This window comes from Python bivittatus, unplaced genomic scaffold (genome assembly GCF_059951505.1).
Source record: "Python bivittatus isolate LINGU-HERP-01145 unplaced genomic scaffold, Pbiv_v1 ctg000700_np1212, whole genome shotgun sequence".
Taxonomy (NCBI): Eukaryota; Metazoa; Chordata; class Lepidosauria; order Squamata; family Pythonidae; genus Python; species Python bivittatus.
The window spans coordinates 22,063,377-22,339,372 of NW_028277098.1; the positions used below are offsets into that span (position 1 = coordinate 22,063,377).

At 38.6% G+C, this 275,996-nt stretch overlaps 3 protein-coding genes and 1 long non-coding RNA gene across 17 annotated transcripts; 2 read left to right on the plus strand and 2 right to left on the minus strand.

Moving 5' to 3' along the window:
* The first annotated feature begins 1,082 nt into the window (after nucleotides 1-1,082).
* Nucleotides 1,083-30,186, plus strand: LOC103058993 (very-long-chain enoyl-CoA reductase-like). Of its 10 annotated transcripts, XM_088153234.1 has the most exons (14): nucleotides 1,083-1,460; nucleotides 10,346-10,436; nucleotides 12,007-12,057; nucleotides 12,307-12,358; nucleotides 13,034-13,078; nucleotides 13,972-14,075; nucleotides 16,609-16,724; nucleotides 16,842-16,947; nucleotides 21,912-21,984; nucleotides 22,059-22,102; nucleotides 24,841-24,904; nucleotides 25,694-25,782; nucleotides 27,401-27,446; nucleotides 27,534-30,186. In XM_088153234.1, exons 4-14 carry the CDS (start codon nucleotides 12,340-12,342, stop codon nucleotides 27,659-27,661), a joined length of 834 nt encoding a protein of 277 aa, XP_088009360.1. In that variant the 5' UTR covers nucleotides 1,083-1,460; nucleotides 10,346-10,436; nucleotides 12,007-12,057; nucleotides 12,307-12,339; the 3' UTR covers nucleotides 27,662-30,186. The 10 variants fall into 10 exon arrangements, 9 of the variants coding, with proteins under 9 accessions (XP_088009360.1, XP_088009359.1, XP_007422902.1 ...); XR_015798333.1 differs by lacking the exon at nucleotides 10,346-10,436 and having other exon boundaries at nucleotides 27,337-27,446; nucleotides 27,534-27,630; XM_088153233.1 differs by lacking the exon at nucleotides 10,346-10,436.
* Nucleotides 30,187-30,247: 61 nt separating this feature from the next.
* ABCA4 (ATP binding cassette subfamily A member 4) lies at nucleotides 30,248-140,183 on the minus strand. Of its 2 annotated transcripts, XM_025163121.2 has the most exons (50): nucleotides 140,122-140,183; nucleotides 135,479-135,649; nucleotides 131,305-131,398; nucleotides 128,399-128,540; nucleotides 127,119-127,255; nucleotides 124,043-124,170; nucleotides 118,259-118,456; nucleotides 111,757-111,846; nucleotides 109,354-109,594; nucleotides 107,514-107,653; nucleotides 106,962-107,078; nucleotides 104,979-105,176; nucleotides 96,385-96,590; nucleotides 94,772-94,948; nucleotides 90,214-90,436; nucleotides 86,819-87,040; nucleotides 85,103-85,307; nucleotides 82,336-82,434; nucleotides 78,538-78,750; nucleotides 74,870-75,047; nucleotides 70,098-70,229; nucleotides 68,773-68,912; nucleotides 67,823-67,960; nucleotides 65,439-65,629; nucleotides 63,083-63,173; nucleotides 61,911-62,116; nucleotides 61,294-61,342; nucleotides 60,549-60,775; nucleotides 59,615-59,739; nucleotides 57,983-58,081; nucleotides 56,587-56,776; nucleotides 54,621-54,715; nucleotides 53,344-53,376; nucleotides 52,430-52,535; nucleotides 52,245-52,319; nucleotides 48,563-48,732; nucleotides 47,747-47,924; nucleotides 45,620-45,735; nucleotides 42,657-42,804; nucleotides 42,074-42,197; nucleotides 40,298-40,427; nucleotides 40,003-40,123; nucleotides 37,706-37,768; nucleotides 37,506-37,612; nucleotides 36,344-36,485; nucleotides 34,858-34,992; nucleotides 34,204-34,307; nucleotides 32,448-32,540; nucleotides 32,034-32,283; nucleotides 30,248-31,268 (listed from the first exon to the last, which is right to left on the minus strand). In XM_025163121.2, the coding sequence occupies exons 2-50, from the start codon at nucleotides 135,542-135,544 to the stop codon at nucleotides 31,146-31,148; spliced, it is 6,975 nt and encodes a 2,324-aa protein (XP_025018889.1). In that variant the 5' UTR covers nucleotides 135,545-135,649; nucleotides 140,122-140,183; the 3' UTR covers nucleotides 30,248-31,145. The 2 variants fall into 2 exon arrangements, with proteins under 2 accessions (XP_025018889.1, XP_088009358.1); XM_088153232.1 differs by lacking the exon at nucleotides 86,819-87,040.
* A 6,089-nt stretch (nucleotides 140,184-146,272) lies between these two features.
* On the minus strand, nucleotides 146,273-209,449 carry ARHGAP29 (Rho GTPase activating protein 29). Of its 2 annotated transcripts, XM_088154444.1 has the most exons (24): nucleotides 206,411-209,449; nucleotides 203,351-203,692; nucleotides 180,633-180,776; nucleotides 173,236-173,332; nucleotides 172,546-172,618; nucleotides 169,676-169,742; nucleotides 168,210-168,347; nucleotides 165,811-165,875; nucleotides 165,315-165,425; nucleotides 165,123-165,203; nucleotides 164,299-164,484; nucleotides 163,969-164,106; nucleotides 159,866-160,056; nucleotides 158,354-158,517; nucleotides 157,291-157,419; nucleotides 157,072-157,173; nucleotides 155,733-155,896; nucleotides 154,974-155,162; nucleotides 154,745-154,882; nucleotides 152,633-152,865; nucleotides 151,698-152,010; nucleotides 151,483-151,591; nucleotides 150,287-150,397; nucleotides 146,273-147,569 (listed from the first exon to the last, which is right to left on the minus strand). In XM_088154444.1, exons 2-24 carry the CDS (start codon nucleotides 203,610-203,612, stop codon nucleotides 146,680-146,682), a joined length of 4,095 nt encoding a protein of 1,364 aa, XP_088010570.1. In that variant the 5' UTR covers nucleotides 203,613-203,692; nucleotides 206,411-209,449; the 3' UTR covers nucleotides 146,273-146,679. The 2 variants fall into 2 exon arrangements, with proteins under 2 accessions (XP_088010570.1, XP_088010569.1); XM_088154443.1 differs by lacking the exon at nucleotides 150,287-150,397 and having other exon boundaries at nucleotides 206,411-209,443.
* A 39,865-nt stretch (nucleotides 209,450-249,314) lies between these two features.
* Nucleotides 249,315-268,904, plus strand: LOC148214144 (uncharacterized). Of its 3 annotated transcripts, XR_015798491.1 has the most exons (4): nucleotides 249,315-249,518; nucleotides 252,183-252,302; nucleotides 267,382-267,472; nucleotides 268,020-268,904. It is a non-coding gene; the product is annotated as an uncharacterized LOC148214144 (long non-coding RNA). The 3 variants fall into 3 exon arrangements; XR_015798490.1 differs by having other exon boundaries at nucleotides 252,183-252,339; nucleotides 267,382-268,904; XR_015798489.1 differs by having other exon boundaries at nucleotides 267,382-268,904.
* The last annotated feature ends 7,092 nt before the right edge of the window (nucleotides 268,905-275,996 follow it).

A 275,996-nucleotide genomic window follows, 5' to 3' on the forward strand; every position in this document is an offset into this window, starting at 1 on the left:
TGGACAGGAGGAAGCATTCCTGCAGCAACCCAGGGCAATCAGAGTTGAACAGTTTGCCGACCCCAACCATGTCATCATAAGCCTCTTTCTCCTTGCACCTTAGATTGTCTGCATGAGAGGTTCTGTGCTGGGATTAAAGGGAAAACACCATTCCCCCACCTAAAGCTGACCTTAGATTGCCTCAGCAGTGGGCTGGCAAGTGAGATGGAGATGATGTTGTCAGGAATTATCCTCTATAAATGGTTGGTGGGATGTCTTCATGCCATGGCAAGTAGATGAGTGAAACTTCCAGCTCAGAATTGTGGGAAACCTGGATCTCAGCATTTGTCAGGTGTTGACAGTGTGGTCAGAAAGACAACTAGGGACCATAAGACGGGTTCAGAAACTGCATGAGGAGCTGAGGCTGCTTGTTGTCCATCTCCATAATATGGTAAGGCCTGTATGTTGGATCTGGACAGGGGAGACCATGCTCCAGTAGTCCTTGTTCCACCTTGAAGCTCAAAACAGGATCACTGGGGATTGGACAACCCCACTTCTCTATCTCACTGGCATTTAGTTTTACAAGTTCATGCACTGCCAGCTCCCAAACAGCTCTGCTCAGCTTACAGTATAAACACATATGCATGGTTGGGCTTAGGTGTTGATTTTTAAAAAACAGCAGCACCATTAAACTAAAATTTCTAAAATGCCTGGATAAAAACATTGCTTATAATCCCTCCTAAACTGTAATAAGGAGGCCCTGAAGCCCAGCAACAGTTGTTCCACCATGAAGGCTCCCCCGCGGAGCCGCGGGTACATTACACTTGTTATCCTTTCAGGCAGAGGAAAGGAGTACTTAAATACCCTTTTTGGTTGTGTTGTGTTGTGTTGTGTTGCGTTGCGTGCGAAGCGAAGCGAAGCGAAGCGAAGCGAACTTGGCCAAGCAGAACATTTTACCGCTCCGCTGAAACTGCATGCAGCTGTCAACTCAACTCGCCTGGCGGCGCCTTCGCACATTAGTCCCGCGAGGGGAGATTCTCATTTCTACTTGAAAATACGTGTATCTGCGCGCACTGGGACAAGCCGGCTCCGGGCGGGCCGAGGAGCAGCCCGCGCTCGTGCACCGAGCCTTCCCTCGGGAGCCGCGGCTGAACTCGGCGCCTCCCGGCTCTAGGCAGCCGCAGCAGCAACACGCGAGGGACGGGGAAGGAATGACAACGAGGGAAGCGAGGTGGCAGAGCCCAGGCCCCCCGCCTCCTTCCCTGCAAGGCTACCTCCTGGGCGTAGGGAATCTCCTGATTGGCCGGAGGACCTGCCGGGCCCCCAATTAAAGTGCAGCCGCGGAGCTGCGAGGAGGACCAGGAGAAGGAAGCGCTACTCCCGCCGCCCGCAGCAGTTGCATCTTCTAGACCGGCTGCTGGAGCTGGAGGGCGGGTTACGAGATCCCCTGCAAAATGGGAAGCAGAATCACCTTCTTTGAGGTGGGTGTCTCGGCAGGGACAGGATGACCTGGAGCCCCCCCCCGGGAGGGGGGGTGTTGGAGAAGGAAGAAGCGCGAGCGGAGCTGTCTGGAGATGGGAATATCCTCGGGGTGCCAGCGCGCCCTTCTCCGGATCCGACCATTTGGGTGGTACTCAGTGGCCAGATCTCGGGAGCAGGAAAGGAAGCAAGCAGGAAATCGCTTTTTCCAGCCAGCTCTCGCCCGCACTGGAGCTAAGGAGGACATCCACCAAGGGCTGCTCCTGCGATTCTTAAGCACAATAAGCCTTTACTTTGTTTTACTATTCTCTGACCGTGGAACGTACTTCCTAGTGTGGTTGCTTTGGAGCATACCTTAAAATCATCCTTAAGGTAGCTGTCTTCAATCTTGATAGATCTCGGATCCACCTACCCTTTTGGAGTGGATCTCAAATCCACTCCAAAAGGGTACTTAAGGACCACTTCCTCTTGAAGTGCACAGAAGAGAAAGGAATACTTACACAAACAGTATATTCCAATGATAGGGACACTTTTGCCACCCACTTTAGACAGGTACCTATTGGAGACTAATGCAAGACACGTTTTCTGTGCTTGAGGTCAGATTTACCACCAATTTGTGCAGAACTATATACATCACAATTTTGGAGCAATTTGCTATGCTGTGCAAAAAAAAAAAAAAAGGGAGGGGGTTTAAATCAGTGTTTAATGGTGCCTCTTAATTACCAGTCAAATCATTTGGACATATGTGGGAATTTATTTTGTTAAGGCAGGTTCTAGACACGGGTGGATGATTTTCTTCCACTTCTAAAAAACTAAAATTTCAAGAACTACTGTATTCAGAGGAACAAGAAAGGAGAACATTCAGTGGTATAATTTATATGTGTATATTGTGGCTCTTTACATTTTTGTTGGCTGTCTTGTAATACACACTGCTTAAGTCAAAACTATCAGTGGTTGAAGACTTTTGTTTTAATTGTTTTATTTTATATTCAGCCATAGTTTCTGGACTTTTTCTTACCGACAGTATACAAGTATATTGAAACTCACTTCTGAACTGCATTCAGTATTCCTGTAACACTTAAAGCTATTAGAAACATCCTGTGGAAACAGAGTACATCTGAAGTGTAGTTCTGCTTATCCCCTTTAATTATTTCCATCACGTATACTTAACACAGTTGTTTCTATCTTCTTGAGAATTTAACTTTAGAGAAGTTGGAATGTTTAAATATTCCAGAGCATTAACAACAACCTTAAGGAGGGTTTTTCCATTTGGGAAAAAAATATAATTATTGCTATTTTTGTTTGTGAATTTTGCAAAATGTCCAAACTGCCATTTTCCTGTGAACTTCCACATTTTGTTGGATATGCCTTTACAGGCTATTGCCTTTACAGGCTGTTGTTTGTAGAGGAATTTGTGGTGATGAGGATGGATAAAGGGTTAGGTTAGGTTTCAGATCACTTGGAGTAGATCAGTGTTTCTCAACCTTGGCCACTTGAAGATGTGTGAACTTCAAGTCCCAGAATTCCCCAGTCAGTATGGCTGGCTGGGGAATTCTGGGAGTTGAAGTTCACACATCTTCAAGTGGCCAAGGTTGAGAAACACTGGAGTAGATAGTCAGCGAAATATTTCAGACACAACTGGCCAACTTCTTGGAAGAATCTGATTCTATCAGCTTTGTTAGGTTGTGTATACAGTACTTTAACTTAAACTGAAATGATTGATAGGAGCTTCCACTGAAGCACTTTGACCTAGGAAACCCCAAACTCTCTGTATCACGGAATGCAGAAATGAGGATGGAATAATGTTTGGATCTTTCATTTATTAAAATGATTTTTTTTCCTGCCTTTGTAAGCAGACGGCTGGGCAAAATTCCCCTTTCTCAGATTCAGGATGCTTTACTTTCAGCTTCTCCCACATCTTTCCAGTTACGCTACTTTAAAGAGTCCTGGCACAGAACATACTAGCAGTAAAGGTTGTCATGGAGGTGGGAGGAAGGATCCAAGTTAGATTCTCCTCTCTACGGTCTTGGAAAGGAAGAACATAAACAACTTATATCTCCAGGCACTATAGAATTGTATCCTCAACTTAGCCAGTTTTGAATTAAAAGGTATATTTTTATCTCCATGTCTTATATTACACAGCAGAAACATACAGTTTTAAAACTTTGAATGACTAAAAAATAATAGCTTATCCATTTTTTAGCAATTCCAGGCCATGGTGCAAATACAGCTGAGAAGTATTGATTACATATTTGTCCAAATAAATGGCCCACTACTGGAAATGATGCCAATAATAGATGTGGATCTATGGAGAGAGATGTGTGAGAGAGGTAATATCTTTACAAAAAATGCTCAATGAGTTGTAATTCAACCTGGAAATGGATAAGTGTAACTTATACTGAAGGAGAGACCTTTTACAGTTTGTACTAACGCTATGCACCTAGACATTTTCTTGAACAGTATGTTCAGTAGAATATGTACAATAATCCAGTTTTCCTCAGAAAAAGCTTGGATGAATTTATTCATGTAGTCCCTCATCTCATCTTCGTCTTGGCACATATTCACTCAACTGACCTATTATGAAATTAATCCCAGGCTGTTTTGTATTAGTCAAGTTTAGCCTCATGTTTTTTTGACAAATTCCAGATGTTTGATTGTAATCATTTTAACGTTATCTAGATCAGCTTTCATGGACTGAACCAGTATCTTGATTGAAGCTTGTGACTAAGCAATATGTACAATCTCTGACTAGCAAAATTTTGGGAAGGGGAAGGAGAAATTCATGAAGCATGAGTGGGGAAAAAGTAATTTTGAATCTGTTGGTAGATATTTGGGTGGGTTTACAGTACAATAGAAAGACAATATCTGTTTATTTGACAATAACCGCATCAAAATGACCCCCTTTATTTCTTAAATTATGCTGTTGCAATGAATAAAGCTTAAAGTAATTCAGAGTGGATTTTTGTGTGAAAAGATTGTGAGCTCTACAGCATTCATTTTGAAGGCTTGAAATAAACAATTTTGCAGCCATGAAGGGTTAGAAAGTATGTCTTTTTAAATTAGAGATTAGCTAGAAGGCTATTTAGCTAGAACTAAGAAGTGGAAGTCTTAAGGCAAGCATAAACAATGGTTCATTGAGTTTCTCCTGGACTACCATGCATGACATGTGGCTGTGTTCTGATTTTGCTGGTCACAGAATGATTATAGAATTCAAAGGTAAGTTATTAAAAGTGTTACTGTTAAGTAAACAGGAATTTATTATGTTGAAGCAAATAATGATACCCTTCAAGAGAAGATCACTTTGCTGCCTGAGGTGCAGTAATATCATATATGTCCTGCCTTCTAGAAGCGGTCAAGGTGCTTAGTACTCAACAGGTTAGCCAAGCTAGTTTGGGTCAATGGCAGAAAATCCCATCAGTGTCCGCCTAGCACTAAAAGTACAATGACAGTGTCAACAACAATATACCGACTCTCAGAATCAACAGCCCAAAGTAGCCACTCACTCAGCTTACCAGTGTGAGGAAACACCTAGGGAATAGATCATTCTATGATTGATCCCGCACTCCTCCATAGAAACAAGAACATTGTTCTAGTTATATGAATAGAGATTGCTTTTGTATTATGAATCATTCATACTTACACCTTTCCCCTTGCAACTAACATTAGCCTTGTTTCACTTTTTTGCTGAGTTATTTGGAAAACCTTTTGTTGTCATTGCTAGTTTAGAGCCGGTAGAGGCATGGCAGTTTTAATAATGACAGTTTTGCTGAGTTGTGTAGCTTTGGGAATCAATAACATCTTTTAATTTTTACAGGGAAGAAATAAAAATGTATTTTCCACAACAACAGCTTTTAAAAAGAAGATGTAGCCAAATTTATCATACTATGACCCACTATTAAGGTGGATATCTACCTGAAACTGAGGTCCTTTCAAATGGGTTTCCTGCAGAGCACATTCATGAAGTAGTTCTAGAACAAAGATTTTTTGCCCCTTGAAACCAGTCTGCAAATTGATGTGGCTCCCATTCCTTCCTAAAAAAACCCCAAAACCCATATTGAACAATCATATTTCTTTTTTTAAAAAATAAGCTTTTATCATGGTCATAGACTGACATATGCACATAAAATCCATCAAAATTCATAAATACAATAGTAGTAGAAGATCCAAGAGGCACAAAAATGATCAGCTGCATAAACAAGTAAACATTTAAGTGCTTTTGTGAAGTTTCAAGTAGAAGCCTTCAATGGATAAAGGATGTGACAAGCTTTGCCGAGAACCTATCTCTGTGAATCAAGTCAAAAGCTGTCTTTAAATCAATAAAAGCAACATATTAAGTACCTCTTTGACATTAAGAGTATTTTTCTACTAGATAATCTAGTATAGATCACTTGGACTTGAATCTGGTTTGCTCCTGAGCCCAAAGTTTGTCTTGGATCAACCAGTCAGCTAGCTTCCAGTGAGCTGTTGGTACAACTGAGAATACTTAGAAGAATAATTGAGCTGAAATTAGTTGGATTGTTTCTAGTTCCTTTCTCAAAGATTGGAACTATGATAGATAGATCCTCAGGTATCTGGAGAGAATGGTCAAAGGAGGTGTATCAAGACGGTTAAAGAAGCCCATCAGTCAGAGTTAGTTTTCAAAAACTCAGCCAGAATTAAGTCTGTCCCATCAACCTTGCTGTTTTTCAATTATGGAAGGAGTTTGTGGATCTTAGGAGGGGGCACAATTGGTCACTCTGGGGCGTGAGCTGAGGACGGGTTGAAAGAAACTGAATCACATCAAAATAGCACATGATGGTGTTCAGACCAATTCTCAAGTGGAATTATCTAACTGGCCCAGCAGAATCTTTTAGGAAATAATGAGTTGTCAAATGCCAAAAAGTTAGAGTTCTTATCAGCAGCATGGTCTCCTGTTATGTTGAGGTAGAAAACATGAAACCCAAGATGTATGCTTAAGATAAACGCCCTCCCCCCCGCAAGCTATTCTCCCCAATTCCAAGAAAACAATATTCTAATTCCTCCATATTGTCTCTTCTTGCTTTCCCTCAAACATTAAATGAGGCCTCCAGAAACCACAATGTTGCCCACCCCTTATTAACAACAAACAATCAACACCATGAACTTTAGATCAATTACTAGGATTAGATGATGATAGTTTTTTGAATTGCCATATAGGTATTATTTGCCCAAACATGCACAGAAGCCATATGTTTAAGCACCTTTTGACATCTAGTCATGGGGTGACAGTCCTAAATATTTTAGAACTTTCTCTAGAACTGGAGGATTTAATAAGCAATTTGCAAAATAATAATCACATAGCAATTATTACCAATGGTTGCTAGACTTTACCAAATTCGATAATGAAAAGTATAGGACAGTGTTGTCCAAACTTGGCTACTTTAAGATGAGTGGACTTCAACTCCCAGAATTCCCCAGCCAGTATGGGGGAGTTGAAGTCCACTCATCTTAAAGTGGCCAAGTTTGGACAACACTGGAATAGGAAGTCATGGCATAAAGGATTGTAATATCCAGTATATGATGATCAGTAGAAGGACATTTGGGCTTCTATATGTCTCATGTCTGTGGATTTAGAATTACAATTTAAGGGCTGAAAAGAACCCTTGAGGCCCAGGTTTCCTCAAACCTTGTGGCTGCTCATGGGAATCCAACTCTCTGGTAACAAAGTTGGCATCATCCAATGATTCATGCATTGCAGCAGCTTCATTCAGTGTCGCTGAATGTGGGGTTAGTGGATCATGATGATTCTGCATGGGATCTACTAAGGGGGGAGTTATTTGTAATCCTTGAGGAACATGTTGGTAAGTTCCGTATGGGTCTTGTTATGGCATGATGTGGAGATGTTTTTAGGGGTAGACATGTGGCTTTCTTCATCACCAAGGGCATCTGGATTTAAGCTGACCTGCACTGGTGATTGTGCAGGAGATCCTTTTCTTGCCCCATGATTTGTAGTTCTCTGTAGGGGATCTTAATTCAACTTTCCCTTGATTTCTACTGAGACATCTCCTCTTCTTGCTTAATGGAGCAATCTTACCTAGAGAGCTTGGTGATGATCCAGATACCAAGGTTTGACTATGTGGATGCAGGGGTAGAATGTCCTTTAATGAATCTATGGTTATCATCGCATTTTGTAAATTTGATTTGATATCAGTCAAGGTCCTGTATTAAGTTCATTCGCTCCTCTTGAGAAGGCATAGTAAGAGGTTGCATCAAGTCAAATTTATCTCCCTCTTTTGGCCTGATGGATTTTTTCTGAAGAATATTATGTGGAGCAACGTTATCAGAAACGGGCCTGGATGTATCCTCCCATTCTTCCTTGGCAAGCTTCCCAGGAGTCAGAAGGGGACAGGCACAGATATTTTGAAATACTCTAGTTGGCACAATTCCACAGCTCTGTAGAAAATGCTTGAGTCTTAAGAACATTTGGGTAGTACTGGTTGTTGAAATGACAGCACAAGTCTCTTAAAGCCTTGGCAGTGTGGAAGCCATGTTATCTCTGTTAGTTTGGTCACTGTTACTTTACACCTAAGTAACTGTGACAGAGATTTCAGGATGTCCCTTTTTGTATTCCATCTTTGATTATTTATGTGGATCATTTCTATATATAGCATTACTTTCCTCAGTTGAAGTATATATGTTTCACGTGGTCCTTTGGTGCTAAGCTTTGAATTTTGCATATCCACCGTACGAAAGTATGGTATAGTGCTCACATTCTTAGGGGGGATTTTCTCGCCATATTGCCATTTCTCCTACTAGCATTTTTATTTCCTCTGGCTTTTTGTTGGCCTCCGTTAGTTGATCAAATATAGATATGACTGTGTGGGCAGTCAGTTTTTTGCAGCTAAGGACAGATCTGCATTCACCTCTAATAAGTTGAAGCAGTTGAATCTGCTTCATTGGTCGCAGATTCCGTTCCAGCTGCTTCTCCCTCTTTGTCTATTACAGTTAGATCCTCATCAGAGGATAAGAGCTTGTCAGAGTCCCTGTCAAATAAGGCATGATACTTATCAATTGTTGATTGTTGGGGGTGCCAAGTATGCAACATGGCACCCTTAACAATCAGACAGATCTGCTGATGGAGAAGAAAAGGCTAAGATGGGCAGTGTGCCTGAGACCTGAAAAGATCAAAATATCCAAGCCTGCTTTATTCCATTAGGTTGCTGAGCATTTTTACAGGACACACTTCCAGGCATCTGTTGATATTGCTTCCAGCTCTGCTGCTTAACAACCAGCAGTAATAAAGAAGGAATTTGGATCTGAAACCAGACCTATGCAGAGCAATGTTTGGAAAGATTAGTTTGACTAAAGGTAGTCCTCACTTAACGACCATTTGTTCAGTGACCATTTGAAGTTACAGTGGCACTGAACGAATGGTATTTACCACCAGTCCTCAAAATTATAGCAATTGCATGACCCTGCAGTCATGTGATCAAAATTTGGCAGCCCTCCTGCATTTATGACTGCAGGGTATGCTTCAACTGCCCCCATCCACCTGTCTCACCCCATCTCTGCCCTTTTGGCTGCCCTGCACTCCACCACCCCTGCCATCCCCACTGCCCTGCACTCCACCCTGCACTCCGCTGCCCCTGCTGCCCCCAGCTGACCTTTGTCATCTTCTTTCTCCCGTTGCTGATGAGGTGCACCTGCCTGGCCATTCGCAAGGCAGCTGCTGGCCACCCAAGGCCTTCCCAGGGTTGTGGGAAGGGAAGGGCCAGGCCAGACATTCCTCCTCAGCAGCGGGAGGAAGAAGATGGCGAAGGTGAGCAGGGCGTGTCAGGGCGGCAGAGTGAAGGGCAGCCAAAAGGGCAGAGATGGGGGGAGATAGGCAGGGGAGAGTTGAAATGGAGGCGAGCGTGGCAGGGCAGGAGAAGTGTGAGGTCCTCACCTAACAGTGGCACAGTCTTGGCGTAATGACCGCAACTGGGACTACTGGAACTGTTGTCGCTAAACAGTGTGGTCATGTGATGTTTCACCTAACAATTGCTTCACTTAGTGGCAGAAATTCCGGTCCCAATTAGGGTCATTAAGTGAGGACTACCTGTATTGCAAAGCAATAATCAGGTGCCTAGAAGGTATGGAGAAACTACTGTCCAGCCCTAATTGAGTAAAAAAAAGCTGACTTAACACAAAGAGCAGCGCCAGAAGGATGAGTTCATTTCTGCACTGTGTTTACAAAGCTCTTATTCATAGGGAGGAATGATTTTCCTATAAATGATGTAAAAAAAAAATCAATAGAGCATTCGCTCAAAACAACTAAGCACGACAGTAGCAACAGGAAAACACTATTGTAAGTGAAGTGATAGCAGCCATAACATCTAGAAGTGGTAAAGGGGCCCTGAAGTGTTTCTCTAAGTCATCTTACAATGAGGGCTGTGCAAACCCTTCAGAAGTGGTGCTTTGCCAGACATGGGAGTATGTAAACAGCACTTCTCTGCAGATTAAAACAGACCATTTTTTTTCCCCAGGCTCACACAGCTGCTTTGTGAACTGCTCTTCTGCAGCCCTAGATATGGCCTTAAGAAACAGGCTTTGGAGGCTTATTTTTATTATGCTATTTATATTCTATTTGTGACAGTATATTCCAAGGATACCATAATTCATTGATGGAACATATTTTGTATTAGAAAAATACCATCCTGTAAACACTAGTCTGTGTTGACTTGATTTATACATACTGTTTATAGTGGTAGGGCTGACTGTGGTCCAAATCTTATACCTGTGGAGTTGTCTTAATAGAAATCCCTTCTTGTTTTCTTATGAGTGTGTACTCGCAGACACACACATGGGCAAATAAAAACTGTGTCCATTTCATACTCTGTTTCTCTTGATAATATATTAACAGTTGACACCTATATGTATTTATCAACAGCGAGTTCCACTAAGCTGGGTTAATTACTGAACCAAGATCAGAATGAGTCTTCCAAGCACATGCAAATTATTCAGACCTCCCTTTGTGCAAGGTATGATTGAATTGAAAAACTGGGTTCTCAAGAAACTATGGCTACCAACATCAAGCCATAGATTTAATTATCCTGTAATCCTAAACTGGTAAACATATTTTCAGCCGTTGCATTACTCTGACTTTCTGGGCTATCTCAGAAGATGATGGTAGATGAGACACAATAGTGCCATTATGCTGAAAATAGTCACTATGGGCTAGCACAGTATTGCATAGAGGTGGTGAAACTAAAACTTGGGCTATGCAGCATTTTGGATTTGAAGACAAAAAGGTACTTTGGAGTGCAGGGGGTGCAAATGTGGCACCTGTCTGCAGCTCCGTAAACCAAGTGCCTCTTTTCCTGGGATTGTAGTGGAAATTAACCCTATCCGTTAACTGTGTTATCACTGAAAGGTAGCCGAATAGAATGTACAGACAGATTTCAGTTGCATCTTGTAAGGAACTATGCTAGTTCTGTTCTATTTTCTTCCTGCAGTGACTTTGGGAATTACATTTAATCTTCTATAAATCAAAATATACACTTTTAAATGCAGAAGAAGGTTTAACAATCTGTCAGCTTATTAACTGTTGGCCTGATCTGCAGAACACATTATGCTAGGTCGTAATGTGATTTGTTTGGCTGGCATAGAGACTATGATCTGAACTGGCTCCTGGTTCTTTTCCAGTCCCAATTTGAGACGTCACAACTAATATATAAAGGTTTTTAGGGCCTGGGGCCACAGTATCTGAGATAGCACATCTTTCCATACACTCCTGCACATACCTTCAAGGTCATCCTCAAAGGCCCTGTTGAAGGTACTCTTCCATGTTGAGGTAAAGCCAGTGGTAACCCAGAAGCAGACCTTCTCAGTGGTAGCCTTAACCAATGGCTTATTTTTTGGCTCTTTTGTACCAAGCAAATGTCGTCTTGTTCTCTGAGGCCTTTTAATAGGTTACTATTTTAACATTTTATATGTATTTGCCTATTTGACCTTGACTGATCTCAAAAAGACTAAGCTAGGTCATACCTGGTTAATGGTTGGATGGGAGACCAAGAAAAAATATCTTTGCTGAAGGCTATATTTGAAAGTATAAAAAATTAACCCAAAAAGAAGAAATGGCAAGCCGCTTTTACAATTTTGCCAAGAAAACTGCATGGCTATGTTTGTGTAGTTACCAAAAGTAAAGCTTGATTCACCCAAGATGTGTTGAGTAGATTGTTAACTAATCTACCTGCAGTTATATTTTTATATATTTTAAAATTCTGTTTTAGTTTATAGGTTTCTAAAAATACAGTGTAATTTTAATGTGCTGTAAGTTGCCACGAGGAAACCCTTTTTTTTTTTTAAAACAGCATACAATTTTTTAGAATAAAAATGAATAAATAAATGCAGCAATTATAGCTTGTAAGCCATGCTTTATGGCTAACTGTGAATCATGAACCCAGCTAAGTGTGGTTTATTAAAAAATAATAATTAAAAATAAGGCATGACTTCCTTTGATACTTGAGCTCAACTGTTCCTTGCTCATGTAAACAGCAGCGATTAACAGCATGAGGTCATTTGAAATGGTTTATCCATTTCTTTTGCTAGGTGGAAATTCTTGACTGGAAGACAAAGCAACAGCTCTGCTTCCTGGAAAAGGTCAGTAACCATAATTTTTATAATCACATTTATATATCACTTTTTTAATAATCACATTTATAGATCACTTTTTGAGTGCTCTGAGTGTTTTGGAATTTTTTTCTCAGTCAGCCATAAAATAAGCCTTCAAGCTAGATTAGTATAATAGGTGGCCCTCCCCTAATTACATCCTTTGCTTCCCTAAAAAAAAAAAAAAAAAAAAAACAGAATATCTGCTTGCTTCCTAATAGAAAGTTTTCTGTTATGTAGGTTGAGCCACACACTACAATAAGTGAAATCCGGATGATGTTCCACAAGATGTGTGAGTATCTACATTTCAAAGTTTGTTTTAAAAATGATGTCAGTGCTTAATTGAATTATACATAATTGTGAGGAGTGCAGATAAATTCCTAAATGGCATAAGCTTTCTCAAGGTTCAGATAATAATTCTTTCTACTAGTTGCAGAAAGTTTAAGCCAGCTTTGTTCACTATGATGCTCTTCAGATGCATTATGTCTATAGCTTCTCCCTCCCATTGCCTTCCAGAGGTTAGACCCATGGCTGTCCCATGGCTAGACGACATCAAGTTGATGAAGACTAGCTTAGGACATTTTGGATTGAGATAGCAGTGCAGATCTTGCAAAGCTCATTTGCAGAAGCAGAAGGAAGTTCCCTGAAAAAATCCAAAACATTTGGTTTGGAATTTATATATGTTTACCATTTATATAATTTGTATTTATACTGTTTTTATTTATAAACATATTTATATATGTTAACCATTTATATTATTTGTATGCCACCCAGTTTGCCAGAAGTGTTGTGTAACACTTTAAAAATCAACCCCACCAAAACCAGACAGCCAAAAAGTAGAAAGAATGAGTAAATAAGTGATTTGCATGAATTGATATTTTTATAATTTGTTGAGATTAAGTTGGAAGCTCAGACTGAATAATTGGAAGGTCATGTTTTCAATTATGGATTTCTTTTTTCCCTGTAGATCCTCAGTGGTATCCAGCAAGACAATCTATAAGGCTTGACCCTAGTAAGTATTAACTGTGTGTGTGTGTGTGTGTGTGTGTGTGAGAGAGAGAGAGAGAGAGAGAGAGAGAGAGAGAGAGAGATTAATTTAAGCATGGAGTTTTCTCTAAATCAAAGCAGTTCATTCACATTACAGTCTTAAAATCCCTTCAAAAACTAGTTCTATGCTAACAAGTCTAGCTGGTTGCAGAAACATTATATATTAACTCAGCATTTTGGATTCTGTGAAGTGAGATCTAGACTCCTGCAGCCATAGACAGAGCTGAGGCAAAGTAATCTTAGAGAGACAGGGAATCAAAATGAGAAATGTCTCCTCCTGGCTGCTGCTCTCCTTCTCTCCTCCCTGCAGAGTAAGAAGAGCAGGGCTATTCAGCAAAGCTCCAGGGCCATCTTCTTATGAAGTAATCTTGATCCAATTATTGAGACAAAGCGCTAATAGGAAATCATGTGTATAGCACTTTTTGCTGTGATTTTTTTTAACACCTTGGTTTCCCAAGACTAGACTATGAGCTCATGCTTTGCATACAAAATGTTGCCAATATATAGCCCAATGTAAGAAATTGTGATAGCAGTCCTGAGAAATATCAGCAGAGAATGAAAAAGAGGGAAATGGCTGCATGTCAGAGTTGTTGATGCAGATTAGGTGGGACCATGATCTGCTTAAGTTTCATGTATATTGACAGTTTCATGTACATTTATGTTACATATTTTCCCTTCCTACTTCTTCAAATGCTTCCTTTCTTTTCCTTCAAATGTTCTTAAATGGAAGAAAGGTTTTGATGCCAGCCAAGACCCTCTGAGGTAAATAGGAAATAATAGCTTCCTGTAGAAAATGCAGGCATTGATGAGGAATTGTGTTCTGACATTAAATATTACAACTTTTTCTCATCCTCTCAGAAGGAAAATCTCTGAAGAATGAGGAAATTCTCCAACTGCTCCCAGTTGGCACAACTGCTACTCTCTATTTTAAAGATCTAGGGCCGCAAATTGGATGGACCATGGTGAGCCTCACAGCTTGATGTGCTTTAATTAATTGCTGTTTTACCTCAGTAATATTTTGCATTACAATGTTATTTAGATTTTTCTCCAGTACAAAATGGTAGAACCCCCCCTTTTTTTATTTTCTAAACTTAAGAGATGGTGGGATGAAGGATGCAAAGGGAAAACTATAATCGCCACAAAAACTTGGCAAGCAAGCCCATAGCAACGCAGCACTGGTTGCTTGGCAACCTGACAAAACCCAGCTTGTGTAATGTCTATATTAGGGGATGCAACAAGAAATAGGGAGAGGATGCAGCCCTCCAAAATTAGGGCAAGAAGGAAATCAGTCATTTGATCCAATCCCATGGAACGGTGCCATCTTTGGTAGAACAGAGGCCATTCTTCTGACATTTCATCTTTGTCTTCTGTTCGCTGAGTTCAGGGCCTGCAGAAACTAAACAGGTAAAGTGTTTCCTAGGACAAAGATGCAGTGACATGACCCTTTTATGTATTGGCTTTCTGCCTGTCATATTTGCTAAAAGAACGAAAACAAAACCTGGTAGGGGAAAAGAGGTTTTAAAAAAGAAAGCACTCAAGTGAGAACTATAGGCTGGTAAAGCCAGGATTTGTGGGCAGAGCAGGCAGTGTTATAATCCAGAGTCCTCCCTCTCCTCCTTATGTTCCCTTTTGCATCACAAGCACATTGCTGCCCAGTCTTTGCCAGCCTGGCAATTTTCAGATTTGTTGCCAAATCATGAGACAAAATAGAAATTGATAGCAAACCAATGATTTATATGTGGAATCAATATACAAAATACAGTTCTGTGATTTAAATGAGTTTGTTTTGAGTCGTATTGCTTATAATGACCACCTACAAAAGCTATTTTAATAGGCTGTCTTCTCTAACCTGGTTTTTATGCACTGGAGCCAATGCATCAGTCACTAACATAGATGGAGAGAAGGGGTATTAATATTTCATTTGTTTATCCCATGTTTGTTTCCCCTCTCCCGTAGGAACTCATTTTAACTGATCAGGATCCCCTGAACCTCATACTGAATTGGAGATTCAGCCCTCTGATTTGACACTCAGAGTCTAACCATCTAACCATGCTGGGTTCCTTATTAAGCACTACTGTTTCCAGTTGTGCTAAAGGCAAACCTATCACACGTTCCAAAATACTGTCCTGGTGTTTATACCCTAAATACAAGCAGCAACAATTCACAAACGATGAAGACAGTTATGGAAAATGGAAAAATGAAAACCTCAGGGAAAAAAAGCAGAATACTTTCTAGACAGATGGATCTGCTCAGCTTCTCTTCAGACCAATACATTCTGGAATAACAGTTATGTACAATCCTCTCATTTGGGTGCTTTGTTTTGATATCAACCCCTTCCTGCAGAAGACATTACTGAAGCAAGGAGCTGCAGAAACCATTCTGAGCTTTGATATTCATTGATTTTTACATTTGAATTGTATGAGTTCTACCTTTCCCTTATCTTCTCCCCATCTACATTAACCTTACAGGGACCAGAATTGGGATGGGGTGGGGGATGCGAACTGAAAAAGATAATGTATTTAGAATCAGTGAGAATATGTGTGCTGGGTGTTGTACCACTACAGAATTCCAGTATACTGTAGAGGCAAATTTTACATAGTACAGAAAAAACTACCATGGTACAGCAGTGAAAACCTATCAAGTTTTAATATAGGCAGGTTATAGTTGAATGACGATGTAAATATAGCATTGGTATATTCTTCTTCTTCTATGATGAAGAATAGTGAGATAAAATGTGTAGCTGAAAGCAATTATTGTGAAAGATAATATTTCGTTAAAAAAATTAACATAATTTACATATGTTCCTCTTCTTTTCAGTGTGACTAATCTTGACCTGTTGTTCCTTGAAGCATCTCTTTCCTTCCTATTTAGCCCATTGGCTATTCCCACATAAATAAATGAGAGTGACTTTTCTCTCAGCAAAAATGCATGTGAGAAGTGGGAACAAATAGAAAAAGAAACCATTGCGGTTAAGTTAATCCAATTATAGAAGAAAAAAGTGGCCTAGTAAAAGATCTTCAGGCTACAAATATGGTGGCCTGCTAAAGGAGGACGGTCTGTCCTCTTCTAGCAACTTGCCTCCTTGTCACCTATGGTGATGAGAACAGGTAAGTGCTTAAATATAAGACTGGATACACAGTTCTCACCAGCTTCTGTACAGTCTTCTCTCCCAATCTCAGGGGTTCAGCTCTAGCGACTGGAGAGCTGCCTGGCTAGTAATACAGAGCATATTTCCATTACAGATTGAATTCCTCTCTCCCTGCTGGCCTCCAAACTGTTAGATCCTAAGGTTAATTTGGTAGATTTCTCACATCCATGGGCCTTGGGGAGCTAAAATGTTGGTCCTAAGTGTTGGCTGTAGCAAGTGGTCATTCAGCATCCATTCTGATTGGGAGAACTGCATGCAGTGTTGATGGAGGGAGCGGGGCTATGCTTCACCTTTGCAATATTCCATGCAACCAAAGGTAATCTAATAAGCTCCTCTCTCTTTTGCAGGTATTTCTGATAGAATATACGGGCCCATTGTTCATCTATTTTGTGTTTTATTTCCGTATGCCTTTTATCTATGGCCTGGATGACAGATTTACTTCGAGTCGACATCCAGTAGTTAAGTAAGTCTCAATTCTAGGTTGGAGGTGTTTATTTTGGGGTATCACAGCTTTATTCCAAATGTCTTGCCCAATTTGTCTTTTTAGTTTTCTGAAACACTTTTATCTTGCTGTTTCTAGCTTGGCATGTATCTGCCATTCTTTCCACTACATCAAAAGGTTGATTGAAACAATATTTGTTCATCGGTTCTCCCATGGGACTATGCCACTGAGGAATATTGTTAAGGTAAATTGTCACAAAATCTACTTGCAGCCCTTATATGCAATCTAATCTGGCCCCTCCTGCAGTACTATAGGAGCCCAGTTTGTGATACAACTTTGGGCCATGGTGCTGCTCTTCGAAACAAGGACATGTTCTCTGTTAGCATTAACATCTGCTACTGAAATCTGCCATTCCAAATTATTGCTGCAAAATTTGGGACTGCAATATCCACCTATCTTTTTTCTTCTAGCCAAGTGGGAAGGTTCTCCTTGAGAGTGGCTTTCCTCTTAGGACATGTTCTCCTGTTAAGACAATGGAGTGAATGGGTTTATTAGAATTACAGGGGCTCTACTTGACATGACGCTTGATGTTGGCCTGCAGCTACCTTGACAATAGCATGGTATAGTTTACAGATTTTTCGTATGTACTCCTACACTTCAGCTCCATCTGTGAAACTTATGGAATTTCTGGTTCATTGAAGTGTTGCACACTTGCAACTATCCTTTTGTAGAAATATTCTGGGCTTAGGGCTGTCTGCAAAAATGTAACATGAGGTACCTTCATCTGGGACTGAACCACTCAGAATACTTGTGAGGAATTGATTTGAATCCTTTGCCATGTTAAAAATTCCTTGAAGGTGGAAATAAAATACAATGTAGATTGGAGATAAGGCTAAAATCCTCCTCCCTTGCTTTCTGGATGAAGAATGTGTGTGTGTGTGTGTGTGTGTGTGTGTGTGTTTTATTTTAAGTGGCAAAGTGATCAATCACATGATCTCGTTCTAAATTACACTGGGCCAAAATAGTTGTATTTTGAGATTGTTTCTGAATTTCTAATTTGATCCTTAAATTAAGTGTTCCTTTGGGCACTTCTGGAAGTAGTGAATGATTTAAGAAGAACAATGTAGCTAATAAATATACTTACTGTTTATAATGGTGAAATGTGATTTTTAAAATTATTTTGTCTCTGCATTTTACATGTAGAACATTTATTAGATCTGAATTCCCTGTTTCCTTCTGGAGTTCAAGGGGGTATACATAATAGTCCTGTAATTTTTTTTCTTATAACATCAAATTGTGTGGTAAGTTGAGCTAAGAGATGGTTGGTGGCCCAAATTCATCCAGTTAAGCTTCTATGGCTGAGGATTGACTTGAACCTGGGTCTTGTTCCAATATCTTAACTACTCTACCACACTGATACAAACATTGCATTTTTAAAAAGTATAATAGGGTGCCTATGAAAATTGTCATCCATATGGATTTTGGACTTCTGTGATTTTTCTGTCCTTTGCTGTGGTGGGAGATGCACAGAAAATAATAGATGTTGACTGTTCTCATATATAAAATATATCCAGACCATACCATTTGTAAATAGTTGCTAGTTTCCACTTAGTTTTGGATATAGGATTCTTGGGAAGGGAATACAGTTCCAAATGGAAAACCCTGTGATCCTAGCAAAGATGTAATCATTCTTTAGGGCTTTAAGTGCTCTTAGCAGGCAGTTGCTCACATTAAAATTTTTGTTTCATGACGCTGTGTCTGAAGAATGAACTATCCAGTGGCAGCTGGCCAGTTCTTTCATTAGTTCTTTCGATCTCAGCTGAAACAAAGACCACTTACAGTAGAAGCTGTTACTATTTGACCTGGATTATGTTCTTGAAATAAAACATGCACTTTGCTTGAATCTAGTTGTTTGCATTAATTAGAGCATTTGCTGCTGAATTCTGTTCAATGCAGAGAAGGTCTTCAACACACATTTCTCTGCCATTGGAGAACATCAGGATTAATGAGGACAACACTGCCAGTCTCCAGGGATGGCTTTCTTCTGACTGTTTAGATTATTGTCCCAGAGCACATGATGCAAGAAAATGCCCTTTTAATTTTTGCCTAATTAACACTGTTAAAGAGATTCTGTTCTCCGTGTACGTGTGGTCTGTAGTTATGCAATATTTACAGACCACGTTATTTGCAGGACCGCCTCTTCCCAGTTGTTTCTATCAGTCCATTAGATCCAGCAGGAGAGGCTTAGCTGTGGGTCCCATTGGTCAAGAATGTCATCTTGTGGGACCCAGGAAGAGTGCTTTTTTTTGTTGCTATGCCTGCCCTTTGGAACATCATTCCCCCTGAGATCCCCCCTGGCCCTGCAGGCTTTTTGGAAGACTTTCAAGACATGGATGTGATCCTGAACATGGAGATCAGATTGTTAGTTAGAGCCTGTAATGTGGTTGTTATCTGTCTAGATTGGTTTGGCTCCTTGGCTGTTGCCTATGTTTTATTTTACGTTGTTTGTTTGTTTGTTTTTTAAATGTTCTAAGCTGCACAGAGTCATTATTGTATATACATTGAGGAAATAAATAAATAAACAAATAAGGACCTTTTTGTAGCCTTTCCTAAGCAGGTACTTTAAGGATGCATTTGGCTACAGTTCCAATCAGCTCCAGTCAACAAGGGAATTGTCTGTGCTGGCTCAGGATGGTGGGGCCTGTAATCAAACATCCTAAGAGCAGTTTGGGGAAGGCTGAAATAACAGTATGAAGAGAGATGGAATGTTTTAAGATCAGTAAGGATGGTTTGAAAGTGCCTCCACAACATCTGATGCAAGCAGAGTGTTTTGTGTTACAGAGCAGAACCAGGAATTACAGTTCTGCAAGTTTTAGTACAGTTGGATTGAAAAGGGGGGGAAATGGCTGTGTATGGCATCAGTTAAAAGTGACCTTATAAACATGCTACACCTGTTTTCACCTTCAGATATGAAGAAGTGGGGAAAATAAATCAGTTTCTCTTTAAAAATGTGAAGAGGCAAAAGTCTTTCAGATATAATTTTTTCCCACGGTACTGCCATTTTTGATTGGCAGTAGCCATTGCCAAATAGCTTCTTAATTGGGGTTTCTTCTATGTCAGTAGTATTCAGCAGTGTTCTGTGGATGGGGGGAAGGCAGTGGGGGTCAGACTGAGGAAAGCAGCTTTGCGACGTGAACCCCACTCCCTATCTATGTGCGTTGCAGCATCACTCATGCCTAAAAGGGGCAGAGCTTGCTGCATGATAGTGAAAGCAAGGAGAGACTGTACAGACCACTGTAGTATATAAAGTTAACACACATTTTGCTTTTCTATTTCCTCATTTTCCAATGGTTCCTTCTCTGTCTTTCTCTATTCACCACAGGAGGGGAGATTTCTAACCAATATAACATTTTTCTAGATCAGCTGTACCAGGTTTATTTTCCTTTGAGGTCACACTGGTACTTTAGGTTGTTGTATAAAAGGCTATTTATGCTGGATGAACAATATTATAACAGGCAGTGGTTTTGTCTTTTAGATCTTTGTTCTATTGGAAGAAGAGGTGGTGGTGTACAAATGAGACGTGAGGTCACTAAGTTGTTTTGGCTTGTGTAGGATTATATCTTGGCAGCCTTTAATCAGCTGCACTCTGGCATAAGATTCATTTCTGGGCACAATTAAGATGCTGACATTGAGCTTTTAAGCACTTCTCAGTTTGGGATACTGGTACTTAGGCTGTCTGCCATTCATTTAATCTGTGCATTCCCCAGTCAAGGCGCAGTCTTATGGCCCCTGAACTCTTGATCTTAAACTCTTTCCTCCCAGCCTCTACAGTGAAATCCATGGTCCCAGAAAATTCCAAAAGAGGTAGATGGAGCAGAGGACCTTCCCTCAGCTATATCCACAAATACCAAGAAAATGTAGAACTCAGAAACTAGTTTAAGTTTATCCTGTTCCATGGAATGATCTTGTTTGTTTACACAAGCTCACGCATCCTTTTATATCCTGCTAGTTGAATTGAGATCAAGTCTCTGTGCTGCAAAAGTAAACATTCTCACCAGTTTTAGGTTTCATCCACCCACAGATATCCACAGGCTCCTACTGCTTTTGTCAATTTGACACAATTAATGTTACATCATCATACCCTAAGCTCCACTTGTTTTGGACATTTATGTGATGTCACAATCTACATACAAAAGGGATGGGGCTTACAGCACAATGCTGATTTTATCAGACTGATCCCTTTGACCCCCCCCCCCCATGGGTGCTACTGTATCCACCTACTTCCTAAACCTGTTATCTTAGTGAAATGTTAATACTGGAAGATCCTGATGCTTGAATTTAACAGTGCCGCTATTATGTATAGATAAACATTAGTGCAGGGTTTTTAAAGTCTGAAATAAGCAATAGTATTAATTTGCTTGAAGAATTTAAGATCTATAATTGAATAAAGTGAATAAGTGCCCTACTTATTCTTTTATAAGTGAATAAAATTGCCCTACTTTCCATCATAGGTTTGAGAAGTTTGTGCCTCTAAAACATTCTGTATTAAAACTGGGGACCATTTTTAGTGAGCTTACTTCCAGAATGTTATAAGTATATTAGAGAAAGGTCTATATTTTTGAAAAGTACTTCTGTGAATGTGAGATAAGTGTTTTTAAGCAATTAAATTACATATACTGTTTGAAAATCTCTTTTTTATATCTTGTCATATAAACTATTTTTGGCAGTATTAATACTGTAAATGTTAGGAAATAATAATTAACTATAATTTTTGACCTATACTGCAAAGTAGACTAAGAGAAATGGGAAAGCATAATTTGTTTCTTTGCACTTCATTCACAGATATTTCTTTGGTTTTGTTTCACTCAGGAACAAAACAGTGGGAAAGTTCTGAATTACATTTGAGTTGATAAATATAGCGTTTTTCCCCATTCAAGTGAACGGTAGCCAATCACTTAACTGAGAGAAAAGTCAAGTTGTAGATTCTGTTAGAATGGGGAAAAGATAATTCCCCTATATTTTGCTAATATAGCTTGAGAACTAATTCTTTGAATATGCAGTACCTGCTGACATTTTATTTGTCTACATTAGGATTAGAAAAATTTGAACGGAGGACTTGGTATCCACATGGGTGCACACATTATATATTTTCAGTAGGCCTCTTTAATTGTAAAAAATTAACACAAATATAAATGGATTGTTTTACAGAATTGTTTCTATTACTGGGGATTTGCTGCCTGGCTTGCTTTTTATATCAATCACCCTCTTTACACGCCACCATGTAAGTAGCAAAATAAGTCAAAATCATTTGAATGTTTCATTCAGCTGAACCTTCATAAATATTTTCTTCTGCAGATTATGGACAAAAACAAGTCAATTTTGCTCTGATCATGTTCCTGGTAAGTGTATTGCAAACTTTAAAAATATGGTAAGAAACATACATAATTGTATTGTCAGTGTCACAATGAACAGACAAATATTTTAGTCAGAATGATCCTGTCATAGTATTGGAATGTTGGTGTGATGAACCTAAAATCTTGCCAGCAACAGACCAGGTGTGAGCCAGTTTGGTGTAGTGGTTAAGGCACCAGGCTGGAAACTGGGAGACCGGGAGTTCTAGTCCCGCCTTAGGCACGAAGCCAGCTGGGTGACCTTGGGCCAGTCACTGTCTCTCAGCCCTAGAAAGCAGACAATGGCAAACCACTTCCAAAATCTTGCCAAGAAAACTGCAGAGACTAATCCAGGCAGTCGCCAGGAGTCAACACTGACTCAGAGTCACCAAAAAACAAAACAAAGCACCAGACCAGGAACTCAAGGCCATAGACACTTTTATTTCTCTGTCCTCTTTCTTCTTTTGATTTTACTTTCGTTCTCATTGCAGGCAATGAGAGAAAACATCTTTAAGGCAGTTCTACATCAGATACACATTTCCTATGTATTAGGTGCCATAGTGCCACACTGTAGCCGCTCTTGCTTTTTGGTGTTTTTTTTTTCTTCCTTTCAAAAGCTGGTTAGAGGTGTTAGGAGAGAGAAATTGAGGTAGTAGTTTATCATTTATTTTTACAATTTATATCTGCTTTTCTGCTCCCTGATTTGAAGAAACAAGCATTCTCTTTATATTTTTACACTTTGCAATAGTCAAAGGAATAGGTATCTAAAGTACTTTTCTATACATTGTATAAGAGATAGAGTGCCATCTTGGAAAATATGTTGCAATCTTCAAATAAATTAAGAGAGTGTATTATGAGTGCATATGTTTTGAATTAGAAGCTTGTCTTGGTAGAGGGCCAGTAGTGAAAAAAAGGGAGGAAAGAGAGGGGCAAGGTGAAATAATAGATGAAAATAAAAGAACAACGCTCTTAATAAAAGAAAAATATTGTGTTTTTAAAGTGAATGCTTCACAAAAGAGGACACTGTGATGTAGTGGTTATGGGTTGGATTGGATTGGACTGGACTGGACTGGGGAATTTTTTCCATTTGACCAAGGAGTGATTTTCAGTCACTCATGTTTTCTCAGCCAAACAGCGTTATTGTGAGAATAAAATTAGGGTATACCACTTCTATGTTTCAGAGGACTCACCTCCAAACAGTTCGTTATTGGTGTGGCATCTTCAGTGTTTATGTGGAGCTTGTCCTCTTGTATTAAAAAGCATGTGTTTCAGAGGCCACACAATTTCCGCATAGTAGGATGTTGTTTCTCGTAATTCTGTGGATGTTGATATACCACTAGCAACTTCCTGAACTAATTTACAGTAACTGGTATGTAATTAGTACACCTTGGTGGAAACTAGAAGCTCAGAACCCAGGATACAGTTTTAGCAAGGCCACTTGAGCCCAGTCCTCTGATTTTTTAGAAGAAAATTATGGTCAGATAGGCATTTTAGCATGCTATTTATTTAGTTCTATTTTTAGCTCACTTTCTATCAAAAGGGATCCCTTTTGGTTCTCCACAGAGAGCTAGCCTAGCTTTTCTCCCTGCACTGGGCCTATTCTGTGATGTGTATGTTTTTATCAATATCCTCAATTATGTGTTACGTCTCTGATTTTGTTGGGTTATTGTGGTTTTGTACTGTATTTATAATTTTTAAAAAAATTACCTCACCCCAAATTGTCACAAGTTGTGAGAAGTGCAGCGTTATAAATCTTTTGAATTAAGAAAAAAAATAAATATGAATTAAAATGAATTGTTAGCATGTTAACAAGCTTCAAGTGAATAACTGAATGGTTTCTTTCTGTATCTTTACCTGTGTATAACATTATAGATTTTTGGAAGCTTGTCTAGTAACTTGTGTATTTGCAAATATTATCACTTTTAGAACGTTCAAAGGAAGAAAACTTACTTAAAATTTGTTAAATACTTATGGCATTTTTACACACTTTTTAATAGATTCCAAATAGGGGCAATGAAGAGTCATCCAAAGAAGTATTTTCTCTGGGAGTTAATCAACAATGCATTGTTCTTAATTCCCTAAAGCAATAAAGGATTTTATTTTTATGCAGAAACAAGCTTTTGTGTGTTTCTAGAAGAAGCATCTGGGTAAATCCCATATGAGTGCACAATTCCAGTGCCCAGCTGTTGAGTGGATCAGTTGAGATATAGCATGGAGGTTGACAGTGGAGCTAGAAAAGTAACTCTTCCTCTGATATTGAATAGCTGTCTGACCTACGTCCCAGAGCCATAGACAATGCACATACCTTAAGATGGATCAGGCTCTGCATAGATAAATTAGATCTGAACTTTTGGTCTTGGAAGTTTGGGGAATGACCTAGGAGGAGGAGGACTTTCATCCGAATCAAGTGTTTGTAACAATTTGTCTTTAGTCGATGCGCCAAAAAAGCTGTAACAAGGCAGTCTAGAGGTACAATGATGTAAACAGAAATTAGATTCTGCTTTTCAAACAGGACAAAGTAGATGAGATTTTAAGGAATCCTTCCCTAACTCGTTTCTTCCAGATGTGTTGGGACTCTCTGTGAATTCACTGTCAGTATGGGAGCCCAATCTATCTGAAGTGCACCAAATGGGTCTGTATGAAAACTAGCTCTGTTGGATTAGGAAAAATATATTTAGAACCCTCCTATTTAAAACTGCCTATTCTTTCATTATTTTTATTTTCATTTACTCTCTCTCTCATTGCAGACATGTGAAGCCGGAAACTTTTCTATCCATGTTACACTTAGTAATCTGAGAAGAGATGGTAAAAGCTGAGTGTTTTGCTTCTAATTAAATACTGTTGAGGTTACTTTTGACTTAACATTTGCATGAATAAATGAATAGGTGAATAGGGTGATCTTACAAAGGATCTCTTCAATCTTGCTGATCTTAATATCCTACTGTGGAAAGTAGGATGAGAGAAATATGGTCTGTAAGAAAATGTTATAGTGTGGAACATTCCTGTGTTGGGTTTTAATGTCTTCCAGGATACTGTATTCTATCCGTTCTGCATCTCCATTTTCCCCAAGAGTAGGCATTATTTGTCCAGTGAGCATGCTTACTTGTTAATAGGCTCTTTTTTTCAGTTTCATATTCTGCCTCAATTATGGGGGAAGAGAGCAGTTTCCTTATCTCTCTCTGACTGAGCTACCTCTGATCAGTGTACTATCATTATGGTTGAGGGAACTGTGAGGCTCTCAGCCCTTGGAAGCATAGGAGGTTTCTCTGAACCTGCTTGTAGGCCTTCCCCAATCTTTGGCTGCTTGTCTTCAAGGGATGGCAGTGGTGGGACTACTGAAAGATAGTCAGTATCTTTCAGTAGTCCATTAATACTGTAAAATGCTTTGAGGGTATCGAGATGTCTTTGTAGGGTGCCACAATGAAAAAGCAGGTGAACTATAGAATGATATGAGAATAATAATTACATCTGGATTATTGATGCTACCCCTCCAAGCCTTGTGCTAAAGGGAAATATTGTATGTGTGTATATATATATAAAAAAAAAATTACACAAAGCAGAGCTGATAGTTTTAAAATCTTTGGATCTTTCAATTGATAGGATCCAAGACTTGTAAGATCCCTTATCCAACGAAGAATCCTTTCACGTGGCTATTTTATTTTGTGTCATGCCCTAATTATACCTATGAGGTAAGTATCTTTAATCATCAGAGAATTTTGTAAGAATTAGGTTTTGTTTGATGTATATATGCTCAGCATTGCTATAAACACACTTACTAAGAAACACTTGAAAGCTTCAATTGCACCCTAAAATATGTCCCTGTATGATAAACCACACAATTCTGTACTTTGCAGAGCATGCTCAAGAGAAGCTTTGAGAAGGGAAACTAAGAGAAAAATGAATGCAGAATCATAGCCAGAGTAAGCAATAGGTGAAACTGCTGCAAAGTGATTCTTGCAGATGAGGTATTACCTCAGATTTGCTGCAGTTTCAAGGACACTGGGGAAAAAAAAAAGGATTACAGTAGGATTTTTAAGAACTGCAAATGGAAAGAACTACTATAAATCAGTAATAAATTGGAAATGTATGTAAATGGGAACATTTGTGGAAAACAGATCATGTAACTAGCCTTCATGTTACGTTTTCACATCACACAGAAGCAGCTTAGACAGGTAGTTTTCTAGTTTATTTTATGAGGGGTATTTGAATATTCTGCCTCAAGTATTGAAATACAGCAAGCTATTTTAGCTTCACACACTGTTTTTCATTAAGACAGAGGAGGGCAGGAGGTAAATTTTGATGCACTAGGATATCTCTAGATGATTTTGCAATGATTTCTAATTTCTAGTAATGTAACAAAAGCAACCAGAAATTGCCCACTTTGCTATAGATTATATAGCTAAAAAGAAGAGTATTTAGCATAATGATTAGAAGTGAATTTTTATGTTAATTGTACTGAGAGAAGGGCAGGAAATTATTAATTTTTTAAAAATCATCATTTTATTAATTTTAAAATTGCCTCCAGGAAGGAGATTCCTAGCACTACCAACTAAAAGGTTATTCTGTTTTGTTTCTGCAGTTATTGTATACTGTATTCTGCAGTTATTCTGTTTTTGCTCCTTCATAAGCAGAGGAAACAATAGAGGAATTGATGCAAAAAAGGATCATTACAAACGGCAGGCAGTTCATATACCGTATTAACATTATCACCACCCCATAAAATTCTGTGACTGAGACATGCCAATTACACAATAAAAATCTCGAAGCACTCTGAAGTGTGTCTTTTTACCATCATCTTCTCAGAGTTCTTAAGTCTGCCCACCAATACTTAAGAACTATACAAGTCCTTTACTCATCTTAATTATCTTAGGTGGGAATTTTGTTCACATTATTTAATGGGAGAATCTTAAACCAGAACTTCATATATGTAGAAATGTGGATTGGGATAGCAGGAAAAAGTTTTGCTGTACAAATGAAAATAGACTAGTTTTAATTTCAGAAGGGGGAAGTATGTGCATTGTGAGAATACCGAGAAGGTCCTCCCTTCTTTCTCTATTGAAAATTTCATTCAAAAGCATTCAAATAGATTTTTTTTTAAAAGGACGTTTAAAATATACTTCTATTGGATTGTAATGCATATTCAAAATATTGGTTGTGTCTCTGTATGTTTATATTTTACTGCTTTTGTTTTACAAACTGATACTAAAAATAGTTATGTTTGGTTTTTTTTTTTTAATGTAAAGGGACTAGTTGCTTTTAGCAATTTTAATCATGTGAAACAGTTCTAAATCTTCTTGGCCATTACAGCTGGGAACATGGATTGGTTTTACTATCATGACTCAGTGCGTTCCAGGTGAATAGCATTCTTGGTTTTAAAATTTTGGGGTATTATTCTAAATAGAATATTTTATAACGTTGACCACTTTTCTATCTCTTGCAGTGGGACTGTTCACCTTGCTGTGTTTCATTCAGATGACAGTCTGGGCAAAGGACAAACACTACACTTATATACGAGAGTTCAAGGATTACCCTAGTTTTAGAATGTCAATCATTCCTTTCTTATTGTAAGAACAATATTTTCCCCCTTCTGAATTATAAGCAGCAAAATGGATAGGTCTCTAAGAAGACTATTGGCAAAGGAGCCAAGATATGAAGATAATTTAGGTTGACTATTTCAGATGCATGTTAATACTGTGCTACAACGAGAAATTCTGGGGGCTCAAAAGCCACACTTCCCTTTCTGATATGCAGTTTTAGCATTGACTCCTCTTTTTCATCTTATTGCCTTAAGGTTCATGAAAAGTGTTCAGATTTTATTGCAGTTTGATCAGCCAAGGTAACAGATAGTAGATGCTTTTGATGCTTCTTTGGGTTAGACTCTGAGGCAACAAAATCATGAGAATCTATATTGCATCCAAAAGAGAAAACAAAGAAGGTTGCATCAAGTATAAGATGCTTGCTGTAGTGAATAGTATAGGTCATTTATGGGAAATCTCTAGCCTACAGGCCTAATCTGGTTTTTGAGGCCAGCATGTTACAGCCTGCAGGCGCCTTGGCCTTAATCTAACCTACACTGAACCCTATCCCATCCCCCAAGGGCCCCTCCCACCACTGCCCTGCTAATTGGAAGCACATCCAGTGCATGGCTTTCCCAGGGAATGCCCACTATAGACAGTTGATCCAAGAGTTGCTTTTTGCTTAGCCCCAAAATGGAGGACTTACAGCAGCTCCAGCTAGTATGTCCCTTTACTGTATTTTCCTTGATTGGGAAATGTGCATGCTTGACATAGGCATCTGTTCATAACCATCATGACGCCAAAGTGACTTATCAAAATATGCATTGTGATATCACAATGCAATCTCCACATCTTCATACTTGCATAGTAACATTCCACAAAAGTACACAGAGAAAGAGCATACATTGCAAAGCACATTTCTTCACTCCTATCCCACCCCCTATGGACACCTATATATGCTGGACAATTACAAGAGCAACTCTCTGTTTTTCTTGGAGAAAACACACAGTGGAAAACTGTTCCATGGGATTTATGACTCCCCTTAGTCCTGGATGGAGAATAGTATTTTTCTCTGTTCTCTAAGGAGCAAAGTTTCTCTACTTTAAACTCCACATTTATTATAATCCATTGGGCCAAAGAGATTCAGCCCAGGACTGGATCCAATGCCCAACCTTGGAGTAGATGAACACAATACACAGAAATAGAGTTGGACCACAAAGAGAAGAAACAGTCAATACTCTAAGAATAATTATCTGATGCAGCCGTCGTGTGACCATACCAATCAGCCACTCAGAATTGGTTATGACTGAGGAAGCAATTAAGCCTAGTAAAATAAATAGATATGTAAGTTTGTGTGGAGATTGCATATACAAATATTCCCAATACAGATAGTCCTTGGGTTACAACAGCAATTGGGACAGGATTGTCATTGCTGAGCGATGCAGTTGTAAAGTGTGACATCACGTCACTACATTGCTTAGTGACAGCAATCCAGGTAGTCCCAATTGTCATAACCCCAAGATGTGGGTCATTAAGTGGGAAGTGGCAGGAGTCCCAGATAAGAAGCATGGGGGTGCCACAGGGGGGTGGGGAAGGCCTTGGGAGGCCCAGCACAGGCCGCATGTGAGTTGGGAGAGGGGGGTGCTTGGTGCGGCACAAGCGCAGGGAGGCCAAGGGAAGGAAGGTGTAGCACGGTGTGCAGGAAGGCGGGGGGGGGGGACATACCAGAGTGACTTGCGACCTTCCCTGCCAGCCTCCCCACTGACTTTGCTTGTGGGAAGCCGGCAGGGAAGGTCACAAATGTCAATTGTGTGACTACAGGACACTGCAATTGTCTAAAGCGCGAGCTAGTTGCCAAGCATTCAAATCGCAATCATGTGACCGTGGGGGTGCTGCAATGGCTGGAACTTTGACGGCAGATCATAAATTCCACTCATTCAATGCCATCACAACTTCAAATGGTTGCTGAATGAGTGGTTGTTAAGTGAGGACTACCTGTATAAGAAAACTGACTGTATGTAAAAAAATAGATAATGAAGGAAAAGGGATTTTTACCCAATCTTCAGCATGTTCTACCTTCATGGTGCCCTGTGAGATAGGGGATGCATCCCATACATTACCTTCACCTCATCCTGTACCCTGAAGTGGTACTTCCACTAATGGTATAGCATCTTATTCTATCTGCATTTCTCATGCTTGGAAATGCTTATGTTTATACTTCAATTTTATGCACAGTTATTGAATGTAAATCTTACTGAATATGGTGTGACTTACTTCTAAGTAAACATGCATAGCAGCAGGTTACCTATATACTGCAGTCCTCAAGATTATTATGCCTGGATGCAAGGAAATATTAAACACTCCTGTATTATATTTTTCCCTAAAATGCCCAATGTATTTTAAAGAGTCTGTGCAAATTGTATCAAGAAATCGTGCAATGCCGTCTTAAATTTTTAAGAAGACTGTAGCAACAAAGGAACCTGGGATGTTTCAGATTTATTTCTCTAGAAATAATGTACATTTTTTCAGCTATTTGTAAAGAGAGAATATGTAATAAACTGAAACTTATATTTTAAACTTGGTCCAAATTTCTGTTTCAGTAGAAGACCCGCTGCAGTGGGTGGCCAAATTTTGGTATTTTGTTTAGCAGCCAGAAAAGCAATATGCTCAATCATATCAATGCTAAGTAAAATAAAAATAAAAACAAAACCCACCCTCACACATAGAAACCCTGAAGTCTTCATTGTACAGCAGATGGTGCCTGTGAGAAGGTAGTTTGGAAAACAGTTATTATTTTTCTACTAAATATTCAAATGATCTGTAAAACTTGTTAAACAGATAGGAGTTTGTGGATGCCTTGTTAGCCTAACTTAGTTCAAGAAACCTTGAGCTGCAGTGTTCCCAGCAGCAGCTGTCCAGTCTCTGAAGGTCTCTAGAAGAAAGCCCATCAGCTCTTTTAAGTAACTGGTTCCATTTCAATGTTCAACTAGAACTGACCTATTTCTTTATGTGATTAGAACTAACCAACTCACAGGGTAGCAGAAATCTCTGCCCTCTTTTATGTAAGAGCCCCTTCAAGCGTCTGAATTTGTTATTATTTGTTTAAATTTGTTATAGCTGCCCACTCCAGTAGACTCTGAGTGGCTGTAATGTTGCTTTGAAGTATATACCACCACCACCATAGCTGCTGTTGTTCTAAAGATTTGAACTATTGAAAGTGGGCCTTACATAACGTGACGCTTGTACTAAATAAAAATTTTAAACAGTGTCAGTATTAATAACATAAACCAAGATAGTGGAAAATTAAAAGTCTCCCATTCGTCCATAACATTTGGCCATTACATAGCAGGCAGCATGGGCCATTCTCACCTATAAACAATACATCTGCCAGGTTAGTATCTATTCATTGGTCCCATCCCTGTTCCTAGTGAGAACCTGCACAATTATTCTAGTTTCCTTAAACTGGTACATTTATGAGACTGCTGCTATGGTGTGGTCCTCAACAACTGGGAATTTTAGTACAGCTGCCACAGCTTTTATTTGCTTATCTGCTGATAGAAAACAGGAGTCACTTTCATCTCTCTATTAGCTCCAGCTGCACGAGGGTGTAGAAGAATCTCCTCATCCTCCATCTGTTGTTTAGCAAAGTTCACAAAAACCTGTGGGAGAAAAGCAGAGAAATGTACAGCAAGAACTACCCTAATCTGTTAGGAGGCCAGGTTCTGGTAGAAACTGGGATGACAAAAAATGACAAAATGTGTCATGATGCCACAACCTAAACCCTGACCTTTTGTACTTGCATCCTGACATCTGACACTACATTACATAGTTATGGGGTTTGTGTTGTGATGTCATGTCATCTGATCCTCTGCAGACACTTAGGAAAGGAGATAAATCCAGAACCTCTCTAGAAGGTTAACTTTTGAAAGTCCCCAAGATCTGGGTCAAAAAATTTTTTTTATCTTCCCCCAGTGATTTTCATTCACAGGTTGATCTGGCAGAAGTAGCAGTATGCTAAGTTAGGGTGATTTTGAAAGCTGGCATACTCAACAAAGCCTTTTTATGCAAACAAAGTATTTTATAAGGCCTGCATTAAATCCATATAAAGGCACTATAAGAACCAGATGAATCACTATTCTACAGAGATGGAAAAATCTGAAACAAAACCATGATTATGGTGGAATGCCTTTCAATTTCCTTTGCAACTACAAAAAATATCTAAAAGTGCGGCTGAAATGTCTGCAAAGATTGGTCCCACTGGATGTGACCCAACTGCACTTTCAGATAAATGAACTTCTGCCACAGATTGAGAAGCTGAATTACCCCAGTTTGTAATGCGTATACTGTACTGAAATGGTTTCTATAATTGGGCTGTTCACGTTTACTTAGTGGAAGATTTCCATTTTCAGAATATTTTAATTTACCTGATCTAGAGTAGTTTGTGAGATAGAGTATTCTTCAATATTTAGGTTGTCTTTGTTGGAGAGAATCAACCTAAAGATCTTGGCTAGTGAGTAGGTACATATTTGGTACTGCAGCATGTTATAGTGCTTTTCTCTCTGTATGCCACTTGGAAAGTTCAGGCGCATGAACTGTTCTGGTAGGCTGAGATCTGGAAGTACTCCAAGTTTAGGTGCCTTGATTTTCATGGTAACAATGTAGCCATCTCCATATCTATAATATATCCATGATTTATTAGTTATGAGTTTCCCATTTGTTCAGTAACACTCAAATTTATTTTATGAGGCATTTCATAAATAAAAATAACACATAATAATTAAATTACATACTTTCATAAACCCTTAACCATGAACATGAGATACTAATCTTTAGCTTACTTGTATTTGAGATCCTGGATGGTACCCAGGCATTTGAAGGTCCCTTTAGCCATGATAGCTATGCGTGTACAGAGCGCCTCACATTCTTCCATGCTTGTAAAAAGAGAAACACATAGCACTTTAGATTTAACATACAAAGCAAGAATCTAATTTTAAACAATATGTCTCCTATGGTGACCTAGTTTGGTTTTGTCCTGTCAGACTTTACATCAAAGAAAAAGGAACTTAAGAAGACAGGAACTGAAGACACTAAACCTTTCCTAACAATAATCAGCCCTATTCCCATGATAAAGCATTCAAGGCTAACATAAACTGGACAGCAAGCTGCAAATTCAATAATTGCCTGCACTATTAACTGTGCTCGGAAAGCCAAGCTTTGCCGTAAAGGAAGAAACTTGGAGATGAGTCAGGCTACTTTAGACTGCAGTTGTCTTGGAATTTCATTGTAGGAAAGGTTTCCATTTTCCCACTGTTTTTTCCCCCCCACCTATTCTATTTTCTCAAAAAAATCGATAAAGAAGGATTGGTGATGCCAGCAGTCATCAATCTAAAATGTTTACATGTGGTGACCAGGAAGACACGTAATGCTTTTCAACAAGCTTTTACTGTACATTCACACTATCTCATAGAATTTATTTGTTGTTTTCTTTCATTTGGAATCTTCTCATATTTAACCATCACCATTCTTTCTTGCTTTTTTAGGCAGGAAAGAAATCTATTAATAGTGGAAACATGAACTTGCTGCATAAAGCTTTTAGATGGGTGACTTTAGTGCAACTAGTCTAGAAGAACAGAACTGAGGGTGAAAGTATGAGCCTCTGGTTCTTTTGCCATTCCTGAATCAACTCTATCCAGTACAGGCAGGATTCCTTTCAAACATTCAATATGGGATTGCCTTTAGCCCCTCTTCCAAACTGTTGCTTCTTTTTCTAATGAAAGAGGGAAGCAACTTTTGTTTAATGTCCCCAAAACACCTTTTTTTAAACATGGCAAATAAAAAGGTGTAAGTCACCTGCAAGACTTCTAGAGGGACAGTCAAGGCATTTGCTAAGGCCAAATAACCTGTATTCTCCAAGTATGGGACAGCCATTCCTAAAGTTGTGGGAGTTACTACTAGACCACTTTCCTGATACTCCCAAGTGACACGAAGACAATCCCTTCTCTGCTGCCTCCTACAATGGATGAAGGATGAAGTGGGGGGCAGGTACACTACAAACTTACACAAACTTAAATTAAGATGCTATCACTGTGTAATTTCTGTAGCTGTCTGGAGCCATCTTAGCAAAGCCTAAATGAACTCATAATGTCAAGATTTATCATAGCACAGCTGGAATAATTAGAAATTACTTTCAGGGCACAAAATTGTAATTTTGAGAAAGTAAAACAAGTCAGTAATATAACTGTTATGCACACTGGAATGGACCCAGACAAACTGGAGTTCAGTCCCCCACTCCTTTACGAAGCTAATTCAATGACTTGGGCTAGTCATTATCTTCCAGCCTAACATCTCAGCAGGCTTGCTGTGAGGATAAAATGCCAGGATACAATAATTGCTTGAAGGAAGGGTAGGATAAAATCAACAAAGGGTTGAGGAACCTCCCTGCATTAAGAAAGCTAAGGGAGAAGATAGCCTTTTCCTCGACATGGCAGTTTCCCAGCTGAAGTCTGAAGTGGAACAATCACATCTGAATGAACTGTGAGCGCTAACAAGGATGTAAGAATCAAGTTATCTTGATGGGAGCAGGACTTACATTACCTGTGGGAGGTTAGAACCACAGCTCTTCCATCTCTGATTACACTGACAATTGAGTTCCATAAGAAGCGTCGGGACTGAGGGTCCATTCCTGTAGTTGGTTCATCCTATGAGAACAGAAATGCAGCAACTAGTATGTATTCTCAAGAATATATTGTGATGCAATCCGCCCATTTACAATAGGAGTATTATATTCAGGGTTCCGGTATTGTTATTAAGAGTCTGTGGGGGGTTTCAAGAGGAAAAATAGGAAGAGCAGAGGACTTTGTTTTCCTTTTAAGCCTCCTGATATTCTCTCCTACTGTATCATAAAGTTCAGGTTTTGGGGTTTAACATGCTGACTCTTGCATGTGCTAAAAAGTAACTTTTTTCAAGGTCTAGATGATATGTGCTTTGTCCTTTAGAAGAAAAAGTGTACTTCAGCTATCAGATTTATGTCAAAAAGTGTGACCTAGCTTACCAGTGTTTATTGAATAGAGGAAGGAAAACGGGGCAAAAAAGACTATTAGCAGATTTTGCAAAGAACTGCTCCAAACAAAAAATAACAGTGGTGGTGGGATGAAGCTTTTGGGCCCAAAGGCTATTGAAGTAGATTTCTTCCTCAGTTTTGCAGAGCTGTTTGGCAATTAATACTTACCTTGTCACAAAGCTACTTACTAGCAGGACTAAGGGAGGGCAACCTATCAGTGCAATAGCAGTGGAAAGTTTGCGCTTGGTGCCACCACTGTATGTTCCTGCCAATTGATCTGCATATTGCAAGAGACCAAGTTTTTGAATTCCCCACTCTGCCACCTGTGGAAAAAAAAATCAAGATCTTGATACCCGCTTAAAATATTATGGTTTTAATCCAGTCCATGATATGGATTTGCATCTGGGACTTCCACAGAGCAGCCTATCCCAATCTGATACCAAAGCTCCAATCATCTCTATGCAACATGGTCATAAACTGGTGGGCATCAGATTATGGCAAATAGTCATAAAGGATGCTTTTTCTCTCTCCTTGCTATGCTTCAGCAATTAAGACATCAACTGAATGGGAAACTCATGCCTTCAGTATCAGCAATCTCTGGTACATTTTATATACATATTCAATTAATATCAAATTCTGGTAATATTCCAAAGGAAAAGGAGCCAGAGGGAAAGTCAACAGGAGGAAGTCATTGCAGAAGAACATAGAATGAAGCTTGAGTTGAAAAGCTAGAACTAACCTTGGAGCACTTCAAAATGATATTCACACTGATAAGCATCTCACAAGATTTTAGGGATGAGATTGCCAAAATCTAATGAGGTTTCGAACAATTTATTTATTCCTTTTTCTGGACACCTATGACACTATGCAATGGTGACTACTATCTGTAGAAGTTGTTGACCCTTCCCCCAAGCCATAAACTCTGATTTCCAAAACACAATGGGGGGTTTCATGTGTCATGCTTAACCAAAACTAAACAAACCACATGATGGCTTAATGCAATGTGTGAACCCAGCCTCTGAGAGGGATCTTAACGCCCTGCAATGACTGCTGAAAGAGCTCAGCCCATGCACTTAGCATTGTCAGTTTCATAATTTTTGTATGAAGTAGTATTAGAGAAATACGACACTTCCTTTTCAGTAAAATGTATATGATTCTGTTTGTGACCTATATGCATATATGGGAATATGGATATCTACTGAGCAAATTGGTTTAGTTGAAATATACTGCCATGGCATTTACTGTACTCACCCCAATCTGATGCAATGCAGACATCATGTGCGTAACAGTTACTGTGAATGCACAATACTGTACCTTGAGGTAGACCCACTGCAAACTAAAGTAAGAATAAGTCCACTACTTTGATTTTTACATATGTACTTTTGATCATATAAAAGTACTCTGTAGACTAAAGAAACTCTTCTGCAGTTTGATTTCACCATGTGCAAGACTGCTACGTAGAAATAGAAACAATAGCAGTGCAGTGTGCATAGCCAAGCAAACAATGCATTTTTCATATGGATTAATACATATTTTCCCTTTAATATAGAAACAAAGTTTAATGTGAATCAAATACCATCCTTTGTTCTAGCAGGAGCTATCTCACTTTTGTGTATAGGTATCTTTGGATATAGCCCAAAAAACACATAGAAAATGAAGAAAAATTTTCCCTACCCTCTCAACTTCAGCTGCTGGGACACCACGCAGACGGGCATAGAGACACAAATGCTCTCTCCCTGTCAGTAGTTCATCAATAGCATCAAATTGTGGGCAATAGCCCATGTTTTGGTGAACATCCCAGATTTGGGTCAATATGCTAGCAAAAGACAGTGAAAGTGAGAAAAGAAAAAAAAAAGGAAAATTCTTTATGGGACCATATTTAATCAGTAGCTTAGAAAGAGAAAGAATCCAACTAAAGCATAGCAATAATTTAATAAAACAGCACATTAAGAAACTGATTAAAATAAAGCAAGTTAAATCCTTGTTAATTAGAGATTGATTGGTTATTCAAAACTGCCTTGCATTAAAATAAAAATACAAATTAAAAGATTATTCATTTCTACCATATGATGAAATAAGACAACTAAACATACACCTTCTGGAAACAATGTGGCTACAGCAATTAGTTCTTCCATCTGCACAGAATGACATCCTTTGCAAACAATGCAAAATTTAATATGCACTAAATTTTAAAATGATACTCCTATCCACTATAAAGTTTGAAATCCTCACTGTAGACTCATATCTGCGTAGGCAGAACTGCCAACTTCAGGGTCACATAATATTTGTGAGATGTTCCTCCAAACCAAGCAAATAAATGACACTATGCTGCACTGGTTAAATTAATCATGATGAAATGTGCAAGCCCAGACCTTCTTGGTTGGAGAAACCATCTTCAAGGATTAGATTTTTCTTGTCCAACAACCCAAGTAAAGATGCTATTCCTATTTCAGTGTTTCAATACCAGACCACAGTTAAGAGAGAAACTGGCCACCCAAACAAGTGAAATTCATACTAACAGTATATTGTGAGCTATTTGGCCAATTTAACATTACCAACTCTGATTTTCTCCCTGACTGCTACATAGATGAAGGAAGAGGCTAGGACAGCTGAACTCAAGGCACTTTACAGATCAAAAGTGCTGGATGAAGCTCTATTTTATTCTCTCACCAAAACCTTGTACACATATAGAGGAATAAATAATTTTTCCACATCCCCAAACAGAAAACAAGGACATATTGATAAGGACAATGTGATGGTAATTACCAGTTAGTAGATGTAAAGAAACATCTGTGGTTCTTTGGATTCAACTGTTCTGGCATTTGTCAAGACTTACCTATGACCGACCACAATAGCATCTCCAGATGTTACTTTAGTATCTCCAGTCAGCATTTTGAATGTTGTTGTCTTACCAGCACCATTCACACCCAAGAGACCAAAGCACTAAATTATAATTTAAAACATGCTGGTTACTTCCAGAGCCTTACAATAAAATAAATAATTCAAAATGTATTGCATAATTGAGACACAACCCACCTCTCCAGGACGAACACCAACACAGAGTCTGTCTACTGCTGGTATACGTCTTCCTGCATATATCTGGAAAAAAAAATATTCCAACAAAAACCTTCATATGAAGAAATAAATAACTGAAGGAAATGTATTGTTTAAAAGGATAAATGCCTTTCTCCAATTAGGCAGTCTCCAGATGCACTGGACCAGTGTTTCTTAGCCTTTGCAGCTTGAAGATGTATGGACTTCAACTCCTAGAATTCCCCAGCCAGCATGGCTGGCTGGGGAATTCTGGGAATTGAAGTCCACACATCTTCAAATTGCCAAGGTTGAGAAACATTGCACTGGACTATTACTCTTATGCCCAGTCACTGTTGTCATGATGGCTGGCTGAAAGATAATGGAAGCTGTACTCCAAAGCATCTGGATGGTGCCAGACTGGGGAAAACTAGCACAACACAATAGAAAATAATGTGCAAACAATCCACCAAGTTAAATATTCACTATTAATAATAGCAAGTCGAGATAAAGAAAACTAAAAATGTTTATTTTATATATAATTCACATAACAAAGTATTAAAGATATGGCTTCCAGAACAGTGATTTTTAACATAACATATGCAATGATAATGATATATACATATAGAACGATATCTTTCTTTGCACCCTAGGACTATTTTTTTCTTACTTAGGATACCTGCAAACATGCATACAATGCAGAGTGCAGAAGAACCCCCAAACTGCAGACTTGTTTCTTGGAAGCTGCAACCCTAACCATAGTCAAAGTTAAAACCAGAGTGATATCAATAAAGAGCTCTATTTTGCAGGGATTTCGTTTGAACTTGTTTTAACCCTTCCTGGCCTTCATAACAGCCAGATACTGGCACAGGACTTCAGTGGCATTCCCCATCTGGCCCAGTCTGTGTGAGATGCTGGCTCTAATGCTGGCTTTGTCTGAAAGCTGAGTCTCTTTTTTTCCCCTGAAATTGTGGCAAACACAACATTTTCTTTTGCGGTGCTGCAGCTCTACAGAGCTGGAGGTAATTCCATTCTTCTATTGATAGGAATTTTTGACTCACCTTGTCTATTAGGCTTTGCTCATACACTATGATTTCATAGGCTTTTCAGGAGAAAAGTGGCTTGCCAAATTTGCAGGCATAAGCAACCTCCTAGACTTTTTCTTTGAAACAGACAACCAGACAGATGCAGACAGAATGAAATCAGATGTGGGTAGATGTGTGCCTGTGCAAACCATTTATTTTCTTCCTCTTTTACGTGGAGTCAGGGTGAGTAATTTTTGTTCTTACATTTCATTATTAACTAATGTAATATGCTTCTTGTTCTCAGAGTTTTGAGATCAACAGAGGTGAAGATGATCACAGGTTGGTTTCAAACCTCTCTTGAGAAATTGGAGAGTGGAAATGGTAGTGGTGTGGAACCTCCTTTACAGGAAGAAGCTAACTGAATGGAATTAGGCAGTGTTTATAGATCACAAATAATGAGGCTTAAATGTTGGCTCCTCAGCAGTGCAGTAATAAGAAGGGATTAACAATAAAGATGCTCCCAGTATATAGAAAGGGCTTCAAATGTGATGAGGATTTGAGAAGAGATGAGATAGAAGTACAATCCCTTTGCAATTTCTCTATTTATTCCCATGATAAATGATACCTGCCCATTTACTACTATCGCATATCAAGACAGTATGCTTCCTTAGCGATATTTTCAAGCATGGCTTTCTTATTTTCAATATCCATTATTCATTTGCTAAAGAAATAACAAGTGAAGAACATGCTAGATCAGGACCACAATGTGTCCCACCACAATCCATTTAGGACTGGAAGAAGAGTCTGCCATTAGCAATGGGAGAAAAGCTCCTACTGCCGTCAAAGCAAGACTTTCTCCTGCTGTTTCAACACCATGGATTCCGGGCCCATATGAAAGCAATACTTAAGCATACTTAAGCCCCCATCCCCATCATCCTGTATTGGCTATTCATCTACTGTAAACTGTGCAGCGCCTAACTGGGTTTGGATGTTATCTGTATTTCATAAATACATGCACACCAATCCTATAATACCAAAATGTGACAACTCCACATCTCAAAAAAAATACAGCTAATAGGCCAGTCAGCTTTTCTGCATCACAGTGAGGAGTAAACAGATGGGAGAAAAAAAATGGTTTCTTCTTGATGCTTAGCAGCAGAATGTCCTGGTCACCTCTAATGTGCCTCAAACAAGTGAGTATTTCTTACTTAGCTTACTTTCTTTTCTAAGACCAAGGTAAAGGACACAAATATTTTAGAATAACTCCTGAAAAATTACCTTGGTCAATTCCTGTAATTTCAAAATATCTTTTTGGCTACCTCCTTTCATTATTCGTTTCCTTTCTTCTGCAACATCCTCATCTTCTTCCATAATGGGCCCCAGAGTACTCTGGAGATGCCTGAAGAACTCGGAATAAATGAATTAATAATTCAGCTTGTACTTGAAAAGGAGCCTATATTTATCCCATCTTCATGCTGTAGGTAAGCACGGGCACCCTCCACCCCAATATTCACTAACTCTCTAAAACAAATTTCAATATAAGATCTCTGAAGCCAAGAGTTTTTCCACATACCATCTTGTAGACAAGAAATTATGTTGTATCAGAAGATTCAGAATGAAATAAATCACACCCTGTACTGCTAGGGCTAGCATGTTTTTTCCAGCAAAATCCCAGTGCAATGGATTCAAGATAGGCTTTTCTCCTTTAGGATGAAACCAACAAAAATCACTCTGAGTGATGCAATAATAAAGTATAGTTTTTCAGAAAGAGAATTTCCCCCTCATGTCATCAACTGTACAGATCTGATACATGCAATCAGAGATCTGGCAGGGAAAGAGTTAGCCTGCCACACACTGCTGCTTTACTCTGTATCCTCCTCTATTCCACCAAGGTGTGTTAGATAAAAGTTTGTTTGCTTTTGATACGTAAGTATCAAATTGGTATTTGCATGTTTAAAAAAAAAACAGCTGACCAAGGGGTGCCAAAATGAAGCAGGAAGGTGGATGCACTCTGGTTGGATCTTAAAGAACCATTTCCTCTGATTCTCCCCTTCATTTGTCTTGCCAGCCTTTTTGGTGTGTGTCCAGTGGTCCAGAACAGGGTATCAGGGCAAAAGCAGGAGAGAAGAGTGGGAAAGGAGGTGGGTGCACAACCTTACTGGGCAACTACTTCCCCAGGCACTTATCTCTGGGGGTTGGCTACCTGGTGGGAGTTACCACCAAGTAAAGTGGTGCTTGATCCTGAGTTAGCTCAGGACCAGGTTTTAGGTGTATCCACCTGTTGAAACATACCTCTTCTCTTAGGAAGAGCAATTGGTGATTGTTTTTCCCACTGGCAGGGGACACCAGGGTAATCTACCAAATACTTTCCTTAAGTTTATCCTATGTGAAATCTATGAAGACAGCACCAGTTGCTGGCCTCTTTGCTGATACAGAATAAGGCTCAGCAATGAAGGCAGAACAGGGTATGCCAGCATAATTTTGTGCCAACTCATGGATTGGAGGAAAGGAAATTAACACGAAGAAGAGCCCTAAGACAAGGGTCTCTCTGTAGCTAGTCTTGAATATTTTATTTCTTGATAAGGATAGGGATTAAGTTGATGACGATGCTTAATGCATCCTTAAGCTGGGAAAAGAAAAATGTATAATTGAAGCACTGCATTCAGCTGACAGCCCTGTGGGGAAGAGGAATAAAACTGTGTATTTAGGTAAGCCACTGAGTTTCTACAATTTCCTTCTACCTTAAGGTATCTGATCTCAAGAATGCTTTATGCTTAGCGTTAAAAGGCTCCTGTATATGTCATGACTGCATGTTTGAAGCAACTGTACAGTCATGCAAATTTGTCAGCTTGGCAATACTATAGAGCTTGCATGGTATTGGGAAATTTAACATCAATTTAGGAAACATGCAAGGACAGTTTTTCAGCATTTCCTCTAGAGTTGCTGGACAAGTCATTTTCCATTGAGGGAAAATATTGCTATGTCCCACCTTCATCTCCTCAGATTTCTCCCCAACCGCCCCCCCCCCCACCAGTTACCATCTTTCCCAGTTGTTCCAAGGGGCAACTTTGCCACTCATCCTGTAGAATGGTTGATTTTGCCCCCCCCCCTCTTTTGCTTTTTCTTGCAGAAAAAACAAACACAGTGAGGGAATAATCAACATGGTGGTGGGACTCCCTCCCAGATGGAGGCAGCAACAGGATTCACAGCAGACAGTTCAAGGAGCAAGCCTGATGGCTGTGTGGAAATGATTTCCTTCCTTGATCAAAATATGGATAAAGAAGATTCATACCTCAGCTTACTTAAACATGGGGCATCCTAGAACAATATCCCATTGTTTTGTACTTACCAAAATGCGCATAGACATCAATTACAGCTTGGTTTATGGCTAAATCAAGGAGTCCACGACCCAGGCAGAAATGAGGAAAGACCAAAAATATGTTTTTTAATGTTTTGTTGAATTCTAGGAGAGGCTGCAGGAGAAGCAAACATTAATGCCAGTCTTGTTCAGATTCATAAGATTCCTGCATAACTTTTAAAAAAATGCTTGAGTTTAAAGCAAGAGACCAGATTACTATTTTACATCCTGAAGTAATAACAACATCTGTGCCAGCATGGAGCACAAATCAGGAAATCTAGATAGCAGAGGGGTTTTTCGCAAGAAAGGGAGCATAATAAAACCTATAAAAGAGACTCCTCCTTTTGCAACATCCCTGTATAATGACTATCTCATGCTGGAACACTTAGAGACAGTGCAAAGGTTCATGAACAACAAATGATTTCTGATACTTTCATTTCAGCAGCTGCTCCCGTTAAATTCTCATGTGTCTCTTAAACTTTACTGAGCACACATTGAATCATGTCCTGACATAATGAAGCACAGCCGAAGTATGCTGCTCTCATTACAATCAAGCCTAAGAAAAGTCACTCACCGCATTGTTTTCAAAGAGGTCTAGGATGAATGTAATGGCAGTACTGTTAATGCCAATGAAGAGATTAATGCAAGACAGGACAACATAGGCAGTACTGGGGATGCTAAAGTAGCAGGATGCAGGGTACATCATAGGAATTATGGCCCATCTGTATGCAGAACAATGAGAAACAAAGGTGGCATAATTCAATTAATTAAAACATACAGTCATAACCCCCCCCCCAAAAGGTGGTATAATAAACAATACATTGCTTCTATGGTGAATGAACTATGGCCAAGCTGTTACAGACTGTCTTTTGATAAAATAAAAGAGGCTATTTTGTTATTTATCTGCATAAAGATTCATATTTCATCCTTTTACGTACTATTCAGGCCAGCTAGCAAGAAACATTTGAAACTGTTAAAAAAGAACAAAAACTTTACAAAAAGGTTATTTGTTTATAAATGTATTCAGTTTATGTGGCTGCCCACTTGCCATGTGACTTTGGGCAGCAAACAACCAGCTAAAAATATAAACAATATAACAGAGCAATTAAAACATGTCACACCAGAGTCAGCTTATATATCCATAACTAACAAGCCTTATAATCAACTAGCCACATAAATTACTTGAAGCAGGTTCACCTAACCTCCTGACCCAATGCCTGAGGGAAGAGACTGGTCTTCAATGCCTTATGAAAAGCAGGTGGAGTTGGGGTCATCTGGTTCTCAGAGGGCATGTTATTCCACAGGATAGATGCAGTGACAAAGAAGACCCACCTGGTGGGTCCCATCAGATGACACTGTTTAATAGAAGGGATCCAAGCATGCCAGCCCTGTCAGATTGTATTAGGACAGGCACAAATAATTGGAGACAGATAGCAAATGACACAGCACTGTGCCATGAAGAGCTTTCTAGATGACAAGTAGCACCTTGAACTGCCTCTAGAAACTCACTGGGAACTAATATAGTTCGCAAAGTAGTAATGCCTTATGGTGTAACAAGATGTTCCCATAATTACCCACATCACTGTAGTCTGGATCAGTACAGCTTCTGAGTAAACTTCAAGGGCAGCCCTTGCAGAGTTCATTGAGTAATTCAAACGAGAGATGACCAAGGCATGAATAACTGTGAGCAGAGTCTCCTGATCTAGGAATGGTCACAACTGGCACACAAAATGGTTTGGGCTACCTACTCTTTGAGCAGGAGCTAAGTGTCTAGTGGATCCCCAAGTTGTATACCAGTTTTGTCTGGGGAAGTGCCAACCCAATCAGAACTCATGAAGGAAGGTCCCCAGCATGGCCCCCAGTCACTCAGTCTTGTTAGGGTTGAGCCTAAGTCTGTTCTTCCCCATCCAGATCCCTACAGCCTCCAGGCAATGAGAAAGAACCTTGACAGTATCACTTCATAAGCCCAGGACAGAAATGTATACCTGGGTATCATTAGCATATCTAACCCCATGCTGGTTTCACAGGGAGATCAGAAAGGAGTAGGGAGAAAGTTGAGCTCTGTGGAACTCTACTGTACAAAGCAGGAGAAACATGAATAGGGACACTATATAGTAAAAACAGATAGATAAGAGGAAAATGCATTACATGGACACATTTTTACACTATCTGTGGGAAGATTTTGACTGGTCAGCAAGGAAGGTTTGCCTGACCTTCCAAGGCAAGGAGTTCCATAGATAGCTGCAGCACCAAAAAGGCCGTTTCTCTTATCCCCATTAACTGTGCCTCTGCAGGGTATAGAGAAGGTCTCGCCATCCGTATAAGCAGAATGATATGCAAAGAAGTTGTCCTTAAGGTATCCAGGACATAATGTGTTATAGTAGTCCTTGCTTACTGACTGCCTTATTCAGCAACCATTCAAAGTTATGATGGCACTGAAAAAGTAGCTTTACGACTGGTCCTCAAACTTGCAGCTGTCTCAGCATCCCCACAGTTACACAATCACAATTCAGGTGTTTTGCAACCAGCACACATTGACAACAGTCACAGCATCCCGTAGTCACATGACCACCCTTTGCAAGATTCACTGCCAGCTTCCAGCTAGCAAAGTTAATGGGGAAGCCAGCCGTAAATCGCAAGTCATGGTCATATGACATCGTACTTAATGACCCACAGTGATCTGCTTAATCACCACAGCAGAACTGACATCATAAGTCTGGCGCAGTCACGTTATGTTTTATTTAATGATCATGATGCTTAGCAATGGAATTGCCAGACCCTATTGTGGTTGGTAAGTGAGGACTACCTGTATTGTTTTCATAAGTAATTAACAACATTTTGAATTATTATAGGCAATAAGCTGGCAAACTGTTGCATATGTTCTACAAGGGCTCTACAGTTTGCCAGTTTATTTCCTTGAATAAGCTGTAATATGGTTGAGATGTAATAATAAGATAATAAGAATAAACTGTAATATGGTTGAGATATAATAATAAAATAAGATTTAAGCTAAATAAGATGTAATATGGTTATAAAAATTTATTGAAATGTGTACCCTTATAATTGTTTTATTTCACAAATTTTTAATAATGAAAATTCACATCTAATTTAAAAAATCTTGTCTCCTGTTACAAATCCTAAAGCATGGATTCTGCCTACAATATTCTAAATTCTTCTCCAGACTTTATGGGCAATGTTCAATGTATAAGGATTATTATATTGGAAACAATATTAATATTAAATATTCAGAAAAAACTTCTTGTTCAGGAAAACTTTCTGAAAGTTTGTAGATATATTTACACGTTTAAAAATTAAGATCAATGCTTCCTTACAACATTGATTTCTATGAAACATTTCTTAATAATTTTGGTCTTCTCATGAGAAATTAACAATACATGATGATTTAATATCCTTGACTGTATGTTTCTAAATCAAGGTATCTATTCTATTCAATAGACCACTCTTCAGAATATGTTGCTTACTGCCTCAACAATGGCATTGCTAGGTAGAAATTAATGAGAAATCTAGATAACTTACCCATATAGCAATAGCAATATTATAAGTGCAGGAAGATTGCTTGGTGATGTATATGCTTTCTTTTTGAAACTCATGAATATTGCCACCACTAAGCCAGCACTCATTATATAATTCACCTGACATAGAGGGAAAAAAAAATTATTCCATATTCCCAAATCTGCACCAGGTTTTTCCAGCATCTTATTCTCATGATCTTGTAAAAACTATAGAGCTACCCAGAAAGATAGCTTTTAGTAAGATACACAGAGATTAACTTGTTTTATCCTATCTGATTTTTTGGAAAACAATTAATGTTTGATTTTCTAAAGAAGATGGCAGGAGGAGACAGTTGTGGAAATCCCATTATTGCCAACAGCATGGTTATAGTCCATGTTGGGTGAAGAGCATCAGGTTGGAAAGGCTCTATAAAGGGAAGCCGCAGCGTGAGCCCTAGCATCTCCCATTTAAGTCTGGAAAAGATCTCAAAGACCCTGGGGAACACTGCAAGTTAGAGCTAGGTATCTTAAATAATATGATTTAGTATACAGCAGTTTCCTATGCTCAGCATAAACTAATCAAAATAGGGACATTTTAAATGGAGGTCTGTATCACTTGAAGATTAAAAAAAAGACAGATGGACTAAGCCTACTTTCAGTTATTGCAAAATGCCATTCTGAATCAGGGTTTTAGACAAAATGTTGCTGGATGTTATCCCACAATATTTATTTATTTATTTATTTATTTATTTTGTATGCTGCCCATCTCCCCCAACGGGTGACTCTGGGTGGCTTACAATTAAAACTAAAAAGCTGTGAGCAATTAAAACATACCACATAGATAATTAAAATTAATTAATCCATTAAAAAGTCAAACTATAAAACAAACCCTATACATAAATACTAAAAACATTTAGGATGATGGGGGGGGCAAAATCAATTACCCCATAAGCCACTTCCACTGATGTGAGCCCCCATCCGGCCTCCAGGCCTTCTTGCATAGCCAGGATTTCACGCTTTTTCTGAAGGCCATGAGAGTGGGGGCACACTGCACCTCGGGAGATAGGTTGCTCCACAGAGCAGGGGCCACCGCAGAAAAGGCCCTCCTCCTAGATCCCACCAGTCACAATTCCTTGACTGGTGGGATCTGCAACATGCCCCTTCTGCCAGACCAAGTGGGGCAGGCTGATATAACGAGCGAGACGGCTCCTCAGATAACCTGTTCCTGTGCCATAAAAGGCTTTAAAGGAGATAATCAACACCTTGAATTGGACCCAGAAGCAAATCGGCAACCAATGCAGCTCACATAACAGCAGTGTTATATGTGCCCCCCAGGGGCATTCAGAACTGTCCACGCCACTGCATTCTGCGCCAGCTGTAGCTTCTAGATACTCTTCAAGGTTAGCCCCATGTAGAGCGCATTGCAGTAATCCAATTGGGAGGTGACCAGGGCATGAATGACCGTGCGGAGGGCCTCCCGATCGAGGAAGGGGCATAACTGCCACACAACACAAAGTTCTGGAAAGACCCTCCTAACCATGACTGCCACCTGCTCTTCGAGCAGGAGTCGTGAGTCCAGGAGGACCCCCAGATTATGCATCAGGTCTGTCTGGGGTAGTGTGACCCCGTCAAGAACCAAAGATGATAAACTCCTAGATCTTGAGGGTCCCCATACTCACAGCCACTTTGTCTTACCACTTGAAGCCTGTTGTCCCCCATCCAGGCCCCTACACCTCCAGGCACCGTGAAAGGGTAGCCACAGCATCACTTAGGTCACCCGGGATGGAGATATATAATTGGGTATCATCAGAAATCAAAATATGCAATATAAGTCAATACTAGAAACACAAGACGTCATATACTGAATCAGAATATTGGTCTCTATAGTTCTCCATTATCCCTATAAGGTGTCATTCAGACGTTTTGACCATGTGGGTTAAACTGTACAGGGGCTGTAATTCACAATGTTTTGGTACTGCCTATTCATGATTTATACCAAATGGCAAACTCTCCAGCAGTTCAAGCAGGGTTCCCCCCTCCCCTCCAAGTCTTCCCTAGAGATTTCAGGAATTGGGGGAAAACGCATCTATTCTGCCCCTGACTTGTGGTCTTTCCCCACAGTTTATTCTTTGTTACTAGCAAAACAACTCACTATGTCCCAAAGGAAATTGCTGAACCAGTAAACAAAAAGGCTCACACCACTGACAAACTGGAGGTGCTTGGCTTTTGTCACTCGTTCTTGGATCAGATATAAGACAAAACTTGCTGGGATGAAAGACATTGCAAAAATCACACAGATGGAAACCACAGCATCTACCGAAGTGGTCAGCCTGCAGTGAGAGATGTTAAGGACAGCCAGTAAACCGGAACCAAAAGCCACAAAAGTCACCACTTGTTAGTTCACATATCACAATAAAGCTGAAACTAGACATGGCTGGTTGTACACTGTAAATAGACATGACTGCCACTGTAAATAGCAGTCCCAGTTCTCCTACTTTTCTGATAGAATCTAATAGTCTCAAACTTTTACTATGGCTACACTGTGAGTTTTCACCTGCTTCATTTTGCTGGTAGAGAAAGGAATTTGACATCACACTGTTTCTTTTATAGAACTAGTTGTGACTTGGTAAGAGATACGCTGGGCTGCTGTTGCAGAAGCAACAATCCATCTCCCACCATTCATTCATTTATTGTAAACTGTGTATATATAGCAGTTAATATAACTAGCTTGGGATTGTTAATTGTAAGGGTCCAGTTATGTGTGATGTAAAACATGCGTTTTTAAAAGTATTATAAATATTTTTAGCTTGGCAAGCAGACTAATTTTTCTAAGCTTTAAGCCATGGTGCCCAGGCCTGCCAGAAGTAAGAGAGAGGGAGGAACAGAATTAAAACTGCATTGGAGTGAACTGGAACTGGAATTGGAATTAGACTAGACCAGACTAGAATAGCAAGTGAATGTTACCTACACAGTGATTTCAGACAGCTGCTCCTTAGTGAGATTCAGTGGATGGTTAATAGCAGTTATTCCATATTCCTCTGGATCTTTACCTTGTTGCAGGTTGGCTCTCAGAATTGCATTGTTGGCTATGTTGAGAAAACTGACCATAGCATGCCAGCCTTTATTGTTAAACCACACCTGTAAGAATAATACAGAATATGACAAACTTCAGCCAACCAGAACCCTTTAAAATTCTGATTTTACCAGGAGCAAGCATATTACTAATTGCGCTTGCTGCTAATGACAGCAACTAAACAATTTTCATATCTGGTTTATTTAATATTATATGCAAACTGGGAGCTCTTTGTTGTTTATTGTTTTCCCTAACAAATTAGGGCTATCAGTTCCAGACTTTCAAACTTTTTTCCTCTAGTTCCTACTTTAGCATTTGCTTGTTCTATATATTCTTCCTTGGAATTCCAAGGAAAAGATAATAATCTCCAGTCTTTCTTGAAGCTGCAATTTGATGCTTTCTCCCAGCTTCTTCCCTCTTTCTCTCTCTCTCTATTGAACACTTATATTTAAATAAGAGAATCAGCAAAAAACAAACTTTTTTTCCCTCCTTTGGGTTTGAATAATAACAATAATGTATTAATGTGTATGCATAAGGGGCATTGAAGATGCAGTTCTGGAAGTATAGTATCTTTCTTAGGGTTTCTAGCTTTTTTAAAAATCTGGAACATATTTCGGTGTCTTGCATTCTCAAGATGGATATAAGGGGGGATTTTTCTTGTTCTTTAATATAAATTGCTCCTTCTGGTAGGTAGGTAGTTTGTTTGTAACATGGAATATTAAGGGGTGGGTGGGTCTCCTTCATAGAACCTTCTCTTTTACACGAAACTCATATTCTTCTAAGCAGGCCTGCTAATCTGAGTGCAAATGTCTAGACACACATTACGTGAGAGCAAAAAGTTTTCTGTATCTCTTTGCTCCCATCTAGTGATCATCCAGATATGGTTGGCCTATTTTAAGGAACAAACATCTCTTACAGAAAGCTTGAATGGATATGCTTACACAAGTGGTAGTTCTAAATGGGCAAGAGGTGCTGCAATTTTGATTAGTAGATTTTTTAAAATTTAAATTGTTCAAGAAGAAATATCAGATCCAGAAAGTTGCTTGTTATTACATTGAAAGATCAATGTATTACTCAACCTATATGGTCCAACATCCAGAACAAATGCATAACTGTTTTCAACTTTTACATATCATCAGTAGAACGTATAATAAGCAGATAAAATAACTCTGCGCCCCTTCTAAATGGTAATGCCTCCACCACAACCCCATTTTACTTTCAAATTCAATCATGTTTGCTGTATTATATATGTGAATTTAAGCTAGTGGATATTTGTTTGATTAATAGTTTCCAGCATGAATTAGGGTACTACTCTTTCTTTCTTCTGTACACAGAAATTGTTTTCATATAACTATTTCTTGCTATCTCATTCTTTGGTATTTAAGTGAAAGCGTGTTGCACAGATGCTACAACAATTTTAGATTACACTCCTATGAAACTGATAGCTTTATTTGATAGTAATTTAAATAATCTTTTAAATGGTCTCTGAATTGTCTTTGTTGAATATGTTTCTTATTACATAGCTGGAATTAGGTGACAGGATTTTTTTTTTATATAAACAGGGACTCAGTTAAAACACTGTCTTATAATATGGCTTGGAATAATATAGCTTAGAATAAAGGACTTTTGGGTTACCCTTATTATATTAAATATAGGTAACCCAAAAGGCCTTTATTCAAAGCCACATTATTGCATATGCTATTTACAAAAAGAAGCAACAACTAAAATTAAATCCTTAGAGAAGAATGTCTGTCTCTGAAGTGATACAGACCTGCTGCATATTATCTCAACGATATTTATTTACTTATTTATTGGCAAATTTATACATTCCTCACTTCAGTTATAGCTCTGGTCAGCTTACCTAAATACGGTAAAATTATGCTCCCAAAAAACCAAATTGTATTGAACTAGGCAACAATACTGGGAAAGAGGAGAAGTCTAAAAACAAATTGGCTTTATATTTAAACAAATTAAGCTATACAATACTGTGTCTTCTATTTGGGATATATATAAAAAAGTTTCTAGAACAACTATCCTTTTAAAATTTCATTTCAAATTGTATTGTTCCAATTTCTTATCAAGAGATGACAAGATACTTTTTTTTATAAAACTGAGACTCCCATAGCTATCACAGGACCAGATTTCTAACCACTTCACTTTTTTCAAAAATTGTGGCTACAATTAAATCTACAAAACTGAGGAAGGCCAAATAGTCTTCAGTTGATTTATAGAAAAAGAATATTGGATTTATCTGTTTTGCTGGAAGTGTAGTGAGGCTAAGAATCCTTCTGAAGCTGGGGGAAATATTCTACGTGTTCAGTTATAGATCTATTTCCTTGATAAATGTGGATGCTAAGATTTTAAGACCTACCTTGATCTGCAGATTCTAGGTAGTTCTTCCAGCAATTACACATCTAGAGCAGGCTGGTTTTATAAGTGGCCCTGAAGGACCTGATAATAGTAGAGCTTTAACTGATATAATTAACTAAAAAAAATTAATTGCTGTAGGAGATACACTTCAGTAATAGAACCATTATTCACATGGTTTGGACTCATCTTATTAGTACCAAATCTTAGGCTGAAACAGAACTGTTAACATAACTTTAGACTGATTGTTTTATATCGAAGATGCATATGTTCTTCATATTGGATACACTATCAAGCCACCAAGAATTGTGGACTTTTCACAAATGGAATATAACAAAAAAAATTTACAATACTGCAAGGTTAAATCTACACCTAAATTTCAGCACTGTATTGCTAATTGTTATTTGTTAACATCTGGAATAGTGGGGGGTGGTTTGCAAAGGGGCAAAGAAGAGGACTTCTGAGAAATCCAAACAATTTTGGGGGATTATTTTGTTTCACAGAATTGTTCAGTTTCCTTTCTTTTCTCCTTTTTCAGTTGTAACATTATATTATAATAATTTGGGGGGGGGGTTGTTTTGTGTCTTTGCATCAGTATTGACTCCTGGTGACTGCCTGGAAAAGTCCCTGCAGTTTTCTTGGCAAGATTTCACATGTGATTTGCCACTGCCTTCTTCCTAGGGCTGAGAGAGAGTGACTAACCAAAGTCACCCAGCTGACTTTGTGCCTAAGAGGGGGACTAGAACTCACAGTGTCCTGGTTTCTAGTTTGGTGCTTTAACCAGCACCCCAGACTGGCTTTCCTATCGTAATAACACATCTGCAAAAACAATTTTAGTAGTTTGATATCATACACTATTTTTTTAAGATGCTGCTCTTCAAAGTTGACAAAATATGCAATGATTACATAAATGAATATGTTTCTGGATCTGGGACTGTATTGGGACAATATGTCACATGCCCCCAAAATATCTGATAATAATCCATATACTTAATTTCTTAAACTTGTCATATTCACTCTTCCATTCCCTTATTGAAAAGGAACGTCTCCCCTCTCCCTATATCCTACAAGCTCTCCAGCTGTTGTTTTTTACAGTGCTGAAACTAATATGAAAAAGTTATTATTCTCTTTTAATTAATGCTCATTTTACTGAACTTATCATTCATCAACCAGGTTATGCAAGATTTTATGAGCATAACTATTAAAATACCTTAATATTGTGTTCAGTTTCCATATATTTAAGAAAAGCTGACATTTCTTTAGCGACAGTCATTGTTGCTTCACCCTAGGGAGCAGAAAGCAAAGGCTCAGAATTCTTTGTATTTTAGTGTTACAGACATAAGCAGAAATTGTTAGATTTGGTCATAATCAGGTGACACTAGAGTCCTTTCTTACCCCTGTTATATTCATCATTTGACCAAGGTCCTTCATAAAATCAACAATTTGATCTCCAGTAACATGCAGTATTGGAAGTTTTCCTCCAATGGAAATTCCTCCATATCTAAATACAAGATTACATAATCTTCAATTGCATAAGGAGAACCTTACTCCACTTTCAGCAGACAATGAACATAATAAACGTTTCCTTAAGAATAATTACACCTCTCTCACAGAAAGAAATATGGTTTGACAGTGAAGTGCACAAACAAAATAAATACTTAAGTCTTCACTTAATGATTCTAATTGGGACTGGCAACTCTGCCACTAAGTGAAGCAGTTGCTAAGCGGGAAATCACATGACCATTACTGTGCTTTTTGGATGGAAAGAGACAAGACTACTCAGTTTCACACCTTCAGCTTTTGTTTGCCTCCTAACCATTCCCCCGCCCTTTGGAATGCTCGAGTGCCTGTAAGCTGTTTATGCTCCCAGCCCTGGGCTGCTGGTGCAATTGCATTGCTTTTGATATGTAGAACAGCAAACAGCTTAGTCTCTTGCAGTCCCTTTCTCTCCAATCTCTCCTCTGTTCTGCAAGGGTTGGGGGGGGGCGAAAAAAACATAGATCAAGTACAGGACAACATGTACTGACTGTAATGGCGATCATGTGACTGAGGGATGCTGTGAAGGTTGTAAATGGTCATAAATGAGCTGTCAAGTTATTTTTTTCGGCACCATCGCAACTTTGAATGGTCGCTGAACAAATGGTCAGTAAGTGAGGACTGTCTGTATTGTCTCCAAACCAGGCATAGCCCACCATTTATATTTCAGACAGAATAATACTGACTAGGCGTAACTTATTACTTGTCATTTATTTAAAATTCTTAAGACTTAAAAAACTCAACAAAAGATGTACAGCACATAGTCGTCCTACCTTTGCTCATTGACCCAATATTTACTCTTTAAGCTGCCAAGGAAAATAAAAATATTAAAAATGTGATATTCTTTAACATACTGCATTAATTAAAATCCTTTCAGATACAAAATTATATCTGTGCCATGGGGATCTGCTTGGTGATTTTGTGGCTATTTTGTTGTTTGAGATGTCACTTTAGGAACGTATAAGCCTCTTCAGATGATTGGTGAAAAGGATGCAGTCTATGACTGTATCCTTAATCCCTGTTCCTGACCACTATTCGTTCATTTGACCTGCACAGAAACTATGAGTATACAAGTTATAGAAAAGAATTCTTACATAGGTATATTTGTTCAGTGCTTTTTCTGTACAAATGTGCATAATCAAACCTCAATTAGGTTTTTTTAAAATCGTCCTTGAGAAGATAGACAAAAGTTTATTATGGCCAGAAGCTAGCATAACAGATAAACAAACTAATATACAGAGAAATACAAAAAAACTAGCAAGGTTTATATGGGTGGAAGTTGATCTTTAGGAAGTGTCTTCTGCTGCACTGTTGAAGCTAAGTAGCAAAACTTAGCACCACTATAGGTGACCTAGAAGTTTTTATTGGCTAGTAGGAAAGCTACATAATCATCACCTGATTGCCCTGGAATTGTTGTATAAACCCAAATAAAAATTGCTTTATAGTAGCACACGTGTGATAGTTTCAACTTCCTTCATGCCTCAAGGCCAGAGATGACCAGTTGTAGTAGAGGAATATTATAGTATCTCCCTTGCAACAGTGTAAAGGGAAGGTTGCTGAAAAGTGCACTTGTGAAAGCCCAGCAATACTTGGGATAGGACAGTGTGTAAGCCTTAGGAATTGGTGACAAGAGCTGCAAGAAAATTGGCCAACATAATAACAATAATCCCTTTCATTAAAAAAAAGTAGTGGGTTAGCTTTGGTTATATTGTCGTATTTCTGTATAACATACAGCACCCTCTTCTCAATATCATGGAGACATGGCAGAAAAAAATGTTGCTATGGCATATTTGTACTATGGTTAGATGTAAGTGGAGAAAAACCCATGGAAAACTGAGCAGCTGACTTCTTATTCAGAAGTTTCAGGACCATACCTAGAATCCATCCATACAAACTGCCACAGATTTGTATAATCTGAAATCATTCATCACATACTATACAATTTATTTTTTACTGGTCTGATGTGGGAACCTGCCAATTACAGTTGAGTATTATGTGCCAACATAGCTTCTGAATTTGAAAATGCATAAATAGAAAAGTCCCAACCAACCTGCTTTTTATTAGGGTGGGGTATGTTTTCACCAAGAAATCAGAAATATTTCGGTAAGTGAGATCCTGAAGAATTTCTGTACTATGCTGAATCCTCTATAAGATGAAGAAAACATTCATTAAATTCTTCATGGTTATAATTTAGTATTTCAGAGATTCAGAGGCAAGACCTCATAGGAAAGTTTTAGTTTGAAGTGAGTGTTATTCTACTGAAACCTAAAAGCTGCCTTGTCTCGCTTTGGAACTTTTTTTGCATATTTTGATCTCAAACCACATAAAATAACTATAAGCCAGACTGGTTTTGCTGAATGCTCCACAAGATTTGTAAGTGGGGAGCTAAAAATGTTGGCAAATGACATTTAAAGTCTGATCTTTACTGGAAGATAACTATAATGATTCAAACACATATACCAATTACATATCAAACACATATGTAATTTTAAAGAATAATTACAACAGTCTTGTGGCACTTTAAAGGCTAATCAGTTTAATGCTATTAACAGCCTGTGAGTCACAAAAACTTATTCAATAATTGATTAGCCTTTAAAGTGCCAGAAGACTCAGTTGTTTTTCCTGCAGTTTTAAATGAATATATATCTTTCTAGATTGTGATAATTGAGCAAATATACAATTATTTTGTAGCTTGCAAATAAAATCCATGAAGAATGTGAATTTAACCACTGAGAGGCAGTGTTGCCCTCCTTTAGCAGAGATAAGGGATAGTTTCTTCGAAGTAATATTTATAAAGCAAATTTATAATCTGTCAAATCAGCTTTTGCAAAGCACTTTTGGAAATACAGTAGTTTTCTAACACATCACTGTTTTCTAGAAAAAACTATTTCTGTGAATACGAACACTTATTTTTCATTGAGAAGGCTAAACAAAATCTCCATATGCCCTTACAAAAAACCTATGATAAAAATTCCCATTACTGATGCCCTTCTATTGCAGTTTATCATCTCTTCACAGCCTTTTCCAACCTGGTACTCATTTTGGATGGAATGAGTAACAGGGCTTCTGGCAGCTTTACTTCCCAGGCTGGGAAAGCTCCATTATACTTACATTCCTAAAATTATTCTTCTCACTTCTGAACTGGAGTCTTGGAGAATACTCCAAACTCTATATTAATGCACTACTTTAGGCCCAATCTGAGTAGTATAATTAATATCAGGTCTTCTCTACTTCTGTGCTGCCATCTAGAGGCCATCCAGATATTGCAGCACAGTAGCCCTAACTTAATGTTCTGTTTTTCCTTCAAAAAACCACAAAAAAGCTTTTAAAGCTTTCTAAAACGATGTAAGTAACATTATAATCAGCCTAGAGAACTTTGTTACCTTACTTTATTGATTTATGGTCAAAGACAGAAACAAACAAAAACAAAACTTATAGTGATTAAGGTGTTGGATCAGGAGTAGGGAGATCCAGGTTCAAGTCTAACATAAACCATGGGAGCTCCTTGGGTGACTTTGGGCCAGAAAACTATCCCAGCACAACCAGAGGCATTGCAAAGGGGAGGGGATCAAGAAGGGGCAGTGTTAAAATGAGTGTTGCTCAAACCCTTTTGTTTTGATGTTGCATGGACAGGGCAAAGAAGCATAATTTATGTCACAATGGCACAACACTCATTTTGACGACAACATTGCATCCTGCAAACACCTCTGAATGCAGCACACTGGACTGTTAAGGGAGAAAAATAAGAAGATGGTATGCAGTGTATGCCACTTCGAACTGCTGAAAGGATGGTGGAATATAAACAAAACAAACCTGTGGTTATTGGGCAGATTAGAGTGAAAAAAAAAATGAATAAATTTCACATACTATATTACTTGCAAATACATTTTTTTAAAAAAATTGCTATTCTATCCTATCAATATACAGTACCTGCCTGGTGAATCTGTTACCCAGATTTTCTCTCCCACTGAAACTTTTATTTTCAATAAAAATCACAGTTGATACCCAAACAGTACCTGCGGAGGAGGAAGTCCTCCAGCTCCCAGTGGGCACTCTGGGAGCATAGTGAGTTTCTTCCTAGTGCTGCACTGACATGCAGGTGAGGGGTTGTCAGGATTCCATTTGTTAATCCGAAAAAGGGCAGATACGTGATAAGGGACAGCTGGTGTCCTCCAGGCCACTGATGTAGTAATGCAAGGGTAGTTACTATGCAGGGATACAAAATCCAGTGTAAATATCGAAGTAGTCACATATGATCCTACAGGACTATTGTATTTATACTTCCTGTGACAGTACCAAAAATTCAAAGGAATGCCTCCTACGTATTCTTCAAACAGAAATAAATGATACTCAGTTCTATTCATCACAAGCATGTGCACTTTTTCCACACAGAAGCCATATAAAAATAATTAAACCTCATTTCATTTATAGTTACAAAAATTAAAATGTATTTTATCTAAATTGATATTTAAATACAATTAATATGATTACCCTCCCTTTCTGTTGCCTTAAAAATTACGATTTTTTACATTACATTCAAATTTTTCAGGGGCTACATACAATCATAGTGTTGGAAGGAATCTTAGAGATAATCTAGTCCCTGCTCTCTGCAGGATCCATCCATCTCTGACTGATGACCATACGGTCTCTGTTTGAAAACTTCTACCCTGTCCCTGGGGATTTAGTTGGGCAACTCTGATCTATCAGGTGACTTTCCATACTTATAGACAGTGACTCAGAGGGCTATTTCCCTGAATCTTTAGACTTATTTAACTTCCTTAGTAAATTACAATATAACTGGTTAGAGAGCCAGTATTCCCCATTCTTCCTGCTCCTCTAATAGACAGGCACATGGATGCAGGAGAAATATCTCATAGTCAACATAGATGTTCTTAATATTATTTCTTGATTGTAAACAATCCCAGAAAGACTGAGTGATTAAAATCATAGTCAGCTGTATAATGATTGTTATTTTGTTATAAATTTACAAAATATTTATAACCAAGTGGTTTAATCTGACTTCACTATTTTTTCCTTAATGCAGTTCTTCTATTAGGAGTCACTGCATCATACATTGGGGGAAAAACCCACAGAGGCTGTAATGCTATAGATAAGGCAATCAGTAATCATCAGGGGATAAGAATATAGTGCATAAGATAAGTTCCATATTTAGTGACTGAGAGAGATCAGTGGGACTTAATCTAGTTGTGATTAACTTAAATCTCTTTCATTCAACTGGGTCTAATTTAAAACCTTCTATTGTTCCTTAGGTTTCTTGCTTAATGTTGTGGGATGAAGGGAAACATAGTCCAAGACTTTATCTTGTTAGGAACTTCACTAATAGTTTAGGAACTTTATAATTTGGGGGGGGGGAGAGGGAGGGAGGGAGAGAGAGAGAGAGAGAGAACTTACTGAAGGGGTTCTCTCTTTAAGCAACGATTTCCAAATCCTGGTTTATTTAAGAAGGCATCACTAAGAGAAACCATTTGTTCACTGCCAGGCCGTTCATTGCTAAAGAGATTGGATGAGATTTAGATTATAAAAAGAGATTGACTACAGAAGAATACAACTGCAAATGAAAATCAGCAGAATCACTGTAGATATTAATAATTAACTACCCAATTTTAGAAGAGCCCTGTACATTTCATAAATATTACAAAAAGAGTTTAAAAAATTGACATTGTTGCTTGCTATAAAGGTTTAGTTTCTCAAATACATAAGCAAAGATATGCATGCATATTCCTTGTTAATAGAAAATAGTTTTATATAAAACTTAATATAGTAGCGTATCTGTGGTTGAACATTTGTAATTCACATATACTGCTTATCGAACATTTTTTTCCCATGGAATCTAATGCTATTATTTTGTTACATGCTGTTGAGTCAGCATGGACTCTTAGTGATCACACAGACAAAACTTCTCCAGAATTATCTGTCCCCACGTTGGTCCTTCAGGTCTCCCAATCATGTACCCATCACCACTGTAATCAAGTCCATCCATCTTGTTCTGGTATTAGATTTAGGTTAACGCAATGTCATATCTCAACAAAGTGAAGAAATTTTATCTGGTTATGAGTGAGCCTTCTTTCTGGAAGACTTTCCAATATTCATATGACTTTGTGGGTCAGGGCTAGATTGTAGCGCCTTTCATCAAATCTCCAATTACTTAGTGTTGCTCTGTACATGGAAAAAAAGACAGCTCCTTTCTCCATATATTAAGAGAGACAGAAGAAAAAAATCCTGAGAGGTGAAAGTCTGGGGATGGAGTGGGAACACCTCCTGAAACTCAGCATACCTAGCCTCTGAAGACTGAGATGATAAGTCCCATAGCGTGCATTTAGCAATGATGCGAATAGGGAGATGTTGGATGTATATATGTTTCCAACTGAATGGCAAAGTCTAGCTAATCTTGTCTGATCTTGAAAAGTTAATCAGGGTCAGACCAGGTTAGAACATGGATGGGAGTCCACCAGAAAACCTCAGGTTGTATGCGAGGCCGAGAAGTTTAAAAAAATCCAGAAAAAGGCAACAGCAAAGCACAGTTGCTCAGAAAATTACATGAACTTGCCCATGAAATCATGAGGAATCAAACTCAGTTTGGATAATATATATTGTCTTCTCCATTTATAGTATTGTGTTACATTACGTTGTAATGTTAATGTACCACAGTAATCAGAATTGACTCCCAGCAGTTTACACTACAGTTAAAATAAAAATACTGTTAAAAATACAAGAATGAAGAACAATAATCAATAAATGTACAGTATGTTTATGATTATATGGTTTGGTCACAAATGACAAACATTCCCATTTATTGAGCCATTGCTTATCTGCATATTTTCAGCATCTCATATCTTAGCTACTTAGGGAAATATGTTTAGGAACAAAGCAAAGTAGCAGTAGGTAAAGACTCATTTAAAGCAGAAATCTGAAAAATAAAACCTTACAGAAGGTATTGGATTAATTAGTAATAACTAGCTAGTATTTAGGAAACATCAGTGACAATGTTACTTTAAAAACAGACATACTAAGGAATCCTCTGACCTGAAAAAAGTAAACTGATGTCCATAGATCCAGGGGTGGAGGGTTAGGCTGGGATATTCACCAAATGGAGGGATGATGACTGTAAGTATCAGAGCCAGCAACACAAAGCTAGCAGGTAGAACAATCTGGCGGCAACATGGAACATATCAGATACCTGCTTTCACACAATATCCTATTAGTGTATAGTCCTATTCAGATATAAGACACAAGAAGATCCAGAGTGGATACTTGTGCTGGAAATCTATCTAATCCTGATTGTAATTCACCTATTTGGTTGCATAGTAAATCTCAGTTTCTTTTTTTTAATTCTCCCATAGTTGTGGAAGAACACATAAATGACAAGATCTTATTAATGGCGCCTCAATTGCATATGATAAGACTAAAGAAGCTTAGGAAGCTGCATTGGTTCATCTAGGTAGTTTAGTATTGTTTGGCAGTGACTTTCTAACCTTTCTTTCTTGGACCTGGCACCACTGCATGGAGAGTATACGCATTACCAAACTATAGCCTCTCCATGGACATGAACACCTAGCCAAAAGAGTGTTCTGAGTTACACATGTGTTGTATAATTCTCACTCAAAAACATTTTTATTTATTTATTGTTACATTTATGTCTAGCTTTTCTGGGAGTTCAAAGCAGGGTATATGGGAATTTCCCTCACTTTATTTTCACAACAATAACATTGCAAAATAGGTTAGTCTAAGAGAGAATGTGATGGATCCAAAAGCACCCTGTGAGCTCCATGTTTGGGTAGGGAGTTGAACCTGGATCTTTTTGATCCCAGCCCAACATCTTAATCACTAAATACTTAAATACTGAACAGGGATAGTTGATTCTATAATGTAGACTCTGGACTTTCACACTAGGACTACACTTCTTTATTATCATTAACCTAGATATATGTCATTTGAAAAAAAAAAGATAAATATGTACCTGAGCCAGGAAATCTTTAATACTACGGGTGGTATGATGGAAACGTTTGATGAGAAGAGCTTTAATTTGCTGAAGTATAAGCTGGCTACCTTTATTCTGCCTAGATCCTTTGCCAACACTCTTATGTCCTTCCATAAACAGAGGTATCTGAGAAGCACAACTGATTGGTGAAGCTCTTTGGTGGGCTCCCTCTTTTTTCCCAGTGGAAGCAATCTCCTGTGTAGCTCCTGGATTTTACAAATCAGAATGACTATGCCAATTTTGTTTAGGGCACATTGAAAAATATTTTCAGTCCTACAAATCACAGATCCATTTACTTCTTCAAGACTGAACTTGTAGAAATTACAACAGGACATTTCTAAGGACTTAATATAAGTTAGTGAACTGCCTTTATAATCTATTGGCAGGATGATAGCTTAACTGTGGGGTTCCAGCATGACCAGACCCAATATTTACATAGGCTTTTTAATCCTTTCTACCTTGGAGATTGGCTAGGTACTTCCAGACACATATACTCTTTTCTTGATATGAGAATGTTTCCATCTCCGAACCTACAGCAAGAGCAGTTGATAGTATGAAGTGGAGACAAGAAACACATGATTTGGGTGACCACTATTGGATGTTATAGGTGGTAAGAAGTATAATGAAATTAGCAGCTTTCACTTTTAAATTTGTAGTTTATTAAAATATGGAAGACTTTTCATACAACCTTTGGCCTCCAGACACTTGATCATGGAGTGCATACCTGGATTCTGTATTCCAAGATCAGCCTCAGCTGTAACCTTCAAGAAAACCTGAAAGACAGGTGCATGAGAAGATGCTATGTGGAGGCAAAGCAAGCATCTGCATCTTTATGCATATCCCCCCACCCCAACTCAGTGCAACACAAGTGAAGAATCTTGCTTTTCTGGTTTTATATTTTAATTATTGTTTAAAAAATCCCTAAAAGTGTACAAAAAAATCCTTAAAAAACCAGGGTGATAGAAAGAATTATATGAATTATAGTATAAAGAATTATACTAATTATAATATAAAGAATTATACTAACTATCCCATCTCTATCCCCTTAACCTGGTATCTCTAGTTTGGTGTCTTCAGATGTGTTAAATTACAACTCCTATCTTTCTCAGCCATCACAGTTCTAATTTTTGTAGTAACAGTTATTACTACTGTAACAGTTATTACTACAATGCAGAAAAAAATGACTACTCTATAGAAATGATTTCTAGCTCTCCAAAAATACAAACACTGGTTTAATATCAGCAGAAGATTATTACACAATTTAATTTAAGGCATTCATCCAAAATATGAAAGAAAGTACTGGACAAAGGTAAACTGTTTGAATATCTGAAGATTAACAACCTCTTCAAGTGGTGTGTCTGAGATCCCAAAACTGCTGAGTCCCACGTCAGCCAGGGTTTCCTCTAATTCTCTGAAAAGACTGGCATAAGCTCGTTGTTTAAAATTCTTATTTGGCAGAAGGTAGACAAGTTCCTGACCAATACTTTCAATTAACTGTGCTTCTGGAACATGATGATGGATAAGTTCATTCAGTTCATTCACATCACCTAGTTGAGGAATTAAAGTAAGTGCATTATAAATGAACTGTATATTATTAGATCTATAAAAAAAGGTGAGAGACCTTGGTGCTCTCTGAACTTGGTTGTTTGCTTGCATTACCCAACTAGGTAACATCATCAGTGTGAGTGAGAGTGGGGTTTGCTCCCTGCTTATATACAGTAGCTTGACCTGCCAGTTTTAGTGGGGGTGTAGTTTTCTCCTTAGTAGTTCCTTGATTAAGGTATCTGCTTGATTGCAAAACCCCCACTATTGGGAGGTGAGAGAGTATAGCTACTCTCATTTTATAGATTATGACCCTTGTGGTTCAGTCAAATACATTCCAAGAATCACACTATCAAGTAAGTAGACTCAAAGATTACAGTTTACACTCTCTGCAAGTACCATATTAAAATAAAGACATAAAGCAGCAGCACCTGGGGATTTTCCACTGAAATTGCAACTCCTTGGTAGATGTATTTAACTGAAGGTTTACAAAAACTTTGTATTCACAACTATTTGAAAAAAAAAAATTAAAAAGCAAATTGAAGAAAAAGGCAGAGGATAAATCATCATCATCATCTAATAATAACTGAAGCAGAAGATAAATTTATTGATTCCAGTTGTATACATTCTAATAATTATAGAAGCAAATGGTTATTGATCAAGAGTCATTTGCTCAAAAGTTGGAATTGTGGCAATGTTGGGATTACAAAAAATAATCCAAAATCACATAATATATCCCGTAGAAGCACAAGAGTCCTGCTGAACACAAATAGCCTTTTATGCCAGAGGCCTCCAAGGAGAGCATTATCATAGCCACTCCCTGATGTTGTTTTCCAAGCACCTTGTTCTCTGAAACTATTTATTTATTATGCTTAATAACTACTGATAGACCCATTGTTTGTGAAAGTGAATAAGCCAGTTACATCTCATAACATTGTGCAATGAACATGTGAAACAAACCCTGTTCTCACCATCTAGTTCCTGTTCAACAGTATCCCCTTTGTCCACAGGTACACAGCTGGAGCAGGAACAGGAACACTTGGATCCTAGGCTACAGGAGGTCTGAAAGAAGACAAGTAATATTATCAGACTTTTCAGTATGTTCATATTACACGATAAATATAGTTACACAGTATGAGCATTTCCAGATAAGGGAAGAACAGCCTTCTCCTCAATCTTGGTGGAAATTTATCCACTTGTTCTAAGAAGTAATTGGTTTCTATGGAGTTGCAGCATATTGGCAATGGGGTATTTTATTTAAAATTCCAAAGTGGAATATACAACCTTCATAAAGGAACCAACTATCTTTAAAAACAATAACTACACAAATTAAAGTAGTTCTGTTCAAATAGGAATCGAAAACTTATACACTAGGTAATTTAAAAGGTAGTCTAACCCTTGATTGTTATCTGACAAATTCTGGGTGAACAGACATGTCTTCAATTATTACCTAAAAGAAGAAAGTGGGGAGGGGGCTGCTCCCTTTGGGACAGTTCCATTATTTGTGTGCTGTCACTGACAAGGCCCTACTTCTGCCTATCACACTTTCAGCCATTTCACCAATATAGGAGCATGAACAGGTCCTCCTCAGCTGGTTTTAGAGTTCAGATTAGGTGCTATTAGGTGAGCTGGTGTATAAGTACTTAGGACTAAGCCTTTTATGTTTTATAGTCTAATGTCAATAGCTCAAATTGGGTTTAGTAGCTGAGAGGCAAACAGTGCAGGCTTTGTACTGGTGGCTTCTCCCCTGAGATCAGCTCTAATAAAATAGAAAGGAAGCTGTTTTGCATCCCCTTGCCCAAAGCCTAGAAATATAGAACACAAACATTGCCCAGCCCTGAAACATAAGGCATAGATGTATAATCATGCAGCCTTCCATATGGTGAAGTTTTTTAAAATTACAAATTCTCTTATTAAACCAATAAATCTCTAGATTAAAAGTTTATTAGGGGAAAGGGAAAACAAGGAAAAGCAAGAGAAGGCTACTGCCACACACTGAGAATTCCAAAACAATCAATACAATCAGGCTAACTAAACTAGATATTTATTATGTCCTTGAATAAGATACTGATGTCAGCACATATTCACTGCACAGAGAGTGATGGCAAAGAATCATCTGGGCTTCCTGCCTGGATGTTCACAGGAGGTTCTCCTCCCTCCCTCCCACTTCCTCTTCCTCCTCTTCTTTTTCTCAGTTTATAGAATGTGGAGGATAAGTGAAAGCAATCCTTTTGGGGGAGACAGACTACTGTTTTGCTCAGTCACATAAAATACTCTGCCCTGACATCATGAGCCTACCTAGCAAATCAGAATTTGCTAGTGTCAACAACCATCTTCCTAGTGACTCCTGGTAGAATGATAAAGGTCCAATCTAGTTTTCAACTGTTATGCCACTCTATCAGTGGGATTACAGGGAAGCAACTTTTTTGGAAAACAAAAGCTGCATTCTGTTAATACAACTTCCCTGATGCTTTAGGGGGCACTATTGCGCCATATCAAAAACTAGGTGCTTACAATAAGGCAATCAAAATGAAATTGAATGTGAAATTATAGAAGTGCCTGGGAGGAATGTATTTGGTGTTGAAATGATGTTAATATGGGTGCCAGGCATGCCTTCCTGGGAGGAGCCTTCTGCAAATGGAATCCCACAACTCAGAAAGCCTTCTTCCTCATAGCCATCCATCTCATTTCAGTGAGTGGGAACACTTGAACCTCAAACTGGGCCTGGAAACATACTTGCATCATATGATCAGCCAATCCCAGTTAGTAAATCTGCAGCAAAAATTTGGAGTGATTCAAGTTTTTGAACCATCTTCAAAGGTAGACCCAGGCACAAGGTACTGCAGTAATCAAAAAACATTTACGTAGCTTTTAATTATGCTGCAGTTATACAGGCAGTTAATTCTTCATCCTTTCGACCTATCAGTTCTATTGTCCATCCTCCTCTACTTCTGTGTGACTTATCTACTTGTTTTATTTCTCTACCTTTCTTCTTCAACTTCAGTGTATTCCTTTCTCAGCTCCTCAACTTCAATTTATCTCTTCAACTACCACTCCCACCCAAACATTATCAATTGAGATTCCCCTATCAATATTCTATGGCTCTTCCATTCTCTTGCTTCACATTCATTTTTGCCATAGAAGTAGCACAGAACAGCATACCTGATATTTAAAGGCCATGCAGGTAAGCTCTCAGTAATGCCACTTGATTCCTCCCCCTTGAATAGAATGTATGTAATTATGGTGTCAACTCACAATATCTGTACTCACATCTGGGAGCAAATGCTGTTTGCAGATTATTCATGCAAAATGGTGCTAACCACTTACTGCATCCTTTTGATCATTTTGGACACTTTTCATCTTGCGGACCAAGGTGAGATAAAAGCCTGATCCAAATGAGTTCTTTAAGAAAACAGGTGATCCTGAGCAGTGCAGCTTTCCTTGGGAAATGATAGCAATGCGATCCCCAAGGATGTCTGCCTCATCCATGTGGTGGGTAGACAGAATGATGGTTCTGCCTGAGAGGAAGCAACAGATCTGTCAAACATTCATTCAGGCATTTAAAAATTGTACCTGGAGGTTGGTGCGGGGGATTGTACACACAGGACCCCATTATTCCTGACCATTTCATGCTAACAGGGAAGATCTAAAGAATTACTACAACCATAGCATTCCAACTGTATGCAGTTCTGTAACTGGGTTTAAACAAATACGGTTAGTTTTTCTTTATTCTTTACTTCAAACACTGATAATCTGTCACAGAGGATGGGGCAGAGAGAATGATGGACAATGTCCCCATCTCCCCACCAGACTTACAGTTTTCAAATATCTACATCAGAAGTGGGCAATCTTTTTGTGCTGGGCACCATGGGAATGTTGAGAGCATATTGTTGGCAATATTGCAAAATAGCTGCCACAGTAGCCATCTATTACCACAAGACAAAGAGGTGACATTGCTATCCGCTATCCCTTTTAGCTCTCTTTGCTTCATGGGTGTATGGACACACTTCCATGCAAAGCACCCACTATTTTTATTTCCTAAAAATGCTCAAGAGCTCCATGTGGTGGCCTAGAAATAAAAATATGAAAGGCTTTGCAGCATATGAATATGCCTTTTTAATTAAAATTATAAAGGATATCATTTTATATTTTCCTGGCAGGAAAAATGTATATGGGCATAAAGGTGCTCACATGCCAAAGGTTGCTATCCCAGGCCTAAATACCCCATAATATTTTGATTGTACACAGATCAGTAGAAATAACGTTATTTTGTACTGAAACTCAGAAGACAGTTTACTGGAATATTTTGAAATGGATGGATCTGGAAAGGATTCCAGCTTGCAGATGCCAATGAGTGCTTAAAATATTTATCATTTATAGACAAAAAAGGGTAGACCTATTACAATCACACAAAGACCTAAACAGCCACTGCAGATCCTGACAAAAATCATATGACTGATTTCTAATAGTCTTCCAAGTTGCAGCTATTTCTTTGAATAAGCAAAGCAAGGTCTCCAACTGTTGTCTGAACTTCATATTTTACTAGTTCCTAACTTTATTTGTTCAGACTTTAAAAAAACCTCTGATTTAATTTTTATTAAATGCAAAAAGAGAGAGAGAGAGAGAGAATGAAAAAGCCCGCATCCCTTATAATTTTTTTTTAAGTCAATCATACATATATACTAATTTCATGTTATACAATTAAATTATTAACTAATAAGTTAATTCACTTAAAGATATAGAAATCAATCTTACAAACATTGTCTACCAGCATTTTTTCACCTTGGTTCTTGAAACATATTACCTCACAAAACCCTTACTCAAAAGGTGCCCTTAACATGTGAGGGAAATGCATGTAGTATATTATTATATAAAAATATGACTAGTACAATTAATTAAGGAGTAAATGCCCAATTCAAGAAAAGGAACAAATGCTATAAAAACACAAAAATTCACAGACGTAATAACTTCATTAGATCAACTGAAACTTTATAATAGTTACAAGCTATTAATTGACATAATGAAACTAATATCTTTGTGACTTTTTTGTGCCCAAAACGTCTATTACTTTGTATAATAATCCAGCATCACTTTTATTAAATAAAGTATGATTATCCATTAATTTTATTCATCCAAATAATAGTTTCTCCCACGGTTGAGTAGCTAGGTAATAATGAGGAAAGGGTTGAGTGCACCTGTCAAAACACTGCCTATATATAATTAGTTATGTCTTAACAGCCTTAGGTTTTAGACTACAAAGGCTTGTCAACTAATAAAGCAAGACGAAGTATGTAAAGTTGTATGTCAGGGACAGGTGTTATTTCCCACCATCCCCCTTTGGTGGAAAATATGTGTCATTTTGTAATCTTAATCACAATAAACAAGCCAATGACTCCCAGAGAGTACTCAGTGTATTTGGAAAGATGTAGAGGCATTTACACACCACCATAAGGTCCATGAACTTTATGATTGCTGCTTTTTCATTTTAATTGGAAACATATCTTCAGAAGGAAAATATAATTATTCGTAGATAGACAATAAGATATCAATCTGGACTGAAATCTTTTTGTGCAGCTGCTGCAGAACACACAATATACGCTCAACACAGAGTACACGTACACACCCAAACAGTTATCAAGTAACTCATGCTTTATGTACATGCTACATAAAGATGCTTTAAACCCAGAGTTGCTTTTTTGAAATCAAATTACCTGGGCGGTACTTCAGAAGGAGATCCCAAATAGAGCGCCTGGAATATGGATCAACTCCAGAAGTAGGTTCATCTAGAACTACTACTTTTGCTTTACCCACAAAGGCAATGGCAACAGATAATTTCCGCTGCATGCCCCCTAAATAAGGAAAAACAGGGAAAAAATCTTAAAACATAATAGCTATACATTTTTACCCAAGAAAGTGCTTGTTTACTAGAGGAAAATTTGCTTTTTAGGTAGCATACAACGAGGCTTACATCAAATATTTAAACAAACTTTACAAAGTCTAGTATATTCTCAAAGGTAGTCACTTTAGCTCTTGATAACATGGGCTAATCTGCATAAAAGTTTATACCAGAGGAAGTAAGCTAGACTTCAAGATACCATTTGACTCCTGTTTAGGTTTTACCATCAGACAAACAAAGCACCAGTCTGGAATTCTTATTTAACATGTATATTAAACATTTGTCTTATAAAGTACTCAGAATGTCTAACAAAATTAAAGATAGAAATACAGCCTTAATACAGAACAAAAAGAGATTATTCCAAATATTCCAATCTCTGTGGAGTGACTTAAATTGGCCACCCATGGAAACATAAGGACAATAATCTCTACCACAAATAAGTATATTTTTTAAAAATCTATGTAGGAAACCCCCAATTCTATAAAGCAAATTAAACCAGTTAATTGGATTGTATTAAAAAAAAGTTCTACTCACAAGGACAAGGGATGCAACTTCAATTAACATTGTTTGAAGTTGCATCCTTATGTTCTTTGGGATGACATCCTGACTTTCAATCAGGATAATCAGTTTAAATTGAATCTCTAATTCCACTTTGAGGGGCGGCGGTGGCAGCGGCAGCAGCAGCAGCAGCAGCAGCAGCAGCAGCAGCAGTTTAATATTTAGGAGCTAAAAAGGTACAGAGGATTTTGGGGCAAACTTCTACACCTGACAAGTTTTGTGCCTCTTCATTCCTTTTATGTGGCAGGCCTACGTCTTCTAGGATTGTTTCCATTTCCAGTTTTGCCTCTGCTCTGCTTCTTCCTTTCAGTTGAGCATAGAACTGGATGTGTTCTGCAACAGTAAGACTAAAGAAAAAAAATGGTAATTTTAGTTGGCCGACGGAAACAAAGAATGTTGCATTCATTGCTTTTCCTATTTCTTCAAAAATACAAGTACAATCTTGATTCTTCAAGGGCAAAAGAAATAGGTACACACTATTGGAAGCAAGGGGGATGCGGTGGCGTAGCGGCTTAATGACGCTGAAAGTTGCTGGCCAGAAATGGCTGACGCTTCGGCGGTTCGAGTCCAGCCTTCGCGCTAAACAGGGTGAGCTCCTGTTTCCTCCCCAGTTCCTGTCAACCCAACAGGTCGAAAACTCACGTGAGTAGATAAATGGGTACTCTCACTCCGGTGGGAGGAAAAATGCTGGCGGCGCTTGCACGGGAGTCGGGACCAGTTGCCGGTAAGCGCGAAACCACGCTTGCTCGAAAAGGGCACGAAGCAACGGAAACCCCGCCTCCTGCGCTCGCCAGCTGGGCTCTGCTCTAGGAAGGAGGCTCTGGCAAACCACTTCCGAAACAATTGCCTTGAAAACTGCAAGGACTCGTCCAAGCAGTCACTGCAGGGTCAGTAATGACTGAGCGCAGACAAAAAAAAAAAAATTGGAAGCAATCTCTCCAACTGCCTTAATTTTTAAAAAATGTATATAGCTTCATTAACTATGAGAAAGGAGAAAAAATAATTAATCAGAAATAGTATCTGAGAGAATTGATAGAAATAGTATCTGGAGGGCCCTTTCACAGGCCTAAAAGCTATTTACTGCTACTGTACTTTGCTCTCCTAATCTAGAAGCTCAGCATCCATCTTGATAAATTAGAACTGGAGACTAGAATTAGATGATAATGAGTGCCAATACTGAAGTAACATTTTGCCAACACCAGCTTTTATTTAGTACAAGTAGTAACTTTGATAAAATAACTAGAAATCAAGCAAGCAATAAAGAATGGAGATACATCCTTTCTTCAAAAATAATATGCAGGGCATCTGTCAGAGGGGATGGGGGATCAAAGTCTGCAACAGAGTGGCATGGTGCCATGATCCAAAACCCAGTTCTTTTGTAAGTGCATTGATGTCACACAAATGTACAAAAAGGGCAGCACTTGTGTTATTACCTGCAAATTTTGACCTGTTCCTTATATCATGGCACCTTATAGCATTTTACTGACCAAAGGATAACCAAGGCTTCTTAGAGAACTTTGAAATACACTTACTGATTGAACAAGATGTTGTTCTGGGGGCACATGCCTAAACTCTGCTGAATGGAATCAATGTGTGTTTGGTTGTTCATTCCATCGATCAGTATTGTTCCAGATGTAGGTGGGAACAGACCTGTAATGATAGACCTAGCCAAAAAAAAAAAGACCAAAAACCCATGAATCTTGTACTTTAATTAAGAATGTTTATGATTCATAATTAGTAATCATGATAATATAGTAATTGCAAATAAGAGTTAAATTATAGCTATTATTACCATTAATTTCAGATTAATTGGAGACCACAGATTCACTAGCTGGTGCCTGAGGTCTCTAGAGACATTCAAGTCAACACAATGCAAAACTGAATGTATTAGTATGTTTTTAGTTTGTGTAATTGCCTTGCTAATTTGTACATTTTATTCAATGTACTGTATCTAATAAAACTTGACACTGCAATTTCTACAGTTTCCAATCAACATGTTGACTGGAAATTTTGGAACTGTAGTCTGAACATATTTGGGGACACAAAATTGAGAAAAATATTAAATGGGCTTCTTCTCCATGTAACCCATCCACATTTCCCAATTCTTTCTTAATTGAGGAAGTTTGTTAAGGAAAGATGTAATTGCTACATCCTTTGACTGGATTGTTTGATCTATGTTAAACTCTTCAGTTACTCTTACAAGTCAAAAGCAAAAAATAAAGGGGGCAAAATTAGAGAATACACTAAAAGGAAAGGAACTACTTAAGTTTTGTTACTGATTCTGCTAGCTATATTATTAATTGAAAGATAAATATATATTGAAATAGAGATGTAAGATATAGATTTCCACCTACAAATTTAAAGAAATTAAACATAACTCCTATTTTCAGATTTCATTGTACAAAAGTCTTATTTACCACCAATATAATTATTAGCTGGTGAATTCCCAGCTTGTTTACCTCTCCCACCTGTGCCAGGAAAGCAAGCACCAGTTGCTTGTTATTTGTCACAAAGTCCAGGAGTGTCAGCCCTTCAGGGAAGTCCAGACAAAAAGTACAAGCCATGAGTACTAACACTACCTTTATTGTAAGGTTACAGTAACAGTATCTTTAAAGTCTGAAAGCACTTCTCCCCTCTTTTACTTTTAATTTCCAGAAAACTAGGGAGAGTCCCTCCTGAGACGCTTCCCATGCCCCTTTTGCTTCTGTGGGCTGAGATATCTTTCGCATGATGGTTGTCTAGTCTGAGGCTCTTCCTCCTGTCTCCCAAGGTCATTCCCTCATGCCATTACAAGGGGAAAGGGTCCTTCAGAAAAGGTCAGGTAACTCAGCGGCCCAGGACCAAATGGCTGTAGAGGGAGCAACCAATGAAAGGAGGAAGAGAGTTCTCTCATCCCAGTGCACAATAGTCAATTAAATTCATTTGCCTCCAATGAAATGAAGTACAGCTGACAGACGCCATAGCACCCCTTCTGCCAGCAGAAGTAGGAAAACACTACTTCTGATAAAGAGTGATAAAAGATGGACAGAAGTTGTTTCTCTGGTAGGTTGGGAGAATGAGTTCCTCACATAAACTCAGGGTAACATGGTACCTCCTCCTGCCCTTCCTTGCTGTCCTGACCACTATATATGGCCAATCCTTTCTGCAAAAAGCAAACACGCATATTTCTAAATCACCCGCTCATTTAAGAAAGCCATGTCTGGGCTGTAATATCCAGAGGAGCACCAAATGATGGCAAAGAGATGTTCTCCTCTTTACTCCCATTTGCAATCCTCTGGATTTCTGGTATCCAGATATAGCATGCCTACTCACTGAAGCAGAAAGGATGGCAGCAGTTTGTCCCTCTGTTCTTCCTCATTGCATATACACTTTGCCTATGTTTGGTAGATAAAAAGCCATTCTTTGCTTTTCCTTTCTTTTCCCCTTGCTTATTCCCATCTGGTTTTCTTCCTGCTCCCCTTTCAAGCCTTTCCAAGTGCAACTATACCATTTGATGGTATTATTATTATTCTGTAAGAGTATGCATGTCTCTGTGTGAGAGTAGCTTGTGAGTATAGGCCTTGTCTGGACTTGGAAGTTATGCAAGGTTAGGCCAGGTTACTATCTGGAAACAGAGCTGTAGGGTAGATTGGTAAGTTTAAAAAAAAATCCCAGAAGAAGTCAGTGATCAAACACTTCTGTATTGTTGCCAAAAAATATGTTCATACAGTCACCATGGATCAAGTTTAACAACAGGGAGAATTTAAGTTTACATCCAGTATGTATGCCAATTGGAAATCAATTCATCTGACAAATGGAGAACCATATTTTATAGACAATGAATTTTAAGTAGTTGTGGGGGGGTCTTAACTCTGACCTCTTTGTAAGTATAGATTCTGGCCACATACACTTATTAAGGTAGAGAGAATCATGTGAAATTATTTCAGCTGGAGATGGCAAACCTAGGATAGTAAGGAAGGAATACTGGACAGTTGGATAGTAATTTTATGTGTATACTTTTTTTGTATATTTTTTTCTATTGGAAAGGAATTATCTTAAATTTAAGGCCATCTTCCTATTGGCTGAAGATGCTATCTGTGTAGGAAGTTCAAGATGGGATCTGCAAAAAATGTTAATATGAAAGGGTTTCTAATGGTACTTCTGGTTTGTTTGTTTTTAATAAAATATATATTCTCTACCCACCCTGTATTTTAAAAAATATTTTCCCTATGTTGAACTTGGAAAGTAGTCTGGCCTGGGCTTTAAAAAGAGGGAGTGGGCTGGCATTAATTGGGAGAATTGGCAAGCAGTACAGAACTGGTTAAACATCTCATTTTTACTGATCTACTTATTTAAGTGCTTCCCAACCTTAAATTCTCCATGTGACCAGGACCACTTGGTTACGTATATGTTTAGTCTGGCTTCAAAAACAAAGCCCCCAAAGCACAAATCTTGTTTCAGAATCCCAGAAGAATAATTAAAGCTACTTTGTCATCCTCAAATATTTGAAGGGCTGTCATACCAATGATGGAGAAGATTTATTTAATGTTGCATAAATGAGTTTGACCTGAGGCAACAGGCTCAAATGACAAGACGGGGTTTTGATAGAACGTTGGGAAGAAATGAGCAATTTCAGAATAGTACAGCTACCTTGAAAGATAGTAGACTCTTAAGCAAAGACTAGATGCTACCTATCAGGGATGCTGCACCAGCAGATTTCCTATACTGTAATGGCAAGGGCAGAGGTGGGACTAGATGACCTACTTTCATCTCTATGTTCCTATGAAAACTGACAGATGTAGCTGTACTGCAATGTCCATAGTTCTTTGAAATGTTGACTTGGCCACAGTATACCAAAATTCCTCAGGAAGAAACCTAGCGGCATTGGGAAATTAAAGCCAAAAAAATGTTTGTCCAGACTCCTGAGAAACAATGCACCTGGAACTCTCATAGGCCCAAAGGGCATATCAACATTGTGATTTCATTGCTTTTTCAGCTTTTCCAGACAAAATACTCTCCATCTCTTTGAACACAAGACCTGACCCCAGGAAAATGTGGCTCTTCCAGAGAGACATCTGCTTTTGTTTCTTCTATTTCATATTTATTAGGCATTTCCTTCTCCCAGGACCTTGCCTATTTTGGAGTAATCTTTCTTTTTTTTTTTTCTTCCTTAAAATGAGTATTATCATAGCTGAAGTAGATAAACTGACTTCATAATTCACAGTGGCTGAGACAGGAGAGCAGGATCAACCTACTCCTAGAAACAGAAGTACTATCTGCATTGGAAACGTTTGCTCCTGGGTCTAAATTCCAGATAGCTCCAGGGAATAACTTTATGCCTATGTAAATTTATAATATATTTGGAAATTTAAATCAGTCCATTATCAAACAAGGAAGCTAGGCTGCAATATCAAGTAGACTCCAGGCCTCCCTGACCACTCTGGTCAGGACGCGTCCAAAATTTTTGTTATACAAAGAGCCCTATCTGTTTCATTTAATTTTACAAAGAGGCCAGATATTATTCATTTCTACCTGGAAATGTCCATTTATATCCTTCAGGCTTTCATTGAAGAGAAAAAGTCAGAATAGAAACACAGAATAACAAAATGTCTTTTGAATCATAGTGCAAACAGTTGTCTAGAACCACTTTTGATTGAAGGGACTGTTCTGAATCAATATGACAGTTGCCATTCACCCGCAATTTAGAGGGGAATGTAGCTAAATATAACACTCTCACAAGCACACACAGGGCATTGAATGCAACAAAAAAATGCAACACATTTTTTTTTTTGCTTTCAATTGAGCATACTTAGTGCAATGAGTATTTTAGGTTATTTGTTTGCTTTTTGAGTCAAGTAAAATCAGCAGGAAATACAATCAGAGCAGAAAGGTATTGGCAAACCTATAACCCCATCATTCCAAGCAAAGTTAATGAAATTTGTAATTCTGTTATTATATGAATTTGCCTAATATATAATGCTCAGTTTTATCATCTTGTATAAAGGAGTCAAGCACGATCTTCCTGTGAAGCTATGTATTACTTCAGAATATTAAATGAAAATCTGAGTATGTACTTTCAGCAGATTATCTTATTACTTCTTGATCTGATGGGTATCTACCTTTAAGCCTACCTATTTTGTCCTATGTTAAAAATGATCTCCTCCAGTCTCCCCAGCAACAACTACACTCTAGAGTATGCTGAGAGATAAGTGGCTTGCCAAAACCATTTAGTAAGCTTTCACAGCTGATGATCCTCCAGTTCTAGTCCAGTGACTTAACCATTGACTTAATGTCAATATTCTTTCTGAAAGCCAGTCTGACTTACATAACAGTTGTCTTTCCAGCACCATTGCGGCCAAGGAAAGCAGTGATCTGGCCCTCGTAGAAGGTAAAAGTCATTCCATCCACTGCTGGCTTGGAACAATTGGAGAAGATCTTCACCAAATTCTGGATGCTCACACCAGGCTTTAAACCAGAAGGTTCCATTTCAAAGTACAGATTTGCTTGAAACAAAGAAAAATTCATTTAAAAAATGAAAGAGATGAGTTACATGGCTGCAACTCTTATATGGTTAAGTAATTTATTAGCAGCAGTGGTCACATTACTTAGTACAGTGAATTAGAAATCCTAAAACAACAATTTCTTTTTGACTGTACTACATTAAGCTTAAAAAGCTGGAAAACAAACCAGACCTGCAGAGTGGCTGTGTGTGTCCCTGTGGTAACTATCAAGTACTATCTAACACTGATCACTTGCAGCTGACACAATGTTTATACATCCCATCATCAGCCTTTGGTCTGGCTTTGCCAGTGCATATACAATGGTGAGCCTAGTTTAATTTACTCTTCTTGGTGGGTATCTCAAATTCTGTGACATCACTCGAAGATACTTTTAGAGGAAACTTCTTAGAACTTCAAAAGCAGGACTGGAATAAAAAATGGTGGCTAAATTTCAATACAGAATAAAAAAAAAGAGGCCATGCTGCTCAGCTGCCAATCTTTAGCTCTGACCCAAGAAATTACAGGACAATTTCATTTGGTGAAACTCTCCTTTTGCCAGTGCAAATAAGTTCCCACAGCTAGTATATGGAAAGCAAGGTTGCCTCTCTCACGGGTAAAACAAAGCTGCCTCAGTCAGCAGATTTGTGGGCGCAATTAGAGAAACTGCAAATACTCAGTTGTGAAGTTATACGGAGAGAACAGGCATTGGGCTTTTCCCTCCATATCATAAAGACCAATGAATAAATAAAGCTATGCAGTAACGTAGAAAGAAACATGTTCAGTTTGGACAGTAGTAAGCAATTGCAAATGAATAATTGGCCATATACTGTAACTACAGCCTTTGTATAGAGCAATTTAAAGTGGATACTATGCTGCATCAGTCTTTGAAGAACACAGGGGCTGATCTGTAGCAATATAGGAACCTGGCATGAAAATAAGACATCTGTCCAGATGGATTTTCTTCTTTCCATAAAAGGGACTGCATGGAAGCACTGTAGTTTAAAACAACACTTTCCTTTTTATCTTACTGGGAGAAAACCATTGTTGTACCGCAGGGTAGACCAAGGCTAGAGTTCTCCTTTTGTCTCACTTCATCCTGGCTGTCCAAAGGCTGAGCTCATAACAGTGTTCTTTTAAAGGTCACCCTGGGAAGTATTTTATTTTATTCAGAGCCAAAGAAACAGCTTTTAAAGTAAATAATCTCCTTGGGTATTTGTGAAGATGTAAATTGGAATTTGTTGACTTATGATTATCCAAATTACCTCAAGATTTGTAGCAAATTTCTATAAAGGTTGTGTACTAATTTGCTCAGCACCAGAAGAGTCTGGGGGTGTTGAGTCTGGGGGTGCCTCACTCTACTGCTGAGCCCTTGGCTGGAACTTTCATTGACTCTTCTACTTTTATAACTTAAAAAACTATTTGAAGTTAAGGTCTAAGAGGGGAGATGGTCCAGTGAATAGTGCAGAATAGCATATATAGTTTCACAACAATACAGTTAAAAGTGAAGGAACAGCACAAGTGATGGATTATCTATCTTTCAAAGAATGAAGGACATTAGATGCTGAGGAGCACAGTCCATAAGAAACTTCCAGATGCCAGAGAAGAGTATAAGCACTCTCTTGTTGCAAAGTTTGGACAAAGAGTAGGAATTTCAATCTGGCCTCAAATCTAACATTTACGTTTGCTGTGGGCAGGAACTATGGGACAAATAAGCAATTAGGACTGCAGCATGAGTCATAATTGGATGACAAACCAGGTACTTTTAAATGAGGCCTGTTCTATGCAATCCTCTAGCCTGTTTCTTCCAACAAACATATGATTACTCCTCTGTGCAAAACGCTGATGAATTATCTAGTATTAGTAACTAATGCAGCAGTAAAAACAAATTTCATAGTACTATTTAATACTTATATCAAAAAGATTGAGGCAAATTGCATGAAGATTTATAATATAAATAATTCAATGTCTGAGTGCATACATTGTATTAAATTATTAGGTTGTTTGGTTTTGGCTTACATTATGGTTAGTACATTAATCACGACTAATTCAACAAACCATAATTAAAACAAGTATTGGCTTAGCACAAAACTGTACTCTGCCAGTCCCTTTTTGTGTTGTGCACTGTACTCTGCCAGTCCCTTTTTGTGTTGTGCAGCTTGCACTAGTAAGTGTTGTGCTTAATGCATCATAAACAATGTTTAAATTTCAGCAAAATTACATGGAGCAATGCAACATGAATAATTAAGTTTCTATCAGTCATTTGTACAGATCACTTAGGTAACTTAATAGTATACCTACATAAGATCCTATGTAGTTTAATGCGCTCGCTCACTCGCTCTCTCTCCCCCTCCCTCCCGGATTCTGCTTTCCTCACTCTCAATATAGTAAGTAAGTATAATATAAATATAAGTAAGTCCAGTCAAAGAAACTTAAATGACAATATTTTTCAGATTTCATTGAATGTTTTTCAGAAATTCCTTTATCGCATAAGCTGTTTACAGCTCAGAGGTTAAAAGGGAGAATGTGAGACATTTATACCAAGTGAGAGGCAGGCGAGCTTTTGTAGCATTTTCAGAGCTTGCAAGCATTGATAAGAAGGTGCTAGGAGGAGATTGGGTAAAATGATCTTTGTTTTTTGACAGGGCAGATCTTTTTGAAGGACTGTCTGCTTTCGTTCATCCATCATCACAACTGAAATCATGATCAGCCAAAATGACTCTAGTTTATTTCAAGTATTTCAAGGAGATTCTTCTTTGCTTGTCAGTTGTTGGATTGACCACCTTGTCACCAAATGTAGAAACCTCAGCTCAACCAAAAGAGAACCGCCTGAACCATAAGCAAGGGCACACAAACATTAACACCTATAACTATAATTTCAGTTTAAAGTAGAAATACAAGTATCGTCCCAATTTTATATCTAATAAAAATAAAAATACAATAGCTACTAGTAATATGTAACAGAACATTGCTGAATATCACTTGATGCTAAAGCACCACTATGAATGCTGACATAGCCACAAAATGGGAGACATGTTACAGTTTCACAACCTGTAGACTTTTATTACTAAAATATATTTTAAAGCCAGCTATTGTCATTCTAAAAAATGTGGCCCCTTTTTCTTCATGTGCTTATACTACTTATTTTTATCATTTAAATATAAAACACTTCCCCCAGTCCCCTGCCAGATATGGCCAAGACCAGGAAAATTTTATTATATGATCTTCTCAACAGTACAGAATGGTCTAGAGATATAATAGGGCTGTGCTCATGGAATTGTTTTTTAAACTGGCTTGCAAGAGAAGATCAACTACTGAGTAATAATCTTTTTGGTGCATGATTCAACCCTTCCACAATACTATTTAAAAAGCCTCTACTTTTCCATCAATGCCTGTAGCTATTCATACAATGTGCAATACAGCAAAGGAACCGGCAACAAGGAAGTTTGTGTAATACAAACTGAGTTGTGATTATTCCACTTTTCTCTCTTCTTACTAGGAATGTGATCTTTGTCTTTTGCCTCTGTTGTCTCCGGCTTCCCCTGCTCCTTGCACTCTTTTTCTCCTTTGTGTTTACATTTCTTTTCTTTACCATCCTTCTGCCTCAGGCCGTCAGTCTTGTTCTCTCCCATGACAGGCTCAGCAGCCATGCTTTTTCTCACCTCTTCATCTTCAGCCTTTATGTCAACAACACCTTCCTTCTCTGGACCTTTTTCCAGATTAATTAAGAATCAAGTTATTTAAAGATAACCATAACTAAGTACTAGGACAACAAAAATAGTTACAAAAGAACAACTGATGTTTATATTCAAAGGTATTTAAATTATAAAGACTTAGATACACAATTTAAAAAATAACAACATCACAACAAAATTAAGGTATGAATGAAAGAGACATTAAAACCAGGGATGGTACCTTGCAGCTCTGAGTCCCTTCTTTAGGGCCTCTGGCATCTTCTCTAAACTCTATTGCTGAAAACTGTTGGCACAATTTATCACCATTTGGAGGTAGGACACATGTTAAAACTGTGGTGCAAGTCCTATAATAAGCTTAACAGAACGTTAAAAATTAAAAAGCTTCCTCAAATAATTCCTCCAAAGTAGGAAAAAATCAGTCCCATCTACTCTGCATCACTGCTTGTACTTTATGCCCTTGTTAAGTGCATTCTCCCACCATCAAAAGGTTGCCTCTCCTTACTTAAAAAAAAAAAAATCCAAAAAATATTAAAACCTATCAAAGTTCAGTGAACCAGTATAATTTTAGTAAGTATACAGAATTTAGCAGGGGTAGTGCCAACATTTGTGAGTTTCCTGCCAGTACAGAAAAGATTCTGTCTTCTGTACATGCAGGGTTTTTCAACTATGTTTTTTGTTAACCTTCCAGTGCCAGTCATAAAGATACTTTGAGATTCAAAATATAGCAACACATTTAAGTAATTAGCTAATGCAAAAAAGGACATTACCCTACAATACCTCATTAGGGTCTTAAAAAGCTTTGCCTAAATCATCTTCAGTAATTTGTAGCCTAGCAATACTTATTTAATAGATACACAAAAAGCAAAGCTAACCATTTGGGATACTAAACAATTCCAAATCCTCATTGTGGAAATATCATAATTATACCATTTTAAAAGGTTACAAAAACTTTGCAGGGTTGAGATCTACAGAAATAGCCTCTGCTTTTGACTTCCTTGCACAATGTGTCAGAAAACAACTATCAGGTGAGAATGCAACAAAATGAAAATCCCTTTGAAAAGGAAAAACACTGCTGCCTTTTCTCTCTGACCCTAACATGTATAAAGTCTGGGAAGGTGCTGAGGAAAGATGTGTTAGTGTTTGCAGAGAGGATTAATTCTCTGTTGGTCCAGAAGTATCCTTCATCTGCTGAGAATCAGATGCAAAGAGCATGGAGGGGCTGCTGAAGTACAGTGTAAGAGCAATGAGTAGAATGGCCATGTGAAGAACTGATATTGTCTTACCTATTCTGTGATACAGCAACTCCCAAAATGGTCTCAGCTTATGCATTTTTCCAGGCACTGGAATGATCTCAGTGGTTCAGTTGCTCAGATAATACAATCTGGCTTGCTGACTGCATGTTTTGAGAACAGGGACAGAGTTTTATGCATGGGATGTAAGTGAGGTTAAGTCTTGCCATGAACATATCAGTGGACTGAAAAAGTACTGTGTTTATTTAAAAGGACGGAGAGATAGCTGGATTGTGTCACTGTCGCTTAGTTAACAGCCATCCCATCAATCTACTTGATCTGTTGTCCACCCATTTGTTCATGACAAGAATGGCAACTTTAGCAGGGTTTGGGTAACTGGGCTGCAAAAATCTGGATGACTACTAAATGGAAGCAAAGAGACACAGAAAACCTAAATTGCTGCTACTGTTCAGTTGCAGTAGCCCTAAATTTTATCAGGCTCTCAACTTGACAATTTTTCCTTTCTCCTCCCCATCCCTTTTCCCTTGTGTGTTAGGTCTTTTAGATTACAAACCTGAAGGAGGGACTGTTTTACTAGTTATATAGGTAAGCCACTCTATAAGCTTTTGGGGGGTGGGGCAGCTAAGAGGATTTTTTTTTAATCTGTTCAATCATGTCCAGTTCTTGGAGACTGCCTAGACAAGTCCCTGCAGTTTTCTTGGCAAGGTTTTTCAGAAGTGGTTTGCCCTTGCCTCCTTCCTAGGGCTGAGGGAAAGTGACTGGCCCAAGGTCACCCAGCTGGCTTAATGCCTAAGGCGGGACTAGAACTCATGGTCTCCTGTTTCTAGCCTGGTGCCTTAACCACTATACCAAACTGACTCTATAAGAGGATTATAAAGTACTTTACAGAGATAAATAGACAAACATGAAATATACCAGTCACATGCTAAATTCCTTTGTTCTACTGGACTGAGTATTAGTAGCTGCAAAAATGTTAGGCACATTGCAGGGAGATATCATCAACTAAAATGGCACAAAATAATTATTTGACCTTAAAAATATTACTCACTTGTGGATTTTTATTTCTTTTTAAATGAAGCAACATGATTATTATGGCTTTTTAAAATAATATGATATCCTATCCAAAGACCATTTCTGTATAGGAGTACAAGTGAAAATTATGGGCAGAATGTCACATGTCAATCTGTTTGCATGTTTCTGCAATGGAAAGGCATGTTACCTTCTGTTTCCAAGAAATCCAAAAGAGCCTGATTATTTACAAATTGCTTCTATGCAGCTCCATATGGGAAACACCTAACCTTTGAAGCTGTTTTCAGCACAGCCCTCTATTGCAGCCCTGCTCTTTGGAATAGCTGACTGCCCCCACCTTGTTTTGCTTTAGGAAAGCCATTAAAACCTGGCTTTTTAAGAAAGCTCTGGGAGGGGATATCATATAAGTTAGGATCTCCACCCTGAATTGTGTTTGAATGTTTTTGTTTCAGGTGGCCTTAGTTTCTTCCTTAATTGTTGTTGTTATTATTATAAAGGCTTGCCAGGTAACTTATACAGAACTCCATTCCATGACAGCTGTTGAAAAAAATGGAAAGAGACACTAGATCTTCCCATGTATGTTTTATGTTCTATTTTTGATTGCATATTTGTTATATTTTTGTGCTGTGAGGTGCCCAGGGTTAATTTGGAGTCAGGCAGCATCTAATCTGAAATAGATGGAAGGGAAGGGAAGGGAAGGGAAGGGAAGGGAAGGGAAGGGAAGGGAAGGGAAGGGAAGGGAAGGGAAGGGAAGGGAAGGGAAGGGAAGGGAAGGGGCTCAAAATGAGCATGACTTATCTTTTCAGTACTAGGTTTAATGCCAAGACATGAACTTTAAACAGCCAACCTGTCAGTTGAGCTAGTGTAGCTCCTATGTTGAGAATGTGTGTAAAGTATGGTTCATCTCTGAGGTGGGGGAAATGTCAGAAGTTTCCTAAGATACTGCTATTTCTATTTCTGGTTAGCCTGGTACCAGACTAGTCAAGATCAAAGTCACATTCACTAATTCAGCAGTTGTCCTAATAGTCTATAATTGTCAACTATTTCCAGACAAATCAAAAAGAAAGGCATGATTTGCAGACTGCAAGTTTATTTCAGCAGAATTTAGAAGGATTTGAGATAGAAGTCTGACTCATTCTCCAGCAACACTCTAAGAATAGCCAGCCACTCAAGAGTTCAAAGCCACCTGAAAATATTCCCACTACATGTCTGTGTCTAATCTTTTTGAAGACTCCCAGGAATAAACGCAAGAGTGCATTCACCTCTCAATGAATCAGTGGCTCAAGACATTTCTGAACATCAGTTTTCCACATAACTCACCATTGGCAGTTGTTGTTTTCTCAGCCTTTGGGTGTCCTAACCCAAGCCAATAAGATCGCTGCAAAGGGAAATTCCAAGACCGAGGAATTCCATAGTCCCCTGAAATAAAAACAGTTTGGTAGGATGCAGAAGCTTCTTTGCATTTTGCCATCGGCAATGCAAATCTTACTGTGAAATAATTATTTGATGTGTCATTAGCATCAAACAGCGCTCACATTACAAGTTTGAACAAAGCATTCCCATCCACCACAGAACCCAAACCAGTTGCAGTCCCTGAGGGATGCTGTTTTTCCCCATCAGAAGGAGGAGAAAGGAATAAATGCATTTAAATGTGGTTCAAGATGATATTTGTTTCTGGAACTTAAACTCTAATTAAAAATTAAGCTATGGAGTATTTAACAAATAGGATCTAAATTCCAGAAAGCGTCAACCTTAGGCAAACTGTGGAATAAGGACTTCCCAGTTCACTTTATTAGTATTCGCCTCCTGATGCCCTTTAGATGTGCTGAATTTGTAACTCTTCAGCCAATACTGCTCATATCAGGTGGCTGGATCAGTAAGATACAGTTGGAAGAAGTCAGGATGAGGAGAGCTGCTTTAATTGGAACAATTTCCATGGGGTAGCCATATTAATTGTAGCAAATCAACATGGAAGTTTATGGGATAATAAACTGATTCATTAATTTTAATATGTCCAACAGTGTTTCTTCTTAAGGGAAGGGAGGAAGATGTTTAGAGGGCCTGACAGGAAAAGTGGGGAACTGGGATAGAGAAACTTTTCCAGCTTCAAATTTTAATTCAGGGGCTCATGAAATTTGAGTCACCTCTTCTTTCAGGGTAGCATTTTAAGCTATTGAAGCTTGTATCTGGTAATGGTGATCTTCATCAATATCTCTACAAAGAATGTTCTCTTTACTGCCCGTTGAAGCAAAAGAAAGCCTATTGCTGTTTCAACCACAAAGACAAACAAGTGTTTCTTGAGCTGTGACAGATTGCAGGTTTTTTTAACACTTTTTTTTTCTTTTTTGCTTGTGATTCAGAAACCACCTAACCCTGGTCTTGGAAAACTGCCTAAGCTGAAAGCGAATGGTAAGGTGTGAGCTTTCATTCTATAGATAAGATCTTTTGTGAGTCTTTGTTTTGGCTTTTCAACACATAATATGCGACCAGACAAGTTTCTTTAACTATGGGGAAATCCAACTTTCTGTCTTACGGAGAGGGACTTATACGCATTCACCTGAATAGAAAGACAAGATATAAATTGAATAAGTAAATAAAATACATATTGGCTAGTATAGGAGTGATCCCTGCAGCCACTCTTCTGCTCTTCTGCACAACATGAAAAGAATAATTATCAGGAGAGGTACCACCACCGTACCTCAAAAAGACCTCATTAGTTTCCATAGGTGCTTCAAACTCTCTATCCACCACTCTTTTTTGGCCAGTCTCTGTTCCTCTGGTACACTCCTGTACTAAAGTTCCAAGGACTCTCCTACATAGTAATATAGTCCTCTGTTTGAGTGGGTGATGATTGGCAAGGAAGGTAGCTTCCCAATGCCTCCATGTTTTTTAAAAAAAAATCTGTGAGTTTACATAAATTATTTAAATTGTAAGTGCTAATCATACCCGCCAAATGTAGGAGATGCTTCTGCATTTGTCAGCACTACTGTAAAGGAGAAACAAGATTCATTTCACATAATCTTCATCTTCTGGCAGATAAGGTAATTAAACTTTTGTCTAATTTGGCAATTTGCAAATGGCAGCCTTGCACTTTTAAGCTCATGTGTTTTGGCAAATAGTTTAAAGACCATTGTATTACAACTTTCACCAGTTTACTGGGTTGTTCATGCTGCCTAAGTTTGGTGGAAATTATAATCCAATTCCTACAGAGGACACCAGACTGGATAAGGCTTTACCGTAATACCAGGGACTGAGACATTTGGAATATAATGTTATAAAAATCTTGATGAATTGTTGTTGCTAACACAGTTTTTACCCTAGCATTTGCCATCAGACTTTAAACATTAGTATCAATTAACATATTATCTGTGAATGTATTACACAGATCTTTTATCCCACAACACTGTATAATGCATAATAGTTTGGATTCAAAGATGTCACTCCCATGGGGTCGGGGGGGGGGAGAGGAGGAAAGGATCCCAGTTGTTTTCCTATTACCACTTCCTGTTGCAGTTCTCAATGCCAAATCCTGTATTGTTCTCAAGGGTCCTCAGCTCCCTAAAGCAGTTTTTCACAAGAGGAAAGAGGCTACATTTAAAATGAAATGCAGGAAAATATTTTCCCATGAACAGAAGTTAGAATTTAAGGCTCTGACTAAATCTAAAATGTCAGAATAAGTTCACATTTGAAAATGTGAACTGTCACAACTATATGATTCCACATATTTAGCACCTCCTTTCAAAGCAAACAAAGAGAATACTTACATTGGGTACAGAGAAACCATACTGAAAATAACCCAACTGTGTTAGAAACATTCCTGATAGAATCTGAGAGCAATGGGTGACTGCAGTGGGATAGGAAAATAAGGGGAAGCCTTTTGAATAAGCTGATTATTTGTCACATAACTTTGCATTCACCTTCATAGTATTTGATTCTGAGACATGAGATATTTAATATAATATAATTCTGAGACATGAGATATTTGGCCCTGTTTGTTCTCTGTTTATATTAAAGCAGCAGAGACAGGGTTTCACCCTTGAGCAGCAACAATATCCATACAGCAAATAGACTACATTGATGGCCATACCTGGGAAGACATTATCCAAGTACCAAGCAAGCAATCCATAGATAAAACCATCAAAAGCCATTATCTCCATAGACAACAAGAAACTGTATTTATCTCCTTCCAGTGGGCTACTTTGGATATTATTCCACTGTAACCCAAGTCCTTGTTCTTCATAGCGTGATAAGTATTCTGTACCAAATCCAAAAGCCACAGGTGAAAGGAAGCTCTGGAAGGAAAAGGCAAATGATTTAAGTTTATTACTAGCCAGTTATCTTGACTGCAGGAAGGGGAATGAAAAGTATGAAAATTCATTTTAAACCAGTGATGGAGAGAATTCCTTGCTATTTTCCCATGGCTCAGCTTCATTGATTTTCTGTTGTTCTTGGAGAATTTCTACATTTAATTTACAGCGTCCACATAAGTAATTATAATTTAAATCATATACATATATTTCTATTGCAAATAAGCCATGTATATTAATGATTCTGTACACTAAGCCTCTTTTTACAAGGTTCAGCAGCACATAGAAAGTAAAAAGAGCTGATTTCAAAGCCCATCTGAATTAATAAATCTGCACCCAAATGGGAACTGAAAGTTAGACAGATCTAGTTAATGATAACAAAATTGATTTACAAACCATGCTAGTAAAAAGGGAGAGACAGAAACCCCGAGTCCATATTTTCCTTTAATAAATTTTGTTGTCATCGTTGTTCCAATCTATGTCCTACGTCAGTCACCCCAATTGGCACCATCTAGATGTGCTAGGCTTCTGACTTCTGAACCAGCATGCTGCCTAAGAATTCTGAAAGCAAAATATCTAGAAGGTACCAAGTTGGAGAAGGCAAGCTAACAATTACATGCAGTTGGCTTAATAAGACAGAGATAGGAAAAATAAAATAATACATTTTTACCCATTCCCTAGTATTACTTGGAATTATTGCTCTGGTTATCCAGCACACCCTGCTCTAGTTCTGTTCACATCTCTCCTCTTTGTGTAACTGTCTGCTTCACAAATTAGCCCATAATTCTACACTCATTTACTAAAGAGAAAGTGGCAAAAAAACACTTTCCTTCTTATGTCCTGAAGATATTTCACAAGAGAGTAATAACACATTTTAAAAAAAAATCTACATATAAAATTATTTTTTTATAAAAATATAGCAAAAAGACTACAAAGAAGGTAAGGACTGCTAACATATGAAGATGAAAAACAGAGTAATGTGAACATAGGACAAAATGTTGAAATTAGAAGTAGCTATATAGGTAGGTCTCAGGTTATGACCATTCGTTCAGTGACCGTTCAAAGTTATGATGGCACTGAACAAATGGTGCTTACGACTGGTCCTTGGCCATTGCAGCGTCCCCACAGTCACATGATTGCGATCTGGGCACTTGGCACCTGGCTCACAATTGTGACATCGCAGTGACCCATGGTCACATGATCATAATTTCTGATGTTCCCTGCCAGCTTCCCATAAGCAAAGTCAATGGGGAAGCTAACAAGAAATCGGAAGATGTAATCATGTAAGGTCCTCGCTTAATGACCCGTGTGGTCCTCATGTTATGAAGGCAACTGGGATTGCTGGAATTGCTGTCACTAAGCAATGTGGTTACATGGTGTTGTGCTTTACAACCACATTGCTTAGTGACAGAAATTCCAGTCCCACCTGAGGACAACCTGTAAACCAAATACCTTTGGAACAAGCCTTAGAGAAAGAAAATAAAATAAATCCTTACTGCCATGATCTTAATCTTAAGAGGAAGCCAGTCCTGCCAGATAAAGCAGAGAATATGGGGCAGGTAGAGGGTAAAATAGATGACTCCACTGCATGCAGCTGCCAGGTTAGCCTTGGAGAAAAAGGTGCTGAGCAAGAAGCATTGCATGATGCTGGCTGTTGCGAAGGTTAACAAGAAGAGAAAGAGAACTTGGGGATTGCAGTACCGAAGCACTTTGCTATGCTGTATAGGAAAGAAAAGAAAGATATCCTTAAGCACCATCTTGACTTAGGACACATCTGAGATCAGGGCTCTTCAGTTTATGGTATCTGTTCCTTCATGGTTACCCACTAACATTATTTTGGCCTCACTGATTGAGCTTCATCCAGGAGTTCAAGGAGGTGTATGTGATACTCCCTTCTCCAACTTCTCCACAACTCTGTAAGGCATGTTGGCTGAGAGACAGTGACTGATACTAAAATCACTATGATTCAGAGTGGACTTGAACTCTATTCTAATTCAGTATCTCAAAGTCTGCCACATCATACGTGCAGCCAAATGGATTTCCTGAATTTCCTGTTTCCAGAGAATGGCATTCACATAATATGCTAAGCCAAAGTTTGATTAATCACAGTATGGAATAAACTGATTAAACCATCAATGGCTGGATTTCCACAACTTGCTAAGACACAAATCACATGATCACTTAGCATGCTTTATAAGCCCAGCCAAAAACAAATGGAAAGAGGGAATATTATGAACCGTCTTTAACATTACCCTATACTGATTATTTGTCATAGAAGGACATGCAACCTAGGGTAGGGAAGACAAAATAGCAATGACCACGAGTTCTGCTATGGAGGTGATGGGCAGTAAATGCCTGTTTGTGATGTTGGGCTATATGGACAAGGTAGGGATCCTGCTTGTGTCCCATCCACATTGAAGGATCTGTTCCTGACCTCCCTGAGCTCATGTCTGAACCTACAATGCAGTGATAAGGGTGACAAAGTGTGGGTACATCTCCAAACTTATTGCATCTGTGGACTATGCCCCAGCAGACCTATGTAGGGTGAACCACTCTGTTTGGAAGGCAAGATATAGAAAGATCTTCTCAAGGGTTGCAGTGAGTTTTGGGGGTAGCAGTTTGAGAATAAATCATTCAAATATGTCACGGCCTGGATGCCACAGGGGCTGAGTCAGAAGATATTATTCTGGTAGCATCATGCAATATTATCTGAATTCATGACTTCTGGTCTCTGAAGAAATAGGATGGGTGATCTGTGGGATGAATTCTACCACATGTGCACCAGACCCATGCTGCACCTGGTTGCTTCAGTAAAAAAAAAGTATGTGTGTGTGTGAGCAGTTAGGTTTGGAAGACAGTCAGCACCTCTTTGATTCCCTGAAGGAGCATGTTGCCCTGGCAATAGTTACCCAAGCCTTCATCACCTCTCAGATCAACTCCTGAAATCTGCTGTAGATGGAGCTGCCTTTGAAGACCACCCAATTGGTGCAGAGCACAACAGTCATCTGTGCCATTTAACACCAATTTTGTGGGTACTACATTGGCTTTCATTCGGCTTCTGACTATAAAAGTGCTGGTTTTAACCTATACAACCCTTTCTCACTTGGTGTCCAGGAATCTGCAGGACAGCCTTCTTTAGATAAAAAAAGACCATTTAGCTCATTCATCTTCACTGAGGCTAGGGGAGGCTAGAACACCTTGTTTTATATGCTCCTGTATTGTGGAACAGCTTACTTCTGGAGATACAAATGGTACCCTTCCTAACAGTTTTCTGGATGGCGGCTAAGACTGACTTATTCCACAGCGTTTACATTTTGAGGAATGAAGGAAGCTGCTTATTGGACACCAGGTTTGAGTGTGCTTATGTTTTATGTGTCACAGATTTTATATCCAGGCCACCAGGAATCCTTGGAAGAGTTGATGGTATAGAACTACTATAAATAAATACATATTTGTAAAATCTAAATCTTTTATCCCTGTAATTGTTTGCGGTACTGCTGTCATTTATGGATTTTATATTGTGTTTTTAAGTTTTATTATTTTCTGCAACTGTTGGATTTTATTGATTCACTCATAAACAAGCAGGAATGTGACTTGCTGGGTTTTGGCTTAGCTGGTATTTTGAACTCAGCCATTGTGATGGTTTAGCATGATGCATGAAACCAGTCACACAATCCTTAGTTTTGCTACTGCTTCCTCTGAATCTCACAAATCTGCAGTGCAGCTTTACTTCTTGACTTAATCTCTGTAACACAGTGGTGTTTTAATTAGAAATTCAAATGGGAATTGTCTGCCTGGAAGTAAATGGCTTAAAATACAAACAATACTGAAAAAGCAGAACAGATTCTGATTGCTGTTCCTCCTTCTGCCCCAAATGAGAAGCTACTGAAAAGCAGAATGTCTAAAAATCACTCTTTACTACACTGACATCAAAAATACATCCAAAACCAGCATGTAGGCCCAATAGAATGGAAACACTGTTATCCCACTTTAATTCAGACACTAATCCAAAGAAATTAAACAGCAAAGATTTTCTCACTGAATGCTGGCCCTCTTTCACAACACTGTTTAAATATATTTATTCTTTAGCAAGCATTAGAGTCAGGCCTTCAGGGTTACCTTTATCGTTATCTTAAAAGTGGGCAGATCACAAAGCAACCCACAGAGCTTTGGGTACTTATGATAAATGATATGAGGAAGCAGAAAAACAATATAAGAACTTAGGGTAACTGGCCCCAATTTGATATCCCCCAGAGGTGTTGGACTACAGACCACAGCTCCATTAACCCCACAAATATACAAACAAATGAATATATCTTGAGGCATAATTATGAATCTGTCTTGAATGGGTCAGTGTAAACATAAACCCAAAGTCTCCACGCTGAAAGGCCATTTAAATGATAAGCCTTTGTGTCCCTCCCAGCTCTCAAAGTGATAATGTATTTAAACGAAGCAACCGGTGGGGTAGTGATAAATGAGTTTGAAAGGGAAACACGCCTCACCATCAGGTTTTCAAAAGGAAGGCGGAGGGACGCCTCCTTTTCAAGGCCTCCTCAACCTGAAGGCGATGTTTAGAACGTGACCTGTCAGCCCTAATCCAACCGGAGGAGTCACAAAGGCAAACTCTCCCGTGGATATATCTGTCCCTCCCAAGTGATGCCTCTGCTTCTGCTGCCTTAAGGGGCTTCTAAAGAAATGCGCCTTCTGCTACGTGCTGAAAAGAGGCCAGTCTTCTAGCAGGCTTCCTCCTCCTTTTTTTTTTTTTTTTTTTTTAACGTATAGCTCCTATTGTTTCTTACTAATACCTCGAGCGCGAAAGGGTAAAAGGGCACGTCTGGACCTCGAAACTTCGAAAACAAAAGCCGCGCCCCCGCCCCTCCTGCTCCCTTACCGTAATGAGAGCCGTCAGGAGAAACGTGCTCACGGTCATCATGAGAAAGCTGTCCAAAAACCACGTGAACCAAATCACCCCGTTCGTGACACCTCTGTTCTTCAAGGCCTCCTTCAGCCTCATCTCTTTCTCCAACACGATGCTTTTAACAGTCATGGAAGCAGAGTAGATCCAAGCCAGCACCATTAAGATGGGAAAGGCGCGGGTCAAAGTAATCATGAAGCTGCCAGGCAAGGAAGAAACAAATGTAAAAGAAAAACAACCCTGCTCTGAAAGGTATCGGAGAAGCATCTTAAGATTTAAATTGCTTCTCAGCCGCGAGAAGGATCAAAAGGAAACTCCTGCGCGTCGCGGCCAAATAAGGCGCCCCTGAATTCTTTGGAGAATTAAACTGCTATTACCTGATATGAACATCTAAGACAGAGCACTGAAATATTATCAAAGCCTTCCTCAGGTACTTTCCGTCCAGATATGTTGGACTACAACTTCCAGAATTCCAAGCTAATGTGAGGGAAATGACATGACGGCTTCCTGAATAGTGGGCTGTGTGTTTGGGAGCATACACTTGCATCCATTTCTAGTGGTTTTTCTTTTACAAAGATTTCTGCTTCTATACTTTCAAGAGTCAGATGTGCATTTCTTAAGGCTGCAGGCTTAGGAAAGGTTGCAAATTTTAGAAGCACAAGGGATTTGAAGAGACAAACACTCTTTTTCACCACTTGGGGAATCAATTTTAAACTCATTTAAAGAGGATTGGGGAAAGCAATCTGAGCAGGTGGAAAGCCACCAGAACAGTGTTTGTCAAACTTAGTGAGTTTAAGATGGATGAGGTTCCCCAGCCACACACCTTAAAGTTGCCACGCTTGAGAAACACTGCACCAGAACATCCCAGGCTGTATGATAGACTGGAAAGGCCAAAAAAAAAAAAAAACCCAGGAAAAAAAGCAATAGCAAGCACTTGTATTATTGAAAGGAAACAACATGGCCACATCCCAGTAGTCACAAAAAATTGAGCTCAGTTTGAGGGAGGCTTCATTTCTGAGGAAGGCTGAAGCAGCCACCCATGCAGTTGAAAAAAAGTGCTTTTTGCAGAAACAAAACAATTTGTCACCGTTGTGGAACTCCTAAGGAACATGCGTTCCGTTACTCACATTAACAATCTGATTCTGTGACCCAGCCAGGCCTTACTGCCAGAGTTCTGTGCCTTTCTCAAAGGACCCAGAGTCACTCTCTGCCTCCTGCAGGCCTCCATGCTGATATAATCAATTCACCATATGGAGAGGTACCAATCGAAGAGAGACAGAAATAAATCACATCATGTGTTTATGGGATTATCTCTATTTTGGGTATCCTGAGGAGGAAGCTGTGGGGCAGCATTGTATTCAGAGTCAAAGATAAGATCATAGCAGGATAGCATTAGCCAGAGACAAAAGGAACACCTTAGCTGTTAAGTCAGATCACTAAGAAATGGAGTATTCTTGAAAATAAACTGAAGTCATGTAATTCCTGGCAGAGAAGGGATTTATTTTGCAAGTCAGAGTGATGTCTTTTAGATTGGAATTTTTGAGAATCCTGAAATCACAAAATGGTGCTCTGGTGACATTTATTCTGGGACTGTTCCTGCAGCTGTATCTGGATTCCACTGAGTAAATCTCATTGAGCTCCGTGGGGCTTCTTTCCAGATAGATTCCTGGAAATGGGGCTAGGGTTGCTTCAGAGATGCCTTTTTAAAAAAAAATGGGAAGAAAAGTTTCATAAAGGGAGGAAAGGGCTGGTAAAAACCATGCAACTGTCCATATCTATTCCTAACACATCATAACAAAACAGGCTTTCGCATCATAGTGTCAATCAGTGTATAAAAATCTTTTTCAAAATTAGTTGAGAGATATGTTACATGTGGAAATAGATCTTACCTGATCATGCAACTTTCTCTAACATGATGCCCTCCTATTCTGGGTGGAATTCGGGGAACTGTAATCCCATTCCAGAAGGGAAGCAGAGTGACAACCAAAAGATTTTTGTTCACCATGGTAGTAAGTTAACCTTTGAGAATGGCATCTGTAACCCTCTTCTTCCTCATCTTTACATTACAACTATGGAGGGGGGGGGACTATCTTCAGCAGAACAAAAAGGCAAGTTCTGCTGAATTGTTATAGCTTTGGCTCCAAATATACTACCATCATATACTTTGAAATATATGATGGTCTTACATGACAGTTTACTTCATTTTATCCCCACAACAGAAACCCTGTGAAGTAGGTTGGGCTGAGAGTGAATGGACCCAGGTCATCCAGTGAGTTTCTGTGGCTAGGAATGGACTTTATCTTAAGTTTCCTCAGTCCTAATCCAACATTTTAAGCACTACCCCACTGTTGAGCTTTTGCTATATATTTCTCATTTTCACATAAGGATTTTGGCATCATTAGCATGGAGCAAAACCAATTAAAACAACTTTAAGATCTTTTCTTAGTATGTTGAAAAGTGACCTAAGGAAGATGATGATTGATGACAAATCAAAGGAATGTGATGTCTTTGGAGAGAACTAGACCTCTGCCTGAGTTTTGTCCCTTGAACCTGATAAAATTCCACCCTAAGGACTGTGAAAATTTGAAGAAAGAGGCTGCAGAATGCAACACTGCAAATTTTGTTAGACCCTAATTCACAATATATATTTCTTTGTATTGCTTAATACTTTATAGCAGCATTTCTCAATAAAATACAACAAAAATTAAATACAGGACAAAATAAAGCCACCCTGTATTTGCACAGAGACTAGCCCATCTGAGGAGAGATTTAAATCCAAGTTTCCTTGATTAACACCTTAGTTTTGCCTTCCCCAACCTGCTACCCCAGATGTGGTGGAACTATGCCTTTCAGCAATTAGCCAAACTGGATGGGAATTCCATAATTCCAACACATCCTGAGAGTATGAGATTGGGTAAGGCTGCCTTATTCCCTGCTTTGAAATATGCTGGTCAAAAAATGAAAAACATCAGACTCTGGCTTACTGGTTTGCAAGCGGGATTTGTAAAGCCCTATTACTTGCACTGCTTTGGGATGTAGAGAAAAGCCTTTAGCAAATTCATTTTATTTCATCAGTCCCAAATGTTAGCCAGAAACAGGGAAAGGGACTAGTTGTTTTGGAGCACAGTACTGTTTTTTAACAATTTAATAAGAGGTATGCTGGAAGAGATCAGCATTTTAATAATGGCCTCCTGATACAGTTTAATTAAAGAGCCAGTTTTGTATAGTGGTTAAGGTGCTGGCTTAGAAACCAGGATACCATAAGTTCTAGGCCTTCCTTTAGCATGAAAGCTGCTGGGTGACTTTGGACCAGTCCCTCTCTCTCAGCCCAACCCACCTCACAGGCTTGTTGTTGTGGGGAAAATAGGAGGCAGGAGTATTAGGTCAGTTTGCTACCTTGCATTGACCAAATATGGGATAAAATTATTATTATTATTATTATTATTATTATTATGGTTGGTTGCACACTCAGCCAGATGTTTAGAATGGATTTGGCATTTTTGTCCATCTATCAAATCTTTCCCTGGGATAGGCAGATAATAATATTAAAGGTATCGTCGCAGGATATACAGTAAACTGTTCCAAGCAAAGCTGCCTTTTGCAATTGACTGATGCTGATTTTGTCAATGCCAATGGTGTTCAAGTGATCCTCCAGGTGTTTTGAAATTGCACCCAAGGGGCCTATTACTACTGGTATACTATCTTTGCTTTTTTTTGCCATAGTTCTACTTCTATTTGCATGTCTTTATATTTTGTGATTTTCTCTAGTTCATTCTCTTATATTCTGCTGTTTCCAGGTATTGCAATGTCATCATCATCATCATCATCATCATTATTATTATTATTTCTATTACTACTATTTCTCTAACTATAGATAGATAAATGGTGTTTATATTAAAAACATTAACCTGCTCATGTCCCAAGAAATGGTACTGAAAAATTAACCACTTTTATTAGAAGAGGGAATGATCATTACCATCATAGCATAAGTATGTAGTATATGAAAAACAACTTTTGTTTGGTTTGTTCTAGCCTGTTCTGAACCTTGCACCATTCAGCATCATTGAATGATCCTGGATTCTAATGTTGTGGCAGAGGGTGACATGCCTTTCAGCATACCTGTATTCTTTTTTCATTCTTGAAAATGGAACTGAATACTTCCCCTGCTTAGAAGAGTTCAGAAAAACAGCTATAAACTTTGCAACTTTTCCTGGTTCTCCTGTTGCTAATGAATTAATTTTTATTTTTAGCACTAGAGGTTGTATTAAACCAAAAGCCATCCTATTGTTTTCTACTTTAAATATGTAGAGAAATTGTTATGATAACTGTTCTTTGTTCTAGATTCCTTATTTCAGATTTAATTAGAAGAATACAATTCTGACTCCTTGGGAACAAAATTGTCTAATACTTTAAGTTCTAGAATCTCTAGCACGATCAAAAGCAAAAACAGTGTTATTTGTAAGATCCAAAGTGCCGTCTGGCTAGCCACCCAGTTAGTTATCGGAAACAGATCACAGTGGCTGCTCTTACTCACACATCATCTACAAAGCAGGGATAGGGCATTTGCTGTAGGTAAACCCCTGGGGGCACATCAACACGGGTCTGGGTTTTGATAATCCCCTGCTCAATCATGTCTTGCAGATAAGCAAACCCTCCCCAGATGTAGCGCAGATCATCCACTGGGTCAGCTCTTGGACCAGGATCCCAGTACCTGCAGAGACAAAGCACAGATTCAGGCTGGTGGGGGATATGACTAGGGTAAAAGTGACAGTCACCAGACTCTGAGAGGCAAACTATGCGCTATGTCAGTTGTTTGATTGGCCCTCAACTGCATTTTTTTTTCTTCCTTTCACAAATACCAAGAGTGGAGGCCAATCTTGGTTGAGGTTTTGTGGGAGAACTAAGGAATTTTAACCATTTGCTTGGGTTAGATTAGACTCCTCGCACACTGTATTTGCAAGTCACGGGAAAGCTTTGTGAGCATCAAATTGATACCCTAGGCTTCTTGTCAGAACAGAGATTGAGCCAAGGGAGAAAGGGTTTAAAGATCAGATCCAAATGGGGCCTTCACATTGGTTACCTGTGATAGAAAAATCATGCCCTTAAGGAAAAACTATAGGAGTAATGGAGATGTAATCTAGTTTTCCTGACAGCAGTGTGGAAATGGTTTGCTGCTGCCTTCTTCTAGAATATTTTTTTCAACTTTCCATTTGGTCTACCATCCAGGTATTTCCTGATGGGCTCCCATCAAAGTCTTAACCAGGTCTCAGCCTGCTTAGCTTTTGACAAAAACAGTCAGGTGCTATCATCTTTGAGTTGGCCCAATAATTAGACTTCATGGAATGAAGAGTTTGGAAACAGTGGTTTAGGTGCAGTTTTCTTTTCATCACTTGGTAATTGCAGAATCAGCCATGGACCTGATAAGTAAAGGAGCTATCAGAAATCAAATCTCACAGATAAAGCCATCATACCACCTTTTATTGGAAAGAAGGAAGAATCTTGTGGCAACTTAAAGACTATAAATATAACCTCTGCTAAACATTCACAAAGTAATTTGCATTTCTAATTATATGCTCAAATTTTCATTTTCATTTTAGCTGGCTGAGGATCCTTATTTAAAGCTCAGGTGTTTAAAAGTCAGAAGTAAGCACTGAGAATTCAGATGAACTTATTCCCAAGTAACTTCCATGCGTAGGGTTGATTTTGTGTTCTAATAAATAGGCATTATGCTTTGTAATGGTACGTGTGCTCACTCTCACTCTCTCTCTGAGTGATTGTATATGCACTCATAATAACATATTTACCAGCACACCACTGTTTGATGTACTTTAAAAGGGCACACATTGGCATGTAGTTAAATATTATATACTGTATAACAGTCATCCATATAACTTTACCAGCTCTCTTTCCCCTAAATGTAATATTTTATTGGTCAGTGACCGAAATAAAGTTTCTGTCTGTCTGTCTAAATATAATAAATTACAACTCCTATTAGGCCCCTTTGATGATTGGGGACATCCAACAGATCTGGAGGATTCCATGTTGGGGAGAGCTAGTCTTGGCAGTTCTGATTTATTTTCTCTCTCCAGTCACTGGTATGTCATTAGGCCCTGCTTGCGTGCCCTAAAGATTAGAGACTGTCCTTACCTATCTTTGATTTTGTTTGTTTTCTCCACAGCATCAATATCCATGCGTATCTTGTATTTCACATGAAGTGGCAGCTGGCTGGCCTTTGCATCCACGTCAAGAAAGACAACAGCAGCCCAGAATTTGTTTTCCTCCAGAAGAGAGCGAGCATGAAAAATCAACTCAGTTTCATCAGCTAGGCCTTCAAACTTATCAAGGGTCAAGCACTGTGATAACAGAGGCATAAGATATACTAGAATGAGATAGCAGTAGGAATGTATATTTATATAGATCAGAATTTACCTTAATATGATTTGGACACTAGTAAGAAGAATTATTGCTTATTATAACAAATAATGGAGAAGCATTTTCCTGCCAAAGTCTGCAACCTTGGTCAAAATCAATCAGTCTACATATCAACAATGCATGTGACTAGAGCCTAAGTGGTGGGTTTTGCAAAATAGGAGGAGTTTGCAAATTTAGCTGAGGTTTGCATTCAGATGTACTATATAATGAAACTAATTTGAAATTTGTATAATCTGGGTGGAATACTCTTTCTATCCAGACTGACAGTTCTTTTCCCCTGAGTATGCAGCTTCAGAACCATTACACATAGAGCAGTGAGGGAGTCAGACAATAACCAGCTACCCATCCAGATTAACAGAGTCAATTCTGCTGATTAGTGGGATGACCAATGGGTTAACTGCCATGATTTCCTTCTACAATGCTATTGAAACATTATTTCTCCAGAAAAAATCTTGATCCTGTCCAGGAATTTCTGTTCCATGCTCCTTCCTAGCACCAAGGGAAGAAAGAGTCACTTTGAAATAGTTGTTGTAGCAATGGATTCCTGCATGAGGCAGGGATTGGAGTAGATGTTTTCCAAATTCCTTTTAAACCTTTGCATTCTATGAACAATGAAAAATTAAAATAAAAAAAAAACTGGGGAGGCTTTCTATTGCTGAGGGATATATGAAAGTTATAAATTCATTCCAGCTGAGTTTGACTGTTGATGACTACATGGACACTTCCATGAGATTTTCTTGGCAACAATGCAGAAGTGGTTTGCTACTCCCATTGCTTTCTTCCAGATTTTATTTTAATTTTACACATTGGTACAGTTTTGAAATAAATGTACAGTCTGAATAACATGTTTCTGTGTTATAAGAATATCATGAAAAGGCACAATAATATATTTTTTCAAGTAGATCAATATTTCAGAGGGAAAAAATATTGTAGTTCTTTGGCTGGGAAACATAGTATGTTAAACCATTTAATATTTGTAATGCTTTAAATCTTCAGATGCCCAGAATTTTGTTTGATTCCACTTTGACAACTTCCTGAATTCATATACAAATTGGAACATGATCATCCTCCAGAAGAGATTGTGCAGTTGGCTGAATTTTTCAGTGCAGGTGTGTACAAAAATCAGTACAGTTGGTAAGGTTCTGTGTGAAATATGAGTTTGTTTGCTTCTTTAAATTAGCCAAATGGTGTAGAAACTTGCCAGACCAGACTTACTTAACACAGATTTATTTCCTCAGACTTCTCCTAATCTCATTCTCAGGCTAAAATGCCTTATAAAATTGCAATTGAAAGAGGAGAGACCAAAAGCTGTCATAAGTATATTCTGCATCTAAGGTTTATAATAACTACCTTCCTGTAGTGCAGAGACTGAAAGGAGCAATTGTCTCTGGAAGATCACTCATTAAAGAAGTGTCTCGACTGCCAGATAACAAGCCCCAAAGAACAACAAAGCTGAAACCAACTCAGTAAATGTGGGTGGTGGGTAGGTGGAAAGGTAATATGAGCCTATCACCTGGAAAACAAGCCTGGGAGAGCAAAACGAAATTAGCTCAAATGAGGGGAAAGTGGCCATAAACAGCAGGGAGAACAGTGCATACAGAGATGGGTGCGTAATTGTGAGAGACTGTGGGGAGACTGGGAAACCCTTCTTCTTCGTTTACAGACCAATAAAACACAGGTACAAAGTTTAAAATATAGAAAAACCAAACCTAAAACAATTAAGAATGAGAGGAGGGTATCAACCGACTTCTGCAAGTCTGGGGAGAAAAATGGAAGACGGTAGACCTAAGCAATCAAGACATAGCTGACTACAAAGAACTCCAAATCATCCAGAGAGAGCACATCTTAATACACTCACTATAAATGAGAATGGGCAATTCCTCTTAGAATTTCCAATATTCTTCCTTTATCCTTGACTAGGATTAAAGTTACCTGACTGAAATCTGTGTAGTTCTTGTTTCCTTCATCTTGCCCAGCTGTGTGGGCTTGACAATAATTCTGCTCAACTCTGAAATCACCCCATTCACAAAGAGCAGGGGGAATAAAAAATAAGTCAGTAATGGATGAAAATGAAGAATGAGAAATAAGGCTGAGTTACCATTGGATAATTAATTTAAATATGAATATACAGGAATTTGAGAATCAAGACTGAAGTGCATTAAATAAGTAAAGGCCTAAAGCAAACCAAAGAGGATATACTATGATGCACTTCTTTTAAGTACTCTAGGCCAAGCTTTTCCAACTCTATTCTAGAGAATCTAGCATTTTGCAGGAGACCAAAAGGGGGAAAAAAGTTCATCTGAATGTAGCCAGGGGTACCCTGGTTAGTTAGTTGCATCCTGATTGTATTTTTCTAGGGCAGTATTTCTTGATCTTAGCTACTTTAAGATGTGCCACGTCTTAAAGGTTTCTCAACCTTAGCCACATCTTAAAATGGCTAAGGTTGAACAACACTGTCCTAGGGTATAACAGAAAAGTCAGGGCTAGTTTTCCAGTGGGGAAAAAAACCCATAGCTGCCTTTTTCAGATCAGGGTTCTGGGAAATTTTTTTTAACTAACAGGTTCCTTGGCTTGAAAAAGTTTGAAAGCCCCAGCTCTAGCAATTAATAATTCTTACATCTCTGTAAAGTATGTGCAGTCCAACATGAGGTAGTACCAACTAAATTTCAACTCCTAAAGACTTCAGGGACAAATACTCTCCATCCTGGCCTGTTGCCAATAGCAACTTCTAGCTGTTCTATGGACATATCAGAAGTTGCTTTGATCCTATCTCTTGATTATATCTGTTCACTTCCTCTTCTTTAACCTTGTTATCAGAAGTCTTTTCCTCTCAGCATCTGTCCTCTGAGACAAATACTGTACTATACTCTGCCTAATGGTTAGACCAGCAGGCTTCATGAGTGCATAACATTTAACCAAGTTCCAATGTTTTACTGTTGTACAGAGAAAAGCGTAAGTGACAGAGCAAGGAACTGGGGAAAGGAGGAAGTCACCAAATATTTGTATGTATCTTTCTTGGGCTTCCTAACTCCAGAATGAGGGAATCATTATCAGATTCTCAATCTTGGCAGCTATTGTAAGGAGATGACATTTTGTTCCTAAACTGACTGGGAAGAAATGTATTTAATTACCTCACTTCACTGAATGCCACAAAGCTAGTTTGTTTGATCTTATCTGCTTGATGGTCTCTTGCAGGCCAACAACTAATAATTATGTACATCAAAGTCCTCACAGGCAACTTGTTATTTAAAAGACAGATTTCTCTGAAATGTAAAGTCTCCTTTGTTTAGCCTTGTCATCTGAAGAAATGTTATCTATTCTACTAGAAGAAAAAAGAGGGGAGGTCTGCAAAAAGATCAGGTTGCTGATGATACACCAAAATAAACTTTGGCATTTAAAAGAGCATGTCGAGGAAGAACTGTATGATTTTTGTCATGGATTGCAATAAGAGAAATGTATTTAAACTAAGAGTATGCTACCTGTAAAAAGATAAAGATGCCCTCTAGCTGACCTTGCCTCCTATGGGGGCTTCATAGATACAATTGTGCAGTTCTCTCAGACGTATGGAAGTGATTTCCCCCATTGCCTTCTGGGATGTTTTTTTTTACTTCCCAGGCTAGCCTACAGCCCTAGTATTCCCAAGTTCCTCTTTGCTTGGCTTCTGAGCTCTATATGGAAGATGGTCTTGAAGGTCCACAAAGACATTTGATTGCTAGAGCTAAAGGTCAAACTTTATCTAACAATTACATGATTGTTGTCACTAAATGATTTTTTTTTCTTTTAGCATTTAGTAGTCTAGACCAGAAAATTAAGGAGAAAGGTTGCTTATTTTAATTCCTTGGAGGCTTGTTTTATTAAAAAAAAAACATGTACCCCCAAGCCAGTTTTGTTCTGCAGAGAAAATATCCCCCAGGTAAGTTTTTTAAGCAAGATATTATAAAAAACAAAAGGCAGGAAAGTCCTAATCTTGATACTTAAGCCAGAAAGCGGTCAGGATTTTATTATCAAGTTAGCCTGTGTTATTTTTTTCTTACTCCACATACTCCCCACATTTTATTTATTTATTAATCAAATGTATATGGCTGCCCATCTCACAAAAAGTGACTCTGGGCGGTGTTCAACAATCCAATAAAACAATAAATATGTAAACAATCATTACATAAAATCATTATATAGTAATTAATGCTAAAATGCCTTTTTTCCCAGAAAAATCTGTACATACAGATGTACAGTACAGAGAGTACAAAATACAGTACTCTCAAGCACTCACTTTATATACATTTGGTGGAAAAGCCGGGTACAAATAATAATAAATAATATTTATTATTGCAGGCATATATACACTTAAAAATCCAAAGGTTTGAGTTTTATTTTTCCTCAGCAGTACAGAATTTCATAGTGTTTACAGTATATGTGTGTGTATTAAAAGGCAATGGTGGCTCAAGGTTAGCACATTGCCGCAATGTGTTAAGTATGACAATTGAGATATTCAATAAAGCACTTCAAAATGCAAGTGTTAGGATTACCAGACTGACCATTTACAAACAATTGCTCGCTTTTCTCTAATTATACATCTGAAGCCTGCCTCACCTAGAGCCCCCAGTTCAAAAGATACGGAGTCATCACTGATGCTTGTCCAACCACTCTTTAAAGCCCCAGGGAAGTAATTGACCCATTGTTTCAGCCAGCAATCATCCTGCTCTAAGCCAAAAAGTTCATGTTTGTCCTATGCTTTTTGCCAAATACATAACATCACTCCACAAATCCAAGCACAGCCAAATGTAAATATTTATCTGAAAGACTATTATGATTCCTTCATCACATTTTGTACCTCTTCAACTGAAGTATAACATGACACCCTTCCAAAATGTTATAAGAGGATATTCTCAGGGTAGCCAGCCAGTCATTCCGGAATTAAGATTCAGTTCATGGTTTCCTGAGGCTCTCCCACTCAAATGACACAGGCATTATATTTTTAAAATCTAAACCATGCTCCCAGACAAGATTTATTTCTGATGAGGTCATCTTAACCCTTTCCTTTTCCTTGTTTTCCCACCTGTACGTTGGAGATCTAAACTGCTTTTTATATATGGTCTCAAACCTTGGAACAACATTTTCCAAAGAAATACATACAGCAGAAAAAAACACTAAAGACATTTTAATTGCAACCTGAATTCGATTAAAGTAATGCATAACGCCTGAAAAATGGTAACTGCTGGTTCAATATGCATTTTTAAAATTAATTATTCATCTGTAACTGTTATTTTCATAAATTTTTAAACTGTTCCATAAGCCAACACATGAAGGCAGTCTGCCCTAAAATAATCAATAAATAATTAAAGATATGGGCAGTAATACACTCCTCTATTTTGAGATCCATCCAATCCAATCTGATTTGAAGATAAAGTGATATAAAAGGGGAAAGAAAGATAGTTGCATGCAAGAGTGGGCAGCAATTTAAACTACCACAGATGGGATATATTTCACTACTATTTAAATTGCAACATTTTAAAAGTGCATCTGTGCATACAAATTAGCATCTGTAACTGTTGTATAAATGTGTGTCCCCTTTTATCCCTTCTTTAAACGAATCCTTTTATTGATGGTGCATTGAGTCTTAAGATTAAAATCCATTTATTTTTTAAGATCCATTAATACAACTTAATATCTATTTCTCTTCTCAACTAGGCCAAAAGCATAAACAAAGTGTGAGAAATGAAAGCAGAAAATCAGCAGAGAGGATTAAGATGACCCCTTTCTTTGCCTCCTGAATCCGTATGACTTTTTTGGGGGGGAATGGAAAAAGGAAAGGAAGAGGAACTGCAAAGTACAATATTGTCATATAATTTGAGCTTCACACTGCTCTACAGCAAATAGAAATCATGTCACTAACAATAGTTTGCTAAAATTTATTTATGATCATTATTTTGAGCGTTCAAACTTGGATCTAATGGGTCAGAATTTAAAAATTTCCTATTAGGATTAAAAACTGCATCGTTAACATGCTTTCTCAGAAGTTAGTCTTTGTTAATCCAGTGGGATCTCTCTCTTAATAAGGGCTGCTGATCCTTAACAGTTATGGCTGAAGAATAATAGGAAAAGACAAGGTGCCGTAAAAATAATTGAAAACAATTCTTTGCAAGCAGCACACTGGTTCTCCTTTTCTCGGGAGAAACAATCTATAATATGACTATAGATGCAACTTCAAGTCATAGAGCCCCTGCTCAGCTTTATTTTCTCTTTTGGTTTTTTTTTTTTTTTTTGAGAATTTGATCTGAATTACTGTAACACTCTTACATCTTTAAGATAACTATCCTAGTCCCAGATGTTTTGCTGTTAACAACCTTCTGAAATGTTTTCAAAACATTCAAAGCCTGAGGCACAGTTTTCCTTGGGTTCAACCTGAAATAATAACATACAAAGTTTACTTTTAAATTGTGTGTGTGTGTGTGTGTATACACGCCCACTGTATATATAAAATGTCCATCCCCAATGTTTGCTACCCCTATCTTCTGTGTCACTTTTGAAGGTGTACTGTCAATTGAAGGAGACATGCCTGGTATGGTGTATGATGCAGATGGATGCAGTCATCATCTTCCTTTGAGTTCAGACAACTGTGCTGCTTCACAGCATCAGTTATGATCCAATATTCAGTGTGGACAATGGTATTATTAATGCAGGACTGAAGAAGAACAAATAAGACACTTTACCCCGCAAATGGCAGGGCTGCTTTGAAATGGTATTTATTTAATTTAAAGTGCGAGCAGACAATTTTGGCCAGGGGAAGCTGCACTTTTCCTTCCTTCAATCATCCATCCATCTAGTTTTTCCTTTGAGAATCACAGGAGCCACGGCTAGTGACACAATGACTGGGTTGTGGCCAGAGTGTTTTGTCTACTTTTGGGCTTCTAGAGGGCTCATTTTACAAATGTTGCCTAAGATTTGCATTTTGCTGCAGAATTTCAGCCTTGGGAGTCTTCAGGGGCCACAAAAATGCTTGAAGCACTGCAATTGCTGCTTATAGGCATATTAAAAACAACACAGTGCAATACTGCTATATTTATGAAAGTACAAAGTGCACACCTGGCTAGTACACAAGAGAAGAAAGCCATACTTGTGATGATCCATGGCATCACGTAGTTGCTGCTGTGGTTTTTCTTTTTCCTTTTTCCTATAATTTTTTGCATGTGAATCTGCTTAAGTTCCACTCATTGGTCCTTCATTCTTACAGGGTTTTTTTTTTTTTGCCCATAAGTCCCATAAGTTTTGGGGAAACAAAGTTTGGACAGCCTTCCTGTCTTGTTTGGGTGCTCTCTACTCCCTGTTGAATGATTTATTTCTGATGACCCTCTAGCAGCTCTCTCCTAGCATACGGTTTGGAGATTATTCTTCTGCAATTTAATTTTACATTTATTGTTGTGTGTTTATTACACATTTTAAAGTGAACACTGTAGATAGCAATACAGGATTCCTTGTATACAAAGCATGCACTCTATGGCTTTTTCCTGTGTTTTGTACTTAACTTAAATCAACCTTCCTCAACCTGCTGCCCCTCCCCCCAATATTTGGGACTAACACTTTCCTCATTTCTTGGGCTATGGTGGCTGTGGAATGCTTTTAATTATTTATGTTGTTAGATTTCTATCCTGATTTTTTCATGAGCTCAAGACAATGTATGTAGCACTTCCTCCTCCCATTTCTCCCCACAAACATTCTATGAGGTGGGTTGGGCTGAAACAGTGTGACTCACCACTGAGTTTCTGTGGTTGGGAATGGACTTGAATTTGAGTCTCCATGGTTTCAATCCAACAGACCTAACCACAATATTTGAATCCAGTAGATTTGGAGAGCAACAGATTGGGGGAAGCAAGCTTAAATTAAGCAGCACATATATTACCACTCAGGGGAGCAAATTTGTTCAAATGCCACCAACCCATCTTGCAGAAGTTGAATCGCAACACAACCCATGCACAGTCTAAAGCAGTGTTTCTCAAACTTGGCAACTTTAAGATGTGTAGACTTCAACTCCCAGAATTCCCCAGCCTGTATTAGTCATTAATGAGAATTCTGGGAGTTGAAGTCTATAAATCTAGAGAGTGCCCTGATGGGGGAGGGCTGGTCTAAACTTTGCAGATTACTTGAACAGCAATATCTAGTAGCAGAACAGATTTGTAGTTGCAGTTTACTTTAAGAAAGAGAACCTGGTCAAAAAATACCTGTTATGCATTCTTCAATAAAATAAAAGCTCTGAGGATAATAATAATAGAAAAACTGTCTCTCTCATATTGTTTCAAAAAAGTGAAGCTTACCTCCAGGTATTGGTAAACCATATGGAGAGTCTGATTGGCCACATTGAAGATATTCCTCCAGTCAAAGTTCATCATACCATCCTTTCTTTTCTCTGGGGGCCCATTATAAAGAAAATTGATAACATCTTCCACAGTTAGACCTTCACCACCAAATTGTTCATTTAAGAAACCTTTCACAGTTGGGTTTTGGAAAATGTCCTATAGATAAAATATCAGATTTAACTTCACAGTCCTGCTAGGGAAATACAGTTTCAATAACTCTTAAGGGGGAAATGAATAACCCCTGTCAAATACAGATTTCCAAATTTTCTTTATCATGTAAATGTGAATTCAGAGAAAATGGCATTTCCAAGGAAATGTTTGAACCTTTACACACCTACTGGTTGCTCACTTTAAATGTTGTGCCTCAAAGCCAGTTCCCCTCCCAGCAAGTCTTCTAGTTTCAGAGCACACTCGGGAAAGACAATTAAACACAGGGGTAGCACATTTGTTGCCAAAGGAAGCAATAAAGATCTCCCTCCTGGATACTTGCTTCGCCCACCTTCCATGGATTAAGATGAATGGCAACAGTAAAGTGGCATTAATAGAATTTTGTTTCAGTGCTGGTGCTGGAATTGCAACAGTTCCAAGTTACTAAGCATGGGCAATAAAAACCAACCATCAAGAACAGAAACACTTTTACAAAAAAAAAAAAAAATTTAAAAGCCCAACGTTTTAGATTTTAATTTAGACCGCTCTGGGAGCTTTCCTCTCCATGTGTATTAAACATTTTGTCCTTAGCTAGCACTTTTGCTGGATGAGGATGGGAATGAAAATCCATAACTGGACAGCACCAATTTGGGACGATTACTCTAGAAATTTGGTAGGTACATCCTGATGGATGCCTAGGCTGAACAGAACACTGCATTTGCATCTCATTTATTCCCACCCAGAGGCCTTCACTCTGGGGCCCTTGTCCTGCTGCTTTTTCGTTTTGGTTCTTTTTAATGCAGGTGTTCCATGCCTGCAGCTTGGGCTTTCTTGGTTCCTGGACATCAAATGATTTTCAAACTCTTCTGTTCCTAATAGAAACAAAATAAAATAAGCTTGCCCGTTTACCAATGGATAAATAAGTTATTGCAAAAAACCAAAACAACCCAGTAAGAGTTAGCGCAGCAACTTATCCATCTCAGTATGTCCAGGAAGGAAGGTCTGGTCTTAATGAAATGATCTTCCAAGAAACTTAGGAGTGTGAACTATAGTTCCTGCTGAAATATTATATCTTTATTTAACCACCTACTTAGAACCTAAGCTTGTATTACTACAGTATGTTTACAGAGAGTGAGTCTTTCAAAATCTATTAATATTGCTGGCGAAGTCTTTGCCAGTTTCAAAGTATCAGCTGAATTGTATCAGAGACCATGGACAAACTAGCACCCTTTTGATCCCGGGAGTCCATCATGGAAGCAGAAATTGGAAAGCGTGTTGGATGTTCCTGTTTAGTCCAGGATCTGCAGTGCAGAATGCAGCTACAGCATTCCTTACAAATGGATTTCCATCCTCCACTTGAGTACTTATGGTGAAAAATAATCCTTCACTCCCCCAAAGGTGAATTCTGTTTCCTTCAATTTTTAACCATTAGCTTTAGGCCTGTTTTCTGGAGCAGTGTTTCTCAACCTTGGCAACTTTAAGATGCATGGACTTCAACTCCCAGAATTCCCTAGCCAGCTGGCTGGGGAATTCTGGGAGTTCAAGTCCATGCATCTTAAAGTTGCCAAGGTTGAGAAACACTGCTCTGAAGTCACAGAGAATAAACGTGCTGCATCTTCTCAGTGAGCACCTACTGAATGTGGGAAGTGGTGGGCCTGGAGGCCACATGGGCCAGCCTTTATAGATTCTTAGATGTATTCTTGTTCAAAGGTTTATTTTTTTAACTTTGATGCTCCACCCTAAATTATTGTACTTTAGTTGCCTTTCCATGCTAAGCAAAGCATCTGTACCTACTCGGATCATGTTCATTTGTACACTGTCATTGAAGAAGTTCCACAGTTGAGGTCCCACTTCTTTCCATGCTTTAGCCATGAGTCTCAAACGCTCAAGCTCTTCAAATGTGGAATTTGCCTGAGGAATTTAAAATATATTGAATGAGGAAAAGGAATATTGGGTGTCTATATCTGGTGACTTTGTTAAATTTTGCAAATCAGCTTTGTAAAAAGAAGTGGCATTCTTTGGAATGTGGTAAGTTCTCTATGGCTTCCCACATTTGGAGGTACAAGTCAATAAATATTTTCCAAATTCTTTTGAAATTCTTTGAACGTTATGAATCACTGAATTAGGAAGAAAAACATTTGATCTTTTTCTTTCCACTCCTAACTCTGGGACTGTGTGTGTGTGTGTGTGTTTAAAGCAACAAGAAATAAAAGATGCTTTGAGAATGAAATATTTTTTGGTAGTAATAGCTTAATTGGTTTGCTGAATAAACCTTTCTGCTGAAGTGCTTAAATACTACCTATAGAAATAATCAGAAAGGGGTGAAGGGAGGGGAGAAACTCTTACATTCTTCAGTATCCTCTGTACTGCAGGTGAATCAGGAGCAAAGAGGATTTTCCCCATCAGCAGCGGTTTCATAGTTCTCCAGATTATTTTGGTTAAAGTGTTTGATTCCATGGTTTGTATCAACTGATTACAAAAGGGTGCTGTTAGAGGAGGATAAGGAGAAAAGACAACTTACAGTATATAATGCTGAGCCAGTGTCATTGTTCGATGCATCCTGCAGAGTCTATCCTCCAGAAAGGATCTTTTCATAGTACTAAAAGAAAATCACAGTCCCTAGGAACTGAACAGGCTGAGCAGAACAACTTGTTCTGAATTTGTGTATCTGCCATGCTCATGGTTACAAAAGCAATGGAATAGTGTTTGAATAAATGTTAGAGAAGAGAAATAATACATTTATTGAGAATACTGTGGAGCAGACATGGCTTCAGCAGCAGACACATTTTTCTTCCCTCTCTGTTTTTTCTATTCTTTTATTTTTAGGTTCTTGCCCAATGAATAACTCTTGAAATCTTGAAAGCTGCCACAGTAAACTCAAATTGGCCACGGCCCAGGGCTCCTTTTGTTTTTGTTTTTTTAAGCAAGAGATAGAAATGAGAAAAATGTCAGTTACTTTTTCCTAGTTTTTTATTTGTGAAAATTTTCAAAGATAGTTCAATCAGTAAAGTGAATAAAAACTTAATGTTTACATAACATTAGAACAAAAATAGAATATACCCACATCATATATCTCTGTAATCAAAACACTCTGCGCTTCAAGATAAACAGGACTTCATTATAATAAAATGTGTCTTTGTACAGGAAAATGTGAAGCATAACACTGTCATACAACAATTGTATTTTTATGATTAGCTTTGGAGTCCTCAGATCATACACATGATCTGTATGTGTATATGAGACACCCACATTCAACAAACTGTTGTGATGAGGCTGCACCTTGAACAAGCAAAAGCATTTTGTTCATCCCTGCATAGATCTGTTTACATTTCTGTAAACATAATAAACTAGGCATCTGTACCCTCACAATATCTTTGGGATACTTCAAATTCTACCTTCAAATATTCATTACAGATTTGGTCGCACTATTGGATCAACCCTACTTGCTCAAATTCTTTGCGGATCAAGTTCTTGAAAATGGGGAAAGAACTTAAGGTAACTAAATAGCATGTAGAAGTAAAAGATATTCAGAGCAAAACGTTGCTCACCAATTGCAAAGGTTATTGAAAAATTTCAAAATCTGATACACTGTTACCAACATCAAAAGCAAAATATGCCATTAAATGCAACTTAATTATCAATCTATACGTAAAGGCCATCTATCTTTAATACAGCACTGAGAACAAGCAGAAATGCAGGAACTTCAGTTAAAACAGACCAAATGGACCATTCTCAAGCCATAAATAGCACTTAATATAATGACATATGTGTTATGAATACAATTCCCAGTTATTTAAACGTAGGAGTGAGCTTTTTAGATCAAGTATTTTTTTAACAAAAGAATTTTCTGCAGAACTGTTTTGCCAGTTTTACAGAAATCTTTCCCTAGTGGCTGGAAGTTCCAGCACTGTCCACATCTGAGTCTTTGGGCAGCTCTCTTTGGAGCACCTGGTAGTTCTCAAAGTACTACCAGTCTCAGACCAGACAGCACCCTTGCACTGCCAGCTAAGACACACAGCTATCAGATTCCTATCTTAATGATTCCAGCTGCTTTTTGCCTTAACTCAGATGAAACACTAATCGTTCAGGCTAAATAGCCAAAATGACTAATGGGGTAGTTACACTATCAATGTCTAGGCAAATCCATCAATCTCACATGAAGTCATGGTCTAAATGGGAGACTTACTGGTTGTGTTGTCATAAAAATACATGGATTCCTTTTTTGCAGTGTCAACTCCAAGGAAGGCCTTGTAATTATTATCTTCGTACCAGTTTAGAGAGAGTATTCTGGAGCCACCTCCTTCTGGGTAACTGCAGAACAGGTCCGATAAAATCCTCAGAAGCTGCCATAAGGATGCTGGCTCCTCCTCTTGAAGAAGTGGCCGGAGCATTGAGAAAAGGGCCTGAACGCTTGGGCTGTGAATTAACTGTGGTGAAACAAGGCATCTTAATGAGTTATTTCTAAAGTAAGAACCAAAAGGAGATCAGACACCTGTGCAGCTTTTGTGGATCAAAGGACACTACCATGAACATAGATAAGGAAACTTACCCCCTTCTTGGTATGAGGCTGAAAAGAAAAAAACAAACATTGTACTATGGTCCTCCATTCCGAACTGGCTCTACCTTTAGGCAAAAGTTGTATTTCCACTAGTGTCTGACTGTGTTTTCTAGAATCACCCAATTATTGTTGCACCCAAAAACTAATAATAATGACAGATTTTAAATTGTGTCAGTGATAACTGTGCGATGATGGATCCTGCCAGAGTGACACAGCAGATATCAGGGTATCATTAGAAGGCAACACAAAAGTTGCCATGTTATTTATTATTTTAGCATTTTTAATCTTAGGAAAACTGACAGAATTTTCTGTCTCCAGCACTAAAATAATGTGGCAGCCCTGGGTACTACAGTATGTAGCTTCTGCCTTAGTCTTGAATAAGCCCATTTACTCTAATAAAATTCACCCAGCACAATCTTCTCCAACCTGACATCTTCTAGCCGAGTTGGACTACAATGTTCAGAATTCTCTACAACAGTAATAGAGTTCCCTTTCTAGGCAGCTGATAGGGGAGGGAATTTGTATTATTTCCAGTAGCAACTCGGAGACAAGCAGAAGACTGACATAGTGCATTAGTTGTGCCCTTCTTAAATTTCAAAAGGTAGTAATCTCTTTGAAAAGAGTGGTCAAGATGTATTAAAGCAAGATGATATGAGGCCAATTGTGTAATGAAAGTCTGCAATCCCAGTTATTTGCAGCCACCATGAGCATCCCTGTTAGAAATTATGAAAAGTTGCAGTTCAACATACTTTGGACTAGAGGGACTACCACATTTATTTCCTAAATAACTGAGTTACACTAAAACATTCCAGAGACCAAACAATGTAGCAAGCAGCCCAAATGAAGATTTGAGAATAAGGCTGAAGTACAATAGCAATTGTTGGTAGCTTAAGAGCAACAATGATCAGATATCAAATGAGAAATAATGTTTGCCCCTAAAGGATGTACAGTGGAATATAGAAAGTTGCCTTATTCCAAATCAGCCTAAGGTGCTATCTAGGAAGATTTTTAAAGCAAAAAGTTTGCAAGCTTTATTTAGAGATACCAGAGATTGAACTTCCCTTGTTTACCAGGGAGTCATAATGGACTGTGGAGAGCCAGTTTGGGGTGGTGATTAAGGTGCCAGGCTAGAAATTGGGAGATGGTGAGTTCTAGTCCTGCTTTGGGCACGAAGCCAGCTGGGTGACCTTGGGCCAGTCCCTCTCTCTCAGCCTAGGAAGGAGGCAATGGCAAACCCCTTTTGAAATCTTGCCAAGAAAACTGCAGGGACTGGTCCAGGCAATCGCCAGGAGACAACACTGACTTGAAGGCGCATGTGTGCACATGCGCGCACACACACACATAATGGACTGTATTGCTTTAGCTTATGGAGAAAGGATATGGCTTTTGAATGTCCCCTTGTTTAGGAACTCTGCCCTGCAAACGAAAAGCCAGTGCATCAGGGAGAATGGTTCCATTGCCGTGCTGGCTGTTGTGGTTGCTATTTTAGTTTCCGATTTAAAATACACACACACACAAATATAATTTTTTTATAATTTCAACTTCTATGGTCATCCGCTCATACCCAACGCTGGACAGCTAACGACACAGTCCTGCTTATTGTGTAGAAGCAACCTTTTCCAAATGATAATGACAGCCTAAACTGGCTGCAAATGGCCAGGAAAAGCAGTGGTAATACACCCACGTATACCTTGATGATAAAAAAAAAAAATCACAACAAAAAGAAATGTTTATGTAATGAGTCATGGATAGTGAGAACAGGTTTTTTTTTAAGTGTGTGAAATCATTGAGCTGGCCTCTACAACTTCCGACTTAGCAACTGTCCTACCTGAAGGGCATTTCACTTTGCCAGTCCCAACTGATGTCAGCTGAAAACCCGTATCTTTTAAACGTTGCATTTGGAGAGAGATGGGATTCAGATTTGTGAGTTACAGAGAGGACCTTGAGTTCAACAAATAAAAATGGAGAGAAATAATGGAACTCCACTTCACATGTAGTTTGAATATCAATTTTTAAACCATGCTCACTTACCTTTTGCACTGCTTGAGATACATTAGAAAATATTCGTCCCCATAATAGTAGGTCAGCACCTTGTGCATTACTGTCCCAAACAGTGGGAAGCTGCAAATGGAGAGAGATACAGACTGGTGAGACTTTACTAGAAGCTCACTCATGGTGATCCAGGGATGTTTGCCTCCCAAGTCTATTAATTTTTTCCCCAGTCTGCACAGCTTTGGAGAGACGGGATTGTAAAACCAATTCAAATATAGGGATGACAGCAGTATCAAAAATAACTGTGTATAAGAGTGTGTATCTGTCATCTTTGTTGTATGGAAGTGAGAATTGGGTATGTCATGGGAAACATAAATGCATGTTGAATACAGTGGGAAGGGGTTCTTTAAGAAGTATTTGTGATAATACAAGAAGAGATGTAAACAAAGATGAATGGGTGATGAATGAATGTCGATTGAATACAAAGTGAGTGACCAGTACTAAGGAAGGTCACTGAGGTCACATAGAGAGAATGAATGTTCATCACATTGCATATACGAAGGAAGAATGAATGGATCAAAAGGAAGGTGAAGATCAAGAATGTCTTCATGGTATGAATTTGGTGAGATCCTTAGAAAGAGGGAGTTGAGAAGTCTAAAAAATAAAAGGCAATATATGAAGTGCTGTATGGATGTGGTAGAGGCCAGGATAGAAAGGGTAGGGATAGTGTATGGTTTGGTGTGAATTAGATTTAACTGCTTTCTTTTCTTTCTCTTCTCCTTGGCATGCTATTTATTTCTCCTTTGCCACACTCTGCATAACATTGCTTACCCCAAAAGGGAATATTTTGATGAGAATGTATATACATATACAGTACATGTTATAGGATTTATGCTGAGATCTTAATTCTCTTCGGATGGTTTAGACAGAACCAAATCTTGGATTAGAGGAAAATAAAGCTATCTTGTGTCAATAGCCTAAAGCTAACAGGGTTGCTTGAATGAAGACGCTGGAATTGGGATCAGACAGTATCTTAACCAGGTTATCTTATGCATGTAAGAAAAGACCTTGAGGGCTCTTTCAGTACATTCCTTCAGGGCTAATCACACCGGTCTCTCAATTCCAAATACAGAAACCCTATGAACAATTTATCCTGCTTAAAGAGAGCATGTGATACCTTTTCATGAGGTCCCATATCTTCTAAGGTGTCCTTAGAAAATTATATAACACCTAAAAGCATACAATGCTTTAGGTAATATTCTGTGACATGGTACTCTCAAAATTTGTTGAGACTATAAAACCCAATAGTATACTTTATTTCACACTCATTGTCCAACCACACAGTTATCCTTTTTATGTAAAACAGTACTATCCTGATGTAACACAAGGGGTTTGGAACAACTTTGTTGATGAACAAGCATTCATAGAACCAGAAATAATGCATTTTTCTTTCCTAGATGGTGAACTGAACTATACAAAACAGTTTGGAATGCATGGGCTGTGCTTGTTTCCACCCTTCAGACTGTGGGAAACATATAATTCAAGTATGAAGATGATCCACTCCCTTCACCTTTTAGGTATCATCCTTCTGGGTTGTTGAAATTATTTCAGAATGCATCACTCAGTGGAATCACACATACCACAGATTACAGGGGAAACCTTTCTTGTTCATGGTCTGTCTGTCACTTATGAGAAAGTCCAGTGAAACCAGGAAATTGTAGGGTGAGCAATTTTACAAGGCAAACAAGGAATTTTAAGAATTCATCTAATCCATATTGCTCTCTGTTCATTTTCTCGCTCTACCACAGCTTTCCACCAGTGACTTGGATTAATTAAAATATCCAACCATTCTTTAGAATCCCTCAGCTGGATCTGATTCTTCATTTGACTTGCATTTTCAGCTGTTAACAGCCCTTGATTTTTGCCCATCCTTTGCCCAGAAAAGTCAGCATATATACTGTAGGTATTTATTAAAACTGTTTGTATTATAGGTGATGTTGTGCCATTCTAAGTCTGTAACCTCATGTGTCATCAGCTGAGGTTTAATTCTGAGTCAACAGGCATAGGTTTGCACTGCAATTGCCACTAATAATTCAGATGAAAATAACTTAAAAATTGCCCTTCAGGAACATTAAGCCAAACATTTTAAGGGACCCTGCACATCATTGGCCTTTTCTGATAAAAAGGGAAAGTTGTGGCACAATGGTATCATGAACTGATAAAACTGATTCTTTGTATTATAAGGAAAGAAGTAAAGACCCTGACAAAGATATGCTATTTGGGGGATGATCCTTGTACTTCAGCTAATACCAGTTTCCTCCTTAGCCTTAATCTTATGATTGCTTCATAGAATACAGCCTTCATAGAATACAATATATCTGGAAACCAAAACAGAGGAGAAGGTCATCTATACTTGGATGCCAGGTGGTCATAAACTGGAAGTTCCCAATCCGTTTATTTGCTGCTTCTCATCAAGAGCTCCAGGCTAATGAAATTTCACCTTTTCATTACTTTGACATGCAGTTTTGGCATATTTCCTGACGTTCCCTTCACTTTAATCTCTATCAGACTTAGTCAACAGAGCCACTGACTGTGAAGGCTGGGGAAATGGAGTTTGGAAACCAAACATGCCTAGAGGGCATCAATTTGTGGATGGGTGCTCTACAATATGAACAGTAAAGATAGGAAACCAATGCAGAGCCATTTTGGAGTAACTTTAGCAGGCTTGGGATACATGGATTTCCCGTCAGACTACTATATTTGTTCTTCAGAATTTGGGACAGAATAAAAGTCTTATTTTTATTTTATTTTATTCATTCAATTTATATGGCTGCCCATTTCAAACACATGACTCTAGGCAGCTAACAGTGCTGAAAAACAAGATAAAAACTGTATAACAAAATCATAAATAACATAGGTAGCAGCCAAGAAAAAAACAACCAACAACAATTAACGTAGCTAAGATATGGGCTCAGCCACACATCTGGGGCTGCAGGCTCGATGACAAAACCAAGGCCTTACAAAAGATCAGCAGTGTTAGGACAATTCTGATCTCTGGGAGAATGATGTTCCAGAGGGCAGGCATCACAATAGAAAAGGCTCTCTTCCTGGGTCCTGCCAGATGACAGTCCCTAATAGACAGGATCTGGAGCATGCCTCTCCTGCTGGACCTAACAGGAAGGGTAGATACAATCGAGGAGAGATGGTCCTGCAAATAACCTGGCCCCAAGCCATGAATGGCTTTAAAGGTAACTACCAGCATCTCAAACTGAACCCAGAAGCATAGTGGCAACCATCGCAGTTCATGGAGCAGAGGTGTTACATGCACTGAACAACAGGCTCCCATAATTGCTCATGCCAATGTATTTTGCACCAGCTGAAGATTGTGAATATTCAAAGGCAGCCCCATGTAGAGCATATTGCAATACTGTAGTCCAATCAGGAGGTGACCACGGGCATGAATGACCGTGAACAGTGCCTTCCGGTCTAGGAACAAGATCAATTGGTACACAAAGGTTCTCCTAGCCAGGTCTGTGACCTACTTTTCAAGCAGGAGCCACAAGTCCAGGAGAACACCCCAAATTTCTCCACAAATGGATAGATATCTTCTTTCTCTCTTCCCCTGCTTTCAGCAAGGATCCTCTTTCAATTCAGATTTCATTTCCTAGGGCAAAGTTGTAAAATGCAGCAGCTCTCAATTGGATTGCAGGTCAAAAGGCCTCTGGAGGAACTAACTGCTGCTAAGGGCGTCATTCCATCCTGACAGCAAGCTGACATGAAAGAAGAGAAAGGCTTCTACTGCACCAAAAATGTTTCAACTGTCAGGAACCTAACAAAATGACAGCTTTATGGAAAAAGCATGTTGGTATTTTGAACCAATTGTATAGAGGGAACAGAAAGGCCTGCACTCGAAAGGGCCCTGGGGCATTTTGGTGCTTTATCTGAACTTTCTACATATACAGTAGAAGAATAGAGGGACTGTGAGACTCACCCTGGAAACTTTCCTAACATGGAGCTAACTTAAAGGCAAAAGCTGATTCAAATACATACTGGAATACTGCTGGGGACCCTTGTGCGCCCTTCCCCTCAATTGTATCTTGACAGAGCAAGCTTGGCTGATTCCCTCTGCCCACGTTATCCGTCCCTGGTACTAGTCTGCGGAACTCTTCTGGAGGAAATCTAAAGAATGTGCTGACTCTGACAAGTACAAATGCACTCTTTCCTCCTTCAGCTCTCTTCTTTTCCCTGCCAGACAAAACTCTGTTATTCTCTAATGAATGTGTCCCACCATTTGACTCATGCCCCACATTTTCCTCCCTTCACTCCTGGTATCTTTAACTAAAAAATATTTTTTCAAGGAAAAGATGTGTTAGTAATTTTTCCAATCTATCCCAGCCCATCTCAGTACCTTCTGACTATAAATTGCTTCTCTGTTTGGCTTCAAAACCTCACTGACTCCTATCCATCTTTAATTTGTTCCAATGATGCAACTTTCCCCTTTACCTTGTATCCTGTTTTATTATTTATTTTAATGTTCAGCTCTTAAATATATTACATTCCTTCCACCTATTTTGCTGGATTTGTGAAGAAAGGAGAGGAAAATCCACATCAGTTACAAATAATTTGTCACATGCACTTATGGGGTGATCTAGGTGTAACTTAGGGTGGTAAATGCATACTTTTTCTGCATATACCTGTAGAAGTATTCTTATTTTAATAGAAAACAAAAAGAACTAGATCAGGAATAAGCAAATGAAATCCATTCTCAAAAGTACCCCAAACACTTTATCTGTCCAATTTATTTTTGCTCAATAACTTCAGGAATTAAACTCCTCCTTTGGGGCAAACCGGTGTTTGCTTGGCTTCATACAACATCTTAGATTGGGCCAAAGTGATTGGATAGTTTGTGAGTTAGCATGTTGTAGGACCCACCTGTTTATTTGCTCAGACCAAGCATATTAAGTGAACATAGGAATTATATTTTGTTGATCCAAATTTAAGGTTTAGCATGTTGTACAAACTCAGGCTTCTTCGATCAACTTGCAGTGGCAGATTTTTAGGGATTTCTTTTATGGGATGGTTTAATAAGAAAGAGCTACCCAAATTGGTCCTTTGCAAGTATTAACAGTGGGGAAAAAAGAAGCATACTTTTGTGTTTCACCTATTTCCTTCTTCAATCACTGCTCTCACTTAGAGTTGAAGTAAGGAACAGAAGCTTTTATGTCCCTCTATCCTCAAATAAGCTTTGGGCTATTCCATATCATAGCCTTTCCCAACTTGGTGCCTTCCAAATGTGCTGGGCCAACTTCCAAAACTGCTTGCCAACCCAGCTGCAGAGGGTGAAATCAGACACTTCTGGAAGGTTTGAAAATGAAGAAGGCAGCCATCCTTTTATCAAAATAATTAGAGAACTCTTCCCTTTAAAATCCTACATGCACATAGTATTCAGTCAAAACTTGGAACGTTGGAGCTGGAAGGAAGAAGAAAGTTTGAAGACGTTGGGATGGAGAGGAAAGATATGAGAGAAGAGGGTTCAGATATGTCCTTCTACTGTGCCTCCCCTTAGAGTAAAGTTTCTATCACTTTATGGGAACATGTGAATAATGCCCAGTACATCTAATTTGGTCCTCTGGACTTCCTTAATCTGGTATTCTTGGTATACTCCTATCATCCACTGCCAGCCAACATAGGAGGAAAGCTTCTGCCCTCATATATGCAGAAGTAAAGGAAGAAGTTGCCCATGTGGACTTTGCAGTGATGATTCCACCTCCTTCCTTGTCTTCTTTTCTGTGAATTTTTTTTAAAGGAACATATGCTATTGTTGAGATAAGCCTCTAAGCTTCCTGTGCAAAGGAAGTACATAAATATTTCCTTTCCTTTATTCATTAGGGTATTTGGTTAAAAAGTGCCATGAATGAAGATGCAGTTTAGACTGTTTAAATTGTTTTATCTGTAAGTTTAAATCACACATACACGAACCCAGAAACCAGATAGGACTTGCAACAAATGCAAATATGGACTGTTTTAGTTATGATGGCATACTTCCCTAAACATTTTTAAAAACTTCAGTAAACTTTGGGATTTCCTCCAAACCTGTGCTACTTGCTTCTTGTGCATACATAGCAAGTGCCTTTCTCGCCATATAAGGATCCGAATTTAGAGAAATGTGTTCACTATTAATATTAAGAGAAAAAGTTGCCATGAATGGCACATCCCCGCCAGTCTCCCAAAGCCTTTGCACCTATTGGCTGTAATATGGTAGGTAGATTGCATTTGCTTCTTCATGAATGATGGGTTAGAATAACCCCTCTCATCTCATTTTTTCTTTGTTCTTCAATTGAAGTTTCTCTGGCATGGGTGTCAGGACTCTTTAGGTTCCTGATTATGCTTCTGCTCCTGTCGCCACCTGTACAATAACTATATCATTATTTTATTTCTTCATCTAAGGAAAACACAGCTTGTTGAAGATAGTTTAAGCAAAAAAAAAAAATACCCCACTGTCATCCCCATTAGTAAAAGATAAGCCTTTGGTGGAACTTACCAAATGGAAAAGCTTAAAGAAGTCTGTATTTGCATATAAGGAATCTTCAACCTTTTGCAAGTTCTCCTGGGAAAGAGCACACATTGCACCATGCACAGCTTGAAAGCCACTTGGACTCCGGAAGATAATAAAGCGATTCAGCAAGGTCTGGCTGCAAGCTATAGCTTTCAAAGTCAAGTCTGGGACGCCAAAGGCAAACTGTAGACAAAACACAAATTGTAGTCACCCATCATTCTATTATCTAAGAATGCCTCTGGAAGTCTCTGCGGGACCTAGAGGCATTGTTGGAAATGCATGTTATGCTGGGGGCCATTGCTTTGTTTTGCAACATGCTAGCTTCCCTTTTTTAAAAAAAAAATTAACAATATGCTTAAAAATACATAAAAAGAGAGCTTGGAAAGATCAGAAGGTTGTGTTGGCAGATACATAGTCACAAACTGTAGCACAAGCAGGTGAGAGGAGATGCAAGTCCAATCATGATGTAAATAAAGTACAACAGTTAGAAGAGGACAGAAAGGAGCAGAAAACACCAGGTAAGTTACAGAGGCATGGTTCAGTGGGTTCAGGGGCCCAGGCACATATAAATCTGCTGGCAAGAACCTGGATATTCTTAAGCAACAGCCTTGGCTGGAGTCAGACATTACTCCAGGGTTGGATTACTTTCAATGGAAGGTTTTTATATACCAACTTCTACAGCCTCCATCCAGTATCAGCTGCTGTTCATTAAGAATTAAGCATTCAGGCAGGAACTATTCAGAAATACAGACTTCCTGCCAATAGTTCTATTTCTCCCAAGAAGACCTTCTTGCAATTGAGCAATCCTGCATCCCTAAGTCTTCTGGCTCTGAATCGCCACCTAAACTGTCTTCTTAAGGGCTTGAAGGAATCTCAACTTCTGTGTGTGCCCTGATATTAACTAGGCCTACAAATCTGGACTGCAAAAATCCAGAGGACCACTAGATGCTCTCACCTAACAGTTGCTTTTTAGCAGTCATCGGGATTTTTGCAGCCCAGGTCCGGCAGTCCTAGTACTGACAGAGTTACCCTCGTAATGCCTCCCGGTGGCCCAGGATTAGCTGGTTCTTGGGGCATTGCTTTGCTCTCAAAGGGCTTTCCCAGAAGGCCCTTGATAATGCTAAGTAAGGCACGTCCAGCCTGTGAAAACTGCTAGTGGGAGAGGAAGAAATAGGTCCCTGTGATGTTAGACAGCTTCCGGCAGTTTGTTTTTCATGGCAATTTAGGAGCAGGAGGCTACCTGACAAACCAAAGTTTCAGCTGCTACCAGTTCTGGGCTGCAAAACCCCAAATAACCACTAGATGACAGCAAAGATTTAGAGCTTTCTAAATCTATTTGCTGCCACCTCATGTCATCCAGATTTTCAACACCAATATCTTTAAAGGTGTGCAATTATTCTCACTTTCCTGCAAGCTTCTATGGCAGGAAAAACAGATTAGAAAGGAACACCAATAGAATCTGAAAGCCAGGGTGATATAGTGGTAGAGATATTTCCTGGAATATATTTTATGATATACCCTAGAGCTTTTCTCATCATCTTGTTGTAAATAATACCTTTACTGGCAATTTGTTGTGGTTGGTTGACCCAGATTCACCTCCCTTTGTGGGAGCAATTGGTGAAATCATTGTGCAATTTAAGTCAGTGTGAGAAATGGAATCTGATCCAAAGTTGTTCATTTTTAACCTTATCAGAAACAAAAATTATACACTTTGTCGCATTTCTGCAAGAAAATAGAATATGTTAATTATCTATTTTAATTCATGTTTATTCTGTTTTTGCCGTAAACCGCCCAGAGTCACTCTGCACTGAGATGGGCGGTGAAATATAAATAAATAAATAAATAAATAAATAAATAAATAAATAAATAAATAAATAAGTGGCTGAATAATACCGGCCAGAGAAATTAACATCCTAATATTCTCACCTTTTGATAAAGAAATAAAGTTTCAAATGCTTGTCAGTGGAAATAGATGCCTGAAAGAATGCAACTAATGCCAGTTCAGTTATCACCAGAAGCTAGAATAGTACCTGTGTAACTGTCACAGTTGTCTTTTGGGCAACTATTTTAGATTACTATCAAGAAATGAATTTGTAACCAGGGGCAGATTATTACTTGGATGGGAGACAATTCAGAAATCCCAGGGCTATAAACCAGATTAGGGTGTCTAAAAAAAAAATCCCAGAAGAAAGGAATCACAATCCATACTGGTGCCAAGAAGATACTGGTGTCTATAAGGATGTGCCTAGAATTAAGCTCATCTTGAGTAGATGTTGCAATACATTTCAAAATATTTTGTAGTATAACAGTGGGAGCAAAAACATCAATCTAAATACTAAGATGGATTTTCTTCATGGAACCAGGGGCAACAGAGGATTGAATATTAAAACATAGCAGTGAAACAGGTCATTAGTACTGATTTGCTGAAAGGGATCACTAGTCATTAAGATGTCACTTCTAAATAAAACTTTAATTGAAATCCCAATTCAAGAATGTTCTTAAAGAGTGAAGAAACGTATTAAACTTCCCATCTAGTTTTCTTTGTAGCCCAGCTTTTCCTATGAGTCAGAAACAGCCCCGTTATCTCTCTTGAAACCTGAATGCAGCAGTTGAGAAATAAATTCCAGTAATTTTATCAGCGTGCCATTGTTCAGCAAGCACTTCTGAGAGAAGAAACAAAATATTTTCTCAGTTAGTTGGCCTCCAGATTGGGTTTAGCTTTTATGTGTGAGTGTGTGTCATTTCCTGCGCTCCCAGGGTGCTTACGAGGTCAGCCCTTCAGCTGCGTGCAGTTCTTTACAGAAGACTGAAACACTCGTAAACAGCATTTCTGGGACCGTCCATTCTTTTTCATAGTTTCCTTAGAATGACATTGGAAGAGGAAACAGGATATATTATTAGCTGTGGCAAAGAAGCATCAGAACGTCGCATGACAATGGCAAAGTCTTTTCCGTATAATAGCCATGCACTGTGGGTTAACTGACCACAAAAGGATACTACTTTTTAAGCAGAAAGAGGTTTGCAAAGCATACATGATCCCAGATGAAATCTCAACATATGGCAGGCAGTTGAAGAAATACTCAGTAGATCAAATACATTTGATACTTCAGGATGCCTATGAAGGAATACCCTCTCTTACAACACCCAACACAGAACTTAAAGCCAGGAATCACAGGAAAAGTTGTTGTCCAGCCAGATCCTAATACGAGCACTGTCTACTCCCATCAGAATTGGCCCAACCCATTAGATCTACCAAGAAGAAACTGCTGCCGAATCCTGTATTTATGGGAGACTTGGGGGACTAAGGTGAGGCAGCGCTGCTTCTCTGTAGCAGCGCCGATGTTGTGGAACAGCCTCCCCATGAAGATCAGACTGGTTCCCTCTTCACTGGTCTTTCAGAAGCTCTTGAAGACTAAATTATTTAGTCCCCTGAAATGAACATTGCCATCTTTATTTTTTATTTATTCATAGCTTATGTTGAATCATTTTTATTTTTGTTGGTTTTGTATTTGTTTTATTCCCACGGTGGATGTTTTAATCTATATCTGTTCTATGGAAGCTGCTAAGAGTCTCTTTTGATTGAAGCAACACAGAAATATGTTTAATGTATAAAATAAATATTTTCCACAAGACCCTATTCCACATGCTACCCTTGACCTCATGAGCAGACCTACACGCAATGCATTAATGGTTTTCTTGATTGCCTGTGCCTGTGACTCTGAATTAGCAATATGGATTAATTTATATACAAGGCATAGGCAAACTGGTGCCCATCCAGATGTTTAAAGCTACAATTCCCTTTGCAGTTTATGCAGGCACAACTTGCCCCCTAAGCAAATACAGGCTACAGTAATGAAAGCGTCAATCCAAAATATCAGGAGGACGTTGCCTATCCTGATCTATAATCTGTACCAATAGAAAATATGGGATTTTATTCTAACAAGAGCTGAGGCTTCTCTTCCCCCACTTTACTATTCAGATTCTGAAAACAGCTTGGTGGAGAGTTGAGAAATAGCACGGCACTTAAATATGTTCCTTTAAGGATAACTGAAATGAAATTCTTCTTAAGATGGAGATTGGTTTGCAGTGAAATTGTCTTGTATGCATCACTAATTCAAAGATATTAAATATTTATTTAAAGATGATCAGTGGGGCTCCATCAGTAGGGCTCCATCGGCTCTCATTTTCAAGATGACTTAGCCATGTACCACTTGTATTATTTTTTAGAATGAGAAATCAAATTTTATTTAGTGTACCAGCTTAGGTTGGTATAAGTTGCTATAACTTTCATGTCACACAGAAGATTTTTTTTCTTCTGCACAAATAAAAGAGCTGCTAGGGAGTTTCCTGTAGCACCAGTCAGAATCCAATCAGTTGAACAGTTCAACAAAAGTCACACAAACCATCTACAATCTGGAAAAAACTAACAGAGTGAAAAGCAAGCTCATTAATTCCATCTCCTGCTGGCCACAAATAACCACACACATTTCCCACATCTGAGCATTATATAACAAAAAAAGAAAAATATATAAAGAGGAATTGTGCCATTCAGCCAGTGTCTTTCTCTTTGCCTCAGTAAGAAAGGCTTTAGTTCCACAGATCTGATTCAGCAGACCTCAATTATTGGCACCACATTCCTTTCACAGTTCTCCAGCCACAGAAGAGCCAGTGCCTGAGTCACACACAAGTCATCTATGAGGGGAAGATGGGCTCAGAACAACCAAGGGCTGCAATTCTCCACTAAAAGAATTAAAAAGAAGAAAACAAACAGCTATTGTTTGGTATGAAGACAGGAGATCTGTCTTTCAAGGGTCCAATCAATTCACCTGAGTCAATGCCCCAGCAATGCCCTTTCACCTCTGCCCTGCTGACATGAAGAGCAGCAATCGTGAATTTTAGCGTTTCTCTTACTGAAAGATTTGGGACCCATTCAGGGCCAGATCAAAGCATTTTGCTGCTTGAGTCCAAAGACATGATAGTGCCTCCTTTCCCATTCAACCCTCCATCTGGTCAGCTCCTCCAACATACCCAAGGCCAACAAACTGGTTTTTGAGAACTTTTAACACACATACACACAACTTTGTTCTCCAGGCAGGATGAGGGACACCAAGATGTAATGCTATGTGAGAATGACAGTGGGAGACAGAGGGAAGAGCCTCAGCCAGGGGAAAGGTTGGATAAGCAGCAACGTAGCCCATAGCAGGAGGGTGGGCATGGCAAATATCTCAGAAGGGACCCTTCAAAATGTTAACAAAATAGTAACATTAAACTTCCAGTAGGGTTAATGCATCTGTAAAACCAAAATTCCACAGAACCCCCTTCCATCACCTTCGTCCCCTTGAAGAAAACAAATAAAAAGGGGTGGGAATAGAAATCATCCCTGGCCCAGGAAAAGGTCTCTCCCAATCGAAACATCACTAAGGACTGACCACAAATCTGGATGGAAAATTACAGATTGAAGCAGGTTTCAAAACATCTTATCTTTGATTATGATTGTATTACATTTGTTCTGAACAACTCATAGCAAAGGTGTGACTAAAACAATTTCTCTCTGTTTTCCTCACTTCAAGCAGGTTGGATTCAATGAATTAGACTGTTGCCTAATTTTGTTTTCTATTATTATGCTTTAACTCCTTTACATTTTGTTTTCTAATTATTATGCTTTATAGATTACCATAAGTACTCTTGGATACAGGCAACAGAAAAAGGCTATAAATATATGAACTACAATACAAAAGCTTACTGTATTTCAGGATTTCATCAACTCACTTGTTCAGGTCGCACTATGGCATTAATTAGGTGGTAAACCACGGTATCAGGAAGGTCTACATCTTCAAGCAGAAACTTTGTTAGATTCTCCCCATCTTTTAAGATATCATGGATTCGTATGCCTTTTCCTAAGTGAAGACAAAAATTATAAGAAAGCTGTTAAGAGTTGGTGCAGCAAAATGTTTTTTAAGCAAACCACAAAGGTGGTTAAGTAACGCAAATTCACTTGGTGATTTTAAGCAAACCACTACGGTTGATCCTCAGCCCATTCCTAACTTTATGGAAGATGAGGTTAATGTTACTGGCCTAATGTTACAGGATTGTGGATTGTTCTGAGGAATGTGAAACAGTGTATGGGAAGATCTTTCAACTCTATTTTAAAAAAATACTATATAAATACAAAAAAGTGATTCAACCTACAACAGCATAATCATAATTATAATGATTTGTTAGGTAACACCCAAGGGTTATCTAACAAATTATAATTTGTTATATAACACCCCACACTTAACAATCAACAATTGTTGATAAGAAAGACAAAAAAAAGTCTGGATAGTGGACATTGCAATACCTGGAGACAGCAGAATAGAAGAGAAAGAATTGGAGAAAATCACAAAATACAAAGACCTGCAAGTAGAAATAGTACAACTGTGGCAAAAGAAAGCAAAGATAGCACCAATAGTAATCGGAGCCTTGGGTGCAATCCCAAAACATCTGGAGCACCACTTGAATACCATCAGCACTGACAAAATCACCATCAGTTAATTGCAAAAGGCAACTTTACTTGGAACAGCTTACATCTTGTGATGATACCTTTAACACCATCAAACAACAATATCTGCCCATCCCAGGTCCTAGGGGAGGACTCGATAGGTGGATAAAAATGCCAATCCAGTCTAAACATCTGGCTGACTGTGCAACCAACAATAATAATTTGTTAGACATATATACATCCTTTCTTCAGGAGCAAAAAAGAGACTGATACGGAGATCTCCTTTATCAGCAACAACTTTATGAAGTAGATTGGGCTGAGAGTGAGTGCTTGGCTCAGGTCACACAGGGATCATTGAGGATAGACAATAGCCTGAGTCTCCCCAATCATAATGCAACATCTTAATCATTATTCCATAGCGATTAGCTGAGAAAGAGGCCTTATATAGAACTTTTGGGGCGGGGGGGACTTCAATTCAGTCTTGACTCCTGGTGACTGCCTGGATAAGTCCCTGCAGTTTTCTTGGCAGTTTTTCAGAAATGGTTTGCCACTGCCTCCTTCCTAGGGCTGAGAGAGATGACTGACCAAGGACACCCAGCTGGCTTTATGCCTAAGGCAGGACTAGAACTCATGGTCTCCCACTTTCTGGTGCCTTAACCACTACCCCAAACTGGCTCTAATATAGAACATACGGATGAGAAATTAGCCTTTTCAAATCTGATGAGGACCACTATCCCAAGAATTCCAAGCTGTACTTCTGGAAGGCATAGTTCAACATAGCTGGAAGATCCCAGACTGAGGAATGCTAGGTGGACAATCTGATTTAGGAAGGTAACTCTTTCCATAGTCAGTAGCAGTAGCTCTAGGAACATATAGAGTAAGATGTGAAGATTATTACATGCTCTTACTGTGTAATAAATCCCTTTTGCTGACTTTGCAGGCTACTTAAGGAAGAGATGAAAGGCAAAAGGTAGAATGAGTTTAGTAATGGAACATTCCAGAAGTTTGGGAAACACTCTTCAAAAGAATTGCCTTCATTTAAGAGCAAGCAGCATTGAAGACTTCAAAAACAGCATCTGAATGTGAAATGACCGTTGTATTGCACATTACACAAGAGGCTTGGCATTTGGAACACACTTATTTATTTTTCTGCACACTGAAAAGAGTTGGCATGCTCAAAGATGCAGACCCGGGATTTCAAAGGATGACCAAAAAGTTCCAAAGACCTGGTGCTGAGAACTTCAAAGCTCAAGTGTTTTGTTGTTAGTGGTTACTGGGCAAGTGTGGGTGTGTTTTCAGCCACTTAAGAATAAATAGTTTTGGAATCTCTTTCTCCAGATTATTTGGCCAAAGAGAGTTGCAGTCATTTTAGATGCTGCCTTGTAGGGAGTCCTGAATCCTTCCAATTAGTTTCTCATGACCAAAGCTGGATTAATCATTATGCTAAATAAAGTAGATCTCTCATTAATCAAATGGAAGCACCTGCTGTGGCTTAATTATTTGAAGTTTCCCTATGTTTGCTCCTTGAATAACTTTCCACAGTTCCAAACACTGCACTGCTTAACCATTGGGGAAAAAGAAGTGTCCTTAAACTCCAATAGAAGGCAATGATTGATAAGAATCCATTCATTTTCATCATTTCCCAGAGGCAATGCTAAATGATAGCTATCAAATTAAATACCATGGACCAAGCAATTCATATTCTTCTATGGATGCATTCTAGTATTTCCTCACGATTTAAACTGACATTAAGAGGAGCAGCAATAAAAACTCGGAGGCCAAGCCCTGTTCTTTAGCTTTTGATTCCTTTTATCTCTTAATCTAAAGAGCCAGTTTGGTGTAGCGGTTAAGGCACCAGGCTAGAAACCAGGAGACTGTGAGTTCTAGTCCTGCCTTAGGCATGAAAGCCAGCTGGGTGACCTTGGGCCAGTCACTTTCTCTCAGCCCTAGGAAGCAGGCAATGGCAAACCACTTCTGAAAAACCTTCCCAAGAAAACCACAGGGACTTGTCCAGGCAGTCTCGGAGAATTGGACACGAATGAACAGACTTTTTTTTTTTTTTTTTAATCTTAACCTAGAATAGATAGGGGTTGTAGGCAGCATCACAGAGGGAGAGGTTTGGTTTTAGCAGGCCAAATTTAATCCTATCCCCATGCATTTTTAAAGCCATAGAGAAACCATGGGATGTTTGTATTTTGGAGATATTTAAAGTATTTTCTTTTTTTCCTTTTAATGTAGATCCATTCATTTTTTGCCAGCAGTCAACCTGCCCAGTGTGATTTAGTTCTCAAGGGAGTTTCCCTCTCCTGTTTAATGTAATCCTCCGGTATTTGGGGAAAAAAAGAGAACAGAATCAACAGTTACCTGTAACCTTTTCAGGGTTCGTCCTCATTGTTTCCATAAACTGGGTCATGGTACGTAGTTCTTCCCAGAATCTACCCAAGTCTCTTTCATGGATTTCAAGCAATAGCTCTTGAGCATCTTGATATACCCTTGCTAAACTGAACCAGACAATGGTAAAGGTTACTTAATGTTATTCTTCATGGCTATCTTGTAGAGATCAGCCTTTCTCAGTCTGCAAGGCATTAGGAGAATAAGACTAAGCAGGGAAAATCTGTTTCCTTTTGATATTTGCTTTTTGCAACTATTCAGATATTTTTCTATAGATTTTTCATAAATTTCCACAGCTGAGTGACCAAGTGACTCTGCATAATTATAGGATCGTTCCAGAACATGCTGCAGCAAAAGCTCTGCATTTCTATGAGTTTGAAGAGCATGTTAAAAGTTAAATAAAAGAAGAAAGGCTCTACCCTCAGCTACCTTGTACAAGCAATAAACCAAACCATCCTACAGCCTGATGTGAGAAGGCTTAATATTGCCAGATTTACCTGTAGTTATTCTTTACAGTATAAATCATCATGAACCTACTGGGAGCTAAATATTCAAATTTGTTTAGGCAACTATGCCTAATTATGGCAAAGTTTGTTTGCTTTTAATCCCTGGAAGCTAGCCATCATTAGTGTTAGCTTTAGTTTGGGCAAGGCTGGCCCAATATAATTTGTTGATTAAAGCAAAAGACAAGATTGTACTTCCCACTTTTTAGGGCAGCAGTTTAGCTGTCCTAAAATCTGGCATACATACATACATACCTCCTTCATTCTGTCAACTATCCTTCTCTCCCTCCCGCCCCAATCTACTGTCTGAGATAGCTACCCCTCTACTCAACAGCCAGACCTAGCTTTAGTCCATTTGTTAATAAGGATGGAAGGGAAATGAAGAGAAGTTTTAGTAGGAAGGGAGTGGATAGAATAGTTTCACTGTAAATGGTTAAAAAAATACCCAAAAAAGTAACACATGGAGATGGATGAAATGGACATCCTAAAACTGGGAAATCAGTGAACAAAGAAATAATGCTGGAGAAATGCTTATGTGGATGAAGGATAGATCTTACATGGATGTCACACTTCCATCTGGAAAAGAAAGAATTAAAACTAAAATACATGCAAGGTCTATCTTTGCCTTTATTCACTAACTTTTGTGTATCACAAAACTGGGTTGTGGCATATAATATTTAAAATATCAAAGTCTGCCACGTGTGAATCTTTCCTCCTCCTCCCTAAAACACAAGACGGTCCTTTACTTACATGGAATTATTGTAGTTGGAGATGACACCTGGAGATTCTCCATGGGTAGGGCTTTTGAAGCATGGATTGTTCATGTTACAGAAGATGCCCTGTAACCATGGCAGAGTTCCTGCAGAAGGCATTGCCTTATTTGGAAAATGACCTTGATATAAGAAACGACAAATGAAATGAAACATTAGCACTGATTATTAAAGTCACTTGCAGTGAAAAAAATTTATTTATAAAAAGAACTGGATATAGTCCTTATAATTTTTGCTTCGGGGGGATAAGATATAAAAATATTTAATTTGACTTAAACATTAAATATTCATGGCTTAAAATCTGAGTGATGAGAAGGTTGAACTTCAGAAGTTAAACCTGTAACATCTGAAATGTGTGCAAAATTGCTTCCATAAGCTCAGAAGGTAGAAAAGACTCAGCTTTTGGACTGACTAGAGTTACTGATGATAATGATAATGTGCTTTGGGGAAAGTACTGTACAAAAACACATGAATATTAATTTTCAAAATAATAGTATATTATGCAAAAGAAAATCTAGCATGGTCCCTTCTATAAACAACCAAACAATAAGGACTGATGCTTGAGGATTAGAGTTATCCTTTCAGTTTTTCCTTCTGTATATGTCTTTTTAAGAGCCAATTTGGTGTACAGTAGTGGTTAAGGCACCGGGCTAGAAACTGGGAGATCATGAGTTCTAGTCCCATCTTAGACACGAAGCCAGCTGGATGACTTTGGGGCAGTCATACTCTCTCAGCCCTAGGAAGGAGGCAAGGGAAACCACTTCTTAAGAATCTTGCCAAGAAAACTGCAGGGACTAGTCCAGGCAGTGGTCAAGAGTCAACAAAGACTTGATGGCACAAAAAGAAAAATGTCTTTTTAGATTGCAGACTTGATGTCAGGGATTGTCTTTCCATTAAAATAAATAACGTTTTAAAATCCAGATTAAATCTCCTCTTTTTTAACATTTTTCCCAGAAAAAAATTTAGTATAAAATATATTATTTACCTTTTCAAAAAAATGTATTCATTTGCCTGTGGAAAAGAATTCTTACCATAAAAAGCAAAGTAATATGGTGATAAAGATAGCTTAAATGGATAGGAAGCAGCAGGTATTAAAAGCAAAGAGCAGAACAATTCAAATGAATTAAATATAATTTAATTATAGGATCTCTGGCAAAATATATATAATCTGTTTTTGTTTAAAACCCAGATCAAGTTATCTAATGGCCACAATACACACTACCAGACTTTCTGGTACAGTAGTCAACATTTGCGATTGAGGCACAACCTCCCTATTACGGAAAGATTGTAGATACATCAACCTTTGCTTCCCAATTCCATATAGGGAACTCCCACCCAAGGATTCTGTATTAGTTTGAATGGAGATTTCATTCTTACTGCATTCTCACGCCATTGTACAATATGTCTTTAGTAGTGGAGCTGATTTATTTCCAGGGCAGCTATTGTACAATCCAAACAGGGAGAAAAGCGAACTTTGGTTTTGCAGTGAAGGTCAGTTTTCACACTGTCCAGAATTCTTGTTTGTTTGTTTATTTATTTATTAAATTTATATAGCCGCCCATCTCACAGATATGACTCTGGGCAGCATACAATAAAATAGTCAGGTAAAACAAATATAATGCAACAATATAATGCAACAAAACAATTTAAAAACAATTTAAACACAGATATAAATAGGATGCAGAAGAATGCACCAGCATCCTACACAGTGTAGCCACCTATTTCTCTGGGATCTCTAAGCCTGTTGGAAGAACCAGATTTTGAGGGATTTCCTAAATGCCAATAGGGTTGGGGCTAATCTCACCTCGGGAGGAATGATGTTCCAGAGGGCAGGTGCCACAGCAGAAAAGCCCTGCCTCCTGGCTCCCATCAGATGGAACTCTTTAGCAGACGAGACCCATAACCTTCCCCTTATGCTGGATGTGTTTCATCCATTGCCCAGTTCCCAAGCTTCAGCTGATTTGGCCTTCTGCTCACTGGCCCTTAAAAAGGGAAAGGTTCTTTGGTAACTTGGTTGCTCCCAATAACAGGTCTGATTTTTTGCACATGATCAGGCAAACGCATGTCACCCTGAAGATTCCATCTATGCAATCAGGATTGATCTGGGCTGTTTGGAATGTTGTCTGTTTCCTTCTTCTCTTAGAGGAGGACCAGCAAGCAAATCTCCAGGTGGGTGTGGGTGTAGGTGTTGTTGAATAGCTTTGTTTTTTCAGGACAATATTTCCCACTACCTATCCACCAATACTCCAGGGAACCTGCAACATCCTGTGCATACATAGTGGCTATCTACTATGTTGGAGCTGCAAAAAATACAGGACACCACTAGATGGCAGCAAAGGGATATTTTAATTCTTTGTTGTGCTCTAGTGGTCATTCAGAGCTTTGCAGCTCAGCTATGATAATCCTAGTTTATAAATCCTGTGTAGACGATATAATTCACTTTTCTCCACTCCAACTGATGTAGCCATGCAACCATGGCTGCTTGTATTGAGAAACATCTGTTTGATGCAAAAATGCTGACATGCTTTCATTTCACTATCACTGCTTAGCAAGCAGTTTTATTTCTTGTATTTTTCTACTACCATATCTTTGAGAGCTTGAGGGTACATACGTGAAGGTATCCTATTATTTTTATTTATTAGATTTACATCCAGAGCTCAAGGGGGTGTATATAGTGCTATAGAATTTACAATTTGGGATTGAGAATGGCAGAAGCATTGATCTCCTATTTCCTTCTTAACTGAATGTCTACTTTCTTTTTAACTAATAAAGTGGGGCCTAACTTCATGTGGATACCCAGCTATTTTTGATTTAATTTAAACTTCATTGAGGAGGACCCTACCCTCCCTTTTTCTAAAAAAACAAAGTTATAGATAACACTCTTACATTCATGTTGGTGATAGACTGGACTAACTTTCCTCAGCCATGCTAAGACAAGAAATAAAGAAATGGGCCACAGAAGTTCAACCAGCAGACGAAGCTGAAAAAGAAAACAATTAGAAGCATTAACTCCATGCACAGTTTGAAAAATGACACTCACTCCATCTAACTTAGGGTTACCAGACATCTGACAAAAGGAGGACACGTCCATCTTTTTGACCTTGTGTCCACCGTCTGGCAGGCATAGCCTTAAAATTAAATATTCTCTGACTTTTTGAGTTTTTTGTTTTGTTTTTTATTCTGGATTGTTTTCGCAACAGTAGTCAAACTTTCATGTACTGTATTATGACCTTGCAAACTGTCTGCTTCTTTTCTTCCCTTGCCCACTGACACACTCAACAGGCTAGATTTATGTTATTTCATTTCCAGCAATCAGCTTCAATCCAGCCCCTTCAAATCCATGATCACTAGAGTCTGTAGATCACTCGACTCATCATATGCTTCTATGGCGAAATTTGAAAAGTGTGTTGTTCTCAATTCTATATTATCGCTAGAATATGTGCTTGAAAATAAAAAAATTGTTGGAAAAATATTGCAGTTGAAAAACCAATCTGATGCTGGAAAGAGTGATTTTATATAATGTAGGCCTAAGAACACTTTTTTTACAGTTTTTTGCTGTAATTTTTGTCATGGATGCCAAGAAAGTCTCTCCCCCCTCCCTGTTGTCCTCCTTTCCAGTTGTCTGTGTCTTCCTTTGTCTGTTCAGATATCTGGTAACCCTAATCTAACATGATCAAAAGGGGCGCAAGCAGACTGCATGAACTAGTTTGGTCTTTCCCAAGGTGCTCTTCTCAGATATGTTGGGCTGCACGATCCCCATGTGGTCCACAACAAACTCTGAGGCAGTTGGCAAGGGCAGATAGATATTTAATTAATCAGTTAATATCAAACTGCAAACTAAAACCCTTGGGCTTCTGAGGCCATTACAAGCTGTTCAGAACTGACGTATCACACAGAGATTCTCATCAAAAAACCTCAGAGAAATGTACGGAACACTCTGCAAAAAATTAGGGTTTACAGTTCTCTAAGGAGCCCCAATAATTCTTTCATCAGTTGACCTCCTTTGAAACATGAGTGTCTTTTGAAAGAACACTTGACCCATCTTTTTTTTTTTTTTTTAAAGGACTAACACCATGGTTGATTTAAACTGGGAATGAGAGCTAGATTCTGTCCCAAATGAGTACATTACAGGTTTTCTGCTGCTTCCGCCAAAAAGGAGTTTTGTGTGGCCAGATTTCTGCTAGTTTTGTCTGTGGATTAAATGAGATGGGGTGTTTATTGCGCAAATGTAAGGTTATCCTTTTTTTTTTTTTTTAACTTATACATAGTACATAACTGGGAAGCCCAAATAGCATCTGGACCATAGGAGGTGGGAAGACGGAACTGTAATTCATTCTGTGTGCCAAGATTATGATAGTGTAAAAAGAAACCATGTTTCTGAAGCCGCTTTTGCTTTTTAAAGCTTTCCATGAATGCCAAAAAGAGTATTCCTTGGTATCTAAATTATAGCTTTGGAAAGAGTGGTCTTTAATACACTGCTTGACTTTTCAGTCCTGAAATTCTACACACACTTAGTAAAAATGATTTCCAAATAAACATGTGTAGGGCCAAGTCAGGCATTCAGGAGCATTTACTCTCCAGTAATCATGAAGTTGAAGACAGTGGCAATAAACATGCACAGGACTACACTATTCACGTTTGTCTCCTTCAACATTCTGTGTTCCAGAGCTGAAAATAACAGTCTCATATTTTAAAACGTTTTGCCCTTAATTTCCAGAGGAGGGTGGCTTGTTTTGACTTAAAGGAAACCTAAGAAAGAGCCTCAGGCTTTAATTTTCTCCACCCAAGCCTTGGAAAAGCTTCAGGATGTTTGGACTCAGGGAAGGGGGTGGGGATACGTGTAGATTGATCTAAAGGGTGGAGATGCTACAGGATAATAAACAAAAGAGCAGAGTTTTCAACTTACTGCTGTTCAGAATCAGCTTCTTCTCTTACTGTTTCTCAGCTCTTATAAATTAAGTGTCGTATAACAAATTCAATAGGTCAGAACAGCTTCAGTGCTGGTTAAAAGTACTGAACTGACCAGTCTTATTATGCCAAGAAAATGTAATAAGTAGTGAATTAATTGCTGCACTGGGTCTGATCCGAAGTCTAAAAACCTTTCAGAAGAAAAAAAGAGTATTTGATGAAACAAAACCTAAGCCAGGAATTCAAAACTTTCTTTTGGAAAGGAGGGGCAGAGGGCAATGCCAGCAGTTTGAGGATTGCTAGAGTTGTTGAGAGAAAGTGCTGCTTAAATTCTTTGACACAGACTGAGGCCCATCAAAGATTTTGGTTAATCTGAGTTCTTCCTACATCGACCTCTCTTTTTAAAAACTTAAAACAAGGATCAAATGGGCTGTAAATGAGCTTAGAGTAGCAGTGATGGAGAAGGGCAGAGAGAAAAAAAACTGTAAACATTCTTAAACTGAAGCTGTGACCTTACTCACATAATGCATCTACTCTACTGTAGACCTCCAAGACCTCTTTAAACCTTTGAATGTGCTTCATTGAATCAAGCAATAGTTTCATCTACTCCAGCACTGTTGATTTGGTTCACATATTGTTTTAAGCCAGGTTTATTTAACTGGGTTTTCTTGAATGAATCACAGTTGTCTGATGGTAAGCCAGAATCAAACAACATTACATTTTAGTTCAATATGCCAATGTGATCTTAGTTTTTGAACTGAGCTTCCCTGCAGTGTAAAGTATGCTGTAGATAGGATAGAAACAGTACCATGTGCATAAGTAAACGACGTGCTAAGCCACTCTAGAAGGTTAATTGGATATGAACATTGTCATTGTATGCTCTGATCTTGTTTAACCAAGTTTTGTGGTTTCTGTAAAGCTAAGTGTGCCATCAAAAACCCAAGCAGCTGCCATTTTCACCTAGCATTAAATGAAATCCTATGTTTCAAATTCCATTGAGGGCTAACTGGACATGATGGCTGCTCTGAATTTGAATTACATACTTAAGCTTTTTTTCCTCATATGCAGTTTAAACCAACATCAGACTGCCCTAATATTCCCACAATATTCCCTTTTGAGAATACAATGCTGACTTTATATAGCTTCCAGCCCGATGTTAATCATTGTTCTATCATCACTTTTTATTCAAAATTAAACTGAGAAGATTTCACTGTAGGAACAAGCTGTGTAAAATCTTCATTGCCTCATAGCCTCTCATCAGAGCCCATAGGTGAGATGCTCTGCTTCTAGGTATTGCCTCAGGTAGGGGTGTATCCAAAAGTGTAGTCCCACCCTCTTCCCTCTGCCTTGCATCTATTGCCATCATTTCTCTTCCAGGTAGGATTTGCCAGCTCCATCCCTCACCACTTTGGTAGTTGTTTAAATCAAAAATACTATTTGGTTATTTAGCCTAAATGACATGAGCTCTATCCATTCTCCCAAACCACTTTTCCCTTCCCTCCCCCCACCCCACCAGTAAAAGTACAATGAACTACTGTAATGCACTCCGTAAAGTGATGAGATGTACAGTAGAGATGAAATATCCAAAGACTCTGTCAATTTCAAGATAAGTTTAATTACCCAACTGGACCATTTACCTATTCTCTCAAATCCTATGGTTTAATCTATAGACTTCAGATGGATCTGGTATGCTGTGGACTAGAGATACTTGCATAACAAACTCCTGCTTTTTGAAGAACTGCAGCACATGAAAAGATTTAAATCTTTTGGACAGTTGCTTCCTGTAGGAAAAGTCCACTGGCTATTTTTATCTTCCAGTCCTGTGTTCTATTAGAGTTAAGTCTTATGTATAACAGGGCGTCAAAAGGAAGTGAATCTCTCCAGAATTTTCCTCATTGATGCAGGAAGTTGGATATGTTCAGTCTTCTTCCTGGTGGAGGCCTTCAGTAACAAAATAAGCTGGTACAACTGAGCTATTCTAAACTTTGAACTAATATATATGATCAGAATGGATTAATCACTAAAGCACATCTTGTTATATATTTAAAATTTGTGAAAAATAAGAGGTATTTGAATCTAACTCTATTTTTCTAAAAGAATTTGGAGCATTCATATGTGTTTTCCCTTTTGTAGGTATGCATTAAGTGCTTACTTTCTGCCGTTTTCGGAGTATCCAGTTTTTCCATAGAAGAAGTCTAACCTGTTGGAAGAAACTCATTCTTCCTAGGCAGTGGCAGCATCCCAAATTTGAAGACTAAAAATCTTTTGCTGTCTGCAGATCAGAAATCTGGTGCTGTTATCTTCTCACACAAACAGCTGAATCCTAAAAAGAAATGAATTTATTAGCAGGTGTTCCTATGTGAGCATGGAACTGCTGAATTGAGATTTTTAAATGTGTTGTGTATCTGTATCTGAACCCAGTCACAAATCAAACTACAAGCTACCAGAAGTGACTTACTCTTGATCTATTTTCTTCCCCATGAATTAGCTATGCAAAATAGTTCATGCTATGTTTGGTACAGGATTTTTTTCATCTGCCAGATCACTTACCTGTGCCTCAGATGGATCACCTTCAACATCTGATTACTTCAGACTGATATGCAGAGTGGGAGCAGCAAGTTGCAAGATAATCAACTGGTTAATAGGTTAAGCTACCTTTATGTTACAGATAGCTTTCATAATGCATTAGGATGGCCACTTACAGATCAGCAAAAAAGAGGACAGAGGTAAATACCTATATATATATATACATTTTGCAATGTTATTTTACATGTATAGTTTGCTATAACTGAAATAGAAATACACTTCATCCCACCTTGTAGGCCAGGTAACCATATCTGCTCCACCTGTTGTCAAAGTGCAAGATGCTGATGGATACTTCAAGTGCTTCTGCTTTCTTGATCTCTTTGGGGTGTTTAAAGATAAACTGAACTGTTTAATATTTGAAACTGTGGCCCTTCAAATATTATTGGCCTGCAACTTCCTGACCACTGAGGTTGATGAAAGCTGGAGTCCAACAAAATCCAGAAGGCCAAAGATTCTCCTCCCTAAAATATAGGGTATATTCAATCAGGGGACTATCCTGTGTAAAGAAGAATATACAACCACCTTATAACTTATCCTGAGTATGTCTCAGGAGACTGCATATATCTCCTACTTGGTGTAATGCAGGTATCCAGGCAACAATATACTGATTTTCTAGGTAACCAATAAAAATCCCAACTTGCATAGAATAATGCGGCACATTCCAAGTAAAACTTGGCTTCGGTTGCACTTATTGCATACTGACCAAAATATGCCAAAATTGATTGGTAGTGTCCTTGCTGATACTTGGAAATGCTGCATGTGCCATGGGTATGACTGATTACCTAATTTACATTCTATCTTATTAGGAAGTATTTTGTGAAAGCCTTGACTGAACAAAGCCATGATGGCCAGCAAAAAGTCACAGACTGTGGGACCATGGTGACAACTGTTACATTGTCATGGAAGATTGTGATTTCCATGTAAGAGGAGTAAATACTAAAGACCATGAAGGAATGGTTGGCTTGGCAGGGGAGGGGAGGGGAGGGGAGGGGAGGGGAGGGGAGGGGAAGGGGAAGGGGAAGGGGAAGGGAAGGGGAAGGGGAAGGGGAAGGGGAAGGAAAGGAAAGGAAAGGAAAGGAAAGGAAACGAAAGGAAAGGAAAGGAAGAAATGTTTATGAACAAAGAGAATGGGGAACAATGAATAGATCTGAAAGAAGATGGTCTTGTGGAGTTAATGCAAAAGTTTAATAATGAGTGAAAAGGCTAAAATACATGTCAGAAAATATGACTTGGCCCTCTCTAGATTGTTGTGGGTATGTATGAAAGTAAGAATCCGTAGCTTGGTGATATTTGAATGTCATGCTCCAATGAATAGCAATAAAGGAAGAATCAGAGGTGAGCTTCGGGAGTATATGTATGCATGTATGTACTAAAATGCATTCCTTGCTAGCAATGTTTTCTTCTCACTTTTTAAATTATAGCATTGCCATACAATGAAAGCATCATAATAATTGGGTAGCCTATGTCCATCTGTACATTTGTTATTTTTTTAGATTTTTTTTCCTTGAAATTTCAGAAGACAAATTTTAGGACCATGGAAGAATATATCCTCTTCCTAAACATCTTCCTAAGGATTGCATATCCAACAAAGAATAAGTGCCACTTTTGAAATGTAAATCTAAACAAATTACAACATAATTCCTGCATGATCCTCCACATAACCAGTCAAAAGTAAATTCCACTGAGTGAAATGGCACTTACTTCTAGGTAAGTGTGTATAGGATTGCAATCTTATAGGCTGCAATTTTATATACATTTACCTACGAGTAATGGCCCTTGTATTCTATGCAGTTCTAAATTATTATATATGGGAGAGCATTGTTAGCAACTCAGAAATAAAGATTATTTTAGAAAGCCTCTTTTATGACAGGCTGTACCAACATCTGACTTGTGGATTAGATTAAGCGTAATCTTCTCTAATTAAATTATAAATCCCATTTGAAGAAATGGGAACTGACATGCTGCTATTCTTAACTATTGTTGACTGTGTCTGTGACCTACTTCTGCTTTAGGTAGGATTTCTAAACTCAGCAGGCCTTGGATCTTTTTAATGATCAAAAATGTAAATAAAACAAAAAAACAAATGGGCACCATTTAAATTCCAGATATTGGCTAAGTATACGATGGTAGACATCTTGGAATTTCAAGGATGCTAGCTATACTTTTGAAAGGGCATAAAACATTATTTTTGGATAAGTTCTGTTTTAATTTTATTTATATGTGCAAACTTCCAAAATACTTACTGTAGCTATCACAATCCAACATGAGCTATATCTAAATAGGAGCTGTTTGTAACTTTTAGACACTGAGCATGAACTTAATCTACCTGAGTTCCTGAAATATACAGTACAGGGTCTCCAGTACATACTTTTCCCCTTACTGGATGGGTGAATAGGCTGTATTCAGATGTCATTTTTCTGATTCTCCAGTCCATGGATCAGAAATGGCCCTGCCAGGCCTTCTGTCTCCTGCTTAAATGTTTGCTTTATTACAACACTTTAGATTTATCAAAATCATAGTTTCTACCATATTGTAGCCTGCAGATTGAGGTGAGAAATGAACCTTCCAGATAAAGGCAATCCCAGATCACACTGTGATTGGCAATTTTGATTAGGCTTGTTCAATCCAGTTGGCCCCTCAATAGCAAAGTATGTTTCAATCAAACCAGTAACAAAATAATTAAGATGAGGGAAGGAAAGGAGGGAGAAGAAGTAAGACATGAGGAAAAGGCTTCTTGCTGATGCTCCAAACCAGTCAGTGATGGGACTTCCCCCTTACTGTATATGTCAGCCTCTTAGCTACTCTTTTGAAAAGATTATGTGGACTATGACTTGGCTAAAACAGTGGTGTAGGGGAGGGAAGGGGCTTATCCAATTCATTCCTGCATGCCATCTCTGTCTCTTGGCCAGCATGCTACACATCAGGAATAACCTGGCCTTTAAAAACTGCACTGTTTGCACTGTTTCATCTATCCCAACCTGATGTCTTCCAGGTGTTAAAAGTGCCATTCAAGAGGGAGAAAGGGCACAGGTTGGGAAAAGTGGGGGGGGGGGTTTTCACACTGCATGAAAGTATTGTTGCAGTATGTTCTGGGATTAGTTATGGTTGGGTTTCACTAGCAGTTCTCTCATTGGCTAAAAGAAATGCAAAGGGTTGTTCAAGGTCTCTCTCACAAAAGAGGTAATAATTCTTGAGGCCCTAGCTTTTTCCTGCAGAAGAAAGTTTTATATCAGATGGCACAGCTGAAGCAACACCAGCAGCATACGTGACATTTATGAACTGGAACGTACGAGTCATCTTGTTTTCATGACCTAAGGGCACTATTTGTTGGTAGATAGCTATCCTTAAGATGTAGCTAACCAGCCAGATATGCCTGAGGATATGTATACATTAAACATATGCATTTACTTTTCTTTTAGGAGAATGGTATACATTTTCAAATGACCGACCATCATGATTAGCACACTTAGTTAAAGGTGTCTCAGTGGATAAAGAGAATTGGTCCAGGCCATCCACTGATATGAGAAATTTCACCAAGATTTAAATAAGGAAAAAAGGGTTTAAGGCCTACTGGAGGTAAAAAGAATATTGGGAAATACTCTTTGCATTGTACAGTTGACATATTTTGCCAGAAATAAATGTGTATTTGTGGAATTTCTAAGCATTCCATAAGAGAGGTAGGGATCTGCTTTAAAGGACTGGTGAGGAACAGCCAAATAAGATCAAGGCATGAGACGGTGAAGACAATTCTTTGATTCCCAGATTACATTCCCAAACTCAAGAATTCTGTTGACCAATTCCTCTATAGAGATGCTATGACTATTAAATACAGCTGTCACAAACGATGTCTCATGCCTTGCATTTTGCATTTACTCACTACATTTGTCTGTGCAAAAACAATTTTACTTGGCTGCCAAAATAGATCTTACGAACTGGTTTTGAAAAGGTTGTACCTTGCATGTATGGTATTATGTAATGTAAAATACAGTGATCTTGTTTTTATATAAATCACTGTAATTTAAGTAGAGATATCTTCTATTTCACTACAGTATTACCTAGAGGCTTACAATATCTTACGTTTGTACCCAAACATACTCAATCTGATACTTGTCACATTACAAAACTAGCAGCATTCCCACACGAAAGGTCTTTAAAAAGAGCAAAGATTGCATCGTTTAAGAATAACACTAGAAAATATCTTCAGCTTACCTCGTTTGTAATGGTATCTACCACAAAAGCATTGCACTGCTATGAGAGCTGGAAGAGTTTCTGAAAGAAAGTCCAATATGACCGCAGAGGAATGCCTTATCTCAGGAACAGTGAACACTTACCAAATAATACAGCTCAGTTGTAAGAAGATTTTTTTTTAATCCCTCCAATTTGATGTGGGACAGCTTTGTTTTCAGAATGTAAGCACCATGACATGAAGGGAAATAAGCTGCATATAATAGTCCTTTGCAAGAAATTTTATCAACTGATCTAAATGTCTGAAACTGTCAGGGCTATGGTTTCTGAAGTCCTATAAATCACAGCAAAATCAAACAGACATTACAAGTAATTAGGTTAGGAAGTGAAGGAAGCCACTGTTTTGCTAAAACCATGGAAGTACTTGCTGCTGCAGTTTAAGTATATTGCATATCTTTAAATGATGTACAAATGTTAGGATGTTCTTAGACGGCATGTAATTACCATGCCAGTCTGACCAGCTGTGTTTTATCGTGCCAGCAGTATTGGGCACAGTATATACATATAAATATGCACCCTCATTCCTGCAGTTAGCAATCTTGTGACAAAATAGGAACGGCAGATCAGCGATGACAACACCCTGATTTTGTTTAGGCTTGCATATGCATTCTGACAAATCCATCTGAGAGCGGTACGCAAAGCACAGGAGAAAAGTAAGGAATTGTAAGCCAAAGAAAGTAAAAGCATAAAAGAAAAAAGACAAGATAGCCAAATGTCATCTGCAACAGTCACCGTACTTCTTCATATCTATCATTGCAAACCACACACATATACCTCCGCGTACATTGCCTTTCGTTCTTTAAGCTCCTCACCTCTGTCTTTATGAGGATCTCATCAATATCACCCAGCCGCAACTTTTTTGGTTTACTCCTTCCTCTCCTTTCATACTGTATATTTGTTTTACAAGTTGATCTCCGTTCACTGTCTCTGTATAACCAAACGTCAGTGTACTTATTTTGTAATGGTCACTCAGTTTTGAATGCATTCAGCCCCCATTCATTCTTGACCCCCTCCCTTGTTTTACCACACACGATTCTTAAGGACTCCATTTCCGTGGCCTTCAACGTAGTGTTTCTCTTGACCTAACTTCCACTCCCCAATAACAAACTGGGCAGAAGCACTCTCTGATCCACAGCGGTTTTTGCTTCTTTCTACAAACATTCATTCTTTGCAGCAGACCACATACTACCCACTACCTTTCTACCATCACTTGCAGATCTTAAAACTTCTTCATTTTCCCATCTTTAGTAAAACATTTTACCAAGGTACACAAATTCATCTAGTTGCCCTAGTTTTTAGCCATTTATATATAATCATGTATATATAAATAGCAATCATTGATTCCATTTTCCCTATCAGACACAACTATATTGTTGTGTGATATATTAATTTTCAGATCCACATTCCTTGCTGCATCAGACATACTATTTAACATTTGCTGCAAATTATTCAGGTTCTCATCCAACAACACAGCATCATCTATATGAAAAAGTATACATACATTCACATCCCCAGCTAAAACACATCAAATGTTAGCACAAGTATTCCTTATGCACTGATCTATGAAAACATTAAACAACCAAGAAGACGTTAAAATACTTTGTCAAAGTATTTTATTTCAGTCACTGGCCAGCTTTACATACTGTAACATAAAACATAGAAATAAAAGATAAATAAAACAAAACGGAGTAAAAGATGAACACAGCCAGCATAGGTGAAGCTCTCTCAGTTCACTGTGAATTCTGAGACTCTTTAATACGCTTCGGAAAAGGCCAACATAAATATAACAAGAAACAGATAAACAGGAGGGTTTATTATTACTAAACTTGGAGCAAGTTGAACCCAATCAAACTGTTCCTAGTGAGATCCTGTTGAATCATTCTGGCTATTAAACAAAATTTGGCAATACGGTAAAGAGTACATTGCTCTGATCACTCAAAGATAATTGAAATAAAAAGAATCAGTTTGGCCTGGATATTGAACTAATGAAGGTGCAATGAATTTGTGTCACAGATCTTGGTGAGGCTAACAGTAGAGAAGCTGTGGGCTGTTTCAATGGCTCCTCACTTAAAGTGACACAGGTGTTCATTATATGGGATTTTCTGGAATTTTCCTTCCAGACCCACAGTTTGCAGGGCATTATAGGGAACAAATGTCAAAGTTCTTTGGAATTTTGGTATTTATTTATTTATTTTCATCATGAGTCACCGTGAGTTGGGCAGCCATATAAATTAATAAATGAATTTTGGTATGGTATATGTCATACTCTTACTCCTGGCTCAACATTGAACCACATTCCATTTATTTTCACATACACTTTACTTCCATTACAGGTGGTCCTTGGGTTATAACCACTTGTTCAGTGACCGTTCAAACTTGTGACAGCACTGAATGAGATGGACTTGCAACCAGTCTTTGGAGTTCCAGCCATCTCAGTGTCCCCATGGTCACGTGATCGTGATTTCTGACATTCCCTGCTGACTTTCCACAAGCAAAATCAATGGGGAAGCTGGCAGGAAGTTGGAAGTCATGGTCATGTGAGGTCCTCCCTTAATGACAGCAACCAGGACTGCCAGAACTGCTCTCGCTAAGTGACACAGCAATTCCAGTCCCAATTGCCTTTGTAACCAGAGGCCTACCTGTATATGCTTATCATATTCGACAACCAGCATGTGAGTCTATAAACTTATCTTTCAAAACCAACTTCTGTAAACATTTGTTTTTCCAGGATGTGACAGCAGCATAATTCCAAATGTTCATAAAAATATTAGAGAATTCAGAACAGAGAGATTAAACCATGCAACCCTCACTTGCTTGTTTCTTATGACTGCCTACTTGCAAAGCAATTCTGGGCAGCTAACAAGTTAAAACACAGAGAAATACATCCATCATAAAAAAGCCATATGTAAACACAGATTTAATAGCTCACATAACACATACTAACAGCACACATAATATCCTTGCCCAGCCCTGGAGGGAAGAAGCAGGTCTTCATGGCCTTTCTAAAAGCCAGCAGGGCTGGGGTGATCCAAATCATGAGGAGGGCAAGGTAGGGGCAACAACAGAGACAACACACCTTCTGGGAACCCTATGATGGCAAGGTTTAATAAACAGTACCCAGAGCATGCCATCCCTGCCTGATCTCATAAGGTGGACAAAAATAATTGGAGATAGATGGACCCTCAAATATCCTGGCCTAACTCACTTTAAGCAAGTTATTTCAAGCAATTCTGCTTGTGCTCCCTTCTCCTGTTATTCCTCCTTATCCAGTTTTTTTAAAAAAATCTTCTTTGTAAAGGCATAGAAAAATGATTGGAGTACAGTGGGTTTCTTCTGAGGCAGGTAATTACACTTCTCAGTGAAGTCCGTCATAATTCATGTTATTGCTAGATCTGCCTTTACTTGTTATGTTTTCCTTTCTCTTTTATAGGAATGAGAGAAGTAGTAGAAAGAGGAAGGCTGTGTTATAGTCTCTGAGCATTAAATTTAAGAACTTCAGGGAATCCCTTTAGGCTTTCTTAAAAGTTTGAGGAACGCAAATAATTTTTGAGGCAAATATTTGGTACATATCTAATACTAGATGCTAATTTTCTGCCATTTCAGTTATAACCTATATGGGTTTAGTTGCTGAGGTAGGTAATCACAGTGGAAGAATGAATGAATCCTTATTCTCACAGAGCATCTTCTGTCCTTCAGTACTATTGACTGTGATATTCTTTTTGAAATACTTAAGGACGGTATTTGAATATATGGTTCTTCAGGAAATCTGTTTTAATTTGGCAGATAGATGTTTAGGTTAATAGAAATGCATTATGGAGTTGCCCTTGGACAGTATCTGACAACTTCAATTTAAAATGTGATGCCAAAATTGATAAAGGGAACTGACATTTCTACATACAGGTAGTCCTTGTTAACAACTGCATTTGGGACCAGCAACTCAGTCATTAAATGAAGCAGTTGCCAAGTGAAAATCTCTTGACTGAGACTGTGCTTATCATTTTACTGGGGTTCTTTCTCTTTGAGAACATCTTGGTATGGGGTAAATAAGCAAGTGAAACTAAGAGCAGAGAGATGCTGTGAAGGTCGCAAATGTGAGGACTGGTTGCTGTTGCTTTTTCAGCACTGTTGTAACTTGGAACAGTCACTAAACAGGGCAGTTGCTAAGTGAGGACTACCTGTATTGGGATTAGGTTTAATGGATTGTCTGGAGGACCCATATTATGGAAAAAATGCTCTACCTTCAACTACAATCTGTAACCATGATTTATTAAACCTTACTGTACTTTAAATATGACCCAGCATGTCTTCTTAATCTAGATGGGGATGCTTAATTATCTTTTCTAGCTTCCAGACTATTTACCACAAAAACAAAGTCACTCCTGCAGCATCTTCACTGCTTCTGCAGCATCTTCATCCTACATCAGTGGTATGATGAATCATCAGTATAAAGGGAAAGACTTAAATTTCTAACACTGTGTGTGAAGTGGCTCCAATCTCATGTGACTGAAGCATCAATTTATTTTGTTTTTATGAACAGAAGTGCTTGTTACCACATACATTCTGACAGAAGAGAGTGGCTAGGTGCAATTTGGAACTGAGTGGCTCTAATTTAAATAATAAATAAATTAAAATATATCTGATATGATTTGTTGCATCTGTGAAAAGTCTGGTACAAGTCTCAAGCATCTGTATTTCTTTGCAACATTGCAACAGTCCTCCTGACACCATTTATGTTAATTTATTTGTTGTTTATATTACAGCATATTTTTGTTTAAGAGTAAGTTATTTGGAATTGTTTGCAGGAAACAAATGATGGCTGGCTGACAGATCCTGCTTGGGACACTACCTTCCTGTCCATCTCTGAAGGAATAAATGGTGGATTAGAGTTCTGGCCTTTTAAACTGCAGCATTACATTTCCATGAAATAGAATTTTTTTTTTCTGATACAGCAGCACAGAAGCCTTCCAGGAAACTTCAATAAAGCAATCCTTCAGAATTTCCAGTTGAGTAAGTAAAGACTGGAAAAGATATGAGATGGAGCCAGTGTAAGCAGCCCAATTTTTTATCCATTTTCAAACTCTCATGTTCTCAGGTGAATAGATCAAGAGAACTAATGCAAAACTTTTTGTGCTTTCTACCAAATATCGTAAAGGTGGCACAAACAGTTGCTTCATGGAAGTGGAGCTATGTTCACAAGAATAATAAGCCATTCATTCTCATCTTAAAGAGTTCTTTTTTCTGGTAAGATTCCACATTAATCAGCATGTCTAAAAACTCCCCAGCCTTTTCCAGACAAGTTGACTATTAGTGTCAAATTATGCTTTCACATCCAGTATTTCTGTTTGTGATTCGTTACAGTGAACTGGAACTCAGTGGAAGAAAAAGAAAAAGCCCAATAGCTGTAACTTCTGTAAATACACTACTTCACTATTCCTTTGAGGTAAGCTATACCACCTATAGCTATTAATTTCCTCAACCATCATCTTGTTTTATTTCAAAAATGTTCATAATATTATTTTAATGTAGGATAAACACAAACCCTTCTGTATGGTTTTTAAAAAATAGTAGTGTAATTCATATCATATTATATTAACAATATAAAAAAGTCTGTATTGAATAAGATGAAGTGCATTACAGAATATGTGGATATTAATGTATATTTTTAAGGCAAATAGTATACATATAAAAGCAATTTTATATACAGTGAAACACTATTTGATGAAGTTAATAAACAGTGGGTTATTTTTATCTATTTCACTATGCCTAAGATTTAAATTTCTCTTAAAGCAATAAAAAAGCTCTTTTCTGTGATGAGAAAACTCTAACTTCATAATAATTAGGGATGTCTGCACCACTTCTACAGGATTTTTTTTACTGAATGGCAACTGAACTAGTTAATTTTTGTGCATTTAAACTATACAATAACTGCTATAAAAGTTTTTAAAATAGTTTTATAGTAAAGTTCAATCTTTTCTGTACAAGTAACAAGTGACAACATAACTTGTCAAAAAATGCTATATAAAACATATGACATGCAAGTATATAAAGATCATGTTAACCAAGGAGCATTTAATTGTCCAGAGTAGAGAAAAAACTAAATACAGACACTTAGAGCAATGCTTCAAGCTTTGGTTTATTCTTAAATTAAGTATCTATATTTCATACTCTGCAGTCTTAATAAACCATTTATTCTTGGATACGGGCTCTTTTCACTGCTGCACTCTAACATAAGTAGGCTTCCATGAGAAAAAGTACAATTCCACAAATGAAGTAGATTATAAGGTTTCTTTGAGTGCACTTCATATTAGCTGCTTTTACATTTGGAATGCATTTAAATACTCTTGAGAGAAATGTAATAATAATAATAATAATAATAAAAAAATTAACTTCATTATTCTTCACAGCTTTTTTCATTCCATGTTTTAAAATGTCTGTACAGGTATTTATAAAAAATAATTTCAATATGGCACAAAGGTGAAATCCTCAAGAAAAAAAAAAAGAGTCCCAGAAGTTTTTATTGCCCTATACAAAATGAGCTTCCCTATGTTCCAGTTCTTGCATCCGCTTTGGCCTTAATCTCTGATAAGTGGGCTTCAGGTCTGCAGGGGAAAGGGCTTCAGAACTAGCTTTGTGTTGCTTTCCATGGTGGCTAGAAGAATCCAAAGTGCCATGAGCAAGGCCAGGATTCACACCTAGCCCTGGAACCTCATCTTGGATTATTGCTGCATAGGGTTTGGGTGTAGAACTCTCATCATTTGGTTTGGCCTTATTGTTGGGTGGTGGTTTATAAAATGTTCCTGGTGGTGGTTGTAAAGTTCTTGGCATTCTGAAAGTAGCAACAGGATTAGGGACTGTGGAATGAGCTTCTACTGTAGTCCTTGCAGCCCTAACAGGTCCTGTATATGGCTTACCAGGAAGTATGGCATTTACTGAATTGTTAACAAGGTTACTAGATGTACTTAAGGCACACGTATTTACAGACTCTTGTGTTAGGTTTTCCTGGGATATATTGGTCACAATCATTGCTGTCCTTGAAGTCATATCATACTGCTTATATTGCTTGTCCCAAGTTTTTTTCTGAATCTGTGGGTCATAACAAGAGAGTCTACAACCAGCATTAACAGTGGGGAGTGACTGTGTCTCAGAAACCTCTTCAATAACAGGACTTTTCCCAAGTTTCTCTGGACTCAGACTTGCATTTTGGGAGTTCCGCTCATTTAAAATACAGGGAGGAAGCATTGGTCCTAAAGGTAAACTCACAGGACGAAGAAATGGCTTTGTCCTCTGAGAACGCAACTGAACTTTGGTTATTTGACGATTAGGCCTTATTAACTGATTGCTTTTAACACCATCCTCAGTTTTAAGGTCATGCTTCCCATTGTCTTGATCTGAAACTGAAGCCACTCTGTTGCCTAGGAAGGAAAGAGATGTTTTGAGTGTCATCAAAAAGTATTAATATTGAATATTAACTAGAAAAGATATAGATTTCAGAGAATCACATTTCTAGTTTATATCTCTTCTTGACAATTATACCTAATGGCCTTATGACAATTTTGTCTGAAAGACACATCAGCCAACTGTCTCCTACTCCAGAATCTCATTCTATCTGTTCCATTTATTATGATTCATCTTCCTCAACATAATTCAAGAAGGAAGGAACTCTCCTACAGCTGTCTTGCAAGAAGCTACCCACAATGGAATTTCATTCCTCTTGCTTGTTTTCGTTAGTAGAATGAAAGGTCATTTTGTGCTTGTTTGTTTTTTAACTCAATCTTCTCCAAGCTTGCATTCTCCAAATGGAATCGCTTGCTGGGAATTTTGAATGGTTGCAGTCTTAACATATCTGGAGATGTTAGGTTGGAGAAGCCTGTTTTAATTAATGGCCATCTCTTTATATGAGACTCTCATTAGTTCAAAGTCAGGCTAAATAATTGCAGAATTAACATGGTAAAACAATTCAAATGAAAGATTCTTACAGCTAGGCCCTACGTAAAGATGTTCTCATACTTCACATTTAGCAATATATTGGGTAGGGATAGGAAGTGGCAACCTAAACTGAGTATTAGAGACCTGCAATTTTTAAATACTTTGAACACTTTTACCTATTTTATCACTATGAAAAATTATAATCAGGCCAGGGGAAAAAATCAGATGCCTTTTTTAGAAAAGGCAAGCAGGAGATAACTTTTAGAGACTTAGGAAAGACTCAGACTCTGCCAGATATCATGTTTAAGTGCTATCCAGCACTCTGTGAGCCATCAGAAAAATATGCCAGCATAAATTTTCCGTCTGCATAGCTAATCCCTATTCTGCTAGAGGAACAGGCCAATGAATAGTGCTGTCCTTACTGATGTAATCTCTTATGGAAAGTGATTAGTGGATTCACCTGGCTTTCTGTCCCCTTCTGCCAAGCATCATGTGCCAATAGGAAAAACCAATAGCTTTCCTTAAAATGTTGTAGGGCAGGATAGGATTGGATGGTGGTGCTTGGAATGGTGGATTTAGCCATCTGTCAAGTTGCTCAACTAACAGGTGGCAGATGCTAATGGGAGATGTGGGTGGAAAAAAGAGGGAACTTTCACAATGATTTTATTTGATGCAACCTCTTCTCCACACTATGACTGTCAAGTGATCTTTGAAGGAACACTTACATCCATGTTTAAAAATAGTCCAGAGGACAGGTGTAAAGAGGGGCATGAGGTGAAATGGAATGGTGGACAACAAATGAAATAAACCATCAACTAATGCTGCAAAGAAATCTTAGCACTGGCAGTTAGCACCAAAGGAGCCCAGTTCTGATTTTGTGGTCAGCAGCACCTGGAAATAGTTGGTGCATGGCTATGGAGAACACAAATAATATTTGCCTGCATGTAACAACAGTCATCAATATAATACCTTGTGCCACCAAAGCCAGAATTGAGTGGGCAAAATGGTACACCAATAGAAACATAAGTAACCACGAACAACCACATGAACTGCAGATACAACTTTGTAGCAGTCATCAAAGAATCCTCAGAAATGATAAAAGTAATGAAAACAATAAAAAATGCGGGCAAGCAAAACCCCTTGCTAGTGGCAGCAACGTAAAACCTATAATTGGCAATACAGCTGGCAGAATCTGACTCTCTTTCCCAACTGATATTAACCTACTGTGCAGAACAGGTCTAATGCTCTTTCAAGAGAGCACTAATCCTATTTTTTTAAATACAAGTCTAGTGAAAAGGACTCAAAAGTCTGTGTTTATAAGAAGCCAGTGTAATACTGAAGAAGTGCAATACAAAACACCTGTTAGGGACATGCTTCAGTAGAAGCCAGGTGTCTGGACTGTCCTGTAGCCCAAGCTGAAATGGCCATGTCGGTTCCCAGAGTCCTAGAGTGGAGGGGATGTTCCAGCAGCAGTCTAAAGTAGATGCTGTGCAGATCCCAATACCAGACCGTATCAGCAACCACACTGTTGTTGAAGAATGCCAGACTGGATCCATAGCAAACATTTTGTAAGGACAAGAGTGAAAAGTCTATTAATGCTGGGAAAGGTAGAGGAAAAGAGGATGAATAACAGCAAAGTTGATGGATTTAACTTCAGTAGTGATGGGTGTATCACTGGAGGATCTGAAAGATTAAGTTAGGGATAGATCATCCTGGAGAAGATCTATATATATATGGTTGCTAAGACTTGACACTGACTTGATGGCAGGTAATCAATCAAAGCTATTTCTGTTTACGCACAGGAAGTTGCTTTAGAAATATCTAATATGACACAACTGGAGAAAATGGTATTTTAAAAAATTATATTAGTACCATACTTGTGTGGTTTTGAATTGCAGATCTCTAAAAAAAGATAATTATTATCAACTGTAAGTATGCAAAAAAAATAAGCTATAGATTCGTCACTTGAGAATTAAGTGTAATGCACTTTTACATGGAAATATTCTTGCAATGTATTAACTCAAGATTCAAGTGCCCTTTAAATATTAAAGAATTCCAACTATATTAGCCCTATAAAAGTTGACAATTCTTTTCATTAAGAGCTGTCACCAATTTAATCTAACAATTGTCTTGTTTTGTTTTTAAACACAGAATAATTGAAGATTAGCAGGAATAATTCTATAAAGTTCTACAGTTAATGGACCTGGTTCTTTTATAGGTACCATGTCATTTTCCAAAACCGAGACAGGAGGAGATTCTGAGAGGAAATTTTGCTTGTCAAGACTGTGTTTTGTTTCAAGTTCACAGGTCCATTCTAAGAAAGAAATCAGTAATGCAAGCACTTATATTTGGACAGGAAAATCTAAATGGTGTTGAAGTCTACCATGGAGATTGTTAGGGTCTGGATTGGAGAAAACAGGTTCAAATTGAACCACAGTAAGACTGAGCTATGAATTGTACATTGGGGATCCTCTACACCCCGTGGATGGGGCTGCACTGCCCCACAAACTGGGGTCCTCCTGGACTCACAGCTCCAGCTGGATCTGCAGGTAGAGACCATGGCCGGGGTGCCTATGCCCAGCTTTGGCTGGTGTGCCAGTGGTGGCCTTACTTCAGGCAAAATGACCTGATTACAGTGGCTCACGCACTCATCACCACTCATCTAGACTAACGCAATACACTCTACATGGGGCTACCACTGTTTTTCCATAATGGGGCTGGCCCCCTGGAATGGCCTTCCATGGGAGGTATGAGTGGCTCCAACATAATTCACCTTCCAGAAAGGGCTGAAGATGGAGCTTTCCATGCTTTTGAGACAACCTCAAAGGGTCTTTGGGTGCTGAATCCAGGTACTGTTTTGAAGTCTGGATGTATAGTATTTTTTATTATTTATTATTACGTTGTCTTTTGTGAGCTGCTGAGAATCACTTTATGATTGCAGCTGTGATGGACTGGAATGGACGAAGGGGGGTGAAAACAGTGCTCTCGTCTCCAGAGGAACGCTCTGGAGATAAGCGGAGAAAGCTGGCGCATCCCTAAACATTCCAGAAGATAGTAGAGACTTGTGCCTGGGAATTGCTGGTCAGTCTGAGAAGATTTCTGTAAACAGGTGCTGGCAAATAAACCTTGCTGATTGAACCTGCATGTCTCCAGGAGTTCTTTGGGCTAGGCCTGACAGCAGCAGGATATAAATGTGATAGATAGATAGATAGATAGATAGATAGATAGATAGATAGATAGATAGATAGATAGATAGATAGATAAGGTTATTTCAAGCCTAAAACATTTTAATATTGTTCTGTCAATTTCACAGGGAGCATTAATATTTATCCCCACTAATTAAGAGAGACAGTTCTGCATCATTGGTGCATCCATTTATTGTAACATTCAAACACTAACCTTTCACTAAGGAATCAGATTGGGAGGGGGAACTTTTGCTACCATCTGGTTCTTCAAGAGATATGCTTGTTTCAGAATTGTTCCTCTCATTTTGGATCAACTTGACACTCTGTCAATGATAACAAGATTTTAAATAAGACTTATTTTTTTTCTAAATGAAATGGAACAAATATAATGCAATCCACAAAAGATATTGTTCCTCAACAGAAACTCACTTCCTTCATAGCCACGAAAGGCAGTGCTTTCCTTTGTTGATATGCTTCTTTATCTTCTACCGATAAAATACTTTTAGTACAAAAAGAATTTTCATCAGATTCAGATGCAACTGATGAATGTTCCTGTGCAACGTCAAAGATCTTCTCATAGTGAGTGATCAGAAGTTCTACCACTCGGGCTTGATATGGATAGTCCACAAGTGAAGATAGTGAAAGTGTAGCATCTGTCTGACGTGGTCTGATCAAAGTTGGACCAAATATAATGCCAAGGTTGCTGGCAGACATTTTATTTTCATGAGACTGTTCACTAACTCTGTATAAAAGAACAGAAAATTCACAAAAGTTTTGAGTGTACCAACAAATATTTGTACAAATATGTTTTTAACTGCCAACCAACATTAATCATGGCATAGGATCTAGATACCTGAGGGACTACCTATCACCAATAGTTTCTGTCCTTTCAGGATGTTCCAGCAGAGAAGTGTGCCTTCTCTGTTACACCCCACCTGCTGCCTTCAGATACAGCATCCCCACACCAAAAAAAAAAAAAATGGACAGTGCCTTCTCTCCTGGGTTCTGAAAAGCCCTCAACACCTAGCTTTGGTCTCAGGTCTGGGGTTAATGTGTGGTTGTAATTCTCTGTTACTATAATGGTTGTTTTAGTCCAAGCTGTGTTGTTGTATGTTTCTGAACTGTTTTCATTGTTTTTAGATTCTGTAAGCCACCCTGAGTCTTACAGGGTGGGTAGCTATAACAATTTTAAGCAATAAACGAACAAATAAATAAATAAAAAATCTCTGTATTAAACTTTATAATTAACATTAATAGGGTAAACATAACAAGTCACTAAATAGAAAGGGATATTATTTTCATTACTACATGTATTACTGGGGAATGTCTAATCATAGGTGCTGGTTGACTTGGAATTCTCTTACCTGTATAGATGACCTAAAAGAAACTGCAGAGTGTTATAGTTCGCTGCAGGCAGTAATTTCAGTAGATCTTTGATTTTAAGTAAGATCCTATTCAATTCAATACAAATGGATTGCCTTTTGTTTGATTTTGGGCTCATCTGCTTCATATCAAATTCCTCATTAATATTCTGGCTTTCCTTCGCAAGTCCAATGAATTCATTATAAAGTCGAAACAAAATCAAAGGTTCAGGGAGCTAAGGGAAAGAACATCAGAAATTCATTTGAAATTTTATCTTAACTTTGTCTGTGTCCTTTTCATTTGTCTAGTCTTTTTCTGGAAAGCTTCTGAATTATTTTTTGAATGATCTCATCTAGTCCCTGCATAATTAGCATACTGCAAGCAATTCATGTAGCACTGCTGAGGAATTCCACTTGTTATAGCTTAGATTTTATTAACTCTTCTATAGGTGTTTTTAAGTTTTGCTTTGTATAAATGACCAATTTTGTTTTATTTACTTGTAAAAAGTTCCTAAAAATAAAAAAACCTGTTAGATAGTTATTAATCAGTTAAATCACAGAGCAAGAGAACAATTATCTTGGATAGAGGGACTAGATACTTGTTGATTGGGTTCATAAATTACATTAAGCCGACTTAAACTGTGATTTGTCCAACAATAATCAGTGTTTGCCAAAAGAAAACCAAGCACTTAGAATAATAGATGAACTCAGCTACTATGTGTGTCAATCTGAGTAGGTGGAAAGGGCAAGTGAGAGTATGTGAATGGGCTCACAAATATGACTGGCTACTGACATGGCAATCAGTGCAATTCAGGAGCTAAAAAGGCTGCCCACTTAAGGAATGAAGAATGGATCCAAAGTAAGGAGACCAATGAATTCCCCATTCAGACTCATAGCCTGTGTTTATATGACACATCTGAACCTGTCAGCTGTTTACTAGGGTAAACATGTGCCACAGTGCACAATCACTACCATCCCATCAAAGCAAATACTTCATACTTCCCAGATTTCACTGAAAAGAAGCTCTGCAACTGTTATTTTCAAAATTGATGCTAGTATGCAATCAAACACTACTGCAAGATGTATTACATTTTAGGAAATGCTGGTAAGGGATAATGGAAGTCCAATATATGTGAAGGTTAATGTAGTTAATCACTATTCACAAGGCCCCATCTTTTTGCCTCCTCACAATACAGCCAATTCTCTTGACTCATGGACTATAAAATATCATAGTTTAAAGAGTAACTTCCACTGTTTTGGCATAAGTAGTAATAACTGCAGCATTTATCTTAAACTTATTAACAACTACACCACAAAGAACAGCAAAAAATAGTAAGACTGGCATAATATCTGAACATCAGTGAAGCAGTTAAGAGATAAACAGAAGAGATGGTGTAACAGAATCTTGAATTGCAATAGAGGGGAATCATGTTAGTCACTGCAGAAATAGATGACACGGAAATTATTATGCATTTATGTTTCACTATAATGTAATATTGTAATGAAGTATTTGAGATGTAATTTCAAAATGGACTGTTTATAGTGTCTTAGTATTATGCATCTTACATTTATAGAGTTGCTATATTAATAAAAATGGCAACTCTTTTTTTAAGAGTATCCTGCCTGTCAATATTAGCATAGGCCCCAGTTCTATATTCTCATAAGGTAGGTTGCACATTTTTGAGCCTTCTATTAAAGCATGATTAGACATTTTTTTTGTATGTCAGAAGCTAAATGAAGATGGTAAAAACAAGAAGTGCTGGGTTTTTTGTTCAAAAATTTATTCCCTCCACATTTTCTTAAACTTCTTTCCCATTTTTTCCAGCTAATTTCCTCCATCTACTAATTCCATGTTAATCAGACTTAAAACAGCTAATTTTAATTAACCTGACAAAAATCAGTGACAATGAGAAAACAGTAGCAATCTAATTTTAAGAACTATTACTTGACTGTTTTCCATCTTTCCAATACAAGCAACAAAGCCAAAGGATAAAAACTCGCAATCACCTTAATACTGGAGCCTTCACAAAAAGCTACACAACAAACATGTCCACCTTAGCAAATCTCCCAACATACAAATGTGTTAGAGTAAACAAGATAATAATGCATATTTACCTGGCGAAGATATAGTTTAAGGACATTACTTATATCATGTGCATAGAGCTGGGATAATTCTACCAAATCTTTCCCATTTTCAAATGCCTGACAAAGTTTTTCAACTCTGGATTTGGCTCCATTCACACGGTATATCCCCTTAAATATGAGAAAAAGTCATAAATAATTGTAAAACCAAAATTTTAATGGTTTTGAAGAGAGGCATTTGAAAAGCAGTATGAATCTTTACCTTGACATTTAAGGCTCTGCTTTCAATTTCAGAGGTACACTTTTTTATGATGAAGGGGATACCATCTGGACTATTTTTAGCAGCTTGAGTAAATTCTACCCCAAACAAATGAAGCCTTCCATGAAGCTTTTTATGTCCACACTGAATAGCTAAAGTCTCCAAACACTTTTTGTGACAGGAAAGTGAACACTAAAAGAAGCACAAAAGAAATGAGTCATTAAAAAACAGGGCAAGGGCATATAGCATCTACTGTTCAGCTTATCACCTAACCTCATGCTTATTTAAAGCATTTAGCCTCTTTAAGCCAGTTCACAGTGACTTTATACTATTTTAAACATTTTTTAATAGTTACCAGCTGAGTGTTTTATGAGCAAAATAGCAGGATATAAATAGTAAAAATAAATGTATATATAATGCATATACAATTCAGAAAAGGCAGCCATTCCAGTATGTTGGATTCAAAGCTGCTCTTAAACATGAGGCATAATGAAGATTTCTCCCATAAACCTATCTGCCAAGCCTAATAAATCACTGGAGAAGGAACGTCATTTATATTATCTTGGCAAATCTACTGTCAAGCTGGTAAGACAAATTGACACCACTCTCTCTGGCACTTCAACTTCCCCATTGTAGTTTCACGTCCAGTGCACCTCACAGTCATGTAAGCCACAGGGTTATGAAATCATATGATTTGCATGCAGTAACTAGAATCTGCCACAAGACATTATAAGGAAGCCAAAAGGTGTTCGGATTTCCAACCTCTTCACATTCTGCTCCATGGAATACCACCAGACTATCGCATTCCCTGCATTTAGATGGAGCCCTCAGTTTCCGGAGTTTGTGTGTTTGTGCTGCCTTAGATAGGAGAATGTTTCGAAAAGGTCCAGGAGAACTGGCAATTTCAGCTGCTAGATCATTTAAACCTTAGAATAAAAAGGTCTATTGTTAGCTCTTCAGGGTGCAAGAAATACACGCTAATATATTCACTTACTTATCCTATGAAATGGTATTCTATCAAGAATACATATAATTTGTTCAGTCAAGTAAAGCCATCTATATTTTTGCTTATGCGTTCATATGCAAATTATCTGTTCAAAAATATGATTTAGCATTTATCTACACATTTAGGAAAAAAAAATTGTGTGGCAACTTAAATTGCAAAACAATTATGACATAGGTTTAAGCCAGAGACCATATTACCAGAAGCTTTAATTGTTAACCAAAGTTGCAAATGTACTTTATATATCTCATGGACTCTAGTCCATGAAAGCTTATTCTGTAAGGTTAACCTTTCAGGTATCACAAGACTCACTGTTATTTTGCTTCAAGAGACTAATACGACTGTTCCTCTGGAAATTGTTCAGACTGTTTAATGGGATCATAATATATGAGAAAATAAAATGCTCACTGCACACAGGAAACACGCATGTCAGGGAAAAAATAGCCCACAATCCTTTTCTCTCTACTCAGTGATATTCTACCACCATTTAATCACACTGTAGTATTGTAGCGAGTCACAAAGATGACCTTGGAGAAACTATGTGGCAACAGTTACAAAAACATGTTTTAAGCCTGGGAAATGAAGAAAACATTAGAAATAAACTTAGTCTGACTCTTAACTCGTTGGGGTATGAGACCCTAATCCTGAGCAATCCTGTGGAAGACTGTTATCTATCATTTTGTCATTAGATTTTTTTTCGTGGGGGGGAATTGCTCACAATGCTTCAATGTCTACTTTTGAAAAAGTTAAGTCATAGATTTCTATATACTCAATCATTATTTGTTGGTTTTGAAATCTCTACCAGCATTATTACCCCCCCCAAAATCCCTGCTTATTTAATTCCATCTTCTATCAAACATGTGTTTACCAGATGTATCAGCCTTTTAAGCAGAACAGCTAAGCTTCATTTTTGCAGAAGAATTCCTGTACTTACCGAAATGTATTCTTTCAGATCAATAAATGTATACATTTGCTTAGAAGAGATAAACATGCCCATTATCTACCCTTCTGTTTCTAACAAAGTTCAAGAATCAAAGAAAATCAGGACCGCAAAGTGTACTTATAACAAATGATAAATTCAGCTTAGAATTATATTACCACAGTCAGAAGGTGAAGGTGGCTCTCTTTCATCAAGATCGTCTGCAGATGACATGGTACCTGTAGATGGTGTACGAGGAAGCCTTCTTTTAAAGTCACCTACTAAAGAGCCAAGACATTGACAATCTAAGCCCATCTGTTTCATTTCTTTTGCTGAACAGTATTCAAAATTCATTAAATCACAGCAATAGTATTAGCATTGAAAAATAATATATGTACCTGGGCTAGCAGATGGAGAATCCACAGATCGTGACTCACTGCTTCCTCCTGCACTTTCAGAATCACTGCACATTCCTCCACTTTGATTACCAACTGACCAGGATCTGAAAGGTGGTGGACCTCGCACAGCTTTAAAGGAGGAGGAGAAATAGGTTTAATGAGTTCAGGTTCTTCAGATATAAAACAAAATTTATCCTGCTTGTCACAGCTTATGCACAATTTTTAAAAATTAAAATGGAGGCACCCTTTATTGTACTAGAATAAGAACTATACATCCTCTCTATGTCTGTACAAGCCACTGTTCTGGTTGGGCATGCTCTGCAAGTGGCAACTTTGGTGCACCCATCCAGTGGGATAGCCTGAATCTTATCTATGGCAGAACAAAGTAGTCCAAGATGAGTTTGAATGCAAAGCCAGAACAATAAGTCAGAAATGCAGTTATAGAAATTTTGCTCACAGGGAAGTTGAAATTGATGGACATCAAGCTCAATATCTGCATTCAGGCAGACCCCAATTACATGTTTCCTGGAAACCCACAAAAAGGACTTGAAAACATGAGTACCAATTCTTGAACAATCAATCATTAGAATAGTGCCTCTGAGCTATCTTCAATAAACAAACTGAAATAGACAAATACTAAATACATAATTGTTCTGATATTAAATTGCACATATTTCAACATTTTTCTACATTTACTGCTTGACTTTTGTCCCATTTCTTTAGAGAGGAATTAAATTATTTATTTCTATATATATAATTATTTGTTTCTATATATATAATTATAATTTATTTCTAAAAATAAATTTCTATTCATATTTCACTCCTGTTTGCTAAATTATTAATGTTAATTGAAAAGTGTAAAATTCTTACATCCCAAAACTAAATTATGAGCCTTAATCATCTTTCACTTCCATTGATTACCTTGACCTATGTACAGATATCCTATTGAAGACAACAAAAACATAACATACAATAAAAATAATACATTAGAATATTGGCAGTGGACTGATCATAGTGATCTATTAAAGTTGTTTACTTAACTACATATATGATCAAGTATTACCAGAGATATCTGTACTGCTTGAAGATCTTTTGTCTCCAATCTTTTGGGAGCGAAGACAGACTGGGCTTGTAATATCATCTAGTGACTGAATAGGATAATCTCCTGAGCACTGAGATATGCTTCCTTGTGATGCATGGGCATTGTTTGATTGTTTACTGAAAACCCTGTGAAAGGGAACAAACCATTATTTGGAATTACAATGTTTCCCCAATTAAGAATAAATCAACACCTTACACTTTCCTTCAAGATTTTAAAAGCTTAAGTACAGAGCCATAACCATAAATACCCAGCTTCCTGAAACTTTCTTAATGACTTTCAACAACCTGGTAGGCAGAGATTCAATCCACAAGTTGGAGAACTAACCTAGCAGCACACTCTGCTCAATTTCTCAGGATCAACAGGCTCAAACTGATCCCAAGATATGGGTTCTGTCATTTCAGCTTCCAACTTGTAGTGAATGATGCTATAAGAACTCATTGTAACGGAGAGCAGGCACTCTTTCAGCCCAGCATTCTCCAACGGGGTCTAGGTAACTTTAAACAATACTGCTGGGCAGCTATTCAGAGGAGTACACCTACTCACTCAAGTGTATTACATGCAGCCCTCCTCAAACTTGCACTCCTGGGGGAGCACTCCACTACCACTCTCTGCCTTTCAATTCCCCAACCTTTCCTCTCCAAAATCAAACTAATCACTATGACTTCACTTCCCCAACTCTTTTGTTAATTAATTTTTATTAAATAAATTAGATTTAATAAATTTAACCATATCTTGAGCCAGTTCTGAAGCATTAATGACATATACTCAGCTTCGCTTATGCTACTGATTAATATGCAAAGATCAGGATAAAGTAAACAGAAGTATAATCCTCCAAGCTTGAATGGACTCTGGGCAAGAGACACTTATCAATAAAAATGATGTTTACAATGAAATATGCAATATAGTCCAACTCTAAGAAGTGCTCCCATTCAGAATGTTGGGTTTTCTCCAAAATCCTATGATCCTACATAGACACCAGCACACAATTCTACCTGTTTTGTTTCTCTGCCACTCAACATTCTATGATTGAGCTGAGCATGCTCAGTCTTCCATTTCTAGTTAAGTTTTTGAATTGGCTGTGATTTTGAATTTTTTGGCAGTGACTGGCTGTCATTTAACACCGACCAACTAGAATTATGAACTTATCTACCCCCCAATCTGAGAAAAAAGTAGTAATTATCTGAGCAACTTTGATCACGGACAGGTAGAAAATCTTCAAAAAGACTGATAAACATATAAGGATATAGGAAATAGACAGCTCTAGCAGGGAAAAAAGACAAAGATGATTTTTACTTAAAAAAGAAAAAAGAAATAGAACTATAAAGTGTGTTGCATACAACCAAGAAATCCAAATATTTCATAGGCATACAACCAGTAATCCAGCAATTCAAGCTTTTATTCCTTTATCTACATTTCTTTAACATTCTGTTCACATTTACTGCCAAGTACACAATAATATATCTGAGCTCTCACCCTCCAACCTGGGAACTTTGAGTTTCAAAGCAAACAGATTCAGTAGGAACATCATATTTTGGCAAATTCTTCACAAATTCAGAGAACTTTTTTCCTGGATCATACAGCTTGGCACTCTCACAGAGGGACTGACAGTTGACTGGTAGGGAGACAACTTGGGCATGCTGCATCTGGAACAGGTTAACTGTTGCCTATGTGGAAGATAATTTAATTTATTTCAAGAAGCATACATTTTAAATAGCTTTCCTTTCTTCTCTACCATTTACAGCACACTGTAGCGTGGGATGAGACACAAGAAATCTAAGTTAAAAAAAATCTGTAAAAAAGTTGAAAAATGAAACTTTCATGTTTGAGAAATCAGTGTGTGTGTCTCTGTGTATCTGCTATGCAACATATTGTTGTAGTAGGGATATCTTAAAAAGTTCTTTAACATCAAAATTAGAATTTTCTATTTTTAAAAAGGCAATATAAACCAGCTTCCCTTTAATATGTATCTTATATTATGTATCCATATACAGTGGGGCAAAAAAGTATTTAGTCAGCCACCAATTGTGCAAGTTCTCCCACTTAAAAAGATGAGAGAGGCCTGTAATTTTCATCATAGGTAAACCTCAACTATGAGAGACAAAATGGGGGGAAAAATCCAGAAAATCACATTGTCTGAGTTTTAAAGAATTTATTTGCAAATCATGGTGGAAAATAAGTATTTGGTCAATATCAAAAGTTCATCACAATACTTTGTTATATATCCTTTGTTGGCAATGACAGAGGTCAAACGTTTTCTGTAAGTCTTCACAAGGTTTTCACACACTGTTGCTGGTATTTTGGCCCATTCCTCCATGCAGATCTCCTCTAGAGCAGTGATGTTTTGGGGCTGTCGCTGGGCAACACGGACTTTCAACTCCCTCCAAAGGTTTTCCATGGGGTTGAGATCTGGAGACTGGCTAGGCCACTCCAGGACCTTGAAATGCTTCTTACGAAGCCACTCCTTCATTGCCCGGGCAGTGTGTTTGGGATCATTGTCATGCTGAAGGACCCAGCCACGTTTCATCTTCAATGCCCTTGCTGATGGAAGGAGGTGTTCACTCAAAATCTCACGATACATGGCCCCATTCTTTCCTTTACACGGATCAGTCGTCCTGGTCCCTTTGCAGAAAAACAGCCCCAAAGCATGATGTTTCCACCCCCATGCTTCACAGTAGGTATGGTGTTCTTTGGATGCAACTCAGCATTCTCTCTCCTCCAAACATGACGAGTTGAGTTTAGACCAAAACGTTCTACTTTGGTTTCATCTGACCATATGACATTTTCCCAATCCTCTTCTGGATCATCCAAATGCTCTCTAGCAAACTTCAGACAGGCCCGGACATGTACTGGCTTAAGCAGGGGGACACGTCTGGCACTGCAGGATTTGAGTCCCTGGCGGCATAGTGTGTTACTGATGGTAGCCTTTGTTACTTTGGTCCCAGCTCTCTGCAGGTCATTCACTAGGTCCCCCCGTGTGGTTCTGGGATTTTTGCTCACCGTTCTTGTGATCATTTTGACCCCACGGGGTGAGATCTTGCATGGAGCCCCAGATCGAGGGAGATTATCAGTGGTCTTGTATGTCTTCCATTTTCTAATTATTGCTCCCACAGTTGATTTCTTCACACCAAGCTGCTTGCCTATTGCAGATTCAGTCTTCCCAGCCTGGTGCAGGTCTACAATTTTGTTTCTGGTGTCCTTCAACAGCTCTTTGGTCTTGGCCATAGTGGAGCTTGGAGTGTGACTGTTTGAGGTTGTGGACAGGTGTCTTTTATACTGATACCAAGGTCAAACAGGTGCCATTACTACAGGTAACGAGTGGAGGACAGAGGAGCCTCTTAAAGAAGTAGTTACAGGTCTGTGAGAGCCAGACATCTTGCTTGTTTGTAGGTGACCAAATACTTATTTTCCACCATGATTTGCAAATAAATTCTTTAAAAATCAGACAATGTGATTTTCTGGATTTTTTCCCCTCATTTTGTCTCTCATAGTTGAGGTATACCTATGATGAAAATTACAGGCCTCTCTCATCTTTTTAAGTGGGAGAACCTGCACAATTGGTGGCTGACTAAATACTTTTTTGCCCCACTGTATTCTCTAAGTCCTGAAGCAGCATGGAAGAAGTAACATTCTCATGGTTTTGTAGCCTCATAATCCAACTGCAGATTACACTGGAGTTTCATCGGGGCAATTAATAAAAATATTTTTTATTTATGCCCAAAAGACCCAGTTAGCACCATGACAATTGCCATCTGCCCCATGATTATTTCCAAGGATAGCATTCAGTCCAAAGTAATAGAGATGATACTGGGATAAATCCTTAATATATACAAGGAGTATTCACAGGTATCCCATGTATACAGGGAATGAAAAACAAGTTCAGAATATTACTGTTCTTGGTTCATTTCTGCATCATCAGCATTTAGAGAGATGTACATTTCATTTTCTACAAGCATATGTTCAATAAGTACAGCTTCATAGATAATATACTTCATAAGATGTTTCTTTAGTGAAGCATAAGCAAACGATATCTATACAAGAGAAATTCATTATCTAAGGCTGCTATATTCTGAATTCACATTTTTTTTTAGATTTTTTTATCCTGCCTTTATTATTTTTATAAATAACTCAAGGCAGTGAACATACTTAATACTCCTTCCTCCTCCTATTCTCCCCACAACAACCACCATGTGAGGTGAGTCGGGCTGAGAAAGAGCGACTGGCCTAAGTCACCCAGCTGGCTTTCATATCTAAGGCAGGTCTAGAACTCAGTCTCCTGGTTTCTAGCCTGGTACCTTAATTGGTATTTATCAACATAAAAATCATTTCCATTTTGCAAACAAAAGAAGAATATTTCCCACCTCACATATAAACAAGATTTTGAAACTTCTCATACTCACTGGTTTAATATCCAATTACTAATTTATGGTTAAATACTGTAAATTACTTTAGAAACGAGCTATTCATATGCCACTTTGGGTACTTATTGCTATTTGTTGCTTATTAATGGTCATAAAATGTTCCACAGCACTTTTTAGAAACAGCAAAATACAAAGAAACTACAAAATTTTAGATACAGTTATTTTAATTAAAAGGAGACCAAAACTCTAGAAATAGCAGTTCTAAGTTTACATACTCTTTACAATTACCCTATTACAAAACAAAGCAACTTTAAACCAAAGTTTAAACTGCAGCTGCATTTTTCCCACTTGCTGACCTTCAAATTCTTAAAGGTTGTTTTAAAGGAAAGATAAACCTGAGATCCTTTGCTTAGTACCAGTGTATACAAAGGAAAAAAAGAAAACATTGGCATTATCAACCAAATATACCAGAAGCTATACTGCTATACAAAAAAGGTAAATATGGCAAAGAAGATCTGATACAATCATACAGGAAATGAGGTTCTAGCACTGGAGATGTCTCTCTTCATTTCCAGACTGTCCTCTTTAGCAGGGGCACAAAAATGCAGCTCACCAACATCCATTTTGCAGCGTTCAAAGCCCCCATAGATTTGGTGGGGCCCTCAACATTCCATGAAAAGCGTGGTATGATTTTTGAGCTAATGGAAGTTATACACTCCTTTCTCTTCAGTCAGGTTTTTCAGATCTGAGTTTAATTGAGTTAACTGTGAATTTAATTTTTTTATGAACTTGTGTTTTTGCCATTTGTTATCTAGAGTTCTATATGGAGAGAGTGGGCCAACCACGTGTATGGATATATAAATAAAATACTTTATAAAATATATAGCGCTATTTCTAATATTCTAGCTCAGACAAGTAGAAATCATAGCTTCCTGCCATGAGAACAAGTTTTAGGTTTAACACTTTCCTCTTTCATATATTCCCCTTTCAAATACTAGGAGATAGGAAGACTACACTTTAAAGTTTGAACTACCATTGTTTGTACCAGAAAAATCATCTGAGGTAAGGCATTGATTGTTTTATAATAATGGGTTTCATAATAATTAAAATAATAAGGAAAGCATCAAATCTTTTTCACATTATGGCAAAGTAATATTACTGTTTTTAAAATCACTCAATGTTTTCTAATTTAAGATACATTAAATTATATATTCTTACAGCTTTTAGTGTGAGATCACATTGATAAACTAGTTCCCGTAGTTGTGTTAAAATATCACTTTTGAAATTTTCTAGATCATTTCTCTTTTCTTCAACTTCAGCCATGCTGGCTTTGAAATGTTCATTGGCTTCTTCAGCCTACAACAAATTAAACATAAAGAAATAAGTATTGATAGAAAAAAAATCCAGTTAAACAGCTCAAATCCCCTTCCTTAAATAACCCATAATAAAAAATCATACAAAAGCATATGATTCAAATAATAGATAAAAGCCAACATCAGCCTATGTGTCAAATATTTTTAAGTGATATATTTAAAGTTGATACTTTACTTTTTGGAGAGCTTCCTCTTCTAGTTTACGTTTCTTTTCTAGTTTGCTGATATCTTTTGTAATGCCCCCATTGGAGGTCATATGTTCCTCCTCAGCACGAACAGTTGTTGTTTTTGCCCTCTCATACTCATCTTGCCGCTGAACATATAATAGCTTTGCTTTTCTTACACAAGATTCCAGTTCTTGCTGTACATTCCAAAAGAAAAATACCTTTTACATTACATTTTACACTGTCCACTTTGTAGCACAGGATATTAATGTGTTAAATCAATATGATTTTGTAATTTCCAAGCACATTTCTACTTATTAAAAATTAATAATTATGATAAAGGGATCCAAGTATAGGGCAAACAGGAAACTATGATCCTTATATCACTAAGGGAAAAGAGGATGTGTAGCAAATTGTTTAGTTATACAATTTTGATATTTATTTAACAGATTACAATTAAGATGGATATCTCTCTGTGGTCACTAAGTGTCAAGCTCAAGAGAGGCTAACTTTTAAACCTATCTAGGTGGCAGCACCTAATTAGCCTCAACTGATCTACAAAAGGAAAGCAGGGTCATATGGTCAATAACTGGAGGGGAGACTATCAAGAGTGCAGAGTAGGCTGGTAACAAAAAATAATCTTGGAAAAAGGCAATGGCAAACCACTTCTGTATTGTCATCATAAAGGTACATGGAAATGTCTATGATGAGAGCAAGAACTGAGCTGGATTGAAATGAGACCTTCCTTTTTAATATAATGTCATGATTTATGCTTAGAAGGAAGTTTAGAAATTCAAATGGGTAAACAAGATGTATAATAAACAAAGATACCCACCATTTTTTTTTGTTCTCGTTGCCAAAGTTCCTTTATCTCTTTTCTTTGTTTATCCAATTCATTTTTTCTCCCAAGGAGTGGCTAAACAAGAAAAATGAACTGTGTAAGGAAGTATTAGTTGTGTGTTAGTAGTTCACATACCTATGAACAACTATGCACACAGAAATGCTTCTATGCGGATTTTTTCTTTACCTGTAAAAATTTATTAGTTTGGAGAGCTGTTGCTGTCTGCTGCCAAAGCTGACTGTTCTCTATATCATTTTGAAATGCATTTATGAATATTGACTGGAATGGCATGTAGTCCTACAAGCAAAAACACATAATGTAATGCTAGTAATTTTGCAAAATATCCTAAGATTTAGATTTCCAATTATTTAAATGAAAAATGTTTTAAACAGCTTTAATGCCAAATTAAACTCCTATATAACACTTGTTTAAAGTGATTTTAAAATGCTTAGTTTGTTTAAATAATAGTACTTAAATGACTGTTCAGTTTAAACATCTGCATCCTGTCATAACTGAATATACTTTATTATAACAAATTATTCAGATTCGAAGATACAAGATAATTTAATTACCAAATAATTAGGAATTACAGAGTGGAACTTGAAATTCATTTAATTTTGAACATCAAAAAAGTAATGATTTAGTAATACATTTAATGTCCTTTTCTTAACTGAATACTCACCTGAGTTCCAATAACAGTCTTAGTGGTTTCTGCTATTTTTGCCAGACTTTTAGCATACTCCATTTCTGTAAAAAGAAGCACTAGTGATAATAAAAACAGACTTTTCTGTAATCTTAATTAGATACTATTTTATTACAATCTTCCAGGCACAGGAACCAGGCAATCACTCCATTTCAGGAAATAGTTACTAATTCAGAAGTCATATTACTGGCAGTCTGTAGCACAATCATAACAATAGACTGAATTATATATTAGATATACATATAAAAATTGGTATGTATGTATGTGTATACACACACACACACTTTTATACGCTGCCTGACTCCACGACTCCAGGTGACAGAAAAAGCTACTCACCCAAATTAACCTTTTTTCTACCCATGCAACAATGTCCTTTGCATATTTTGATTATGCTACAGGACCATATGGGCTAGTACATGAGCACAGCTCAGAAGGGCATTGGGAACAACACCAGAGGCTCATACCACCAGTTGCTCATAGACAGAGCAGTCCCCCGAGACTCAAGGTAAACCAATCTGAGCATAATCTGGATTGGCTACAGGAAAGCCTACAACTCAATGCCACACACATGGATCTGTCAATGCCTGGTACTATACAAAGTCAACAGGACACTAAGGACCTTCCTCAAGAACTCAATGGGACTGTGGAAGACAACACTGGAAGTCAACTCAAGATAGCTCGCACAAGTGGCCATCAAATGCGGCATATACCAAGGTGATGCACTGTCCCCACTGTTCTGCATAGGCTTGAACCCCCTCAGCCAGATAATCACAAGGACTGGATACAGATACAAGTTCAAGAGTGGAACTACCATCAGCCACTTCCTCTACATGGATGACATCAAGCTGTATGCTAAGACTGAACGAGACATTGACTTGCTGATCTACTTGACACAGATCTACAGTGAGGACACTGGGATGTCATTTGGACTGGAGAAGTGTGCCCGGATGGTAGTAAAGAGAGGGAAGGTAGTTAAGACTGATGTGGTGGAACTACCAGTGGGCCACATAATAGACATACCAACCAGCTACAAGTACTTTGGTATCCCACAGTCACATGGGAACCATGAGGAGGAGGCAAGGAAGACAGCAACATCCAAGTACTACCAAAGGATAAGACAGATCCTGAAGAGCCAGCTCAATGGAAGAACAAGATCCATGCCATCAACACATATGCCCTGCCAGTCATCAGATACCCTGCTGGTATAGTGAGCTGGCCAAAGGAAGACATGGAGGCTGCGGATGTGAAAACCCAGAAGCTCCTCACAATGTACAGTGGTTTCCACCCAAGTCCAACACCCAGAGACTGTACACCAGCCAGAAAGAGGGCGGGCGGGGTCTGGTGAATGTGAAAGCCACTGTCCTGGATGAAACCCAGAGCATCCAGGAGTACATCAGTAAGATGGCATCCAAAGATGAGCTGCTGAATGTCTGAGGCAGCAGCTGACATGGGAGGAAGTTCAAGCAGAGGAAGTCCCATGGCAAGACAAGATCCTGCATGGGATGTACCATTAGCAGATAGCTGAGGTAGCTAACACTGGGAAATCCTACCAGTAGCTGGAAAGGGCTGGACTAAAAGACAGCACTGAGGCACCAATCATAGCAGCGCAAGAACAGGCACTAAGCACTAGATCAGTAGAAGCAGGGGTCTACCACACTGGACAGGACCCAAGGTGCAGACTGTGCAGAGAGGCCTCAGAGACAGCCCAACACATAGTGGCAGGGTGTAAGATGCAGGCAGGAACAGCATACACTGAAAGGCAAAACCAAGTAGCTGGAATTGTGTACAAGAACATCTATGCGTAGTATATGGGCTAGACCCTCCCAAGTCCAGATGGGAGATTCCACAGAAGGTTGTGGAGAATAACAGGTCTAAGATCCTGTGAGACTTCCAAATCCAGATGGACAGGTAGGTACTAGCCAATGAACCAAACATCATGGTAGTAGACAAGGACCAAAAGACAGCGGTGGTGATAGATGTAGTGGTGCCAAGTGACAGCAACCTCAAAAAAAGGAGCATGAGAAGTTGGAGAAGTACCAGAGCCTGAAGGAAGAACTAGAGAGGATGTGGAAAGTAAAGGCCAAAGTGGTTCCAGTGGTGGTAGGAGCACTTGAGGCTGTAACTCCTAAGGTGGGAGAGTGGCTCCAACAAATCCCAGGAACATCAGAGCTCTCTGTCCAGAAGAACGCAGTGCTAGGAACAGCTAAGATACTGCACAAAACCCTCAAACCCCCGGCCTCAGATAGAAGACCCGAGATTGAGGAAGACACATATCACCCAGAGGTGAGAGGGGAATCTTTATTTATTTATTTTTACACACACACACTTATATGCTGCCTGACTCTCAACAACTCTAGGTGCCAGTAAAAGCTACTCACCCAAATTAATCTTTTTCTCTACCCAAGCAACAATGTCTTTTGCATATTTTGACCATGCTTTAGCATAGGATAGAGCAGATTTGATTCCATTATCATTTCTTAGGAGAGTGTTATCAATTTCTTCAGCATTAAGGTGCCCTGAAAGTAAAGCATCAAATGCAAAAAAGCACATTTTAGACATTAGTTGTGAACACCAAAGCAGTTGTAATCTTTTTAATGCTAGTTGACGCTAAATGGAACTGACAAAGCTTTTAGAACAAATTAAAGGTTCACAGAATTATATCTTAGCAAATCCTATAGAACTTTTGTAATGGTTTAACAGGAAAAAAATAATATAAATAGCTGAAGTTCATTCTAATAGTAGCGTAAACAATTCTTGAGATTTGAATGAGAATAATAATAATAATAATAATAATAATAATAATAATAATAATATCACAAAACAGACAAAGTAATAGAAAATGAAGAAACTAAAGTGCTCTGGGATTTTAGAATTCAAACAGAGAAGCACCTGCCACACAACACCCCAGATTTAACAATTACTGATAAGAAAGACAAATAAGTCTGAATAGTGGACACTGCAATACCTGGAGACAGCAGAATAGAAGAGAAAGAACTGGAGAAAATCACAAAATACAAAGACCTGCAAATAAAAGTAGAATGACTATGGCAAAAAAAGGTAAAGATAATATCAGTAGTTATAGGCACCTTAGGTGCAATCCCAAAATGTCTGGAGCACCATTTGAACACCACTGGCATTGACAAAATCACCATCAGTCAACTGCAAAAGGCAGCTTTACTTGGAACAGCTTATATCCTATGAGAATACCTTTAACACCATCAAACAACATCTACCTAACCCAGGTCCTTGGGGAGGACCCGATAGGTGGATAAAAATGCCAAATCCAGTCTAAATATCTGGCTGACTGTGTGACAAACCATAATAATAATAATAATAATAATAACAATAACAATAATAATAATAATAATAATTACTATTAATATTATTATGTATTAAATTTATATGCCGCTTGACTCCTAGAGACTCTGGGTGGTTTACAATTGTTTAAACATTTAAAAACAAAGAACAATATAAAAAACAGAAGAACAGCACAAGACAAAAGAACAACAATATGAAGAAAACAAATCCAGAGGGGAACAGAAAGGAAGAAAGGGGCATCAGTTGTCCTCTCCAAATGCCTGGACAAAGAGCCAGGTTTTTAAAACCCTTCAATATACCAGTAGGCTGGGAACCATTAGAATTTTGGGGGGAACCTCATTCATAATACAATGAGTATTTTAAAATACCAATGATTTTCCTTTAAATATTTAAATTAGGATAAATATTTACATTATTTATGTAGAAGATCTACTGTTTATAACTTTTTTAGTATTTATTGCCTCTATTATGATTTACCTATAATAAAAATGGTGCACAAAGTCATCATACATTTAAAAATGCTTACCTGTTGTTTGAACACCTTCTCTTTCATGCAATGATCCTCCAGAATCCACACAAAGATTTTCAAAAGACTGGCATACAAAAAAATTTAACTTGTTTAGCATCAGCTAAAAAAAATTTAATACATGATAGGCAGGGTGGGAGGAATAAAAAACCAGACAAACAAGAAATCATGACATAGCAAAGCATTTATACGTAAAGCCTATTTAGGTAGCCTTATTATTTTAAATTTTATTAAGCTAAATTAACAAAAGTACAGATAAACATAATAGTAGTAACAAAAATAACTTCGAAGGCATCTTTAATACACAAAAAATAATCCAGATTCATATTAACAATCCTGCTGATATCAACCCCAAAATTGACAATAATGGGGCGAGACCAAGTCATATGGGTTAATTTCTAACTCCTGACTTGGATCTCCAATAGTAATGTGACTATAAGCAAACCTTAAGTGTTCTCTGAGTTGTCCAATATGTTTGAAGCAATTTTTTGCTGTTTTAACTTCATAGAATCATATAGTTGGAAGGGATCTTGGATGTCTTCGAGTCCAACCCCCTCCTCAGGGCAGGAAACCTTCAACTATCCCAGACAAACTGCTGTTTAATTGGTTTGAATATCCCCAGTGATAAGAGTATCCATGACTCCAGGAAGCATTAACTTCATCAATAAAATGTCACAGATTTAATGCTAATATTAAACTGAAATGATCAAATAATGTAAGCTTTTCATGGGTAAATGGGTCACAATAATATCTGTAATCCAAAGTTTTCTACGTATTTCTTGCAGCATGTGCAGATGCGCTCATAAATAATACTTGCCAAGATTTTAACAGGTTCTGATAATAACTCTTCAATTGAGCCAAAGAGGAGCTGAAGTCTGACACTTCTTATTCCAGACAGTAACTGAAGCTAGAATAAATGCCCAGTGATAAATCTGAAAGTGTGGAAAGTTAAATCCACCTTTCTAAACAGGTAGTTGTAATTTGCTTAATTAAAATCTTGCAGTATGATCTTGCCAAGGAAATGTACTTAATGTCCTGTAAGTTTTTAAAAATAATTTAACAGAATAAACACAGAGATGCTTCTCAAAATTTAAACCAGTTAAATTTATCTTAGTCACATTTTCTAGATCACTATGATCCAATGGTAACAAATCTAATTTACTCTTAATTTTTATACTACCCATACAGAATCCCAAACTTATAGAATAGTGAAATAAGATTAAGAATAGATTATTTCTGGTTTGTGTATAAAACACATTATTAGCATATAATAACATTTGCTAGTGTAATTCCATTAATATTTTAGAATTTCTAGTTATGTAGGCAAGAGATGCTAAACTCAAATTAAAAGAAGAGGGAGGGAAAAAAAGCATTCTTGGTGTGGACCTGAACAAATATTTGACCAAGGAAAGGGCACAACATTAGTAATTACCCAAGATTTATGGGCTTAAATACTGAGGTAACATTATTTGCATTCTCTGCTTTTAAAAATGTTAGATAACCTGTGCCACATGAAGATGGACAACATGGAAGTAAAAATTACGTTGCTATAAAAAAAGTTTTAAAAAGATGTTTTAAATAATCCAGGCACAAGAGATGAAGTTAATTGTAACAGCTATAATTAAAAATCAAAGACATTTCAATGCATACAACATGAAAAATTTCCCACAGGAGAGGTCAATATTGAAAGAAAGCCAGATGGATTATGAGTGAAACATATTATCTCCATAAAACCAAAAAATCCATTGTATGTTACACAGGTGATTCATGTTTAGTATCAGTTGCATATTCTTTCAGTTAACCAAGAAACTACTCAATATGACAGTAGGTAAAAAGACCATATAGTAAAAGGTTACCTGTAGTCAAGGTCAAGTGATATTTACAGAATGATGGGGCTAATACTACTGCTCTACTCATGTTATAAACATTGTTTTCAGGTGCATTAGTACTACACAGTCCCCAAGCACATTAGCAATCTGAGTGCCTATCAAGAATGCTCTCAAAAAATATTTTCCATTGGGGACTTAATCAGCTACAAAACATAATATAAGAGAATATTATCCCCACTTATCTAGTTTCTCTCTAGTATACTATTACTTCTGCTTATTTTTTTCCTGGTTAGGCAGATGTACTTCCAAGCAAAGCTCTAAAGTGCTATCACCTTCCATTATTATTTTCTAAGAAAACTAGTGGGGTTCGTTTAAGAGCCAGAAATATTTGCAGCAATGTTAATGGATATTGATGCTTTTAACAACAGGACTCCAACTTTCTATTTTTAAAATTAAAATATATTTTAATTGTAAGAAGTTAAATGAGGCAACAAGCTAGGTGAGCACCAAAGGAGATATACATTGGCACACTGGTGCCAACAGGTGCCATGGTGGAGATCACAGATGTACTTCAAAGGAAAAAAAGAGGAATATGAAAAAAACTAAGCAGCCTTTTTGATAAAAATCAAAGTGGAACAACAACAACAGCAATGAAACTGAAACAATGCAACTCTTCATATTACAGTACCTTCATCCACTAACACATTTTCCAGCTCATTTACCAAATATTGTTACGACAGTCTAAGCACAAAGAAAGCTTATGGAAGTAAACATTTATCTTTCTATAAAGATATATTTTTATCCATCACAAAGTTGATATGACAACTCATTTAAATTTCTTACTAGAAATTATTTGGCCTCCATTTATACTTATATCTAGAACTAAGCTAGTTCTAGTTTTGTAGAAACTAATAGCTGTAGTTTCTACAAAATATTAGGTTCCTATGCAGTTTTTAGTTTTACACTGTCCTTGCTGAATCTATATTCTCAACCACTGCACAATGAAACATGCTGAAACTTTCAAGAGCATTTTCATCTTACCTGATTTTGCCGAGATACAGGAAGACCCAGTCCTGAGCCATTATCCACATCTCCCATAAGGAAGTCTGAAACTCTGTCATGACAGTCAGAATAAAATTTAATTATGCTTTGGTTTACTACATAGGCACAAACATCTAACAAATATTCAGACCAGATATCATATGGGAATGATCAGTATCTATTTTAAGATAGCCTCAGCTATAAAATGTAGCATTTTAAACATATATAATTCTTGACTGCTGAAAAACCTTACTACTTATGAAAATGTTGAACATCAGGTAACTTCAAAATTTGAGTCATTTGCTTTAAAATGAATAAGCCAGCACTGCCTAGATATAGTCTTCCCTGTTCTGAATTGGAAGAAAGCAGGAGACATAAGGCACTGCTGGAGAAAACAGGCAGTAATCCAATGTTGCTTCAAGAAATCAGAAATGTTAATAGAGAACAGCTGCAAGAGAAGACTGGAAACAGTGAAGCAAAGACCTTCATAAAGAGAGTATAAAAATTCTTTCCAGCAAGAAAAGCTTGCTACATTAGAAGACCTACAAAAAGAAGTAGCATTAGGAAAGGAAAATTACAACTAAATGAACAACATGGATGAAGAAATAGATCACAGTAATGGTTCAGATATATACAATCTAAGGCTTTTAGACCCTAAAAAAACACAATTATATGTTTTTTAAAACTTACATGTTGCCAAAAGTAAATGCCAGTAAGTCAATAGAAGAGAATATTTCACTTAATACTTCTCGCTTGTTTTCTTCATTAACTTCCTTAAAGTTCACAGCTAAGAGAAAAAACAAAGAGGCACTGTAAATTATCAGATGGAATTTTCATAGCTAGGTAATGCTCTCAAATCATACCATATACGTTCTATGTCGTATTTAAACTAAAGAAATAGGGCTAGATGGTAATTTATTCAGTTCATTTTAGATAATCTTGAGTACCTGTCACTAATTGCTTAGAATATACATAGAACTGAGAATAGACCTAGATATCCAAATATTTTTTAAACAAATGATGGCAAATATTCTGTCTCAGTATTTCAAAACTCTACTCTCTACTCTTTTAAGCCACATTTGCATACTAAAAGGTCCATTTCAGGAGTAAAATTCTGTAAGATGAAAGCACAAGTGCAAAGCAAAAGAGTGTTTTTACATAGGAGATACTTGAAGTGACTCAGGATCAACACCAAGGCAAGCAAATACATTTTTCAGAAAAAAATATATCCATGATAACATTTTCGAAAAACAGTAAAATAAGCTATAGTCACATGAAGGAACAAGCCATCCAAACATATCAAAATGATTAGGGCCAAATTATATAATACAGAAATTTGTGACTGGATTTTCAGCATATTTAAATTTTGACCAACAGTATATATAAAGGAATCTGGTGCTGAAGATTAATCTTTCTCTCCGTGTATTTTCTTTATGAAATCATAGACTCTTCCTCCAAACTGTTACCTGCCTTGTTATAAAAAAAACTACCAACCCAGATAGAATTTTTCCTAGAAGATGTTAAAAGCAGGAAAGTATCTAATCTTTGTGAACCAGATGAAGGAAAAGGTTAAATTCTCTGTCAAAGAAGGAGACTCCTGAGCTGACTCTTAAAGAGCCAATAAATTCATCCATATATCTGTAATTCCATGTAGCTTGGTACACAGGTAGTCCTCGACTTACAACCACAGTTGGGACCGGAACGTCTGTCGCTATGTGATGTGGTGGGTAAGTGAGTCACACTCGATTTTATGACCTTTTTTGCCACAGTCATTAAGCGAATCATGGCGGTTGTTAAGCAAATCACATGGTCATTAAGCTTCCCTCATTGACTTTGCTTGTTGGAAGCCCTCTGGGAAGGTTACAAATGGCAATCATGTGACCCTGGGATGCTGCAACCATCAGAAATACATGCCGGCCACCAAGCACCCAAATTTTGATCACATGACCGTGGGGATGCTGTGAATTTGGGATGCCAGAGAAGGCAAGGCTAACAACTTCCCTGAAAAAAACTTGTTCATGGCAGTGATCATCCACTGGCACCAATAGAAGCAATTGAAAAGTTTTGCAGAGAATACTTAGAAATTTAGGAAACTGGGAGGCAATACCAATTCCAGTCTCTAAAGACTGCCTCTTTCAATAATTTCCCTTCACAAAAGTGCCTTCCCCATAATTCAGTCTTCATCTTTCACAGGTATTTAGAAACATCTTCTGTTTAATCCTTTAAAATATTTTACACAATCCATTATTTCATTAAGAAACTAATCAAATACTAATCTTTGATTTAAAGAAAATAAATTTACAAGAAATATAAATTAGTTTAATTAGAAGTCAGCTATACCTAGAAATAAAAATATCATAAATATAAATTAATTTCAAACACAGTAACTTTGTGATGTTCCTGACAGGTGTCTAAACAACACAATGAACTGAATAAACCAGATATTCCATCAGACTTCCTTTGTGACAAGAAAAGTTTCCAGTAAGCTGATAGAAATTAACTGTCTAGTATCATATAATAGACTAATAAACTACTCAATATGGACTTCATTGCTGATGATGTAAATTAAATGCAGAGCTAGTGGTTTCATCATGTATACTCTTGCTCTGAAAACTAACTTCAGAATTGACTGAAGTATTTAAAACCAATTTCCCTAGAGTTTATATTCTAAAATTTAACAGTGCATTTATATTCATACTAAATAGGTTTTGTAAAATACAATTGCATATATCATTTTTTTCAGAATGAAATACTAGAAAGGCAAAGCCTGATACTATTAACTACTTTAAAAGTTCAGTTAAATCAAAGGCAGTCACTAGCTCATCCTGTATGGCATAAAAGAGAGAGTTCTGTTAATTTGAGAAAAACAATTTAATAGCACACAGTAACATTGTAAATTAAGTATATAAGACATAAATTTATATTCTAATATGCATATTGAAAATGTTACTGGAAATTAAAAGATGAAATAAGGGGGAAAACAATGAAGATAGCAGTAGCAAAAAATGTATAATTCAAACCGTTTTGAACAATTTTCCCCCAAGGAAATGCTATCGGCTAAAACAAACAAAATCCTTTCCTGTTTTATGAGCATGTTTTTGGTTTTTGTTATGCCTAAATACTAATGATTTTGGAAAATAAGTACTTAATGGTTTAAATATAAATTAATTCCTCCTACCTTATTTCCAAACACTTCTACTCAAAGAATGCTAAAGCCTTCTTTCAACCATTACATACTGATATTACTTATCATCAGCTTTAAACAGTCTTTCCCCAGGACATCCTGGCTGTACACAATAGTGCTGACAACAATTAGTAATACCGTTTCCATGTCTGGAAATGGCAGCTCTCTATACAGCTACTCTTTCAAGTCAGAATGCAACCTAACGGAGATGGGAAAAATTAATGTAAACATATGGTTCCAAGCACTATTATTAAAAACTAAAACCACCATCTCTGGATTTATAATAACATAATTTAGAAGTCTAATAAAATATAATTATAACTTGAATTATACATATACATTTATTTAAAATTATATACTGCTGAAAATTTCTGTATTATATTGTATTCTTTTACTACTTGCTAGAAATCACATTTTATTTCCTTTAGTTTAGAATTTTTATAGGCTTCAAGTTTTGCAGTCCAGGGTATTATTGCATTCTCTCCCTGCCCCCATAATAATTCCATAAAACAAAATGTGTTTGGAGGAAAATCAGGTGTAGGTAGAAAATAATAAAAAGGAATACAAAAGGGAATGGCAGGAATATGAAGGGAATGGCAGGAATATGTTTTTAAAAACCTCAAAATTCGTATTGCTACTTGAAAGCTCATATGCCAGACCCTTCACTGGAATTTTACTTTGTGTTTTAAGCCTTAGGCTTTATGCCAGAATGCTGAAGTATTTACTTCCTTCTAATATGGTGAAGTAAATGTTCTCAGGAGTTAAAATTTAGTTCCTGGCCATTAAATAACTCTCCCAGGATTTGCTGTTTTACACAGTAATAACATGTTTGCTAATACACACTTAGAAATCCAAACTGAAACATTTCCATGCGATGTACCTGTACTCACTATTTTTTCCTCCACCTATTTCATGCATGCAAATGTGGTAGGCAATGCAAAATAATTAAATTTTATTGGAATAAATTAAATGCCAAATAAAGTAATTTTTTCACAAATTGTGAGATTGGTATAAGATCATGCTACCCCCACCTGGTGGCACACTGGATTGACTGAATATAAGTATATTAATATAATAAGATTAAGAATAAAAACCAATTCAATTACTCAAAGTCTCTGGAAATGCAATGGCATATAATTTGCAGTAATAAATAAATAAAATGCAAAAAGATTGTTACCCACAACTGTAGTAATTCAAATGCTCATCTGTGAATATATGGATTCTTTGCTGGCACAGAGTAACATATGAAACTAAACAGAAACCCTGCCTCCAAAAAGACTGTTTAGTTTAATAAGGCAAGTCAAGACTTTCTGCATTATGTTGAGAGGAACATCTGCACACTAAGTTTTGGAGCAAATAAAAATAGTAAAGGTTTCAATATAGGTGGTCCTTGGTTAATGACCACTCATTCAGCAACCATTCAAACTTACAACGGCGCTAAACAAGTGGTACTTAAGGACCGATCCTTGAAGTTTTGACTGTTGGAGAGCCCCAGTGCTCACACGATCATAATTTGCAACCTTCCCTGCCAGCTTCCCACAAGTAAAGTCAACGGGGAAGCCAGCAGGAAGTCACAGTCATGTGAGTTCCTTGCTTAATGATTCATGGTGAATTGCTTAACAATGGTAACTGGGGACTGCTGGAACTGCCAGCACTAAGCAGCACGGTTACATGACATCACACTTCACAGCTGCATCGCTTAGTGATGGAAATTTCAATCCCAATTACCATAGTTAAGCAAGGACTACTACCTGTTCTGAATTGCAAGCATCAGATAAGAATGGAGTAACTTCTACAGATGGTTATTTGCCAGCTAAACATGCAGGAAACCTTCAAATCACCAGTAACCTCTTGGACTGCTGTGCCAATAGGGTGTGTAAGAAGTTCGAATTTCCAAAATATCTTGTTTTCTGGCATGTGTACCATATATGAAACAGGGTGTTTTATCCAATATAAAATATTTTAAATTTTAAATATTCTGGATTAGGGAATAACTAGAACTTGAAACCAACCCTTGTTTTTCATTTTTACCATAGGGCCACAAATCTAGGTGAGATGATGTTCCATTCTATATGCTACCTGTTAATCAAACTTTTTTAAAAAAAGGACTAAGGGGATGATGGTTTCCAAAGAAATTATTTCTAAAAAAAAATGCCATAGGAAACAATGGAAACAAAATTTAATTATGCTTTCTGCAGTGTCTGTACAACACATACTTTTTGAAACTCATTCCACTGGCTAACCTTTCTACAGGTTTGGCAGTTCGTTATATGCATTCCCCCTGGAGACAGTATTTATTATCAATAACAATAAGGACACAAACAATGATTTGTGCATCTTTGGAACTTTGGTGTCAAGTGTCTGCTGGCAAAGGCCCTTTTTCCATAGCATCACTTACAACTGAGATGAATGGTTATGATACAGTATATGCACCTGATGAAACAATGACAACAGAGGCATGCATCTAACCATGCCCTTTATCAAGGAGGCAGGCGGTATGCACGTCAATGAAATGTGCTTTTACAAAGAATGCCACTCAGAAATGGCATATACTTTAACAGACTGAATATTCCAACTCACTCAGAATGCATCAGAAGAAACACAAATATATAAAGGAAAAAAAACAGAGAGAGAAAAGAGGAGAAAAACAAAATAAAACTTGGTTTAGTTGTATTTGGATACTATTTTATTAGCAAAGAACTGAGCAGTCAAGGGAAATCACCCTCTTTTAAGCATATATAAGGACCAAGCTGGGCTTCCAAATTTGCATAGCTCTAGATTTATCTGCTGTTCTTAAGATATAAATTTCCCAAATAATAGTGCAAGAAACAATCAAGAATCTTAGTACATATCCTGCCACCACTTATATAAATCTCCTTAGTCTCATAAAATTCAGGGAATGTGCTCCAACCCAAAAACTGTCCCTTAGATCAAACTAAGTCAGCATGGACAGTCTTTAAATGTTTACCAAATGGCACTCTTGAAAAGAATTTTGAGTAGTGATATATGTTGATAAGACTCATTCTATAACTCAAAATCAAAAGGAGTCTGGTAGCACCTTTTCCAACTAACAAATTTTATTAAAGACATATGCTTTCATAAGCTACAGCTCACTTCATCAGATGCAGCTTGTCAGGTTGGAAAAGGTGCTACCACACTCCTCCTGATTTTTTGCTACTATAGACAAACATGGCTCTCTTCCTACAATTCCATAACCCAGTTATTCAATACGCAATTTTGCTTTTGTGTTTTCTCTTTATACTGAGAATCAAAATTTTGCATGAACTGTTCCCCTGAATAAGCTGATAATAAAATTGGATAATTTTCCTATATTGAATTTACAAAAGAGTCTTGTTAAAGCTTTGAAGAATTTTGTGAGAAGGGACAAAGGAAAAATGAAAAGAAATCAAGTTCTAGGACATTATTTGAAGGGACTAAAGATCAAGATTGTTAAAAGCAAAAGGCAGGAATATAAAGTTAGTTTGTTTGATCAAGGTTAAAATAGATATGTTATCTCTGGTAACCCTTAATGGACTTTTGCTGACATCAGGACTGATATGGTGAGGCTTTAAGGAGTTGTTTATAGATAAGAGATGGGATATGGGAAGAAGAGGTCATGTGTTGTATTCTAAGAAAAGGTGATAAATTACTAAAATTGTTTATACTTGTGATGAAGGGGGAAGTAATTTCTTTATATATTTCTTTTCTTTACCATATTATTTTTCTTTCGTTTCTTTCTTTTCTATTTTTCTATTTTTTTCTTTTCTGCATCTTCTATTTTTTCTTTTTATTCTTTTATTTTTTTAGTTTGTATTAGTTTTATTGTTGCAGTTGTAATTTTTAATAACATTACTATAAAATGAATAAGCTGATAAAATTATGTATATCTTCAAATCAACAGTATACATTCAAGTTACTAACATACCAGCAATCAAATATGGCTAGACATACTTCAAGCTAATATAATATTGATTAAAATAGTAGCTAGAAACACAATTGAATTGATCCTTCAAAGACTGAGCTGCAGACTAATTCCAGTAGCATAATGATTACATACTGGAATAGAACTGAGAACTGAATAGTATCAAGTCTACTTTCAGTCATGAGAGCTCACTTGGTGACTTTGGGCCAATTATTATCTCTCATCCTAAACTGCCTCATAGAGTTATTACTGTCAGACGAAAATCTGACGAATGCTATATATGCTGCCTTGAGCTTAAGAAAGTAAGTCAGAATATAAATCTAACAAATAACAGTGGTAGCAATCTCCAAACTAGAGAATTAAGGCATTAAAAATAGAGCCCCAAAGAAAATCTTTGAACAAGCTATATTTTACAATTCAACTGTAATTCAGAAGTATTAAAGCAAAATTAAGAGCATAAGCCATGAAGAAAGGCATCTGTAGAATCTGGAGGTTTCACCATTTGACATTCCTCCCCTTCCTTCTGTCCCATCTCAGATCCTATGGCTGTGGAGTCCCCATTAAAAATTAAATTCAGATATGAACATATAATATGACCTTTGTAAGTTCACTTTCTCTAAACTTCAGTTTTAAATATGTAGTACAGAAATAATACTGTTGTATGCCATGGGATGGTTATTCAATTTCTTAAAAAATATACCTTAAATACCTAAGCTATCTCCACCCCCTACCTCCTCCAATAACTATTGAATTATCAAATGGAGAGAAAACACCCACATGAGTATCTGATAAATGCTGAAGTACACAACAGAGAATGTAATTAAGCCTAATCCATTACTTTTTAAAAAATCAGCATTTATTTATTGAGGAAGATACACAGACAACAGCATCACAATTTGTGTTGCTTGATGTTATATTACAAAGAAACTTTTCCAATCCCAATTTACAGTCACAATAAAATAATTGGATCATTTTTCTTACCTTTGACTTTTGCAATGACTGTTCCTGCAGCACTTAGAACGTCAACTGAGTTGAGACTCTGATGTTTGTTAATTATTGCCTTTAATACACGAAGTAGCTCACCCAAACGTTCATGAACAACTTGATGGAGACAATCTTGATTTTCTAGAAAGAAAATTTTATGGTAGTTAATAGCTAAGCAGTATCCACATAAAGTGCTGCAAATATGATTTCCCCTGTTATCTGGGCTTAGTCACATGGAAGGCTTACAAGATCTATTTTGAGAGTATAAACTAGTTCATAGTCTCAAGGAAGGTATTGTAGGAAAGTATTATGACAGGAGTTACAGCATTTAAAAACTGAGGGTAAATAACTTATTAAAGAGATTCCTAAACTTCCAGGAACAACTATCAATAAATAATTAGACCTTGGCCATACCTCTTCAATGGATGTTCACAGGGCCACCCCTTGGCCCCATATGGCAATGGAAAATGCCCACCTGCAGAAGCAGGCATTCTGGAGAAGCCAAGGAAACATAAAATTCTCCAGACAATATTCCTTTCAACTATATTAAACCTGAGGTGATGTAGTTAACACTTCAAAAAGTGCAGGAAAAAACGGTCTGTCCACTGTGTGCCTTAGTTACTGTGTGGACTGCAAGTTTTGGCAATATCAGATGCTCCACTGTGGATTTTCTATCTTCTCCAAATTAAAAGCATTGTTAGTTATAATCATTCAGCAAAAAGATAATCTACTGGAATAAATTTTATTCTCATTAAATCCAAGAGAATTAAAGACTTCTATTTCTTCACATAAATTAATTTATTTCTTGAATGGGCAACCTTCTTTGATCCAAGAGCTGCACTCAAAAGGTGAGTTTGACCAGAAAGAAATTGGCAAGCTGTGGCTTAATGACGCTGAAAGTTTCCGGCCAGAAATGGTCGACGCTTCAGCGGTTCGAGTCCAGCCTTCCCGTTAGCAGGGTGAGCTCCTGTTTCCTCCCCAGTTCCGGTAAACCCAACAGTTCGAAAACTCACGTGTGTAGATAAATGGGTACTCTCACTCCGGTGGGAGGAAAAATGCTGGCGGCGCCTTGCAAAAAAGGAGTCGGGAACAGTTGCCGGTAAGCGCGAAAAACCCCGCGCGCCCAAAAAGGGCGCGAAGCAACGGAAACCCCACCTCCAGCGCCCGCCAGCTGGGCTCTGCTCTAGGAAGGAGGCTCTGGCAAACCACTTCCGAAACAATTGCCTTGAAAACTGCAAGGACTCGTCCAAGCAGTCACTGCAGAGTCGGTAAGGACTGAGCGCAGATTTAAAAAAAAAAAAAAAAAACCATCCAAGATATAAATTAACATTTTGTAAATTAAACGTATGAAAAATTGAATATTCTCTCTCTAGAAATATTCAACTGTGGTCCTAAAGCCTAGCACACAACTCTCAGCAGAAAGAATACCACTCTTTTCATATAGCTTTCTGTAACTGTTGCTCAATTTACTTTTTCTGAAATTGAAACATACAGAACAATTAATACAAGTACTTGACCTACGTTGTTATCAAGTGGAGCATTTGATAAGAAAATGGTATAATTTGAAAAGCAAACAGATCAGTTTGCAGTTTGCTTATTAAGATTTAATGTGTGCTTATTAAATCTTAAATACAGAACATTCTAAATATTTTCATATATCAACTTCTTTTACCTAAACCTAACACTTTGAGATGAGACTATTTCTATGCTACTTTAGAGGACAGGATTTGGATTGTCCACCCATGATTTTATTACAACTGTACAACTATAGTACAGTGCACATGCAGTCACTAAAGAAATATGTATGTGCACGTATGTATATCTATGTGCGCACATTAATACTGGATTATTGCCAAAGGACAAACTTTCTGAAGTTCAACATATCATGATGACTCCAGGCAGGCAGGCATTGTCCATGAGCATGGCAGAAGCCAATTATTAAAGCATCATCATACACACAAATACTTTATAAATAAAATATTTTATTTTCAATTTCAAAGACCAATTTTATGAAAAAAAAATCATGATTAGGTAACACAGTGCACTCAGAATCTCCAGATGCTTTGGGCAATTCCCAAAAGTCACAGTCTGCATGGCCAATGACAAGGGATTACAGAAGTTTATTCCAAAACATCTGGAAATAATGAGCTTGTTAGTTCTTAAAAGAAGCGTGCAATATGCGTACCTCTTAGCCCATTAGTGGAATACAGTTTTTACATCCAGAGGCTCAAGGAAACACCATACAACTTCAGTGAAAGGAATCAGCCAGTAAGAGATGAGAAAAAGCTCTGCCTAGTTGCAGAACTGCTACAAGTCACAATTTATAATACTAGGTTAGAAAGGCCAGGAGTCTGACTCAGAATAATGCAATTTCAATGTTCCCATAAGATGAATAAAATATTAACTCACTTCTTATAGCACAGAGAATCTAACCCCCCCCCCCACACACACAGCACTGAAAAGACAACTTCAGAAGGTTACTCTTTCAGTACAAAAACAGTTATTTTAATTATCTTGATATACTGTTTCACAGCATATTTAAACTTCACCAGAGCTCCATGTTTGAAAGATAAAGCAATTCAAATTCTGCCAGAATGCAAGCCCACTATGTATATTAAAAAAAACCTCCTGATGATCTAAATCAGTGTCCAATTTATATTTCACAAAAGACAGGAAAGAACATGATCTGCTTTACCAAAACTTTAATTATTTCTGTCAATGCAGCAGAAGCTGAAGTACATTCTCATCTATTGTTTTCTATAAAACGTATCTTCAAAATATCTATCAAGCATCAAAATTATTATTACATTATGTTAAATGGGAAGGGCTCACATGTGCTCTAAGACAATTGTTCTGTGCATAAGCAGCCTAAGTACTTAATTTCATACAATAATAGTTCAGCTGGATACTGAAGAATTTCAACAAAAATTCTCAAGTTAAGCTCTTTCCTATACTTTGAGTTGAAGACAGGGAGGCAGTACAAATTGGCACTAACATTTTAAATTACATTTTTTCAATAGCAGTCCTAGTTTAATGCTATATCCTAATCCTCATTTCATTTCATGGATATGTTTTCTATTTTAACACACATCTTTCCTGGAATATCACTAAGAGTACTTTTTATTCAACCATCCTACTTCAATGGTGGATTTAAATGGTGGATTTCTTTAAATGACCCAGTCCAGCCTGGCCCACTCTAAGGTAGCCTTGTCTAACCCAATCTCTAGAACAGGATTTAGAAAAATGGAGCTCAATCTTCCATTGTCTATTATGGGAAAAATTAAAGCAATTGTAAGATTTTGTTTTTCACCAGAATAGGATGAAAGAAATAGAAAACAGCATTATAATTGAAAAAGCAAATCAAACAATAAAAATTGATGCAGAGATTCTGAACTTCTGTAAAATCTGCTTTAAAATGTTGTGGCATTTTAAAAAGATGAAAAGGTATTATTAATTAAACTGTAGGCTATAATAATAACTCAATTCCCTAGAAAAAAAATCAACAATCAATAAAGGTGAATGAATATCTGTAGCAGGCACACAATCAAGCAGCAAACACATGCCAATCAAAGAACTACTAGAGGAGCAAAACAAAACAAAAAACAAAAAAAACCACCCTTACCAGCACTGGCAAGGCAGGCCACAGCACATAAATAGAAAGCAAACCCCAGCCCATTTTAGCACTGAAGATATTACCTAGCCGGGTAATGAAACATTTGCAAGAAAAGAACCAAGCTCAGAGAACCCCAAGGACTCCACAATCAACAATCAATTAAAAAAGGTAATTCACATGAACTATGTTCCACACCAATACCAACCAGGGTGACAGCCTGACAACAATTATGTTCTAATCCGCTCGAGATATTTATAACCAATACCAATTTCTTCACTACTACCAGCTTTCCTTACTGAAACTGTGTCCTCATTGATAAAGGAATTATCAAGTAGATCTTATGCTTGTAATAAACCATTGTTAACCTCTTTCTCTCTTCTGCAAACCTAATACCATCATCAAGCAAGTGAAGGAATTTAAATATTTAGGAGTTATCTTCCAATCACCTTCAACATGGAAAAATTAAATAAAAGACACTACCTTGTATACCTTCTTTGTGACCAATTTTCAGATACCTCTGAAGTATCTAAAGCAACATTTTTATCAATAGCTATTAGAAGGCTTATAGAAGATGTCTGATGCCCTCTTCATATAACTCATTGTTTCAGGCCTGTGCTGCACAATCATTCACTCACATTCTCTCTACGTGTGTGCTTTTTATCTGCTGTATTTGGTGTATTTTTAATTATTGGTCTGGAACTTAATAAACAAAGCAACCATATATACACAAAATCCACCAATACAATACCTTAATTTGCCAGCCCATGCACCAGTAAAGCTCTTTAAGGCAAAGGTCCTAAGCCTAATGCTGTCTGTATAAAGACTTAAGAGCATTAGAAGTAGCCCCGACAAAATATGTAAGAGCAATGCTTTACACCTCCCTTGTGTGTTCTAGAGATTCCCATGCATTTGAAACAAGTCTCCCTTTTACAGAGGCATGTGTATGACCTTATAAATTAAGATATTGGACGATTTTCTCATATCCTTAATTCTTATGGACCAGTTAACTTCCTCAGAGAAAAATAACACAGAGAAAGCTTTAAATTATTGTGGCTTTTCAACTCAGTGTTTAATTCCACAAAATATCACTGGAATAAAACAACATAGACCTAATTCCAATCTAGAGAGAGACGTTTGGCCCCATACTATTATAAGGGTGGTCTGTTCAGAAGGCCGCTTATATTAGGCAGTTACCTTACTAACATTTTGTCTATTCCACAAATAATAGGTTTTTTACACACTAGACATAATGATACACTATCTACAAATCTGGAGGGCAGATATAATAACATTCTTCCGACAGACCATCTCTATTCCTGTTTGGAAGGATCAATTATCAATCCCACATGTCTTACTGAATTGTTCCAGGTATCAATCTTTGAATTAAAGGCGTTATGTGTTTTCATTAATTAATCACAAACATTTCAACTTTATTTTAGAAGGAATATCAAATGACAATGGATCATATTAAAAACTATTAAGGAATATTCTCTTTTTTTCCAGCTCCATCCATAGATGTCCAAGTTTGCTTCCCTTTTGTCTATGCTTCTCTTTTTTGTTAACAATATAATTTACTTATTTTCTAATTTTAAACACATAATCGCTGAATGGAATCTTTACCATACATGCATTAATTTATAGTAATTACTCAATTATAGAATCTAATCATATAGCTGCTAAAACACCTTTCACAATCAAGTTTACCAGTTTCAAAACAATGGCCAGCCATTACATTATATGCAGTTGAGAAAAATACTGTTGTGTCAGCAAGGTCTTCTTTTGTCAGGCACTATTTATGAGATTCAAATATTTTATGAAAAAATTATTTTATGGAACTCATAAATACTGTATAAATTACATATCTGATTTATCATTACACCATGAAACCACCATATTAATTAACCTTAATAATGAAAGCTATTCTAATATTTGCCCTTAAAATATGCAGATACATTCTTTTACTCTCCACTTCTGTCAAATGTTAAATACAAAATGCTAAATTTATTTTATCTCTAATATAGTGCTAAAATTATTACATTTCAATTTAAGTTTTCTTATGTTTTAAAAATATTTTTTTATATATCAACAATATGCAATGATACCCAGTTATACATCTCCATCCTGGATGACTTGAGTGATGCTGTGACCACCCTTTTGGGGTGCCTGAAGGCTGTGGGGTTCTGGATGGGGAACAACAGGCTTCAGCTGAATCCTGGTAAGACAGAGGGGCTCTGTATCCAAGAACTTACCATCTTTGGTTTTGGATGGGGTTGTGTAATCTGGGGGTCCTCCTAGACTCATGGCTACTGCTCAAAGAGCAGGTGGCAGTTGTGACCTTCAGGTGGTGCACCAATTACGCCCCTTCTTGGATCAGGAGGTTCTCCAGTCAGTCATTCATGCCCTGATCATCTCTTGGTTAGACTACTGCAATGCGCTCTACATGGGGCTACCCTTGAAGAGTAACCAGAAGCTACAGCTGGTTCAAAATGCAGCTGCGCAGTTATTGGGTGCCCCTAGGATGGCACATGTAACACCTTTGCTGTGGGAGCTGCACTGGGTACCAGTTTGCTTCCGGGTCCGATTTAAGGTGTTGGTTATTACCTTTAAAGCCCTACATGGCACGGATCCAGGTTACCTGAGGGACCATCTCATCCCCATTACATCAACCTGTCCCACCCAGTCAGGCAGAGAGGGAATGTTGCAGATCCTGTCAGCGAGGGAATGTCGGTTGGCGGGGCCCAGGAAGAGAGCCTTCTCTGCCGTTGCCCCGCCCTTTGGAATATTTCCCCCCCAGAGATGCGGTGGGCCCTACCCTCCTGGCTTTCCAAAAAGGCTCTGTCAGTGTATATGAGGTGATATGAGCTATACCCATCCCTGGGGGTGGTTAGCCTCCTGATGATGCTCCCTGGCATTATTTGCCAATTTTCCATCTTCTTGGAACCTATTTATTTTTAGGATTTTTATGTTGTATTTTAATGAATTTTTATCTTCTTGTAAACCGCCCAGAGTCATTTCATGAGATGGGTAGTGACAAATTCGATAAATATTCACAATTGATTGTAACTATAACACAAAATAAAAATAAAATATAATTGCTATTTACAAAGCAAATGAAAAGATATCTATTACATTTTAAAGAGGGATATGCAAATCTTATACTGAAGTTTATATGATGCAGAGACTTTTGAAATCCACTGTTTCCTTTAGTAAAATTAATTTGAGTCCTTCTTATGACTAACAAACAGCACTAATCTGTAAATTAATTTTATGCATCATTTCCTCCTTCCTGTAAGCCAATTTGTAATCACCAGTGTTCAAATCTTCACAATGTTCTAGACTGTTTATACAAAAAAAGCTTTTCTGAAGTTTTTTCATTTCCAACCATTTTTAAACAGAATAGAACAGAATGCAACAGTGAAATCTATCTTATCAAGAATCCATGCAACAATTCAGACCTAAGAAATGTTATTCCCATTAATGCTATCTGAATATATATTAAAATTTCATTTCACAGCTTTGAACTGTTGGTTTATGTTTATTTCATTTTTCACTGTGAATGCTAAATTTCTCAGAAACATCACAGCAAGCATATGAAGAATTGATAAGTTGTCTACAAAACATTTTGAGGTTAAAACACTAAGACTCTAAAGCATCCATTCTGCAGTTTGTGCAAGGTGTTCTAATCTCAGTCAGAATTGGTGATACAGCCTCAAGATTGACTGGAGCCCTGTTTTGTAGTCAATGATCCCAGCTTTGAAAAGATTCAAAAGATTCATTAATCTTCCCTACTGTTTTTCAGGGGGCAATGTTATGAGAATTGCAGACAGTGCAACAATACCCTTTATACCTTTATAGAAGATTAGATACAGGAATTTGGAATTAAGCTGTTTTAATTTCTGATTGTTGCTAGGAAGAAGGCATAGTCTCTCTGTTTAAGAATGGAGTGCCTCTGACCTCCCTCTTCCCATGTTGAAGAAGCAGTGCTATACTGACTGCAGCAGCACTCAGTACCATCAAATTGTTTAAGAAAGCTCATGAAGATCTCAGATCAGATCACTTCACAGGAATCTTGCTTCATCTCATATAGCCATAGAATCAGTCTAAAGAAGAGCACTTTAATTCAGAATTTGTCTGAATCTACTGTGTATCTCTATTATATTTCAAGTCATTCCAATTTTGAAGATATAAAGAAATCGGAATGGACTGCCGCAATTAACTATTTGGGAGGGAAAAAAACCCCAAGGAATTCATAAGTGAATAATTCTGAAATACTATTATGGAAGCAAAAAAAAGCAATGAGCCTATCATTTCTTCCTGAAATAAAGACTGCATAAAAACATTCAGTTGGTTCTGCTTTTGAACCATATAATTCCTCACTGGGCAATGCAGACTAAGCAAAAATAATGTTTTCCTCTCTGATAACACTATATTTCCTGGAAAAAATCCAAGTTTAACTCACACACTAAGAAGACACAGATATTATACTATTATTTTCATGAAGATTATGGCATTTAACTTCTCTAAAGCCAATTACACTATTTAATATTGTTATTTAAAGAAGGAAATACTGTATTTTGTGCTGCAGGTGTTAAACTATACATTCTAATGCTACAGCACACAGGCAGCTAACATTTCAGAAAATAAGGTTGTTCATTTAACTTCACATATCCCTTCTTCTTTATGGAATACCTTTAATAGTGGACTTTCCAAATAAAGTCATCTTTATTACAATGATACAGTCCATAAAAATATTCTCATTCTGCTACATAAATCATTCATGGAGAAACAGCTAAGACTGAAGAGAAAAATCCCATAAAACTCCAAACTAAGTGTATAACATAGAAGACAGGGATCCAGCGTTTCAAAGTCATATAAATTTGATCCTGAACTTACTTTCTCAAGTAAAACGTGATCATCTTTACATTTTCATTTATCTTGAAATTACTTCATGATATCTGGCTATATTTTCTTGATTGTTCAAATATGGAAGAGTTAAGGGATACTGCATTGTGGTGAACACACCCTCAGAAGTCAGAAAATTAACACAATCCCCACAAGTCACGGATAAGCAGATTTATTCATCTACTGCAAAGTAAAACTCCATTTTCCTACAATTATATCATTCTTCATTATGTTATTATTGTACATTTTTTAAATATGTCATGCATAAATCAGAAGTTAAGAAATACTAATATGAATGTACCTTGGACACGTCAATACACATTGCAACACATCAAGTGCATTATCATTAACCCCAAAGCATATTATGTGTGTGTTCCTTCAAAGGAAAGTATACATGCTTATATAATAAAACAATAGCACACACAAGAGGGAATAATTAAGAACTTCGGGAATAGGAACACGTGGCAGAATACAAAGACTAGAAGTACAAAACTATTTTAGAACATTAAAATGTAGGATAAGGAACTTCCTTTGAAAACAATTTAAGAGCTGAACAAACTCAGTGAGCACAAAAAAAAAATCTGGTTATTAAGGAAGAAGGCAAGAATTACAATAAAGATTAAATGAAGTAGTTAAAAAAGAAAGAGTTGGAGAAAGACAAAAACACCAAAAATGTAGACAGAAATATCTCATTATTTAAAAAATCACTTCTGAATTTCCACTAAAGTTATGGGTGCTATATCCTCAAGGACAAATCAGCAGAGAAATCACAGAACATTCATCCCCACTCCTACACCCAAAGTCAACAGCCAAAAGAATTGTTCCTATTACTTCAAGATCAGTTGTTTAGTAAGAAACTTTAAGAAAATAACCCTTCTAATTAAAATCCAAAAGTAATTTAAGTCTACCGTTCCCATATTGGGGTTATTTTTAGCATTTGCGTATCTTATACCGAATACTGAAAGTCGAGCAAATTGCTTAAAATATAAATATTAAACAAATTTTAAAATCAATAAAAAACCTTATGATAAAGTTTGAATTCCTGTTTTTGATATTTCTGTCTGTTTTTTCAGCCCTTTAGTCATGAGCTCTGGTAATAACTAGCTATCCTGGGCCCCACTTTCACCTTCTGTTGCCAAAGTTAAAAGATATGTGTGTGATTAAAACAACATAAATACTATATAAAACCAAATACTGGCAAATCAGCAACATTTGGATTTTACCCAGAAGTACAAAGAAATTTAGGGGAAAAAATAAAGTGGGAAAAAACAAAAAACCAAAGGAGGACTAAAGATGTTCAGTGACTGAGAAGAAAAAACAGTTAAAAACTGAGGTGGGGTGAGGAATGGAACTGAGTGCTTAAGAAGTAAACAACTAAATACTTAAGCAAAAAAGGAGCACTTCATTTTGTTACTTAGTTGTTCAGTCACTTTATGATCATTTCTCCAGGATTATCTGTCAGTAACTGCTTCTTTCAGTTCTCATAAACTTATATGGCCAACTTGTCTTCTGTTTTTTTTAATTGATTTCAATATTTCCAAGCAATCTTTTTCTTGTTGTACTATTTTTGGTATTGCTGATTTTATTTGAAATTGGTATTAAAACTGCTGGGGGAAATTTCAATAAACTCTTTGATGGCTAGAAGTGAGGGAGTCTTAAGGAATCTCTTCTTGAAGTGAAAGGTAATACCAGCCCAGTACAAACAGAGATAAAGCTGAGATAGCAACCAACTTAATCTTTCTGGGCTCAAAAATTTGGTAGCTTCAGCCATGAAACAGAGATGACTGTCACTTGAGGAAATGATTATAGCAAATCTCAACAAAATATTAAAGTACAAAAACATTACATGTATTATCAAGTTACTAAGAATATGTTTTTTCCAGTTGTAGCATATGGCTGTGAAAGCTGGATCATCAGGTAGACTCAGCAATATTTTGTTGCTGGCCTCACATTAATCTTTCAGTTGCAATTTAGGTATAGTGTTCTCCATTTCTAGAAATTTTGCTAAATTTCTAAAAAGTTGCTGCATTCCCAAACTTTCCGTGGAAATGTTCTTATATCTGAAAACACGACTGAACTTTGCAATGTGAAATGCTAAGATAGTTCAGTCTTTCATATTATATACATTTCTTTTAATCTTAATTTTGTAAGGTAAACTTCCCCATGAGTCAAGCTCAACTCCTAGTGACTACAGATACACCTATATATTTTCTTAGCAACAATACAAAAGTACAGGTAGTCCCCAACTTACAACCATTTGTTTAGCAACCAAAGTTATGGCAGCACTGAAAAAGTGACTTACACTTGGACCTCACACTTACAACCATTGCAGCGTCCTGCAGTTACATTATCACCATTTGCAACCTTCCCAGCCGGCTTCCACTAAGCAAAGTCAATGGGGAAGCTGGCAGGGAAGGTTGCAAGTCACGGTCACATGATGTCTTGCTTAACGACCACACCACTTTAACAACAAATTTCCCAGTCCTTATTGTGGTCGTAAGTCGAGGACTACCTATTACCTTCTGAGACTTTTTCAACTTCCCAGTCTAACCTTGGATTCGCTTGTGGTCTCCCATCCAAATACTACCCAGTCAAGATCACCCAAGTGCTGTCACTTGCTGAGATATCTTAAATCACTATTTGTAAAAAGAGAAAGAAAGAGAGAGAGAGAGCAGTCTTGCAGTTATGTGGAACATCAGAACAAAGTCTTAAACATATGTTATTGTCAGAAAGAAATCTTCAGGAAATAGACTGATCTTGCAGGAAATTTTTATGAGACTTTGCTTCTCTAATCCCTTTCTTTACATGAAATGTCAATTGCTGAAATATTTACTTAGATAGTGAATGGAATTAACATTTTAACTTACACGTTTTACAATGGTAAACAGTTATCCATATTCTGCTTTATCATTGGTGCAGGTGATTCTAATACTGCAACTAATATTTTCAACCATACCACTAATACATTGAGCTGGAGGAAATAACTAGCTATATATCTCTATCAAAGACTGTGAACTATTCAGGGGACTTTAAATACCATTTAAAGCTGATTAGAAACTCCATGTTTATTTCTCTAATGAAAAAAAAGAAATTTTTTAGAAGTCACATAAGCATCTGTACACAGGCCAAGAGAAATGAAGTTTAGTATCCAAATTTTGTAGATTTCTTGCTGGAAATAAATCAGTTTGGCTGTCAGCAAGCATTTCTCATATGGAAAATGATGGCAATTAAGGTACACTGGATCAATAAGATTTTCCTTCTTTCAAACTATAGTTACGGACTGTGGATCTACCTCAAGAAGGCTTCTGGAAAGCTCAATTTAAGCACTTGTTATCCGAATTCTTTTGTCTTCTACACTGCTGCTTCTGACATTCTTTTATTTGTTAAAGGTCATGAAAGAGTTAATTTCTAAATAACTTAACTTTATACTATTTTGAAGGAAGCAAATTAAACTGCTACTTCTTGCACAACTTAACAAAATTTAATGTCCTATTCTTACAGTCTAATAGCAAGCTGTTTAAAAACTCTGAAAATAATTTCTTTTGATTTCAAAATGTGGTTAATACTACAGAAATAATTGTTTTGTGTATGTTGGACACCTAAGATATTTTTTAAATCTTTCTAGGAGGAGATATAATTGGGAGAATCACAATATTAATTCACATGTTTTAAGTTGTCTTACTATGACATTTTGAAGTGAAATTAATATGGTTGTTAACATGAATTTAGAGCCATCTTTGTCAGACATCTATAATATCCTTAGTTATATCTCACTATTTAGAATTTAGCAAGCACACAGTATTATGGCTCTTAGAAGAGGGGCACAGGTAGAATAAATATTATGTAATAGTACAAATCTACACTTGATTTACAATAATGGATTGCGGATATAATTACTTTCTCAAGTTTTGAATGTCTTTTTTTTTCACAGAGATGTGAGGAAGAGGACTTTTTCATAACTATATAAAATGAAAAAGTAAAATGAGAAAATTATCTGGAACAAAGCTTTGTAATTTCACAGCAGTATTCCAGCTAAAGACAATGGTTATAATTAAACATTTTAAAGATGTAATAATACAGAACTGCATATAAATCACCTAAATGTATCATGCTTATAATTTGCAAAAAGATTCATTCTTGGTTTTCCTTCACCAATTTCTTTGACACCAGTAAGCAAGTTTTTACATATTCACATTTAAATTAATGAAATCACTCTTAGCTGGGCAGTCTTTGGAATTTAAAAATAGGCATTGCCACAAAGCAGTTTTAATCAATCCATGTCAATATGCTCTATCCTTCATTGTTCAAACTTTTTTTTTCAAGCCTTGAAATTACAATCTCATCTAGCCCAGACACATTTTATTTATTTTACTTTATTTGGGAAGAGAGCAATATAATCCACAATTTCACCATTAAAAATCTAGATTTAAAAATATTGTAGTGCTATTACCAAGAAGTGATTATTGGAAGACGTTTTAAAAAAAAAAAAAAAAAACTTGTGTTTCAACTATTGATATTATGTCAGGAATTAAAGCACAGAAGTGTTCTTTAGGGGGCATGGTTTACTTTGATTCCTGAATATATAGTAGCAGTTCTCAAACTTTTGCTCTCAGGGCCCCTTTACATTCTTAAAAATTACTGAAGACTGCAAAGAACTTTTGTTTATGTTGGTTGTATCTATAAATATTTACTTTATTAGAAATTAAAAGTATAGAGAGTAAGGAAGATGACCTTGATAGAGATAGGCCAGATCCATTACCAAAGCAACAAGGGTAAAACATGGTTTAAGTCTAAAACAAGTAGAAGGTATGCAAAAGTGGCTCACAGTTGATTTCTTGGTCTGGTCTGCACAGTGAGACTGACAAAAGTAATAAATTGCTGAAATATTTATTTATTCATTTAAAAGTATTAATTAACCCATTACATGTTAACATAAATCATTTTAATTCAAAATAACTATATTCCCCCCCCCAAAAAAATAGTGAGAAGACTGGCATTGTTTTACATTTTTGCAAATCTCTTTAATGTCTGGCTTAATAGAAGATAGCTGGATTCTCATTATCTTCTGCATTCAATTTGTTGTGATCTGTTGTTTTGGTTGAAGTATATGAAGAAAATCTGGCCTCAGAGAGATATGTAGTTGGAAAAGAGAAGAGCATTTTAATAGCCTTTTCAGATAATTGTGGATATTCTTCTCTGATACTACACTAAAACCCCACAAGTGGTAGTTTCTTAAAGGTTAGTTGCAATGTGGAATCTGAAACCATATTAATGAACTTTTCATACTCTGTTGCATTAAAATCCACTGGTCTATCTTGCGCTTTGAATGGATCTTTTATCCATGCATAATTTTGTAACATCATTCATTGGTCATCTGGAAAATATTGGTTCACTGAGTTATGCAGATCTTCCAAATGTTGACACGTTTCATTATATCATACCAAAAAAATCGCATTCATTAATATCACCACTGACGTCATCAGAAAAGTCTTAAAAGTGTTGGGAAGCTGTCAAATTCGCAGTGGCAGATATAAGCTTTCCTAAAGTCTAGTCTTCACTTGAAAGCTCAAATTTTATCATTGATAACAAATACTGTCAGTTATTTTCTTGAAGTGACAGGCTCATTTTGTTCATTTTTGAGAAAATGTCTGCCAAGTCCAAGACTGAATAACCAGAGTTTGTCTGTCAGTCGTTCTTTCAAGTAAAAATGATATTCCATGAAAAAAAAACCCAGCTAGTTCAGGTCACAACGCAAACAATCACACAATGCTTTTCCTCAAAACAAGCACTGTACTTTGGTATGCAGCAGAAGTGCTTGATCCATATTTCCCATTCCATCACATAGAATATTAAAAAGATACATAAGGGTTGAGATTTAATAAAACTAATTAATTTTTACTGCTTTATCAAGGACATTTTTAAATGAAACTGGCTTTTTTTCTGCAAGTGTGTGGTGATGAAGAATATAATGACTACTAATATAGTTTGGTGCCACTGCCCTGATTGGTGCTAAGGCCTCAGCAGTTTTACCTGCTATTGCTTTTGCACCATCAGTGTAAATGTCAATACAGTTTTTCCAGGATAGACCATGAGATTCAAAAAAGTTATTCAAGTCTTAGAATACTTTGGCACCATTTTGCTTGTTGCCAAGTATTCACATAAAAGATCTTCTTTGATGATTAGTTTGTGTGGATATCAGATTAACACAAGCAAAATGGCAAGTCCAGCCACTTCTGTAGGTTCGTTCATTTGTAAGGCAAAAGTATAATTCTTCAGACTAGATTTAACTCAGTCTATGTTTGCGGCTTAACCTTTAATATGAAAAGTTACTGTATTGTTGGTAATTGGCACTGCCATTTCTTTTCATCCAGCAGGCATCCAGCAATGTCATCTCTACAAGGCTTTCAGCTATTGTGTATGCTTCTCCAGCCAATACAATACGATAACTTACTCTGTAAGATGCATTACTGGCTTTTTAATTTCTAACTTGAAAAGCCATAACAAACAACTTTTGGCTTTTAAAGAGCTCATCGTGTATATGTTTAAAATATTCAATTCCATTTTCTTTAAACTCTGAATGAATGGTCACAAAATGACACTGCAACTTAATGCATCATAATACTATTCAAAAATGTTAAGTTGCATAAGACACAATGAGGTAAATTATCAACATCTATAAAGATGAGGGAAAGATAGGTTTCATCATGTTTTAGTTTCTTATTTACAGTTTCACCCAGTTTCTTTGGAATAGATTCCTCCCTTCCATGAGTCAGAGAACTCAGCTTCATCTTTTTCAGCATCTTCAGAGGTAGACAGTTCAGCTGTAGGTTGAGAAAGTGAATCTTCTAATCTCCCTTTTTTAAGCCAATGATCCATCCTTAAAGAAGATCCTACAAGAAAAAATATATATTAAATTTTATTTTTGTTAGAATAAAATATTAAATTCTAAAATAATAAAATAATTTTAGATAAAATTTAAAAATTTAGATTTGATTTTTTTAAAAAAAATATTATTGAAAAATAAGACAACAAAGTATACTTACTTCTTGTTGTGCTTCCGCATAGGTACAAGGAAAACTTCAGGATTTCAAAACAACCATTTATTGGATGACGATGAAGTTACAGAGATTAAAGCAGGTATAACTGAAGATACCTAATAAGTGCACAATTCAAATATTGAGAACAAGCTAGTTGATCTTTGAAAATACACCTATTTATAACTTAATTTTCTACCACCATAGAAAATTCTAAAAAACACAAGAATACACATTCCATTAGCCATCAGAGCTATGACATCATTACACATCATGTAGTCTGGAAAATTCCACTGTACACTTGTGAGACAATGGGAGTGAAAAAGGCAAATAACATCTCAGTGTTATTATGAAAATAGTTTTGACCTCAGGGACCCCCTGAAAAGGTCTCAGGGACCCTCAGGGGATCTGCAGACCACACTTTGAGAACTGCTGCTACATAGCATCAGGCTCATTTTAGTATTAGTATCTATTTTAAAGGAACTCCACAATAGTCAATTATGGACACAGTATTTCCAAAGTCTCAAGAGTCTTATTAACTAAGCACTGACCTCCATATCCCCCATTTGTTAAATCTCTTTCCAAATAATTTCTTTATGAAGCAGCAGCATCAAGCTACATGTATGCATAACATCCAGCTGTGTCATGAGAGATCTACCCCAATTTATTTCAAATAATGCCAACATCATAAATATTCTACTAGCCTCAATTTCAAAATTTTAAAGTATTTGTAAAGTTGTTTAAAACCTTATTTCATGAAATTCTTCTTACAACTGCTGCATTTATACTATTTTCAGATTTTCATTCTGCTACAAACTAAAGAAAGTTGGCTGATATAATGAAAAAACAGTAAGTTATATTCCTGATAAGTTATATTTAATGAACTAAGGTTGACTCATTATTTTCAATTCCACTGGACAAATATCAATAGTATATAGAATATTTTATCAACCCTCCCACTTTTCTATTTAGATATTATGCATTCCATCAAAAGGTCAGGATAGACAATATGTTGTGCTTTTTAAATTATACATATAAAATTACCTCCCACTCATCGACCTATTTTGAGGCAACAAATATCATTACAAATATTTAGCCAATAACTTTTTTTCAGGAAATTAACTGCTTGATCACTATGGCTGGTGTGGGTCTTCCGGGCTGTGTGGCCGTGTTCTGGAAGTTTTGTTTCCTAACGTTTCGCCAGCACCTGTGACCGGCATCTTCAGAGTGCAGGAGCACAGACAGGAGCAGTTCTCTCTGTGCCCAGAGACTTCCAGAACACAGCCACACAGCCCGGAAGACCCACACCTGCCATCGTATGCCGGCCGTAAAAGCCTTCGACAATGCTTGATCACTGTTGGGATGAAAACATACTCAGGTTTTAGTTATATCTAAGACAGGCCTATATATTGTCAATTCATCATGCTTAGTATCAAGTTTTTAGTGTCATATTTTCCAAGTAGATGTTAGTATAATATGTACAGTTTTTTTAAAATTTAAAATAAGTACAGTAGAACTTATTTCATCTTCTAGTATTCATTGGAATAATCCATTTAAAACTAAATACTTCTAAATCACACTGGTTTCAAAGAAGGAATTAAGTATATGTTTACATTTTTCTCTGAAAGCACTCTGAACATGTTGAACTTCAACTTCAACCACATTATTTTTTAACCCATTCAGTAACACTTATTGAATTCACTGGGGGTAGCTCTCAAGTAAGCAAATTAGAATACTGCAACCAGATCTACTGATATCTGGAGGTAGCAGCTCTTTCAGAGAGATTATGTATATTATTATCCTTGTTTACCCCAATGAAAGTATATAAAATATATTTTAATACTATGGCTTAATTATTTCTTAGGACAACATTTAGAACAGAGAAATCAATCTTTTGCAGGCTACAGAATCATACTTTAGTTAGTCCTCCCCCCCCCCGGGGCTGATTAATTTCAATGGTGTAGTTGACTGTCCTGAGTGACTAAGTGACTAAGAAATTTCAGAATATACTGTATTTTACAGAAATTGCAAGTCCCATAAGTATGTAAAGGGGGGGGGGGGAAGCCAAAGGTATTTGGAGTGCACTACATATGTTTTGCTTTACCACACATGTAATACAGGCAATGTTCAACGTTATTTCATTTATAGGAGAAGAAGAAAAACCAGTACCATCACCACCACCATTTGGTCCACTGTAAAATCAAAAACAGGGAGGAGTTTGATTAAAAATACATATTTTTCTGATTAATAAGCTATTTTAAATTCAACAAAAATAAAATTCCTCCACTGAAGTTGATTTGAACATTCTGTGCACTTGCTCAAGAAACATACCCCTAACCAACTGTTGATCTTTGACACTATAGCAACAAGTGAACATTTGTTCTGAAGGAATGTAAAGTATGTGATGGGGAGGGGATGTGGTCATAATTTTAAATCAGTTGGATAGACTTCACAAAGAAGTACAGATTATTAACTAAATTAAGTATACATCGCATTTAATTTACAGAATTTTGTTTTCATATATATTTACTGACCCACTGAAATACTGCACATTAGATTTTTTAGAGTTTTGTGGTCAGAAAGATTGTATTACAGTTGTTTAAATAACTGAACTTAGATTATACAAAGTAATCTTCTACCTAGTTGTACAAGAATATAATGGTACAGATAATTCCTGACACAGAAATCAGAAAGATTTGCTAGGGTTAGGAGCCACATATTATCTTGTGTAGCCAGCAAGATTTGACATTCACGATCACAGCTTCACAATGGCAAATGTGGCTCTTTTATATTTGTTGCTTGATGATGAAACAGATTATTGGTGGGAATGTGTACGCATATTTGCAACAAGACTTCAAACTACCAGAGTTGCTATATCCCACTACACGATACAGATTGATGCCATTTTGAAATAGGTATACCCTTCTTCCCTGTTTACAGTTTCTGATTATAATTACATTCTGTTATCCAGAAAAATTGATACTACTGAGGTTTCCTTAGTCTTAGATTTTCTGATTAAGATAAACTGTAATAAATGTGTTGGATGCACACGTAGATTATTGCTAATAGGCAAGCCTCTTGGCATCCAATAAATTCCCTGCTTCACCTGATTTTAAACTAGAGGGTGGCATGCTGTAAAGCAATATTTGAAGGATTATCACATGCCAAGATTTTCTGCATGTGCTGTGTATGTGTGTGTGCCTTTTCTTGTTTGTTATTTTAATGTGTTTTGGGACAATGCACCTTTCTGTATTTCTGCATAGAGGACTAATTTGGCATGAGTATTTTTCTCAGCATCCCATTTGTATTTTTAAAATTAGGTGCCGTGTAGAGCAGAAACGTGATTTTGCATACTGCTGTCTTGCACTAGATTCTTTGGAAAACATTTTTAGGGCTTATACCCATTTCACAATAATATACTCAGTAGGTCCAAAAAGTTGGAAAGCTCATAATTTACTTAGAATACAGGTGGGAAAACCACAGAGTATAGAGTAGAACCCAAGATGCCATCTCCACAACTACCACCAAATGTTGCCTTTACTTCATGTGTACCAATCAGCAGGCTGAGAACCCTGCTAGTTTCCTGGAGAAGGTAGCACATGGTAATAATATCAGATTAATGTACATTAACCTTCAGTCTATGGCATAGCTGAATGGTAGGCTGAAAGTCCCTCCATTCCCCATGAATATGAGAGAAAGAGAGTGAATCGTAGAGAAAGGCAATCCTACTTGCAGGTATCACCACCCTAAACTATTCTCATCTCCAACAAAACCCATTAGTGCTATGCAAGCAAAAATAATTGTTTATGGTAATAATGAACCAAATTAAAAATCAAATATCAATTATCAGTATTTTCCTTTTTTTTTCTTTTTTAGCGCGGAATGTTAATATAGCTAAACACAAACACAACATTGGGAGAAATATGCTGGTTATCATATACATTCATAGGATTCATTTGTGTATGTTCAGCAGTAATAGGCTATACAAAGAAGTCACCAATACAGTATAAGATTAAGATTTTTAACTTACTTCATATGTTAAAGTTGAAAGCTTACTAACATTTTATTTAGTTTCACTAAACTAATGTTTATTTTTTTAATTTGAAAATTAATGGTTAATGGTTTCTACCTGTATCAAATTATTTGATCACCTTAATCAAAGTCCTAATGTGTAGCACCAATGATATGCACCAACCAAAGCATCCACTTGGATATAAAGAAGCAATGCTGAATTCTTCATTTACTTATAAATTTTTCTACGTGGCCTTAGGTAAATGAAGTCACTATATTCTATGTTAAATATACTTTATAAAGCTTTCAAACTGCAGAACTGCTTTGAGCTCCCTGACAGAAAACTGGAAACAAATTCCGAAGTACTTTTTCTAGCTTGAAAAAATACTGCTATTTGTGAACCCAGAAAAAAACCACTTTCATAAATTGACCTTTCTTTATTTGCTTATAAAAGCAATCATTTCCATTCTAACTTCAATATATATCAAGCTGGTTATTGGAAAAGCACTAAGAATTTTATTAAATTTCTTCATACTTTTAAGATATACTCAGCCATAGCCAAACAATGTTGCCAAAATCATATGCATAAGAATATTAGGATCATCAAATATAGCATTTGATGGTAATCACAAAATAGACAAATCAAAGCAATTTCTCCTACACTTCCATTAATAGTGGATTCAAATATAATTATCTTTTGGATTCCATGCACTAATAAATTTTACCATGCAATTCTCAGTTCAAAATGCATAGCTTTAGGGAAATTTTGTGCATTTTAAATGTTTTAAAATGACATTGCAGAATAAGGTGGAAAAAATATATCCAACCGCAAACAAAATTTACAAATTAGGGATAGCCTCCTATTAAAACTCTAGTAATTTTTGATCATTTGCCACATTGACTACAAGAAGGGCAGCTGTAGTTCAAAACATCCAGACGGATCCAGATTGGAGAAATCTATATTAAATTACAGATCAATTTGATTGCACTTTTCTTTCTCTTTGTACTCCTGTGTTCACTGCAAATTGTTCACTGCAAAGATTTGCTCAGAAATGTTTGCTTCTATTTTTGCTTAATCACAGCTTCTCATAGCATCCATCTCACCAAATTGTGGTTAATGTTCATTATAGTTTATTTGAAATAAGCCTACCAAAAAACTAAGATTTCCAACAGGCATTTTTGTTATATTTAATGGTATTCAAGCAAAGTTTTGAACTAATCTTTGCAGCTACATAATATGAAGGAGAAATAGCTAACTGCAACTCAATCTCATCTTACTAAACCTGGGTTAGCACAAAAACTCCTTATATATAGTTCAAATTATTTCATGTATCATGAATTTCTATTCTTCACTTTTTGCCATTACTAGATCCAGAAGACAATTCCTTTTATACTACTACATCTTTTTTTGGAATTTTTATTGATCTGAGCATATAGAATCAGAATCCAAACCTCTCAGAATCCAAGCTTCACAGAAATTTGTATAATATTTATGCAATATTTATGCAATATTCAGATTTGCCCAAAGGCTCTAATTTTCTCTATGGAAAATTCATAGTTGATTATGATTCTCGCCTCAACATGAAGACTTTTTCTTTGAGATACAACAGCTCCCCAAACTGCAAGGTGCCTATTGGTTACAAGCCTAAACTTCCTATAAATAGAAGTAACACAGTCTCCGAGGACATAGTTAAAACTTATTAGAAATTTCATTAGCTCTTATTCTGTATCCAGTGAGGCAATTATTTTACTAATATACAATCTCTATAATACTTTTTAAAAATACTGCCACCAAGTTGCTTAAGATGTACAGCTTACAAAGATCCTAATTTAAAAGTACAGTAATCAATGTTTATATAATTTAGTGTAATAGGCAAAAGCTATACTATACCATGGAATTTTAAAATTTACATCAAATGCTGTTATAGGAGTCACATATCTTTCTAAGCCATAATGTAGATTTAACTTGGTTTGTTATCTGAACTCATCCACTGAGGTTTAAAAACTTTTGGTTATAACTTAAAACACTGCATAAATATATTCTGAGACTATATTTCTCTTTAATGACAATTGTATCAATAGACAATTTAACTATAACCACTCAAAAAAAATCTATTGGTCACTGACAGCCCTTTCAAAACTACAGAAGGTTTATAAAAGGCTATTATTATATTTTTATCCTGCCTTTTTTATATATATATATATAACTCAAGGCAGTGAACATATTTAATTCTCCTGCCTCTATTTTCCCCACAACAACCACCCTGTGAGGTGCCTGCTCCACAAAGAGGATATATATTCTTAGTCAATTCTATTCCATTACATAGTTATACTGCTCAGTCTAAAGGATTCATTAATTACTTTGCAAAGAATATAATAAGGTATTTCAATCTGGAAGCCAGTTCCTACTGTAAGTTGCTTTTATCTTTTCATATAAAGACTGCATTTAACTGGCCATCTCTCTTTCACTCATTTGACAGGAAAACTACTTACTGTTCTATAACAGATGCAAAAGCCCAGAGAAACATTATCACTTAAGTTATTACTTAGAATACTAAGAAGAATGAAAATAACTGGTGATAAATGTTTTATATTCTTCAAAATAAAGAAAAATCTTGCCAATAGCCCAGTTTGTATGTGCTACTAAAGTACAGCTTAGCATTATGCCCAAACTGTGTGAAATCCTTCCTTTCTGCTTAGCAAAATAATATGCTACTTCCCCCTAAGAAGAAAACAGAATTAAGAGAGTCTGTGCAAACCAATTTGCTGTTTCCATATGCTGGCAGTAAGTGGCAAAAATGTCTCATCCAGTTTTGTTTTGAAATAGTAGTTCTTTTTAAGAAAGGTCAGCCCAAATAAACTGTCAAAACTGTGATAACAAGGGAAAGCCATTCATATATGAAAATACTATTAAGGTAAAGAAGCAATGTGCAATCCATTTAAATCAAAACCTTCAATGCTCACTTTCAGTTCCTATGCAATGTTTCACACAGGAAGTTAGCAAAGTAAAAGCCACAATTTCCTGTAAATGGCAAACATACCCAAGATAACTTTACCACTGTTCCAACTTAACATTCCTAGAGTCATATTTTACTAAATAATCTGCTACAAGTGTACATATCAAATGAGAAGTTACCAAGAAACAGCTGACAAACCTTCTGAAAGAATGGCTTCTTTCAAATAAAGTAGAACATCTGCAAATTTTCTGACATCGTTCACCAGCTGCATGATATATTCTGGGTCCACAATAGTGCTGTCATAGCCATCAGAGTTTGAGCTAATGCTGCTCAGAGAACTACTTTTGGTGCTGCGCCCCATCCCCCAGTTTCCTGTATTAGAGATGGTGAAGAAATTGGAGGTAGACAGTTTAGTTAATCCTAAACCACGCTTGTTGCTGCCACCGTTCTGTCGCAACATCCCAGCCACTGCAGAGCTTATGAAATTTCCAGAGCTAACATTCAGTGTTACTTAGGGTCCATCTGCCAAGCAAAACAGCCCTGAGAAAAGAAAAACAAAAACAAACTTGAGTCAGCTATAAAAATTAGAATACAAATAAAAAATTTTGAACATTTTTCAAATGCTATTGCATATTATTAGTAAGCCTTTAATATTAAAATTATTTTTTCAGTTTAAAACAATGAGCATTCTCATTTAAAATTTTGACAAAATACCTGGTACCCAAATTACATCCTTATTAAGCCATTTTAATCTTGCTTCTAAATCTAAGCATAAATATCCCTAAAATTACAATTTTAGAAGGCATATCTCAAGATTTAAAAAATACTCATTCAAGTGGTACTTGTAGTACCTGCAAAAACCTAAAATTATAGATTTCATGAAAGAGAAAATTATAAATCTTTAAACCATGATTTCTCCCATTTCCAGTGTGATTCAGTTCAATTTATTCCTAGGAAATCTTCAAGCATACAAATAAGTATTATATATTATTATAAAGCATATTCTTATTTTTTAATATATAGTAATTTACAAAACTTATTTCTATTTCAAGGCATTCAATTTGAGTTAACAGAAGTAAAAAATTATAGTGCTTCAAAATGCTGTTCTCCCAGTTTTACCAAGAAGGCAGTATTTTAAATTACAATTCAATTAAAATGTTTAGGGGTTACAAATGTATAATTAATATTATAGAGAAAGAGGCTTAAATAGAAATTTCAAGTTCTTTCCAGTTAATGTTAGAACATGTGCATTTGCATTCTCTGAGGAAAAAAAAATTAATTGTTCTAGACAATTAAAATTTCCACTGACCATCTTAATGTCAAGTCCTTTGCATTTATTTGTTTTTTTGTTTCTTAGGTACATGCATAATACCATACCCTAATACATGAAAACATGCCATGTCAACATCATACCATGACGCACTGAACTATATGGGAAGATCATGGTAGATAGGAGCTCTCTTTAAATTATACTGTGCAAAAACTGCAAATTTCTTAACTTCCTATATGTGTTTTCATAGCCAGAATAATATTCTGCAATCTCATCCTTCCACTTAACTATTTCCCTCTTTTAAAACATAATGACTACTAGTGAGACAAGCAAAACTTGCTAAACACAGAGAACTCTTGTGGGTTTGTATTCTGAAGAAGGTCATATTTAGAACCTGCTCTCACCCACATTATAAAAGACAAATAATTTTAAGATACACAAACGTGCTTTAGAATCTCCTTGCCATGTTATATCTACATTATACATTAATATTAAATATCTTTTCTATAATTATCCAAGCAAGAACAGTAACTATAATAAAATACAATTTTGTTTTTACAATATAAACCCTTCTCTTAGCTTTTTAAGGCCCAGACCAGTGCTTCCCAAACTTTTTCCTTCATTACCCAAAACCCTAACTTTGCACAGCCACTGAACGAATGGTCATAACTCAAGGACTACCTGTATTATAAAAACAATATCACTGAATGATCTTTATGTCATTTCAACAAGTTACCATTGGTAATTTCATTGATTTTCATCTTAATGGGAACATTTTGGACGATGTTCAAATATACTTCAGTATACCTGGCAATCTTTAAGTCAATTTAAATGTCCCTGTTGTGATTGGGTTCGTGTCCTTACCCAAAATAAAAACACTTTTATCCATTTTTGGGTAATTTACCCAGGTTTGGGAAGCACTGTCCTAGACATTGATCTGTATATTTATTTAGGGGAAGAAATTCCCCTTATATTTTATCATACAGGAACACAACTACTGCCCATCACTGAAAAAGCCTTCATTCCTTCCAAAGTAATAAGCTCTAATCAGTATCGGACCGATTAACTGCATATTCACTTAGAAGTTGTGTCCTCCCAAGGAGACTCTTTATATCCACAGGCTTACTTCCCAGTTCCCGTAATCACAGTAAGTGACTTTGATAAAAGCAGAAGTTGAGACAGATTTCTGAAAGAACAAGGCTTCTAACACGAGGTCTTAAACGTGCTTGCCCGATACTGTACAACGAGGGGGGAATCTGGCATCAGGACTTTTATTAAACCTGGCAAAAAGGTTGTTGACAAATACATGCATGAACGAGGGGTAAACCTCCCGGTTTGAGCGAGGGAGGAGGCGCCTGAGTACACCCGCCCCTTCAAAGAAATAGCTGGCATTCCTCGCGGGGCGGGCGGGCAGGCGCGAGCGCGCGCGGGAGCGCGCTCGCCCTCTGCAATTCCCATTTTTGCTAGCCGCCGCAGGCCGTCAAAGGCCCCTTCCCCGGCCCGTGCATGTGCAGCCAGCTGCCAAGTCGCACGTACCTCTCCTCCCACTGCGGTTCATGCCCAGGATTTAAATACAATCGAAAGGAGACGCTCGGGCTACAAATAAGACGGGAGGGGAGGGGAAGAGCGATAAAGCTATCAAGTAGTAACTAAACAGGCTGCGGGAAGAGAGGAGGGGAGCGGAAATTTCTAACCCGGGGGAGCTGGGAATACGCCCCCTTCCTCTAGACGGGGGGCGAGGGGGTAGGCTGATGTTAAAAACATCCCCGAAACCAGCGGCAGAAGATTCTCCAGAGCTACCCCCGACCCGAGAAACAGCAGAGGGACGACTCGGAGCCAAGGAGCGGCTGCTCCCCGCAAGACCCTCCCTCCGCCCGCCGCCCCGCCGTTTACCTCGCGCCGCTGAAGGGACGGGGGCGCGTTGACAGGCGTCGCTCGCGGACTCGCCCGACCCAACCCCCGCCACGCGCCCACTCGGCTCTCCTTACCCGACAGACCGGCTGAGGCGAGGCGAGGCGAGGCGTGGCGTGGCAGGGAGACGACGCTATAGCCGGCGCGAGGACAGGGTCGATGCCTCCGGAACTGCGGGCAAGGGGAGCAGCGTCAGGAGCCGCCACATCCCCTCCGTCCATTGAAGTCACCCTCTCCTCTCTCCCTTCACACGACGCCCTGCCGGACTGGCTAACGCCGCCGTTACCCGCCCTCCCCAATCGCTCTGCAGTCCCGCCTGCGCGCAGCGCCCTCCCCGCTCCTCTCAAAACGCCGTCTCCCATTGGGCGCTTTCCGCCCCCAGGGCGTGACTTTTGCGAAAGAGGCAGCAGGTACGGGCGGGGACGTCAGATGTCTTGGCTTTCGGTAAGGAAAGAAAAATAAGAGTGCCTGTCGGATCGCGGAGCGTGTGCGGAACAGCCTTTCCCTACCTTGGTTCCTACAGTTCTCTTGAACCCCGTCAGTATGTTAGCGGAAAAAGAGGCTGCCACGTAAGGAAACGTCAGGATGAAAATGCAGGTGGTCGGGGTTTGTTCATTCCTCGTCGGAATGCAAACTCCTGGGCGGGCGAGAGCGCAAGTTCCGGTGCTTGCAGCTGATTCAAGCCCACCCTGATTGACTGCTATTTTGTGGTACATGAACTTTTTTTTTTAATAAGTTAATGTTAACTATTGCTCGTAGTCTTCAGAGTTCAACTCCCTCCCTCACGTTTGGAGATTAAAATCTCGTGGTGGAGTCATTTATTTAGCATTTGGAGAATGTCGAACACAATTTCAAGGAGCCTTACAGACCAAGAAGAGATCGTTCAACCTCCCCACGGCTCAGAAAATCCAGAAATACGCTGGTCAACTATGCAGAAGAGCCCGACAATTTCTCTAGAACTGTAATCCTGCGTTTTAGTGCATAGCTGGTCTCTTTATGGCAGATAACAAATTTTGAATTAATAAGGCATTCAAGCTCCACCCGTTCTTCCTCATCTCCCCTAATTGGAGAACAAGCGTGCCTCAGTAACATTTTTTCTTCCCTGGCCTCATGACATTGCCTTTGACTAATCCCCAGCCAGTATCTGAGACAGCTTTAAAGTCCTCCTTAGTTGTTTTCTTTCTTTTCCTGACACAATTTTTGCCTTGGATGCATCTGACATGCTTCACCAACCATGTGGTTGCTGACATGGTCAGAGATTGGGATTTGCCCCAGTTCCTATTTGTCACTTTAAGCTGTTCTGAGCATGCTTCCTCTCTCTCCTCCCTCCATGGCCACTTTGCACTAAAGACAGAACATCTGGCTTTCCACAAAGGAGTCTCCCCTTGCAGTGTCTGACCAGCATTTTACAAAGCATCTGTCAGGTTGTTTTACATGGGTTCCTTATAAACACAAATGTAATGCTCTTTTGAAAGAATGCTACTTTTGATTTTTACACACAGATTTAGCACTAGGAGCTAGACATCTGTTTAAAAGTAGGGATTTGGACTCTCTTCAAAGAGTACAACTCTTGTGCTGTACAGAAGGTGGATTTAAATCAGAAAAGAGAGCGTGGTTCTGCCAGCTGTGTGTTGCTAGTTCTGTCACCACTTTCAAACATCACAGGTTTTCCTAGAACCATCTACAGAATCTGAAGCTTTTATTAAAATGAAATTCTGGTTCACCATGCACCCTTCCTTCAGAAAAATACTAAATCTATGTTCAGAAGTAGCTCTGCTGATAGGTCACAGGTGCAGAGCAGGGTTGTGGGAGCAGGATTTGAAGAGAAGGGTTGGAGCATACAGATCTCAGGGGGCATGCTACTGAGAAAGTGTGTCTCTTATGTCCCACAAGAAGAAAGTGCTTTATGGCTGGGACCTAGTTAGCATTGGCTTAAGGAGGAAAATGCCATTTTGAAACCTGTATGCTGACAGATAAAGGCATTTCATTCATAGGACAGAGTTGAGGGCAGCTACAAGGGGGAAGATTGGTGTTCTCTGGGCATCATCATGTCATCCAACTGGAAACAGGGCCTGAAATTGGGAGGTGCCAGACAAGTTGCAAGTATATCCAATTTTTTTCTCAGGCAATACTCAGGATATGGAAAGATCCTGCAGATCAGGAATGGGTAAACTGTGACTCTCTAGGTACTGTTGAGCAGCACATCTCAGCATCCCTCACCATCAGCTATGCTGGCTAGGGCTTTGGGGGATTTAGAATTGCAACATCTGAAGGGCCACAGGATCCCCACCTCTACTCTAAATTCTTATTCCACCATAGCCTCCACAGCATAGCTACCAAAGAATCAGGGACTATTTTATTATAGCTACATGTATATTTTAATTATTTGGAAGGGTAGGTGGCCTTGGCTAGAATGATATCCCAAGAAATTATTTGAAAGTTGATATTTTATTTTGCCATGCAAATTAATTCATTAGTGTGTAGATAGGATTCATAGAACAGGAGATACATTATACTAGGATAGGATATTTGTCCATCAAATAAAACAGCATTAATGCAAGTATGCAAATATACCTACATTAAAAAAATGTTTTCACATTATGTGTGGTTTACATGTGGAATGTTTATATTTCTGACCCCTATCCTTTCAACACATTCTTCAAAAGTTTTACCATATTTTGATTCAAAGTTGGAGCTGCAACCTGGGGATATATATTCCTCTTGAGCCTGGAATTAGCCAGTGGTTTAATAGATGTACCAGCCATTGTGGTAGGTAACATCTAATTATAATGCATGAAAGTTTGCCCAGCCATCTGGGGAGGTCTTCTGTGGATTTCCCCCTCCCCAAAGTTGAACAATGACCAGATTTTCTGCTAAGTTGAAGCTTTCAACGTTAATTGTATTTTTTTTTTTAAGTTACTGTTCTCATGAATCTGCTGCTTGTCATGAACAATGCTTTATGTGGAGCACAGCAAGAAATATGAAAGGAATCTTTTCACTTTTGCACAACAATTTGGTTTGACTCCCCAGGAGAATTTCTAATTTATTAGCAGAGAAGAGATGAGGAAAACTGCCCTTTATTCCACTAAACATTATTGTTATTGTTGAGTCCTTTTCTAATAGACTTTGCATCTTTCATTTTCTTTTCATGAAATTTGCTGTATAATGCAATCCACTCTGCAACCTTTAATTAAATATATCAGGTCTGATTTCTGCTTTATTGTATCAAGAGTTAATTGGGGCTGGGTCCACATATGAACTAATAGTTATTCATAACATCCAAAGCTATATTTAAAAGAATATAGTTCAGTCTTCTTCAACCGGGGTCCTTCAGATGTGTTGGATCTCGGCTCCCAGAGTTCCCAGCCAGCACAGCCAGCAGCACCATGGTTAAGGAAGGCTGCAGTAATTCATCTGTAAGACTCCTGTGTCTCAAGATGGCAGTGAAACTCTTGCACATTACAATAATCTTAAATGCCCAAGTCTGGACAGAGGGCAAAGACATTCAGAGTATCAGCATGAATTGAATAAAAGGGTCCTGTGGTGAAAGGTCAAAGGCTGGAACAGGCTGACCACCTAAGCAGTGAATAGCGGGACTGTTTAACAATAATAAAAGGAGTGTTTGTATTTGGGAGGTTATTGCATCAGCATTGATGGCTGCACTGGTCATGCATCAGTGGAAGTTGAGTAGGTAAAGATTGCTCCATAGTAGGTCTTGCTTGAAACAAGCCTGTCTGAAAACCTAGCATTGCCTTTCTCCAAGAGCTATTAGCAGCATATAATTTAGACAAAACAGAAAGAGCTAACTGCCAGATCTTTCCTATAGCAAAAGAAGAACAAAGTTAGAGATATTAAAGCAAGGCTTTACTGTATTATTAATAATATCAGTTAGTATACATTTATTTATTTATCCAATTTATATGGGCATGCATCTATCCAAGAAATTCTGGGCAAAATAAAAGCAAGAGATTCCATTAAACTAAGAGAAACCACATAAAACTGCATGGAGGCTGAGTAAAACCACTAATCACATACACCCATACCAGAGCCCTCTTACAACATCCTGACCCCACTGCCTGGTGCTATACAGTTTGCTTTAAAGCACAAGGTTTAGCCCATTTTACCCAGCCTCAGTCACAAGACAAACATAAACCCCTTGAAGCTGAATCTAACCTGTGCGCTGAGTTCACACATTGCATAAAGCCATGGTTTTTGAATGAGCCATTGTGGCTAGCTTTACACACTATGGCTGGCTTCATATATCACACTAAGCCGTAACCAAACATACCATTGCTTCATGATATGTGTCAACCAAGAAAATTATGGCTGATTAAATTAACTATGACTAGTTGCACTATGTGAACTCAGCAACTTTCTTCTCTGATTTAATGTTCTCCCTCTGAGTGAGGGATGAGCAGAAGATAGGTTTACTGGTTTTCTAATAAGATTTTCTGACTTCAGGTGAGGTACCAGGATCATCAGTCAAACTCCTTAATGAACTTCAGAAATGAAGAAAGCCAAGAGTATCTTGGGATTTGTGTGTGGAAGGACTGTGACTTCTGTTTAGTGCTGATACTCAGAACAAATTCCTTGGGTCTCAATTCTTTATTGATTTTCCTAGGTTGAATTTTGGACAATAAGTTAACTGGGGCAATGAAATCAATCTATAAAGCACTATGCACCTTAGTGGCATTATAGAAGCCTCTTCCAACATGGAAAAACATTTTCCACATGAAGAGTTGTTGAGCATATGTCTCTGTGCATTCACTTTAATACTTACCAGTCTTCACTGAATATGTGGGAAGCGTATATTTTTGATGTCTCTATATAAGACATTGTAGGAGCTCCATTAGTCTATGGTAGCAAAAAATCAGAAGCCTAGTGGCACCTTTTCTGTCCAACCAATGATGTTAAAAAATATAAGCTTTTCTGAGCTGCAGCTCATTTCAACAGATGCTTAGAGTGGCTTGACTGATAGAGGTTTTAAATTGGGTTAAGACGGGGGGGAGGAACCCAACTTCTTCTTCCCTCCCACTGATCATTACCAAGTCAGAAGACTACAGGAACTGGTGGAATAGCCACAGAAATATGGTAAACAATGAAAGAAGAATCAGTAAAGGTTCTAACCAAGCTATGCCAGTAAATCTGGAGAATGACACAGTGCCAACAGTTTGGAAGAGATCCTTACATTTCAATACCAAAAAAAGAGAGACTTAACAGAGTGTGCAAACAATACAGGTAGTCCTCGAGTTACGATGGCAATTGTCGCCAGCATTGCTTAGCGACAGCAATCCAGGCAGTCTCAGTTGCCATTGTAACCTAGAGACATGCAGGTCAATAAGCGGGAAGCAGCAGGAGTACCAGGTAAGGAGTGTGGGGGTGCCTTGGGGGGGGGGTATCAGGTTCAGCCCAAAGAACTCCAAGAGACAATGCAAATACAGTTCTGTTGCGTTTATTAGCTACAACCTCCAAACAGAAAATCTCCCCAGACTGAACCTTAGTTCCCAAGCCAGCCAGCCACAACACCGGGAATTCCTTAGGGAGCTGCCAGCCTTATCTTCTTGAACTTCCCATGCTCCTGCTGGAGGCTAAGAACACGCTTATCTCCCTGAACCTGGCCTTCATAAGTCCATTCCATCACGGGGGGGGGGGGTGGACGAGGCCCTGGGAGGCCCAGTGTAGGCCATGCACAAGTTGGGGGAGGAGGTGCTGTGGTGCGGCACAAGTGGCATGAGCTGTGAGAATGCAGGGAGTCTGGGAAAAGAGGGCGTGGGGTGCATGTGAGCATAGGAAGACCCAGGAAGGAGGATGTGAAGCACAGGGAGGCCCAGGAAGGAGGGCAAGGGGTGTGTGTGACTGCAGGGACACCCAGGGAAGGAGGGCACTGTGGGTGGGTGTGTGCACGCGAGCAAAGGGGGGAAGGACAATGTGCATGCATGCAAGTAAAGAGGGCAGGAGGGTGTGATGTGTGCATGCAAACAAAGGGGGAAGGAGGGCAGCGGGGTGCATGCATGCAAGTGCAGGTAGGTCCAAGAAGGAGGGTGCTACTGGGTATGTATGTGCAAGCAAAGGAGGAAAGGACATCTTGGTGTGTGCATACAAGCAAAGAGGGGAAGGAGGGTGCAGTGCATGCATGCGAATGAAGGGGAAGAACAGTGCAGTGTGTGTGAGTGAAGGGGGAAGGAGAGTGCAATAAGTGCAAACGAAGAGGGGAAGGAGTGTACAGGGCATGTGAATGAAGGAAGGCGGCGTGTGTGTGAGCAAGTGAAAAAAGGTGGAGGGTGGGGGAGACTTACCCGAGCAACTTGTGACCTTCCCTGCTGGCTTGCCCATTGGCTTTGGTTGTGGGAAGCTGGCAGGGAAGGTCACAAATGGTGATCATGTGACCATGGGATGCTGCAACTGGTTGTAAATGCAAGCTGGTTGCCAAGTGTGCAAATTTGGTTCACATGACCACCAGGGTGCTGCAACAGCTGAAACTTCAAGGACCAGTCATAAGTTCCTTCATTCAGCCCCATTATAACTTTGAATGATCACTGAATGAATAGTCATAACTTGAGGACTACCTGTATCCTTAATTTCACATGCTAGCAAAATAATTCTCAGGATCATCCAACATGGATTAGAGCCCTACATGGAAAGAGAGATGCCAAACGTTCAGGATGCCTTTAAAAAGGCCAAGGAATATAAGACTGATGCATGCTGAATAATTGAGAAAGCCGAAGAATACCAAAAAGAAGTTACTATGTGCTTCATTGATTATAGAAAGGCTTTCAGCTATGTTGATCATGTCAAGCTGTGGAATGTGCTCAGAGAAATGGGAATCCCAGGACATCTTATTGTCTTCATGTGAAACCTATACAGGTAGTCCTCACTTACTGACCATTCATTCAAAGACCATTTGAAGTTACAATGGTGCTGAAAATTAACTTTACAGCCCATTTATGACCATTTACAACTTTCACAGTGTCCCTCAGTCATGTGATTGCTATTAGAGTCAGTATGCATTGTCCTGCTGGCACTGGGAAAGACTCAGGCAAAGGAGAGGTTGCCTACAGAAATTGCTTTCCCCCCCCCCGCCCCCCACAGAGCAGATAGATTGGAGAGAAAGAGATTTCAAGAGAGTACTGTAAGCTGTTTGCGTAGTGCACCTGCAGCTCCCAGCCCCAGGGTTCCAGCGCGATTGCATCGCTTTCAATGTGTACAAGAGACAAACAAAAGCTGAAGGTGTGAAACTGACTAATCTTATCTCTTTCTAGCCAGAAGGCACAGTTGTCGTCACATGATTTCTCACTTAGTGACCACTTTGCTTAGCAGCAGAGTTGCTGGTCCCAATTAGGATTGTTAAGCAAGGACTACCTGGTTACACAAGTCAGGAAGCCACAGTATGGACAGAACATGGTGAAGCAGACTGGCTCCAGGTTAGTTGAGACAAACTTGTATGCTCTCCCCTTATTATTCAATCTATATGCTGAATATATATTAAGAAAACCTGGATTGGAAGAGATGGACATAGTTTTAAAATTGGAGAAAGAAACATCAATAACCTGCACTCTGCTGATGACACTATCCTCATAGCCAAAAATACAAAGGATCGACGAGCTCCAGTAATAAAAGTCAAGGAGCACAGGAAAAAATGGCACTAACATTAAATATAAAGAAGATCAAACTCAAACAAAAACCAGCCTTAGAACTAACAGTGAAGATATCAAAATGGTAGATGGCTTCTGCTTCTGTAGATCAACCATCAACAATAAAGGAACAAGCAGGATCATCAAACAAAACAACCCGGAGTTCTCACTCAAGACCCAAATGACTAGGCTCAAATTATCCTACTTTGGACAAATTATGCAAAGTCCTAACTCTCTGGAGAAGGCTGTAATGCTGGGAAAGGTGGAAGGAAAGGGAAAAAGAGAATGATCAGGAGCAAGGTGGAGTTACAGGAGAGATGGGTACACTGTTCAAAGACCTAAAGGGCCAGGTTTGGGACAGATTGTCATGGACGATCTGTCTATGTGATCACTAAAGGTCAACAAAGTCTTGATGATACATCATCCCTCCCTCCCTCCCCTCCTATTTCATATAGTCTTAAAACTGCTGACTTTTTATTTTGTTTCCAAAAAAAAATCTGCACTAGCTAAGAAGGGGCCTGGAGATTATCCAAAAAGCCCTGGAAAGGAGGAAGACAAATTATGCAACTCATGCTTTAAAATAACACAAGATAACTCCCTTAAAATAATCACAAAAAACCTAAGTGGGACAATACCTTAAATAAGCCAAATTAAAAGTCACAAAATACAATGTGTAATGTTTCAGTTTCTGCAGAACTCTTAACAAAAACCTGCCATTGATTTGTTTAAACTGAAATCATTTTAGAAGTATCTTGCTTTGATATCATAAATGCCTAGGAGCCCACTGTCAATTTTTGTTATTCTGTAGTCCAGTGCTAGAAATATTTTATTCCCTTGAGTTTAAAAATAAACATTTTTTGCATTAAGAAAAATTCTGAAATAATAAATTATATTAGTTCAACCATTTTGCCTTCTACCTGTTTATTTCATTATTCAGTGAAGATAGTTTAAAAATAAGTAAATTTGTGTGGATGGAAGACTTCTCTGTACAGTTAATTTTCTTGTTGCAAGAGCTGTAGCACTGTTTTATATCAAATATTGATCACTTCTAGGTTATTTTTTAATCTAGATCATTTCTAGATTATTATTTATAATACTACTGTTTCCAGACTGGGGTTCCTGATTCCCCATCCTGTTATCACTGAACTTGCCTGGCAAATGCATACCTTATGGGAAAACCTGTGATTGAGCAATTATAGCACCATCTGATAATTTTTCATGAGTTGAAAAATTAACTTGTTAAATTCAGATTCACAAAGGAATAGCACAGAATGGGAATTAAATTCTTACCGCTTGTGTCCTGTATTATATAATCAAACCCAAGTGTCTTCTGTCCAAGACTTGAATGGCTGGGGAAGAAAATTTCCCAGCATTAATTTTTCCACACTAAAATTTCAGTCAGTTTTCAGACCAAAAAAAAAAAAAAAAGTATGGTAGAGACTTGAACTTATACAGTAGTAAAAAAATAAGAAAATACAAAATCTCTCTTTAATTGGGCAGTTTTGTCTCTAATAGATATCAGGTTAATTAAAATGTGGGCATTTTGACTGCATTTATACCATCCCTTCTTGCCTCCCTCTTAGAGTAGCATGATAAGGAAGAAATTCTTCAGTCAAATACAGCCTGAAGATGGTGATCTTGAATTGTTTTAAGAAGGAGGCCTTTTCAAAGACCTTGAGAGACTCACTGGCAAATGTTAATTTAAGAACGACCTTTATTCTCATTGCATCCTATTTTTGTCTCCTTTAATACTGAAATAACTCAGGATTATATTTTAACTGAGTACTTTTACTGCCTCAAAAAAAATATCCATCATCTGATCATCTGAAATACTGAAGCATACTTTTGAATAGGCCCCATCCATGCTTCAAGAGCATAAAGTATTTCAGTAGTAAGGCAGACACTGACAAATGATGAAAAAAGATACATTCTGAATGAAGAGCTGGGTTCCGTTTCAAAGAACAAAGGGCTAAATAGCTCCCCACCTTCTCCTTTTGGCATGGGGAAATGGATACTCTCAGGAGGTGAGATTTAATATTGTATCCTTGCTGATGATATTCTTCATCAGTTCTTGTATCACTTCACATCACCTTGTAGGGCCTGCCTGAATTACGTTCTCAGACAAACTAGGTTTCTAGCCATAGTTTATGGGAGAAAGCACATGGGACAATTCTGCACAGCAACCTAGGTTGTTTGTCTCTACTGCTATTCCTGGATGTTCCTGAAGCTGATTCCAGTCCAGATTGTAGTGGGTTGGCAACACAGCTGAGTTGGTGCTTAATCCAGTTATGGCCAGTGCAAGCCCTGATTCCCCCCACCCCTCCTCCCAAATTGCATGATTGTTGCTTCAATCCTACAGTGATTACAGCAGAGGGGATATGTTCCATTGTGGGTCCACAGAAACTTTGTGGCAATGGTTCAGGTTTATAGAAGCAAAGAAGTAATATTTGTTGAAACGTTGTAGCTTCATTCTACATTCTACAAAAAGGGGTGGGGGAGCCATTGTGATATAGTAGGCACAGGACAAGAAAGAAAAGAGGATATGCTTTACCCAGTCTGGGCAGAAAGCAAAAAGAGTACCTACTAGGATGCCTAATGGTGGAACAGAGATGTGTTAGAAGAACAGGTGGGGAAAACATGGTAGCCAGGGGACTTGAGTGGACTCCATGGCCCTTATGGGCCATTGCTGGATCAACTGGAAGAACAACAACAAAAGGAAACTATTGACATGGCAGCCCGGAATGAAATGGCTATACAGGATCACACACTAGAGGGGAGAGGGTATACAGGCACTTGGAGTTGGGGATGACACTAAATTAGAATGAAGTATTACCATCTAACCATTTGAAAGGTCTAAAGATGGCTCAGGATAGAAAACAGTATTTTTAAGTGGAATTTCAAAACCCAGATGGGGAGCACATTTGTGGTGAGCTAGGGGTGGGTGGAAGCTGCTTTGTCAGTTTCTACACTCAAGAAAGAGTGGATTGTGTGTACTGGCAATGGGGCAAGCAGCAAGTATGGATCTGACCATGAAAATAACATGGCCATCTGACCAACATTATAACATGGTCATCATAAGAACTTTGAGTGGGGGCAGACAAGTAAGGATGAATCATGGATGTAGGTGAGGGTTTGGGGAAGAGGGGTAGTCAAAACACACTAACAGCCTTACTGGACTTCAGAAATATTCCATCTCAATTTGATTTTTCAATCATGGACAAATCTGGGTAGATATGGAACTTTATTGCAGTACTTAAAATAGTAGCACTTCAAGTAAGTAAAATGTTAAGAAAGGAAGCAGGAATGATACTAGAAGCTGTGCTTGGTATTTAAAAAATGTCAAGGAGGAGTTAATAGGAATTTCATTAAATTCTTACAGAAATGCCAGGAAATCTTCATTTCTCATACTTTGCAAGAGTCCATGGTTCTTTACTCTTTGTTTGTTATAAGCCAGTGCATGATGCAACATCATCACTCTGGGTCTGCTTCCACAACCAGTAACATGAGGCTAGACAATGAGAAATACACTACACAATTATGTTATAGCAGAGGATAGAGAAAAAAGATATGATATGGGGGAGCAGCATCACAAATTCAGCCTGTTCTGGAAATGAAATATCAAACTTTTTGTGCTCCCAAATATTTATTCCTTTTTGCCCATTTCTTTCTTTCTTTCTTTCTTTCTTTCTTTCTTTCTTTCTTTCTTTCTTTCTTTCTTTCTTTCTTTCTTTCTTTCTTTTTTTTTCAAATTCAGCTTTCTTGTAGCATAGTCCACTATTCTGGTGGCAGGTCACAATCATACACTTGCTAAGCCTGCTATATTTTACCTTTCAGGAAATACTTCTAGCTTCTTGATCATATTTCCCAAATCAAAAACAATGCTATACACTTTAGATACCTTTTTATAGTTTTATAAACTTTTGCAAGAGGAACTCTTGTACTGTGTGAACTCAGCCATCATAGTTTGGAAACCATGCTTTTTAGCTTAATGCAATGTGTGAAGACAACTATAGTGGTGTATTTAATAAGCCATGGCTTACAGCTGTGTATGACCTTGCCAGTGAACCACTATTTTATGGGAATTGCTGCTACAGGATTAAATATTAATCATTATGTCAAAGAACTTGAATAGGAGAGAACTTTATATGATGATAATATTGGGTTTGCAGGTTCTGGCTGAGATATGTGACACAACAATGGGGATTAATAATATAAGTAGTTCTATAATGATGTGTTTATGGGGTTTTCAAAATCTGTTTTTCCACTCTGGGAAACAGGGAAGTAGAAGAGTTCATTATATTCTTTTAATAAATATATTGTATTTTTCTACCCACATTATACTCTCTGGGCATTTGGTTCATCTTGTTACTTATTTCTGAACCCTGAACATATACATGTTAATTAAGAAAAAAATGCCCCCATAAAAATTATTCCAATATGATCAGATACATTTTTAATATATAAATCTCACAAATCATAACCCCTGGCTCCCTGGTGTGTGCAGAGTTTTTCATTCATTTTTACATTCCACAGAGCTGATAAGGAATTCCAGCCCCAACTATAAACTAATCTCTGTTTGTAGAAAATGTTAAATATACTTATTGGCAGTGGGTGTTAAGCAGCAATTTTCCTCACTTGGTGGTGCAAGAGAAAATCTGACCAAAAGACAAACAAAGACTGGAAAAGTCCCTTGCACAAAACTGAAGACGTCCGTTTTCCTGCACCGGATGCCCTCCAGATTTATGGGGACTACAACTCCTTGACTTCTGGGAATTCAGAGCATATGAAGAGAGCTAAGTTATAAAAGACTGGTACACGTGAACAGGATACAGAAAGACCACTCCTATAATTTGCACAAGACTTGTGCAAGGGAACTCCACAGTGGATTTTGCTGGATTGGTTTTTTTTTTACATAATTGTTTCTGAAACACATAGCTCATACTATTTAAATACAGATACAGAAAGCAAAAGATAGAAAAGCAGCATGGTATTTCATTCTTCAAACAGCATGCTCCATTTTGCATCTATTTATTATTTTTTTGGAGGCCCCAGAGTTCCCCTATACCTATCCTATGTTGGAGTGAACATGAAACCACAAAAATGGAGGAAGCTGAAAGACAAATGCCCCCTCCTTTTTGTTCTTTTACATACACAGAGACACCACACATAAAACTGATTCGTGGGAGCGGGGGCAGGGGAGGTCAAGAGAAAACATGCAGTAAGAAGTCTTGTTTTTTTATGCCAATCTCAACTACTTTGTTTGGCATTCATCCTCAAATTCTTTGCCAGGATTCAGTATTGTGCTGGAACATGCACAAACAGAACAGTAACTAAGGAGCAGGCGAGCATGTTAATATTTCTGCTTTAAGCAGAAGCAAAATTAGCATTAAGCAAAAATAGCACACCAATGACTTCAGTGTATTAAACTCTGGGTTGTGCTTATAACATAGCTAGATTCATGTATGTCTAAGTAGCCTATATGAGCTGCAAAAATCCAGACAACCACTGGGGTTTTTTCTCAATTCCTTTGCTGTCATCTAGATTTTTGCAACCCAGCATAGCCCAGGTTGTAATAAAGGTAAGTTTCTGTCTAGGTTTCAGGAGAGTCTGAATTCCTTTGTCATCTAAAACGTGATCAAATCCCAGATGAGAAATAGTTGTACTGTGGCATTTGTTTATATTTCATTAAATTTATTATAGCCACCCATTCTGGGAGGCTTACAAAATCCGATACCAAGCTAAAACAATTAAAAACATAAGACAAAACAGCCCGGACTAAAAGCAACTTTTAAAACCAAGCATGACAGCCCACCCCCCAAAAATACATGAACCCCAGGCCTGGGACCAAAGCTAGGTTTTCAGAGCTTTCCAGAACCCCAAGACAGTGGGATGCTATTCCAGAGGGTGGGGACCGTGACAGAGAAGGCACGCTTTCTAGGTCCCACAACATTTAATAGAAGGGTATCGGAGCACACCTACTCTGCCCAAACATACCAGCCAGGCAGAAACAATGGGAAAGAAACAGTCGCTCAGATAAACAGGCCCTGTGCCATGAAGGGCTTTAACAACCAGCAATTTGAAAATGCACCCAGACGCCAACTGGTAGCCACTGAGGTCACATAGCAATGGTGACACATGGGCACAATGAGAAGTGTCCATTACTGCTTGCACCACTGCATTTTGAACCAGCTGTAGCTTCTGGCTGGTCTTCAAAGGCAGCCCCATGTAGAGCATATTGCAATAGCACAGTTGCAAGGTGACCAGGGCATGACTGACCATCTGCAGGGCTTCCCGGTCGAGGAAAGGGCGCAAGTGGCACACAAGATTACCTGTGAAAGACCCTCCTGGCCACAGTTCCCACCTGTTTTTCAAGCAGTAGCTGTGGGACTAGGAGGACCCCCAAATTGCATACAAGTCTCAAATGGGGAAGTGCAACCCCATCCACGTCCAGTGATGGAAATATCCCCAACCCAGGGGTGCCAAACTGTCCCAGCATACTGATGATACCAAACCCCAAACTGACAGATTACCTTCTCCAATGGTTTCATGTAGATGTTAAACAGGAGGGGGGAAGTGTAGAACCCTGAGGGACCTCACAAGTGAGGGGCCATGGGTGTGATCTCTCCCCTCTCATCAACACCGACTGGAACCCACCACTGAGGAGGGGGGTAAACACAGTGCCTCCCACTCCCAACCTCTGCAGTTGGTCCAGAAGGTTATGGTGGTCAAAAGCCACTGAGAGATCAAGGAGCACAATGATGGATGCACCAACCCCATCCCAGGTCTGCCAAAGGTCTTCCCCAAACACAACCAGTGCTGTCTCCTGATCCAAAGCCAGACTGAAATGCATCCAGATAATCCATTTCGTCCAAAATCCTCTGTAACTGCCATCCAATCACCTTCTATACAACCTTCCCAATAAAGGGAAATTGGAAACTGGCTGATAGTTTTCCAAAATGGAGGGGCCAGTGATAGCCTCTTCAGCAGGGGGTGCACTACTGCCTCCTCCAAAGCTGGAGGGACCACCCACTCCATGTAATGGTATGTGGGAATGACCTTGAGAGATAGGAGGAAGAACTGCAGCCTAGACAACAGTCTCATAAACAAAATTTGAGTCTGAAGGAGGAGGGGTGGCAAAAGTGTCTCAGAAGGGACCCTCCCTAGTTTTCAGGAGAGTAAAACTGAAGGATGGGAGGGGTAGTTTCAGACTTGCAAGATTCTGTTAATGCAACCTTACAATAAAGATGCAGCTAGTAATCATAGTCGTGCTTCTTGTCTGGACTACCTCAAAGAGCTAACATTCCCTCAGGGAATAAGACCCATCCTTCATGGACCCTTAGTCACCTCCTGGGCCACTTTAACAATCCAGAAGGGGCCAAGATCTAACAAACAGGTGACCAGGCTGACAGATTGGAGAAGCTTCTCCAGTTCCTCAGGAATCACAGAACTCCATCCAATAACCTCACAAGACCAACTTTGGACATGCCCAGTCAGAGTCCAACTCCAAGTGAATCCAAGTGACTTTATCCATCAAATAGCATGAATACTCCTTGCTGTAGCCCTGCAGATGGTCCTGAGGCCCACCCTCCTTAACAAGGAATTGGTCACTTTGAAAGGGCCACTGGACAGCTATCAGCAGATCAATAAAGATGGAGAAATAATCTTTTGCTGCCCTGATTGCCATGATGTAGGCTCAGATATAGGCTCTAACTCATGTTCGGTTGGATTCACTCTTTGCTTTCCTCCAATGGTGCTCCAGGCACCACTTCTGGTGCTTCATTTCCTGGAGCTCCTCAGAGAACCAAGGTGCACCCCAGGATCAGTACACAGAGAGAGGCTACATAGGAGCAATCCAGTCCAGGGCCCCAGTCACCTGCCTACTCCAGGCTGCCACCAAGGTCTCAGCTGAACTGTCTGCTATATCCTCAGGAAAAACCCCAAGCTCCCTCTGGAACCCAACCGGGGCCATCAGTCATCTGGGCAGATTCACACTGCAGAAGTGAATGGACACCATCAAGCTGGAGGGTAACCAAACAGTGATCTGTCCATAGCAATGGACTGATAGTGATGTTTTAATTTTGGCTTTGTGTGATGTGTGAACCTAACTACTGCATTTTCTTTTACCTAGCAGTACTTGTGAATTTTACTGTTTTATTCAGTAAAGATTTTTTTAAAAATCATCCTTAAAACCAGCCATGGTTTAGCATGATGAATCAATCCTGACTTCAGTGGCATTTGGACACTACAATTGTCTAAAACTGTGTGAAAATTAAAATTCTTAATTTTTGCTTAGATCACATGTAGAGACTCAGCTTCAGAGCGGAATGCCAAGAAGTGCATGGAGATTCATGACAAAAATGAAAGAGCAAGCATTGAAAAGAACTGGAACCAAAAGATGGGTATTTTAGCTATTTAGCTATTTTATTTAATGACGCTGAAAGTTGCTGGCCAGAAATGGTCGACGCTTCAGCGGTTCGAGTCCAGCCTTCGTGTTAGCAGGGTGAGTTCCTGTTTCCTCCCCAGTTCCTGTAAACCCAACAGTTCGAAAACTCATGTGAGTAGATAAATGGGGACTCTCACTCCGGTGGGAGGAAAAATGCTGGCGGCGCCTTGCAAAAAGGAGTGGGGAGCAGTTGCCGGTAAGCGCGAAAAAAACCGCGCATGCCCGAAAAGGGTGCGAAGCAACGGAAACCCCGCCTCCTGCGCTCGCCAGCTGGGCTCTGCTCTAGGAAGGCACTGGCAAACCACTTCCGAAACACCTTGCCTTGAAAACTGCAAGGACTCGTCCAAGCAGTCACTGCAGAGCCGGTAACGACTGAGCACAGATTAAAAAAAAAAAAAAAAGGATTATATAGTAATAGCTTTTCTCTACAAAAGCTGGATAGAAAAGGTTGACAGTAGAGCTCACTTTTATTTTAACAGTTGTAGCATAGGCAGAAATTCAGCCTACTGTATTATTGTTTTTCAACTCTGGCTTTGTTGTCATTCCCCTTCAGTGCATCACCAGCCAGCAAGAAAACACTTACTCCTTAGGGCATTGCAGGCTGAATGGGGTAGGCTTGACACGATGGCAGAAATTTGGGGATACTGCCTGGGCTTCTCAGCAGTCATAAGCATGTGTCTATACACATTTTTAACATAGCTAAGCAACACCAAATAAATTATAAGGTGGACAATTAGAATTTATAATTGTCCCTGAAGAGATCCAGGGTAAGCACTTCCAGAGAAGGGGGAGACAAATCTTGCTATGATTGTGCAAACTAGCTAGTTTCTGTAGAGCTGAATAGCAAACTGATTAGCTGCTAGATAATTGCATCTCTTACTTTGGGGGAGGAGAAAGAATAAAATGAGAAATAGAGAAATACAGGGAAACTGGCAAATAATCAGGGAAAATTCAGTTGGGCATACCTGATTTTCAGGAAAAGTGGGGCTGCTACAGCTAAAGAAAAGATCTCCTTATTGACATGGTATCAGGACTTGCGCAAATAATGAGATGCACAAATACAGTCTCTCTTCTTCCCCAAATAAAATAGTGGAAGTCATCCCTAACCCATTGCCAGGACAGAGTTGGAAAGAAAACACTCATTGAAAGGGCAAATATTGTAGCAGAAGCTGCACAAACATACTTCGGTTTACACCTACTACAGGTCATCAGACCCCTTTCTAAGATGAGTGGCAAAGCATTATAGATTTGACACATCTTGAAACAATGATGGGGCAATGCCAGATTAAACAGGAAAAAAAAAAACGACACACATAAAACATAAGGCTGCTTAACTCATGGCCTACGGCAAGATGAAGTCAACATCATGTGATCAAGGGAAAAGATGGAAAATGTCGAGCATGATGGTGCTGCTCCAAACTGCAAGTGGTTGTAGAGCCACTGTTAAAATCCATGGAAAGCTTATAACAGGAAAATGTGAATCAATCTTGCAGTAACAAAGAGACAAATTAGTGAGATTGTAAATATTAGGGATTATTGCATAGGGCAAAATCTGTGTGTAAGGTAAAATCTACTGCTAAGCACTGCACACCAGATAACAAAGGACAATGTAGTTCATTGGTATGCAAATCAATTTTTGAAAGTGTTTGCTAAAATTCCTTTACAATTATCTCACTGCAAGAAACGGATAAAGTTGAACAACTTTCCAAATAAAATGTAAACAATGTGTTAATCTATGATCAGTGGTTAGAATTTCAGTAGAAGTCAGGAAAAACTAAGAGAAAAAAATTGACTTCTCACTTGTGTCGGACAATCCTTCAATATAATTATTACTGATCAGTATATCACCTCAAACATTTTTTCTTAATCTGGAACCCAGATTTGTTTGAGTTCATCTCTTAGAATTCCTAACCAGCATGGGAACAAACTATGCCTTACTTTGATATATGAACCCAATTAGAAATGTTGGTGGTTGGAAGCTTAGAAAATAAGGAGCAATAACAGAAAAGCTTATACAATTTTGTTACTCCCGTGCAATATGGCAGCCAACTGAGCTCTTATAATGGAACTGTACATGAGCTACCCACAGTCACAAATGCTCTTGGCTCTTAAAGTGTTGTGTCTTTTGATGGTAGTAATGATGAATATTGCTACATTAAGATTTGCAGCTTTATTGGTCTGGGACCGTAAATGCTGGATTTGATTTGAAGTGACTTTTGCTTAGCTTCTGATCTGAAACAAAGGAGTGTCTAACCAATCTGATGGTACAGGAATGTCCTGCTAGAGCAGAAAGGCTTAACCATGATGTGAAACTAAGTTTTATAAAGTTTATTTGCCTCTTAGTTCCTTGCGTTGTTCAAATGCAGACAGAAGAGTTAATGTAAGCTTAACATTTAACTAGCATGCTGTGCAAACTAAGTTCACATGGTTAATTTATGGCTCTGTGTATCATGCAAACCAAGAAACTTGGGTTAAAAAATTATAATTAAGTTAATCATGGGTAAATTTGTTCTCCATACATGACCTACCGTCGGCAGAGGATACTGAGCCCATTTGTGAGAATGGAAACTGGAGGGGGAAAGGAAAGGAAAGGAAGTATTTACCCAGAACATTATCTTGAGGGCAGCTAGTTTTATGGATACTTCCTTGATGTTTGGTTTCAGTGCTTATCAAACACATATTTAACTTCAGCACAAATAAGAAATATTTTAACATTATGAACACAAACAGAGAGCTATATACCAGTGATTCTTAAACTGTTTGACCGAATTACTCCTCTTCCGGTCTCAGATAATATCATTACCTCCGCAAAAAAATCCCAGAGACTGTTGTTTTACACAAGTCTCTTGGCAGCAGCAGTCCTAAACTAGATCCTTGACTCACAAATTAGCATTTACAAATAACTCCATTACCCCCAGGATATGCCCAAATTACCCCCAGTTTAAGAACCACTGCTACATACAATAGATATGCTTGCTTTTGCTATCAAACAACAGCCCAGTATTTTCTTGAGACTTCAGTTACTCGGTTTTCTTTCCTGCATGTTTCCATGCGCAAATATGACTCTTGATTATGATCAAAATAATTACAAATTATGGTAGAATTAATTTGTCTTATACCAGCACATTCAGAGCCCTCTAGGTTGAAACATAATATTTCAAGAAAATGTTCTTTTATATTACACACACACACACACACACACACACACACACACACACACACATATACATATAGCAGAGTTGAAAGAGGATCAGTTCTACAGTATTGATTGTTAAGAGAACAGAAATTAATTAAATCTGAAAGTTCTCAAAGGAAATTGCAGCTGTTTTGCAGTAAGTTGAATCTGTTCCTCCATTCCCATCCCTTCTTCTATTGTATAAAAGTTGACACATAATTGAACTGGTTGCACAATTGATTCTCAATTCAGTTTCTTTCCACAGTAATCTTTTCTGCAGAAGTTTAAAGCTCTGCTTTTCTGACCTGCTGTTGGCCTAACCTTGAAGGTTAAGGGACACTGTCAATCTCTTTTCCATGTTTAAGAGCACAGGAGGAATTTACAGCCTCCTTTCCTTTTCCGTGCAAAGCAAGAGTGAAGAACCTGTGGCCTTCCAATGTTCCTAGATTGATTCTCCTGCTATCCCAACAAAAGCTACAGGTTTAGTGGAGCTCAATGTACATAAATAGCAAACATCATGATTAATGCTGACTGGCTGGACAACACATGATCCATAATTTAGATCACTACACTGAAGCATAGTATTTAATACAAATCCAGCCCATGTGTTTAGTGTATGGTTCATTCTGTTGTGTGTGAAGTCAGAGAGTTGGGTTAATTGAGTAAATAATTCCAACTTATCCATGGTGTTGTCTACGGAAGGAAAAGGAGAGGGAATTCTTGGCAGAGAGGGGAGAAGGAAATGAAGTCATGGATAGTTCCCAGTTTCTGAAGAAATCAGAAATCAAGTCTGCATGAGGCTTCACTGGTGCTAAGGATGAAATGCAACTGTCCTGTTTCTTTTCCCAGAGAAGAAATAAAATTTTTGTGTAATCTTACTCTGAGATAAATAATGCCTGAGTCTTCTGGAATGATAAGAACATAAGCAGTGCCCTCTTGGATTGGATCCATGGCCCAATCTAGTCCAGCAGACTGTTTCCATAATGGCCAACCACTGCACAAGGAAACCCTCTAGTCTCCCATCAAATAGTTTTATAGTAATAAACATGAAATGAATTCTTACTAGTATCCTAAGACTTTTTCCTCAGTAATACTTCTGGTCTAGTTATACTCCCATTTTAGGGAACTGAATTCTCACAGTTTTGTCCAGGGGTGTCCATCACAACTGTCATAATGTATGTAAAAAAGGGTGGGGCTTTGATTGCACAGTTGTGGCCACTATCTTGACTTTTTTAACCCCTGCAGATACCTTTGGTTTTGTCACTTAAAAAAAAAAAATCTTACTCTGATCTAAAAAGCAGTCTTGGGAATTGTGGTGCAGTGTGAGTTTGGACTTCAGGTTCATCTATACAGTACTATACCATGCAATTATTCTGCTCCTTCTTCCTCGGTTACATGCTTTTCTTGTTTACAGTCCAGCTTTTCCAGGTTCTCTTCCTAGTGGGCTTACTTGTTCCCTAGCACAACCATCTTCAACTACAGCTCCAATCTGCAGCCTTCCAGATATTGCTGAATTTCCATTCTCAATGTGCCCAGCCAGCATGGGCAGTGGGAAAGGATGCCGGGAGATGTAATTCAACTACATCTGAACAACTATAGGTTGCCTACATCTGCTATAGAATATAGGTTGCACCAATGCAAAATAGAAAGAAAATCAAGAATGAACAGTGTTTGGACTGTACTCATGTTTGTTGCTATTGATCCTATTGATTAAGTACAGACAATCCCCTACTTATGAACTTTCCTATTGTGAACTTTCACCGATACAAAAAAGATGGACCCCAAAGTTGGAACCGGAAGTTGGGCCGGAAATCAGAACTGGAAGTCAAGAGAAGGTGGGAAAGGGTTAGTCTGCACTGCAAACTTAGCCTTTCCCACCCTCTCCCGCCTTCCGTTTGCATTGGAGGTTTGCATTGGAATTGGAGTTCCCAGAAAGGGTTAGTTTACACGGCGCGCTCTGTTGCTGGGTGAGGCAGGAGAAGGGGCGGTGGCAGCGGACGGGGAGGGGGGCGGAGGTCTCTGCCTTGCCCGGCAGTGGAGCGTGCTGCACCCTACCCACTCATCCTTCGTTCCCCTCTCCTCCGCTACCACCCCCTCTCCTTCCTCACCTGGCAACACATTGGCAGCAGAAGATAGGGCTCCTCTGCCCATACTACTGCCCTGCCTCCTGCCTCCTCCTCCTCCTCCTCCTCCTCTATTTTTTACTTTTTACTTTTTACTTGGCTGGACTTACAAACAAAACGGACTTACAAACAACCTCTTGGAACGTAACCTGTTTGTAAGTAGGGGACTGACTGTAGAAACTGGTTGATTCAGTAGTGACACATTACCTATTTTTTAGAGGTTCTTAAAAGTAAGAATAACTCTTGTTCCTGTATGTAGTAGATATGGCTGTTTGATTTTGCTGGGGAAGGGGAAAAATAATTGTAGGGAATCATATTATATATAAAAGTTGCTTGGTGAGTGGTGATATAAATGGAATTAATGAAATGAATTGTCATTAACAACATTATATAGAATTCAGCTCAAGAAAGTTTTCTTAAATCCATCTGTACTTGATTCAGTATGAGCAAGCCATGTTTTCTGGCTAGTGATCATGAGTTAATAAGGTATATTCCTGTCTGCTAATTGCAAATTCATTCTCTAAGCAGGATTTTTTTTTGGAGCCAAAACACCGCCATTCATAGACATGGTATCAGTGGCCTTGCAAATCTGTCGAAGAGTCTACCCTAAAAAGCTTTACAAAAGTTCAGGCTCTCAAAATAGTCCAATGATGACAGAGCATCTTTCTGACCTTGCAATTCAGAATGGGAGAAGGAATGAAATGGATTGTATTAGAAGAGTTGTGTGGCTTACTAGTTAGAATCCTAGTAAGGCTCATTTCACACTTCTGAATTTAACCAAAGGCCCTATTTGTTTCCATTTAAAAATAAATCAACTTTAGTAGAGTTAAAGCAATTTCTGTGAAGTTAATTCAGAAAAAGAATTTGTAAAAACCCTGATTTTTAAAAACCCAACAAAGTATCCCTATAGAAACTTCTATATGTAATTTAGGAAACCTGTTCAATGCAAAAGCCACAATGAGATGCAAAAACTTCCATAGTCCACGTCATGACAACCTGCTTAACAGCTGACAACAAAATGGCAAATGGATAACGAGCGTGAAGAACATTATGTGTCTATTAATTATATTTAACTAACTAAGTGCATTGGTGTATATATATTGTTTTGTAGTCTGCACTTAATTAGAACCATACAGCTATATATCCTGTACAGGGTGTATAGGAAAAGGAAGTGATAATCCAAAAAAATCAGAGGTTTGAAGATTTATATAATCTAAATTTTTAAAAAAATCTTACAAGGACCAAATGCATGCATCATCAGCTCTTTCTTGACCAATATGCAAAGGATTCAGAATACTTTGTTTTAATCTCTCTCTCTCTTCTGAGAATCTGTTCTCTGTATATGATTAGCTAGATCTTTTACTCCTGTTTTATAAATTAGGGGAGTTAAGGGCAGACCACAGTCTGTTGTGACTGGCGTGGTGCTTAACTCTGCCTTCCGATGCTTTCCTAGATTGTTTTTAAACATTTTCATCTGACTTAATATGAAACCACAAATTTGCCTACCACATTTTAGCCTATTATAATGTATGAATCCATCCAGTGTAGTTTAGTTAATAGTTGTATATTATACAAACCCAGAGAAGTGGGTTAATTGAGTAAACTAGTTACATTAATCACAAGTGTATTATGCAAACTAACGTCATATAGTGGCTAAACCACAAAATACCTTTAATTCTCTCCTCTGCCACGAATCTAGTTGGTGGCCTTCACAAACTATTCAGTCAATCAGTTTTGAACAAGAGAATTAAAGGTCAGAAAAAGGGTTAAGTATCCCCTCCCACCTGCCAATTGTTTTCGGAAATCCTTTGGGTTGTTAAGTCAGCATTACCAGGAAAACCGAAGATTAGAAAGTCTGCTTTGTAATATGTAACTCTGCTCTCAATAAGGCCTCATGAAATAAACATTGTTTTAAAACTGTTTCGCTTATACAGTAGTTATTTATTGCTGGCTGGGTGACCTTGGGCCAGTCACTCTCTCTCAGCCCAACTCACCTCACAGGGTTGTTGTGAAAATAGGAGGAGGAGGAAGTATTAGGTATGTTTGCCACCTTGAGTTATTTACAAAAATAATAAAGACGGAATAAAAAAAAATTGAAAAAAAAAACCAAGATGATGAAAACACAGTTCCTGGGTGACAGGGCCTTGCAGGGCCTTGCAGCGTAGCCAATAACAGGAAATGCGCCGCTGCCGCCGCCGCCGCGTGTTTTGCAATCAAGTTGCTGAGTTATGATTCTGCTTGGTACAAAGCAGCAGGTGTATTTCCCATGAGGAAATGTGGGTCCCTGAGGGCCTCTGCTGGGATTTAAGGTAAAACAATTACATAATTTGTATGTGAGCATTTTGGAATAGATTATTTTCACACTTTATAGCCATATAAAACATCAAGCGGGTTCTGGGTGGCTACTCTCAGATCGGTTGGAAGAAGGCAAAAGCTGTTACTGGATTCAGCTAGATTCATACAGCCACAATGTGGTTTGTATGATTTTGGTTTGTTGCATGAAACCAGTCATTGTGGCTTGTAAATCATGGTTTAGGCTTGTTACAGGTGTACAGAAAGTATGGTTTGCCAGCGTCCCTTTTATGGCCCTCAAAGTGGGTGGGGTCAAATTTTGGGGTCCTTTTCAGCAGTTGAGGGTCAAAATAGATACTTTAAGCCTACAGATACTCCTTAAAACTCCTCTCTCCAAGTAGGCCCTGGCCTCACCCACTTGTGGAATGCAGCCTGCAACGTGTCTCCTGGCATGGGCCTTGAGCTTATAGAAATTCCATAACCCTGGCTTAGCATGCTGTGCAAACTGAACCAACTGATATATTTAATAATCTCTGGTTATAACAATGTTTGTTTAATGTGAAGAATGAATCCAGTCAATATCACTTTATTGTCACAAAGGGTCACTTTATGCAAGATGGGCGGCTATATAAATACGATAAATAAATAAATAAATCTTGATTTCAGGTGGAGTAGTACCCAATCCCATTTCCATGGAATGCGAGGGAGAAGTGCGCATGCTAACGCCTAGCAAACTCCAGTAAGGAAAATCAGGGTGCATTTCTTCCTTTCCTTATAACCAGCCAGTGGTTGCTCTAAGCACATTCCACATTGGCTAGGCTACTTTAATTGTCTTTAGTTGGAGGATCTTGACAACATTCCTGTGAGCTATTTTGACTCCTCTGGAATGGAGGATGCTCTTCTTGTTTTTTTTCCAGTCTTTTCCTGTCTGTCATGCCCTAGTTGGAATTGCACACACCTACATTATGTACAATTTCACGACTCTCTTATCTAATGATGTGTAAGCTGTCTGCCTGACAAAGCTTTCTCTTTGGTAAACCCTTGGAGTAATAGTTTCAGTTCAACCCATTATAAGATATTAGAACTGATAACAGGTAAAAGGAGGATCTAAGCTGTAGCAACACATTATGAAATGTCTTTTTAGCCGTATGTTTTGTAATGTGTCAGCAGGTGGCAACACCTGGCTGAACTTCTCGGTTCAGAAGCTAAGCCAAATCAAGCTTGGTTTGTATTTGGAGGCAAAACTCTAGGAATGTAGGTTAGACTGGGAAGAAGGCAGTGGTGAGTAACTTCAGTTGCCAAGAAATCTACATGGTCATTCCTATGAAGTCACTATGAGTTGCTCTCATCTCAGAGACTTTACTTATTTATTTAAACTCAGAAATTGCCATTCCATGCAGGTTTGTCCAGAGTTTTCTGCAAATTTGTTTAAATCCACTGCAGCTTAATATAATCTCAAGTTCTCCAAAGCATTTCATACAAAGGAATTAATATGGAACCGCTCCAGAGTAAGCTGTTTAAAGGACTATAACCTTGGGGTATGGGTAGGGCAACTTGTTTGGAGTGCACTGCAATTTACAGGGCTATCTTTTCAACCCCCAGATCAGGATGGGATGACTGGTACAATTTTCCCACCACTGAGCTTGATTGTGTAATGATGATGATAACACGAAACAGAAGACAACAAATGAGGAGAAGCATTCTTCAAAGCCAGACTTTGCCACAATCATCTGTACTGAGAAAGGAGAGTCAGTCCCAAAATAAGTTTCTCCCCCACCTTATGTCTTTAGTTCATGTTTCATGAGCTAATAATGGAAAACAAAAGTCCCTCAGTAGGGCTGCCAAGGTTAAAAGGGCTTACACAACATTTCTTCCATGGATGTTCACTGCCACAACCCCTGGTTACTTGCTTCTCCTTGAATCATGTGTTTTTATTTCATGTGTTTTATTTCATTATTTCACCCTATTGGGGTGGTGTAGAAAATGGCTGGTTTACAGATCTTTCCTTCCTTCCTTCCTTCCTTCCTTCCTTCCTTCCTTCCTTCCTTCCTTCCTTCCTTCCTTCCTTCCTAAAATTCCAGTTTGAAAAAATAAAACCCTAATTTGCTCCCTCCCTGAACAATCTCTTTCCTGCTGCCCCTCCCTTCCTGTACTGGCTGGCAATGGCACAATTTCCCCAGCATCATACATACTAAGCCATGGTGTGTTTTCTCAACAATTTGTTGACAGTGGTTTCTGAGAGCATAAATAAAGTATACATACATTATTTGTTGAGTAATCCATAATGGCTAGTTTTATATAACACACCAAGTCAAATCCAAACATAATATGTGAACCAACAAATGCCTTCCTTTCTTTCCTTTTTACAGAGCAAGGTCTCCCAATCTTCATACTCCATACAGAACACAGACTCTGGAGAATGAAGATGACAGACACAATAGCAGCAGCGGCAGGAGGGAAGCTCTCTTAAAAACATTTAAAAGAAGAAAAGAAAGGAACGTGGCAGCATCCACCTGTGTAGCGTATTGCTATAAAGCAATTTGGGAAAAAAATCAAAATGTTGGGAATATGTAAAACAGAACTTTTAAAAAATTGCAACAACTATGATAATTTATTTTGCCAGTTCATAACTGATTTAACTACTCATAAAATAAGGGGAGAGACCTAAAAAGACCTAGGAAAGTGAATCCATTTAAGTTTTACGGAGGAAGGTTGATATAATTGGGAAGTTTACCCTGGAGAAGAGAAGACAGAGGAAGGACGTTACAGATGTAAATATCTGAAACACTGTTGTACAGAGAGAGGGATGAAGAGCTGATCTCCATTGTTAAAGGACATTAGACATCACCATCATTTTAAGTCTCCAAAACCTCTGAAGCAGTTGATCATCTTTGCTTGAAATGTGGAACAGAGTGAAAATCACTCCTCATTTTAAGCTGCTATATCCTATATCTGTGGTTCCTGGGAACCCAGGAACCACAGATATGGGATATAGCAGCTTAAAATATCTCAGATGGACTCCTCCCCCCCACCCCCCATGTTGAGAGACTTCATGCACCAACCCACCTGAGGTTGGTGGAAGAAAGGGAGGTCATGTGGACCTGCTTTCCTGCTGCCCCAGCAATAGACCTGAGTCCCATGAGTCAGTCCCACACCTTATTGATCACCATGAAGTAGCTCTTACCTGACTAAAGAGAGAGGAACAGGAGGCTGGTGATGATGGCAGTGTTGTTGCTGCTGCTGATGAGTGAGATGCTGGTTGACATGGAGGTGACAGTGAAAAGGAAGTGATTTAACAGCTGCAGTGGCTCCTCCCTTACTTACCCCCTCCTTCCTTTGGCATCAGTCTTCTCATGAGGGCTCCTGGTGGGACCCCACCTGACCAGGTTTGTTGAACTATGAGGCAAAGGAAAGCCCAGGGCTTCCTAGGCCTGCATACTAGGCCTGTGTACTAGGCCTGCTATGGGAAGGGGCAAAGCAACCACTGATTATTTGCCCGTCAATAAAGAATGAAATCTCACTCCCATTTCCACATAAAAGTGAGGAAAGGAATATGTGGTGGTGGAACCCAAGCAGCCTTATGCTTGGGATGCTACCTTGCCCCCTGGTTGCCAAAGAAAAGGGGGAAACTGACAAAACTCTTGTCAATTTCAACCCTGTTCAAGTTGGTGTACTGTCCTGAAGGGCGCTATAAATTCATCCAATTAACATCTGCCTTATGAGACCTAAAGCACAGGACTTGGGAGAGGACATGAATCAAGAATTCCCTCCAATGGAGAGGGAGGGGGTCTCTTTAGAGTGGTTTCAATTACATCACAGCTGAGCCAGAAATAAATTATCTCAGCTTTCTAACACTGCACAGAATTTTGAACTGGATTAAACTGGTATGGCAGGACTCAGTTTAAAGGCTTTAAATTACAGGAGGACAGAGTTCCTTTGAATATTGGAGGAAACCTTTTCTGGTAAGCAGTTTAACAAATCAGTTATTTGGAGGAGAGAGGCAGGGCTGGCCTACCACTGGGAAGGATGAAACAATTTATTTATAGACCAGAATGGGCAGCAGATTAGGTCAAGCTCTCCTTCCGCTGTCTCTCAATTTCATCACACAGTGTTCCTTGCACCTAAGATACATAGCTTTCCTAACTGGCTTGATGCTCCTGGCTACTGCTTACATGCATTGTTCTGATGGTGTTTTTGGAATGATACTAGGTGAGGGAGGCTGTGGTATCTGCCTGCTCGTGGACTTGCTGTGAGCAAGTCACAAAGTGTTGCTGAGAGTCACACTAATAGGGTGGCTGGCTAGCCAGAGTGTGACAGACAGTGCTACTGCAGCTGGGAAATGGGTGCACTGGAGTGAGTGTGCAAAAGGAGGAATGGATCCTCCTTTGGACTCAGTTGTAGTGTTTCTTCAGCAATCCCTGTGCTAAAGAGACCTCTCTCTTGCTAGGCAACCATTCATAGAATGTTCTAACTCTGGATGTTCTGCATCAAACAGAATAAAAGACTAGATGGAACTACTCCAACTCTATGATTCTTTATAATTCCAAAGAGAATAAATGTAATCTGTGATTAAAAAAAAAAACTTACAAAGGAAGATGTTTTGATAGCCATGTGTGCCTGACTGCATGGTTAGGCAGACTATCCATCAAGCAGTATCATTGCAAAGTTTCTACCCAAATTAAATTATTTGAGTTATTTACCCCTTCTCTAACAAATTCTTAAAATAGCATAGACTGTCAACAGTTATGAAACAAAAACAAAAACAAAAACATACAGAGAAAACCACCTAGGAAAGAAATATTGAAAAATTAGAATAGGATAGAATTTTTATTACTGGTCACTGGCCAGAATTGCAAACAGAAACACATCAAAAATAAAAATAAAGTAAAAACAAAACAAGATAAAATATTACAACTGATGCAGGGTTCATTGGTGGACAATCAAAGTGTCTAATTTTACAGGCAGATACAATCGCATTGTAATTATTAGGATTTGACAGCAGACAAGTGCCCTGCGTTACAAAGACAGGCTTCTATTTGAAGGGATTCTTGATCTAAGAGAGGAAAAATGATATTAAAATTGCCCCTCAACAGTTAGTATCTTGACTGCAGATTAATCAGAATCACATGATCGGAGGTGTCTTCCCACACTATGGTGAAAAGTGACATGACTATTTAAATTGCAGAAATTATTTCTGAATCTTCCTCTGAACGTAGAAATTTGCAGCCGCATATTTTATGCAAATCTTTATCTTTTGACCTCCTTTTAGGTGAGGCGTAAACAGTCACTCTATTGAAAGGCATCATAACATCTATGTTTTCACCACCTGCTCAAATTTAGCAATCAGTGGTGGGTCCTGGCAGGCCTCTCAGGGGAAGGCATTCCAGAATGAAGCTTACATGGGACTTGCACTTGGTGACAGGTTTGCTATTCTCCTAGCTCAGAATTCCAAGAAACATCTGTCAGACTGGAAATAATTTGATCAACTGTTTACTTTCATAATTGGGGCCTCTCAAATTGTTTCTTAAAATAATCTTTTTCTTTATGTATGTATGACTGTTTTAACCTTCTTGCAAAGAGTAATTAAACATTTAATTATGTGGCTTTAAAAGCACACATATTTTCAATAGTACATTAATTCACAATAGGCAGTGTGGCAATATGGATAAACAAAATGCCAATTACTTGTGTACTAAAAAACAAATTAGGTCAAAAATACTTTGCCAGCAAATGTAAGTGAAGTTATTATAACTTCAAGGACACCAAGGAGCAGCAAACATTTGTGTCATAAAAAGAACTGGAAACTCAGTGTGCTTGAAACTATAAAAGGGAATTTCAAGGCTGATAATTATTTATTAACTTTCAAATGAAAGAGAGGCAGCCCTATAGAATCAAAGACTTTGCATTTCAAACAGATAATGGTTTCTACATTTTTATTTTCATTTGATTTGATTGATTTAAAGTCACTCTGAGGTAAAAAATACTGCAAAGCAGGTTTACAATATAATTTAATATACCAAACCTAGTAAAGAAAAACATGTTTAATATGCAAATAATTAAAATAAGAAATAAATATTGCAATAGATAAACCCTTAATTAAAATTGCAATTCATTAAAATAGACCAAATGCAGAATAGGATAACTATGCTATTAATAAGGGAAATCCATGTCAGAGTCAGCAAAAAAAAAAAAAAAAGGAAAAAAAAGGCTATGCAAATTTTTTGGCAACATGTAAGGATATTCCAAAGCTTGAAGACCACTACTGAAAAAAACTTGACTTTGGCAGTCACCAGTCTCAACGTTCCTATTGCTGAATTCAAAAGGAAGACTCTGAATTAGCCAGATTTTCAGATTGTCCTTTAGATAGCCTCCTTCCATGCCCCTTGGAGCTTTGATAGGTAATATCAATGTAGTAAACTGGGCCCATTCCCACCCGGCCTCACACTTGTCCTGACTGGTGCAGAAAAGGCAGAAACAAGTTCTGAATGCCTGCTTGCTGTAAAGGGTTTAACTGCTTGTTGTGCACCAGCTATAATTTCAGACAAGAGAAGACCCATGTAGGTAAAGCACGGTATCTAAGGGCTTTTTGACTTACATGATTTGGTCATCTCCAGTTAGAACTCCCTTTTGATTTTAAATGATAATATAAACATAACCTTAGGGTTTTAAAACACAGTCGTTCAAGATGTAAATGTGATGCTAAAGTATACTTCTAGAATATGGGATTTAATTTTATTAAGACCTCTGGCTTTTTCCGGCTTGTAGCAAGCATGGTACATACAAGGTTGCAAATACTTTTGAAACCTAAAAACAAAAAAGCAGTCAAACCAACAGAAAACATTCCTCAGTTTGGGTAACAAGCTACAAAAAGGAAATGGTTTTGTGGGTAGCTAACAACAGATGGTTCATAAACACTCCTAGACAGACAGGAAAGAGAAGGGTTAGCTTGCTGTAAAGCCATGTCTCTTCATCCCAGTAAAGACAACAGAAAAGGGAAACTGAAATTGCAGTCATAATAGATACAAAGTTAGCCATGAACTGAATAACTATATGAATTATACTGTATATTCTTCTTCGGATTTATACCCTACCTTCCTCCAGGAGGTCAAAGCAGTTTACTCAGGGGGATCTCCCTCAACAACAACCTGCGAACAATGATCTACCCTGGCTGAGGCTAAATCTGGATCTCCTCAGGCCTAGTCCAACACTTTTAATCACTGTGTCACATTGGTAGTAACTTTTCTCTTAGACTGCGGCTTACTGTTAACTAAAAAGTTTTTATTGCGTTTGTATTCTGTTGTGTCTATATAATGGGCCTAATGCAGGTGCGGATGGCTGGGTCCTACCACCTCTCGCTACTTGTCTCATATACCACCATGGCAGTTTTAGAAAAAGTTCAGCACACACATGCATATGTGGGCCTCAGTTCTCATAACATAGTTAACTAGATCATGGTGAGGCAAGTGTTGTCATGCATACACTATAACAACCCAGTCTGCAGTTGGGAAGTTTAGAGTGGATTCGCATTAAACCCAAATACCTCCAGAGCTGCCTTGGGCTAAACTAATCTCCTTTACGAAGCCCTGTTGTGGAAAAAGTGATGAGGTTGACAGAAGGTTAACCTTCTCTTCCTGCTGCTGGCAAAAGGAAGGAAGTGTTCCAGTTGCACTGCAGAAACAGGACTTCTCTAAAAACCCCATAGCTCTCTCTTTTACATTTCACCCCCTGCCACAACTAAGTGGGGGGGGGGGGAAGCAACCTCTCTCCACTCTGTCCACAAGGGTGCCAGTCCTGTTTGATTTACTGCAGTTCTTTCTCTCTCTCTCTCTCTCTCTCTCTCTCTCTCTCCATTTTTTAACATTAAAAAAATGTCAGGAAATGACACATTTCAGCCACCTTTGGGGCAGCTGCAAGGCTATCTAAGACCACTCTTAGACCATTTGACCGTGGCATCTGTGATGACGTGCTGCCAGGGCAGAGAGGCGTTTATCCTAAATGGGTCAGCTGGTGTAATCGGCAGAAGGAATAATCTTGAGGAACAGGAAGAAGATAAAAGAAATCTGAGTCAGGGGCAAAAATGTAGTTAGAGAAAGCATCTCAAACATGACCCTCCCTAGTTCTCACAGACATAAAGGGAGGGAGTGGGGAAGTCCATTCAGACTTGCAAGATTCTATTACTGTAACCTCATAATAAAAGTAGTACTAGCATTCATAACTTTGTTTTCCTAATCTGGTGTACCTTGAAGGGCTGATAACTGGGCTATATGAATAAGGCCCGAGACTGGATTCCTTGGCATGAAGTCATGCTGTATCACAAGAGTAGAAAAGAAACCTGAGGCCACAGGGTTGTATGGGGGACTCCCCCCCCAGGTGCCCACTAACGTTTGTTATTGAATTGTAATTTTTAATTGAGTGACAGAAATAGTAAGTGGTTAAATGCTTGAGGAGAAGTCATGTAAATCATACTGCATAAAATTTAGCTTTTCCCTTGGTCCCACTGATTTCTTGGACCTAGGCCCACCTATTTTTTGTTTTGCTTTATTTGTTTTACAATCTTTTTGACACAGCATGACAGCCAAAGACAGAATGTGGCCTTTAGTCTGAAAGAAAGTTGTGTGCCTCTATTTAAGACCTTGTCACTCCTTAGAAGACAGGTTTCTATCGGTCCCTGTATAGATTAGGCACAGTCTTTAAACAGCAGTCTTTTATAACTTTCTTTGCACAAGGCAAGCCCTCTGATCTCTGATCACACCAATTATTCTTGTTGCACCCATTAGGGTAGACTCTGGCTAGCAACCAGGTGGGTCTGCAGCTTCCTTGACACTGGGGAATGTCAGATGTGGGTTTTTGGGCTGGTGCATGTTAGCTATGCTACCTTGTGGGGTGGGCATTTAGAAGGGAGGCACCAAACCTCATAGCGCCTTACATTTCCTTTTACATATCTACACATCCAGCTGAAGAAGAACAATTTCTCTGTGGTATGTCTGTGAATAGATAACATTACAGTAAATCTTACACTGTCTTTCTTCTAATGCCACTGAAAGAAAATCATTCAAAACTTTCATGCAGAAAACCTTTGCCTTCAGTAGTGCCTTGCACAATTTACTCCTGTGCGTATGTGTAATGAATTCTGCAGGTATAATAAAACAGTAAACTGGAAAGCAAGTAACTCTGCTGGGATCAACCAGCATGCTTTAAAATACCTGCAAGGATTTTTCTCTCCTTGATTTGACAGTTACACTTTTTGGAAAGGTACTTCCATCTTTCCATTGAGAAAAAAAGTTTAGAACGAGAACTTGGAATGTTTACATGTCAGTGTTCTGGTGCCATCTGCTGCCTAAACATGGAAATTGGGTTTTTCTGCAATGCCACCTTTGAAATGAAATTTCAAATGAAATGAATGAATTCCAAATTTCAAATGAAATGAAGAAATGAAGCTGGCTTAAGAAATGCTTTTCCAGATTTCAGCTCCTTCCAGTGGTGTCTGCAGGTAAGTCAGGGCCAAAAGAGTCAAAATGGCAGCCTCAACCCACAATCAGTGCCCCACCTTTTTAGATGTGTGTGTCACAACACACATAAAAAGAAGGCAGGGCTTTGATCATGTGGTCATGGCTACTAGCTTAATCCTTGAGGTTGCCCATTCACTTTGGCCATACTGATGACCAGGTATTCTGTCCAGATGGCAACTAGCTTAGCCCCCAGTCTGTAGGTTTGTTTTGTTCTGGTGCCTTTGTCAGGCTTGATTCTTGGCATCTGCCTGGAGAAGTCCCTGCAGTTTTCTTGGCCACGTTTTCAGAAATTGGTTGCCCTTGCCTTCTTTTAGGGTTGGGAGAGAATAACTGTCCCAAAGTCACCCAGCTGGCTTTGCACCTAAATCAGGACTAGAACTCACATTCTCCTGGTTTCTAAAACAGCACCTTTAACCACTACGGTGCACCAAACTAGTTCTCATTTGGTGGATTCCCTGCTTCTTTCCTCCTCTCACCAATGGAAAAGAAAGCAAGTACCCATTGTGGTCATGGCTTTTGAGGACTAGCTAAAAAAAAAAAGGACAAATAGTTTGACATTTTTTTTCTGTTACTCGGGTGGGAAGGGGAAACCTGGCAGAACTGTTGTTAATTTCATCCAGTTAATAGGAAAACAAAAACAGAAAGCCTTTCTCTGCTGAATCTGTTATAAGCTAAAGGACGCCAACTCAGACACTGAATGCTTTGTTTGTTATTTTGTCTGCTTCAATCATATTTCTCCAGTGGGTCACAAATCAAATAATAAAAACAATAAGCACCATAAATATAATATTAATTAATAATCTAGCACTGATCATATAGGAAGCAGAACATAGATGTTAGTCTCCAAAGGCCTCTTGGAAAAGCCATGTACTAACAGCTTCCTGAAAGATGATTAAAATGGGGGCTAGCTAGATCTCCATGGAGGAGCATAATTTAGAGAGTCAGGGTAGCAATAGAGATGTCCCCATCTCTTCACCTCACAAATTCATGGAACATGTAGCATCCCCCTCCGGCAGGCCAGGTGGGTGAACCAGAGTCAACTTGGAGGAAATGGTCTTGTAAGTTTCTTAGGCCATTCTCTATAGAGCTTTTTAGGATAAAACTAGCACTTGGGATTGAACTCAGAAACTTGGGACTGAACTTAGAAATTTCTTGGAAACCAGTGCCTAGCCTACAGAATACGTGTTACACTGCTGATTCAGCATGTATCCATCAACGTGTGAGCTGCAACTTTTTCTACCCATTGCAGCTTCCAGGTAGTCTTCAAGGGCAGCTCCAACTAAAGGTAAAGAGGGCATGGAAAGCAGTTGCCAAAAGCTTCCTTTTCTAGAAAGGGCCGCAACTGGTCCATCAGTCAAAGCTGAGCAAAGGATTGACTCATCTAGATGGAGCCACTGACCTAGATGGAGCACCCTTAAATTGTGGACCTGTTCCTTTGGAGAGAGAGCTATACCCCCTAAAGCCAGCAGGGGGAGCCACTCATTCACCACACACTTGCTGAACTAACTGCCACTCCACCTGGACAGGGTTCGAACTCATACAGCATCCAGACATTGGGTAAGTCCCACAATCTCCTGTTTAACTCTGGAGTCATATAACCAGATATCATCAGCATACTGATGATGCCTTACCATGAAATGACAGGTGACCTCGCCCAAATTATTGCCATTATTATGTATATTTCTGATCTTCAGATTATGCTACTGCTTACAAACCAAAATGTCCACCCTCTCTCACACACAAGTATGTATGTATATTTGTGTCTGCCCATACATATACCATATCCCAAACCACCCAATGAATATTGATCGTGCTCAATGGCACAGAAAGATGATTGCCCCATTCTTTTGTCTTGAAATATTCAGTCAAAAGTAGGAATGAATGCAGCACTGGGAAGGAGAGCAAAATGAGTGTTTGGAGCAGGTAGACAGAGCATTCCATACAGGAATCCTTTATTATCAAAGGATCTTGGTATATACTAAGAGCAAAGTTATTCTCCAAACACCTAACCTTATGTAACTCCTAGCTAAGCCAAGGTAGTACCATCTATGAGTAAGGCATTTGTGTAATAGCATGCTTGGAGACACCCAAATCAGTGATTGTAATCAGATTTTGCCAGCACAATCTTGGGAAGGTGTGGGGTCTGCCTATCCTGATCCTGCTCAGCACATACACGCACACACGGAGGAGTTTACAATACTTATAAACGATTCCAACACAGTTCCCAACAAGTCCCAGAGTCTATGAAGCTTGCCTTGAAACAGGATTTAACAAACCGCGAAACAGGAGAATCATCGAATGCAGTCCAAGGTCAAAACAGGAATCGTTGGTCATCAGCCGGTCCGGGTCTAGGTGTCACAGGAGATAGGTTCTAAGGCACAAGATACAGACCAGGGTAACCAGACGGTGGTTGTTACCAGAGAGGCACTAGCTCGCCGAGCCTCTTTTAAGGTAGCCACCCTGGTGTTGCTTATTTCTGAGAGCGAGGCTCCTTTCTCTTGACTAATTTCACTGAGCATTGTTGTAGAGCTTTCTTCAGCATACCTCATTCTGGCATCGGGGTGTGTGTGTGTGTGTGTGTGTAGCCTCTCTGCCTCATTATCGGAGAGTGGGGCCGGCTGTGTCTGTTGTTCACTGCCCTGCCCCACCTCCTCCAGCTGCTCAGCCGGCTGTCTGTCTGGGGCCTCTGACTGCATTGACTCTTCTTCTGTTTGTACCTCTGGAAGCGCCTGCTGCTCAGACTCTGGCTCTGAGTTGGATCTCCCCCTGACATTATCCCTCCCCCCAAGGTTCCCCTCCCCAAAATCGGAGGGTCTGGGTTTTTGTCGATATCACTGGTGAAACATAGAAGTAAGACGGGGAGCATGGATATCGCTCGCATCTTCCCCGGGACCACAGACCTTCCAGTCAATCAGGTACTGAAGGCATCCCTGACGAACACGGGAGTCCAGGATTCAGGCCACCTTCTATTCAGGTTCTCCTTGGACTTCTATAGGCAAAGGAGAGGGTGCTGTAGATCAGGGCAGACTAGCAGGGGCAGCTGGAAGCAAGAGAGACCGATGAAACACAGGGTATACATGAATATGGGGAGGCAAGATAATCCAAAAGGCTACCAGATTGATGCCAGCCTTTATAGGAAAAGGCCCCAAAAAGCAGTAATCTAGTTTACGTGATGGGCACTTTGTAGATAGATGCTTTGTGGATAGCTATACTAGATCTCCAACAGCTAAGGGAGGACCTGATTGGCGATGTCAATCAGCGAACCTTTTGTAGTCCTCTTTTGCTTTCTCCAGTTGATTACGAAGAACCTGATGGATAGCTTGCAATTCCTGCATGAAGTGATCCACAGCAGGAACCAGCAAATCTGTAGAAGTCAATGAATAAAAACGAGGGTGATACCCGTAGTTGGCCAAAAAGGGCATCATTTGAGTAGAAGTGTGATGCACATTACTATATGCAAATTCTGCTACAGCTAAAAGGTCTGTCCAGTTGTCTTGTTGGAAATTCACGTAACAGCGCAGATACTGTTCTAGGGTGGCATTAACCCATTCAGTTCCCCCGTCCAACTCTGGATGATGTGCAGATGACAGATGAACTTGGACCTCTAGGTTCTTAAGAAGGACCCGCCAGAACTGGGCAGTAAACTGGGTCTCACGGTCCAAAAGTACACTTTCTGGCAAATCGTGGTCTGAATATGTGCTGTATAAACAACTGTGCAGTTTCTTGAGCCATGGGTACACCAGAACAGGCAATGAAATGAGCCATCTTAGTTAGCATGTCCACTATGACCAGAATTGTTGAGGCCCCTCTTGATGTGGGCAAGTCGGTTATAAAATCCATGGATATAGCTGTCCATGGCCATGTTGGAGTGGGAAGTGACAATAAGCAGCCCACTGGTTTTCCGGTTGCATTCTTGGCTTGATGACAATTGGGACAGGATGCTATATATCAGTTAACGTCATTTCTCATGCAAGGCCACCAAAAGTCTCTGGAAATTAACTATAAAGTTTTAAAGAATCTGAAATGGCCCACTGCTGGGTTGTCGTGGCACAGATGTAAGATGGTGCTGCATAGTGAACCCGATGGCACATAGTAGCAGTCACAGAAGCATAATAAACTATCATCCCAGCTCCATGGATTAGGTTGGTCTGGAGATCCTTGTACCAATTCCTGCTTTTGGGCTTGAGCATAAGGATCTTGTTTCTGTTGCTCTCGAATTTGCTGAAAGAGGTCTATCGGAGGTCAAGTGGCTGCAATTATAGAGCGGAGTGGTTCTTGGTTTTCCAAATGACTGTACTCTGATTTGTGAGAAAGAGGATCTGCTCGTTGATTCTTTCTGCTAGGAATATAAGTTACTTTAAAGCTGAACTGGGAGAAGAACAGTGACCACCAGATCTGTCTTTGGTTTAGTTTTCTGGTGGTCTTTAAATATTCTAGATTCTGATGATCGGTTCAGACTTCAACAGAGTGTTGGGCCCCTTCCAAATGGTGTCATCATACCTCAAAAGCCACTTTAATAGCCAGAAGCTCCTTGTCCCAAATAGTATAATTTATTTCCAGAGGCGCAAGTTGTCGTAAGTAATAAGCACACGGAAACAGGGTACTTGGTTTCTGCTCTGCCTGTAATAGTACGGCCCCAATAGCAGCATTGGAAGCATATGTTTCTATGACAAATGGTTTGGAAGGATCTGGATGTTGGAGAATGGCTTCAGAGGCAAATGCCTTCTTCAAGGTTTCGAAAGCCCATTGCACAGCCTCATCCTAAATGAACTTGTTATTTTTTCTTAACAAGTTGGTTAATGGAGCAGTGAGTTTAGCAAATTAGGGTATGTACATACAGTAGTTATTGGCAAACCCCAATAAACGCTTCACATCCTTGGTCTGACGTGGGGGTTGCCACATCTGAAGTGCTTCGATCTTTTCTAGGTCCATAGATATACCAGTAGGAGAAATGCGATACCCCAAAAAGTCAATGCTGGTGCACACAAATTCACATTTCTCCAGTTTAGCATAAAGACGATGTTCTCAGAGTCTTTGCAACACTGTTCGTACATGCTGAGTGTGTTCCTCTGGAGAGGAGGAAAAAATCAGTATGTCATTGAGGTAAATTATGACATACTTGTCCCAAAAGTCCCTGAACACATCATGCATAAAATGCATGAAGACCCCAGAAGCACTGGACAACCCAAATGGCATTACCATATATTCAAAGTATCCATACCGAGTGCGAAAAGCTGTTTTCCATTCATCCCCCTTTCGAACCCTTACTAAATTATATGCACCCCGCAGGTCCATCTTGGTAAAATTCTGGGCACTGTGCAACCATTCTAGGAGCTCTGGGATTAATGGAAAAGGATACCGGTTTTTGATGGTGATGTCATTTAATTTTCTGTAATCACAGCATAATCTTAGTTCACCTGATTTTTTCTTTATAAAAAGTACTGGTGCAGCAACGGGAGAAGAGGAAGGGTGTATAAAACCCCTCTTTAAGTTCTTTTCAATAAAGTCTCATAAGGCGGCCTGTTCCGGTTCAGATAGGGAGTATAAACAGTCCATAGGAAGGGTGTGGGTCTTCCGGGCTGTGTGGCCGTGTTCTTGAAGTTTTGTTTCCTAACGTTTCGCCAGCACCTGTGGCCGGCATCTTCAGAGTGCAGGAGCACAGACAGGAGCAGTTCTCTCTGTGCCCAGAACTGCTCCTGTCTGTGCTCCTGCACTCTGAAGATGCCGGTCACAGGTGCTGGCGAAACGTTAGGAAACAAAACTTCAAGAACACGGCCACACAGCCCAGAAGACCCACACCAGCCATCGTATGCCAGCCGTGAAAGCCTTCGACAATACACAGTCCATAGGAAGCTTGGCACCAGGAATCAGATCAATGGGACAATCATAAGGCCTGTGTGGGGGGAGATGATCTGCCTCCATCTCATTGAAAACATCTGCATAATCCATACATTGGCAAGGAATACCCTGGAATAAAGGACCTGGTGTTCCTGCAGCGAGACTGTTCACAATATGAGCTGTGCATTTAGGACTCGTAAAATTAATGGCTCCTGATGACCACATAATCTGGGGATTGTGGGCCTGAAGCCACTCCAGCCCCAAAACAATAGGAAAAGGGGGTGCCGGGGCCAAATAGAATTCTACCCATTCTTTGTGATCATCCATTTGCATTTGCACTGGGTCTGTTGCCAAAGCCACTGGTCCTGATTGTAATGGCCAACCATCAATTGTCTCTGCTAGCAAAGGAGACTCTATGACATGTTGTGAAATACCCTGTTTTTTGGCAAAATTCTTATCCATAAAGTTCACAGTGGCTCAAGAATCAATCATGGCATGGACCCGTAGTGCAGGTCTTCCTGCCATCCGTGATATAGAGCCTACCGTTCTATATCACGAGCAGCAATTGGATTATTTGATCATTGCATGATTCATCTCATTCCCACCTACAGGCAGAGATTTAAAACTGCAAAGCCTGTGATCAAACCAGTGAAGATATGGTCTGATGATGCTAAGTTAAATCTACAGGCCTGCTTGGAGTGCACAGACTGGAATGTTTTTGAAGCTGCCTCTGCAGATCTGGATGAGTACACTGATGCTGTGACTTCATACATTAGCTTTTGTGAGGGCATATGTGTGCCCACCAAAGATATACGGATATATAATAACAACAAGTCGTGGTTCACAGCAAAGCTTAAACAGCTGCGTTGTGACAAGGAGGAGACCCATAGGAATGGGGACAGGATTATGTATAATCGGACTAGAAATGTACTTACAAGGGAGATTAAGGCAGCAAAGAGGAACTACTCAATAAAGCTGAAAAGTCAGTTTTCAGCAAATAATCCTGCGACTGTGTGGAGAAGCCTGAAGAACATCATCGGCTATAACAACCCACCTCTCCTGATTGAAGAGAGTCATCAACTGGTAGACGATCTCAACAGGTTTTATTGCAGGTTTGAGAATGAACAACTGTTATCTGCTGCTGCCAATTGTATCTCAGATACATCATCAGCATTAAATTTCTCTTCACCTGTCCCCAATCCCCCGGGTCCCTTACCTCTGGTGATCCTAGAAAAAGAAGTGCGAGGTCTGTTTCAAAAGCAAAAGATTGGAAAAGCTCCAGGTCCAGACAGTGTGACCACCTCGTGTCTGAAAGCTTGTGCAGAACAACTGGCCCCCGTTTTCACGCATATTTTAAATAAATCGCTGAAGACGGGTTATGTCCCTTCTTGTTTTAAGAGCTCTACAATCATCCCAGTTCCTAAGAAATCCCCCATTAGTGAGCTGAATGACTACAGACTGGTTGCACTGACATCTGTGGTCATAAAGACCTTTGAGAGGTTAATGTTGGCTGACTTGAAAGCCATCACGGATCCCCTGTTAGATCCACTGCAGTTTGCTTATCGTGGAAGCAGGTCAGTGGATGATGCTGTTAATATGGCCCTTCACTATATTCTGCAACACCTTGAATTTCCAGGGTCTTATGCACCAGTTCTTTTTGTGGACTTCAGTTCAGCATTTAATACTATTGTACCAGAAATTCTTTACAACAAACTGGTCCAGCTTACTGAGCCTGAACATACCTGTAGGTGGATAATCAGTTTTCTAACAGGTAAGAAACAATACATGAGGTTAGGCAAAATTACATCCAGTACCCGGTTAATCAGTACTGGTGCCCCTCAGGGATGTGTGCTTTCCCCACTGCTTTTCTCCCTTTATACCAATGACTGCATTTCAAAAGACTCTTCTGTTAAAATCTTGAAATATGTGGATGATACAACTGTCATTGGTCTAATTCAAAATGGAAATGAGTCAGCATATAGACGGGAGGTTCAACAACGGTCTTGTGGTGTGGTTGTAATAACTTGCAATTGAATACACTTAAAACCGTGGAGATGATTGTGGACTTTAGGAAGAATCCTTCTAATACTCCTCCCCTTACCATACTCAACAGCCTAGTATCAGTGGTAGAGTCCTTCAAGTTCTTGGGTTCTATACTTTCCCAAGACCTGAAATGGACGTTTAACATTACAGCCATTATTAAAAAGGCACAGCAAAGGATGTTTTTCCTGCGGCAACTTAGGAAGCTTAAATTATCCCAGGAGCTCTTGATATAGTTTTACAGGGGAATCATTGAGTCTGTTACCTGCTCCTCTATAACTGTCTGGTTTGATTCTGCAACCAAACAGGACAGACTCAGACTCCAACGGATAGTTAAGTCTGCAGAAAGGATAATTGCAACCCGCCTGCCTTCTATAGAAGAACTATATACTGTAAGGGTCAAAAGGAAGACAGAGAGGATATCTTCAGACTCTTCTCATCCTGGATATAATCTGTTCCAACTTCTTCCTTCAGGACGGCGCTATAGAGCTCCTTATGTTAAAACATCTAGACATCGGAATAGTTTTTTTCCTTGTGCCATTGCTTTGTTAAATACTATATGATTTGATATGTATTGGACAGTGGCTTCTTCTTTTGGAAAAGTTATTTTACTGGGCAGTGTTATTGTTACTATTTATTAATTTTCTGTTGTTATCCAAACGCACCATTGATCTTGCTGTTTATCACCAAAGACAAATTCCTTGTATATATTTTATACTTGGTCATTAAAGTATTTTGTTTTTTTTTTGTATTTGTATTTTGTATCTGTAACACAACAGTCACAACAAGATATTTGGAGGGAGTGGTTTGGGGATGTTGAGTATGGCTAACTGCCAATTTGACCCAGTCTAATTTCCCCCTTAGACTGGTCTGAGTCCATTTCCCGACAGCGAAGATCTGGCCTTTTTTGAGGAACATGTGGCAGCAAGGTGATCCTGACTGCCACAATATAAGCAAAGTCCTTCCTCCTCTGCCTGTCCTTTTCAGCCTGCAACAAATGAGGCTGAGCGCCTCCCACTTGCATGGGTTCTTCCACAAGCACCTCTTGGGGGATCCACAATGCCATAGGTAATGGAGTCATAGAGGAACGACTCTGTCTTTCATTGCTGAAGGCGGCCATCAGTGCAAAGACCCAAGTGCGTGAGAGTATGTAGGGTCTGTGGGCACTCAGTCCAGGCCAGTTTGTCTAATATTTCTGAGGATAGACCTTCCTGGAAGATGGAACTGATCCATCAAGGCAGCATCATTCCAGGTCAAATCCTGAGCCAGAAGACGGAATTCACTGATGTATTTGGCTACTGGCTGCCCATTCTGCTTCAGTTCCTGAATGAGTCTATTAGCAGTCTGTGATTTTACCAGATTAGAATACATTAGTTATAGCTGCCAGCTGAATTCATCAAAATCGTCCAGCAGAGGGCTTTGCTGTATGAGCAATGGGGCAGCCCACCTGGCTGCTGAACCAGAAAGCAAGCTAATTATAAATCCGACTTTGAAACAATCTGTAGGAAAGTCTTCTGGGCAAAGACTCACGTAGAGTTTGCACTGAGCAAAGAACGCAGGAAGCTGCACCAGAGTTCCATCGAATTTTTCTAGCAGCAGAACTGGGCATTTTCGACGTGGTGTTGTGATAGCTGTAGCCGAGGGTGATAGAATGGAATGAGAGGGGTCAAGGATAGAAGCATCTCCTCAGCCCACAGCGTGAGCATGGGAAAGTGAAGATGAGACTGGCACCACCCTAAGGAATCTGTAGTGTTTAGTTGCTGGCTTGGGAAGTTTAGAGTTAGTCTGGCAAGATTCTGTCTAGCAGGTGTGAGCTAATAAAGTAACTGAGCTGTTCCAGAACTGTCTCCTGGAGTTTCTTGGGCTTGACCTGACATCAGTCTCGCGAGACACTCTACTCACGTTGAGAGGGAGGAATTTTGAAGTATGGCAACAGATCCCCAGGGGGCTGGTTTGACACCACAGCTTTTGGTGGCGGCTTTATTACAACATCAACAAGTCGATGCCCAGATAAATAATTTACAAGCAGCAATGCCCCAAATAGCCCAACAAATCGAACAGGCTGGGCAGAATGTTGCAGCGGCCCCTCCGTTGTTATTGCGTTCTCCTGGAAGCATGCCTGAAAAATATGGAGGTAAGGTGGAACAGATGGGAACCTCCCTGGCACAGTGTGAGTTGTTCATGGATGGCAGACTGGCAGAATTTCCTACGGACCACCCAAGGATGTCTTTTGTACTGAGTTTATTGAAAGGAGCTGCTGCCAAGTGGGCAACCCCCCTCATAGAAGCAGGTGATCCAGTGCTCAACAATTATCAAAATTTCATTGGTGCCTTTAGGGGGCATTTTGGGGACCCAATAAGGAGATTAATGGCCTGTTGGGACATTCGCAAGCTCAAGCAGAGCGGCAGACCAGTTAGGTTGTTCATTGCGGATTTCAAGTTGTTGGCGGGGGTTGTTGAGTGGAATGATACAGCTCTCATGGACCAATTTCGGGAAGGGTTGGACCCTGAGCTTCGGTGCGAGCTGATAAAGCAAGGCATTCCAAATACGCTGGATGACCTATATCAGCTCTGTATAGTAATTGATGCCAGGCTGGAGGACTTAAAGCAATATTTGCCTTCCAATCATTTGGCTGCCTCGCAGTCCCCTCCGGCAGTACTCCCCCCTCCTCATGTCACAACAGCAGAATTGGCAGAGGGGGAGCCAATGCAAATAGGAGCTGCTAGAAGGGCAGTTTCGGGAGAGGAGAGGCAAAGGAGGAGAGATTTGAACCTCTGTTTTTACTGCGGAGCCCCAGGGCATATGGTGAGAGCATGTCTGGTGAGGGCTGCGCCAGTGGGGGCCAAATGCATGCAGCAGGCATCCACCAAGCGTACAGGTTCAGTCCCAGTGGCACAGCAGGGAAACTTGCAGAGCCCTTCTCTTCAGAACTTGTGGGAGCGGCCATCAAGCAATTAAGGAAAGCTCATTCTGGAGATGACAGGCAGGCGTTCATATTAGTGTCCGTCACAGTGACCTTGGATTCTGGCTCCAAAATTGAGTTGGAGGCTCTTATAGACTCAGGGGCTTCCACAAGCTTCATTGATATTCAAACTGTGCATAAATTGCAGTTACCTATGGTGGATTTGAAGAAACCCATGGAAGTAGAGACTATAGACGCGCAACCATTGCAGGCAGGTCCGGTGGTGCAGTCTATGATCCCCCTGCAGTTGACTATCAATGATCATACAGAATGCCCCTGTATGTTACAGTGTCTTTGCAGGTGCCGATGGTGTTAGGTACTTCATGGCTTAGACTGCACAACCCTACCATAGACTGGACTGCAGGAACAATCTCATTTTCCTCTCCAGGCTGTCGGCACCACAAGGCACAGGGAGCCATCCTCCCCATTTCACAGGGAAGCATCCAGGCAGGGGGAGGGGGTTTGCTTGCCAAGTATGCTGACTTTGCCGATGTTTTTGGAGAGGAGGAGGCTACGGCTCTGCCTCCCCATAAAGACTGTGATTGCACAATTGATTTGAAGCCAGGGGCAAAGATCCCAGCCAAGTGGCAATATCCCATGTCTGCAAAAGAGTTAGCTATTCTCAAGGACTACCTGGATGTAAATTTAAGGAAAGGGTTTATCAGACCATCGAAGTCTCCAGCTTCAGCTCCCACATTTTTCGTGCCAAAGAAACCAGACCCACAGACCTTGGGGACTGGTTCAAGCACAGGGACTTGAGCGCACAGTCCATGATTACAAGGAGCTAAATAAAGTGATCTTAAGGGATCATTATCCTCTGCCATTGATATCAGATCTCTTAGACCGGCTGCAGAAAGCCCCCATTTTTACAAAGCTAGATCTTAGAAATGCGTGTTAAGGAGGGGCATGAGTACCTGACTGCTTTTGATATAAGGTATGAAAAATATGAATACACAGTGATGCTGTTCGGACTTTCTAATTGTGGGGCAGTGTTTTCCAGATTTATGAATCAGATTTTTTTCTGACATAATTGATTCCTATGTGGTGATTTATTTGGATGACATTTTGATATATTCCGGGGATGCTGAGTTGCACACGATGCACGTTAGAAATGTATTGCAGAGACTGAGAGAAAATAAGCTTTTCGCCAAACTGGAGAAGTGTGCATTTGACTTGCCTCAGTTGGATTATTTGGGGTTCAGAATTTCGACAGAAGGGCTGCAGATGGATCCAGCTAAAGTGCAGGCAGTGTTGTCTTGCCACCCACCCTGTAATGTGCACAGGATGTGCAGCGTTTTCTGGGCTTTGTTAATTTCTACAGAAAGTTCATCCCAAATTTGCAGAGCAGGTTAAGCCCCTCACGCAGCTGTTAAAGGAAGGGAAGAAGTTTGCTTGGGCGGAAAGGGAGCAGGTGGCTTTCCAGCAGTTAAAGCAGCTTTTTGCCTCCCAGCCTCTCTTCCTTCACCCCAATCCTTCCCGCCAGTTTGTCCTGCACACGGACGCTTCCAGAGGTACAAACAGAAGAAGAGTCAATGCAGTCAGAGGCCCCAGACGGACAGCCGGCTGAGCAGCCGGAGGAGGTGGGGCAGGGCAGTGAACAACAGACACAGCCGGCCCCACTCTCCGATAATGAGGCAGAGAGGCCCCCCGATGCCAGAATGAGGTATGCGGAAGAAAGCTCAACAACAACGCTCAGTGAAATTAGTCGCGAGAAAGGAGCCTCGCTCTCAGAAATAAGCAACACCAGGGTGGCTACCTTAAAAGAGGCTCGGCGAGCTAGTGCCTCTCTGGTAACAACAACCATCTGGTTACCCTGGTCTGTATCTTGTGCCTTAGAACCTATCTCCTGTGACACCTAGACCCGGACCGGCTGACGACCAACGATTCCTGTTTTGACCTTGGCCTGCATTCGACGACTCTCCTCCTGTTTCGCGGTTTGTTAAATCCTGTTTCAAGGCAAGCTTCATAGACTCTGGGACTTGTTGGGAACCATGTTGGTATCATTCATAAGTATTGCAAACTCCTCTGTGTGTGTGTGTGTGTGTGTGTGCATGTGCGCTGAGCAGGATAAGGACAGTTTGTTGTTACCCCAAACCCTTTTTGGGGGGGGGAAAAAAAGAGGATGTTTGCGTGGTCAGCACAAAAAGAATTGAGCAGCTCCTTGCTGATAACACCCAGCTTGCGCAGCAAGTTACTCTCCTTGCCGCTCAGCTGAATCAGCTCCAGGTTAAGCCCAAGAAACTCCAGGAGACAGTTCTGGAACAGTTCAGTTACTTTATTAGCTCACACCTGCTAGACAGAATCTCGCCAAACTAACTCTAAACTCCCCAAGCCAGCAACTAAACACTACGAATTCCTTAGGGTGGTGCCAGTCTCATCCTCTTCACTTTCCCATGCTCCTGCTGTGGGCTGAGGAGATGCTTGTGTCCTTGACTCCTCTCATTCTATTCTATCACATCACCCCTCCCTCCACCTTCATCCTCTCCCTCTGAGTTCTCAGGAGAACTGGGCAGTGGCGGCAGAGATGAAAGAGCAGGTGATGATGGTCTGTCTGTGTCTCCTGGCTCCTCCCACAATCCATCTAATGGGTCCTGCAAAACAGCTACATCATTAGTAAAATCAGCCCCCCTCCCCCCTACAAAATGCAAGCTGGAAGTGGAAGGTTGTGGGCTGCTTGCTCCAGCCCTCCCCTCCCCTAAAGCCCCCACCAAACCTTCCTCTAGCGAGCCAGCCGTCGCCGCCCTCTGCCTGCTGATTAACCACTGCCAGCTCCAGGGCGTGGACGTTCCTTGCATTCTCCCAAGAACACTCCGGTTCAAGATAGCCCTTCCAATGAACCAGATACTGAAGTCCCTTTCCTCTCCTGTGAGAGTCCAAAATCACCACCTCGTATTCTTCTTCTCCTTCGACTACAACCGGAGGGGGTGGGGAAAGCTGTGTTCTCAAGGGACTTGGTGGAGCCTCCTTAACTAGCAAGGAGCGGTGAAAGACCAGATGGACCTTCACTGAAGGTGACAGCTGCAAACATAAAGCCACCTGGTTCACTTGCTGCAACACCCTAAAAGGCCTGACAAACCGGTCATCCAATTTCTTAGATGGCCTGGTGGAATTTAAGAACCTGGTAGATAACCACACCTTGTCCCCTATTGAAATCTGTGGACCTTTCTGCCTGTGGTCATCAGCAGATCTCTTGTACGCCTCCTTTGCCCTTGCCAACTGGTCCTTCAAAAGCTGCTGTGCTGCCTGCTGCTCTTTAAGAAAATGCGCTGCACCTGGCACCCCTCCTTGTGGTACAGTTTCTGGCAATACCTGTGGGTTTACTCCGTACAATGCCTGAAAAAGGGACATCCCAATCGATGAGTGCACCGAATTGTTATAGGAGAACTCTGCCAAAGGAATCAGTGCAGTCCAATTGTCTTGGCTGTAGGTGGTGTAGCACCACAAATACTGCTGCAACACCTGGTGGGTCCTCTCCGCCTCTCCATTGGTGCGTGGACAACATGTCCTTGGACTCTGGCTCTGAATCTGAATCAGAGCTCCCCATGACACTGCCTATGGTCCAGTTTTCCATCACCGTGATATTGCAGTCTTACAAAATCCCTTTGATTTACAAAATGTAAAGAGGAATGAATGTCTACCACAATAATCGCAAACCACCATCATTCTCATATCTTGAGGAGAAGTGGGCAGTTTGGGCATGTACTAATGACAATCAGTACATAAAAGAGGCCGTACAATCAATCCTTCCTCTAGAACAATCTTTTTCAAACTCGGCCATTTTAAGATGGATAGGCTTCAACACCCAGAATTCCAGCCAACCATGCTGGCTGGGGAATTCTGGGAGTTGAAGTCCACACATCTTAAGGTGGCTGAGGTTGAGAAACCCTGATCTAGAAACTTCCTCTAATACATGAAAAGATCAGTAACAGCTCTTGCAATTCATGAAGCAATCATAATGATCAATATAAGCATCACTGATCCTAATCTTGCAATTTGCAAGAATGTGTTTTGCTGTGATTTTGTAATGTTGGCAAAAGCCTAACACAGGTTGTGAAAAAAGTAACTTTTAATCAACTGTGTTTGCTAACATATAGTGCATATACAAATTTGCAGTCTATGGCAGTTTGTTCCAGTTTGTCAATTCTGCTTTCAAATGCCCTTATAAGAATTTATTCTATCATGACTGTATCTGTGTGGCACAAAGCAAAAGAGCCAGGGAAATGGCAAATACCTGCATATCGCTGTTCTTTAATATTAAATCACTTTACACACAAATTATTTCTTTGGCATGGATGGCTGAAATTTAATGGATTCTCCGAGTACTGTTCAATTAAATTGTCAAAAGCTATACCAATCCAATATTATGGAATACATTTAAAGGAAAATCAGCTATGGTTGATACAGATTTTCCGGAGTGAACAATAAACAGTGTATTTCAAATTTGCATAACATGGATTTAGGTTTCATGGATTTTTATAACAGAAGAATGTAATCTTGTCTCCAAAAGCTATATCTGAATTGCACTTTTTAATGAGATAAAAGGGCAATTATTAAATGTGTAAAGGTAATTAAATTGACTGTATTTAATTTAGTGTATTCTTAATTAAATATAAATTAATGTTTTTGTTCTGCTTTTGGTCACTTGAGCATGGTTACCAACATTCCAGAGCCACAAATAGTTCTCATCCCCCAGTAGGCTTTACAATCTTGCCTTACAAAGATGTTTATTTCCCTTGACAGTTTCTCCTTGTTACTGGCTACAGCATACCAGTAATACTTTCTGTGGGGTTTTTTTTCATACACATTGTTCAAAAGTTTTTTTCTCATAAAAATACTTCGTGTTCTCCTCTAATAGATTTTGATGATTGACCGTGTGCCAACAAGTCTAGTGACCTCATGGATAGACCTTCTCTAAGATGATCTGTCCCCAACCTGGTCTTTCAAGTTTTTCAATGCCACTGTAATTAAGTCCACCCATCTTGCTGTTGATTGTCCTCTTTTCCTCTTCTCTTCCACCTTTCCCAGCATTATAGACTTCTCTAGAGAAGTCTTTGCATAATGTGTCCAAAATATAATATGTTGAGCCAGATAATTTGTGCCTCAAGCATCTAGTAGATATTGAGCTGGTAATGTTAGACATTTGTAACATTAACATTCACTGTGGATCAAGTGGATCATCTAAAAATCTATCATCTTTGATAGATGTATAATGCTTCTGTTTTGAGGGTATCTGCAATGCCAACTTGAGTATTCTCCATTTGCAGCTCACTGTCTTGTAGCGAGGCAAAACTTGTTGCAAAATGTGGCCGAATGAAGACAAAGAACAAGATGAGAAGCCTTGAAAAGAGAGAGAGGACAAAACCAGAATTTTAGTGAGAAGGTTTCTTAATCACAGAGAAAATGAATGTAGCTTCTTTTATTGTTCAGTTCCCAAAGCCCTTTCCATATGTAACTTTAAGAGAGTACCCTAAGTGGAAATGTACATTTCAGTATTTCCAGAGAAGGCTGCAAAGTGAATCTGTAGAGGAACAGGTCAATATGCTGATTTATAATATTCTGCTTTCATTCAAGTTAAGACAGGACTAATGAAAAAAGATGTTGTCATGCTGCACAGATTTGGAACCATTTTATTTTGTTGCTAATATTCATATTATTATTTATGAGATAGAAAAATTTAACTCATGTGAACTGAAAAGACAATGAATCATTGGATGATCTAATCACCCCACTATATAGCATAAGGGTCTCAACTTCACACTTCTCAAGCAATTTTCTGTAGCTCACAGTAATACATACAGGAAAGAATAGGGCCTGCAGGGCACACATCTCCTGGCTGGCAGACCTACCCCAAAAGATGGCAAAATTGTTTGCTGCCCATTTCAGTGGGTGTACAACAAGGAGAAAAAAGGAGTGTGAGGACTTGTCTGCAGCCCAGAATATAAAGCATCTCATTCCACTGCATACACAGCAGCAGAGTGACTGTTGGGAGGGGGACAACAGCTTGTTGATCTCAGCCAGGCATTGCAAATCCTCCTTGGGGCTGTAGGTGAGCATCAGAGCAACGGGAAGAGATGTACAATACAAGGCAGTGACATTTAATCGCTGAAGCCAATGGCTTTAGACTGAGAAAGAAACGTTTGGAAGAGCCAGTTTGTTCTAGTGGTTAAGGTACCAGGCTAGAAAGCAGAAGACTGTGAGTTCTAGTCCCACTTTAGGGGTGAAAAGGTGACTTTGGGCCAGTCACGCTCTCTTAGCCCAACCCACCTCACAGGGTTGTTGTTGTGGGATAAATAGGAGGAGGAAGGTGTACTAGATATGTTCGCCACCTTGAGTTATTTATAAAAATAATAAAGGCGGGATAAAAAAAATCTTTAAAAAACGTTGCTCCGTAGCCAGGCAGGGCAGATTGAGGAAGAGCTATACTCCTAATCCCAAATCAAAGCTTTGTCATGGCCAAGGTTTGCCTTTTCCTACTTCCCATTGCTACCGACCCCACCAGATCCTCCTTGGTGTCACCACCAGCATTCAAGGCAGCTGGCTATGCCGCCCTTGTTCCTTCACCGTCTCAGGTTATCTCAGGTGAAGAGGAAGCCACATAGGTTGCAGCATTGGCAGGATCCATGAGCAGGGCAACAACCTGACCTTAGCTCTGTTAGGAGTAGGAGGTAGGAGGCACCTTCACGTGGAGTTCCATTGCTTCCACATTACAGTGAGGTTCCTGGAGTCCCTCCTTTGCTGCTCTTAGCTGCTCTCCATTCAGGAGTCATCTTCCATATGACCAGCTCCAACCTCAACAGCAACCGATGAAGGGAAATTTCCTGATAATTCCAGCAAATATTTAAGATTAATTCTCTCTTGAACTCATAGCAGACTTCAGGGAATTGTGAAGTACCAAGGACAGGCAGAAAAATCATTCTGGTGTCATGGTTCTCAACAGATATTGACATGCTAGTGAAACAATGACTACTTTGTGTCCAGGTTGTTGTTGTTCAGTCGTTAAGTCGTGTCCAACTCTTCGTGATCCCATGAACCATACCACGCCAGGCCTTCCTGTCCTTCACTGTCTCCCTGAGTTTGCTCAGTTTCATGCTCATTGCTTCAGTGATGCTATCTAACCATCTCATCCTCTGCCATCCCCTTCTCCTTTTGCCTTCAATCTTTCCCAGCATCAGGGTCTTTTCCAAAGCATGATGCCATCAGAACGTGATGAGTAATCATGGCAAACAATGGTGTTTATACCCCTGATCCTGAACCCCATCCTAGAAGTCTCAACCACCACTGCTTAACAAAAGAAAAAAAGATGAAGCAGATGGCAGAGTTCAAGATTAAAGAAGAAGACACCTTGAAAAAATGTGGTGGGTTGGAGTAAGAACCAGGGGTGAATCAGTTTGTAACCATGTTCATGTTTGCTTATGTAAGTATAGTACAGCGTTAGGTAAATGTTCCTTTAATACCTTTTGCTGTATCCCACATTTAAAGTGCTTTAAGATTGGAATTTTTATTATTCTGCCTATCTGTGCCTGGTAGTGGCTCACTGATTATTGAGCTCATACTTCTAGAGGAAGCTAAACTCAAGGCTATATGTTGCTGTGCCTCCTTATCTTTTCTGCATGTAAACGCCCCTGTTAGAGTTAGAGGCTTGGCTCAATTCATATATCAAACTTACTATGTTTCTTTTTATAAAGGTGCCTTTAAAGACTTGACACTGGAAAAGGTACTTTTGTGGATAATCTTCTTTCATCACCAGTTGTAAAGCTATTCTCTCTGCATTTGGGATCTTCTGCTAATGTATACGCATGCTCGAACTTTGATCAACATTCTATGTTAGAACTATATAAAATTGTATTTCTTGCTCTTCGTTTGTCTGGGTGCAAGAAACCAGTGACTCATTGTAACCTGCTAGTTTTAGTACTAATAAAACAATTGCTTGGATCCCCTCCAGTCATTGGTGCGTTGGGACTGAATTTTCCACCACAGGGAAATAGCTGCCTATGACTTAATAAACACTAACTGGGTCAGGGAGGACTAGAGGAAAGGGCACCAAAAGGCACCAAAGGAAGTCAAAGCACTTTGTGGAGACATTTATTTCAAGCCCTTTCTCTTCTCTATATGGGATCATTTTGGTTTGTTGGACCTGGTGCCTGCTGCTATGGATGATCTCTTGGCTTCACCTTATAGAACCTGATACTGTAATTTCTGGTTGGACTTACAGACTGGTTAACATTGCCCCTTGTGACTATTGTCTGAGCAACTGGTGGAGTGTGGGACATAACACAACCATGAACTCACTGGGTTACTGACAAAGTAGAAGTTATTCTTGCATAGAAATCTCTCAAGGAAGTAAATGGCACTTAAAGGGGTTGCTAATTATTGTGAAATGTTCATCCTTGCCAAACTGAACACAGCCTTGACCACTCTATTGTGTAAACATACCCAGCTTGGTTAGGATTCCATTGTGTAGCAAACTTCGAAAGACTTGATGTTGTGCTTTTATTGCTATTGCTATTCTACAGGCACCCTGATCCTGCATGCACACTGCTTTGTTGTGGAAAATGATATTGCAAATGTGACTGTCAGAGCTGTGTTATTTCAGTTTTCGGGCGGGGGGGACCTCAATATTGCTCTCATGTACTTCTGATTCTAGAAAGCTCAATCCATCAAAACAGCATTATACCAGTTTGGACAAAGAATACTCATTAATTCAGGCAGTTTTTGAGACATAGTGACAATTATAAATACGCCAGTATAACACTGGGATGGCATGGATCATGCTTGTGGATGACCTCTGATGGGACTGGGATAGAGGTGAAAAGATTCTCTTGATCGTATTTGATCTCTCAGCAGCATTCAATACTTCTGAACTATCTCAGGAGGTTGGGAGGGGTAGGACACTGTCTTGCCATGGTTCTTCCCTTCCTCCAGGTCAATCCCAGCTGGTGTTGATAGGTGGGGAGGCCACCTGTTATGTGGGGTCACACAGGGCTTAACACTCTACCCACTCCTGTTCAACATCTACTTGAGGCTATTGTGCTGTTTTGGGGGTTTTTTTTGTATTGTTGTATTGTTTTTTGCTTTTAAATGTTTTTAACAATTGTAAACTGCCCAGAGTTGCTGGGAAATGTTTGTGTTTTTTGTATTGTTTTTTGCTCTTAAATATTTTTAACAATTATAAACTGTCCAGAGTCAATGGGAGTCAGGTGGCATATAAATTTTATCGTTATCATTATGGTTGGTTGCAGTCAGCCAGATGTTTAGACTGGATTTGGCATTTTTGTCCACCTATCAAGTCCTTCCCAAGGACCTGGGATAGGGAGATGTTGTTGTTTAATAATATTAAAAGTATTGTCACAGAATGTAAGCTGTTCCAAGTAAAGCTGCCTTTTGCAATTGACTGATGGTGATTTTGTCAATGCCGATGGTGTTCAAGTGGTGCTCCAGATGTTTTGGGATTGCACCTAAGGCACCTATTACTGTTGGTACTATCTGTGCTTTCTTTTGCCACAGTCATTCTACTTTTATTTGCAGGTCTTTATATTTTGTTATTTTCTCCAGTTCTTTCTCTTCTATTCTGCTATCTCCAGGTATTGCAATGTCCACTATCCAGACTTTTTTGTTTTCTTATCAACTTTGGTTAAGTCTGGGGTGGTGTGTGGCAGATGCTTGTCTGTCAGAGCACTTTAGCTTCTTCATTTTCTATTACTTTGTCTATTTTGTGGTCCCACCAGTTCTTGCTTGCAGGCAAGTGGTATTTCTTGCAGATATTTCACTGCACCATTGTTGCATCATGCCGTTGTTTGTAATCAGTCTGTGTGATCTTCTTGCAACAGCTAAGAAGGTGGCCCAGTGTTTCTTCAGCTTCATTTCAGAGGCGGCATTTGCTGTCTGTTGCTTATCTTCTCAATTCTGGCTTTGTATGCATTTGTTCTTAAGGCTTGGTCTTGTGCAGCCAGAATTATCCCCTCTGTCTCTTTCTTCAACTTTCCTGCTCTTAGCCATTGCCAGGTCCTGTTGTTATCTGCTTTGCCTGCTAGTTTTTTAAGTACTGGCCATGCAATACTTTGCCTTGCCATGTCTAGGCTAGTTTGGTCTCTTTGGTATTCAGTAAGCCTCCATGGTGTACTAGCTTCAGTGCATCTTCTTCACTGTCCTTCACATATTCTTCCAATGCCCTTTTTTCTTCTTCAACTGTCTCGTGTACTTGCAACATTCCACACCCACCAATGCTGTAACGAGAGTCTGTCAATGTTGCTGCATGGTTGAAGGGCATGATTCATAGTCATTATTTTCTGGTCTTCCTATCCAAGGCTTCTAGTTCAACTTGAGTCCAGTCCACTATTTCAGCTGTATATCTAATGACTGGAATTGCCCAGGTGTTAATCACCTTGATGGTATTTCCTCCACTGAGCTTGGACTTTAAGATCTTCTGATGAATTCACTACTAACCTTCTTCTTGACTTCAGTGTGCTTGATGTTGTCAGCTTGAAGGATGCCCAGGTATTTGTAGTGATCTTCTTCATCTGACTCTTGATATTATTTCCATAGGGCATCTTGATTCCTTCAGTTTTCACTATTTTTCCCCTGTTGATGGTAAGGGTGGCACATTTGTCCAGTCCAAACTCCACTGAATATCTTGGCTGTATATTTGGACAGTGTTGAGCAGCGATTCTATTTCAGATGCTGTTTTTCCATGCAGCTTCAGATTGTCCATGTAAAGGAGGTGGGATAGCCTGGCAGATGTTTTTGATCTTTGATAGCCATGGCCTGACTTGTTCAGTATTGTTGACAGAGGAATCAATGCAATGATAAACAGTAGTGGTGGTAGTGAGTCTCCTTAAAAGATTCCTCTCTTGATGATAACCTCTCCCAATCTATCACCATTGATCAGCAACTGTGTCTTCCACTGTGCCATTGATCTTTGCACAAAGTTTCTGATGTTTCTACTGGCTCCTGTTATTTCTAGGCACTTGTTTATCCAGTCATGTGGCAGGGAGTCAAATACCTTCTTGTAATCAATCCAAGCTACATTCAAGTTGGTCTTCCTTCTCTTAAAGTTTTCCAAAATCATCTTGTCAATTAGGAGGTGACCTTTTGTTCCTCTGCTGTTTGGGCAGTTTCCTTTCTGCTCAAATGGAAAGAGCTTGTTTTCAACTAGATGCTGTTGGACTGCATCAGCTACCACAACAGTTAGGAATTTGAAAGTTATTGGCAAGCAGGTAATTGGCCTGTAGTTGCCTGGTGCTGCTCCTTTTGTTGGGCCTTTTATTATCAGGTAGGTTTTGCCGGATGTTAACCAACCTTCAATTTTACCTCCTTGCAGTATGTTGTTAAACTGCTTGGCAATGAGTGGGTGCAGACCTGTCAGATGTTTCAACCAAAATCCAAGCAGCTCATCTTCACCTGGTGCTGACCCAATTCTTGATCTTCCTTGCCCTTTTCTCCACCATTTCTGCTGTTATTATAAGTTATTTCATTTCAGCTTTTTTTTTTCCTTCTCCACCTCCTTTATCCAAGCTGCATTCTTGTTGTATTTCTTTGGGTGGTCCCATAGCTGTGCCCAGAACTGCACTGTTTCTTCTTTGTCATGTGTTGGCTAATTCATTGCAGTTTCTCTGTTGATGGATTGGTAGAAACATTTCTGATTCAACTGAAATTGGAGATTGTGCCTGTAATGTGCAATTTGAGCTTCGTATCTGCTGATTTTCTTGGCTATAGCTGTTATTTGCTGCTTTATTATTTCCAGTGCTTCCTTGATCTTCCTTGTCTCTAGGTGATATTTCGTGATCAGGTATGTTTTGGTCTTCTTGTCCTTCAGCTTCTTTCCTTTCATCTGATCTAGCTTGCTTGCATCTGATCTTAGCTTGCCGATCTTATTTTCCAACCTGATCTTCCATTTTGGTGATGCACTGTTTGGCTTTTTTTGTTTGTTAATTTTGCATCCAAGATTTTCAGTTATAACTGCAGCCATGCTGTACATCAGTGAGCTGGTGCTTATATTTGATATTACAGTATTGGCATCTTTCAATACTGTGCTGTTGGGGGTTTTTTTTGGTAACAAGCTTCAATGCAGACAACCTTATTCTGTTGTTTTTGTGCTGTTCTAGATGCTCAGTTATTCTTCATTTCAGTTCCTCTTGTTTTTCAGTTAGGGGACTTAGTTCTTTCTGAGGAGAAGATAGAGGAGAGAGAGCCTGGTTTGAGAATAAGAACAGTTCAATAGCGATGCTGGCTTCTCCTCCTACCGACTCCCCTTGGATTGTCTCTGCTGTCTGAACTACTTCTGGCAAGGCTTCGACTTCTTTGCCCAGGGTAGACCTTTGCAGTTCTTTGCAATTTTTTGCAATTATACTTCTGTGAATTTTTTATTTCATATTATAAATCAACATTGATCTGCTAGCCTCTGCTCTGTTATTTCTTATTCTGAATATTGTTCTTTCCAGAAATGGTGCATTCTTTTCAGATATCCTCTCTTTGTTGGACTTGATTTGTAACAGCAAATCAGTATTTCTTTGTTTTCAGTCTTTGTATATTTGCGATGGGTAAACAACTTTTCTTCCAGTAGTCCTGCAGCTGCTGGCCCTGGTTGCTCAGCCAGCAGTCCTGAGTCCTGTATTCCACTTGTCACCAGATTTCCAGGAACTCCAACACCTAGCACAGTCCTTGTTGGTCCGAGCGATGACCAATCCGGTATAGAAGTAAGTTACCTCTCACCATATTGTTATGGGACAGAGACGCTCTTTGTCTGGCTTCTCTGATGAGACCTGTCCAGTATGGTTGAACCTCTAGCATAGCTCTCATCTTCCTCAGAGCATGCAAGCCTCACCACCATGTCAAGGTAGTCCCTCACTAGGGGATTATAATATCATTATATATAATTATATTATATTATATAATTAGGTCTTCTGTTGGCACAGAATCAGGTATCATCAGTATGCAGATGATACCTTGCTTTACATCTCAACTCCTGGCTGAACAAATGATGTCATATGGGTTATATCCCAATGCCTGGGGCTGTAAGAGTCTGGATGGGAAGAAACAAACTTAGACTCAACCATAGCAAGACTGAATGGTTTTGATTATAAGGGAATCCTGATCACAAGGATGTATCATCCTTGGTTCTTGATGGGGTTATATTTTCCCAGATGGAACCTGTATGTGATTTGGGAGTCTTCCTGGAGGAGCAGGTAGCAGCCATGAGCAAGAGGGCCTTTGCACAAGTCCATGTTGTGCATCAGTTATGACTTGTCCAAGATTGAACAGCCCCTCTTACAGTCACTCATGCCTTACCTCCCATCTGGGCTACTGTAATGTGCTCCACATGGGGCTACCTTTAAGCACCACTCAGAAGGTACAACTGGTCCAAAACATGGTTGTACCTAGTTATGGGTGTTCCCCATTTCACCCAGGTAGCACATATACTCTGTGAGCTGCACTGGCTACTGGTGAGGTTCCAGGTGCATTCAAAGTAATGCCTGGCTCTTTCTGGCACAGCACTGGAGTAAAGTGATCCACTCCCTAATAAGTTTGGTCTTTGATTACAACTGAGTATCCTTTTCCTCTGACGTTCTTGGCTATTGTTCTTTTATTATTTTTAAGGTGCTATTTCAAATCTAATTTGTAAGCTGCCTAGAGTTACTTTGGTGACTGAAGCAGCATACAAGTTGATAAGTAAACAAAAGGGGGGGGGCAACATCCAATAATGGCTGCACATCATTACATATGTAATATTGTTCTATGCAAGCCTTAGCCCAGTGTTTTTCAATCTCAGCTACTTTAAGATATGTAGATTTCAATTCTTAGAATTTCCTAGCCAGCCAATTCTGGGAGGTGAAGTCCACACATCTTAAAGTTGCTAAGGTTGAGAAACACTGCCTTAGACTGATGTAAACAAAAAGCAAGGCAGTTACAAATCTGAGTACTTAACTGATTTAATGGCCTATAAATGGTCTGTAGCCAAGACACAGCTGACAACTTAAACACAGCAGGGTTTCTCAACCAGGGCACCGGGGACGCCTAGGATTCCACAAGAAGTCACTAGGGGTTCCCTGGGAGATCATGATTTATTTAAAACATTATTTCAAATTCAGGCAAAGCGCTCTCACAGTGATGAGCAGAGACTGAATAAAAATCTAGTTACAACTGTTTCTGAGCTCTCTGGTAGTGTGCTGTAGGACTGTGTTTATTTGGTTGAATGCATTCTTAATTTTTGACACAAGATGGGGAGACCGTTGATAACAGGTAAACGCTATGTTGCAGGAAGGGAGGAATATATTGAAGGAAGGAGAGGGAGAAGTGCATTTTTCAAGAAAGTAATGGACTTGTCCATCTTAGTCTGTGACATCAGTCTCTTCCTCCTATATCTTTTCCTTGCGGTTTTCCTGTTTTAAATAAATTTTGTACTTGTTTATTCAGTTATGTCTGAGGGTCTGGTTATTTTTGAAGAGGAGATGTGAGAAAGAAGAGGAAGATTCTAGAATGGACACTACCAATAAGTTTAATGATAATGAAGAATGTATATCTTCTCAGGATTTCCCTGTACTGGTACATCAATGGACTCAAAAAAACTCTGTCTTTACAATGAAAGCTATTTATCAATGAGTTTTACATAGATTAGTGATCCAAGTTGCCCTATTCTGTTGTGCCTCATCTGTGGCAAACAACTTACATATGTAACAATGCCTCCAGCAAAATTAAAAAAGACACTTAGCTACAAATCACAGCCATATGACAAGTAAAAGTTCTGATTATTTTAAATGGTTATTGGAATCACAGAACAGAGTAAAGGTTTTGTTAACAAAATGACAGTCAGTAAAAAAGCCCATGAAGCAAGTTCTTTAGTAGCTGAATTTATTACACAGCAGAGGAAAGTCACACTTTGGGTGAGAAAGTAATCATGCCAGCATGTAAAATGATAGTGGGAAAAATGCTAGGACCAGATGCAGTACAAGAAATTGAAAAGGTTCCAGTGTCAAACAGTACAATAAGTCGGCATACTGATGACATGTCACATGATACAGAAGAGGTTTTGTGTGACAAACTGAAGAACAGCAGCTTTTCTATCCAAGCTGATGAGTCAACAGATTTCACCAATAAATGCCATGTTATGGCATTTGTAAGATTTGTAAATGATGACGAAATTCAAGAAAACTTTTTCTGCTGCAAAGAACTACATGAAACATGCCAAGGCCAAGTTGTATTTAATGTTTTGTCTTTATATCTGGAAACAAAAAGTCTGCCCTGGAGGAATTGTGTTGGCTCCATGAGAGGTTTCATTTTTCTTATAAGAAAAGAAAATCCTAATGTCACAACACACAGGTTTTTTTTCACAGAGAGATGTTGATGTCAAAAACTCTTGGAGATGAAATGAAAAAAGTTCTGGATGCTACAAAAATGATTAACTTTATTAAACAAAGACCAGTTCACTCAAGAATGTTTTAAAAACTGAAAACTCAGACAAAGAGCACATAAGTCTCCTGTTACACACAGAAATACGGTGGCTCAGCAGAGGAAGAGGGTGTTTGAGCTGAAGGCAGAATTGCAAGAGTATTTTTGAGAAAATAGTATTCCACATTTTGCTGAGTGTTTTGAAGATGGAGAATGGTTGCAGAAACTAGCATACTTAGTGGGCATCTTTCATCACATGAATCAGCTGAACAAGACTCTGCAAGGCACTGGAGAAGATGTTTTGACTTCAAGTGGCAATACTCTTGGATTTAAAAGAAAACTGAATGTTTGGAAAAATCATGTTGCAAAAGGAAATATTGAAATGTTTTCACTGCTGCTAGGGCTTGAGAATGAGAAGGGATACTAAAAAGTCTCAAATCTAATTGAAAACCACCTGAAAGTACTGCAGAACAAAATTGATCACTACTTTTCCTTCCTTTCAACACAAATGTATGACTGGGTGACGGATCCTTTCTCTGCATCTTCTGTTCAACGTGAGAACTTCACTTTCAAGGAAGAGGAAGAACTGCATGAGCTGCAGTTTGCAGTCAGTTTTGGGGGTGTATTTTGGCACCAAAAATTTTCATCTTATCCAAGGGTATATATGGTACTATACTATACAAATGACTATGAAAAAAAGGGGGGGTGGATTTCATAAAATATAAAACAATGTAGGTTACAACAGAACCTAGAAAAGCCACAGAATAACTCACGCAGAAAAGAAATACTACACATATTACAATAAATATTTAATGGTGACACTGCTTCTAAAACAACAAATTACCCATCCTGATCCATATCAGTCAGTATTTTGTTTGTGTTGATAAACAGCCAATTCAAAGGCTGAGACTGAGCACATATCTTCAGTCCAGGATTTTAAATCCAGAGTAACTGTTTATTTTCCAATAAAGCAAATGCATATTCTTGGATATCCTCCAAGCTTTATAAATCCAAAGTTCTTCATATACTGATAAATTCAACATTTTCAGAACATTATATCTTTAAAGTTAATTCTCTTTGCAAAAGCATATTAACAATGGTTTGAATGTCTGCCAAAATCAGATTATAATAGAGTCCTAGTCACATGTATCAAAATCCCCTCAAGAATTAGGCTAAGCAGCACAGATGACTTGGAAGTAGAAACCTAAGAGATGATTCTGAAGAACTTTAAAAATATTGTTTTTCATAGAAATTAAACAGCCAAAATTCCAGCTAGCTTCACTGAACACTGTATTTCCTATTTAATGTTAAAAGAACAAATTTTCCATGTTGATATTTCTAACCTCAGGTTATAAGTGATGCCTTAACCTCCTCTTTTGCTTACTTGAAAAAAAAATTATCTGGTCCACATGTTGGCTTTTGGGGCTAAAGTGGAAGGACTATACAAGGCAGAAATAGGCAAAAGTAGTTCTACTGAAGATCTCTGAATGATTTGCAGTAGACAGCAAGAATTTTCCACACTAATTTAATAAAACCACAACATTATTTTTCCTACATGAATTTGAAATAAATTTGTGTGTAAAAGAACTTGATACTAAAACCAAATTCCTTAATGTTCAAAGCATGTTCCCAACCTCCTTTTCTTTAATTCTAGGGTTTTTCTTTTCATCTGGCTTCCAGTGAAGACTGAGTAAACTGAAAACTGCTTGTTCATGAAGCAAAGCCCAATTTGGGAGAGATGGAGGGTGAGCCTTTGGAACTGGTTACGCTGTGGGAAAAAGTGAAAGCCATCCTACGCTAATTGGAGATGATGTAATATTGAATGCCCTGAATCTAATGCATAATAATTTCCCTCAGTGAAAATTGAGTAACTGAATGCATTAAATATGGATCCCCTGTTTCCTTACAGTTATGGGAAATCTGTGAGATGTTGCTCATGTTGCACTAGCCTTTTGTGCATGTGAGTGTGTTTCTAAAAAGTGGATACCGTATTAGAGAGTACAGAAAATTATTTTATATAGATCTCCCACAAAACTGAAGCTTCATAATACATCCTGAAATAAGTATACTAATACATATAGTCCTCTAAAATCATCATTTGTATGATGCCAATCTTCTGCATGTCCACTTTCTCCTCCATTTGAATGGGAAGTTATAGTGAATTTAAGAACCTCTTGTTGGTGCTTATAATTATTTAGAGTTACTATCTTCTTCCAGTGAGAACACAGGAGTGGGATTCAGGCTGGGAAAGCAGTGGGAAGTTTTCTTTTCTTTCTTTTTCTATTTCTCCAGTCTGACTGGATGGCAGATCTGAGAACAAGGGCTGTAGGACTGGACCAGGAATTCAAGACATTTGCCCCAAAGCCTTGGGAGAACTGAAACCACTAAAGGAAACCTAAAAGCACATGCAGAAATGTCAACTTATTGTATTCATTTTCAGGGCTGCTTTGCTCAACTGCATAGGATTAACTTTGATCTCATTTTCTGGCCCTGTCTTTTGGTATATTAATATGATTAGCTTATATATATAAATGTAGGCTTCTTGTAACCTGGCTGGCTGGCTGTCTTATTTCCCAACCATTTACTTAGTTGCATCTATTAAAATGAAAATCCTTTATGTGAAACTAGAGTCTTTTATTTACAAGCTTAGCCTGGGAAAAGAGGTATTTCCTGTTTGGACCCATCCAGATTCTAGACAAAGTGGGGTGGGGGGAACCTGGCCATTCAAGAACAGGTGGTGGCAGCTTAATTGCCTGCCCAGGTAGGACTCTTATTTGGGGGAACAGCCACACCCAGGTATCCCAGAACTAAGACAGATGGGGTAGGGGAGTGGATTTCTGAGGAAGGAATCAGGTAAATTACCCTGCTACAGCACAATATAAAAGATTTATTTCAGAAAACAGTATTCTATTATAATTTAAATAAATTATTTATAAGAATATCTGAACATATGAGATCATGGAACAGGTCACTGATACAGGTGTTCAGGTCATAGGTACTCTTTAACATCAGATTGTAGTGAGTATTCACTATAATCAACCTTTCTTAAGTGGTGGTCCACAAAAGGAAGATACAAAGGAGTAATGGCTATTGTGATTGTATGAAGAATATCTCCTCTGTATATACGTAAGTATCAAAAGTAAAAAGCAGCTTCTTGGTGTGAGGGAGTGAAGTTGGGAAAAGTAGCTACAGCTAGGCAGAAATGCTTCTCACCCCATTTCCCTCATACATTCATTCATTAACTCAAATTTTATTCACAAGCATCCAAGCCGATGTTCCAGTTGCCTGTAATAATCAAGCCACACCCTGGCATTTTCAAGGATGTGCCAACCAGAGACAGCCTCACCCCACCGAGGCTCTTAGATTACAAAAGCAAATGCTAAGAGAGTGGGTAGATGCATGTAGGAGGAAAGAAGATAAGCAAATGGCATACAGACGGGGAAGCAGAGGCGACATCTGAAAATTGGCAGCTACTACAAGCAGGCAAGAGGACTATCATTTAACCGCCAGGACCACAAGTTACCATGAGCAGCATATCCTGGTGGGAGTCCTGCCGGGAGCTTTGCCAGGAACTCGGCAACTAGAAGAGGAACAACCGCACTGAGGCAGCACCTGATCTCAATTAGAGTAGGAATGTTTGGAGGGAGGCAAAGGTTGCGTGCCACTTTTGACTTTTGGTTGAACTAAGTATCAAAGGATTGAGCATTAAAGACATGACATGAGATGTTTACATGGCAACATCACCTTGCAAGTCCTAGATGGGTGGAGAGCAATAGCCTGTTGTTGGGGAAGGTGTGTGCTGCAATAAACCATTTTGTACAGATTTGTTATGCTGTGGTATGTCCAGTCCTTGGAAAGCAAAGAACCCTCACACTTGGCAAGAAAGTAAATGGGGGGGAAAAGTCCTATTTTGTCTGCACTAGAGTACGTTAATTCTTTTGTGTTTGAGGAGAAATTAAACCATGTTGACAAATAGTGAAGTAGACAGAAATCTTTCATTTCGGTCTTATAGAGCACCTATATTCTTGTGAGAACCACAAAAGGTTTGTTCTTATTCTGGGGCTTTTCCATTAGCAAACAAGAAAACAATGGTAAATTGGTTGGTGAAACTACATAGGAGACTTATCCTATGTGCAAATATGCATTTGTTATTCTATAGTTTTCTATAGATTGTTATTACTCTTTTTAAAAATAATTTTATTAAAAATTTTGAATAAAGCAATAAAAGATAATACAGACTAAAGGAAAAAAAAGAAAGAGAAGAAATTTTTAAAAATGCAAAGTAAAAAGTGTTTATAAAAAAGAAAACCCCTTCCCCCCCAAGAAAATGAGTCCTCACTCTCATCATGGCAAGTATAAACAGTTCCCTAATCTCTTCACCTCCTTTTAGTTAAGAAATATAAAATCCTTCATCCCATAACCCATTTCTTAACAATAGGCAAATTAAATAAGTAACACCTTCTTCAATCCAGTTACCAGCAAAGATCCAAACAAAGCTCTAAGATTTTAACATTAATTAGCATATATAAAGCTCAACATTCCACATTTCACCACTTAACCAAAACAAAATCCCATTTAAAAATCATAAAATGTTCCAATATCTTAATAATAACAAAAACAACAACACACCCCAAGTTTAACATGACAAAAAGAGACAATTTTTCTTTTACAAAAGACAAGCCCCAATACACAACATTCCAGATGATAACTTACCCCATTCAAATACACATACCATATCTCCACTCTAAACTATAGGCACATCTACATTTCACAAAAGTAAAAGCAATCCTACTATCCTAATATAGACAAAAAACTGAAGTTTAAAATAACAAAGAGAAATGATTTCTCCTTTAAAAAAAAAAAACAAATTCTCCAAACTTCCTTACTTTGAATAAACAGTTAAATGAAAAGCCAATTTAAGTACTATAAAATTAGGATTACACAGAATAACTATAGAGTAAAAAGCTTTTACATCGTATTCAGTGTAGGCAAATCCAGTACACCATATTTTCTAATTAATATATCAATAAATCCAGAAAGAACCACCCAGAACAACAACGTATCCCATTTTATCCCTGATCAAATAAACCAGCTTTGTAGTCTTTTTTTCTTCTATACACGGCAGTCTTTCTCTGTACAGGTAGTCCTCACTTAATGACCGTTCATTGAACGATGGTTTGAAGTTATGACAGCCTCAGAAAAAGTGCTTTACAACCTGTACTTGCACTTATGACTGTCACAAACTGTTGCATCACCCCTATTTACAACAATCGTAAAGCAAATCACTGTGGTTGTTAAGTGAATCACGTGGTTGTTAAGTGAATTCCAGCAAAAAACGTCATTCATTTGATGACCACAGTTATTTGCTTAACGACTGTGGATTCGCTTTATGACCATTGTAAAAATGGTTGTAAAATTGGGTCCAGTCACATGTGACTTGCTTAATGACAGCCCCACTTAACAACCAATTTTCCAGTCCCTATTGTAGTCATTAAGCAAGGACTACCTGTAATTCATTCAGATGACTGTTGATCCTTGTTACAAATTTCATTAGCACTTTAAACATTCTCTTTTGTACATTCAACAAAGGGAAATTATTCCAATAGTTCTCTGGAATTTTCATTTTTATTGCCTTCTTGATTTTTAGAACCTCATCCAGTTTTCTCTCTGTGTCTGGTGATAGATTCTTATTCAAAGTCTCCATATTTTCCTCAAGTAAATTTTGCTGCATTTTTCATTATGTAGAATCTTCATTTGGGAGCAAACTGTTCTCAGGAAGACACAACATAGCTGACATTTCATGATGCAGGTCTCTACGTAGTTCTTCAAAGATGTCTCTAAAGGCCATTATAAATTGCTTGTTTTATACCTCCAATCTCATTAAACTATTTCTCTTTTCTACAAGCATACTTTTATTAAAAAAAAGTTTCAAAATCTTAATGTTCTAAGTCCCAAACTCCAGTGGTTTCTGAGCCCTTAAAATTTTCTGTAGCCAAAATCTTGTCTTACTTTTTGCTGTTTATTTTAAGTTCTTAAAGATTATAAAGGTAGGTCTTCATATTCTTATATTGAGGATTGAAAGCACTCACTCACCCAGTGTTTCCAGCCTTGTCATTCCGAAGGTGTCTAACTTCTTAAAATCCGTTAAGCAATTTCCAAAAATAGTTAGCAAGGGAAGTGTATGAACTCAGTGTCCTTTGAAGGGCTCCATTTGCAGCTGGAGCAAATATAGTGAATTCCCCCGTCTCCTGGTTCCCCACCCTCACCCAAGATCATATATTCCAGTCTCTTCATGAGGAAAAGGCACAACTGTAAGGAGAAACAGCTTGGGGAATCTCACATCTCTCTCTTTGTTCCAGAGAGGATCAAAGGGAGCTGATCTGCTTCGGCTCCCTTGTAGAATGCTGCAAATGTCAGCTCTGCTTGTTAGCGGAGCTGTCTTCAGTCCGCCATCTTCCCTTGGAAGCAGATTGTTATTACTGTTGAAGGATACTTTTATAGTGGAAAGTGAGTAGGTTCTATTACACAAGTTCTGCTAAAACACCGATGACTAGGGCTGCAATACTATATAGTATGCACAGTGGTACCTCGGTTCACAAACTTAATTCGTTCCATGATTCTGGTCGCGAACAGAATTGGTCACGAACCGAATCAAATTTCCCCCATAATGTTCAATGTAAATAAGGTTAATCTGTTCTGACCCCTACGAATGTGGTCACCAATCGAATCAAATTTTCCCATAAGGTTCAGTGTAAATAAGGTTAATCTGTTCTGAACCATATGTATTTTTTTTTTAACCACAAAAATATGAAACAAAGTACAGTACAGTACAGTATGAAGAGAGAGAACACTAACCTTGCTTGAGGTGACTTCTGGCATGGAGGACAGGAAGGTGGGTGGGGAGGTGGTTATTGTTTGGAGGGAGAGTCCCCCTCCATAAGGACATTGGGGAGATCTCCTTCAGGGGTTTCCTCTCTTCTTTGTCTCTTAGCTGCAGGCTGAGTTTTGGCAAAAAATCTGTCTAATGTCACTTGTTTTTTCCTGTGCTGCATAACCCTCTAGAAATGAGAGACCATGTTATTGTTCATCAGATTCAACACTCTGTTCGTTACAGTTATGTTGGGGTGGTACTTCTCAAAGAAATCCTGGCACTTATTCCATGTTTCCATAATGGATTTTATCACATCACTGCCAACCTCCTCCCTGTCTTCCTCTTCCTCAGTGGAATGCTCCTCAAGAAGCGCCTTCTGCTGCTCACTCTGGAGTTCAGCAAGTTCTTCCGTGGTCAGCTCCTCCTTATGGTCCTCAACAAGCTTCTCTATGTCTGCACCATCAATGTCCAGACCCATACTCTTGCACATGGACACAATCTCCTCTACTACCTCTGCATCAGACCCTTCAAAGTCATGTTCAGTAACACATTCTGGCCACAGTTTCCTCCAGGCTGAGTTTAAGGTCCGGTATGTGACATCTTCCCAGGCTTTGTCAATGAGGTTGATGCAGTGAAGGACATTGAAATGTTTCTTCCAGAATTCTTTCAGAGTCAAGGACGTCTCTTCAGTGACATTAAAACACCTGGTGAAGAGCGCCTTTGTGTATAGCTTCTTGAAGTTGCAGATCACATGCTGGTCCATGGGCTGCAGAAGAGGTGTCGTGTTGGGGGGGGGGAGGAACTTGACCTTTATGAAGTCATACTCAGTGTCCATATCATCCACCAAGGCTGGAGGGTATGCCGGGGCATTGTCCATCAGAAGAAAGCACCTTTCAGGCAGTTGGTTGTCAGAAAGATATTTTTTAATGGTGGGTGCGAACACCTCGTGCAGCCATTCCATGAACAATTGCCTTGTGACCCAAGCTTTTGCATTGCCCCTCCACATGACAGGCAGTCTGGCCTTGTTCACATTCTGTTCCTTGAATGCATGAGGGGTCTGGGAATGGTACACCAGTAGTGGCTTAATCTTCAGCTCGGTGCTTGCGTTCACACACAGCAAAAGGGTCAATCTGTCCTTCATGGGCTTGTGCCCTGGCAGTGCCTTTTCCTCCTGTGTGATGTAGGTTCTGTTCGGCATCTTCTTCCAGAAGAGCCCTGTTTCATCGCAGTTGAACAGTTGTTGAGTGACGTATCCTTCTGCCTTCATGAATTCCGTGAATTCTTTCTTGTAGGTTTCTGCAGCGGCCTTGCCAGAACTGGAAGCCTCACCATGTCTTGTCACACTGTGGATGCCACTTCTCTTGCGGAATTTATCAAACCATCCTCTACTGGCTTTAAATTCTTCACTTGTTGCACATGTAGAGGGCTTTTTTTGCAGTAAATCACTGTGCAATTTCCTGGCTTTTTCACAGATCATAGCTTCACTAACGCTATCACCTGCCAGCTGTTTCTCATTCAACCACACTAACAAAAGCTTTTCCACCTCTTCCAGCACTTGTGTCCTCTGCTTGGTTAACATCGTTACTCCTTTTGCCACATCAGCTCCTTTGATCGCATCTTTATTCTTCAAAATAGTTGAGATTGTCGACTTCGCCATCTTGTACTCCAAGGCCAGATCAGTCACACGAATACCACGCTCATGCTTTTCTACAATTTCCTTCTTCAATTCAATGGTTATTTTCTTCAAAACCTTCTTCTTACCATTCTTGCTCTGCACTTTCTTTTTACCACCATGCTTGCTCTGCACTTTCTTTGGAGCCATGCTGAATGTACTGTATGTGCTAAAAAGCACACCAAAAAGCTTCACAGCAACTGTCTGTCTGCGACCATGATCTCGCCTAGAGAAAGCCATGACCACGTGTCAGAGCAGGGAAGATGGCCGTGGGTCGTGTTCGGCACCTGATCCGGAGTTCACGAACAGAAGCAAAATTTTGCGAACACTGCTATTCGCGAACCAAATTGTTCGTGAACAGAAGCGTTTGTATTCAGCTTGGTAAAGTCTCCCCCCAACTCAGCAGGGCTTACTTCTAAATAGGCATACATACATCCCACTTAATATACTGTGTGTCATTTTCCAATCTATTTCCCTCCAGTAAAACAGGTATCAGCAGAAAGATATTATTGCAAAAACCCTACCATCTCATATTGTCATGCTTGCTTTTTTAAAAAAAATTACATAAACTACTTAATACAAAGACAAACATTTCACCATCAGGTCTCCGCCTCTGTGTAGTTTGCAACCCTCTGATTGCCAACGGAAACTGTAGCATAAAACAGTAACTAAAATACAACTGTCTCAGAATCTAACTGTTGTAACTTTCTTCTTCCTTGGATACTGAACAGGATATTCTGTGCTTCTTAGCCCATTACATGATGCCCTCAATACATCTTTCTTCATATTTCATTCACGTTTCCCTTTGATGGCCAAGCAAACCCTTATTTTAATCTGATATAAAACCTGTATCTTTTTGCTTAGTCTTGTAAATGCAAGTAGTTACCACATGTCATGAGCTTTCCTTTTCCTGGGAACATTGTAAAAACATTTTTTTCCTACCTGTTCTTTGCAGCTAAAACTAGCTATCTAATAAGATTACCTTACTTTTATCTTGACTTTTTGCAAATTTCTCTATATATTCTAGAATGTAAGTATTATAACTTTCTGCCTCATTATGCCATTCTCTTATGTGATTATTCCCTTGCCTTCTCCCTTTCTCCGCTAAAGATTTACAGCTAAACCTAGAAGAGTCTACACAGTTCTGTTTACATTTTCATACTGACTTTACTTAAGTTTCTAATGCTCATTCCACCTTCTTTCCCAATCTTTAGCCTGTTAAGAGTCTAGCCCCACTTAATAGCTTATTCTCAATTCCAATGCCTGGTTTCAGCTCCCATGGCAGTTGAAATTACATAAAGATTAAGAGATACAAAACTAAGTCGAATAAGGCATTCCAGACCTTTAGCTATCTCATGAACTAGTGAACAGAAAATGTGGGGAGAAAATAAGTTATTGGAAGTGTTCAGAAAAGCTATGGAGATTCCTAAATGGAAAGAATAATGTATTTGGGCATTTGAGGCTATGGTTTACATATGCAGCACTACTGGCCTTCTAAAGCAATAAGAATTGCCCTCTAATTAAGACCATGAAACTAATTGTAGCAGCTTCATATGATGCAAAGCATATCAAGATAAGTGGGGACTTAAGCAATAATCATCACTCACCAAGTCTTGAAGCCTTGGTGCAACAATGTGAATTTCTTGTTAAACAAGATTGACTACTTAATTCAATTACTAATTTTTCTAGATGAAAAAACTGAAGAAACCCTGTATGACAAATTAAA

What these genes read in the sequence shown, in the direction of transcription:
- ARHGAP29 (XM_088154444.1), bottom strand. Translation starts at nt 203,612, where the DNA reads ATGTTGCGACAGAACGGTGGCAGCAACAAGCGTGGTTTAGGATTAACT. An exon ending in AACGAGAACAAAAAAAAATG is followed by an intron (nt 164,485 to 165,122) that starts GTGGGTATCTTT and finishes TGGAATGTACAG; the next exon opens with CAAGAACTGGAATCTTGTGT. An exon ending in ACCTTCACCTTCTGACTGTG is followed by an intron (nt 155,897 to 157,071) that starts GTAATATAATTC and finishes TTTTATTCTAAG; the next exon opens with GTTTAAATGATCTAGCAGCT.
- LOC103058993 (XM_088153233.1), top strand. Translation starts at nt 1,434, where the DNA reads ATGGGAAGCAGAATCACCTTCTTTGAG. An exon ending in CCCTCTTTACACGCCACCAT is followed by an intron (nt 21,985 to 22,058) that starts GTAAGTAGCAAA and finishes TTTCTTCTGCAG; the next exon opens with ATTATGGACAAAAACAAGTC. An exon ending in GCCCTAATTATACCTATGAG is followed by an intron (nt 25,783 to 27,400) that starts GTAAGTATCTTT and finishes TGGCCATTACAG; the next exon opens with CTGGGAACATGGATTGGTTT.
- ABCA4 (XM_025163121.2), bottom strand. Translation starts at nt 135,544, where the DNA reads ATGAGTTTCTTCCAACAGGTTAGACTTCTTCTATGGAAAAACTGGATA. An exon ending in GCTGGAAAGACAACTGTTAT is followed by an intron (nt 70,230 to 74,869) that starts GTAAGTCAGACT and finishes TTTTTTGGCTAG; the next exon opens with GTCTATCATTACAGGTCTGT. An exon ending in GTGGTTCTAACCTCCCACAG is followed by an intron (nt 32,541 to 34,203) that starts GTAATGTAAGTC and finishes TCTTTTTACAAG; the next exon opens with CATGGAAGAATGTGAGGCGC.